The following is a 288,358-nucleotide window of genomic DNA, read 5'->3' as shown; positions in this document are numbered from 1 at the left end:
TGTGTGCGTGTGGATGTGTATGTAGTTGTGTGCGTGGTTGTGTGTGTGTGGTTGTGTGTGTGTGTGTGGTTGTGTGTGTGTGTGGTTGTGTGTGTGTGGTTGTGTGTGTGGTTGTGTGTGTGTGGTTGTGTGTTTGTGTGTGGTTGTGTGTGTGGTTGTGTGGTTGTGTGTGTGTGGTGTGTGTGTGGTTGTGTGTGGTTGTGTGTGTGGTTGTGGTTGTGGGTGTGGTTGTGTGTGGTTGTGTGTTTGTGGTTGTGTGTGTGGTTGTGTGTGTGTGGATGCGTGTGTGGTTGTGTGTGTGGTTGTGTGTGTGGTTGTGTGTATGTGGTTGTGTGTGTGGTTGTGTGTGTGGTTGTGTTTGTGGTTTTGGTTGTGTGTGTGGTTGTGTGTGCGTGGTTGTGTGTGTGTGTGTGGTTGTGTGTGTAGTTGTGTGTGTGGTTGTGTGTGTGGTTGTGTGTGTGGTTGTGTGTGTGTGGTTGTGTGTGTGTGGTTGTGTGTGTGTGGCTGTGTGTGTGTGTGGTTGTGTGTGTGGTTGTGTGTGTTTTGTGTGTGGTTGTGGGTGTGGTTGTGTGTGTGGTTGTGTGTGTGTGTGGTTGTGGTTGTGTGTGTGTGTTTGTGTGTGTGGTTGTGTGTGGTTGTGTGTGGTTTTGTGTGTGGTTGTATGTGGTTGTGTGTGGTTTTGTGTGTGGTTGTATGTGTGTGGTTGTGTGTGTGGTTGTGTGTGTGGTTGTGTGTGTGTGTGGTTGTGTGGTTGTGAGTGTGGTTGTATGTGTGTGTGGTTGTGTGTGTGGTTGTGTGTGTGGTTGAGTGTGTTTGTGTGTATGGTTGTGTGTGGTTGTGTGTGTGTGGTTGTGTGTGTGGTTGTGTGTGTGGTTGTGTGTGTGGTTATGTGGTTGGGTGTGGTTGTGTGTGTGGTTGTGTGGTTGGGTGTGGTTGTGTGTGTGGTTGTGGGTGTGGTTGTACATGTGTGTGTGTGGTTGTGTGTGTGTGTGGTTGTGGGTGTGGTTGTGTGGTTGAACGTGTGTGTGGTTGTGGTTGTGTGTGTGTGGTTGTGTGTGTGGTTGGGTGTGGGGTTGTGTATGGTTGAGTGTGGTTGTGTGTGTGGTTGTGTGTGTGTGGTTGTGGGTGTGGTTGTATGTGTGTGTGTGTGGTTGTGTGTATGTGTGTGGTTTTGTGTGTGTGGTTGTGTGTATGTGTGTGTGATTGTGTGTGTGGCTGTATGTGTGGTTGTGTGTGTGGTTGTGATTGTGTGTGTGTGGTTGTGGTTGTGTGTGTGTGTGGTTGTGTATGGTTGTGCATGTGGTTGTGTGTGTGGTTGTGGTTGTGTGTGTGGTTGTGTGTGTGACAGTAATACTAAAAGCATCTCAAAATAAAGGAACACAAACATCGAGTTTGTGGAAAGAGAAAGCACGTTGTAAGTCAAACGGGCGCAGCAAAGCATTAACACAACAACAAAACAAACAAGATCACTTAGCGAAGACTGAGTGCTGATAATGGATACACAAAGCCCATCATCTTAAGAGTTCGATTGCAGCCAATGTGCACTCAAACCTGCCCCCTCCTTGTGAGTTGCACCCCATATTTCATGAGTTGTAACTGCTGCACCCACCATAGCGCTTTGAGATCTAAAGCGCTACATAGGTCTAATCGATTAACCAGTCGCCAACATGCTGTGCTTTTAAAGAGAATGTGCCAAAAGTTTCCAGCTTCCTCATCATGTCCTCATGAAAGTGCCAACGAAAGGACTCCCTGAATGGTGTAACGGACATGAAGCAGCCGCTGCGATTAGAAATAAACACTGTGAACGTTGTCCAGTTTCACAGTAACATTTCCTTAATGTTGTTTAAGTCACAAAACAGTAATTCTAAAAGCATCTCAAAATAAAGGAACACAAACATCGAGTTTGTTGAAAGAGAAAGCACATTGTAAGTCAAACGGGCGCAGCAAAGCATTAACACAACAACAAAACAAACAAGATCACTTAGCGAAGACTAGGTGCTGATAATGGATACACACAGCCCATCATCTTAAGAGTTCGACTGCAGCCAATGTGCACTCAAACCTGCCCCCTCCTTGTGAGTTGCACCCCATATTTCATGAGTTGTAACTGCTGCACCCACCATAGCGCTTTGAGATCTAAAGCGCTACATTGATCTAATCGATTAACCAGTTGCCAACATGCTGTGCTTTTAAGGAGAATGTGCCAAAAGTTTCCAGCTTCCTCATCATGTCCTCATGAAAGCACCAACGAAAGGACTCCCTAAATGGTGCAACGGACATAAAGCAGCCGCTGGGATCAGAAATAAACACTGTGAACGTTGTCCAGTTTCACAGTAACATTTCCTTAATGTTGTTTAAGTCACAAAACAGTAATTCTAAAAGCATCTCAAAATAAAGGAACACAAACATCGAGTTTGTTGAAAGAGAAAGCACATTGTAAGTCAAACGGGCGCAGCAAAGCATTAACACAACAACAAAAAAAACAAGATCACTTAGCGAAGACTAGGTGCTGATAATGTATACACACAGTCCATCATCTTAAGAGTTCGACTGCAGCCAATGTGCACTCAAACCTGCCCCCTCCTTGTGAGTTGCACCCCATATTTCATGAGTTGTAACTGCTGCACCCACCATAGCGCTTTGAGATCTAAAGCGCTACATTGGTCTAATCGATTAACCAGTTGCCAACATGCTGTGCTTTTAAGGAGAATGTGCCAAAAGTTTCCAGCTTCCTCATCATGTCCTCATGAAAGCACCAACGAAAGGACTCCCTAAATGGTGCAACGGACATGAAGCAGCCGCTGGGATCAGAAATAAACACTGTGAACGTTGTCCAGTTTCACAGTAACATTTCCTTAATGTTCTTTAAGTCACAAAACAGTAATACTAAAAGCATCTCAAAATAAAGGAACACAAACATCGAGTTTGTGGAAAGAGAAAGCACATTGCAAGTCAAACGGGCGCAGCAAAGCATTAACACAACATGTTCTTTGATGTTTGATGTTCTTTTAACGAGAACATATGAGGGGCGCCGCGAAAGTGATCACGGGCGAAAGTGGAAGTGATCGCGGGCGCTTAATGAGCATGACGAGGTTTGCCAGCCTCTGCTCCTAAGCGCGCACCCACGCACATGCACTGTAGCTCTAGGCTGGCCATGGTAGAATTTTTTGAGCCCTCACAAAAAGTCTCGCCAGGCCAACGCATGCGCTGACTCAGGCGAGACTTAAAAATGGCAAGGCCTCTGCCTCTCTTGGTTTCTCTGTCTAATCTGTATGATAGTGCCAGGTCACCCCAGGTTTCTGTAATAAACAGAATATCCAGGTTCTGGGATTCAATCAGGTAAGCAACTTCTAACTTGTGTTTTTATTAAGGATCTGTAATTGATGAGCGCGCAACAGCTCATATTAGTTGTAGCCGCCTGTGCGAGACGTTGTGGCAGGTGAAACTCTGCCTTTGCCACTCTTGGGCTACCCCTCTATGTGTAACTGATACACACAGGTATTGCAACAGTGTTCCAGGGACACAGACCCTGCAAAAGAGTCTAATACAGAGCAGCAATGGGACTTACTTTTATTAAGAATCGCAATAAGTTCACATGAGTAGGAAAACAAAAACACAAAGCATTTGTAAATGTAGAGTCAGTTTCTCCTTGAAATAAGGAAATACACATGTGGTATGAAAGAAGATGGCAAACAGACGTAACCCTGTTAAATTACAGGCCTACATTCGTCATGGTAAATCTAAACGTGCATAAGGAAATTCATTTGTATGTGCGCATGTAAATGGCGACATAGATGCAAAACATTTAATAAGAAAAAAGTCACTTCCATACCAGTGTTCTGTTTGTCTGTCTGTAATGGGTGAGATGAGGGTGTTCGAGTTTATTGAGAGTGAGTAAAGGAACCAGCCATTGGAAAGGAATGTCCAAGTGGTCGTCTCTAAGGAGAGTGATTGCTGTTAAAGGGGAATCTGTAGCATTGGAGAATGGCGGAAGGTGGAACATAAGGGGTATATTAACAAGGGCTTTATCTCCCTATTTACAAGAGGGTGCTAACATGCATAATCGCATGTTAGCACCCTTTTTCCCGACGCCTCCCTTTGCATCTCTAATGTGATGCAAAGTGGGCGTCACTGGGCAGCACAGCCCGCAAATATCGCTGATGTGCACATCCTGATATTTACAAGGCTGCCCCAGCATTTTAGCAGACGTTAGTTTTGGGAGAAAAACGCTGTTTTCTCCAAAAACTAACATCTGCTAAAATCCTGACTTATCCATCCCTAACATAGGGGGTGGATTATGCTGCTACGACCACAGGGTCGTATCAGCAAGGTTATCGCCCTTTTGCAGGGAACATTGCTGGAAAACCAGCGATGTTCCCTGCAAAACGGCAATAACCTCGCTATCTCTGGAATTTTTATCGCCCTGGAGCAACACGTTGTTGATAACGCGCTACCAGGGCGATAAATACCAGAGATAGACGGCGATGAATAACAAAGCGCTATGCACGCTTTGCGTTATTCATCGCCGTTCCTTGCTGATATGCCCCGAGAAGAATCACAAAGTGCAGCAATTTGGAACATCAGTTGTGGGTGGAAAGTCATGGTAATTCGTCAGATGTTTGCTCTTTCCAAGACTGTGCTACCCAAAACGGAGAGAGGTTATCACCTGAAAGAAGTATTCAGATGAAACACAAGCCAAAACATTGTGAGGATTTTCTACGCAATTAAGTGTCTCACCATGTTTCTCTTGGGTATGGAGAGAATAATATTGAGAATGTGTATGTTGAGTTATTGTAATTGAATTTGTACATAAGTCACATGTGTATCCTTTCATGTAAATATTGCAATCATAATCATATATGTCATTAGCAATTAGCAGTAGGCAATACATTGCAAGTGTACTTCTTATTTAAAAATTCTCTCTTTGTTCCAGCACTGCTGCTCCATGTATATAATTACATCTACCATCTCAGTGTCACAGTGTTGTGTGCTTAATTTGTGTCTGAGGTTGGAGGTGGTAGGAACCATCATTAGCACTACTTTTTGGGGATCAGGACTTCTTTTTCACCATCAGACTCTTTGAGCTAGTACAAGATAAAGAGAGAGAAGGGAGAAAGAACGGAAAAAAATGACAAGCATTGGCGAAGCAAATAGATCTTGCTTTTCAAAATAAAAGGGCTAAGCTATTGGTTTTTGTAAGGCATAGTGGAAAATATTTATAGAAAACATTCAAATTGCCAGCAGCGCATCACATGCAGAAGCACCAGTGCCTTCTCGCAATGTTTAGTCTTTATGAGGAAAACCCATTTCAAATGGCCGCTGGTGCATCATGACCAGGTACATACAGAGGCGGCCATCATGAAATGGGTTTTGTGCAAGAAAAAACATTCCAAGATGAGATGAGTGGAAGCGACGGGGAAGAACTGGTTCCTGGGGAATGGAAAGCAGAGCAGAGAGGGGTTCCATCACAAAGGAGGAGCTAGTGGGGCAAAAAGCAACAGAAGAGCAGGAAAGGGTGGGAGAACAATAGAGGAAGTGTGGGGAAACAGCACCCATAGTAGAAACAGGCAAAAATTTAAAACAAAACAGGCACACAAGGGAGAGAAAGAAGGGAAAACGTGCTCCCATGGAATGCTGAAAGTAGAAGTAAAAAAGTTGTTCTTTGATTGTAAGCAGTGAATAAATACAACTCATTCAAGCTAACCTCCAGGAGAGGGAGAAAGACAACAAAAGGAAGGAGAGCCAATAAATAAGAAGCATGGAAATTAAATTCATATTAAAGCCAGCCAATGATTAGCATGAGCTGACCTAAAGCCCCCTCTAAGTATCGGAATTGCACAGACTATGGGGGTCATTACAAAGACGGACGGACTGAAGTCCGCCTGCCATCGTATCGTATTTGGGACCGCTCACCTACAGGGTGGCAGTCCCACAGTCGAATTACAATGCGACCACCACTTAGGCAGTCACATTGCCTATGTTTTGCATTGTGGCCCACCACAATGCAAAAAAGGGACAATTTACAGTTCTCTGCACTCACATTGTGCAAGGATATAGGGGGGCACCATAGGTGACCCCCAGATCCCGTGTTTTGGGGCCAGCGGGTAAGGGGGGCCCACTACTGGCCCCCAAAGCCCCTTTCTGCCTGCCTGTTCATGTTGGGTCAACCGCCATAAACAGGCAGGCGGAAAGGGACATTGTAATTCCTGGTAGGCACCACCCCGTTTTAGGGATTGGGAGGTCCACGTTGCACCGGCAGGCTCAAGGAACCGCCTGCTATCCTAATGTGGCGGGCGGGAAATGGCCTTGTGATGGCGGAAACACCGCCACCGACAGCCTGTCAGTGGCGGTCTCTCTGCCATCGGTAGACAACAGACAGCTAAAGTTGCCTGTAGGTAAGATCTTAAAAGGGGGGATGAAAAAGGACCTGCAATAGTGAGATAAAGAGACAGAGAGTGTAGGGTGGTGAAAAGGGCATGATGTGGAATCAAGACTAGGCTACCAGTAGCCGATCCCTGACGCCGAAACACACACGCACGCAGAGGAGGAGGAGCTACAGCCCACAGTCCACAGTTGGACAGACAGTCCTGTGATCCCTGCTCCAGCTCTTCACAGTAGGGATACTGCCATGAGCCTACTAGCTTGCACAGCCCTCACAGTCCAGTGCAGTCTAGTGCAGTCCACTCAGCCTGATCCTGCCTGATTCCCGAGACCTCCTGGTTCGCCCCTGGTTAGTCCTGTGTCACTGTAGGAGGCTGCAAGGTGGAGTGCGGCCCCTGGAGGCCTCAGGGAGAGACCCCTTGGGACCCTTGACCAGTGAGTAGTGAGAATGGTGATTGAGGTGAGAAAGATCGAGGAACAAGAAGTTAGGTGGTAGTGTGTGTGGAATAAGCGGGACAGCACAGGAGCAACAACAGCCAGCCCTATTGAACCACTTGGACCAATGTTTCGCAGTTGGGCCTGGCCTGGCATTGGAAAAACAAAACTTTTCCAGCACTTCCTCAGTACTAATTCACATGGGACTTGGCAGGGTTGTCCCTTAGTGTCCATCTAGCCCAGACCTTACTTAACCCCACTGCTCCCAGTTTGTCACTTTGTGATCACATTTTGCGAAGTGTGGAGGAGCAGGGCAGAGAGGTGCGTGTAGCCTTAGGTGCTGCCACCGTAGCAGGTAAAACCTGGCTGTCATGGAAGAGGCCTGACTAGGTTCCAGTGTAACTTCTGGCTCCCTCCCTCCTGGAGCTCCAACCTGGCACGGGCAGCATGTTGCTGTTCACCAGTCACTGACAATTCGTCATCGCCCCCAGCCTTCTTTTTTCTCAATATTGTCTTATCCGAGATAAAAACCATCAGAGAAGGACCTTGTGGAAATATGGATTTTTCCGGTCAGTTATGTCCCCTATCTTGGACCCCAACGGTTCTATGTGCATGTTACAAGTACATGTATGTTTCCCTCCAGTTCCAGTTATGAAGACGCAAATACATGTGCGTCCACCATCAACATGTCCTCTGTCAGATCCGCCATGAATAGGCCGGATATTCCATTCCTAAGTATGAAAGGCCACCGGCTTTATATGGTTCACTTATGCCATTTTGCAGTCCAGGCAAGTAGGCCCTGATTCTGTCATCAAACTCTTCTTGCCTTCTGCCTCTGAAAGCTCCAGTCTGAGCCTGCATCTGTGACCATGAACTTTGTCTCATTCTCTGCGCGGCTCACGAAGCCTGACATCAGCCTATTCTCTGCCAAGAACTGTATTTCACCTTCGAATTATCTGCTTCCCCCTCAGCCGATGCATTCCTGCCTAATAGTTTAAGTAAACATTCTTCCAGTTACCGAGCAAAAGGCCCGGCTTCTCTGCCCTTATGCAAGTAATTCATAGTCCTGTTACCATGGAATATTTCTACCCCCTCGCATTTAGTGTAGACACTTAGACGCTTGTACACGCACGCACAGTCAGTATAGAATAGATTCTGTCCGAGAGTCCTTCTTTCGTGGATAACATAGTTCTTTAAACATAGGATGTTAGATATGATTTGGGATTAGGTTGACTTGACCCTCCAGACTTCTTGTCTCCACATGTAGAGCTAAACGTCAAGTCCCCTTCACCCCCTAGTTACACGTCAATTACACGTCATACTGCTGCGCGCGCATCTATGCCAAGTATTATCTTATAGATCCACCTATATGTGACATCATAACCAATTATGTTCCTTTTTACTCCTTATTACACCCATTTTTGGTTACGCAGATAAATCGTCATTTTCCTTATCAATTGTTACGCCTACTGCATTCGCTTCATTGTAATGTATGTACTATAAAAGTCATTTCATGTCAATAATGTATGTACTTCACTTCCTGAACCCCCGTGGTGATGGAACTTGGAGCAACCGATTATAATCGATCACTGGAATAAAGCCCATTCCGAACCTCTAATACCACGGATTCTGCCTCTCATTTTACTGAGCTATTTTATTATGTTTCTGTATCAAATTAAGTCCAGGTAAAGGAATTTTATTTACCACAGGAATGGCGCCCGAACAGGGACACTTTCTCATCTCACGCGCCGGCGGTGCGTTGCAGGCCCGGTCTCCTGCCACAGCTGGACGGACAATAACGCGTACCAGCAGGATTTCCTGTATCTCCCTCCGGTCAAGCGGGGGCGACTGAGACTGCGATCAACACCCAGACGAGGCGGTGAGAAGTGCGAAGTATCCCGACCAGAGCCTAGCTGAGAGAGCAAGATCCGAGGTATACAGAGACCCACCAGTTCGAAGTCAAGCCCAGTTTCCGACGAATCGAGTCGAGTCCAGTCCGGTTCAAGTTCAAGTTTCCGAGGCCTTCCGTTTCCGAAGCTACCCGGTGAGTACCATTACTGGGGAGGCATTTCTGACGTGCACATAGGTTGTGCCGGTCAAGACGGGTTTGGGTACACAAATCCGGTCTGCACTGTTTTAGCAGTGTATCTGTACTGTTTAGCAGTATATCAAGTATTCCGAAGTATCTAGTTATTGTCAAGAATTAAGCTTGGTGATTAGTTATGCAGACGATCATCATTGTTGTTTCAGTTAAAGGTTTAATGTTAAATGTTAAATGTTTTAAGTACGTCCTGCATGTTGTGGTATGAATGGTTGTTCATTATTGTGCTTTTGTATTAAGTGTGTTCAAGATTAAGTATCGGATCAGTTGTCAATATGCCGCTCTTTTCGAAATTAAGACAGATCACTACAAGAAAAGGGGTACTCGAAGAAGCCGTCCCTATTCCTCCTAGGGATACTCCAGGGCACTTCATGTATCATAAACATGGCTTAGACGCTATATTATTTCTTGATTTATGGGTAGATTACACCAAGGGATTACCAGAAAGTCAGAGGTGGCCCGCAGCGGGAACCTGGGATGCAGAGTGCATCATGAAAGTCGAGGAAGAGTTATGGAAAAGGAAAGTCAGACAGTCACAGAAAGACGCCGTCGAGTTATGGCGTAAAGAATCTCATAGACGTACAGAAAAAGCACGTAGACAGGAAGAGAAGAGTAAAGAGAGTTCAAACAAAGTTCGAGAAAATCTATTAATTGAGGAAGGTATCCGAGTGAAATCAGAACAAGTAGACAGACAAAGAAATGCCCTTATGAATGGTATGTATCCCCTTCTGGCCGAAGGATTACCTAAGGCTACTCCAGAGATACCGAAAGACTTGCCACCCCCATTATTCCCAATAAAGGTACATCCTAAGGGGCATCCTAGAACCGCAGAAGATGTTTTTCTTTCCTCATATTTAGATGACGCAGCTCCCGAGTATGCTAATTCCGCCCCGCATAGACCGCATACCAGGGAGATCCAACGCCAAGATCCAGTACCCGTATCCCTACAGCAACAAATCGAGTCACAAGTTCCGGCAAGCACATCTGTTTCTGCATCCGCTCCTACAGCTACTTCTATAGCTGTGTCCACACCTGTAGTTGCTGTGTCACGTTCGACGAATCCTTTCACACCCGACACCCCAGATGGGGCCACGGGAGGTGCTACCAATATTTTTTCTACGCCACCCAGAATAAATAAACTTACTTTTCAAGAGTCAGCACATTCACGTACACCCAAACTCATAAGTGCCCGTACGCTGAAGGAACTTCTTATAGATTGCAGATATGACCCTGTGCCCGGTAAAGAGGACGAAATGACCCTGGCATCATTGCGTATCAGACGAGCCGCAGTGTATTTAGGGAAGTTACCAGGAATGACTGCGCATCTAGATAAAATATATCATTTTGTCCAAACAGGGCGAGATCCAGAATGTATTAACAGAGCTATGGAATACCAGAAAGTAGAGATACAGGGGGAACTGTTACGTTTCCTCATAAATTGCGTGATCAGAAATCAAGACCGACCGGGGGTAGACCCGGAAGCAATGCAAATTCTTACCAGATGGAGCCAGAATATATCAGAAGGGAGACATGATAAGCAAAATTGTATAATAGCCATGTGCCGAAAGATCCGTAAAGAAATAGAACGCCTACACGAAGAGAGATTAGAGGTAGACGAGTTCGAACAAAGCGAGGAAGAAGGGTCAGGACTGCCCACAGGACAGTCAGACACCATAGCCTATGTAGGAAGAGGAAGATCTTGTAATAGTAATAGATGTCTTATTGACCCGATACGTCCGATATGTCCAGATAATAACAGGAATTTCCAAATACCTATAATTAATATAAGGTCTAACAAGCATTCGTTCCAAACCGCCGACAAACTACTCCGAGAACGAAGGGGTTATCATTTTCTCGATTCTATGGATGAACAAGATTTAGCCAGGGCAGCTGTCCATTGGGTGGACAGTCCCGGAAAATATAGTGATGATACAGTAGTACGCACATTTTTGAATCTCACCCCAGATGAACAGAGGTTAGCTGGGATTTATATGATTCAACAACTCATTATACTATATCGGAGTCAGCGTTCGGACCCTGGTCCCTTACCTGACATATTGACTGAATTGCTTATGAATAAATGGAGAGGTTCAGGTACTAAATTAATTAAAGAAATTCTAGAATCAAGAAAGCAGTATATTCTTTTTGTATGCGCAGAGCATGTCTCATTACCCGTCAAGGAAAGAACCACGTATCACATGGATAGACAGAATCCCTTACGAGAAGTGCACCCAATAAAAGGCGAGGACAACGAGTTTAAGCGCGTATTTGTATATACGCCCATATCAAAAATAGAATTGTTACAAATGAAGAAAGTGGTACCCAGTCATGACCAAGATCCAGCGGGTTTTCACCGAGAAATTAAAGACATGTTACTCATGGGAGAGTATACCTATCCCGACATTATGACAATATTAAAGGTATTGATGCCTGCTGGTATTTATGAGAAACTCAAGGAAAAAGAGTGGGAGGTAGGAGACCAAAAGATAGAATGGTCAGTGTTAGAAGCGGAAGAAAAGGCCCGAACTGCAGGAGCAGGACTTGGGGATAAAACTAAAGCACTACCAGGTTTACTAGTACAGGTACTGCCACGTTTATTAACTACGAAAAAGGAAGATTGGGGTGCAATCTCAGCCTGTAAACAGAAGCAAGATGAAGACACTAGTGATTACTATGCCCGATTTGAAAAATGTTTTGGTATAAATAGTGGCATAAAAGCAAGTAGCGAATCATACCCACATCTGTTTGTAACAAAATTAGTAGAAAATGCCCTGCCCCCAGTAAAGAATAGAGTATTAAAATTCGAGAGTACCTGGCAAGGTAACACTCCATCACAAATGTTACAAATGTTACAGTACCATCACAATAGAATTAGAGAGGAACAAGAACATGAACACAGACGCATGAAAGACACGAAAATGAAAATGCTAGTTTCTCAGACAGTTCCAGCTGAAGGACATAAAAAGGGTATGACACATTCCGATTCAGCAGGACCTGTAAAAGGGACATGCAATTATTGTAAAAAGCCAGGTCATTACGTACACGACTGTCCAGTTTTGAAACATAATATCGCCATAGGTAAAACACAAGAAAGATCACGGCCATTTAGACAAGAGCAGAATGAACAAGGAGCTCCGCAGCATGCCCAGGCCATGCCAGCCGCACAACAGCCAATACAGTTTGTGCCAGCTGCACCACCGTTGCCTGTTGCTGCCACACAGACAACAACACGACAAATGTATCAGACCGCCCAGTATGAATATCCTGAGTATCAGCGTTACGCATGAACTAGCCTAGAGAGGGAAGTTGACTTACCCCTTATCGAGATTCCTGTAGATCAAGAAGGACCTTATGTACATAGTGAATTATTAGGCCAAGATAGAAAATTTTTACTCGATACAGGGGCAAGTCGAACAACTATAAAACGTAGTGAAGTTCCAGGGGCACCCCTCTCAGGCTCTCAGAATATTTCCCTTGGTTTTTCAGGAAAACCTATTGTTAATGAAGTATCACAGCCTCTTCCACTTACGATAGGACCTCTGACCCGAACTACAGATTTATTGCTTACTAAATCATGTCCAGAAAATTTGCTAGGAATAAAAACATTGAAAGCTCTAGGAGCCATAATATGTTGTTCTCCGGAAGGAGTAAGGTTGTTTTTACGTGATTTTAAAGGTCACTATGTGTCTAGAGACATGGATCCCCGACTGCAGACTTTACCTACACGTCTATGGGCACAAGGCCCTACTGATGTTGGTTGCATGAATATTACACCATATCGAGTCACATTAAAGGCAGGAGTGGTGCTACCACGAATGCGACAATATAAGTTACCACCAGATGCTGTAGTGGCTTTACTACAAATCATTGACGAGCTCATTGCCCAAGGAGTAGTTGTGGAAACAGACTCCAATGTATGTAATTCACCGATAATTCCGATTCTTAAACGAACAGATCCAAAGGCCCCGCCAGTCTATCGATTGGTTATTGATCTGCGCGAATTAAACAAGTGCATTGTGCCACAATTCCCTGTGGTCCCAGATATCTCGTCATTACTGACAGCCATTGATTCCGAAGCAACATTCTTTACTGTAACTGATCTCAAGAATGCTTTTTTCAGCGTCCCAATAGATCCGGAAAGCCAATATTTGTTCGGATTTAGTTTAAATGGACGTAGCTTTAAATTCTCACGCGCACCTCAAGGATTTACAGAAAGCCCCAGCATCTATAGCCAAGCACTGAAACGAGAACTAGATAGTATCCACATGCCAGTTAACACTGCTCTGCTCCAATACGTCGATGATCTGCTGATCACCGCAAGAAGCGAACCGGAATGTGAAAAAGCATCACTGACAGTTTTAAAATTTCTAGCCGAAAAGGGGCACAAGGTGTCCCCTTCTAAGCTGCAATTCTGTGTCCAGCGAGTTGTTTATCTTGGACACTCGCTGTCCAAGGAGGGAAGGCAGCTTACACCGGACCGCATTCAGTTAATAGCTAATATGCCAACACCCAAAACACAAAAGGAGGTGCGGGCTTTCATAGGTCTCACTTCATATTGCAGGCAGTGGATCCCTCAGTACGCATTTCTAGCAAAACCACTCATTCAGTTAACCACACAGGAGGCAGCCACATCGACTGTTCTCCCTTGGACTCAGGAACATACACAAGCTTTTGAAAGCCTAAAGAAAGCTTTATGTCAAGCACCTGTCTTAGCAACACCATGTTACAGAAAACAGTTTACACTCTTTGTTACAGAACGCGAAGGTACTGCTTTGTCAGTACTCACACAGGAACAAGCAGGAGCACACAAACCATGTGCTTATTTTTCTAGTACATTAGATCCCGTAGCTCAGGCTTTGCCTGCATGCCTAAAATCAGTGGCAGCGACAGCTTTAGCAATCAGACAAAGCGATGCCATAGTGTTAGGACATCCATTGACAGTTCAAGTACCACATGCAGTAGAGGTTCTTGTAAATAGAACGCAAACACAACACTTGACTATAGCGCGACTTACAGGGTACGAACTTACATTGTTTCAGCCACATATAGAAATCAGACGCTGTAACACATTGAATCCTGCCACACTTTTGCCAGTAACCGGAACAGACCCACTAGCTCATGACTGTATTGAAGTTATTACAATCACGACGAAACCCAGACAAGACTTAACCGATGTCCCATTGTCAGATCCAGACCTGACATTGTATGTAGATGGTTCATGTATGAGAACAAGTACAGGAGAGTTAGTGGCTGCTTACGCAGTCACCACAGATACTAAAGTCATTGAAACTAATCGTATAAATACTTTGTCAGCTCAAGCCGCAGAGCTCATCGCTCTGACACAAGCCTGTATTCAAGCCACGAATAAAAAAGTCAACATATACACTGATTCACGTTATGCATTCGGAGTTGTACATGACTTCGGCGTGCTGTGGCGAGAGAGAGGTTATTTAACTTCCCACGGTGCCCACATTCAGCACGGACCCCTCATTCATGCCTTATTAGATGCAATACATCTACCTACTGCAATATCAATTATGAAATGTAAGGCTCATACGAAGGTGACTGATATCATTTCCCAAGGCAATGATCTAGCCGACAGAACAGCTAAACAGACTGCTCAAACTCAAACATCCGACATGACAAAGACAATAGTCCCGACACCGACACAGTGTATGACAGTTAAAGATCCTACTCTTGACGTAATTGACATACAGACACATGCTACACCAGACGAAATAAAGAAATGGACTGAATTAGGAGGGATCCAAACGGACCAAGGATGGATGATGAAGGAAAAGTCTGTGTGGTTCCTTCCTGATTCAATGGTCCAAGTTATAATTAACACTATACATAGTCCAGCACATCTAGGAGAAAAAGCTATGCTAGACAGCATTCAACACATTTGGTTCAATAAACATTTACGAGCAGCAGCCAAACAAAAGGTCCGTACCTGTATGATCTGTTGTCAGTTTAACCCAGGAAAAAGCGTTCCCGTAGAACAGGGTGGATTTCATCCTCCTGATCACCCTTTTGAAGCCCTCCAGATGGATTATATCCAGATGGAACGATGTCGAGGATTCAAATATGTTCTCGTAGTTGTCTGCGCTCTGTCCCGTTGGACGGAGGCATACCCGGTTTCAGATTACACTGCCCCGACTACTGCCAAACAGTTGGTTCGAGAATTCTTCCCACGATACGGTTTACCACGTGTTGTCTACTCAGATAACGGCCAGCCGTTCTCATCCGAATTAATGAAACACGTTTCACTTCTGTTAGGATATCAGTGGAAATTCCACTGTGTCCGACACCCCGAGGCAGCAGGTCTCGTAGAAAGACATAATCAGATACTGAAAATCAGATTGTCCAAAATATGCAGAGAGAAAGGTGTCGACTGGGTAGTAGCGTTACCAGTTGCACTCTTTTACATGAGAATGGTAGCACACTCTCGAACAGGGCTATCCCCGTATGAGGTGATCTTCGGCAGACCACCAAATATGTGGGGGACGCCTATACCACGCAAAATAACTGATGTTGACTGTAATATGCTGACAGATTACTTGGCTTCCTTGATGTCTGCACTACAATCTTGTCGTTCACAGGTAGCTGCAGCCTTTCCCGACAACACTGAGGTGAAACCCCATGACGTAGTCCCGGGTGATCTCGTATTTGTGAGAAATTTCGACCGAAAGACTCAGCTGGAGCCCAGGTGGAAGACACCCAAGTTGGTTCTGCTGACCACAAGGACAGCCGTGAAGATCGAGGGCCGCAAGGGCTGGATTCATTCAAGTCATATCAAGAAATTTCATGGACTATCCTCGGATATAGACATTGTGCCCTGCACTCCCTCACAGACTGATTCAAAACTTCCTTTGGTTAAAAGGACTGAAACCGAACTCTATAAAGTAAAATTGAGGCCTAGAACGTCAGACAATTTGATTGTTTAAGTCCTCTCCAAGGTGAAGCGGTTGAATTTGTCTCTGACATGTATCCTCTAGACCTGAATCATGGACAGTCGCGAAAAATGTTGAAACGACAGGCGTATTGTAAATCACTGCGTAGCCACTGCATAGTGACATTATTAATCTTGTTTTTCTTGAGTCTTTTAATAATTACTGCAAGTATATTGTTGCACATATACTACCCTATTTCTAGACATGTTTATAATGTTACCGCAGAACATTCTTTTAGTGACCTACCGCCGCATGAATTGTCTTATAGACTTGCGCTGCGCAATAACACTTTCATTAGTATGTTACATCATTCCCATCAGATTAGTAATGCCACCAATTGTTGGGTGTGTGGTCGGCTCCCTCCCTATCAAAATTATGAAGGAGTCCTGCCATTCTTTCCACACCCCTTTACACATAATGGCTCCTGTGGAGCATGGTTTAGTTTAATCAATTCCATAGACTCAGACACAGCAGTTTACCAAGATCAGTGGGTATGGGGAAACCTGAACCTAGTTTTACTCAAGGTCTGCTACCCTGACAAGGAGGGTCGCCCCAAAAGAACAGGAACTGATCTAGAAAATGAAGTATATGGATTAGGTAATTTTACACCTAATCTCATGATTCTAAATGTCGTATCCGAAGTTGAACTAGTCTTACCCACCATGTCAGTATTCCCAGCGAAGGGTGAATTATGTGTAAGAAAGGTTGGTTCCATACATATGGGCCATAGTAAATGCACTACTATAGTAGAATTCAGTGATCAAGGCAAATCTTCATTTAGAGCTTATCGCCACTCCTACTTTATATGTGGTCAGACAGCATATATGCGTCTACCTCTAGATTGGGATGGTACCTGCTACATTGCATTCCTTTTGCCACCTGTTTTCCTAGCTTCTCCTGATTATTACAGAAATATTCATTTAGTACACAACAGAGAGCGGAGAGATCTCCCAAGTGTCGATTACACTGAAACAGCATGGGAAAAATACACAGATTTCAATAAAGGCATCTTTCCTTATATAGGTACTGTTACTAATAGTAAACTGATACGTAGATTAACTAGAACCCTTGAAGCAGTAGTGAATGAGACTATTTCCGCCTTAGGCAATTTAACAGAAGAGCAGTCTGCTATGCGGATTGTTGTGCTTCAAAATCGTCTTGTCCTTGACGTCATCCTGGCTGATAGGGGCGGAGCTTGTAGGGTCATCGGATCAAGCTGCTGCGTATTCATACCAGAAAATTCGCCATCAGTATATAAAGCCATAACTCGCCTTCATAAGATTGTAAACCAGATACACCAGAACCCAGGCACTTGGACTTGGTCCAGTTGGTTTTGGAGTGTGATATCAGCCTGGGGATGGAGAGTTCTATCCTTCCTAGGTATTGGCCTTCTCATACTATTCAGTTGCTGTCTATGTCTACAATGTGGACCAGCGATCTGTGGTCTGTGTGCCACATCGTGTATTCCACCACCAAGATTTCATTCGTCACGGAAGAAGAAAGACGAACAAATGATGCTATATGAACAGATCAATGGATTAATGAAGATTGATATCTCTTGACGGGCAAGTAGGGGACAAGGAGGGAATGTGGAAATATGGATTTTTCCGGTCAGTTATGTCCCCTATCTTGGACCCCAACGGTTCTATGTGCATGTTACAAGTACATGTATGTTTCCCTCCAGTTCCAGTTATGAAGACGCAAATACATGTGCGTCCACCATCAACATGTCCTCTGTCAGATCCGCCATGAATAGGCCGGATATTCCATTCCTAAGTATGAAAGGCCACCGGCTTTATATGGTTCACTTATGCCATTTTGCAGTCCAGGCAAGTAGGCCCTGATTCTGTCATCAAACTCTTCTTGCCTTCTGCCTCTGAAAGCTCCAGTCTGAGCCTGCATCTGTGACCATGAACTTTGTCTCATTCTCTGCGCGGCTCACGAAGCCTGACATCAGCCTATTCTCTGCCAAGAACTGTATTTCACCTTCGAATTATCTGCTTCCCCCTCAGCCGATGCATTCCTGCCTAATAGTTTAAGTAAACATTCTTTCAGTTACCGAGCAAAAGGCCCGGCTTCTCTGCCCTTATGCAAGTAATTCATAGTCCTGTTACCATGGAATATTTCTACCCCCTCGCATTTAGTGTAGACACTTAGACGCTTGTACACGCACGCACAGTCAGTATAGAATAGATTCTGTCCGAGAGTCCTTCTTTCGTGGATAACATAGTTCTTTAAACATAGGATGTTAGATATGATTTGGGATTAGGTTGACTTGACCCTCCAGACTTCTTGTCTCCACATGTAGAGCTAAACGTCAAGTCCCCTTCACCCCCTAGTTACACGTCAATTACACGTCATACTGCTGCGCGCGCATCTATGCCAAGTATTATCTTATAGATCCACCTATATGTGACATCATAACCAATTATGTTCCTTTTTACTCCTTATTACACCCATTTTTGGTTACGCAGATAAATCGTCATTTTCCTTATCAATTGTTACGCCTACTGCATTCGCTTCATTGTAATGTATGTACTATAAAAGTCATTTCATGTCAATAATGTATGTACTTCACTTCCTGAACCCCCGTGGTGATGGAACTTGGAGCAACCGATTATAATCGATCACTGGAATAAAGCCCATTCCGAACCTCTAATACCACGGATTCTGCCTCTCATTTTACTGAGCTATTTTATTATGTTTCTGTATCAAATTAAGTCCAGGTAAAGGAATTTTATTTACCACAACCTGGACAAACCCCAATCTTGGCTTACATACCCAGTCCTCCAGTTCCCAATGTCCAACTGCGGGAAGCCCTTCCTTTGGCAATTGACCATGCAACTGAGTGCGCAGCCTTCTGTAGGGTGGAGCAGATGGTCCAAGACACAGCCAGTGTACCTTCAGGAGAGACCCCTGTGCAGCCTCAGAAAGCAGTCTCCAAGGAGGGTATCCAGGGGCTGCCATCGGTCCACCATTACGAAATCCTCCCAGTCCAACATGACCACTGCCCAGCAGATGTCTGTAACTTCTTCTCAGGCTTTACCTTGTACAGTCATCGTGGTCTCAATACCATCGACATCTCACTCAACAAAAAAGAGAGAGGAAGCGCCATTGCACATAAGGCCATTCCAGAGCTCAGCTATTTGGAATCAAGGGGCATTGTTTCAATTGAGTTTTTACCCCAAGGGGTGGAAACATTTCTGAACCTACATTGGTGGCGTTTGTCCCTATGGCCCATATGCAAAAGATCATGTCAAACGAGAAAGTGTTTAACTCATGGGGCATAACACTTAGTATTTAAAAAAAAAACAGGCTACCCTATGGTTCTTATAAAGCAGCAGACTGTGCCAGCGGATTCTGAGCAAGAAACATACTCCAACATTAAAAACACATTAGGTCACACCTTTTCAGCCCCCAGAGACCAGCCGATGGCGTCACACGACCTGTCTAGGGCCGAAGGCGTATCTAGAGCTTGTGGCGCATGGGGCTATCCCTCAGATTGCCGTCCCTGGGTGGGGGTGGGGGGGTTGCTGGGGAAAAAGGACGGCAAGCACTTGAAAGAGGACCGAGAGACACGTAGTATTGCCGCTAATAGTTACCTCAATCATGCAAGTTACATGCACATACATGATACAGCCCAAGGCTGCACAGTTGAATACACCGGTGACTGGCAGTACAAAAGAGAACACACAGACTGCATGATCTATCTGGGGACTCAGAAAAACCGCATGTGACATCCATCAGAGAGCTGCGTGAACAATTACCTGGTAATCCCCTCAGCACAATGCAAACATGCACATACATGACACTGTTCAGGGATCCATCATCTACAGCTGACATTAAATGACCATTCATCATGGTCCGCCCATTAAAGCAGTGCACTTTGTGATCTGCATGGTACATGTTCTTTGCAGCAGGCACATTAACCCTCTGTGCTACCTTTCCAGGAGTCAACCCTTCCACTAGACAAAACTCGGATCTCTCTCTAGGAAGAACATTAATCACCGAAGTTATCATGACATTTTTATTGTTTCTGAAAATTGCTGGAGGCCAGGAAGGAGGCAGCCAGTTTAAAAAAAAAATCATAATATACTTGCAAACACTACGCACCCACCCAAAATAGGTACCCAGTGCGGTCACACCGTTCGCACCGCCTTAACCTGCTCAAGGTTCATGTGACCTCAGTGACAGAGTCACAGTGACTGGATCACTGTTGCTCTACGGTGTGCTGCTTCGTAGGCCTGCCCGCTAGACTGGAGATGAACTTCAGTATGGATTGTGGTGGACAGGCCTTCAAGGTTAACTCACAATTGACACCACTAGAGTGCACCTGCTTGTGCTAAGACATCAAGCCTTCTAAGGTCTAGTGGGGCCTTCTAAGGTCTAGCATGGGAATATGCTCCCTCAGTAGAGTGGTCTGGTGGACTGGTCATGAGGGCTGAACCCAGTTCCCCAGTTCCAAATTCGACAGCTCTGGCCATAGTGCCACATCCTCTCCCCCACTGAACACCATACTGCCCCACTGAGAGAAACACGCACTGCCTTCAGCTACAACCTAATTGTGCCCGCTATAAACACTTGGATGTGGCTCAATCCAAATTATGCACGTGATAAGAGTAATATGCTGCCTAAAAAAAAAAGTAAAAGCAGACACTCATAGGGAATACAAGATTAAGTAAAGCATGAGAAATGTAAGCAGAAACAGCATAGTTACCTTAATGATCTCTCACTCACTATTCAGAAATCAGCGAGTGGTTTTACCTGAAAAGTTAAGGACATAACTACAGGGTCCTGAAGGGAACCGTTTCAATGTCCATTGCTTATATCCTTACAATACGTAAGCAGTATGGTCTAAAAAGACCACATTCATAAACACAGAGCCATGGTACACATTTTGTTTTCCAATCCACCCATCAACCAGGTATTGCAGTCCCTCCAGGAATGGTACACTTTCCCACCTGGAGACAACAATGCTGTTCAAAGAAAGACTAGAAAACAAAAGTAGCGCTTCACTGGCAAACTCTGTAAAGTGAGGCTCATGTATTTGGATGTGAATAAAACCAATCCGGCCACTTTGCAACCACTCTGTCTTGCTTTATTTAGTTATGTATTTATTTTTCATATTTAAAACCTTCTATTTCTCTCCATCCCGCTGCACTTTGGAATAGAAAAATGTTAAAAAAAGGGCATTTCCCGCAAGAGTGTTTTTCTTTTTTGGATCCATTTCACAAGGAAGCAACTAAATGAAAGAAGGAAAGAGGTTGTGAACCGTTTCTTCAAGTTACAGTATTAAGTAAGTGAGGAGCAAGACAGAAAGAGAGGGAATAATAGGAAGATGGGGTGGGGGGACAGCTGCCAGCACAAAAAAGAAGAGGACATTTCCCAAGTCCTATTCCTTCTCTGCCCGTCCCCGAACGTCCACGAAAGCAAGCCGAGCCTTATCTGAATGTCTATGTCCGCCCCCACAATTGTGCCACTTTGTCCGAATGTGTAAAAATTGCAAGTGGAGGTGCCACTGAAAATACATCTCCAATCAACGAGTGGACAATTTAAATACTGTTCTCTTTGCGAAATTGCCAAATACAATGACACCTCACACACAGTCGCCTATCTGTTCAAAACTGCTCCCCCGTGATGCCATGATTTTAAGAGCAAAGAAAGCCCCGAACGCTGCTCTGAGAGCAGTTTGCAAAGATTCTGGAAATAAAGGGCTCGTGAATGAGCTCAAACTTCAAGCAAGCAGTATGGGGCAATAAGACCAGACACAACGATCCGTTCTGGACGAGACTCTTATATGAGAGTAAAAAAAGCAACTTGAAGAACTTTTGTGTCTTGATCAACTGGCGAGTGAATGGTCCGGGCAGAGCTGGCAGTGTCAATATCTCTGAATTGGACTGTTCAACCTTTCTGGCAACACTTCATGTCCAAAGACCTTGTAGAAAGCTCAGACTGTCAAGCCATGCAGCAAGGGAACAAGCTTTGCCCCATAAACATCACATGAAGAACCAGAACATTTTGGGCCTGGCGGCGCAGGGTACGCCCAAGTCTCCGGAGTTCTCCTGCCAAGCTACACAGAGACACGGGACACTCTGTCGGCGTTAGAAGATCCGATTTATTTAGCTGCAGCTGGTACACTTATCCTAGAAGTACACAAAGTAGGTTCTCAGGAGACTGCCACTTCACTCTGTGGCGCACAGGGTTATATACTATATAGTGTTCATATACATTAACCAAATGCACTCCCAGAACATACAAGAAAGAGCCAATAAGGAAAGTTGGAAAACAGGATAGAACCAATAGGAGAAATTGGAAAACAAAAGTGTCAGATGACTCGAAGAAACCTCTCCTCCAACTATGTTTGTCACGCCTCCCTCAAGCTAATTCATTAACAGATTCGTAACTAACTTGCAGGTGGCGAGATACGTTTGTGCGTGTTGGAGGACAGTTGTGAAACGAGAGAATGCTAGCAGAAGACAGTGAAGGCCGGATAATAAGATAAAGTCAGGAAAGAATAGTGTGAATCAACAGATAGTTGAGACGGGGATTAGGAAAGCCAGACAGGGATTAGTGTACTCGGCCAGTCCTAACACCAGTTTTGCAAATAGAGGCAGAAAGCGTATTTCGACACCAGGCTGCAGAAAAAGCAGAATACACTTTGTTCGCCGTGCTGCCTGAGTGATGGCAACACAAAATGGCGACGGAGCACAAAACGGCGGGTCGATTCGATCGCGATCAGAAATCGAAGTTCCTCAGACCCTCCTTTTGCCAGAACTCAGGCAAGATAGACTCATGCTAATCTGAGTCAATGTCGATAGCCATGAGGTCATCGAGTTGTTGCTGTAACATCATTCTTATGTTTTCTGTTACTTGTGGTTTGGGTTTTGGGATGCATATAGTAGCACAAAGGTCACAGATAGCAGGACCACAGTGCATACACAGGCAACAGGAGAAAATAGTGGTCAGAATTATACCAAGAAATGTCAATAATTTCCAACCCCATTTGGACAGTAGTCCCCAAAACCACTCCATAAAAGACCAATCTCCTTCGTCCTGGTGAATCGACTCAGAGATTATGTGCAATTTGGAGATAGCTTGGTATACTGTCGGAGCGTCATTAGGTATGAAAATCCAGCAACTTGACCCGATCAATTTGCACACTCCACCATGATCGGCAAGAAAAAAGTCTAAGGCAACTCGATTTTCTAATGTCATAAGACGGTCCGCCTGTAGTTCTGCCGTGATGTTACTTAAGGCTCCTACAGTGATATCTATTGTGGTCTCTACGACACGGACCAGTTGCCTTATATTTCTGCTGTTGGCCATTGGACCCCAGAAGGGAAGAAATCCTTTGAGGAAATCTCCTCCCTCTTGTCCTGCTGTGTCCTTTGAATCAATAATCCCTCTGCCATTTCTGTTTCGATGATGATTTGCGGAAGCGGTGTATGTAGGGGGAAGAAGAAAAGCTATATAACAGGTACCGGAGAAACCCGTTGGTAACCATGTATAAGCTCTATTATAGCAAATGAAATAGGTGCCTTGAGACGGCACTAGAGGAGGCGAGTCCTGAGAGGAATAAATGTACGTGTAGGAGCAGTTATTCCTTTGTATAGTGTCAGAAGAGCGATCGTTTATCTGTAAGCAGAAGTTGCCCTGATGTGGTATAGTCCAAATGGGTGAAGACTTTCTTTTCTTAACTTTATCATCAAGACTAGACATGTATTGGGTGACGTTCCAGTTAGTGTACGCTTTTCTTTCATCAATAGAGATTTTACTATTTTCCATGATTTTAGCCATAGCTACCATTCCCTTAATCAAAGAACTATGACTAAAATCCGGATCACTAACATGTGAACTAACGGATCGTCTGAATTTGCTTTGATAAGCATTGGAGAAGATGACGAAATAAGCCCAAGCAGAACCCTCATAAGAAAACGGGAGAACTGAATATGGCATTCCTTTCTCTGTGGTGTGTGGCATGAGTCCACACACCCAACAGTTAGTTGTATTAACCACTAACTGATGCTGATGCAATAACTGAATAAAGGAATTGTTATAATATTCAGTTCTTCTAATGAGTTCATGTTGAGGAAGAGTACGAAAGAGATGTGGAGAGATAGTTGAAGAAGACGAAGAAGAAGAAGGAGAGACAACTTTTTGCTGCAGAGCATAAATAATCCAACCTGTAAATGCCAAAACAATACACAATAATATAATAACACATAAAGTTATACTGAAACGGCTGTACATTATTTTACGAGACTCTTTCTTTATTTCTTCTTTTCTCTCTCTTTTGTCTAGTGTAGTTTCCATCTTTCTAATGGATGCTCACGGCAATCTTCCTCAATCGCTCAATTACGATTGTCTGCCGTCCTATGACACTGCAAGTCCTGCAGGCCTATTGCCACTACTCAGGTCGCAATTCAGACTCCTACCGTGACCCTGCAACTGGGACAGAATACTAAACAAGAGAGAAATCTTAAGTGTTCTTTTGTCTAGATCTCAAATTGTATCGTTCCCTCCCAGGAACGCTCTGGTCTTGGAACAATGTTCGTGGATTAGTCGTATCCAAGCGACGATGTGGTGGTATTGCTTTCTGCAAAATGTCGTCGTCCTCTTTCTCAGACAGTGTCCCATTCAGGTGTGCATCACTAAAGGGTACGAATCGTGGAACCTTTTCACTTTCACAGTCACCAATACTCCTGCGTACCCATTGATCGTAGGGCAAAGGCAAAGGCACTTTCTGACAATGCACACCGTGAATCCAATTTTTCCTTCCTTCGACTTTAACTGCTGTTCTCGTAGTTAATAAAACCATTAGAGGCTCTCGCCATCTGGGTTCCAAATTCCTTGTCCTCTGGAAGTTTTAAATACAGACCCAGTCTCTTGGTCGGATGGAATGACCTGGGTCTGTGGAGGCTTTCGGCAGAGCACTCTGAACCTGTTGATGGAGAACACGCAATTTAGTCGTAAGATCATGCAGATAGTCAATCAACATTGGATACAGCAAGTCTGAGTATTTTTTAGGGCGAAGGACTCCCCATACATTAGCTGGGCATCCAAAAACCACTTCGTAAGGGCTAAGTCCCAAACGAGAGTGTACTGCAGTTCTGGTGGATAGCAAGGCTAATGGCAAAGCATCGGGCCAATTGAGTCCTGTACTCGCTTGAACCTTTGCTAGTTTTAACTTCAAGGTTCCGTTGTAACATTCTACTAAACCCGCTGACTGTGGATGATTTGCCGCATGGAACTTTTGCTTGATACCAAGACCTGCACAAACTTTTTGCATGACTTGGCCAACAAATTCGCTCCCATTGTCACTCCAGACAATGCGCGGCAAACCAAACCTGGGGAAAAATTATTTTAGTAGAACTTTAGCTGTGGATAAGGCTGTGTTATCCTTTAGGGGGTATGCTTCTATCCATCTTGAAAAGGGGCATACTACCACCAGAACGTATTTGAGGTTGTTGCATCGCTCCATATGAATATAATCGATCTGCAACACCTCAAATGGATATGTCGGAGGAGCAAAATGACCTGCTGGAGTTGGGGTTCCCTTTCCTGGATTGTACATTAAACAAACAATACAGTGTTTCACTACATTGTCTGCGCATTTTGGGATTTGTTCATTTTTCCAAACTGGGGCTAGAAGTTTGCATATACCTTTTGCACTTAAGTGGGCTGGACCATGTGCCATAGTAACTACTGGGAGTACATAAGCATCTGGTAACAGCCAACGTTGATGTTCAGATAATTCCACCCAACAACCCATCTCATTCAACATTCCTGTACTTTCTTTCCACTTGCTCAACTCCCTCTCTGAAGCCTCTTTCTGAATCATTTTTATACTTTCTACTGTATCCTTACACATTCCTCTCGCTCTGACCCAATTCGCAGGACCCGCCACATACATTCGACTTGTTGAATCTCTCGCTGTCTTTTTCGCTATTTCATCTGCAAATGCATTTCCTCAACCAACATCATCCGTAATCTTTTTGTGTGCACTACACTTCACGATTGCTATTTGGGTGGGTAAAGCAAGTGATTCGAGGAGATCAGTCACTAACTGACCATGTTGTATTTTGGTGCCGTGTGAAGTGAGAAAACCCCTTTCCTTCCAGAGGCGCCCGAAGTTGAACGCTACACCAAAAGCATACTGGCTGTCAGTGTACACGTTCACTCTCTTCCCTTTTGACAATACACAGGCTCTCGTTAAAGCTATCAATTCTGCTGCTTGCGCTGAATTATGTCTAATGCGTGCAGTTTCCACAACTGTATGTAAAGTAGTTACAGCATAGGCTGAAACTGTATCTCCATTAGGCATTTTAAAACAAGAACCGTCTACCCATAGAGTTCCATCTGGTTTCTCTAGCAGTGTGTCTTTCAAATCAATTCTTCCTCGGTACGGAAGAAACAATCATGCTGTTCTTCAACATTTTCCTCATCTGGAAGGGGCAACAGAGTAGCTGGATTCAGGGTATTACATCGTTTGATGTGTACGTGACTAGACAAAAGCGTCAGCTCGTATCCAGTTTGACGAGCACTCGTAAGATGCTGCGTTTTCGTTCAGTTTAGTAAAGTATCCACTGCATGTGGCACCATGACAATGAGAGTGTTATCCAACACCACTCCAGCAGACTGTCGAATAGAAATTGCTGCTGCTGCTGTCGCTTTGAGACAACTGGGCAATGCTTTAGCTACAGGATCTAACATAGCCGAAAAATAGGCACATGGCCGCTGTTTGTCTCCAAATTGCTGTGTTAAAACTGACAATGCACAACCTTCTCTCTCATGAACATAAAGTGAAAATGACTTAGTGTAATCAGGGGTACAGGAGCAGAACACAGGGCGGTACGTAAATCAGTGAAACTCTTTTGGCACTCATCAGTCCAAGGAAGGGGCTGAGGCGTGTCTTTTAAAGTGAGTGCCAACAAAGGTTTGGCTATTAGAGAGAAGTTAGGGATCCACTGTCTACAATAAGAAGTAATACCCAGAAAGGCACGTACTTCCCTTTGTGTGGATGGTACAGACATTTGCGTAATCGCCTGAATTCGTTCTGGTGTCAATCGTCATCCCTCCTTTGATGGGAGATGACCCAAATAGGTAACCTCTTGACAAACATATTGTAGTTTGGAAGGTGAAACCTTGTGATTCAGATTAAACAAATGGCGTAATAATGCAACAGTGGCATCTTTGCAGATATCTTTTGAATCAGCGGCGACTAACAAGTCATCCATATACTGGATAAGAGCTGCACCAGACAGCAAATGAAAAGTATCAAGATGACATTTTAAAGCTTGGCTGTAAAGAGAGGGACTTTCACAATAGCCTTGAGGTGCGCGCTTAAACCGGAAGTTTCGGCCTCCAAGAGAGAAGCCAAAAATGTCTCTACTCTCTTCTGCAATGGGAATACTAAAGAAGGCATTCTTTAGATCGATAACAGAGAACCAAGTCGCTGTGGAAGGTATCATTGTCAACAGAGCAGTAATATCTGGAACAACAGGAAATTGTGGGACAACAATTTTGTTTACCTCCCGCAGATCAATTACGAAACGATATACAGGTGGTTGAGAAGGGTCAGTACGTTTGAGAACAGGAAGAATAGGACTATTGCATGTGTTACCTCTTGTTTCTTCAACCACACCCTTCTGAATCAAGTCATGAATGATTTCCAAAAGCACTTTTTCACCCTCAGTAGAGATTCTATACTGCGGGATACGCGGTAATTCAACATTGGGCTTGAGAGTGACAACATAAGGTGGAATCTCAAGACAACCCACATCGTTCGGACCCGTGGCCCAAAGCGCTGATGGAAGAGAAAGCAATTCAGGTGGAAACTGATCTCTGGACAAATACATTGGGGAGATCAATTTCTGTCCTAAAGTAAGATGTACACCAGAAGGAGAACAATATATCGTAGCATGCATTCTTTTCAATAGGTCTAGACCCAACAGATTCTCACCGCAACCATTCGTCAACAGAAGTGGAGCTTCCAATTCATAAGGGCCAACTGAAATAGGCAAAGGGCAAGAAACTGGATTGCGAACAGGGGCGCCAGAAAACCCTACAGAAACATTTGTTAAGCCAGACAAAGGTGCCCCAGGGAGTTTCGAATGAATGATAGAACTTCTCATTGCCCCAGTATCTAGAAGAAATGGCTCTGAAACACCCATTGTAGTGACGTTAACATAAGGTCCATTCTGATCTACTGGAATCAACACAACTCCCTTAATTTGTCCATGGCTGTCCTAGCTAGCATGAAGACTTTCATTCTCGCCTTCAATATAATGGTCTTCATTGTAATACTGTGCAGACCTAACATTTTGCTGATCAAAGTAGCTCACGGAATTGGGAGAAGGAAGGGCACGCTGTTCTTGAGTCAACACACCCCGACCTCTACCTCTGTTTGCTGACTGGAGGCCAGCACGACCTCGTGGAGCAGATAATGCTCCATTTCGCTGTAAGAAAACCGGACAACTATTCTTTAAATGACCTTCCTCTCTACAATAGGTATATTGATTAGGTCCTAACAAAGGTCGCGGAATGTATGGCTCAGGTTTTTGATACAACCTCTGGAACTGCGGAGGCTGTTGAAATTGAGGCTGAGCATAACGTGGAGGATAGGCTTGTTGCAGGAGAACCTTCATTTTTAATTCTTTCGTCTTTTTCTCTTGCTTTTCTTTTTCCTCCTTATCTCTGTTTTCATAATATTGTGCAGTAGCCAATATCTGGGCAGAAGAAGAAACTGCCCATGAACTTTCAGAATCTTTTAATTTGTGTGACAGCTCGGGAAGCAAATTGAATACGAATTTGTCCACAAATATTCGCTGTCCACCCTCTGTAGCCATATCTTGACCACTGTGGCCGATAAATGTCTCCTCGAAACGAGTAAAGAAATCAGAGACACTTTCATCTTTCTTTTGTTTGCATGCTGCTAGTTTATCCCAATTAACTCTCAATGCAGGCATCATAGTTTTCATTAAGGTAATAATCCTACAAGGAAGTTCCGAAATCAAAGCGTCAGGCTTTGCGCCACCCACTTGGTCTCTATCTGTAGTAGTTATAACATCTAGCTTCCCCGTTGAAAGAGGGGTAAGGCAGGGATGCGTCTTGGCACCCACCCTGTTTTGCCTCTATGTAAACGGTCTCATTTCCCATCTGAACAATTTGCCAAATAGAGACACCCCGCGACTCGCGGGCATAGGTATCTCAGCTATTATGTTCGCTGACGATACCTTGCTTTTAGCCAAGACTCCCATGGGGCTTCAACGAGTTTTAGACGGTTTTGCCTCTTTCTGTGCTGATCGGAGGCTGGAGATCAATACGGCCAAGACTAAATTTATGATCTTTAACCCCCCCAGGTCCTCTCGCCCTAACCCGACTATTAATGGTACAAGTCTAGAGAGGGTTCATACGTTCGAGTACTTGGGTTTGACCTTGAAGGAAAAGATGACATGGTCACATCACCAGATAAAGTCAAATCTAAAGTTAACGCAAAAGGTGGGGGGTATCCTGAATCTATGGAATCAATCCATGACACACCCTATCGGCCCGCCACTTGAAATTTACAAAATGCAGGCCCGTGGTGCTCTAATATACGGCGGCGAACTTTGGGGCCACAAATGTGCCCCAGAAATTGTCGCCACTGAAAATAAGTTTCTGCGGAATCTGGCTGCTTTGCCACCGAGCACACCACTTCTTCCTCTTAGGCTTGACCTGGGATTGAGATCAATAAAGGAGGAATTAGGTGTGAAGCCCCTAACTTTCTGGAGGCGACTTTGGATAACCCCTGAACTCTCGAGCTATCGCTCTGAACTCATGGAACTTTATCGTCACCAAGCTTTATGCAATATTCCATGGTTCAAGTATGTAAAAGATGAACTAACAGGGTTGGGTCTAACTGCTCTGTGGACAAAACCGTACGAGGCTTGTCGCACTGTATCCCGCAAAGAGTTGGTCGCATTATACCACGATCGCAACTTGACCGCCTCTTTAGCAAATGAGACACTGGGGCCAATGACTAATACCTTCTTAACAATGAAGGATTTTTATAAACTGGAGACAGTTTTGGATGATATCAATCCCATTGGCCTCAGAAAACTATTTCTGCAATGGAGATATAACGCACTCCCAATTAGAGCCCTTACTAGTAAATGGCACCCACCTACTTTAAAAAACTGTCCCGCCTGCAAAAATGAGCTTGAGAACAACACCCATCTAATCTTTTTTTGTCCTTTTTATGTGAATTCCAGGAAAAAGTGGATTATTCCCATCTGCAGAAATTGGGGTTTTAGGCACCATTTAGATGTCTACCGTTTGCTGAAATCTGATTTATCCCCCCCTACTGTATGTGCTGTTAGCAAGTATTTAGCAGCTGTATGGAAGATCAGAATTTTTTTGTAATGAATTAAAAGTTTAAATTGTTTTACATGAGTACTTATGGTTGCAAAATTTCTGTAAATGATATATCCATTTTTTTATGCAGATGTTCCTTGTCTTGGAAAATTTTGTTTTGTTTTCTGTTGTTGGATTGTATTGTATTTCTTTTATGACTCTACGAGTCGAAATAAAGATTTAAGAAAGAAAGTTATAACATCCCAAGTAGCACCTAGTTGCTGAGCGTGATCCTCTCTACGAATCTTAGCCCATATTTTCTGTGGGACTACATTTCCTATTAGCATGTCAATATCTGCTAGGTTCATGATGCAAGCATCAACTGTCTGTGATAATTCTTTATAATAACCTGCAGGGTTTTTACGAGGATCCGGTAGAGTCTGCTTAAGGGCCAAGACTTCAGATCTCTTCCAAGGGGCATGTACCCATATACGCTGAAAATGAGCAGGAATAAGTGGTACGTTGCCTGCTGCTGGAACCTCTTCCTTCCATACTGGAGGAACCTCTCTCATAGGATAATTTTTCAGTGTCAGTTTAACTGACTGATCAGAATTAAGGAAAACCTGAGAGAACAATAAGGATCTATAAGAAATGAGTGTCCTTACAGCTTTCTCAACTTTAGAACCCACAATAAGTCCTTTATCAAAATCGGTCTGAACATCTAACAGATCCTGTGGGATCGGACTCGAACTCACATCTTCCCATTCTTTAATAAGTGTGTCGCACATTGCATTAAAAACATATCTTTGCGTAGGCGCATTCCATTGCGAGAAAGTAGGCATGATATCAAGCACACTGTATTGAGGACCCTTTTTGATCCATTTACGTGCAAGAGAGTCCAACTTCTCTAGTTCCTCAAAATCTGGGAACTGACTACGAGACTGTCTTCGTGCAAAAGCCGGAGACACATTTAAAGCTCCGAAGAAAGGAGATAGAATACCAGTGACTGTGTCTGTGAGACGCTGACGCACAGACGGAGAATTAGACATGAGAATTGGAGACAGAGTATTAGGAGAACTGACAGGTGGAGAACCGATAATTGCAGGAGGAGCAGAAGGCAAAGGAGATCTAAGATCAGGAGATGAGGGCAAAGAAGTCGAAGTTAACGGTAAAACCGGCAAGGGTGGTAATACTGGAGGAGGCAAATGCGGAAGAGCCGGAACAGGCGGAGGTACCACTGGTGGTTGAACAGGCTGTAACGGCTGAGGTGCATTGGCACTTTGTGCATAGGGCGGAGGCAACCTTAATAAGTGGGACATTAGGGGATCTTCTTCTATATCTTTCTTATTATCAGAAGGGGAAACAGGCAACACCGGATAGCATTTATCTATTGCCATACGATGCCGTCTTTTGGAAATTTCAGTCGCATTGTCAATTTCATCGTCTTTAAACTGTTGGGCAGCCTGTATAATTGTCATACCCTGTGCTTTTCTATCTCGTTTTGCTTGCTTAATTTCTTTCTGTTTGGCTTCCTTGCGCCAAAGGCGGAAAGAGTCAAACATTGCCGGCCGGGCTTTTCTTTTGAATAAGACTGCTTCTAAATTGTCTAGCACATCAGAATCAAAACTACCATTATCTGGCCATTTCAGAACACCATCTTTCTTCGTGTATCGGGTCCATGTCTCGTTAAAGGCAATGGGGCCAATACCATGTTTTGAATAGAGCTCATATGTTGGAGTTCCAACCGAAGGAATCGGACAAGAGTCCTCAAGTCGGGAATCCCTATTACAACCAAAGCAACAAATTCTTCCAAACTTAGTCAGACCAGGCATCTCGAGATATCCCTGGACTGTTTACAAACTTCAAGGGGGTAAAACTCAGTTTACGCAGCACAAATGCACTTACCCTCGGCTTCAACTATTGCAACAGTTGAATCTAAGGACAACAAAATACCCAAGAAAACAAAGAACAAATTGTGGGCGCGACCCACGAAGATACTTAACTAAGGACGTCTTCTCACACCAACAGAGGCCCGTCTATCGTCTCGCCTTACCATACATCATCAAAGGAAGGGCCAAGGCAGGGCGGCAGTCAGGGCAGCGGTCGTCAGTAGCCGTCAGGAAGGAGTAACCGCGCTGCAAAAGACCTTCGGACCACTTTCGACATACAGGATTCGCTTAATGTGGCTTGCGAACCCTCCGGAATTTTCTTGCGGGGTTCCTCACGACCTTCAGGCAGAACCGGTACCACTGAAGCCGCCCCACGTTGGGCGCCAGTTGAAGAACCAGAACCTTTTGGGCCTGGCGGCGCAGGGTACGCCCAAGTCTCCGGAGTTCTCCTGCCAAGCTACACAGAGACACGGGACACTCTGTCGGCGTTAGAAGATCAGATTTATTTAGCTGCAGCTAGTACAGTTATCCTAGAAGTACACAAAGCAGGTTCTCAGGAGACTGCGCACAGGGTTATATACTATATAGTGTTCATATACATTAACCAAATGCACTCCCAGAACATACAAGAAAGAGCCAATAAGGAAAGTTGGAAAACAGGATAGAACCAATAGGAGAAATTGGAAAACAAAAGTGTCAGATGACTCGAAGAAACCTCTCCTCCAACTATGTTTGTCACCCCACCCTCAAGCTAATTCATTAACAGATTCGTAACTAACTTGCAGGTGGCGAGATACGTTTGTGTGTGTTGGAGGACAGTTGTGAAACGAGAGAATGCTAGCAGAAGACAGTGAAGGCCGGATGATAAGATAAAGTCAGGAAAGAATAGTGTGAATCAACATATAGTTGAGACGGGGATTAGGAAAGCCAGACAGGGATTACTGTACTCGGCCAGTCCTAACACCAGTTTTGCAAATAGAGGCAGAAAGCGTATTTCGACACCAGGCTGCAGATAAAGCAGAATAGACTTTGTTCGCCGTGCTGCCTGAGTGATGGCAACACAAAATGGCGGCGGAGCACAAAATGGCGGGTCGATTCAATCGCGATCAGAAATCGAAGTTCCTCACACAGAGGCTGTCAGTTCCGCTAGTCGCCAGGGCCCTGATTGCTCTACTCTCTGTACTAAAGACCTGCATTCATTTTTCCTGTTGTGTTTTGAGATTAGTGTGCAATTCAAAGCGTCGGGACACTCTTTCGAGTAGCCGCACGCTATACAAAAAAACCTGTATAACATAACATAACATAACATTCCCTGACATGCCAGTTGAATCAGCTCAGAAGGGGCTCCTCGGCCAAATTGCCTCCCCCAGGCGCTTGTTAAGCAGTACTTCTCTTTCTGGGCTGGCAATCGCACGCCACTATTTGATTACTGTCTAAGAAACACTCTTATACTGGAATCTTGGTGTGGTGCCATTATTCAACCAATTTTCAAGGGTAGCTCTAAATCTGACCCTAACAATTTCAGGCTGATAGCACTTCTGGACAATGAAGCAGAGTTCTTTGCTAGCTTACTCCTGGAGGACTTACATCAATGGAATTTATCCCGATGATGCAAACAGGGTTTGTTGAGAAGTCTGGCACCTCAACAAATCTGTTATCAATCTCTTTATTACTCTAAGGGCGATAACATCTCGGCCCTCGCTGCACTGCTGCTTTGTGGACTTCAGGACAACGTGTCGCAACGCATTGAGGAGGTGTCCGTGGAACACTAGGGCATATTATCAAGCCCCTTATCGCCGCTTTAGCGGCAGTTTCCTGCCGCTAAAGCAGCGATAATATTTGCGCTGTTCTTGATAATATGGCCCTATGACTTAAATGGTTTCAGCTCTCATAATTAATTTTCATTGCGAGTGAATTTAGAGTTTTCAAGTAGAATATCTGAACTAGAGCATGATGAATATAGGTTCTCTGCAATACTAGCTGTGGAAAATCCATTACATTTCGGTTTTCTTTGAGTTTGTAGAATAATGCCCCGTTATGATGTCAAGGGGTAAATCCTGTTATTGCACACATTGGAATTACACGTTTCGTGGTACACATCGCATTCCCGCAATTTTTCCCAGTTAAATATTGGCAAACTGAAGTTTTTGGTCATAAAATCACAAAAGAGCACTTTAAACCCTATTTTTGGAACAAAAGTCACATTAGAGTCTACTTTTCACATGCAATAAATTCCAAAGCTTGTGGTATCTGATCTCGTTGGTTGCAATAAATATCGATCCCTATCTCACAACTTATTGTTCCTCATATAGGCCTATATCCCTAATCAATATGGAAATTAAAACCTTTGCAGAAGTTCTCGCTAATAGACCTCAATGAGTCCTGATTGCCTTTATTTGCTCGGACCAATGCGACTTTATGCCTAATCGTACCACACATCGCTGCATGCGATGTGTACACCTTGTGCTAACCCGCCTCTAAAACATATGACATCTCAGTGCCCTTCTACTACTAAATTTTGAGAAGGTGTTTGACTCAGTTGACTTGTCTTTTCTGAGCAAGGTCCACGAATGCATGGGACTAGGTCTACGATTCTGCTGCTACATCGGGCTCCTCTAATCGGAACCCTTAGCGGAAGAGCAAATAAATGGGTTGATGTCTGACCCATTCCCCATTTGACAAAGAACCCAGCAGAGCTGCTTACTATCCCCTCTCCTCTTTGCCCTGGCCATAGAACTCCTAGCCAGAGAGGTGAGATGTGACACCCAGCTACTGGGTTGGAGATAGAAGGTGGGGACTGAGGAAAAAATAGCGCATTTTGTGGATGACATACTTTTTTCAGCTAATCCACAGCTTTCGAGTCCTGCTGTTTCCAACTTTGAGATCTATACAAAGAGGCATTTGGCCTCCTAGTGAACAGGAGAAAATCCTTGCTGATCCCTCTTCGCTGAGATAGTGCAGTCCCCTCATGACAGTCCTCCATACCAATAAAATGACTATGTTTTCAGTCTTGGGTATCTACATAGCCAGTCTGCCATGGAACCTCAATCTCCCCCGCCCCCTTTATCACCAAAATGAAAATGGACCATCAAAAGGGCACAATTACCGCACCAAGTGCTCTACAGTGTGGCCCTATTTAAAAATGATGATACACCCATGACTTCTGCATACCCCCCAGAACGTTCAGTTGATGATCCCAGGCCAGTGGTTTAGGGACCTCACATCCATGAACTGCTCCTTCCTGTGGGCAGGTTATCATCCCTGTATCGTCTGGGTAATTTTTGACAATTATCTATGATGGAGGGATATACGGCTGCTCAGACCCTGCCTGCTCATCAACAATTGGTTGAGTCAGGAATAGAACGACCCAGTGTATCAAGCCGACACTCCTTTTCTGGGAATTGGTAATGTGATGGGGATGCTATATGGCAACCCTATTCCTCAGAATCTCCCCAAGGTTACCAGGGCGGTCTTTGTAAACTGGTGTCTGGCACTGCCTTCCATTGGGCAGGATAATATTCTGACACAGCAAACCCTATTATGGCAATGGAGACAATTCCACCATACCGCACAACTAGAAGGCTTCACCAAGTGGGGCAAAATAGGTTACTCAAACTTGGGAAGCATGTGGCGGAGGGGCACATGCATTCATTTCAAGACTTGAAAACTAATTTCCACCTGACACAGACTCGCTTCCATACATACTTGCAGCTCCAATACGCCATTACCAGTTACAAGACTGAGATCACGGACTTACCTGATTACAGCCCACTTGAAGCCAAGCTTCTGATGGGTCAATTGAGGCGAGGAGGCTCATCCCAGATATACTGCATCCCGGTAATTAACACCCCAGACAGATTTATGAACCTAAGATGGAAATGTGAGAATTGGGTGGGTCCCCTTGATGACTCTTACTGGTGGGACAAAAGGATGGCATCCATGAGATTACCATATTCGCTCTCATTACACTGATCCAGATGAACTACCTACAAATAACTTACCTTACTCCCCATCACCTATGGCATACAGACATAATCGCAAAACACACAAGATGATGGACGTAATGTTGCAAATTGGCAAAACATTCACCCCCAGTCACAGATCTGGGTTTAATCCATCGTTATTTTGCTCACCACGCCACCCAGTTCAGACATGGCCACATGCAAATCAGTCTTGACCCTGTGCCTCATGGGAACAGTCCAGCCCGAACTGCCAAGCCATGTCTTCCCTGAACCGGAATCAAGCATCCTAGGACCGCTTTCGGGGTTTCACCCCTCTTCAGCCAGGATAGCTTGACTCCAGTGGCGTAGTGAGCACGGGACCCACGTCTGGGCATACCCTTCCCACATAGGGTGAACAGCAAAACACACAAGATGATGGACGGAATGTTGCACATTGGCAAAACATTCACCCCCAGTCGCAGATCTGGGTTTAATCCATCTTTATTTTGCTCACCACGCCACCCCAGTTCAGACATGGCCATATGTAAATCAGTCTTGACCCTGTGCCTCATGGGAACAGTCCAGCCCGAACTGCCAAGCCATGTCTTCCCTGGACCGGAATCAAGCATCCTAGGACCGGTTTCGGGGTTTCACCCCTCTTCAGCCAGGATAGCTTGACTCCAGTGGCGTAGTGAGCACGGGACCCATGTCTGGGCATACCCTTCCCACATAGGGTGAACAGCAAAACACACAAGATGATGGACGGAATGTTGCACATTGGCAAAACATTCACCCCCAGTCACTGATCTGGGTTTAATCCATCGTTATTTTGCTCACAACGCCACCCCAGTTCAGACATGGCCATATGCAAATCAGTCTTGACCCTGTGCCTCATGGGAACAGTCCAACCCGAACTGCCAAGCCATGTCTTCCCTGGACCGGAATCAAGCATCCTAGGACTGGTTTCGGGGTTTCACCCTTCTTCAGCCAGGATAGCTTGACTCCAGTGGCGTAGTGAGCACGAGACCCACGTCTGGGCATACCCTTCCCACATAGGGTGAACAGCAAAACACACAAGATGATGGACGGAATGTTGCACATTGGCAAAACATTCACCCCCAGTCGCAGATCTGGGTTTAATCCATCTTTATTTTGCTCACCACGCCACCCCAGTTCAGACATGGCCATAAGCAAATCTGTCTTGACCCTGTGCCTCATGGGAACAGTCCAGCCCGAACTGCCAAGCCATGTCTTCCCTGGACCGGAATCAAGCATCCTAGGACCGGTTTCGGGGTTTCACCCCTCTTCAGCCAGGATAGCTTGACTCCAGTGGCGTAGTGAGCACGGGACCCATGTCTGGGCATACCCTTCCCACATAGGATGAACAGCAAAACACACAAGATGATGGACGGAATGTTGCACATTGGCAAAACATTCACCCCCAGTCACAGATCTGGGTTTAATCCATCTTTATTTTGCTCACCACGCCACCCCAGTTCAGACATGGCCATATGCAAATCAGTCTTGACCCTGTGCCTCATGGGAACAGTCCAGCCCAAACTGCCAAGCCATGTCTTCCCTGGACCGGAATCAAGCATCCTAGGACCGGTTTCGGGGTTTCACCCCTCTTCAGCGAGGATAGCTTGACTCCAGTGGCGTAGTGAGCACGGGACCCACGTCTGGGCATACCCTTCCCACATAGGGTGAACAGCAAAACACACAAGATGATGGACGGAATGTAGCACATTGGCAAAACATTCACCCCCAGTCACAGATCTGGGTTTAATCCATCGTTATTTTGCTCACCACGCCACCCCAGTTCAGACATGGCCATATGCAAATCAGTCTTGACCCTGTGCCTCGTGGGAACAGTCCAGCCCGAACTGCCAAGCCATGTCTTCCCTGGACTGGAATCAAACATCCTAGGACCGGTTTCGGGGTTTCACCCCTCTTCACCCAGGATAGCTTGACTCCAGTGGTGTAGTGAGCACGAGACCTACGTCTGGGCATAACCTTCCCACATAGGGTGAACAGCAAAACACACAAGATGATGGACGGAATGTTGCACATTGGCAAAACATTCACCCCCAGTCACAGATCTGGGTTTAAATCATCATAATTTTGCTCACCACGCAATCCCAGTTCAGACATGGCCATATGCAAATCAGTCTTGACCCTGTGCCTCATGGGAACAGTCCAGCACAAACTGCCAAGCCATGTCTTCCCTGGACCGGAATCAAGCATCCTAGGACCGGTTTCGGGGTTTCACCCCTCTTCAGCCAGGATAGCTTGACTCCAGTGGCGTAGTGAGCACGGGACCCACGTCTGGGCATGCCCTTCCCACATAGGGTGAACTGCAAAACACACAAGATGATGGATGGAATGTTGAACATTCCGTCCATCATCTTGTGTGTTTTGTTTATACAGACATAATCCTCATTCTACCTACTTTTGCTGCAACTGTTTAGGTGCAAATTTCTTCCACATGGTCTGTCGATGACCTAAAATTACCAGATACGGGCGATGGATAGAGTGAGTTTTGACCAGGGTCTTGGAATGGCTGGTAGAACTGTCACCTAAGGTAGCCTTGCTGGGAACAGGAGATGAACTTGGTGGTGCCCGATGAGAATATAGCATGATAGGACTGCCACGCAAATGAAAATCTCCAGATCCAACCAAAACTGGCAGAATGGCAAGTTTGTCTGTACTGGTGTGACAGGTAGGAGGTACCCATTTTCCTGGTCAGGGGGTGCTCCCAGAAACACACCAGGTTTCGGTGAAATTAGAGGGACTATCATAGGCTGTTTTATGTAATTGATTGTATGATGAAGGGATGTAGTCATTAATGGTGCTGATATGGATGCAGGGTAAGGCTGGAACTAAATGTTTGTTTACCTACCTAAAATCAATAAAGTTGATTATCAAAAAATGTATCAAACACCTACCTTTGTATTTGGGGCCTAAGAGAGGGGGATAAGGCTTAACTGAATAAGTGTTCAGGATAACATAAATCTATGGCAGAGTTTATGGTTTCATCGCTTTAGTTCCCTTCATCCGCTTTAGAAGGTTCAGTTCCCTTACAGAGATCAAGATCCACCTGGTCAAAGCTCTCCTTATTTCAAGTTTTAAGGCGGTGGAGAGTGCTAGTTTAGAACTTTTACCAAGTTTCCTTTCTGTATTACTGCAAACGGGAAGATTCTTCTGAAGGCAACAAATCACAGGCTCGATTCCTGGAGGAATAATGATGTTTATATATAATGCATTTTGGTAAGGGCTTGGCTACAAGTCTTGGCCTTCATTAAGAGAGTTTCAGAACTCCTGATGCATTAGCATTGTGCCTGTACAGAAATGTATTGATGCATTTCATGCTGTATGTCCTCTTCTTTTTTTGGGGAGAGTTTTCTGTAGCACAAACTCATTCCGAAGGTATCAGAGCGCTTTACATGAGCACCAGTTGCATTGCAGACGGACACATTCCTTTTGTTAGATAGCGGGGAGATTAAGGGATTTGCCCAGAATCACAGGATATTGAACATCCCTACCGAGACTCAAACCCAGTTCCCCAGTTTGGAGGTCGACCGCTCTAGCCATTAGGCCACCTCCTCTACCCTCATCCTCTTCTGGTGAAAAGTGTACAGGGGGAAAACTCAGGAGTGTAATGCTCCAGCATTTCTAGTTATCCCAATTGGGATAGGAAGTTCTGTTACCTGCAAAAATTAGAGTCGATCCTGACTCGGCATGAGGGCCAATATGTTTAGAAGTACTACTTGTACATGAATGGTGGCATGGTATGTGGGATTAAAGGTTTTGTGGTTCTGTCCTCAGAGATGCTGTTGTACATCACATGCTCCAGCCGGGAATTCCTTGTATGATGTTGAATGCTGTTGAACCATCTGTTTTTCAGTTCTAGCTTTTTGACAGCCACACACAGGTGTGCTTATGTTTCTGACAGACAAAGAGAGGCATCTCTTCTATGCAGTGAGTTTTTTGTTGTGGAAACTCCACAAGAAATCTCCCAGGATTTTGTTCCTGATCAAAAGTTTGTTTTCACTCATTTTTGTTCAGGAACATGCTAAAAAGGATTAAGGATCAGTGTAGAACTGTAATTAAGTGATTGAAGTGTCACCAAAGGTACCAGGGTCCATAGTTTTGTTACCGATACTCACTCTCGTACACATTGTGTGCGCTGCAGCATTTAATTCCCCCAACTCTCTACTGTGAGTCCATATGATACCAAAATGAGCTCGACACCATATTTTAAGGCCCCAATTATGAGTTGAGTGGAGGTGAATTGTATGAAATTCTGCTCTGCTCAATCATAAACTGGCCAGTGTTTTCGCATCTAGATTGTCTGGGTGCGGAACACCAAACCAGATTTAACCAGTTGTAAATTCTGACGGATACACTCGGTTTGGGAAAGAGCTGCTTTGCAGTCCGGCCCATTTCCTGGCCCCCTACCTGACTCTTGTCAATGCATAGGGGGCATAGCATTCTCCCTCCTGCTAAGCAACATCTTCCCCCCTCGGTGCTCCAGCCCCCACCACACACCCACCAACAGCCACACACACCCTCTGCCCCTCCCTGAAGCCTGGAGATGCTGGTTGTATCGGAAATTCCAGACACCTGGACTCTCTGCATAGATTTCCTACAGACTCACAATCAGGCCCATAGAGTGAAACATCTCTCATGTTTGAAGTCTCCATCAATTCAGGGACCATTATTCAATCAAGACACAGGTTCTGGTCTTGGATAACTTCTAGTTTGTTTGGAGTGGCTCCTGGGCTCACTTGTTTTACATTGGATTTCCATTTATCTAGAGGGTGCTCCTTTTGTCGTTAGGTCAGAGGGTAAGGACACTTAAATGTTCATTCCGTGAGGTCAATTGTATTAAGTCCAGGCTCCATACATATCATCTGATTGCAACAGTAGAGCGAGGCATCCGTTGGTTCAACCAAACATTAAACACCCGCAGTAGGATTGCGAAGCATGATTGTCCAGTGCTTACTGTGGGTCGCTGATTACTGGTAGTGGGCACCCGCACTCACTGTTGGGGAACAGGATTTACTTTTTTAGCAAGAAATACTAAGGAACCCTGTTGGCTTTAGTTTTTTGCACATTCAATTAATGCATTCATGTGTTGTCTGTAATAAATACATTAGATCACTTGCATGCAATACATTTTCAGAACATCAATTCTCAAAAAATTAACATTGTCTTTTATTCACGCGTTGCAACGTTTCCTGAGACAACTCAAAACAATATGCAACATGTACAAAATACTTACATGTATATAGTTTTAGATAAAGATAACCTCTTATGCATCTTGCCATAGAACACACACATTCACTCTCAGACGTTTTAAAAGAACCTGTTTCTGGTCTCAAGTAGATTCTAAAAAGTGATTAATTTGTCTTCTAAGGATGCAGATGCACTTCAGTCCTGACTAGTTTAACCAATGAAAAAACTTTGATACACATTTCCATGAAGCAACATTACTTTAGGCCACCTTCATCAGGACAAAGAACAACCTACTGCCCCTTCCACTGCATCAGTACCCTCCACTTTATCCACTGCTTTCAAGCACATGTGCCCGGTCCCAGGACCACATACTATCCACTCCTACATCAACACTCTTCTTCTGACCCCTCCACCGTATTACTCTGCCACCGGTCCGTTTACCACCAATCTGGCCTGAGTTGACCACTCCTCTTCTAATTCTACCATGTTTGTGAACACCCATCTTCTCAATCTCTCGTCACCACACTCAACCTCTTGCAAACTTCTGTTTGTGTTTCTATCTCTCAAAACACCTACAGCTGTCACCCTGTTATGCATTCTTACCCCAGACTGTATGGCCTGTAACCTGTCACTTTTAGCATTTACCTTTTACAATAGCAATCACGCACCTATGATCTTGCCTCCGTTCACCCTCTTACCCCATCACCTCCATCCTGAATTTCCCTTTATTCCATGTCCTCTCCAAGTTCTTCTTCTTCACAATCCAAGTCCTCTTCTTGACCTCTTCCTAACTTCATGCCAGCATGAGCCCTGTCATCCTCCCTGTTCCACAAGAAGTCCATGGAACCTATCCATCACTAATTTTCCATTCGAAAAAGTCAGAAGATCTTTTTCTCACAGACCACATCATCGAGGTCACATGGGACCTATTGCTCTCCCTAAGTCGATGCCTATGAGCCGCATCAATCTACCAGCGCTACTTTGCTGATCTTCAGTGCCTGCATTGTTTACCGCTTCACTGACTGATTACCCAAAGCATGCAGAACTGCATCACTGAGAACACCATAGGCCATCACAGACCTTTCTCCTAAACTTCTCATCATATTTCTCACAGAACCCCCAACCTCACCTATGCACCTAGCCTACCCTCTTGCTCATCTTCCCCCTTATACATCATTTAAATATACCACCTTGTAGCATATTATGGATGACCTTTCCCTGGCTCCCACGGCACACTCACTTTTTGTGTCCTCCAAACCAGACTCCTCACTTCACACAATTGCTGCATGTCTCCACTGCCTTTTCCAGCTCCCACGCGCCAATCCCGAGCCTTTCATCACTCTTATATGTCTCATCAAGCTCTAACCTTACTTCTACCCCTTAAAAATGTGTACTTTTTTATTGTCCCATCCTTTTCACATTAATCTCTCAGGCCTTCCTGCAGTGTCCTCTTCTGGTGTTCCCCCGCCAGAACCCTAGCTGCAGGCTGCAGTACTCCCTGCACAAGTTCCCCAGAACCTTCTGCCCCTTACAATATCCATGCTCCCTTTCTCTGACTCATCCCAGATTCAAACACTGCGTTCTCTGCATCAGCAGCCCTATTTAACCACTTTCTCTACCACAGTGCTGGAATCTCTGGGCTCTAACGCTGGCAGGCGCCTCTTCTGGGGCCTCAGTCCCAACCTGCCCAGGTGCCGCAGTATGCCTTAAAAATACGTTCTCTCCATATTGCATAATCAACATTCCCTTTACTGCTACCTGCCAACCATTGGTGCCTGCATGTCATGTAGGCTCCGTATATGTCCAGTGCCCCATGAACCACCCCCGCACCTCTTTGTTGACTCCTCCCTACCCAGTACCACTCCCACCGTATCCAGGCCTGAGGCACTTTGTATTATCTTCCCCTTGGAGCATTGCAGAGAGCAAGCCAATACAGCTGCCATCAGCCTTGCAGCAAACCTCCTAATGGGACTATTTTTGTCTCATGTAAGTGCCTCCTATAAGAAACCAGCAGCCATTTATGTTTCCCGACATGCTTCTTCCAGAACCTTCTGTGCCTCCGCTAAACAGTCCAGCTTCTCCATCCCAACCTCCTATGCTATCAATATACAACAACTCCTTGCACTCACTAGCCTACACCCCTCTCCTGCCATTCTCCCTGGCCCCACCTCTGAGCTGCTGACTAAAGGTATGGCACCCACAGTCGTGCAGGTAAAAAGCAAAAGACAAAACCTTCCCTTATGTAACACAGCTTTAAACTCTGTGCCCAAATGTAACACCCATTCAAATCCCCAGACTCTTCATTGATCACACTGCGCAAACATGCTTGAAGAGTCTGCTTTGAAAACTTTGTGGCCTTCTCTCCCCAGGACACACCTTCTTCATGAATCCAAGCTGGTTTTAGGGGCAAATGTAGGATCCTGTGAAGCATCCACACATAAGACAGCAGCAATAGTGGTTGGGAGAATTTTCAGGGGCAGCACACTCTGCTCCATGTGGTGACTTGTAGTCCAGCCCAGAGTACACCTGTTTACTCCTCTTTATTCCTCTGAATTAGTTTAAATTATTGCCCAAGAATGATCCTGAGAGCTATCTGGGTTATTAGTAGGATTTTAAAGCATATGTCGGTTACTTGTCTATGACACTTAGAAACAATTCTTTGCTTTTCTTAATAGGTTTTCTGTTCTTTCAGCCAGACAATTCTATGGGGATGTACGTCGTTACAACGCACACTTTTACAACGCATGCACTTACAACGCATTTTTTACAACGCAACATCCACTACAACGCATGCCATTACATCGCAGGACACTACAACGCATTTTTAAAAACTACCTTTACAACGCATTCCATTACATCGCATACTACCTTTACAACGCATACCATTACAACGCATAATATTACATTGCATTTAAGGTAAGTATTGGATAGTATAGGGGTAACAATTACTAATCTTACTCCAGGGGGTGCAACAGTAGAGTAATTGTTGGATAGTATAGGGGTAAAAATTACTATTCTTACTCCAGGGGGTGCAACAGTAGGGTAAGTGTTGGATAGTATAGGGGTAAAAATTACTATTCTTACTCCAGGGGGTGCAACAGTAGGGTAAGTGTTGGATAGTATAGGGGTAAAAATTACTATTCTTACTCCAGGGGGTGCAACAGTAGGGTAAGTGTTGGATAGTATAGGGGTAAAAATTACTATTTTAACTCCAGGGGGTGCAACAGTAGGGCAAGTGTTGGATAGTATAGGGGTAAAAATTACTATTCTAACTCCAGAGGGTGCAACAGTAGGGTAAGTGTTGGATAGTATAGGGGTAAAAATTACTATTCTTACTCCAGGGGGTGCAACAGTAGGGTAAGTGTTGGATAGTATAGGGGTAAAAATTACTATTCTAACTCCAGGGGGTGCAACAGTAGGGTAAGTGTTGGATAGTATAGGGGTAAAAATGACTATTCTAACTCCAGGGGGTGCAACAGTAGGGTAAGTGTTGGATAGTGTAGGGGTTTTAATATAATATTATGCGTTGTAATGGTATGCGTTGTAAAGGTAGTATGCGATGTAATGGAATGCGTTGTAAAGGTAGTTTTTAAAAATGCGTTGTAGTGGCCTGCGATGTAATGGCATGCGTTGTAGTGGATGTTGCGTTGTAAAAAATGCGTTGTAAGTGTAGTGCGTTGTAAAAGTTGCGTTGTAAAGGTTGTTCCCCTTCTATGGTTGTGTTGGGATGGAAAAGTCCTCTGCATGGTAAGAGACATTTATCTGGGCCCTGAGTACCCAACTATACTGCTGTCTGGATCCCTAATACAGATGTTTTTGTCATAGGTAAACATGACATAGGGCTGACTCCCAAATTGTGGTCTTTTTGGACCGGGAGGGGCACCCAAAATGCTACTTTCATAGTGGTGAAAGACGACCACCTTTACCATGAGTTAAGCTGCAGAAGCGTAGTAGTAGCAGCATACTGTGTAGTGATCAGTACCAGTGAACGTGACCTTTTTACCCTGTAACACTGAAGTGAGGCCTACAGGCTCACTCGCCTTTTTATAGGTTCCACTGCTCTGTGCTTAACTCACCATTGGCCTACATCAGGTAGATATGAGGGCTGCGCAGCGCGGGAGAAGTGACTGAGCGCCTGGTGTATGTGTGCCTGAACAGGGTACAGAACAGTCTAGAGCAGTACTGTGCAGTATATGTGTGTCTAGTGTATGTAGTGAGTGTATGTATGCCTGTGAGGAATTCATTAAAAAAGAGATGTAGTGCTGTGCAGTGAACGCGCAATGAAAGCATGTGGTGGGTGTATGTGTGCTTGTGTGAAGTACCATACATGAAGGGTGAAGTGTTGTGCAGCGTGCACATTGTGAGTGTATGTGCTGGCAGTGTGTGTATTGCTGATAGCATACCCTGGTACAGTATAGAAAAACTTCAGTGCTGAGCGGTGAACGCAGACTGAATGTTTGTACTGAATGTATGTGTATAATGCATGGAGATAACTTTGCTGGACAGTAAGTGTGCTCTGAATGTACACTGAGTAAGCGTGCTTGAAATGGTGCATTACATGGAGGACCCCTGGGTTCCATATTGGAAAGTCCAAGTGTACCTGGTGAAGACATGAAGAGTAGAGAAATCCCGCCAGGCAGATTTGTGTATTGCTGTATTTCTGTGAGCTGGGTGAGGCGTAGGAGAAAAGGAGGAAGAGACACCCTTTTTGCACTTAAAAAAGGTTGCTCCTTGATTCGAAGATCTATCACAAGGAAAGGGCCTGGACACATCTCGGGAAAGGAGAGGGGGCGAATAAGAGAATCATAAAGAATAGGGCTAGGATCCCAGAATTAACATTTGATGCACATATCCCTGTGGATGAGATCCAGGTGTAAAATATGGTTGTTCCCATGAATTACGTTGTGGGTCAATCAGTTTCAGAGTCTTGCATGCTGTGACAGACAGCCTTTCATGAGGAAAGAAGAAAAGGAAAATATGTACACTTCAAAAGAAGCAGAAACCCAGCATAAAACCTCTAAGAATTAGACCCTAAATAATATTAGATGTCTGGAAGAAGACTGTTAGACCTGGCATCCTTGGCGTGGTTTTCCCCCCAACTTTTTGCCTTTAAGCCTCCTGTTTTGCTGGCTTCATTTTTGCTGTTCTTAGGACTTTGCACACTTTACTATTGCTAATCTGTGCTTCTAGGTGTCGTGCAAATGATCCTTCTTTGTCAATGTATGCACCTAGGTACTTTCAGACTCCCGCTGAATTTATTAGTGTACGGCCCAGATGCCAGCTTCTCACTTCCTTCCTTTTGTTGTTGATTTACATAGTTCTAGTTTTCTTTAAATTAATTGACAGCTTATTTGCTTCAGCGTAATCCTGCATGCTGTTGAGAAGATGTTGCAAGCCAACTGCTGTGTGGCTAAGCAAGATTACGTCGCCAGCGTAAAGGAGATTGGACAGAGTTGTGCCCCCCATCCTGGGTGCATGAGAATTGCTGGTATTGATTAATTGTGGTAGGTCTGCCATGAATAAATTGAATTACATGGGTGCCAGCACGCAGCCCTGTTTGAGGCCCTTCGTTGTTTTACTTTCCTTGTCAAATGCATCCCTGTGCCAAGTTTGACCTGTACCCAGGAGTCTGTATGTAGGAGCATTATCATTTTTAAAAGAGCATTTGGGATACCCCAGCTGGCTAGCTCCGCACACAGTCTCGATCTGTCCAAATTATCGAAGGCAGCATTAAAATCAATAAAACAAAGGTGCAGCTGCATTTTCTTCGAAATTGCTGCGTCTATAAGCAGGGATAATGTCAAGATGTTCGCTGTTGTACCTGTTTTCTTACGGAAGCCTGTCTGATTTAGTGGAATTATATCATTCGTGTCCGCCCAGGCTGTAAGCTCTTCCAACAACGTGCCCGCAAAATATTTGGCCTCATTGTCGATTAGTGCCACTAACCGATAATTGCCGGGCGAAGCCTTGTCAACACTTTTATGGATAGGAACGATCGTAGAGCCATTCCATGAATCAGGGATGACGCCCTGTTGTCTCACTTCCAGGAATTTAAGATGAAGTTTTCTTGCCCACTCTGTCGCCCTCTGTTTAAACAGAGCGGGTGAGATTCCATTCGGGCCTGGCGCCCCTTCCTTTCTTTCCTTTGTGATCTGCTGCTTAATTAGCAAATGCGCAGCTTTGTCTGACGTTTCCTCCAGCCGTTGATTTACATTTAAAGATGAGACTCTATTGTTTGTTTGATTAGCCGCATCACGGTCAATTAGAGCTTCCCTGCTCTGATCCAGGTAAAGGGAGCCCGCTGTGAGGTAGTTGAAGTGGGTGTCCAGATAATTGGCCTCTAATATGTGCGATGAGATTCCCCACGTTGAGGGTTAATGATTGTGTTGACCGTTTTCCAGAAACGGGCGCTGTTGGTTTGTTTTATGTTTTGCCCACATGTCATCTTCACGGTTTTTGTTAGTGCCCCATTTCAACTTCTTTATATTAGTTCTTTGCTGATGCAAAGAGGAGAGTAGCAAGAGGTTCCCAGAGTCATGACGCAAGGATCTTATCGAGCCATTTATAGTTCTTTTGAGGTTTTTAATTTGCACGCCTTGTGCTGCAGTTAGCCTTTTCACTTGCTTGAATGGCAGAGTGCGCTTCATTTTTATTTGCGACGCATGTAATTCTCTGAGCGTCTTGGTAAAACATTCCCAGATTTGAGTGTAATCCATGTTGATCGGGTATGGGAGTATAAGATTCAATGCCTATTCTGACAAGGATTCGATGTTATCTGCCGTGAATTTGATTCTCTTATAATCTGATGTGTAGATGATGCCCGAGACTGGGGTAGGCTGGATGCCAGGGGCAGCAGTTGCGGCTAAAGTTATTTCTTGTGGGCGGTGATTGCTATCTCCCTTGTCCCCCATTCTAAAATTAATAATGAATGAAAACAACGAGAGACTAGTAAAGGTATAGTCCAAAATCGAGGACGTTGTTGCAGTATAGTAACTGGCTACAGGAGAAATGTCGCCTGCAAATCTTCCATTGAGGGCCCTGAGATTGGAGTGTTCCAAATCCTCGAGAAGGCCTCTGTTTATCTTGTTGGTTTTCCCGTGGGTGAAGACGCCTTGTGTTGGTATATTGCAGTTTGAAGATTGAAATCTTGCTTCACATTCATCTGATGATCCCAATAAGTATTGATTCAGGTCCCCCAACAGAATGATATTTGATGATTCAGTACTGCCTATGTAGGTAATTATTTGGCCAAATAGCTTCTCCGAATCAGTTGTTAAACGTTTCGGGGGGATGTATGCGTTAACGATCGTTACTTCTTTTTGTGCACACGCCAAAGAAAGAATGAGTTTGGTTGCTAAGGCAACCTCTGTTCCAGGGTTGGTTGCAGCTGCTGTAGATATGGTAGTTGTCAATATATAAGTTGCCAGCCCACCTGAACAATGACCGTTTTTTTCGCCTTTTGTAGCTGGTATGGAGAAGCAGTGGAGCCCGTGTATATGTAATGGTTCTGTCAACCATGTTTCCTGCAACTGGATTACATCAAACGTTTTGAAGTATTGCAGAAAGTCTGGGTCAGAAGCTTTTGAAGCTAGACCATTGATGTTCCATGAGCAGAGGCAAATCTCACTTCCTTTTTGTTGACTGTTGCCTGTGTCCGTTTGGCTATGATACCATTGAATTGCTGGAAAGAGGGTTAGAGTTCTTGTGACAGGCTCAGTAAACCAAAGACTATCTCCAGGTGCTGCTTCTTCGCCAAAAGGCACACGGTCAGAACCCCGGAAGAGAGGCCTTGATTGAGGAGAAGAGCCCAGTGCCCCTCTGAGAACAGAGATTGGGGGCCTTCGGTGGTGATTGAGGCCAGGCCTTGGACTGGGGTTTAGAAGAGGCGCTGGGTAAGCTGGATTTTGGTGGTCCTTGATTCCCCAAGCTTCGAAAATGTGGTGCTCGTTTAATACTCTTTGAGCGATAGATACTGTTTTCCACTACACCCACGTTGCCTCACTCATTGCTGTATTTTCGGGTGTAAGAAAATCTATTGGAAGAAGATCAGTTGTATTCAGATCTGCTAGATTGGTAATGGCCATTAATAGTTTCAAAACATTGCCCCTGTTCAGTATGTCTTGGTGCCCTTTTGATGTATACTCAGGTTTGAGCAATGTGAGACTCGAGCTGATTGGCAATCTTTTTGATTTGTGGATTCTCCAGCGTACAATGAGTGGTCTTGCTGATTGTTAAGTTGTACGTCCTTCCTTAGTTGCGGTAGCTGCACCTCTTTAGGGGACTGTAATTGGTTACATTGTTTCTTGTAATGTTAGTTCGCTGGGTGGCCTCGGATCCTGTAGATAGAGTGAGCCCTGAGATAGCTGATCTGGGGCCTTCCATATTTGTTTTCCATCACTCGGTAAAACAAGTTTTTCGATATTGTGGTTTGAGCTTTTGTTTATCTGATCTTTCTTGACGTAGTGATTAGTGGTCATTTGCCAGATTGCGTCCATTCTAGACACCCTGTTTTCTTCTATCGCAGGATCGGTGCGAGTTGGATTGTTTGATAGCTTTTGTAATGAAGATATGGGAATTACACTTAAGTCGGTGTTAGCACTTCCTCAGTGGAGAGCTAACATTGCCTGTGGCAAGTTCCTGTTGTTTATATCAGCTAGAGGTCTTTCGATGTTAGAAGGCCCGAGAGATGCTACTGTGTTTTGAAGGATACTGGTTTGAGCTATATTTTGCTTGCTCCCCTTGTTGGGGTCAGACTCTGATTTGAAGCACTGTTTGCTGAAGATTGAGTAGGTAGCTACTTGATTGAGGGGAAGTGATTTTTGATTCCGTCCCTTCCATTTCTGCTGGCGGCGTTGTTTGGCATTTGCTTTAGTAATGGCTGAGTCAGTTTGAACTGTCTTGAAACATTCCCTGGCAGTGCGTGGAGACCCCTCTTTATGCTGGGTGCAAGAATTGCTGCCTTTAAATTTTTGATTAGTTGAGTTGCGCGATTCTCCTACCTTCCTTTCAGCGGCTGGGGGTTCAGAAATCAGGCCGCCAGCTGAGGAGCAAACAGGGATGGCTAGTGATGTGTTCTTCATCTCGTTTAGCACCGTTGTGAGCATTGTTGGAAGGATTGTTATTTTAGCCACACTCTGACTACAGCCGCATTGGAGGTGTGCCTCCATCTGTGCTCTTCTAATTAGCCCGTTGAGGTCCCCCAGTTTCTCATCCATGCCTGCTGTGAACACTGCCAGAGTGTTTAGTAGGGTGAGCTGTATGTCCATTTTGTCAGACTGGTATAATACCGACAATTGCATGGTATTTAGGATGGAGGCCCAAATACTTCCATCTTGTTCTTTTTGCCCACCCATCTCCTTTCGCTCCTCTTTGTTCCTTGGGGGCTCGCTGTCAGCTGAAGGATTTGAAGTCGGCTTTGCAGGAGGTATGCCTATGTGATGGTGCGGAGAGTATGCTGCTAACATATCCTCCCATTCTTGAGTGCTCAGTTGGGATAAGGCCGCCCTTCCTTCTTCCTGCTTGGCATCGTTAATGATAGCTGTTGGAGTGACACTAGTGTGGCTAAGATCCGAGATGTTGATATTAGTAGTGTTGGCGGTGGTAGGTGGATGCAGGCTGCAAGTGCCTTTCCCATAAAGTGCCACTGGAAATTGCATCCTGCTTGTCTCATCCACTGAAGGGCTTGGGGGAGCTGTTGGGGAGCTGTCGGCGGTTGATTATTCTGGTTTCTCTTTTACGTTGGCATTGGCTGACTTGTTCCTGTTAGAGCCGTTGGTGTAAACGCTTGCTGAACATCCCCTGCTGCTAGGGGCGGGGGTGTTGCTGAACTGTCTGAGCTGTCTGAAGCCTGGCCTGCCAATAGTTGAATTGGCTGGGTCCCTAGGTCACCCTCTAAAGGCTTCATTAATTGTGTGGCAGTCGCCAGAAGTCCAATGTTTTGGGCCAGACGACTCGTAGCCGGCATGGGTGCTGCTCCTAGTGTGCTGGGTAAGGTGGAGGCTGCCCCCGGAATGCTTGAAGTTAAATTCCTGTTAGAGACTGAGTTGGTGTGACCCGCTGTGGGAAAAAAACTCGGCAAACTGACTTGAGTGTGTATTAAGGCTGTAGTTAGCTGTGGCGAGTGAAGAGTTTGAATCGGTTGAAGGGGGGACTGAAGACCTTTAAGTGCCGCTTGCTTGAGTAGACAGCACAACCAATATCTTTTAAAAAGTTGAATTTTGTGTAAATTTTAGGCTGGGTTGGAGAGACATTGGAGTTGGAGGAGGTTCCCCTTCTTGGTGGTGCGGTGTCCATTAAGTCGACCTCTGTTGAATTGAGGGAGATTTCGTCGAAAGATTGGGCTATGGGTGGGCCAGATTTACACTTCTTTCTCTTACTCCCTACCTGTCTGGGCTGGACGGCGTCTTGAACACACCCTGATCTCATGACTTAATTGTTTAATGGACTTAGGCTCTATGTTCTTCTCTGCTGTCCCTCCTTTCGCAACTGTTTTATGTTAATGTGGGGGTGGCCCCTTGTTTTTTTATTTGTGTGCTTATTTGTTTATCTCCTCCAGTGGCTGATGGCTTGATGCCTTGTTCTACTCTCTTTATGTTTCCTTGAGGTGAAATTAGGTTTGAGGTTAGGGGTGCTTAATTTGTGGTCCTTGCACTCCAATTTGTTGTCCGTGATTTATTGAGGTCCACTTTCCGTTATATTTGAATGTGAAGGGTTTGACTAATTTTGAAGACCCGAGGTTTTTTATTTGTTTAGTTTTGTTTGTTATTGTATCCTGTATAATTCTGTGTCATTTTCAGGCCCCTGCCTAGTTCCGAATGCTCTTCCCTTCACCGCTGGGGGGGAGGGGCAGTTGTCAATTTTGCTGTGCTTGTCTGTTTTACTCTGCACCTTCTCAGGGTGCCTTGTGCCTCCAGGCGTTGTCCTGTTCCTTGGGGTTTTTGTTTCCCCCTTCTCCGCCTCTGATCTCCACCAGCTTCCCCGCCCCCCTCCCTCACTGTTGGCACTCGCTTACAACTGCTGCTGTCATTGAGGGTCCGAGTGGGCTCAGTTTTGAGGGGTCGGGGGGTCAGGGGCTGCTGAGGATCTTCTGTGGGCAACTGCCCCTCTTTGATAGCTGCAGACGGAGGAATCCGAGAAATGTCCGCAAGTCAAGTCAAGGGAGTTGGAGACGTGACCACAGGGTGGCAGGGCTTTTTATTTGAGGTCACTTCCTCGATCGCCCTCTCTTCTAATGAGGCTTCTAGTGGGGCTCTGGCACAGGCACTAACACAGCATTCCGGGCGTTTTCAGGCTGCTTGAGGGGCCGTGGGGGGTAGAGGAGGGTGGGGGAGGACGCGTGAGAATAGCGGGGGGCGGGGGGAGTTAGTAAAATTACACCTCACCTCCGCTCCACCTTCGCTCCAGTCCTGACCTCGGCTCTCCTGCCCCCACTCCCGTGCTTCTCAGTGCACTTTTGCTCCAGTGCTCCGGCAGCTTCCGCAGCTCTCCCGAGGCTCCCGCGGCTCTCGCAGTACCCGCAGTCCCTGCGGCTGCCTAGTCTTTCTCGCCAGTCTCTGCGCCTCTTGGCCGCAAAGCAAAGCAAAGCTCTTAGCCCCGGCTCACGGCTTGCGCGCTGCTCTGACCCTCTCAACTCGGTGTTGCAGTTCAGGACATAAGATGATACATTCTTTCAAAGATGTTCTTTCAAAGGTGCTCAATACTGTATGATGAGGGGACTGTGAAAAGTTAAACATTCACATGATAAAATAAATGATACATCGTTTGAAATTGCTAGTACAGCTTTTCTCCGGAAGTGAAAAACAGAAGATACAATTCTGCAAGGCCTCAATCGGGAGCTCCCGGGCCAGAGTACAGTGCTGAGGGACCCCCCCCCCCCCCCTCGAGCGTGGTGGCCTCCCCGCACTGCGGGGCCCTGTGTTACGCCACTGCATAGGATGACTGAATGGTCCTAGCTTTTAATAGTTTCTATGGACATCCCCAGTTCTGTTCCTTAAAACATGACCCGGAGTTTGAAGTGAGGATCTGGCGTGTGCGAGCACACTAGTAAATATTGTCATGCATGCTCATGTCTCCATCGGTCTTACCTGTTCATCACGCCCTGCACAGAGAGTCATTGCTTTAAAGATTCCCCCACTGCTTTAATTCACTCATGAAGTTTAGCACTATTTAAAGGGAGTCTGCCAGCGTTAAAAAAGTGCCCTCCGGCAAGGTCCAGCTTTACTGACTTTCCTCTGAGCTCTATTACAGACAGGGAGGAACTGTTTGTTTAAAATAAGCATTATTCTGAGCTGGCTTCTTCTAACCCGTTTTAACAGAAATCTGCTCAAAATGAATGCTATATTAAGTTTTAAAAATAAGCCGCATGTTTTCAATTTTGTTTATGTGTGGCTTATATAAAGAATTCCCCTCACGAACCCATGTCCTTAGGCGGTGGCAGATGTTAGTCTTACTTTTATGTCTCTGGTCTGTCCTAGTTCTTCATTTTGTATACCTTGTCTCTCTATAACTGCAACCACTGCTCCACAGCTTTCCTGCACCTGTAATAACTTGATAACAAAGTCCCACACAATTGCTATATATTTGAAAACAGTACAGCACTCATTAAATACAGCCTAGTTTGATATTTTCATCCTGCTGATAAGGTACCAATTTCCAAAGCCAACTAGAAAGTATTTCATGCCGATGCTTAAGTAGACTCACTGGACAGTTTATACTGGGTACTCAAGAGGTGGGGAGAGAAAACCAACAGCTTAAGTTTACTCTTTCCTGTGTATGAGGGCGTTTTTTTGTGTGCAGGTTTTGTTGAGTGTGTATTAACGTGTGAAATATATTTTTATGTGTGTGCTCGCATGTCTGGATTTGCTAGAAGTAGTATGTGCATGGTAAGGTATCCATGTTTGAGTAAGTTTGTTCCTGTGTGTGTGTATCGAGAAGGAGGGTTCATTAGCTCTCTAGTTGTTAATTAGAACTCTGTGGTGACAATGCGTTGAGTACTAGAGAGTTAACTGACAGACTGCTGTTGGTGTTGAAAGTACTTGTTTCACTCTGCATGCCAGAATGTTTTACTGAAATTGATCAGAAAGATATTCGAAAACTCATACAAAATATCTCCTTATTTTAGCTCTCAAGAGCACGGACCATAACTTCTATTATAAATAGAGCACCCTTATTTTTTTCATTACCGCAGTATCCTCTGTAGTAAATTCCTTTCAGTCTTGCAACTTTAACTCTATCAAGATGACGTTCTGGTGTATCACACTTTTGTTATAAATACAGAATGTTAGCGCTGTCGTTTCTCATGAGAACTTGGTGGGAAACTGCAGTTGATCATTAAGGAGTTAAAAGACAGATACTGGTATATTTGAGTGTTAAAGCACAAATGTTTCTCTTACAAATTAATGTATAGTTATCCAGGACCTGGTAGCATAGCGTATTCTAGCAACTTGCTGTACACTGATTATTTTTTACTAAATCTACATGTCGTAAGTGTTGTTTTAAGTTTAAAGATATGTAAATGTAAAGCGCTCTGATACCCTTTTTTAGGGTCAGGTCAGCACTATATAAAACACCAAATAAATAAATAAATAAAATGAATGCGAGAAGGAACTTGGCAGTCTAACGTTGGCCATCTTAAAATGTAGTCTATGATAACTACAAACAGTTAAACATGGAAAATGTAAATATGTTTGTGTGATGCATATTAATGCCATTGTATGTGCAAAACATTTAACTATGGAAAACTCTATCACTTGTTTACCTACACCCCTGGGCTTGGATCCTACTGGGTCTCTTGTAAAATCTGTTTAGCTCATTGTAGGAGAGTAGGATCTGCACTTATGTTGCCCCCACTTTTTTTCTGATGTACACACTGGTTTCTGGCTATAGTCTGGCTGGGTCCCTGCTAATCAGGGCCCCAGTCTCTCTGTTTTCTCTAAATGACTTGGTGTGCATATTAGAGGCACTAGTGATTGGATACTCTGGTACCTTATGAGCCCCTAGTATATGGTACCTTAGGTACCTAGGGCATAGGCACTTCACAGGCCTACCAGGGGCTGAAGCATGTATTATGCCACCCCTGAGAAGCAGACTCAATCTGACACCACAGGCCTGCTACTGCAGCCTGGGTGAGGTAGTGTTAGCACTCCTCACTGAGGTATAGGCTCCTATATCTCACCATACACACACATATAAACCTATCAGCCACCCCTATGGCACGCCCTATCAATCCTGAGGGAAGGGTGCTTGCTTTACAATGTGAGGGGGTGCATGAGCAGGGCCCCTCTGCAGCTGGCAGAGTCTATTCTCTGTGGCTGTTTGTGGATGCGGTTAAACCATATACTCTTAAGTGCATTATAATGCTAACTTTGGAATGACTGCATCAAAACATGTCGTGTTTGGTGTCAAACAACTTGGAATCATACCCGCACATCAGTCCATGATGTGGGAGTATGATCCCACCATTCTAGAGGGGACGACATGTGTCTACTGTGGTAACACGGTAGAAATCTGACAGAGCCCTGGCATCACAAAATGGATGCCACCAGCACAGACACTGGACTGCCCTCCTGCTGGTGACTGAAACTTGCAGTGGAAGAGGCCCAATAATAGGCATCCTGTCACAGGGAGGTGTTACCACCTTCCAGACAGGATTTAGTGTATTGGGGCTGGGTGGGTGCACTTCTAGAGTGCTTTGAAGTCCTGCACAGGGGGAGCAGTAGGCTCCTCTGTGCATATGCCAGCTCAAACCGGTTCAGGGGCTACCTGTCCCTGCTCTGGTGCGAAACTGGACAAAGGGAAGTGGGTGTAAACACCCCCTACCCTGACCCTCCCAGAGGAGTGGTCATAGAGCTAGTCCCTCCCCTATCTTCAGTATAAGATAGGAAACCTTGCCATTGCAAAGTAGATAACCCTGGATGACGCTTTACAAGAGGAATCCTGGCCGTTCGACGTTCCACTACCTTTGGAAGACAGAAGAATCTCCCTTGGAGTTAAGGAGTGACTCCCCTGCTTGGCAGGCACCAAAAACTCTATTCAACGGTCGCAAACTTTCCCGCTCCCGCCGGAGTCCAAGGTCCCTGCAGCCCCAGAAGTGGATTTCCTGACTTCTCGACAGCCATTGTGAGTCCCCAGCAGAGCTGAGGCGAGTGGACCCCACGAGTGACGAGGAACCGCAATACCTGGGAACCATGCACTATTGTCGAGTGCAACCCTCAGGACGTTCCACGAACTTGTGCATTGGACCATTTGTGGCCCAAGCCTCCAGCAGGTTTTGCAGTGAAAATCAGAGGCCTACTCTGTCCCGAGTGACCGTGGGCTCCTGTGAAGCATTTACTCAAGAGGTGTCTTTGCGATACCTTGCCTGTTGGCTTGTGGGTCCCCCGAAGACTTTCTTAACAACTTAAAGGGCTCCCCTAGTTGCTCCAAGCCTGCCCTCACTCACCCTTGCTGGGTGAGTCCCTCAGACCTTGCTGGTCTGCAAGGCTGACCTTCTTTGATTTTCACAAGATTTGCTGTTGCCAAGGCTTGTTGGCTCCAATCCGGTTGCCGACACATCAGTAAGCTGCAGACTTTGTGGGACACTCCGAATCCAGCTGCTGGTCATCATCGATCCTTCCTGGACCTCGTGAGCGAAGAGTCAAAACACCCTTGATCACCTGAAATCACCCGACTTCCGTGGGCAACCAGCTTCCTGGCCCCCGGTCACTTGCAAGTGACTGTGAACCCTGTCTCTTCAATTTTCAGGTGATCTGCATCTCGAATCCACCCTTGGATTCCACCAGACACTTCCCAAGTCTTCGCAAGCACAAATCTTCTTTGGTCTCCATAGAAAACAGCGACGCGACCCGACACCAAAAGACACTTATGCACCCGGCTTCCCTGGGTGAGGTAACTCGTGCACTCCGGTGCCCTAGTGTGTGCTGGCCCTCGAATTACTTACCTTGGCGGTCCTTGAACTATGAGTGGCAGTATGCTCCATTGCTATCATTTCTTCTAGTCACTGTGCCTTATTCACAGAAACCTTTGGACACCAAATGACATCTAAGTGCACAAATCGTGTCATCTGTTACTGGACATGTCGGACTTGATTCCTAGAAATTTGGACCGTGGGAACATTTCTGGCACAGGCTGCATCTAACAACCACCAAGACTGGATTTTCAGCTGGCATGCGTTTGTTAACTTTTCTTAAATTATGGAGTTTCGATTCGTACAGCATAAATTTTTCATGAATCCCCCAAAATGTGTAAACCTACAAAAAGTATAGGTGTTAGACTACGATTCATAGAGTTACTCATTTGCCTCCGATCTAGGCTGCCTGTAGAACAGCAGTTGAATATTTTCGCGGGTGCTATGAAAAATGTGTAATCATTATTTTGTTCTGAGAACATTCTTAGAAATCTTACTTTTCAACATGTTTTATTACATTTTTTATACATGAACATATTGGCGGATCTGTTACAGGGTTAGCAAAATTATAACAAGTGCAGTTAAATCTTACCTTGGGCTGCTTAGCATTTCAAAAGAGGGTGACCAACATTGCAAAGGTACGACTGCCACATTGTAATGTATGTTCCTTTTTTCCCTCAAACCACACACAAATATAAATTAAAGATGTTTGTCCTTTTGTTTATCTGCAGAAAGGGATTTAGAGAGTGCTACTTCTCCTTTCCATCATTTCATAGCAATGTGGCCAAAGTCTGTGAGTTGCGAAAGAGAGGTTTGGAAGTGGATTGCAGTTGGCAAAGTTAAGGTCCCAGTATAATAGACTTCAGCTGCTACCGGAAAATGTGGATTTTACTCTTGAGAATGCTGTAATGGTTTTTTTTATGCAATCTTTAAACTGAATGTAATTTGGCTCTGACCATTGGCTTGTATTCAATATATTTCATAACCTAGGCACATGGATTGCAAAGTCCTTGCTCAGAGTAAGGCTCATTGCAAAATGAGGTGGCTTTTGGACACTAGTGAGGCGCTCGTTTTTTTTAGCAGGCTTCGTGGTCGTCTGTCACCGTAAGCCATGAGTGTAATGCAGAGAACTTTGAACTTTATGCTTGCATCTGCCCGGAGCCAAAGGAGTGCTCTCTGAACTGGTATTATGTGAGCATACCTCAACATGTTTCAGCACAGCCTGGCTGCCTGGTTTTGAAATCTCTGCATCTGGCAAAGAGTTTCTTTAAGAGCCTTATGCTTTTTGGCCCTGTATTAAAGATGTTACAATACTCTTAAGACGTAAATAAATCAATTGTTTTGTGGCACACTAAAGTTACTGTATTCCACTAAAATTAAACTGATTGATGCTTGGGTAGGGTGCAGGTGGGTATCTCCCACTGACCTGAGTGCGTAATTCATGAAGATAACAGTTGCGTTGTTTAACTGTAAACAACGCCCCCACCCATATTCAAAGTGGGGACGTTGTTTACAGTTAAACAACGCAACTGTTATCTTCAATACTCTTAAGACTCCATCTCCTGAACTCCGTCTGGTACTTAGTCGTGAAGAGAGAAACGATTCCCTTGAGTATTCAAGTATATTAATTTATTGTCCTCAGCATGAATCCTAAATATGTACATCATACAACTTTAAAATCACCATTATACATTGCAAATGAGTTGCGTAAATACTGACCAGCATGAAATCACAATGAAATGAATGAAATAAATCTGTTCATTAAATAACAAGGATAAAAATAAGGTTCAATCATAACTTCTGCCGCCTTACCTACTTAGACATGAGTAGTCAATTTTGTTTGACCAGCATAATTAGTTACATAATGCATATTACACTACAACAATGATCATCCCAGCTAAAAATAATAAACAAACTTGAATCTGCCTGATTTTCCCTTCTTCTTGAATGTTTCCAGTCATAATCCAAGCTCTTCGGATATACATGGAGACTGTAGGTGGATCGCTGGAGGGTCCGTCTTATAGCACAGGGCTAAAGCATCAGCTTCATTCAATGTATTATCAGCACTGAATGAGGGAGCAAGCCACAACGCATGGGCAATCAATGCTTTTAGACAGCATAACATGAAATGCATAATGTTTTCTTTATTTCCCCTAACACATTCAAAATATTAATCGTTATCTTTTGCGTTTCTTTATTTATCTGGCTACATAAGTTTTTTAGAAGATATGTGTCCAGGCAAAATTTAAAACAGAACGAATGCTGTATCTCAGGATAAATTTAATCTAAGTAGAGTTTAAAACCAGCAGGAACTTTATTTTTCAGGAATCCGTATATCAAGAAGCCACTCCTACCAAAGCGGCAGATATTTTGAATTTAGTAACCGCCAATAAGCCGCCTTAATCCAATATAGGAATCAGCATAGATTATCTCAAGATTAACTAATTTTAGGATGTTTTTAGCCATGATTCCACCAGGCATCCTAGACGTTCCAGGGTGGTAAACTACCTCTTTGATGGATTCCAGCTATATATCCGCATAATGATTCCTACTTAGGCGGAGCAAGGCAATCATGTTAGGAGTGGGTTTAATGCCAAATATCCAGATAGAAGACAGCTAAGGGGGTACCCAGCCTCAGGCACTACAATGATTTTGTGTACCTGTTCTCTAATTTCTGGATGGTGGAAACATCTATTTGGCCTAAATGTCTTCTCCATATATCGCTGCAGATAATCCCTTTGTTCTATATACATGCCATATTAAAACTCAGGGACTGACTTCCTAATTTTAGCTTGCATCTTGAAACTGCTTTAATATAGCTCCAGGTCCATTTAGTGTCATAACGTATACCTAGGTAGTCAATTCTATTCACCTATTTCAGGGTTTCACTGTTAATAGAAAAGGAGCATCTTAGCTCAGTCTTAGATTTCATCATCATGAATTTAGTTGGATGTGTTATTGATCAAGTGTTTTTCAAAATAATTATCAACAAAACCCCTTAATTGGCTTATGAATGGAAAGCTCGGCGAGTGATAAAGGAAAAAGGCATCTACAAATAAAGATCCAGATATTCTTGAGTTACCAAGTCTCAGGCTGTCTAACTTCAGGTTATCCGACTATGGGCCTATGTCATTCAAAAATAGTGAGAAAAGTAAGGGAGCTGGGACACTCCCTTGGCGCACACCTGTAGTGAACGAAAAACTCTCTGTCCCACTTTTGCCCATAACATACCCGAGCTGTTGTGTCCTTATGTAAACTTTGCAAAGCTATTAACAAATACTAATTCAATTCGCCTGCGTAGGTAGAGTTGCAAGGTGAGGCCCTTTACCTCCTCGTTAACTTGGAGATTGAAGGAAAGTTCAGATTCATTTAGTATTCACAAGTTTTATAGTATCAGGGCATTGCATGGTGTTGCTTTTTTGATTCTCCCACCACTAGGATCTCAGACTCAGATTTCTTTAAGCATAGGAAGGTCTCTTTCATCTAAGAGGTCACATATTATATTGCTATTTATAGCTCCTTGCTGCTACTGGGGTTATTTTACTGAGCTCGTTTGGCCCTGTCTGATCTGGTTCAAGATGGAGGTTGCATGGCTGGTTGCACTCTTGGGTTGGGTATGCACTGGGTCTTGCATGCCAGTTCCCTGGTTTGATATTGTGCATGCCAGACTGGTCCACTTCACCTCACCATTTTCCTGCTTGACTTGCTTATCGTCATCCTTATATCTAAGAATAATACCTTGAATGAGGAATATGACATATTCCTTTTTGTTTGGCCTGCTACACTTTGACACAACCAGAAGTAAAATTATAATTTAGTGCTGAAAATAATAAACACACTGTCACAAACATGGCAGCTAGTTTTACCAAATTACTGATGGGGTCCAAGGCATATCAGCTGGTCCATGGGTGCAAAAGGCCAGGCATGTGGCGCAACTTGCCCTTACTTAAATGTCCGATGCTCCATGGAAATGTCCAGGAATTAAAGAACTCGCTTTGAATCAAGAACAAGAAATACACAATTTAATCAAACATTTAAAGTAGCATTAACCAACCAGTGCGGGGCACCAAACCTTGTCCTCCCTTAAACCCCGAAACCAGGAATCAACTCCCAGTAGAACAAGCATTGGCATAGCCAATAGATCTCGCTTTTGGGACCTTATAAGTATTTAGTTATGCAGCACAATATCCTTGGTGCAACAACATCAACTGTTGCATGGCTAAACACTTATAAGGTCCCAAAGGCGAGACCTATTGGCTATGCCAATGCTTGTTACTCTTGGACATGGTTTCGCCAATTACCCCACCAGACTGTGATGAAGAACAAGCCTGCACTTGTTCAATCAGGGGAGGGACTTTAGACTGCATATCCTGTATCTCTTGCTGGCTTCCAATGAGTAAACAGCTCTGGGAGGAACCAGCCAGGATAGGCTGCTCCCCTAATTCCAATGCAAAGCCTGGTTCCCGGCTGGAGTGAGTTAGTTGTTCTTCTGCGTAGCAGATTTCCTCGGAGAGAGCACCCACTGCATTAGTTAAAAAAGGATAAAATAGTGGTGCTAGTTCTAGGACGCTCATCAGTAACATTAAATGCCTCTACTTTTCTTATCCCCATAATGCGTACATAAATAGGGCGGGGTCTCAAAAACAGAAGGAAAGAGCCAGCTAAAGTTCAGAGTACGAGACACCCCAGAAAACAGCAAATCAAGTATAAAAAGCCAGAATTGGGTATGATCACAACAAAACAATTCTCTGTTCCAGCACCAGCTATTCAAATGCCACAGAGCAAAGGTCACATTACCTTGGATGCAGAACCAAAGGGGGTGGCTTTGCCCCACCTCTTCCTGACACAGAACGAGCCTGGGCACGTCCCCTGCTGCAGGAGATTAACATGGCTTTTGAGAGCGAAAGTGTGGAAGGTGGCGCCTCCTGGCATGATACTCATTGTGGCTTGTAGCCCCCTCCGGGAACTCCTGAAGCCTCAGTAACGTCCCACACTGCGAGAGATCAACTGCGCTTTTTATCGCAAAAGTGCATTAAGGTAGCGCCAACTGGCGCGATGTTCGCCAGAGCATGTAGGCCCTTCCAGCAGCCCCTGCAGCCTCTGTAGCGTCCGTGTTGCAGAAGATCAAAAACGCTTTTGAGTGCAAAGTGCAGGAAGATGGCTACTCCTGGCGCAATGCTCATTGGGGCTTGCAGTTCACTCCAGCAACCCCTGCAGCCTTGTATTCAAATGCATAAAGGGTTGTCTGCCTGCTAAAGTTACAAAATGTATACGTTTGTGGCAATGGGTGACTCTGTCTCATATGCCCATTAACCACATACCGACTATATAAACTATTCAACTACTCTCATGTATGCATCTATTTGTCGACTCCTTTAAATTGATGGTTAATGGGTAATTCAATGGGAGAGTTTTCTTTTTATTAGGAACTCACTACACGTACAACTACTAGGCTAGAGGTATACAAAGTCTTCTCATCAAAAGGCCATATTTACCACAGCACATTTCGCACTCACAACAGGCCACAAGAAGGCTCAGTTACACAACAGTGAGCGCGAACGCTCTCGCTTCAAAGTAGATTTCCTGTAAGTGGACCGTAGGCATGGAATTCGCAACGAAAAAAAGGAGAGAGAAAAGGACAAGGCAAGATGGATGAGTAAGAAAAGAGGAAAGAAGAGAAGAGCGCTAGAAAAACGAAGAGGTAGAGAATTAGGGAAAGAGCAAACAGTGGAAAGTAGCAACCGGAAAAAGGCATGAAAGGCGAGCGGGTGTCTAGGAAAAGTGTCAATGGAAGAGTAAGGGGAGACAAAGAAATGGAAGCGAGAGAAAAGTGAGCGAGGAGGGGAAATGAGAGCGGTGATTAGGAAACTTGAGCCTGACGGAGATGCACCCACTGGGAGAATCTCGAACGCTTGTAAAAGCGAGATGCGGCAGGGGAGGGGCGGAGGAGCGTTCAGAGAGCAAGCGAGTGGAAAGAAAGATGGCACCTGATCGGGTGCTGAAAGCTGGCGGATGCGCGAGTGCAAGCTCGCGTGAACGCAAGCGCTAGGCCAGCCAAAGTGTGGGGTAGCACTTTGAAACCCACCTAATAAATGTCTCGCAGAGCAGTGCATGCGCTGGCTCAGGCGAGACTTAAAAGGGGGGGGGGGTGTATAATTAGCATAAGCAATGCACAACAATGCCCCTTCATCATTGGACGGTGTCTGAAAACCCTTATCAAGCCCTCCCTTACTTGTAGTAAATCAGGATGAAAACGTAGCAAATCTATTACATATGAAAGTGAGTAGATGGTTTGTACATAGATCACATACAAGGATCTCAGAGGATCATGATCATGTTTTGTTTTTATTGGTGCCCTGAAGAGGCCTCCTGGCTTTTTGAGCTCTATGTAAAAAGTAAACTAGATATTAGCCAAAATGAAACTGTGAAACGAACAGGTATTTTACCTATTATAATCCACCTGCATAATTTCCACGGTTTGAGGAGTTGACTATGAATGAGTCAAAATACCATTGTTCAAGTGTTCTGTCTTGACGGTGGGTGTAAACGGTCTCACAAATGAGAGATGACTTTGAAGTGCAGCCTTATGTGTGTCTCCGCACACCATCACAGGCCCTTTCGAGATGCTGATCTCCTCTTCACTCCCTCTCTTTTAGAAGGAAGGCGCTTGGCTGTATATAAACCTCACCTATGTCAAGCCACTAAACATTGCGAATGGCATTGGTCCAACCCTTAGGCTATTGCCATAAATGATTGGTGGGGCCTAAGCCCCACAAACCCCTACAACCTGATGCTTTCGCCAGAATGTATAATTTCAGGATACACCGGAAACGCCACAGTGCTTTCAGAAACCGTAAAACTCAATGGAATGAACAAAGTCACCGTCGCTGTACGACTGATTGGGGCATATCAGTAACAATCAGCGATAATTATCGCTAAGTGCACTTAGCACTAGGATAATTATCGCCGGCTAGCGTGGACTTTTTTCGCTGAGATAGCGTGCTATTAGCAACGCTTATCTCAAAAGCGATAAAAATCCTAGCGCTAACTGCCAAACGTGAGATTATCGCTGGAAACCCAGCGATAATCCCACAAAGTTTGGCGATAGCTTGCTGATATGGCCTCACATACTTAGCCATGATATCCACCTTCCATAGGATATCATGGCTAAGTCAGTTTCAAAGCAGGCGTAAGGAAAGTATTGATAACAGAGGTCACCGTTACTTTTCTTGTCGCTATGCTGCTGTGCGTGAGGCTTGATAAAAGGAGAAATGTCGCTTAGCGACATTTCTTCCGTTATCCTGGAGAGGAACGCCCACTTTGCATCTCATTAGAGATGCAAAGATGGGCGTTAGGAATTCAGGCGCTAAGGCAAGGTTTCACGCGATAGCGTGACCTTGCTGATATAGCGATACAATTATCGCCGCTTTTCGGCCGAAAACGGCTGCAAAAGCAGCGATAATTTTATATCGCCATCTTGTAGATATGCCCTATTGTTCTTTCAGAACTCAGTTAACTCAACTGTTAGAATGATTCCAGGCTAAAATGAACACTTCCCAAACATATAGAAAGACGTGCACACGCGTGCAGGGAGCGCGAGCTACGCGTTCAGTTGATCAAATAACGTCTAATTCGCCAAATTTGTCACAGTGACAGCCGGGGTTACATCTAACTACCACAGGGCAATTGTAACGGAAGGACAAGGCTTTCAAAGCGTTTAGCACTATTTAGGGGGCTGTTCTTGATACGTGACGTGGGAACTGAGGTCAGAGCTAGAAAGAGCACTAGTGTAAACAAATGTTCCATTCTCTATCGTCTGACCTCCTGAGGCAACTGGAACTCGCGCCTAATGACATGTCTGTGAATGATATCACCACAGAAGCAGCCATGGTTAAACTCGAGCTGATAGATGCATGGAGCCTGATGATTCACAGAGAAAGACAGATGTTTGCCTCAGGGGGTTGCTTCTGTGTTTGGAGTCCTTCTCTGAATTTTTTTTGTGTATGAAAAAATGCAATACATCTTCGACTTTTAAACTGTCGCAGTTGTACTTGGCGCCCTCACAGTCGTAAACATTTACACACATGGAAGCTGCAAGTGCGTCTTTCCTACGCATCAGTGTGTTTGCATTGAATAGTTTTTTTCTAACGTCTGCATGAGGAAAATGTTTTTTTTTCTCTAAAGAAGACCCTTCCCTTTAATAATTTTGGGGTGTATTACCACCCAGAAGACCATTCCTGCTGCCCTTGAGAGGAGTAAAGCTGCAACCGTGTTCAGGTAAGAGGAACCTACAAAGGTTATGTGTGTACATACAAAAATAGAAGTTTACAGTTGTTTAGCACATTTGCTCTTGTCTACACCAGAGCTTCTCAAACATTTTAGACCCGCTACCCACTTTTAGCGTGACAAACTTTCACGACCCATCTAGTTTTGAGGGACATGAAGTATGCGATTTTTAAAAATGTAATTAAAGCATCGTGGGGTACCGCACTGTCATTTACCGATTGCACAGTTTCCACTTTATTAGCCACCAAATATGCTCAGACATACAGGTTTACTGATACATCTATATAAAACTATATTGCACACAAATAATGTGTGAAATTCGGGTTTCAGTTAATATTTATAATTTGCAGATGACCAAGAAAAAGTGTCTTGAATTGTTTTGATCCTATAAAAATCTGTACTTCCGTCACTTTCTTTTTCATTTCTGAACTGCCGAATGTGTACAGTTCATTTACAGGTATTTACATTTTGTTGTATGTTACAAAAATGACATCCAACAGCCTTTCTTTTCACACCCTCTATACCCAGTAAGACTGTCCCATAATTCACTTTACTTTTCTTTTTCTGACTGCAAAGTAAGAGGAGTTTGTAAACACCAAACTCCATGTTAAAAAAACCATAGGCAGCAGTTTCAAGAAGACACAGCCTGACATTTGACCTCTGTCTTTGAATCATGGTAAATGTGACAAGATGAATACAGAATTTAATGGTATCTTTATTTATTGCTTGGACTTCCACAGCTTGTGAACCCCGGGTTGGGAACAGAGGTCTACCTACACCATGAAATACTCTCCAGTGCAAATCCATCCATGAGCAGGATAACTCACCTAAAATGACATCATGTACAATTCATTCTAGTAATCTAAGTAGTGATTAATTGGAATGTGAGAGGCTGCATCCCTTGCTCCAATATTAGAAAACATGCTCCTGATATCACTTGGAGGTGATCCCAGGGCTGCATTAAGCTCTTTACAAGTAACCAACCTAACGTGTAACAGATATCAGAACTTCTTTGACCATCCTGCAATTGAGAAAGACATTGAAGGGACACCTCTAAAAAGGAGCACTACCCCCCTACCCAGTAGGAATGAACCTGCTACCTGCCTCGTTGTATACCATCTTGAATTGTGCCTTCGGCTCTCGTCTGCTGTAGAGTTCTACTGCTTTCTAGCTGAGTTCATTCTATGCAAATACCGCTACATACATACATACTTAATTAGTACACATCTGACAACGGTTACATTCACTATCAAAATACGGTCCTAAGAAATACATCAATTACTAGAACGGGGTAATGCCATGCAGAAAAACAAGGCCACTGATTGAAAAAGCTCATTATCGGCAGAAGCTGTAGCCTTTCGTTAACTAGATGAAACTGGCAAACATGACCAATCACTAACTAGTTGTCCGCCATCTTGACCAAGCCCGTACAAAATAAAGATTCAGACATCGAGTGTCAGGCTCGATTAAATCTAGTGCCCCGCATGTGTGAAGAGGTTTGCTCGCCTGAGCCACAAGCCAGTGTTTGTAACACTTTACCAGTTTTCTAACCATAAACGATTTTCTAGGTACATGGGGAGACACTGGTGGTCTCTCTGGCATGAATGATCTGTGGGATTCTGGCACAAATAGACCCAGGAGCTCTGGCATGGCAAGAACCTAGACTTCTCAGACTCTTGGACTAATGGCAGATTTATGCGTTGTGCCATACCTTTGTAATAAACATTCAATGCACAGATATACATAGGAGTAAAACATTCTGATGATGTGCAGTTGGTGGTGTATTTGATGGGGCAGCACTTATGCCTCAGCATTTGTTAAAAATAAGGAGTGCATATTTAAAATGACACTATCCATTGACCTACTAGGGATCGCCTAAATCAGGCCATCTCCTTAATTCCCAGTGTTTAAGTATGTGGCCGTACATCTATGTTCATTAACAGCACTATTTGCCACACCCTCAGGTTTCCACCTGACTTACTTTGATTCCTTCTTCTGTGCATTGGGAATGCATTGTTCCTTTAGGTTTCAATGCCTTATTCTCATATATGCTGCCGTCACCTCTTGATCCCTGATCTCTTCCAAATCTGCATAGATCTAGCACACTGAGGGTCAGATGTACTACCAATTTTAGCATGAACAAATGGGTTAGCGACCCATTTGCGCATGCTAAAAATGAAATGGCCATGTACCAACACAATTTTGTGAGTTGAAAATGAATTGCGTCTTGCAAAAAAGTGTATAGAGACTCGCTATTTGGAAGGGGCGTTCCCTTCCAAATAGTGACTCTGCAACCCATGTATGAATGTTTTGCGACCGCAATTGCGTTTGCAAAACACTCGCGAATTACCACCCTCTTCAAGAGTGTGGTAATAGAGTCGCAAATGGGAAGGGGTCCCCGGGGGACCCCTTCCCCTTTGAGACAGGCTCTGAAAATATTTTTTAAGAGCAGGCAGTGGTCCCAGGGACCACTACCTGCCCTTCAAAGATGAAACAGAAATGTTTCATTTTTCCTAGGTCTCGCATAGCGTTGCGGCGCAACGTGTTGCTCGCTTTGCGAGGCATGCAGTATACAGTATCGCAGGGGGAAGCTCCACCCACTTTCCGGCCATAATTTTGATTGCCTTCAATCATAAATTCTGCATTGTGATAGGTTTTTGGCTTGTTAGTCCCTCCTTCTGATGTCCATGTCGTCATTTTTGTTCTTCCGAGGCTATCACCCCCTTTACTTGAAGAACCGTTTTGTTTCTCTGCCTCTCCCCGTTCCCTCCCGCAGGCTGTAACTTCTTGGACCACAACCAACCCCCCCACCTCCTCCCGTTCGTGCCTTCTTTCATGCCCGCACTTCCATTTAAAATGCAATAGGTCTCGCGTAAATACGAGTCTTATTGTATTTGTAAATGCTTGTTTTTAAGCAGTGCGCTGTCACAAGCATGCCCATCTCTCGAAAAGGAAGTGCAAAGACCGGAAGTGTGGGCGGGGCTCCTGTGCACCGAGTAGAGCCCGCACACCGGCCAGAGGAAGATGGAGCTTTTCCAATTGCTCCGACACCGGAGAGGGGGTTCGGAGCCTCGTAGGCTTCCAGAAAAAGGACCTCAGCCTCGCGGGCTCTGTGATGCTGATCGCCGCCTGCCCCCAATTCCCTCCGCAACACAGCCCAGTGAGTAGGGCTGGTTGGGAGTATTGTTGGTGCCGAGTGGTGTGCACCGGGAGGAGGCCAGTGAACAGGGCTGTTAGTGTCAGTGCTTTTTTGTTTTCCTTTGCAGTTTCCAGGCCAGTGACTGACAATGCATCTTATGTGACCGCTCGTCATTTTTTGCATTTCTATATTGTGTACATACAGAGAGGGCTTAGCCCCTACGAGCCATCTGGTTAACGAGATGGCTGTTTGTTCATGTGCACTGCTGAACAGGATCCCCGTAGGGAAACCCCTGCGACTGGTGTTTACAAACAATAAGCCACCCCATGCATGCCCAAGACATAGGCGCCATTGTTTGTCACAAACATGTTTAATTACAAAATGCCTGCTGTTGCCTGATCCCGCTGCAAGCCTCCGACTTGATGATGCTTCGGCTGGTCACTGAAGCTCAAGGTGTAAGCCGTGGGCTGGAGGGGTCGTTAATGAGCTGCAGTTTATGTCCACCCTAATATATGCAGGAGTATGCACTGCCGGTATTTTCACACATTCATAATTGGTGGTAATTGCCATTACTTAGCTCGTTGGTATGAATATCAGTTTCCGAAGCCTTTTCCATTGAGTGCAATGTACATAGAAGTTAGATGACGTTATTTTTTCTCTCTGTTAATTTTTTTCCCTTTTTTTCCCTTTCCTCTCGCCAGAATAACTGACATTAATCTCTGCTGTTATGTGTTTGTGACACAGCACGGGCGATCATAGTTAAGCTTTTCTCTCAACATTAAGCTAAACTAAATTGTGGTTTAGGAAACATAATAATTGAGCTGGGGTGTTATTTCTTATCCGTGTGAAAAAATATGTATTCATTTAGTGATGTAAGTTAGCTTATTTATGTAATCGTCACTCCACACTACAGTAGCAGTGGCGGCTGGTAACATGCACGAGTAGTGAGAGGGGCACACACACACCCGTCCTGCTCATGTCCACCCAACAACGAGCACACACACCCATCTATTCACAAGCACATACATGCATTCACCCATTTGCAGTACACATGCTCAATTATACATATATTCATACATATACACCCGCCCCACATATAATAATAGGTAACATTATTTTTCCTCCATATTAAATGTTTCTGACTTTTCCTCTCTTAAGAACAAATAAAATTAATCTCAGCTTCTATATTTTTATGACACACTTATTTTTCTACAAATTAAGCACTGCTTACACCCATCCACTCATAAGCAAACACATGCACACTCACACCCTCCCATTCACAAGCAGGCATCTCTCCCGGGCCTGCCCAGTCTTTCCTCGCCCAGCAGCATCTACCTATCAATGGCTGCCTTGGGCGCCTTCCCTGCACACAGTCCATGGTGCACACCTGGTGAAAAACATACACGGGTTTCCTTTCTGCTGTGGCTCAATGTCTTACCATGAACGTACAGAGCAAAGTCCCTGCTCTAAGAAGTGTTTCTTGCTCTGTGGTGGCGCCACATTGATCAGCATCCACATCTGTAAAGGGTACCTGTCTCTAGTGCCGTTGACCATCACTGGTGAGTGGAGCCTAGGGAGCGTGCCACGGATTTGCTTGTGAACTCAGAGTGTATGTTGCCGTGATGCACTCTAACCCAGATCTCTTGACTGGGGGTGAATGTTTTGATTTCTTCTGCATTCCGTCCATCAATTGTGTGTCTTGTGATGCACTCTCAGCACACTGGTCCTCCTGTGTGTACACTGCCATGGCCGCCCTCAGATTGGTTGCTATACCACTTGAGTTGGTCACTTTCAAGAGACCAGAAGCCACTGTTCGCAAAGTGCAACATACTTGCCAAGTGTCAGTTGCAGTTCTAGGCTTTCATTCTTTTGGATTACTAGTAGTTAGTTTACTACTGATAGTTTAGACTACAAATACATTGTTGAAAGTGTGGGAGCAGAGTTCCTCCACATCAAAAGCCTCAAAAGCTGGTAACAACGCCAAATAATAAGAACATGCATTTTTATATCCACAAACTTACACAGACTTTTTTGTAGGCTCCACTTTTTTACACATTTAATTAAAATGTATCAATAATTTAATGTATTTGTCTCCAACCAACTCCTAAGAGCTCAAATACCACGTTTACTTGTCTGTTGCCAAATCTACTGCCAGTCCCATAATCACTGCCACTACGCTACTGTGCAGTAATGTACGATAATGTGCTGCATGGCGAAATGCTTATAAGGTCCCAAAAGCGAGACCGATTTGCATTGCAAATGCTTGTTTTTAAATGCAACCCGTTTTCCTTTAAGGAAAAGGGGCTGCAATAAAATTTTTTTAAAAAAATGCTTTCTTTAAAAGCAGTCCCAGACATGGTGGTCTGCTGAGCCCAGCAGGCCACCATACCTGGGAGGGCCTACCATTCCCAATGGACTCGCAAATTGCGAGAAGCTTGTCAATATTCATGAGCCTCGCAATTTGTGACCCCATTGAAAATCGCAAACAGTGTTAAGCACACTGTTGCAAATGCATAATAGCGCATCGCAAATTGCGAGTCGCAAAAGACTCGCAATTTGCGAGGCGCTATTTTGCGCGTCGTACATCTGGCCCTGAATCTTTCATAGCACTGCAAACAATGTCTTGCCTTTTTCAAACATGTCCCGCATTGTCTCTACTTGTTACTTTCTGCTCCTCACATCACCGGCAAGTATCATGCAGAATCTCACACACTGTCCAACCCAGGGACAGAACGCTTGCTCTTTTCTCCATATCCATTGTCTTTTCATGTCTTTCTCTCTCTCATCCCTTTTAATTTAACCCAACACCTCCCTCCTACAGGCATCTTTATTAAACCAGATAAGCTGCCTGCTTTTAATGATTTCCATGTCTGAAGTTGGATGGACAGCAGAAAACGCACTTTGATTGTCACCTTCAATATTATTGGGTTAAACCTACATACCCTCTTACATGGTGTCTAGCTCACTCCCGAGGTTAGGCCCCCAGAGCTCCTAGACAAACTTCATCTACCATTTGACAGTGGCTAAAATTGCCTTCTGGTGTTAGGCTCCTGCAATGACATATACACAAGATGAAAGCAGCATGTAGGATGAATTTCATTGTGGTCAATGTGGTGTCGGGTGACCATTCGGCAAAGTGTTGCTTCTGTCCGGGAGCAACAGGACTAAGGATTATGCTGGTATGAGGTTGCAGGAAGAAAATATTTTTTCTTTCTTCAAAGAAAGAGGTTTTTCAATGCTTTTTTGATTTTCCTTGTGATATGCTCTTTGTAGTAGAGGCCAGTGTTGAATCCAAGTAATCTTGCAATGGATGTCTGATGGGGTTGACGATGAAGCTGTCTAGCTTATTTGAGAGGATTGGGATGGACATTTTCGATCCAATGGACCTTGGAAGTTTTTGGGAGAACAGGTTTGTTCTGTATGACTCTAATTGAGAGCCGGTAGCCTGAATACTTGTTTCTAAATCTGGTTATTCACTTCTACTATATGAAAGACAGGAGTATTAAAGAAAGGTTTTCCCTGTGTTGTAATGTCTTGGGGCACTGTCAGGGCTCTCAAAGAGTCAAGTGGAGAGCAGAGAGCATAGCTTCAGGCTTCAGGAGTGGGAGAGACCTTCCAGAGGATGATGTTGGAGAGTGTCATGAAACTAGATTGTTTTATATTTGGAAGAGGGAGGAATGGAAGTGAAGGTGCTGTCGGTGGATGGAAGCACTCCAGTTTTTTTTTAATTTGGGTCAAACTAGGAAGGGTGAAGCAGAGCTTGGTGAGGGTGGTGCCAGGACACCAGAAACTCCTTTGTTTTTAATATTTGCGCAGGGGAAGTAAAGTAAGTAAAGTATATTTATTTCAGTGAATAAAAATCATAATGTTTTACAGAACGTTGACCAATACAGAATGCAAATCCATTAAATGCGAACGAAAGCTTCTTTCTAGCATTACAAATATTGTTTTAAATAAATTTCTATTTAAAATAGAGTCTAAAAGTTATATAAAAATGCTAATACTAGAATGTTGCGAGTTCATTACATTCAGCTCAAGTTAATGGCATTGTTGGTTTGTTGGACAGGGGTGAGGTAATGCCCAGGATTGCGTGAGAGGGATGCAGGATGCAAGGTGTTTGTTTCTTAAGTTTGTGTGGTGGTAGGGATCTCGGTAGAGGATGGTGGGGTGGGACGCAAAACACAAGAAGTAAAACAGGGTATTGGGCTGAAGCAGGTGAGACCATGCTGTGGATGACTCCCCAATGACTCCCATGCCCTTACATAGCTGCTGAAAGAATGGGTAGAATATTTGTTGAACAATACATAACATGAAATTGTAGATGATAACAATAAATAATAATGATGCTTTTCACTTCTGAGTTCTCAAAGATATCCTGGATATAGACGACTCAAGCTTTTCTCTTGTTGTATATTTGACGTCACAAAAATCCCTCAGTGAAACACATCCCCGTTAGTCATGGTTGCTCATCTATAATTCTATACATAGTGGTTGACCATGCCACTCCTTAATCTGATGAATTCACAGCTGATACATTAAAGAAACCTCTGCCTGCCATTTTTTACTAGAACTGGGATCTTCAACAAACTCATCTCAGAGAGGGAACTTCATTCTTTTCCATCTGTATGAAAGGATGTGGAATTAGTTTTACAGTATAATGGCCTAAGGCCGGAAGGGTGGAGAGGATCTTCCACAGTATTGGAAGAGAAACAAAACCGGGGGGATACGTCCTCCCAACGTAACATTAACAATCCAAAAAAGTATCCCACCAAAAAAACACTAGCTATTGGTTAGGCACAATCCTCTAATCGGGAAGTCTCATTAGGTGACTACTTTTCAGACCCAGGCCACCAGACTTGTTGAAAGATTCAACTAGAACCTCTGTACTATGATTGTAAGTCTTATGGAGTCCCTCTGGCGGAAGAGAGGCATCTTGTAACCATGCATGTTATTTCCCTACAAGGAGTTTCAGCTAAAAAGAGAGGGTTTTACTGTGTAATTGGTTTCTTCTTCCATATTTGTTGAATATGATCTTTGCCAACAAACTGCAATAATGCAAACTTTTGTGCTGCCAAATCCACCCAGGGAAGTCCTACTTTTCAAGTAAAATGTTCTCTACAGCAATTCATCGGAAGTTCAAATCCCATCCACCAACAACTGGATTCAGTTTGTAAGATTGGCACCTAGCCAGCTGGAACGCCTGTGCTGCATTTCAGAGGTACTGTAAATCTCACTTTATTATAAGTATCCTCGCTATTCAAATTCAAATTCAAAATTTACTTTATTCGATTTCATAACAGAAGAAATCATAAAAGTGCATAGCAGCAATCATGAATATACACATGGGAAAAAAGCAATAATCACATACAAAAATATATCACTATAAGAGAGAACAATTAATCACAGAAATTCATAAATAATTTACCATGGTCTATATTTAAAAATACAATCTAAAAAGTTTATAAAAGGTTTTAAAATGTGATAAAAATTACAGAAATTACATTGTAGCCCGGGACCTGATGATCGCCTTCAAATAAGTTGTAACAGCCAGGGTAGTTGCCGGTGTTACCAACATCTGTAATCTTAAAAATGATACCCTGCAATATCTAATATTCCAACTTTTAAGAATCGGTCTAAGGTACATCTGCCTGGGTATGGAAAAATATTTACAGAATGAAGTGCAGTGCATTGTTGATTGTAATGAAACATCACAAGGGCATACAGATATATTAGATGACCAGGCATTTACCACCAGAAATAAAACCATTCTAAAAAAGGAGCTAAATCGAAAACGAGCCAAAAGCATACGGCTAAAACTATCCTGTACTGACAACAAATATTGTTGAAGCCACTCAAGATAAGATGATGTGCCATTACAGTGTGTTTTACTCTCTCTTTAGACCATCTTTGATCTTCGAGGAATTTCAAGCAGTATGCTTTCAAATCTTTCCTAGAAATATCCTCCAAGCTACTTGGGTCCCTAAAATATGCAGGATGCCCAATGGCGTTGGTTATCGTTTTTATATAATTAAACCACGCCATATCTTTAGCTCTATCCAATTTAAGGCAGTCCAAGGCAGTCCAAGATTACCTCTCTATTGAAGCCTGTCTCATCTGTGACCCACACCTTATGCCACAGTAATAACGGAGCTATCTTAATGGTATCCGATCTATAAGAGAGTCCCAATTCCTGATGGCAACTATAGGTGGCAGAAGAAATAGGGACTCCCAAAAGATAGCGGATAAAAACAATTTTCACAAGTTTGTATAATATCTGGTTCTTCGATGCCCCATAAACCGGCCCCATACAGCCCGGTAGAAACGCATTTGACCTTATAGACTTGCAAGAGTTCTTGTACAAGTATTCCTCCTATTTTTTTAGCAAAATTTATAACTGCCCCCACTGCTCTGCTAAAATTCAATTTTCTGGCCTTAATAGCTGATTTCCACGTTCCCTTTTTGTCAAAAGTGATGCCTAAATAACAAAAGGTGCCGGTATTTTCTACCTTTCTATTGTCAATAAAAATATTACATGTTGTACCTCTACTTTTGCCACAGCCCATGGTAAATGTCTTTGTTATATTTACTCTTAGGCCCCTCTCTTTCATATAAATGACAAAACTATTAACCGCTCTTTGAAGGCCTAATTGGGTCCTTGACATAATCACCGCATCATCTGCGTAGAGTAAAACAGGGACAGGGGTGCCCCCAATGATCGGGTAGTCATTTTGATCTCTAATGAGGTGATGGCCCTAACTATTAATATAAAGTGTGAAAAGAAAAGGAGCCAATATACACCCCTGTCTGACACCCTTTTCAATTGGGAATTTTGCCACAAATTCCCCCTTATTCCCATAACGCACCCTCGCCCCTGCATTTCTGTACATTTCCTTTATAAACAGTATTAAAACCCGGTCCACCTTAAGATCTTCTAATGTTTTCCACAACATGCCATGGTCAACTCCATCGAAGGTTGAACTCAAATCTACAAAGGTAAGAAAAAGTTTCCCCCTTTTTGCCTTAGTGTATTTATCTAAAATCATGGCTAGGTTCAATCCCTGCTCCATAGTTTCCATGCCTGGACGAAAACCATATTGTAGGTTTGTTAAAAATCCTGCCTCACTCGCCCAGGTTTGGAGTCTATTAAGGATTATTCTCCCGGCAATTTTCAACAGAGCATCCAGGAGGGATATAGGCCGATAGCAGCTAGGTTTGTTCCCGTTCCCCTTTTTAAAGATGGGTACCACTGTCGCATCTGTCCACGTAGGGAGAAGTTTAAAAGCGGAACTACTATTTAATACCCTCGTTAACAATGGTGCCCAGAGGTCAATATTTGATTTGTAGACATCCACTGGTACCCCATCCGGGCCAGGTGCCTTTCCTGCCGCACTCTCCCTGATGGCCTTTCTCACCTCCTCCAGGGTAAAATTCAAATCAAGAGGAAAAACACCCTGATCATCAACTGCTTGCCTATCCAAAACAGCTCCCGTAGATTTATAGAGATCCCCAAAGAATTCCACCCACCTTTCACCCGTAATAGCCACATCTATAACATCTTCTACTCTATCCTGATAGAAAGGAGCATTTACAGCTTTCCAAAAGCTAGTATTGTCCCTCCTTACACAAGCCTGATGTAAATTTTCCCAAGCTTCTTTCTTTAACTGGATTTTACGCTTTTTTCGGGCTAAGTGGTAGGCAGTCCTTGCCTTTTTAATGTCCTCCTTACCTTTTGGTATTACATGCAGGACCCTTTTAAGATGTGTATGGGCTCTAGAACAATCACTATCAAACCAGCCCTTTACTTTCGGTCTCCCACAATTAATTTCCCTCCTCAGGAGTCTATGGGCTTCCTCTGATATCTTTAAAAAGGCAGAGTAGACATCAAGAGCAGCACTCCCCTGTGTGAGGCATATTTCCCATTCAGGCTGAGTTTTAGTAATAAGACTATGCAAAAAAGCTTCAGGTTCTACACTATCCCATTTTAGGGAATAACCATTTGTGGTCACCAATCGCACCCCGTATTCATAAGATGCCTGGCTCTTACTTTTTATATGATTTCTCCGAGCAGACAGCTTTAGGCTAATTGGATAGTGATCACTCATGGAGATTTCCTCTGTTGTACACCCCCTGGATACTGGAAGCATATCGTTTGGAAAGTACAACAAAATCAATAGTAGAAGTACAACCTCTCCCATTGAAAGTTGGATAAAAGTGTGTGGAGTTCGTACAAAGCTCATTGGCAAAACCTAGGTCAAATTGATATAAAATATAATTAAACATCTCCCCGCTTTTGTTATGCATAAAATGCGAGGAATTATCCTCTTTGTCTTCCCCTAGACCACAAATGCCCTGTTCACTGTTCACACAAAGAGAGCAATTAAAATCCCCTACCCATAATAAAGGCATATCACCTATCATGGTTTCCTCTATAGTTTTTAAAATGTTACTTAATTCCCTGAAGACAGTCTCTTTTCGGTCTGTTGGGACATTGTTATAAAAGTTCACTATGACCACCTCCTTATTCCACTTTAACTTCAAGTTTAATATCTGAAAAAACTCAGAGCAATGCTTAATCCTAACATTAGATACCCCAGCCTCCACTGAAATGTAGATACACAACCCCCCCTTATTACAGCCATGATTAGTAATAGTTGCTGGGGTATGGAATGTACTAAAGCCCTGAATATGAATATCCCTCTCCAGCCATGTCTCTTGAAAGCATAGTATATCGTACTTTTCCACAAATAGTATCCATTCAGGATCATGTACTTTAGCTGCTAAGCCTGCGATATTCCAGCTGAAGATATTACAGGAGCTTACTTCCTCCATCTCCATCTCTTTTTCCTTATCCATTGCTCTTTGAGATGTCCTTAGCTGACCAATGTTAACTATCTTATCGGTAATGCCTAGATGATGGTCAGTATAGACATCATCACACTGGCTACTATCAATCGCCGGTGGTGTCCCTTTAATCTCTAGACTGGTGCCAATATTCGGATCCCTGGTACCCCTGTCAGGCTTCAGCCCTCTTGGCATCAGACAGTTCACATGTGTTTTCTTCCCCTCAGGGATATCAATCCTGATCATCGAACCGTGACAAAGGTTCGAAACGATTGGGGTGTAGCCAATTTGTGGCTATAGGTTGTACATCACAAGAATCTCTGGTTACTCTCCTCCCAGAGGGGGCATTGGCAGGGAAACTCATTTCACTATTTGTTCCTGTCTTGGCTAATGGATAGAAGGATCCTCGCTATTCAAATGAGGCTAGTCATCCCAATTATGAGATCTGCTGTCTTTTAGAAAAGCTTTTTTCACACAGGATAAAATTTAGGGGCAAATGAGGCGTTTCCAAGGTGAATTAGGCTCCAAATTACTGATTTTCTTGTCAATTCTTCATTTCTAAGATGATCCTCAGATTCCAACTTGAAATGGCACGGACTTTCCCCTCTCCTGGAGTTACTGATACCCAGGGCTTTAAGTGGGCCGGATCCACACCAGCAGTTCTCAAAAAGCAGGTGCCGAGACGGGTCCATTTCAGGCTCTTAATTTTTGTCCTCTCAGGGTGAAAAATAAATCTCAACTCTGCTGCAGTACCACACTTCACTGCCTGAGATGTAACTTCAAAGAGACTTGTTTTAATTCCTTCACAGTCTCACCATTTCAGAACTGAGGCATTTTCTATATTTTATACAACAACTCCATAATTGTTATTCATTTATCTTATGCAACTAACAATCATTGACAAAGCCAATAGTCCTGCTTGTTTTAGGTGTAATGTCACTTGTTGTATTATATATTTGGGTGCAATGACAGAAGCAGCAACATGCCAGTCGGGCAGCGCACTATGCTAAGCATAGATTTTTATTTTGTGTGTTCTTAAGCCACGCCCTTAATTACATTGGCTACGCCACTTTGAGAGACCCCCTAGTTTTCTCATCCCACTTCGAGCCCTGCTGTTACCCCGGGTGTAGGTAACTTACAGGGTGGGGAAAATCCAGGCCATTTTCCTCGCCACTCATAATTAGGGCCTTTGTTCCATCCATTTGAGATAGGAAATGTATCTAATTTACTTTCATCTCAATCAAACAGGGGCTGCCACCAAATTCATATTGTTGGACATTCTAATTTCAGCAATTCTATCGCACCTAAAAAGCACTGGATTTTGCGGGTTAATAACCTGCTGGTCTGTGTTTCACTTAAGTACCTGAAATAATACTATAATAATAATAATAATAATAATAATAATACTACCAGCATTTGTAAAGTGCACACTACGTCTGGCGAGGTGTCCCGGTGCTGGGGGCCATCGAGAAGATTAAGCGAGCAATTGCCCAGAGTCACAAGGTGCTGAGCTACCCTCACACCGGGGCCAGGGATTGAACCGTGAGCCCTGGTGTTCCAGAGTCAGCCGCCCTGGGCGCTGCACCACACCTCAAAGAAGCAGCGGCTTCTTTTTCATTCTTAAGCCCTTTACCCCGCTTGTCCTAATATTCTCCAGAATATGTCCATCTTACTTTCACTGCAGCGTCCCGATGACGCACACACCCAGTGAATGGAATGTCATGCTTGAGCGATGAAGCTCAGTGTAGATCTGAAACTAATCCACTACATGTGAAGTAACCACAACAGTGGAGTTAGTGAAGGCCCTTTGTGACTGCATCTGTTTGTGTGCTTGAAAAGTTAATGCAAAACAACAAGGGAAAACAAACTACTAGAAATATTTGGAGTTTCTGTGCAGGACTGAGTGTGTCAAAAAACACAAAATATGGAGCAGTCCTAGGACTTGCTTTCTGCGAACAATGCCCAGTGGACAAAGTCATCCAGACCTGCCAACTCACACGGTGCCACCCGGTGAGGAACCCAAGTCAGATGGCGACAGGCTTGGAGAGCTGGTAACCAATTTAAAGAGTGAATTTCCAGCACATCTTTTGAGGCTGTAAGCAGCGATGTCCATTAAAAGGCATGAAACAGGACATCTGGGGCAGCAACAGCAACCCTTTGTATTCTTTGGGGGTGGGGAGGGGCTTGTTGTAAGGCAGAGCGCCTCGTAGAGTTCGGCACAAAGCCCCACCCCTTCCAAGGATCTGCCTCTCCTCATTGGGTGAAACTTGTGTATGTGTATATATATATATATATCATGTGATCAAGGCTCGGAGGAGCCGAAACGTTATGGCGGCAGAAAGGCACAGATTAAAATAATCAGCACTTAACTTTGGTCCGTGTCCGTTTATGCTGTGACGGTGTAGAGTGGTAATCGCAGCAAGCTGACGGATTCACGCATATATATATATATATATATATATATATATATATATTACCTACTGGCGGTCGCCAGTAGGTAGTTATAGTTAGGACCACGTTTCCATAGGAAAACCTCAACATTCTATTTTGAATAACTTTGGCGCCGGTCGACGAATCCTCGCGAATTTCTCAAAATAGGTGGGGCGCTACGCTCCGCTCCTACCCTGAAAGTCTCGGGGGGATTCGTCAAGCGGGGGCTGAGATAAAAGGGGGGTCCCAAAACGCGTTTTTCCCATGCATTTTTCCATAGGACCTTTAGAACGAGCTACAGCCCGAACGGCTGAACAGAATTACTAGAAATTTGGCAGAGAGGTAGTCCCTAGGTCAAGGAAGTGCCTTTTGTAGGTTTGGTGTAAATCTGTTCAGTAGATTCTGAGAAAATAGCCTTTAAATCAATATATATATCTGAGCCCGCTTACGGTACGCTTACCGTACGCTTACGGTAAGCGTACGGTGGCGTGCGCGAGCGCGATTCTGATTGGCTCTTAGATCTTAGTAAACATTCGAATCGGCAGAAACCAGGAAGCGGCGTCCGCCATTTTGTCTACCGCACTGAGTGTTATGTATCAAACATGATGGCCAAAAACATGTTACGGGGATGTTTTGACAACTCCCTCTCACATAGTCATGTTGAGGGAGTCCCCAAACATCCCCCAAGAGCAAAAACGGCATTATTTTTTTTTCGGCAATTTCGCGGGGTACGCTTACCGTACGCTTACCGTAAGCGTACGGTAAAAAAATAAAAATAAAAAAAACACTATCCACACTTTCTCCACCCCTTGTGCAAATGGTGGCCGAAGGCCACCATTTGTGCATTGCTTATCAGAGCACAGAAATTTCCCAAAAAATTTCAACAGATTACCTATCACAAGGAAGCGCATAATATGTCCTCCATGTGCGCACGGTGCGCGAAGCGCATCGTGCGTACATGGCCCATCTAGCGTAACGTGGGCACGGCACTAACTGCGTAAAGTGGGTGCGCGGTGCGCGAAGCGCACCGCGTGCTCACTGTGCGCGCACGGTGCGCGAAGCGCACCGTGCGCGCACGGAACGAACTGCGTTAAGTGGGCGCGCACGCCACGAATGGCGTAAAGTCACTTAGCATTTAAAAAACCGTATAAATTCACTGAAAAAACCATAGGTTTCACACACGTTATAGTTAGGAATTAGCATTTAAAAAACCTTGCAAATTCACTGAAAAAACCATAGGTTTCACACATGTTATAGTTAGCGGAAATTTTACTGATAAAAAACCAATGAAATTGCCCCGTTATAGTTAGTGCTGGCAACTATAACTCACGCGACCGCAATCTTCTGCTGATGACATATGTGTCTTTATGAAAAAAAAATATTTGTAATATATGTATAGCTAAAAATGTATGGAAGAAGACATGGGCAAATAAGTGTCTAAATACAGTATTAGCATCAGCAGAGGATTGCGGTCGCGTGAGTTATAGTTGCCAGCACTAACTATAACGGGGCAATTTCATTGGTTTTTTATCAGTAAAATTTCCGCTAACTATAACATGTGTGAAACCTATGGTTTTTTCAGTGAATATATATATATTCCAGTCGATTTTTGCTCCGCAAAAGAAGATACCCACGCAGCAATAGTTTCCTCCTTTTATTGCAGGGCAGCAGCAACAGGCAAGGAATCTCCTTCAAGCAATATACACCAATTGCCTACGCGTTTCAGAGAGTGTTCTCCTTATTCATGGCTTGGCATTCTGTAAATGGGTTGGAAAGCAGCCACAGTGTTTGAAGTGAGTGTTCATCCCGCCCCACTGGGCGTGTCATCTGCAAAGCATTCTGGTTAGTGTAGTTCCCAACAATCTTCAGTCCATAGTGGGTGGGTAATCTTCGTGACCTGAGCCGGCCACATAATATTCCAGTCTTGTTGCTGCTGGTGAAAAGATGTGTGGCGATCTGCTGGTGAAAAGTTCCCTGCCAAAGCATGTCCACCTGGGTGAGAGATGCCATTTGCGAGACCTAAAAAAAACGGAGGTTATATCCAACTCAATTGCACTCCATTAACAAAACCTCAAAAGCATCAAAGGCTCAGTCACTATGCCGAGATGGAAATCCCTGACCTGGAGGTTGTACACGGCCTCCACAACAAGCACACTAACCCACTGATGTATCTGACTAACAGATGGTCAAAACAATGACTGAGCATCATGCCTCTGCTGCAGAAACCATTGAACGGCGTTAAAGATATGGCCGCACATTCAACAAGAAGTCAAAAAGCATGCACATTTTTGCCTCGGTTAACCTTATGGCAGAAGGAGATGAATGAATGAATGACATAAGTTTTATCATGCGCAAACTTAGCCCAATGGGCGTCAAGGCGCCTAGATCAAAATAATGCAGCTTGCACATCAGATCAGCAGTCTCTCATTGGTAGGCCATGGTAAAATACCATGTCTTCAGGGCCTTTTTAAACAAATCAATTGAGGGAAGGGTTTTGACCTCAATTGGAAGGGAGTTCCAGAGCTTGGGGGCAACTACAGAGAAAGCTCTCGCTCCCCATCTGGCTAATCTTGTGCGAGGCACTACCAGTTGAGATAACCCAGCAGATTGAAGAGATCTAGAAGGAATATAGCGAGTTAGCAGAGATCCAAGTACATCTTCGGAGCCAGCCGAGAGAGCTCTGTAAGTGAGACAGAGAATCTTAAAAGAGATTCTATAATGAACAGGGAGCCAGTGAAGATTTTTCCTGGCGGTCGTGGCTGAAGACGCCAAGGGAAGGGCCAAGACAAAGCGTGCTGCGGCATTCTGAACAATTTGTAATCGATGTATGAGGCCTTTGTTGGACTCCACATACAGGGATTTACAATAGTCAAGCCTAGAGCCGACAAGGGCAACTGCAACCTGCATGCGGGCCTGGGGAGAAAGATAATCTCGGATCCTATTTAGAATCCTAATGACCCCCCAACATGTGTCTACTGTCCTATTCACTTGGGGAATCATAGAGAGTGAGGTGTCAAAAATCACGCCTAGATTCCTGGCTGTTTGGGAGGGGGTGGGGCAAACACCAAGAGACGGAGGCCACCACTCATTCGACCAGACATCATGATCTTTCCCAAAGACCAAGACCTCTGTTTTGTCGCCATTTAGCTTTAGAGAATTGATGATCATCCAATCTGCAACAAGTTGCATACAAGACCTAAAGCCAGTGGCAGATGTATGAACAGAGGAATGAGCCAGAGACACCATAATCTGGGTGTCGTCCGCGTAAGACACCACCTCCATCCCCTGCGATTTTACAAGTCGGGCAAGGGGGGCCACATAGATATTAAACAAGGTCGGACTAAGAGCCGACCCCTGTGGCACCCCACATTGCAATGACTTAACGGGGGAGAGAAAATTACCAAGCTTCACTCTCTGTTCTCTTTCGAGAAGAAAGGAGTTGAGAAGATCCAAGGCCTGCCCCGTGATCCCTGCCTCCCTTAGCCGAGATGTTAAAATGGCGGGAGACAGGGTATCAAACGTGGCTGTAAGGTCCAGCAGGACCAATATCGTGGTTTGGCCGCCATCCACTTTACGTCGGATGTTATCAGCTACCACAGTAAGTGCGGATTCAGTGCTGTGGTATTTCCTGAATCCGTGCTGTGTGTGATCGAGATATTCACTGGACTGAAGAAAGGTAGAAAGATGGGAGTTAAGGTGAGCTTCCAATATTTTTGCAGGAGCGGGAAGCAAAGAGATAGGCCTAAAGTTTTTGAGGAGGCCGGGATCTAAAGAGGGTTTCTTGAGAAGAGGCTTTACAATAGCCTTCTTCCAGATTGAAGGGAAGGAACCCTGAGCAATAGCCCTGTTCATGACTCCTAGCAAAAGCGGAGCAATGCTGTTTCTGCATTGCTTCAGCGATTTTAGCGGTAGCGGATCCATTGGAGAGGAAGATTTCGTATTGTCAAGAAGAAGGTTTAGTCCTTCTAACGACAGTGGAGGAAATTGCCCGAAAGATTTAGAAGGTCCTTCACACAGAGTGTCCAAACTAGCTTTCTCAGAGGGAGTGTCCTTATCTAGAGAACGACATTGGGCTTCTAAAGCGATATGTATATCCGAGATTTTCCTAAAAAAGAAATCAGAGATATTATTGCAGAGATCTTGAGAGCTAACTACAGGGTCGGGAAGTTGAAGAGAGCATAGTGAATCAGCTATTTTGAAAAGTTCCCTAGATGAAGTAAGGGAACTTGTAAGATTGGAAAAATATTCCTTCTTTTCCACTAAAACTCTCTGTTTATATTCTCGTAAAGCGGTTTTGTAAACCTCACGATCATTCAAATCCCAAGACTTCCTCCAGCATCTCTCATTACGCCTACACTTCTGTCTTAAAAGTCTCAAATGTTCTGAAAACCAGGGTGCAGTTGGTTTCTGTCGAGCGACATATCGAAGGGAGGCGGGGGCAAGCTTTTCTACTACTGTAGTGATAGAATCTGTAAGTTCTTGAGCTGCCTCATCCGCATCCTTCAAAGAAAAGGATTCCGATATCCGAATATGAGAGCCCATAGCATCATCCGTGATGTTTCTAAAGTTTCTCCTAAGAATAAATGGAGAATCAATACGATTCGCTGAAGAAGAGGTAGAGAACTCGAATTGAAGTGGAACAGCAAAATGATCTGTCCAAGTCAGAGGCAAAGGCAAACCCGCAGATAGCCTAGGATCACTAGAGAATACCCCATCAAGAATGTGGCCAGCCATGTGTGTAGGGCTGCTCACCAGCTGAACCAGATCACAGGCCCCAAGTGAATCCATTAAAGTCAAAGTATCCTTTGAGTTGATTTCCTCAAGATGGAAGTTGAAATCACCCAAAATGGAAAAATCAGATCTCCCGAAGTAAGGCTCAAGCATTCTAAGGAGATCAGACGAAAAGCTGGCCCTAGGGCCGGGAGGTCGATATAGAAGTATCCCAGTGAAGGAGACAGATGGAGTACAGCGAATACAGAAATAAAGTGCCTCAACGCAGTCTCCGGGCAGAGATATGGGTTTAACAGAGCATGAGAAGGAGGATTTGAAAAGGACAGCAATTCCTCCACCTCTACGCAGTGGTCTATCCTGCCTCAGAAGAGAGTAACCATCCGGAATGGCCAAAAGTAGGTCATGGCCGGAGGAATCTGAAGCCCAAGTCTCCGTGATGAAAACCCAATCAGGCAGTCTGTTCACCACAAATTCATGAAAGACAACATTATGCTTAATCAATGATCGCGTGTTGATTAGAAAGCCAGTGTGAGACTGCAAAACGGGAGGACATCCAGAGCACAAATAAGATCTAATAATAGGAGGAGCGGGACGGCGAAATGACGCCTTACATGTCAGACATCGCTGAAGATGTACAATACCTTCAGGAGAGAAACGGTGAGAGCAGCGTAGCACTGGTGGTCTATATGTCAGGAGTTCCGAGATGGAATAATGCCTATGCGCCTCATATGATGGAGGATTCATAACAGCCGAGTCCAGCCCGCCCTGCAGCACGTCCTCAGCGTGGACGGGCGCAGACGGGCTGAACTCAGGCGTAACTCCGGCGGAAGTCCGGCGATGACGCCGCGCGATGACGCTGCGCGTAGGCATGGCTGCTTTGTATACAGGTCGAGCCTCCTAAACGAGGACTAGACCAGAATCTATCTCCCCCCCTCAACTAAGATGGCCGCCAACGAGACAGTGGCGAGGGACCCGCGAAATGCGGTGAAATCCAAAATTACCATGCAAGTAAGAGTGACTGCGTGCAGGTAAGCGAGGGCAGCAAAGTTAAAAACAGGGATAAAATACTAACGAAAGCACTAACCTAAATGACAAAACGGGAGATCTGATGGTAGTGCTCTGAAACGGATGCGAGTGGCATGCAGTGCTTATGAAATAAGCGCTAAATAAAATGAGTCCATGAACACTGCTATAGCGGAAGCCTGGCAGTCTGAATTTAATGGATTGGGAGGGATATGGAACAAGCAATAAAATCCATTCTCTTTTTACTACGTTGAATAATCAGAGTACAGTAGACAGCAAAGAACCGACTGTAAATCTCATAAAACAATTGAATGAAGTCATATTCCTCTTAAAACAGGAACTCTGATAAGTGGCTATAACAACCTTCAGCAGATTAGAAGGTACAGCGACTTCCTTTTCTGTTTAAGTAAGATAAACATAGTTAATACTAAATAGATCGATAACTCCCAGTGGGGGGGGGAAACGTGGTGGAATCTCGTGGATGGAAGCAAACAGAGGGAAATGTCAGCGATGTAAAGTCTCCTAGGAATAACGGAGCACAAGTAATGTGCAGAACAGTGCTCCACGCGGTTAGTTTGATGCATTCTTTGCAAGAAGTGACGCACGTGGGAGAGGATGCATGAGCCTAGAAACGCCTGAGGCAATGCAATTAACATGCAGCGATAGGTACACAACCCCCTCGTTCTTTCAGACTGTAAGGAAAAGGGGCAGGCCGTGGAAACTGTGGGATCACGGGGAATGAGCTCGGAATACACCGCATACGAAGCACAAGTGCAAACACGAGTGCGAGAGCGCAGGCCCCAAAAAGGAAGGGCTCCGTGAAGGACTGTTCATGTCCCAGGGAACAGAATAGGGCGCGGCTCTCAAACGTGCAGATGGTGCAGTGGCACCACAAGTAAGTTTCGCTTAATAGGGGGATATGGACAACGCGGGGGGGCAGGGGGATTTCACTGCTTGCCAGGGACCATAGCATTCGACCGAGAGGCTGCCACCATATCCCAGGACTCTTTGGAGCACGTAGGAGACTTGTTGAATGGAACTTATGCCAATCATGAAGTGCATCCTTAAGCTAGAGGCGAGTTCAGGAGACAAGTAGGACAGGACTAGGTTCCTCCAGTACTCATGACATGGAAAAACGAGACCAAGTCTGTATTTCAGCAGCATTTACAACTTTGTGTTGCGTTGGCGCCAAACTGACGAGGGTCAGCAAACACCAGTGAGATCAGTTGGTAAAGCGAAATCCACACAGGATATAAAAAGTGTCAGGCAGGCAACTTGGCCACGGTTAATCTCCAAAGACCCAGTATTTAATTTTTTCATCTGACTGAGAAGAAAATTAAGGCCGCTGAACAGAGGAGCATCAATACGGCAAGTTCAGCGTTTTTTTTCATCTGCCACCGCTCACCAACACCCTTTTTTTACCGTTGTAGCTCCTCGCGTCTCCACTTCATGTACCACTCGCATTCAAGCTGCTTGCCTTTGTGGACTCGATAGAATTCGTTGAAGTCGAGAATTGGCTTGGTGGGAGTGTAGCGGGACGACAATGACGTGCTCTCTGTCGTCTTGGGCATGGTAGAGCCATCCACCTTCCCCGGAGGCTTCCCTGCCGCCCGCACGTCCTCTAAGCTCCGGGTTCCTCTGTAGTACTTCTTGTGCAGGGTGACGCTGCCCAGGATGAGGTACGCCTCGCTAATCTCAGTGAAGCGCAGCGCTGCTGCCTCGTCGCCATTGTTGCGGTCTGGGTGGTAGCGGAACGACTGGCGGTAGTAGGCTGTCTTGATCTGGGACTGCGTGGCTGAGCCGGTGACACCAAGGATATTGTAGTAGGCGATCGGGCTGAGGAAGAGTGGTTGCTTCAGGAAGCTGTTGTTCCTCCCAGCTCCATTAGTGGTAGAGTAGACCCTGGTGAAAGAGTTCTGTTGGCCGGCTGCAGAGAACAGCCCCCTGGAACTTGCTGAAAGCCCGTAACTCGTAAAGGGTGCGATGGTACACTCCCTGAAAGCAACTGTCAGCAACCCGTGGGGTGTTGGGTGGACAGGAGCACCCACAACTGTCTCTGTGGAGCTGCTGATCAAGCTGTTCATTCCGGCTGTGCTGAAGCTTTGAAGTGAGGATGACAAAGGCCAGTGATCGGCTGAGGCAGCACGACTAAGAAGGTGCAAATAGAGTACCCGCAGAGCATCTAGCTTATGACCGATGACTCCCTCCTGCCCTTCCAATGTCTTGGGCCACTTCCCCCCGCTTTAGGGCTCACTGCCTCTTTCTGGTGTTTAAGGACCGCTCCCTCATGCCGTCCCACAACCCCTTCTCCCATAAATTTGGATGCCTGCCCTAATGACTTCACATCCCGATTAGATGAAGTGTGATCTTTCTTCCGGTTGGTGGCCCCAGACTGCAGCTCTTGAATCTCTCTTTGCAACCCAAATAAAAAGATTCTCCTCCTCAAAATGCCCTACCTCTTTGGTTACTAACATGTACTCTTTGCATCTTCCACAGTGCCCAAGCGGCACCTTCTTCAACCCTAATACTCCCCTGTGGTGTTCCCGGGCCCCCTTTACGCGGACAACTTGGTTCCAAGGTGCCGGGACACATAACAACCTCCGGCCGTCCTCCGCCTTATTCTTGAGCGGCCGGCAGGCAGCACCGGCCACGCAGACCAATTACAAGCGAGTAACAAACAGGAAACACACGGGCTCCAGCGACAGCCAATCATAACGCGGGGTGAAAGAAATCTCGCGCCACGCTAGCCAACCATAATGAACAAGCTCTCCACATAGTGCTTGTTTGTTACCGCCGTGTCTCCTTTTGGGACGGCCCATCTGGACTGGATCTCACGGCTTGTTAATATAACACGCCTCATAAAGATAAGAAATTGCTTCACGTCAGCCGCGAAGCAGGCGATGCAGTCCGGATGGGCTGTCCCAAAAGGCGAAAGGGCGGTAACAAAGAAGCCTCATCTTCGATTGGAGGCCACCATTTACCATAAAGGATGACGCCTTCCAATGAAAATGAGGGGCGGGGCTTCAAGCCCCTTTCTAAAATGTACTCTCTCACAATATAACTCGCCGAGTGCGCAACGCATGCGTGCTGCAACGCTAGGCAAGACCTAAAAAAGGTGCTGAGGCTGGTGCCAATGTCCTGGTGTGTTTTCACACCCCTTAATGGATGTCGGCAGTTCAAAGCCTCAAGAAACAAGCTGGAAAACCATTATTTACAGTGTTTTTCAGCTTGTTTTCCCTGCCACCCTGTGATAACAGCTCCCCGTGATATCGACTCCCCACCAGGTAGCCGTATGATGGGAACTGATGCTGTGTGTCACACGGTGGCACTTTGTGAGTTGGCAGGTATGTATGTATGAAAAACCATATGCTTCATGTGAATGAAGAACCATGGCATTACCTAACTTTGAGCCTCTTAGGAAATGGCCCTGAGTTAGCGTGGCCTTCTAGATTGGAGCTGGTGGTTTCTAGGACTTCACAGAACTTTCCCATGGGGAGATAAAATCACACACTGTACCACCCTCTAAAGGCATGCACAGCCACCTGCCAAATGCAGTGAACATTCACAGCATGGCAGTAGCCAAACTCATGCCCGTCGGAAGGGATGGGCAGAAGGGCCACTATGCCACAGGTCCACACCTTTCTTGGGCCCTGTGCTTTTGCTGCAAAATGAATTTATGGTTTCTGAAGCGACTGTGCTTTGTTTAGTAAAGATGAGGTAGAGAACATGGCTAGACAACTAGTTCGGCTCAGATGTTGGAGCTTCTTTCTGTAGCCTTCTTTTCTGGTCTTCTAGGAGATTTTTTTTAACATAGGAACTTATGCTTTGTTGTTATGTAGGGCCTGTATGAATGTATGTATTATGTATGCATGTATGTGTGAATATATGCATGTATGTATGTATGCATGCATGTATGTATGTATGTAAGTATTTATGCATGCATGTAAGTATGTATGTATGCATGCATGTAAGTATTTATGCATGTATGTAAGTATGTATGAATGAATGTGTGAATATATGCATGTGTGTATGTATGTGTGTATGTACGTAAGTATTTATGCATGTATGTATGTATGAATGAATGTATGTATGTAGGTTTGTATGAATGTATGCATGCATGCATATATGTAAGTATTTATGCATGTATATAAGTATGTATGAATGAATGTATGTTTGTATGTTTGTATGTGTGTATGTATGTATGTGATGTTTGTAGAGCCTAACCTAGATAAAGGATGAGGAGTATTTTAATGTAATGTATATAGATTTACAATATTTAACTAATACCCTAGGATTTCTAGGCGTTGAGGCCTAAAATTAAAAGAACAGGCATAAGCAGCCCACATGAACTGGGGAGCTCTAAAAAGCCATTTTTTTCAAATTCTTTCAGAAAGTACGTATGGGACAGTATGGATCTGATGTTAGGGTGCAGTTGGTTCCAAAGATTAGATCCTGAAAGCAAAGGGACGATTTCCTCATACCTAAGGATGAGCTCTGTTCTTTTGAATAAGTCCCAGATAATTACCTGTGGGCAGAGCAGACGGTGGTCTGCAAGGACCTATTTGTATCTCATGTATTGATTTCAATGGGTAGCATGGCGAAGGATACTTTATCTCATGCAGATGAATACATTGCGAGGATTTTAGAAGGAGTTCTTTGTTAAATTACACTGCAGCCCCCAATACTTTGAATAACAGAGCTGACAATGAAGAGTTGGAGAGGATAAAAAAGAAGGCTGTACAGACAGAATTACATTGCAAATTGCTTACAGAGTATTTAAAAGCAGATGTGATCCGACTGGGGCTACAAATTAGAAATATACCCATAATTTTCATGCACAGCGAGAAATTCTAAAAGAATTTCAGCGTCATTGGGAATAATTGTTCTCGGTTCTGGATGGTGCTGGGGATAGACAAAGTCGTGGAAGAATTAAAAACACTCAATCTCCAGATTAGTGATTAAGAGGAAAAGATTAGAACAAAACCCTCAGTAGGAAACGCCAAGGCTAATAGACAATCTACATAAAACGATTGAGGAATTTCATTCGATACAATTAGGCAGAAAGATTGATAAAATCCAGAGAGATAAATCCCAGTTCAACACAGAACAGGTAAATCCGTTTTTGAGGTCTGATTTTTATACCTTCACAGCTTCCCAGTTTAATCACAAAAGAGTAACTTTCTCAGAGTTATCAGTGAGCTCTGACTTCCAGGACCTTCGGGCCCCAGCACCAGGGACTCGACTAGGGATCTTGCCAAAGTACAGATATATACTCCTGGATGTTTTTTAGAGTCTGGACATCAGGAACGAGGAGGCTGACAAGCAAAGGCAGTGGTCGCGGCAGAGGTTTGTGAGGCAACAATTACCAATCAGTGGAGAGACTGAGACATAGCCAATATTACAGTTGGTAAATTCTCTGACGCAAAAAAATATCCCATTTTGAATATTTCCATGTATATTCTCACCCTATAAGGGTCTAGGATTTGTGGTTAGGAACCAACCTGACTTTTTCAAATTGAGGAGAGAACTTTACAAGTTCTTCAGAACCATCAGACTTAGACACTTTTTCAAAAATAAACCAGGCATACAGTACAGTGGCACAGGTACATTACACTTGCCATCCCAATTTTCCCCCCACACACACCTCATGAGTGCAGAAATGTTGGCCTTTGAAAATATTGTCCTCAAACAGGTAATGTAATTAGAGAATAAGAAAATATTTATTCCCTATAATATTTCTAAAAACGAAAAGGACACTTTAATCAGTTTGGCACGAAACAAAGACAGGCAGAGCTATCATAATCCAAGACATGGTGAATTATGATAATAAGATACACAGACAATTGGGTGATAACAGGCATGACCATAAATTGACCATGGACCCCTTGCAGAGAATTCAGGAGAGGGATAAGAATATTACATCAAGAGCACGTGATTTGGGCATTATCAATGAGAAAGACTATGCCTTCTTCAACATACCCGATCCAAGGACACCAGTTACCTGCACTTTACCAAAAATACATAAGAACATGTCTAAACCACCTGGCCACCCGATTGTATCTGGATTTGGTTCTGTGCCTAAACCGCTCTGTATATTTATTGACCAATAGATCAAGGATGAGGTTTGAAAATGCAATAAAACGTGTGGTATAGCATGCAATTTATCAACATGGTGGATGAATTGGAGTTTGAGTGGGGCAGGGATATACTGTTTACCTTGGATATTGAATCCCTGTATACCAATTTACCCCTAGAGAAGGTGTTTGAGGTAATTAGGAAATGTGTATTCCAGGCAGACTTAGGGTGAGGTACCTTGTGAAATTATTGCAGAGCTAGCAGGCGTCGCCCTCAGAAAGAACTACTTTTTGTTCAAGAAGGAATTCTATGTATAAAAGAAGAGTTGCTATAAGAACTTGCTTTGCTCCAAATTTGGCAAATCTGTATGTAGGTGAGTTAGAGGATAGAGTAATATACAATATTATCAATCTCTTCCATGCACACATCAGCAATTGGAGACAATACCTCAACTATACTTTCTTTGTTTTGCAGGGTAATGAAAGACGAACTAAGTGGCATATTATCAAGAGAATTATCGCCGCTTTAGCGGCCGTTTTCAGCCGAAAAGCCGCGATAATTTGATCGCAGTATCAACAAGGGCACGCTAACGCGTGTTTCCTTGAGTGAGCAGCCCTTTAAACTCCACTTTGCATGTCAGCGATGAATATCGCTAATGACATACAAAGTAGGCATTCCCTTCCATTTCTCCCTTGAAATCCGCACTGACATGGCAGCGCAATATTATCAAGCCTCAAGCAAACCCACGCTTCGATAAAATAAACCGCGCTAACCGCGGTTATCGCGGGGTTGTAACGCCTGGTCAGAAACTGACTTAGCCATACTTTTAATGGCAGGTGGATTGTATGGCTGAGGCAACGGGGCACATCATCAAGGAAACGCACTAAATATCGCATGTCCCGCTTAGCACGATTCTGTTTCAAGCAGCTATCGCAGAATTTAATCGCTGTGGAGATATGCCTTGATAATCATTAGATATCTCGGCGATTAAATCCGGCGATACGTGGTGTTAAACAGAATTGCGCTAAGCGGGAAATGCGATATTTAGCGTGTTCCCTAGATAATATGCCCCAAAAAGCCCTAGTGACATGGTGAAATGATCAAAGCCAGGACCTGCATTTCACTATGTATCGGAGTGCCATGGAGATTAACTACTTGGATCTATTGATCAGACACAGGAATGGGAAGTTGTATACAGCATTGTATAAGAAACCCACTGATACCAGCTCCCTACTGAGATGCAATAGCCATCAACCAACAGCATTGAGGATAACTTGTCTACGGACAGTTCTTGTGTATACATAGGAGCTGCTCACACAAGGATGATTACTTCAAGGAACTGGAATCCCTGAGATTGAACCTTTTGGACAGGGGATACCCCAAGAAAATTATCTCTAGAGCAATTAAGAGAGCATTGTTTTCTCCAAGAGAAAACTTGCTTACTCCTAAACAAAAACACAAACAACACAATAGAATTGTAATGGTCAGTACATTTTCACCAGTGAGCAATAAGGTTAAGGGAATCATCAGCAAACATTGCCTTTGTTAAGTGATACTTGTGAGGGAGCCCCCTTGTTTGACTTTAAGAGGAACAAGAACATCAGAGGTTTTGTGGTAAGGGCATATAAGGAACCCACAAGCAAAAGTGACATTAGAGTCATGTAGTATATCCAATCATGTAGGGGATATTCAAAATATGGTGGATGCATAGTATGCAAATTCAATGCTGACACAAAAGTCTTACAACCAATGACGGTATTTCATTTACGCTCATTTTCAAACTGCAACACACACAATGTAATTTACATTATCAGATGTCTCAGTTTGAAACTGTATGTGGGTCAAACCATGCAGATGGTTAAAGAGTGGATTTCACAACACAGAAGCCATATACAATGCCGAACTGAAGGTACTCCCCTGGTACGACACAGATTAATATATCCCTGTCACCGCCTTGTGAGATTGTATCCCTGTTTTAACACCTGATGGCATTCATAGTTTGAGGGCATCCTACATAGTTGTGATGTTTTAATGGAGGTTGCTACATGTCACTATTTAGAGGAGAGGTTATATATCTCAGACTCCTTTACATTCAGGGGTTCATTCATTTTCTGCACCTCCAAGATGGCAGTCGTAAGATCAGCATTTAGTTTTTCGCCTAACATGATTACAGATAAGGGGGCATCGTCTACCGCGTTTTCATTCTTTATCGGCAAATGTAGCAGCAGGATGTAGTGAGGAGCACAAGGTTCTCCCGCATGTGAGTATTCACACTGTTTGTGCAGGGACTCGTATTGTGTGGTTTCTCAGGTAACAATGATACTAAATAGGCTTCCCTTTTATCCACAGTAGCTCTAGATTACTCACCAGTTTACGAGCCGGTTTAGACTGTGGTTACGACGTTGTGGTAACTTTCTGTGCCACAAGACTCTTAGAGCTGTGAGTCTTTAGGCATACTATTTGTTATTTTTCTATCACCGGTGACACTTGGGAGAGGTGCCAGGTTGTAGTTAAGCGGTTTTACTTTAGCAAGGATAGATCCTGTTTTTGTAAAGGGTGGCTCCCATATTCAGCATTGATCAAGGGTTTCGGACACCAGACAGCAATTACTCAGAGATTTCACTTTCTAAGTAGACTACTAGATAATACATTTGGCATGGAGTGCATGTTCACTGTTTTTGCACTCTGATCCATGCAATAGGGAAATGGAGAACCCCGCTGTTTGCGAACACTGATCCCTGTTGTACAGTTTTCCTTCACAGTCTGCAATGCGTACAGTGTGGACATTAGTCTGTGAGCTTCATAATAAAATTTTTTGGCTTTTGATTCCACCTCAGAATTAATGGGGATAGACAGATGAGGTTATAAAACCCACATGAAGGTGGTGAGTAGCTGCATAGGTGGAGCTTACTATTTTGTGTTGAACTGAAGTTGTAGTGCTAGTACTTAGGTTCTTTCGCTCTTTGTTTCCTACATGTGCAGGTGTAGTAGTTGTATGATCACATCCTGTGGAGACTCTCATATACTTTGGGGTTGAAATGTTGACACCCCCCCCCTAATTGATTGACATCTACAAATCATAGGAAATAATTGTAAATGTATTGAAACTTCCATATGCCTTTCTGAGCCAATGAGACCATACAATTATTGGGGATTGTAAAGTTTCTTTGTGTGTTAATTGATGTAAACATGATAACCATGTGAGCACTGTGTTGTCTGCACTACTCATTCACGTATTTCACTCCATTTTGTATATCGATGAATAGAATACGTGTATGACAGAAATACATACTTTGTCCCGCACTGTGTTTCTGTAGTAATGTTTCCACTCAATCAAGTTGATATTGAATGATGTTAAGTAGATGAGAGAACACATATACCTACGGATGAGCTCTTTTCTTTTGAATGAGTCCCATGTGAAAGTTTGTGCAGATTTATACACATATTTACCCGTGTACGATGGGCCTACAGGGTTGTCTCTGTTATAGATATAATAGACAGAGGACAGGGCTTAATTGTGGCAAAATGCAATAATGGCAACGCTGATGCACGTTCCCCTTCTTACAGTTAGATATGGCAACATTTTGCAGAGTAGATTGAGATGGTCAAAAATTACAGATGGAATTCAGGAAGATAGTTTAAGAACTGAGTAAGAGTCACAGTACAGAGCTTCACTGTTTTGAATGAACCATAGCAGATGTCTTATTCAGCTGCCTTAAAGTTTGAGGACCACAGTTTGTTGCTTCTCCCACTGCCAGGACCTCAGTTCTATTGGATGTGAGTTTCAGCCAAAGGAAGCCCATCCACTCCCTGATCTCCTCCATGTAGAGTTGTGAAGATTCTCCTTCAGACCCCTTGTAGGCCAGGCAAAGGACATACTGCCATCACCACTGGAACTCTGATCGAGATGGATCGTGTCCTGAATCTAAAGAGAGGCTGGAGACCCTGTGGGTGCCGTCTGACAAAAATGTAGACTAAGGGGCAGATTTACAAGCCCCTTGCACCACTTTTGCGTCACTTTTAACATGGGAAAAGTGACGCATAAGTGGCGCAAGGGGCTTGTAAATCTGCCCCTAAGTATTTAAATGCGACTCCTTCAATCTCATGCTCCTATAGTCTGCCGAGCAAGTAAGCATGGTTAACGGTTTGAATGCTTTTGACAGGTTTGAGAGGATCAGGGCATTGACACCAGCAGCAACCAGAGGAAGATGAACAATCATGGTCGACTGAATAGAATCGATGCTCAGATAAGAACGACAGCCTGCCTGCATTAATATCTTCATTCAATAGGTTATTAACTGACTGATCACCTGGTTCTTAATAAGTTTGGTTGCCATGAAAAGAATCTACATCGGGCAAAAGTCGGTCAGTTTCATAGAGCCCAGGCTGTATTTTTTTAAGAAAAGGCACTACTACTGATGTTATCCAGGTGGCCTTGATAAGAGTTTAATTTAAGAGATTGCGAAGCGGGTTGCCATATTAGGCCTCGTTGATCCATGAGGTGTGCTGTATAAAAATTTAAAAACCAGCCCAATTCCAACTGGGCAAAACTCTATTCCATGAAAGTGATGTGGAGAAGTCTAAAGGGTGTAAGAGTTTGGGGTGGGCAGAGACTTTTGGCTGCAGTTGCAAAGCGGCCTTCAGGCATCTTGACGGCAATCGGCCACCAAAGAAGTAAAATAAATGGTGAGTGAATTGCCGGCCTCTTCAGAGGGTATATGATGTTAAAGGTGAGTACAAGCGATTTGCAAATTATTTTTTTAATGTTCCAAAGTTCTGCTCTTGAATACCCCTGGTTTCCAGAAATGTAGTGGAGTAGAAAGTATTGCATGTGGTTTACATTATGCATTTTAACTTTTAGACAGGTGTTCCATAGGTGTCACAACAGTAGTAGTTTAACTGAACTGGCAGGCACGTTCTGGAGTTGCCTGCACTGCCAGGGCTTGAGTAAACCATGAGGCTGTAAGGATGCTCATTGACGTGAAAGGAGTAAAGGACTTACGTTAGCTCAGACGAGACGCTCATTGCAAAATAGTGCGAAGAGAGCATAACATTGATAGGCAAAAGCATCCAAGAGAAGCATGGTAATTCCTGTATTTCAGCATCTATCCAGTAGCAGAAAGCACAGAGGACACAATGTTTGAGTGGCTAAATCAATATAGCGCAAACAAATCTATTCAGCAGTCTCGCCTCAAAGGGTTCTGTTGTCCACGCAATGTCCCCTGTCACCATCAGGACACCAAGATGCACACTTCAGAGTCAGCAGTGCTGCAAGGGGCCCTCAAGTCCTTTTAGAAAACACTCTGGAGTCTCCACTCACATAAAATTAATAGTACAGTTTGGTTACAAGCAATGAGTATAGGCAGCATTTTGTAATGCGCACAGTACATCAGGAATTGCAATCATAAATGCATGACAGTGTATGACTGCACGCAATAAAAAAAGACACGTAAGGTGGAGGCCAAACTAATCATTAGTCCGTTTTTTGGTGGCTGAAAAAACTATTGATGAACACAATGAAATTTAGAGTGAAGTTCATTTTAAACGATTGAGTTATGACACTCCAGTTTGACAAATCTACATTTCTAAGAAAACACATTGAATATGTAAGCCACAAGTAAAAAGATAACAGCCAAAGATTGTATGATCAATGGAACTAAATAAGTGCCTGTTCCCAAAACCAAGGATCAGTCAATCTAATGATGGGGATTACAAGAGTCCTGTTCCCTTTCCGTTTTGAATTGTTTTATTATTAAAGATGTTTGAGTATTAAAGAAAGTGTTATTTGCTATGGAAAGTGTGCTGTAATTATGTGCCTTTTAAAGTTTAACGTGCTATTTTGAGCATGACTGCTCTTATCTCTTTCTGTAGTGGTGTATTGATGTGGGACTGTTGATGCCAGCAGAGGCTGTGTTTGTTCAGTTTTGTCTCTTGTTGTGAGAAGACAGGCTTTGGTTGATGGTGGCTTTAGTCTTATGGTGTTTCAAGATACTAAAAATAGATACTTCTCCATAGAAAAAGAAACTTTTCCTGTGCATGGGCCATGAAGCATTTTAGAGTATTCCTATGGGGCATAACATTTGTAAACTGGGTTGATCACAGCTCACTGGTGATCAGCGTAGGGCAATTTAAGATTAATGTCACAAAGGCTAAAGACACATGCTAGGACGCACAGAGAGACAAAAATGACATCAATTAGAAAAAAATACTCTTCTTTATTATTAAGATAAAAATACAAATGACGATATCTCTATAATGTGTTCTTTTTGTTCAAATAAATAGATGATCTTTGTTAATAATTAAAAAAAAAAATGCGAATTATACATACATCACACTTTCCTAACCTCACTCATTCTAACTATTGCACATCTTCCGTGCATACTGGTGGAAACAACAATCATTATAATTATACATTATAGAACAAACTGATTGCTGGAATCATAATTACATAGTAGTGGCCTAATATCTTATTTATCATTCTTATTCGAATAAAAATAAGAAAAGATGTGTTTATAATGCACAAAAAGAACACATTATAGAGACATCGTCATTTGTATTTTTATCTGAATAATAAAGAAGAGAATATTTTTCTAATTGATGTAATTTTTGTCTCTCTGTGCGTCCTAGCTAGGCCTGGGCTAAAACTCCGTTCCGCTAGCGGAAATTGCGATAATTTGACATTTTCGCGTTCCGCGGAGAGCGCGAAAATTTCAACATTTCCGCAATCTGCATTTTACCGTAAATTTTTTGCTTGCTCGCACTGTAAAATAATACATTCTCGCGTGCGCGCGATCGCCTTACCTGAATCCCCGCGTTCGCCGACAAGTTTTCCCGATCCGGTCGCGTTCTCCACGAGATGTTGGACAGTTGGTAGCCATTTGCGCTGTCTCGCGACAGTTCGCGCCCGCAGTAACGTCATTCGTCACGCGATCACGTCTTTCTTCTCGCGATCATGCACCGCGAGACAAGTGAAAACAAGATGGCCGCGCCAGTGAGCAACCGCATGGGTAAGTTGGCGAGCCGCGACCACGCAGAAAATACCGCGAACGGGCGGGGAAAAACTTCTGCATCTTCGCAATATTTCCGCGTGTTTGCGGAGATTTTTAACATTTTCGCGATAATTTGCAAAAGTGAATTTCGCAAATTCCGCCCACCCCTAGTCCTAGCATGTGCCTTTAGCCTGCCTTGTGACATTAATCATAAGCTGCCTGAGTCTTTTTTATATGTTGATCTCTATCCCTGCCTAGGGCAAATATTTGTGCAGCCTTTTTCTTTAAATACACATCTCACTGGTGTTCACGTTAGGAAATATTGGTTACAGCAACACTATGGCGAAGATGTTAATGATTCTGAGAAAATGTATGATTACAACTTTACTGTTAGGTGTATTGCTGGTGGGTCACAAGTCATATTTATTGTTTATCAAGGTTACCTGCTCATGGATCAGACATGGAGGTAAAGGGCTACTTAGATGAGTGAATGTGTGTCTGTTGAAATAGATGAAGCAATTGAGATGGCATGGTGGGATATCAATACGAAAACATTGACTTATGCCCTAGAAGAAGATAATGCCTCTAAAAAGGTTGCTCATTTTGTTTTAGTGCATTGACTTAAGTAGACGATGAAACCAGAAGTATTTTTACAATATTATTGCGTGACTTGGTGGTGGGGATATTCTGTTGATTAGTGGTGACTGGTTTGTTTCTTCCTTTTCTTTATAATCCAAGTTTGTCAAAGTTGCCCATGGAGGTCCCTGCACCACCTAAGAAGTCAGTAAGGACAACGTATTGGCAGAATCTGTATAGGGACAACATGAATGTTGGGACTTCCGCAGGAAGCACGACGACGTCACGGGAGGTGCACCAAATGGTGGGTCGTCGCCGCCCACCTGGGCTACAAAAAAAAAAAAAAGAAAAAACAAAGAAAAGACTACGAATCCGGACCCAACCACAAGATCGCAGAATATTCCGCGATCTTGTGGTTGGGTCCGGATTCGTAGTCTTTTCTTTTTTTTTTTTTGTAGCCCAGGTGGGTGGCGACGACCCACCATTTGGTGCACCTCCCGTGACGTCGTCGTGCTTCCTGCGGAAGTCCCACCTTTGGGGCGCCATCTTCGGGTTCTTTTTTCCCTTTTTTTTTTTATTTTTTTAACCCTAGGCGATTGATTAGTCCTTCAGTCCATTTTCTGTACGTTTTTATTCCTTCTGATGTTTTCCATTTCACCCCCTCTTCCTCCAGCCTCATCTCACTGGCGGAGGTGGGTGGGTTCGCTAGTGAATCCAGAAAGATCTTCAAGCTGCAAAACTACACCGACAGGTAAGAAACTATTCGTTTTGCAGTGTGAATCTTTCTGGATTCACTATGCTGTGCATAGACTTTGTAGCGGTTTTCCTAATTTTGTGGCGGCTGGGTGGGAGATGAGCGCTGGTCGTTGAAAATGTGTTGAAGCACCTTCTGTCCAACCTGTGCTTCCTTGTTCATCTGAATTTCCACGCAGTAGTGTTTGGTAAACGTGTGTACAGATGCCCAAGTTGCCGCTAGACATATGTCCTGAATGGGCGTGTTCGCCAGGAAGGCAACAGTGGCCCCCTTCTTCCTTGTGGAGTGAGCCTGAGGCCCCTCTGCTAGCTCCTGTCCAGCCTGTTTGTGGCAGAATTGAATAGTGAGGGCAATCCATCTAGCGATGGTGCCCTTAGTCACTGGTCTACCCATGAAGATAGTAGCAAAGGACACAAACAACTGCTTTGATTTCCTGAGTTCCTTGGTTCTCTCAATGTAGTGCATCACCGCTCTTCTAGCGTCGAGGGTGTGCAGAGCCCTTTCTGCGTTCGAAGTCGGGTTTTGGAAGAAACTCTGTATCTGAATACTCTGGTTCATGTGGAACGCCGACACCACCTTGGGCATGAAGTGAGGGTCTGTTCTCAGGACTACCCTGTCCTTGTGAATCTGAATGTAGGGTTCTTGAAGCGTTAGTGCTTGAAGCTCGCTCACCCTGCGTAGAGAGGTTATGGCCACCAGAAAGGCCGTTTTCATCGTCAACATTTGCAGTGTGGCCTTGTGAATGCTCTTCCGGTATCGCAGGTCCAGGATGGGTCTGACGTTTCCGTCTACTTTTGGGACCACGAAATAGTTCGAGTAGACCCCCTTGTTGCGTTCTCTGAACGGCACTGCCTCTATGGCTCTTTTTTCTAGTAGTTTCAGGGTTTCGTCTCTGAGTAAAGCCAGTTCTTGAGCCGATCTCTGTCTTCCCTTTGGTCTTCTGTTTGGAGGCCTTTTCTCCAAATCCACGCAGTATCCGTATTGCATGACGTTCAGTATCCACTTGTCTGTGGTTATACGCCGCCACTCCTGAAGGTAGAACCTGAGCCTTCCGCCTACTGGTGTTGGATGCTCGTAGGCTTTCGATTCGTCTCTCCCCCTTGATGTTACTGTATTGCGCCTCACCCTTGGGGGCATGTCGAGGGTAGGCGTCCTCCTGCGTGCTGAGTCACTTTGATGAGGGTTGGTCACCCCCTCTCCTCCTCTGGCCACGTCCGTTCCCTCTCCCGCGAAAGGACTGGCCCCGAGGTTGGTACTGCCAGTTTTGCTTCTGTTGACCTTGTTGTCCGTGACTATCACCCTGCTGACCCTGCTGGAATGCCTGGTGCGACGCTCCCTGCTGGCTTCCTCCCCGACCGTAGGGTCTCCTAGAGGGATTGCCTCTCCTCATCCCCCTTAGCTGTAGGGCCCCCATGGATCTCGGCGTTTCGTTTTCTTTTTTCAGCTGGGTGAGTTTCTCGTCTACTGTTGCTCCGAACAGTGTCTCTCCGTTGAAGGGGGTGCTGAGGATGTTGTTCTGCACCTCCGGTTTGAATCCCGAGATTCTTAGCCATGCATGTCTTCTCTCGGTGACCCCTATGGCCATTAGTCTTGCCAAAGTCTCTGCCCCGTCCAGCGCCGTCTTTATACAAGAGTTGGCGATGTTTTTACCTTCTTCCACCAGGTGGGAGGCTTTTTGGCGGTATTCTTCGGGGAGGTGTTTTACTAGCTCCCCCATCTCGTCCCAGTGCTGGTACTGGTGCCTATTGAGAAGTGCATTGGAATTCGCCATGCGCCAGTGCATTGCGGCGTTCCTCTCGACCTTTCTTCCTGTGAGGTCTATCCTCCTGCTTTCTTTATCTGGTGGTGGCCCCGAAGTTGCTGGCACGTTGGCCCTTCTCCTGGCCGTGGAAGCTATGATGGAGTCGGCCGTGATACAACCCTTGATGTAAGGGGGGTCCAGAGAAGAGTGCTTATACTTCTTCTCCGTCCTGGGCGTGATCGAACGGCAGGTTGCTGGTTCTTTAAAGGCCTCTCTCCCCTGATTCATCACACTTTGTAGCATGGGAAGGAATTGGCTCCTCGTCTGGATGGGGAGCAGGGTCTCGAGGAGGAAATCGGCTTTCGGCCTCTCCTCGTCCAGTTTCACGCCGAAGGCTGTCGCTGCGCTCCTGACCACCATATTGTACACCCCGATGTCGTCGGGTGGAGAAGGCCTCGAAGGGTACGTGTCCACGGGCTCCTCGGGGTTTTCGGTGTCGAGATCCTGCCATTCGATGTCGTGGCTGGTTGATGGCGCCGAGCTGTAGAACGACTGCTGGTCTTCTTCCTCGGGTTCGCCTTCCTCTTCGAGATCTCTCGGCAGCCCCTCGGTGTCGAATTCGTCCTCGATTTCGACGACGTTCGTCAGTGGAGCCGTTGGAATTTTGAATTCCTTCATCTTGGCGTCGAACTCCTTCTTCCTCTGAAGGATGTTCTCCATTTCGGCCTCGAGCCGCCTCTTCTTTTTCTCCATCTCGGAGATGCTTTCGGCGTCGACCGCGGGCCTCTTCGACGAAACTTGCGTCGACGCCGACCTGTCCTTCTGCGTCGAGCGCCCCGTTTCATGGGTTGTCTTCGACGAACCTTGCCTTTCGGCGTCTTTCGGCACCAGGGAGTCCTTCTCGAAGGATCCGCTCGGCCTCTTGTCCATGGTTCCCCCCTTGGTCGTCGAAGTTTTCGGCGCCGGGGCCCCCTTCGTGGACTTTGACTCAGATTTTCTCGAGTCACCCTCGGGTTTTCGAGGCATTTTCGGGTGTTTTGAGCTCGACGATTCTTTTACCTCACCTTCGTTTTTCTTGTCGGTCGCTACGACCGTGAAGTTTTCGGGTCCCTCGGCGACGTTGTCCTCATCGTCTGTGGAGAGGCCCAGATCGTAGAGCGACGGGGCCTTACCCTTGCCATCCATGCTGGCGTTGGCTCTTCGCTGACGTTCTCTCACCCGGAGCGTCTTCGGCGCGAAGGCTGAGCAGGCGTTGCAGTCCTTGCTCTGGTGGTCGACCGGTAGGCAGAGGTTGCAGACCGGATGCTGGTCCTTCTGCGCGAACTTGTGGTGGCAGTTAGGGCAGAACTTGAATGGCGTCTTGTCCATTGCGCTCAGGGCCTCTGAGTGCGCATTCTCCAAGGGCGTCGAAGAAAAAAGGTGGAACACTTCCTTCTTCGCGCTCCTGATGTGAAATTTTCCTTTGCTGTGATATCTTCGTAGTTATTTATCGACGAAACTCGCTTTTCCTTCTTCTTCCTTCGATTGTAACTCTGGAGCTTCCCGATGACGATCCAGACCCAACGGAAGAAAAAAGAATCTGAAGATGGCGCCCCAAAGGTGGGACTTCCGCAGGAAGCACGACGACGTCACGGGAGGTGCACCAAATGGTGGGTCGTCGCCGCCCACCTGGGCTACAAAAAAAAAAAAAAAAAAAGAAAAAACAAAGAAAAGACTACGAATCCGGACCCAACCACAAGATCGCGGAATAATGCACAGCATAGTGAATCCAGAAAGATTCACGCTGCAAAACGAATAGTTTCTTACCTGTCGGTGTAGTTTTGCAGCTTGAAGATCTTTCTGGATTCACTATGCTCTTCTTGCAATCACTGAAACAGAACAGAAATGTAAAACTGTCCCCTAAGTTCCTCTAACTTTTCTAGGTGTTCCTAGGAGCATTTGACTGTGGATTTCCGTGGTGTGTTTGAAGGTTTTAGATTGTATACAGATATGTTGTTGTTCTGGTAGATGGTTTTACATGTGGATAAAGGTCGAACATTAAAGCTCACCTACCACTGATGCCATTTTGCAATTTGAGACATCTTTGTTAGAAAAGGTGCATCAATGCTACTTTTTCCAAATAATGGTGGTCAATTTATTGAAATGAAAAATAAAACTCCTTCTAGTTAGGATTGAGATAAAAAAAAGAGCATCATGGTTTTTACCACCAACCAATGAATTGTTTGAAAGGATCAATACATTTTGCGCCGGGGTGTCTACACTACTGTGGCTTGTAGATTTGAAATAAATGATCATGAAAAGGACAAAATGAGGGCTTATCACTTCACACCACATACCACTACATGGGTTTTACACTTTCAACTGCTTTGACAATGGAAAAAAACAAGGTAAAGTTGGTTGAGGAAATATATTTATTTAAGACTTCATTAACAGCAGTACTCTGCCTTCAGGATCAGAGGGCTTTACAACATATAAAGCCATACCTGCAAAGTTTCGGGAATGCATATATGTGAGCTTGTAAGAAAACCAGTTGAAATTATCAGAATAATTAACATTTTATCCAAGAAGATACAAGGGCGGTGAAGGTAGAGTGATAAATGGAATCTAACGAAGCAGAATGAGGTGAAACTGCGAGGACGAATCAGTCAAAAACTCCTCACAATGATTACACGTTATGTACATATCAATGTTATAGGTTAAAGAGTGTGCCGAGCAATAACTATTTTACTGCTAATGACAAACTGGATGATGGAGAGTTAGGAAAAACGGTGGTTTGACCAGAGGAGTTCTGAAGAGCATCATAATTTGTAATATTGGCATTGACTTCAAATCAATAAAGACGTGTTTGATTAACAAGTGCTATCTGTGGACTTGTTGAAGAAAAAAGGTTTGTATAGGAGTGTCAACTGTTAAATAAACTTTTTTTAAACTGAATTCTTGTATTAAATGCAACTCCATTCCCTCAAGAAAACAGACTACATGTAAAAAAATAACTTTATTTAAATGCAATCACAGAGATGTTGTTTTGCTCATTCCAGCAAGTCACCATCCCTGTGATGGCATCCAATTAAGACTCAGGGGCCGATTACGATCTCGTCACAAAACTCTTCAGACTGAATCGGTTTCAGAATAGTTTCCAAATGAATCGGGTTCTGCAAGTCCAACCGACCGATTATGATGCTTCCCAACATTGTTTGGTCGTATTCCAATTGACTTTAATGGGGACTTGTGTTCCGAACGAGAACACAGGCTCCCATTGAAAAAAGGGGTGTTGGGGAAAATCATGCACCCTGTGACGGGCAACCCATGGTACCTGCCACACTGTGCATGGTTGAAAAGGGCGGGTCCCTTGGGTACCCCCCACGGGCCCAATTTGGAAGGCCCTGGGTGAAGGGGGGCCTGCTATGGGCCCCCAAAGTCAGATTCCGACAGCCGATCAGAGTCGGAACAACCCATTCGGAAGGGATATCCGAATCTGACATCGTAATCGCTCGTTTGGAAACCTCTGTCTAAAGAGCTGTACGAATCGGCTCCGAACGACTCAGTCTGTCCAAATGCTGTTCGGAACAGATTCGGACAGCCTGAACGATTTCCTTGCATTGTAATTGGTCATCTGGAAAAGTGTCCGATTTGGTCGGAAACGTAGGTTCGGAATCAGATTTGCCGAATCCGAATCCCATTCAGAACCTTTCCGGACAGCATCATAATCGACCCACAAGTCACAGTTTGTGACCTGTCTCATTAATATTCATGAGGTGAATCAGATTTAACCTCACCCTGAATGGTGATTTTGCGAAGCAACTTATTAGTGCATTGGTCGGTTTGGAAAATCTTATTTAATTCGCAAAAAGTTGGAAGCAATTTCTGGCCACTTTTTGCAACTTCAACATTAGTACATATGGCTCATGATATCATGATGAAAGGTGTATTGAAGTTAATCACAAACTGTCTTCTGTTCACACTCAGTCAGATGTCTGCAGATATCATTGCAGAAACAATGCAATCCTACACAATCATTTTATGAAAGGCAATCACAAAAGGCTTTTTTTGCTACAGATCACTGTGCTGAATTTACATGGGCTGGACAGTTGGCATTTTTCCTGTCCTTGATTATAGCTCTACAAAAATACAATAAAATGCTTCCCCTAGCCATCACCTGGATAAAGAGGTTAAAGGGGCTAACTCTTGAGACCAAAGTAATAGAAGATCAAATTAGCTTCTCCCCGATCTTAAGCTGCCCCATGGTTTTTCCATGAGAGAATTAAGATCTGCAGTCTGAGCAGGCCCACCACAAACTGAGCCTAAGAATGGAAACATAAAGCCGAATTTCCCAGACAAAGGAAACAAATGGTCGAAGACCTTTGTCCTTACAAGTGTATTAGGCGCTGATTTAGAGTTTAGTAGTAATTATAATCTTCAGGATGAGAATTCTCTGGCAGAATTACCCCCTCCATATATAACTAAAGGAAATATGTTTCCCTTTACTGATTCACTGCTTCCATAGAATCCTCCGAGAGAGAATTTGCCACTGTGTCTACAAATTGTTGGGGCTGAACCTTCACTGACCCAGGGGCGGCCGGCACGGCTCGCAGGTGGGGGTGGGCACAGGTGGGGTGTCTTGCGGAATGCTTTAAATAAAAAATAAAACTTAACTTGCTACCGGGTTCCGCGTCTTCACTCCTGCTGCCTGTGTCCAACTCCAGGTCGAAACAGGAAGCAGGCAGCCAGGCGTTCACCCCTAAGCCAATCACAATGCTCCAGTGGAGCATTGTGATTGGTCTGAGCGCTGTGACATGGGTTGTAGGGGTGGGCAAGTTCGCCATGCAGGTTGAAATGCATGAGAACAGGGGAGTGTGCATAACTGTTTTGGGCAACCCGAGAGGGCCGACCAAACCGTCATTGCACACAGGAGTGTCTACCACTCCTCCCCTGCAGCTCCGCCCCGCCCCCTCACGCACTGCTGCAGCAGGAGGAAACAATAAAATGATAATGACATTCCGTTATTATCATTTTGGTTTTTTCTTTCTTTTCTGCTCCTGGCAGTGGGGCGAAGCTCCTCCGCCTTAGCGGAGGAGTTGCCACTGCACTGACCCTACAATTGATGAAGCATGGTCCTCTAACGGCAGGAGAGGGAGGAGAGTCCATGTCAGTGATAGTATGTGATGAAAGTCTCCCTAAAGAGTGTCTTCTTCAGGTCTCTTGAAGTCTGAGAATTGAAGACAAAACGTTTGTTTCAGTTTTGTGGGCGTCATTATCAGTTTCAGTACAATATTTATATTTCAAACCCATTGTTTTTTCATTAACAGAAACCAGAGTCCATCTAAGTATCCTATTAGTTGTGAGATCAGAGAATAGCACGAATGTGCCACATAGCTTTTTCCTTCTGTTTACTGAAATTTTGTCTTGAAAGAGTCAAGTTGGTAATTTCCATAAAAAGAACATTGTTACAGATTTAGATTTTATTGTTCAAGAGGGGTGGTTGCTGGGGAAGATGTGCACCAGTTTTATTGGAGAGGGACACCTTCCATCACTCAGTGTCTCTGCTGTGGTATCCCACAGTGACTAATTCAAAAGGAACACGCAATGGCAAGGATTAGATTGTCAAAAATGCAACCCTCTGTGAATTCATTTGTTTTTCAGTCTTTAAAGCATAACCAACTGAAGAGGATTCAATTTAGACCTCATGCTTAGACCAGATGTCTTTTTAGTCCAAACTTTGAGCTTTTGCCATTTTTCAACTTTACTTGATAGTTGCCGGTTGTCTGCTTTGAATGAACAAGCTAGATTTTACTGCAGTCTCGTGACAGACATCATTGCTTAAAATGCTCATTAGTGGATGTCTCTCTTGTCTATCTCAGTTACCTGCTTTTAATTGGATGGCTTTACTCCCCATTCTTTCTTGTCCCCTCATTGGAGCATATCTTCTATACCCTTGCTTTTGATTGGATCATTTTTCGATGTAAAGTTTTTTAGCACTCCACGAGAGTAAATATCCTGCTCTTTCCTTTGCTCCTGAGCACACTGGCGCTCTTCCCCTGCTCCCCGAACCTTTCCCACTCTTCTCTTCTCTCCTCTCCCACTCTCCTTTCTGCTACTTCTCTTCAGCTTTGCAGGTGCAATATGGTGGGCTTGGTGATGCCGTACATGTTGTCCCAAAGGTTTGAACCTTCCCCCTGCCCATTATTTCCTACAAATATGGCCCCTGTGTTGCATCATCTTGCTGTATCACGAAACGTGGCAGCCATCTTGAATGTATAGAAAACAATGCTTTCTATGGTTTAAGATGGTCAATCACCACTGTTAGCGTTTGCAGTGCTGGCATATTTTCAAAGCATGTGACATTGGCAAAGCCAATAGTGGCCTCATGGGAACAATCCAGCCTGAACTACCAAGCCAGGTCTTCCCTGGACCGGAAACAAGCATCCTGGGACCGATTTCAATCCATCATCTCCTTGTGTTTGCTTTGTTTGCCCTAAGTTGGCAGGATATGACCAGACGTGGGTCCCTTGCTCACTTTTTGCAACTGGATTAAAGCTAGCCTGGTCCCAGGATGCTTGTTTCCGGTCCAGGGAAGACCTGGCTTGGCAGTTCAGTCTGGACTGTTCCCATGAAGCCCAGGGTCAAGACTGCTTTGCATATAGCTGGGCCTGAACTGGGGTGGCGAAGTGAGCCAAAGAATGATGATGGATTCAACCCAGATCTGTGACTGGGCATGAGTGTCAGAAAACTTTCAGTGCTCCGTCCGTCATCTCCTTGTGTTTGATTAAGATGGTCAATCACCACTGTTAGCGTTTGCAATGCCGTCATATTTTAAAAGCATGTGGCATTGGCATAGTGAGTAGTGACGACTTAAAGGCATTGACTTTGCCAATGCTTGTGTAATAAGAGTTTTGAAAAAGCATGGTTTCTATAGAATTTTATACAACCCATGTGTCTGAAGCGGTTATCGTAAATGTACACAATAACCCTTAAAAAGATCTCGTTTTTTCTTTTGCCTTAAGCTTCAGATCTTGCTTGCAGGTAGCCAATGTGATCTCCCCGTTATCACGGGGCAGAAGTTGAAAGGATGTCAGGGGTCATCAAGACCAAACAGAGGCTACTAATAGAACAAACACTGACAAAACCAAAAGGTTTGGCTTTTGCATAGTGCACACACACACTATACACACAAATGGACATTGATAACATTGACATGAAAGTATGCAGGAGAAGAAACACCTGAAGAGATCTATTTACACTGAAACATAGACACTTATACACACCCCTACTCACAGACCAGCAGACAGGCACCCATACATCCAAATGAGGAGACTTGTTATGTTATTGTGGTCATGTGTCTATAGCAGTTCATGCTGTTCTATGTCCATTTTGAGGAACTAAATGTGACAAGAGAAGGAAAAGGAGGGAACAAGGGAGAGGGAATTACGATGGACCATTGTAAATCCTATAATTGCATAAGAGGTGCACTAAACATTTTCACACTGGCCTTCAATTGGAATTGGCAGAATGCGCGGGCTGTAAGAGCTCATTACAGCTCGTAAATGTATGAGTAACCTTACACTGTAGATGTAAGTGGTACTGAAACTGCGGGTAGGAAACGCCCTGAATTATATGTATGGTGCAGATGTAACCAAGGTGTAATATGATGATGCTTGTAACATACTGTATCAGGAAACAATAAAATGCAATAAAGATATATAAAAAAAAAAAATGTAACTCCTAGAATTGTCCATAGATGCCTAGCTTACAAGGACGAAGAAGGAGAGGGAAGGAGGCAGGAGAGGTTTGGAGGTATTAATCAACACTGTGAGGGATCAGGCCACTGTTAACGAGAGTCAGATACCAGTGTCCACAGAGGAGGAGACACAGGTAACAAATATACAGACACAATCAAAAGTACGGGAAATACAGCGGACAGAAAGAGGAATGAACAGAAGAGTTCACCAACATTTAACCTCCAGGCCATTTCCTGACAAAATCTAAACGAGGTAGAGAACAGAGTGGTCTCAATGCCTGATCAATTCTCAGTCTATCCTAGGAAAAATCACTTACACTGGGTGATGAAATGCTTGAACCACCACGACCATTCAATCATTGCCCTCTTTGGAACGAATCTCTACCAGTAACAAAGAGTTACTACCAGCCTATGACACACCTGCGGACTAGTGTAGAGTTAGGCAGATGGCTGCTGGGCCACCACCATGGCAGAAAAGCATTCCCTCTTTCAGGCAAATTAGTAAAAATCCATTCTTCCTCCCAAAACTCAGGAAGATAATTTGTCTTAAATGATACATTCCATAGCCCTCTGCACAGCCAACCCACTGGCACATCATGCAGCCCACAAATAGGAGACTACAGCACTGCAGATTAAGGGCTCAGCAGATTCATAACAAAGTGCAAGTCCATTAACACTCTTTATCACCTGGCGGGAGCTGAACAGAGGAAACAGCCACCTGTTCCATGCTCTGGCTGACTTGTTATACAGAAGCATAAGTACCTAAATGTATCCCTGCCTCCAAAGCCACAATCACAGAGGCATTCTTGTATGAGGCCTCGTTCCACTAGGCTCTATAAGTGTTAGTTGGCAATGTACCAAGGCAAAATTTGAGGTATAAAGTGCGCCATTCCTCAGGATAGATCCAGTTCAGATCGTACTCACAACTAATTGACTCTTTGTGGTGTAAGTATCTTGCTAGATGTGAACCAGTTTAGGCAGTATTTACTAGTTTATTAAGTTTCATTCTACAAAAAAAAGGGCTGGTCTAGAAATCAAACGAGCCCTGACAAATTTTGTGAGCCAAGCCTTTACTGCATGTAAACAAGCCTGACCACAGCAACAGGTACTTGGATGGTCGAGGGCGGATGTTCCGCCAAGAAGCTGATGTGTAAAAAATGCAAATATGGTAATTTTTAGGGGTTTACGGAACTTGGGGAGTTTCACTCCACGGAATTCCCTGGGTTACATGAAAAGTCCACGAGATTCTGCGGAGTTCGGCAAACGGGTGGAATTAGGCATGGTACGCTGATTTTTAAAGCCAGGAGCTTGTTCCACACTCAAAAATCAGCATAAACTGCACCACGCAGTGCCAGAGAGCGCTGCTTCTTGGGTTGATTTTGCTGCCACTCGAGTAGATTTTCTACTTGAGCGGCAGCTTACTGACCGCGAAGGGTCGCGCCGCCCCCATTGGGGAAATCTCACCAGGTGTCCTCTCAGTGACTGAAAATCCTGCTGAGGTGTGCCAAATCTCACTTGCATTTGTCAACTTACAATGGTGAGCCGTGTGCGAGAAAAATTCCACACGCGACAGTTGGCAGAATTTGGCCATAATTCTGTGTTACATGCGTAAAATGAAGTGGCCAAAACTCTGCCAACTCTGCTTGCAGAGCAGATTTTTATCACCCCCCTAGTGATTTTTTCATTATAGAACAATATCCTATCATTGAATGGATGGATAGATGGAGAATGTAGACAGGGCTGCTGGCTCAATGAATGGGTTTCCATCACCCATCTGCACAGGAAGCTATATCACTGGATATCCCATCATCCATCTGCACTGGAAGCAACATCTCTAGTTGCCCACCAAAACCATCTTTAAAAGAAAAAGCCAAGTAAGATGACTTCATTTTCCATCATCCATCTGCACAGGAAGTGGCATCACTGATGTCCTGCCCTCTTCTCCTGCATGCCTCTTTCCCCCAGGACCTACTTAATGGTGGCTGCAGCGAGGACATGCAGCAGGTGCTGTTGGTGCACTAAAGGCATGTCAAAAGCAAGCTCTCCTGTGCCTGTCTGAGCCTGGATCACGCCCAGCACCAGGAACCCTGGTCCTCCTCATAGCCACCATTACCCGGCTGTGCTCCTTCACCTCTCAACCTTGGCTATCACTTGCTGCCCTGCACCATACAATAGGAAAGGAGCATTCATATGCACGTCCTCCAAGTTCTCATGCACTCTCCCACACCATACACCCACCACTCCTGCACCAACAGCACCCAGCACCCCACTCACTCAAACTCACATAGACCAACCCCAATCCACACGACATGTCACAATTGCATGCATGCTTCGCAACACCCACAAGCTCACCAGAAGCACCACCGAGATATTGGACCTACTGCACAGCCACACACCAGAATTGCACTTCCTCATGGAAACCTGGCTAAACCCAATCTCTGTACCGAACATCGATTTAGTCATTCTCGCTGGCTACAAGATCACAAGGTAAGACTGTCAGCACAAACCCAAATATAGAATCGCCATCATATTCAAAGATACCATCAGTTGCACCACCTACATGGACACTCATACCAGCTGCATGGAACACCTCCTGTTCAAGATACGCATCCCAACCAACTTCTCCCTGGGCGGAGCCCTCATATACTGACCACAAAAACCCTGCACCAGTTTCACCGGTGACATCACAGACTCCGTCCAAGCCCTCATCCTCAAGCCCAACACCTTCACCCTCCACAGAGACCTTAACTTTCACCTAGAAGACTGCGCTGACCCAAACTCTACAGGCATTCTTGGGAAACTGGGAATCCTCAGCCACACTCACCACATTACCAAGCCCACCAACACCACCGAACACCAATTAGACCCAATTTTCTCTTAAATCAGCAGCATCACAGCTGACAAACCAGCAACTATGACCTGGACAGACTATACTGTCATCAGTTTCAGCATACCCACCCTTCACCACCAGAGACCTACCACCACTGGACCCACCCACCTTTAATTGGAAAAGCATCACATAAGAGGAGTAGGCTTCCGAGATCAACGTTCACTGGCCGAAGCACAGCAGCAACTTGCTGAAAGCAATAGTGAACATAAACAGCTGATTCACTGCATTCTCTGGTACCCTGTCTCCCTTCAAGCGCAACCCAAAGGCAAGATCCCGACCACAGGTCAGTTTGAACATAGAGGAAGTCAGGCTGATTAAACGTCACTTCAATCTACTTGAGCGTAAATGGAGAACAAGTCATTACACCACAAGAACATCTTCAAATCCGCCCTAAGACACTACCACCAGTAGATACGGAACATTAAGTGCACAGCTCTTGCAGATCCAATCAACCCAACACTAAAAACAGCAAGGAAATCTTCAACATCATCAGAGATTTCACTGTGCCTAACGTTATTTTAAGCAACATCACCTTCTCGCAAGACCTTTGCAAGAAGTTCTCGGAATTTCTCTGCAACAAAATCCCCTCTATATATGGCAACTGCGACCCTCAAACAGCCCCCTTTACTGGCGCAATTCAACTTCCCATCATGGCCGATAAATGAACCCTGACTCTGTGTCCCACGCTCACCACCTTCCAAACTGCTGCTACAAAAAATACCATCCACTCAGGGGCCCACCGGACCCTTGGACACCACCAGGCCTTCCCCAATGGACTCCTATCGATCAGCAAAGCACTAACACTCATCCTCAACACCTCCAACTTTCGGGCACATTCCTGGACACCTGGAAACATGCCGGTGTCTCACCCCTGCTCAAGAAGCTATCTGTTGACACAGGTATGATTTCCAACTACAGACCCATCTCCCTCCTACCATACCTGGCAAAGGTCTTAGGGAAACTAATCAACCAATGCCTCACCAACCACCTCAGAAACCATCAGCTCCTTGATGCCACACAGTCGGAACTCAGGCAGAGCACTCATCTCTGCCACAGATGACATCCACATGATCCTTGACAGAAGACACTGCAGCCCTCATTGTCCTGGACCTCTCTGCAGCATCTGACATGGTCTGACACCCCATCCTCATCAGGCACCTGCATGTGACTGGCATCCAAGGACCCGCTTTCCTCTGCATCTGCTCCTTCTTAACAGTCAGAACATAAGTTGTCAGCCTGGCACCTTGCCCCTTGGAAGCCCGCATACTCATCTACAGAGTGCCTCAAGGCTCATCGATTAACCTCACCCTCTTCAACACATGCAGGATTTCTCTGGTCACTGTCTTCTGTGCACACAACATCAACATTCTCTCCTACGACAAAGACATGCAACTCATACTCTCCCTCTTGAAAAAGACCCCCAACACAAGAAACAAGTTCACTGCCTGCATGACTGAAGCCACTAACTGGATGAAAGCCAACTATCTCAAGCTCAACACCGACAAGACTGAAGTACTGATCGCCAGCTAGAACACCTCACCATGGAACTCCAACTGGTGGCTGGCCGAACTCTGACCCACATACAGCACCCATGCCAGAAACCTCAAAATCATCATTGACAGCAAACTGGACATGTTCGTATAAGTCAATGCAACCACTGCATCCTGCTTCCACACCCTGAAGATGCTGAGTAAGATCTTCAAATGGCTCCCATGCAACACTAGAAAATCTGTCTAGGCATCAGCAAGCTGGATTACAGGCCACACTGTAAGCTGGGATCATCAAGCAACTCACCAGAAGACTACCAATCATCCAGAGCTCGGCAGCCAGACTCATCCTCAACCTCACAAACAGAACTCAGATCACACCACACCTCAGGGAGCTCAACTGGCTTATTACAAACTCCTCACACACACATTCAAGGCACTACACAATTTAGGCCACACCTACCTGACCCGTTGCATCTCCTTACACCAACCGCCTGGACACCTCTCTCCAGAGGACTCCTACTCCCAAACATCCCACGCATACACACTTACATCACTTCTAAAGCATGGAACACACTCTCATTCCACATTAGAGCCCCCTCCTCTCTTCTTGAATTCTGCTAGAAGCTGAATCAATAAACCAACTTAGTTTAAACAGGACTAGGGACACAGACCTGCCTAGCACCAGGGTACCCTTGCATGTGATAATATTATATACATATACACATAACATAAACGTAGTTGGATGGTGTCAATGTCAATGTCAAAGATTTTTGTATAGCGCACAACTCACCAAAGGTCTCATGGCGCTAGGTGAGGAGTGGGTTGGACGAATTATTGCAAGAATGGATGACATTGAATAAAGGCTTTTAGCTACATGGAGCATAAGGTCTTAATGCACTGACCAAGGGTGGGTACTCTTGTTTTCGTTTTAGCATCTGTATTAAAACATCACCCTCCCGAAATACTATCACGGCCAATCCTTATGAAATATGCATAGGCAGGATGTGTTTAACACAGTGCACTGATTAAGCACCTCAAAGAATTAAACCCTGCACAATCCAGACCTTCACCCCACTACACTGCATGATTCTAAGCAATTACCCCTCCCACATGACCTACCCATCCTCATTCAGGACACAAGAGCACCCCAAAACACATCCGTATAGGGTGTGTGCTGCACAAAAACAAAAGACCATAATATTACTTCATCCACAGCAACACCCAGGCCACACACAGGGGACAAAAGACAGCTCTACTCCAGGTTCAACAATAGCACCATCACCAGAGCAGTAGTGGTGAGGGCATGAATGTCTCAAAGCTCATGACTGAAATGATCACTTCTGGAAATTGCCACCGAGTGCAATGGTACAACCTAAAATGTTAAACTGTAATACGTTGCAAAGAATACTTTATAAAGAAATACACTTTTGAATCCAGAAGGCCCTCATTCATATATGTACTGGACTCTGTTTTGTTTTGCATTTGTTTATTTTTAAGGTGTAGAAGCATTACAGGCAGGAAATGCAGACTACCCTTCCTTGGTAACAAACCGGCCCCACCAGCAGTGAAACTAGCCACCACTCTGCCAGCCCACCAGGGAAATGCCCAATGCTCAGTAATGCCAAGACGGGCTGCATAAAATTCTTCCTAGGTCGAAGTTGCTGTGTTTGAATAGGGCAGCGTTAGCCCACACCTACTCTGTATCAATGGTCATGAGCATAACTTTAATGTGTGCAATCCATTGATTTTCTGATGCTTTACTGTGCAAAAACACTTCCCACATAGACTGTGTGTAGACAACATCTAACCGCTTCCTGTTGAGCCTCACCCAGGACAATACTGGTGCACGGGCAATAATATCTGAAAAGGTTCTGAAAGCTAACTACAAACAAGCATTTGCAATGCAATAGGTCTCACATTTACGTGAGTCTGAGCTATTGGCATTGCAAATAACAATGCCTTTTATTTTTGTTTTCGTTTTTCAAACATAAATAAAAGGCATTGTCATTTACAATGCCAATAGCTTAAACTCGTGTAAATGCGGGACCTATTGCATTGCAAATGCTTGTTTAGACATGTTACACAGCAGCGCTAGCTGCTATGCAGGGTGTCTTAACGTTTAAAAAAAAATCAGTGTGCCCCGGTCAGCGCATAGATGTTGCACAGCGGCGCTATGTATTGGAGCGCTTTCACAGAAGCAACAGTTAGCATTACACAAGGTCATGTTACTTTTTTAAGCATGGGGGGGATTAGGTCATTTTACCCAGAATCACGGGCTGTTGAGCTGACCACGAGACTCGAACCTGGGGGCATATGTATCAAATTCTCTATTTGCGATTCTCAAATAGCGATTTTTTGAGAATCGCTATTTGGGAATCGCAAACGAGATGTAAGTAAAAACTCGCAAATTGTTAGCGATTCTTTGGCATTCCTTAATTGCGATTAGCAAATTGCGAATCGCAATTAAGGAACACCTTCCCATTCATTTCTTTGGGCCAGGAGGCCCATAGGAATGAATGGGAAGACAGTCTCAATTAGCGATTCGCAATTAGAGAATCACAAATTGAGAATAATTTCAAGGGTGCAAGGGTGTCATAAGGACACCCTGATGCACCCCTGAAATGAGCATGAGTGCACATGAGGCGCACATACATGCCCTAAGGGCATGTATGTGCGCCACATGGCCCTTTGAAAAATGCCAAAAAGTGCATCTTTCAAAGAAATCGCAAATTACCACCAACTTGAAGTTGGTGGTAATTTGTAATTTCTTAACAAACAAGATGTGTCTTTGCGTTCTTTCCCATGCGATATGTTTTTCTTTGCATGATAACATTAGAATGTTGTATGTAGTTGCAACAGTACACCTGCAGAGTACAGGCTGGTATAATGTATGTTATTATGTTGCCGATAAATATAAGTTTTAAGGATGCTTAAAGAAACTGTAGTGTGGAGGATCCTGAGAAACGAATGAGCTTTAGATTGTATCTTTAGGCTTTAGCCTGATTGGAGTGTTTTATGAGAACTATGTGTAGGTGTAGCAAATGTTAGAATTGTGTGATTTAAGCTAGTATAGAATAGTTCATATTTCAGAATCGTCAGAACTTGCTCCAGACATGCTTTCTCCACGTTCGAGACAGCTTAGAGCTGAGCAGTGTGCTCTCTTTACTGGAGAACTGATCTCCTTAACTTTTCCTTTTGGGCAACTTTACAATAATTTGTCCTCTTACTGATATGACTGATTGATTTGAACTTCACATTTACTGATGCTTTCATGTTCTGATTATTGGTTGGCACTTATTTGATCAATTTGAGTCAATAGACATTTCAACCTTTTAATAAATCTCCATTGTTTTTAAACGTAACCACTCTCTGGCCACCTTATGGAGCTTAATATGCTTCACATTATTTAAATGTATTTATTTGGTGACTAGTCTCAATTGTGGACTCCGATCCATTAGATAGGGCTTTATGGGCCACAACTTTAGACGATTAAAAGCCCAAACAACTAACCCCAGGTAATATTAATTGTTAACCCTTTCCGAAGGTTTTTAGTTAATAACAAACACTTTTCTAAGGGGATCATCAGTTTTAATTTTCATTACATTAGTTATGCCAATGTTTATGATCACATTAGTATCTTAGCAGTATTGCACAAAACCCCACAATTAATTTATGCATATAATTTTCTGTTTGTGATAAAAGGGCAGCATTATTGCCACAAGGTAAAATAGGAATCTTCAAATTACACATTTTGATACACCGGGATGTAAATTCCTCAAACACCTAAACATATTTTTTAAAAACATGCTATATAATTAAGGATATTGTAAAACTACTGGTACACTAGCCGTTTGGCCATTATGCATTTGTCCTAGCATAGAGATCTTATTTTGCTTCTAACAGTGGTCCCCTATGCCGATTTCGTCAAGAGTGACTCACAGCTTTTGCTTCTTCACCAGTCCAAAGCTACTTTAAGGCTCACAAAGGTCACATAAAATGCAACTCTCCTTACATAAATGTATTTTATGCAAACCATATTTAGGCTCATTGGTTGGTCCTTGTCAAAAGCCATTTTGCATGTGTATGAGTACGGTCCTCCATTCACCCAACTCTAGTGGTTGGCCATATGTCTTGCCAGCACATCAATCCGGGAGATAGATACGTAGTTGTATGGGGTGCTTTTACTGCACATTTATGTGCAATGGGATAATAACAGGTCACTGCCATGACTTCCTTTGGCATTCAGGTCCATAGTTTTATATCTTCCCGATAAAAGTCCGCCAGCACGATGTCTGGTTATGGGGCTTTGCTGACCTTCTGACTCTGCATTGCATTTTCCACCTCTAGTGTGAGAATATTGAGAATCATATTTCGTTTGTTCATTTTTAAAAATAATTTTTTGTCACCATAGTCATCAGAATGCTCCCCCTCACTTCACCATGAAGATCTTTAATTCACAGTTTTAAGCCCCATACCAATCATTCTGGATATGTGGGTTTTCACTTGTGTCTTTTTTGTGTTTATTCAATGTGTACTTTATCACATCTATACATACAATTTCCACTCCCCTTGTTTGACACTCTCATTGAAAATGAAAATGTTGATGTCATCTGTGAACTCACTTGTCAGGTCATCAGGAGTGCACTGTGAGGTGAGCTATAAATAATCACGTTGGCTAATTTCAGTATTGTTTTGCCTGACTTTAATAATCATAATGACAATTTAATTGTTTGAAGTGAATTTGTGAGCTTTTTAAAAATATTTAATGAGCAACATTACCTTAACTTACCTTTAATAAAGTTTATTCTGTGGTGTTTATTGTTATACTGCATCCAGCTTCCATGTTAATATAATCTGGTGATGCGCAGTGGTTCTTGGTGTAGATGCTACTTGAGGTCAGGACTTGTTCCGGCTCCACCCATACAGTCCACTATGCCATGCCTTTAGCCATGCGCAGTTGACTCTGGGCACCCTGATGTCAGTGTCCATTCCACCGAGTCCACTTTGTATGGTTTTTAACTGTGCCACTGGGTTCAGGGCCCCATGTCTCAATATACTCGCATTTGATAGGTTAATGGATTAACTTTCAGCAAGTCATGTTTCGTGCGGAGCCATCTTGGGGAAAACAAAGGATCAAATGGAAAAAGCGAATCTTATCTTTAAACTCCCCTATGAAATATTGCTCTTTGCTGCAGCAGAAACTGCTGAACGAAATCGCTCCAAAACACACATGAAATTAGAACTTTCCTCAGGGGAGTGCCTTTGCTTTGTCTGGTATGAAACCAGTCAGTTGATTTTGAAAGGTTTGTGTTAAAATAAGGTATCTGTCAATGACTTTGACAACCTATATCAGCAACAGACTCTTCAAGTCCCAATAGAACATCGTTTACTTTATTGTGTCATGCTTCATTATAGGTAACCTGTCCCTGTTCTAAAAGTTAGCACGGCCAGGATGGACTCAACCTACTCATAGAAGAAGGGATCCAGAGTTATACCATTTCCTTAAGGTAAACCTGAAGATATTTATTTTATTAAAATTTAAAAGAAAAGACGAGGAATTTCAAATGAGTACTGTGATTCACATATCCTTAGTGCTTGCCAACATGTTTCGGACTGTAGTATTGCCCATATGGGACAGAGCTCTTAATCAGGGCTAAATTAGAACCACCTACCTTCTACATGTACTCATACAAACAGGGCCTGATTAGGAAACTATTGTGTTGATCATACCTCACTTGGGGTACGATGAAAATATCATGTCACCATGGTGGTAATGGGGGTGGCACCCTCTGTAGTCACACAGTCAAGAGGTTATGGCCATCTTTATTTGCCTATTGCTTATCTGCCACCCACCACAACAAGGTGTCAGGCAGGCACTGACGGTAATGAGAGAGGGGATTCTGTGTATCTTGAGTGCCTACTCATTGACATTCATGAACTCAAGCTCGTCGACAGGGACCGGCTCACAATATTTGAAAATATAGAAATCCTACTGAATGAGGGACCTTTTTCTCCCTTCATTTAATGTGGTTTCATAAATACAAACCGAGGGATGTGAACCTAACCACTCTGCTTGGCTGGCTGCGATGTGAACATTTCGGTTTTGGCCACCATTACATGATGTGGTGCTTTATACCTGTCTTGTAAACAACATAAGTGGAGAGCCACAGAGAGGCAGGGAGCTGTCCCTTACCCACACGCTTATATTGGATCTGACAAAGGGACTCCGTACCACACCACAATTAAAAAAAATCACTGCTTCTACCTTGCAGGCTTTTATGATCCATGAGCCCATGTCACAGAAAAAGGCAAGTACAGTTATGGAAATGTTTAAGTGATGCCCTTGAACATGATGCATGGAAACTGTAAACTTGCATTTCCTCCTCAAAATATAATTTCGTAGACTCACAAACCTCTGTCCGAGCTTGTTAACTCAAACAGCTTTGTTATACTGCTGCTGCTCAGCCTGAGTGTCTGTGTGAGAGAATGTTGGTGAATGGAATGCTTGTGTGTGTGAGTGTCAGTTGGAGATGGGCTGAGCAGCAGTGAGGCTGCTCCTGGTGGGGCTCTCTTCCCTATAACATCTACTTGAATAAAGAAACATGAAGATACTACCTGGAATGGACATTACCTTTATTACTACATATTTTGACGATGATCTGGAAAAGAACCTGCGTGTTCCACCTGATGAACTACTGAATCTTGCATCCTGAAGAAATTCCAAGGTAAAGAACCTCTTAAAACTACAAGCTACCTTTATCATAACAAACTTTGAGAAACAAGATATTTCCTTCGTTTAGACATTAACATCCTTACAATTAAAGAAATATTTCCCATTTGAGATATAAAAGGGTCTTGCCTCTGTGGATAGATAAGATTGTTTTTCTGGAGGAGAAACCCATACACCTGTAATATTTGCTCCACACCATTTCTTCCCTTGGTGGAAAGGAGGCAGTTGAAGCAGAGAAAGAAAAACAAGAAAATGATTGTACATTGAAGAGGATTACTCTCCCTACTGCACTGAGTAGAAGACACACTTGTCGTACTGCGAGCAGAATACCAGGATTGCAAGGAAGCTGCTAAAAAGATTTTTATTAGTAATTTCCATTTCCTTCTTCCAACACTTTTTGTATTATTTTTTTGAGTGGCCATTTTATGCCTAGATTTGTGCGGAAAAAATAAATATATTAAAAATATAAAACATACAAACATGAAAAACTACAATTATTTTAAGTCACCCATCATTGTCAACCATTTCAAGAAACATCATAGAATTGATTATTGAAAACCTATTATTTTTTAACACTAGCATAAAAATGCATTCAGTGTGTGGTAGTGAAGAATATCTAATAATATGCATACGTACATGGTGCAGCCTAGGCCATGGAGACAGCCTCTGTTGAAAAAAGTAAAAGGCCATATATGGAGTGGTGGGTCACTGTCTGCTGATTTGAGCCTAGGACCAGATTGCTGTCCTCCGGCCTGGCCAGGTAGCCAACTCATTGGGTAGTCAACCCAGTATGCATGCCCTCTAATCATGTACAGTGTGAGTTGGCCACAAGACCAGACTCTGTGATCACCGTCAGCTGTCTATGGCTAGAGGCCATGCATACCTAGGGGTGGCCGGTGGATTGGGTGTAGAGCCTGGTTTCATGCAAGTCCCTATGGGCACCTCCCTATGTGCACAGCCAGATGTTGTGCACAGTGGATGTTGGCTGCTTGATGGGTTGGGTGTAGGGTGTGGCTACAGGCCAAACCTTGCTGCCATCCACATTGCGTGCAGCCAGAATCTGTGCACAGTAGAAGTTGGCTACCCACTGGGTTGGATGTAGGCCTTGCAGGAAACCTTGCTGAACACAACCAAAGTTCTAGGCCAGAATGGATTGCTCGTATAGGACACAGATGCAGTATTTCATGGAAAAAATGAGAAGTCCTAAGTGAGATGGGTAGTCCCAGACATAGATCCTAATCTTGCTGTGCCGTTGGATCATGCTACACCCCAATCATGTGTGCCAAGAAGACTAGCCTGGACCCTATTCCTGTGTATATGTAATCTAGAACAACAGTTAGGATGGGATTGCTCATTGGAGCAGAACTAATTCGGATTTAGCGGAGCTCCTTATGGATTGGCGTAGTGGGCAAACATTTGATAGACTTGAATGTGATCTGAGCAATTACTAGTGAATGAGATTATTTCAAAGAATTTCACCCTTTTTGCAGCCAACGTCAGTAGAGTTGACACCCGGTTGTATGTGGTCAAAGGCATAGCTTCCATTGGTGAAGCAGGTGCAACTGCACCAGGGCCCAGAGGCCGGAGGGCGCCACTGAACCCTGTTAAATGTGCTGTATTTTAGCATTCAAACTGCAGTCAAGGGGGGTATGTATTTTCTTGTACTAGGGTGCATGACAGAGAGGCTAAGCTGCTAAATGTGGCTGTTGCAGAAGAAAGTCTCAACTGGTTCCTGTTTTCAGGACAGCATGCCAGGTTCGCATCAACCACTCAGCCCAACACAACCTTTGCACACAACCAGGTTTTCATTAAAATAATTGAACATGCACATTTAGAGAAATTGAAAGTACTTAAAATCAAATAAATGCCTGGAACATTTCAGTAGTTGCAAGTGATGATGTAATTATTCTAAACTGGCCATGACTCATTTGGTTTTCTTAGAAATTAAAGTCCAATTGCCTTTCATGTTTGGTGACATAGTACCAGCGGGCGTCCCTGTGGGGTAGTTAATAATAACTAATACTAGTTGCACAGCCACCGCATTTATTCAGTGTTTCATGTTTCCATGGCTAGATTTGTTTAGCTGTTCTGCCAAAAATCCCAGGGTATATTTTATCACAATGACAAAATAGGCAAGAGCAGACCTTCTAATAGCAGAACGTAATTCTCCGTCAAAAACAAAATAAAGGGCACTGCATTCTCCAAACATGGCGTGGCCAACCTTTGTGATCAGTTCGCAAAAGCCAATTTTCACCTTTTGAAAATTGCTGCCGGGAAAAACCCATAAAAAGCTTCTGTACTTAGAAAGGGGAAGTATTGTAAGGGTTGGGGAGTTGTGGGGATTATGGACATAATTCAGCTTACATACTTGAAAGTGAAATGTATACCTTAAAATCTGATATGTTAATCTTTACGGAAGTACATCCTTGGTACTTTGAGATACATACTTAGCATTCTAAGATGCATATAGTATATATCAATATAGTTATACAAATTATTGAATGTATTTGTGAGAAATTGGGTTGTGGTTTTAATGGGGTGTGAGCCCTGGTCCAGCAACAACCATAGTCCTTGTCAGGGTGAGGCACAAGCAAACCCTACATTAACCTGTGCTCAACCCTCTAGTAGCTTGGCACAGATAAGTTAGGCTTAACTTAGAGGTAATGTGTAAAGTATTTGTACAACACTTCAAACAGTAATGAAGTGAAAACACCACAAAAAAGGATAACATTCCAAAATAAAAAATATATAACTGATTTTAATAAATAAAACTAGACCAAAATGACAACATCCAATCAGTAGAACTGGAAATTAAATTTGAGAAATTTCAGTGAAAATAGCACAAAAAAGAACAAAGCGCCTGCTGTGGATATGTGGTTGTACCTAACCGGGACAAAGTCACAAGTTCAGTCTGATCGCAAAGGAGCATGGGCTGGCTACATGGACCCTGTTTGGCCTGCTGAACAAAGCACCTTAAAACCTCTCAGGTATCCGTCAACCAGGGCCGAACCGGGAACCGAAACCGGCCCTGGGAAACGGCTCGGTTGGGCTCCCCCGGGGGAGGGGTTGCATCCGAGCAGTTTGCTAGGGCCGGTTGCAGCCAATTTTGTTACAGGGGGCTGATTTTTCTGACCCCGGTACCAAAACTGGCCCCCAGGGGTCCAAAACCGGTCCCCACCCTGGCGGCCCACCAGGGAAAAGCCTGGTGTCCGCTACGGCCAGTCCGGCCCTGCCGCCAACCGATGTGTTGATCATATAAAAAAAGAAAATAGCAGAGTTGCTTTTTTCTAATTGCGGATCACAGAGAAGAGGACTGTTATCCTTTTACACTGTGGGGTATATTCACAAGAGTGTGTGATAACTACCGCAAGAGCAGTGTAACGCAACTTTCAATATCGCAGCCTATCGCAGAAAAATAACCTGGTGCCTACGTGGAATTCACAACAAGTCGGTACCATGCGATAGATGCCAGATAACGCATCAAATGTCAGCGTCAAAATCGATGTCACGCTGCAAAAATGCGAAACGCGAATGCAAAAAATCATGCGATGAGGACAATCGCGGTACACAAATCAGCGAAGACCAGCCACAGGCCTGCAAATCCCACGCGCCTGGTGGGAAAAAGCAACATAAAAGCAAGGGAAAAAAAAGCCAAAAGACATTTCAAACTGCGTAGCAACATGGATGTACCCGGACCGAGTGCAGAGGACAAGCCGAACACCACAAGCCCCACGGAGGACCAGCTAGGAACCCCGCTTTCGTGGAAGGGCAGGGACAAGAGGAAGATGGGGTTCAGTCCGCAGAAGACCTGATCCTCGTCACGAAGGTGACCGAACAACAACTGTTCGGCACCTCCACTGCGGCACTGGTACCCCAAACCGAAATATGGCAGGCCATTGTAACCAACGTCAATGCAGTCGGAGTGTCCAGGAGGTCACCGGAGGAGGTCAAGAGGCGCTGGCATGATCTGAAAAGGCAGACCAAACATAAGCTCGCCGCCAACAGGGAGGCAGCAACTGGGTTCAATCTACACTTGCGCTTCCAATGCCCGATCTTGTGACAAAAGGTGACACGCAGTGGTCTTTTTTAATGTTGCCACATCCATCCCTGTCTTGGGGTCTACAGGTTTCCCTTTCTCTTGACTATGCGCATTCTAGGTCCCTCCTTGATTGTTTCCCTGTCTTCTCCCTAACGTCCCTCCACTTGACTATGTCTGGAGTTCCCTATCAGCGGTTTGCATTTGGACCAGCATCAGCTTATCCTTAAGCTTCCTGTGTTTTGCGTCCACTTCATCGCTGCAGTACCTGGCGTACCGCAGTATTTCATACACTGACTTGTTCTGCCAGCAGATCAAATGTTGCTGAATCATGAAACTAACTTCTGGTCTGAGACCCAAAACGAACTAGGAAACAAACTGTCCCATGTCTTTGGGGTCTAAGGTGTCTAACCCACTGTGCTGCTTAAAGGCTTGTGGAGGCTCTCATAGTATTCATGTACAGACTCCTTCGATTCCTGAACAGTTCGATCTATCTTAACCCAATCAATATTTTGTGGCGAGATTTTGGATTTCAGCCATGTAATAACCTGTTCAAACTTTTTCATAACAATAGGTGAAGGACCATTGGTAACGGAATCCCTGTCTGGTTCGGATGTTGGCCAATCAACTGCAACCTTACAAGCTGCCCACAAATCGCTTGGTACCACGATATCAAACAGTGTGTTCAGATCAACCCACAACACTTTCAAGATTTTAACAAAACGATCGACCTGCTTGTACCTTTCGACAGGCTTCTCCCTCAGCCAAGGAAATTCATTCAAAAATGCTGCCAAATCACCTCTACTCCAAGGCACATGCACATACCCTCCATTCTGTACCTCTCGCAAAGGATAATTCTCCACTCCTATTATTCCCCGTCCTGGAGGCGGTGTCTATCCTACACTCTTTTTGGGGCTCTTCTTTTTGGACCATCTTTCCTCCCACTTATCAAGCATGCTTCATGCATGTATACCCACAATCAATTCTTGAATGTGAGCTTTCAACCCTATGACTCTCTTCTCTTCCAATTCCTAATCACTGTACTGCAATCTGTGACTTCCTGTAACATCTTCGTTTTGGACAGATTCACCTCATATCTCTTTGCAAAATCTGCCAATTTCTCATGTGCTGACCTTGCCTTGCGAGTTACATCCTTTGCTACAAACAGCAACTTGTCTGGTTCATAAAGTTCCACTCTTACCAAAGGCAAGTTCTCACTAATTATCTCATCTACCTCAGCTTTCAACCTCACCACGTCCAACATCTTTGCTCTTATAGCAACTTTCAGGGTTCCTCGACTAGATTCACCACTCAATTCTCCATTCTCACTGCTCTGATCTCTACTTTGGTTCTCTTCCGCTATATTCTTAAGGACTGGTCAGCTTCCTGAATTTTCGTGATCCCTATCTCCTGTCATTCTGGTTTCTTACTGGTGGTTCCCACAACCTTATGTCGGATCTAGAATCGGCCAAAGACTTTGGTCTTGCTGTTCTTACATCCATCTGTCCTCTAGAGGAGTCTGCAGTGACTGGCAATGACATACTCGATTCTATGGGTCTCGGAAGGTGAGCTATTCTACTCACTGTGCCATTCCTTCCAGAACCAGTCCCCCTCCTACTGCTGACTGTGCCAAACTTCCATTCCTCGCCTGATCTGGGTCATATACTGACACTATGGGACCAATGGTAACCGGCACTGTAAGAGCATCCAGTAACCTTGTAACACCTGTAACTTCATTAGCTTCAATACCTACTGGCGTCTGTGTTCCAATCCCTTCTGTTCCTGTTGAAATTCTTCCAACTACTTTCGCACCAGGTTGAGTCTGCGATTCCCCAATTCCCTCTGTTGGTACTGCCTTTCCCTCTACTGAATCTGGATTATATGGAGGTGGTCTTTCTGATAGTAATCTGTCTAACAAGCTGTCATCTGTGTCACTATCTTCTTCCTCACCACACTTCTTCTAGGTATCTCCCACCTTTTCCATCAACGGGAATATCCTATCCCCCTCAATAGTTTCCACCCTCCATCTTTTCTCCAATGCATCCCATCGCGCATCTTGAAATGCCCTGATCGAATTTTTCACCCTTTACTGACTTCGATCTCTTTTCCTGTCATGCGCTGCTCTTATCCATGCATGTAGCGCCTAAAACTGTGTCGGTCTGGGTAAAGGTCGCAATGAAGACATCACTGATTTCAACTGGTACAACACTTCCAACCTGAAAGTACCATAACGTGGAAAAGCCAATTCGCCCTCTTTTTCAGTCATTTTATGCCAATTTTGAAGCCAAATTATGGTAGGCAATCCCACATTCGTAGCCATGTAATGGGCTGGGGTATCCTCAGGTGGGGCTTCTTCTCCTCCACGTGTAACCACCCTCCTATCTCCTCTACACATGTCTCGTAAAACTTTAAAACATTTCATGATGAAATCAACTTTCTTTTACACACAGCGTTTCGTTTTACTTCCTGATGTCAATCCACCAATACCAGCACGGCTTCACAATAACTGATGTATCGCAGCGCGGCACTTCCTGACGTCTCTCTTCCTCTGCATGCAGCAGTTCCCCTCCTTTACAATTTGTCTCTCACACACTCACGCGTCTCTGTCATACAATGAAATAACTGGTTGTCCACCAAACGATCGAACAGTCACTTCTCTGACTGTCTGTCCAGGAAATGACCGGACAGTCTCTTCCAATTGTCAACCTCAACTCCGGCAACCATCTGTCCATGAAACGACCAGACAACTGCCTCCAAGTATCTGCCCACGAACGGCCGGACAGTCATGTACTTAATCGAAAGGATCCACTCGCTCAATGGTTCACATACAGTAACTCACGACCTGCGTTGGTTATTCACACACTCACACACACGTTTCCCTATGACTGGTGGGTCAGTCAACAACGTCTCATGACTCCCACAATCACTGGTCAGACAACTTCAGTTCTGGGTGTCTTCTACACCACAATCTCTTATCCCGGGATATCAAAATCAAATCTCATGGACCGCGCGTGTTCGGCCCGAAACCACAATCACTCAACTCTCATTCCAACTCTGCAAGACATCACACAATCAAAACGACACAGCAAACTAACAGACACACATCCCTGTTCATACTCACTCTCCCACGAACTGCTGCTTCCGCCGCAATGTCACTCTCCATTGATTTCCATCTACTGCAGTCCTCCTCTGCTTACGATCTGCTGGACAACCATCACTTGGCCTCTATGGGGCTCAATGACTACCCTTCTCTACATCTACCCTTACTCTAGAGATAACCATCCTACTCTGCTACCAACTGATTGCGCTGGATTCTATCATAAAATCTACTAGGAATCCTCGGTCAACTGGACCTTTGTTACCTGCTGAAAAGTGTAAAGGGGAGAAATCCAATGCATTCAAAATTAGAAAGCATGGACCAATCAACTTGACTCGGAAAGGATCACTTGACTACGGATTCCAGTTTAGGGTTTTATTACAAAGCCAAAAATAATTGAACATACAAGCACCTCATGACGAGGTTGAAAAAGTTCATAGGCACTAATACAAAGTTCATCCTACGTTCTAATCTAATCCGATGTAGCATGAAAAGAATGAGCAACTCCAAAAACACTAAACAGGCAATAACTGCTCCAACATCTAAATTAGTCTTCATTAGTGGCTGCAAAAGAAATCCGTTAATCTGTCCCTACACTATCACTAAAGTGGCATCCCTACTTAGCATTTCCCAGGCAAGATCAAGAAAAGGAATCAGCTCGTGAAGACTTCCTAAGAAGTACACTCACGTTGTAAGTGTCAGTAGCCAAAGCTACAGAGTCCGGTCTTCCTTCTAAGAATCGATCCCTTCCTTCTGGGTCTCTAACCCCTCTCTGCCAACTCGTCCCTCGGGGCACTGTCCCTAATACAAAATGTTCAATTGATAGAACACGCCCCTGAAACACCTTCTCTGGCCAGACACCTCTCATAGGTAATTTTCCACCAAATTTGTACTCCGTCCAGCAACGGTTGGTATGTCCTTGGGTCTCAGGCTTCTTCAGCGAGAAAGAATATCGGCTCCCAATTACCGACATTCCAGTATACTTTGTTGTGGGCCTCCTCCATACCTATCTCCTAACACAAAGGGCGTCAGTCTAACTAACGAGAATGGTGTCCTTGCACCTGCAACAGAAGCATGAGAACAGAACAACCTTGCACGCACATGAATTTCGCTGACTACCGCCAAATGAGAGCTTTACCAGGGAAACCGCATTTCAGGCCTACATAATTCAGCTAACATAAGAAAATACAAATAGGCCTCTCATAGCAAAACGTGAACATTTATTTAGGCCTCTACACATCAGAAATTACACGCATTAATAAAGTTGAATCTGCAAGCAAAACATTTCATCACGTTTAAAGCACAATTAATCATTTCTTCATGTGCAGACTTTAATATGGTGAACATTTAAATCTAATGCATTACATTACACATGAGCTACTTCATTATACATTTGCAATGACCATCAAGGATTACATAATTCCATCTAAATGTCATTGTGCTTTCGCGAATGGCACAAAATAATTTTCTATCATTCCACTTACACATTTCGTTCTTATCCACGTTTCTAATGATCACTTTTTAGTCCATACAAGAATATATGCGGGTGCGGACTATCCATGATTATGATGCACCCCTACAATTTTCAGAATATCATGACGCTCTATCATCATCACTGTGCACAGTAGCATAATATTCCAAACCAAGTGTGATGTTTATCGAAAAGTAGAAAACTTTATTCCTACTTCCAGTGCCTGATAAAATATCTTTCAATGTGAGTCTGCCAACAATCAGCCAATGCCTTTTCGTCCCACTCACCTCGGAACTTCTTCATGAAACACTAAAATATTCATGTTATGCACCAATTTTATTGCAAAACTCGGTGTAGTTATAATTTATCGTAACTAGTAAATCTGGAAATCGAGGTATGAGATTTGACAATGTATGATAAGGATTGCAGCACCATTCCTGGAAACTCACGTTCAAGACCTTAGTCCACTCACCAGACATTTATGCCCGGACCGAGTGTGAAACGCTACTTGTAAAAACTTGTCAATTGTCAGATCGTGAAATGTATAAATACCTGCAAACTGATGAATATTGTGTGTTCACAAAGTCCCCAATGGCTTCCCCCTGGCCCTTTCCCAGTGAACACCCATCTTTCACTCTCTAATCCAAACCTTAATAATAAAGAAATATCACCATATTTGCAGATGTTTTCACTAATGCGAACGCCATCTGTAGATGTAAATATCCGTAGATCATGAGAAATGTGCAGGCCCAGATGGTACTCTTTACGTAACTAGGTTTAACTTCCGTGGACAAACATTGAACACCTACATTTCATATTACACTGAACACATTCACAGTAATCGCCTCCAATGCCTAGAAAAACAAGTTCAGAGAATAACCCATGACAGCATGCATAAAAACTGGTGACGTAAATTTCCTTGAAATTCTTTGGCCTGTAAAATGCCATATTTATAGCTGTGGTACCGTCTTTCGTGTGAATGGTAACGACTCTACAAGGCTTTTACTGAAAGAACATCTTTCAAAAACAGAACAAGCAAACCATCTGAAATAATACATGGCGTCATGCCGCAGCACCCTATTACTCCTCGACTTAGCTCTGATCTGCAAAACAGTTGCAATATATATCATATGCAAATCACGAGTAAAGTGGATGAAGTATTGCTGCTTCTGTAAGTTGACCCCCAGGACCTTTGCTTCACAATGAAATGTATACATTTTTAAAGGACTCGTTCTTACTCCTATTCCCCACAGCAGAAGTAATAGTTTTGGAAAACCCGCAGCTTTTATTCTCCACGTGACTTTCGCCAAGTTGACATGTCTGGATTAGTGAAAGGAAAAGTGCAAATATTGCTAGTTTCGGACCTCGATGCATGCAATATTATCCTGTTATTCTCTATTCCAAGATGCAGAGCATGGAATTGTGCGGTAATCCTGAACACCTGCAGAATCAGTCATTCCGTTTGCGGTATTACTGCATTAACATTCAAAAACCCTACAGGTTCATGTACAAACGCTATTTAGCGACTAGCAATTTATTTGCGACTTGCTAAATAGCGTTTGCGACTCGCAATTCGGAAGGGGCGTTTCAAGGGCGTCCCTTCCTAATTGCGACTCTGAGCCCTATGTATGCGGTCGCAGAACAGTTGCAATTTACCACCTACTTCAAGTAGGTGGTAATGCAGTCGCAAATGGGAAGGGGTCCCCAGGGGGACCCCTTCCCCTTTGCAAATGCATGCGAAAATATTTTTTCAGGGCAGGCTGCGGTCCCAGGGACCTTAAAAAAATGAAACAAAAGCGTTTCATTTTTATTTTTTGAATGCATCCCGTTGTCCTAAACATGGTGGTCTGCTGACCCCAGCAGGCCACCATCCCTGGGAGGGCCAGCCATTCTCAATGGGGTCGCAAAATGCGAGTGCCTCATGAATATTGATGAGCCTCACATTTTGCGACCCCATTGGGAATCGCTAACAGTGTCTCTGACACTGTTGTACATTTGGAATTGCGACTCGCAAATTACGACTCACTATTTTTCACAATTTGCGAGTCGCTATTCAAAATGGTGGTACATCTGGCCCTTGCGACCCCTGCTATTGCTATTGAGACCCTGGCCTTAGATGTTCTCAAAGGCAGAGCGAAATAATGATTTTATTTTTGCCTCATTTCCCTTTATATAAACAGCTGCCAGAGGCCTAGGTTGCTGCAGAAGCTGCACCGAACCACCTTGCAGATGTTGAATGCACTGTTGCCACTTGTCTAGCACTGACAAGGTGATTCCTGACAACGAGCTGACAAGGCCTCTCTGGTCTAAACATCACCAAGCAGAAGGGCTGTAACCACTTACCTTCCTCAGTCTCACATTTTTGGTGTCGCACAGCACCAGAATTTTCTGTCCTGGCAGCGGTGTGTGTGTTGTTTACCCACTCTAAAGGTGGTAGGAACGGGATCCTCTACTGTGAGTGCATCATGTAGGAAGAGACATGCACAAGGCCCATGCCCTCTTCTAGCCAGAAGTCTGCCCACTGGATAGAGATAGGAGGAGAAGTAGGACTCACCTCCACTCAACTGCCAAGCAGTCCCTGTAGAGTTTCTGGACCCGTCTTTACCGAGACAATCACCCCTTTTGCTTTAGTGCGCTCATTTTGGGGGGAACCATCTAACTTTGATAGCTCTCTGCCACTTGCCAGTAGACCCATGACCACAGTAGCAAATGTTCATCAATCTCCCGTAGAGGCTTCCTTGGACTTGGATCCGCCGGTTCGCCAACAGAAGTTAAGGGATCCCGCTGACAACGAGAGCCCATGGATCATTCCTGAAGGGGCACACTCAGTGGAGGGGGAGGCTGTAGGGGAGGTGTTAATCATGGGGGGAGGGGCTGGTTTACCTACTGAGGATTGTGGGAGTCGTAATTGTTGGATTCCTAATCTGTTAGACCCTCTTTTAGCCCTTTTGTACAGTGGAGTGGAGCTGCTTCCCAAGAACTCAGTTGACACAGTTCTGTTTGGCTCTCTTTAATTGAAAAAACAATCACTAATCTCACCATAGCTGTTACCTTGGATTCCAACCGCAGCACCCACTCCCCAAGTCTACATCCACACACCGGAGGGCCCACAATTATCCTGTCAGAAGCAGAGCGGCGTGAAGACAGTTTGGGGGGGCCTCAGGGCACTTTGTCAGCCTTTAGAATGCCGCAGAGACCCCTTCCACTTACATCAGGGAGCTGCTCTTCATACAAATAGTCTATTGCCCGCTACCCCATGGCCACAAAGCCCGACCAGAACATCCTACAGGCAAAGAAGAGTTTTTTTCAACGATGTTAGTCGTACCTCCGGTTACGACACCTTTAGCACCAAATGCCTCAAACTTACCACCAATTGCAACCCCTTATGTTATTATCCTGGTGAATTTTCCTCCTCTGCAAGTTGCAGCCACAGGATGTTTTCACCAGTTAAAAAATAAACTGATTCACTGGTGCAATGAGCGTGTTGGTGAATGTAGATGTAGTGCATTTCTATAGCGCTCCGCACACCCCCGAAAGGGTCTCTCAGGCGCTGTGCACATACCGCTGGGGAACCCTTCCTGGCCTTTCCCTGTGAAGTGCCCACTCCTGGGCACCCCCAAGGTGAAGCCAGGCATCCTAGCGCTTTTGGGGCCGTTGTGGAGATTAAGCAAGCTATTGCCCAGAGTGGGACCCATGATTAGAATAGGCACCGAGGCAAGAATTATCGGGTCTGGGGAAATTGAGCCCAAGACCCACCGAGGCAGGAATTGAACCCTGGCCCGGGCCAGACCTCTGCATCAAGGTCTGCTGCTCTAACCATTGACCCACACTTCTCCACTTACTTATCAAAGCATTTGAATATAGCAAGGTGTGGATTGGGTTGGGTTGGAACAAACAGTGTGGATTGTGTGGTAGTAAATTTCGACCAGGGTGAGCTTGCAGAAAGCCTTATTCGTCAGCTATATCACGTCATTGCCCCCTCCATAGTATCCAACCCTGCCCCTCGGTGTCTGTCTCCACCCCTTTACCCCCATACATCAAAGAATGCAGGGAATGCCAAGTCCTGGCCGCCTAATGCGTGATTGGGACATTTTAAAATGAACACTGCTAACAGTTTTGATCCTCTGAGATGGATGTTAATGATTGACTCTTCTCAACTCTTAGTTCTTCGCTTTTTAATGATATGGATGGGGTCCCACTAAAGCCACGAATGTGTCCTCCCCCATATTGGAAGTTTTACATTGGATTATAGCAGGGCTGAGGATTAAGCACAATGATAGCACGTGGCTAGAGTTTATCAAAAGTTTCACCGTCATTTGTCTTAATTAAATCTGGGCTCTGTCTAACTCTTTTTTCTGGCTGAATTCAGGGGCATATTATCAAGCACGGCGTTAAAATTATCGCCGCTTTAGCGGCAGAAAACTGCCGCTAAAGCGGCGATAATGGGCTTGATAATTTGTCGCTGAGAATTCCAATAGAAGCCCATGTTGACACCAGAACATGGGCTTCTATGGGAATTCTGAAGCGCATATTATCAAGCAGTTTTCTGCCGCTAAAGCGGCGATAATTTTAACGCCGTTTCTTGATAATATGCCCCTTAGTTCCTTTTTTCACCAGCCACGCATGCGATCTCAGGTAGGGCGTAGGGTGGTAAAAACGACCTTGGTCTCCCATATTTTCTATTACAAAGCCCCATTGTTTGTAACTGGGTCACCTTATTTGTTAGCAGGTCTTTTATCTTTTTCTAAAACAACCAAATTATTGTTAGCAGTTATAAAGTAATTTGGCAGACACTTAGGGCCTAATTATGAGTCTGGCGGTCCGCAGACCACCGGACTCGTAGGGTTGCTGCGGTGGCGGTCTCCCAACCACCCTATTACAATTAGGGCGGTCGGACCACCATTTCCCTGCGCCATTCTGTGGCGGTGTTGCGAGGGTCAGCAGGTCACAATATGCAGCAGTCCAGCCAAGCATTTTACAAGTTTCCTCACCGACACAGTTTTCATGATGGTTCCATCCCCATGAAAAGTGTGGTGGAAAGGAAACAAAGGGGGCCCCTCTGGTGCCTCACGCCATGTGGATGCATGCAGGGGGCACAAAATGTGCCCCACTGTATGCGTGCACCCCAGTTCCTATACAGCATGGACTTAACAGTCCAAGCCGTGCAGAAACATTTTTGGGCATTCCCACTGTGCTGCCCATTTTCAGGGCACCGCCGTGGGAACGTAAAAAAAAAGCCTGACAAATACGGGAATAACTGAAGACGGGTTTGGTGGTGCGGCAGTGGGGCGGATCCAGCGCTGCACTGCCAAACTCGTAATCAGGTCACAAACACAATGTCAAAATACAAATCACGATAAAATCAAATTTGGTGGGTGAAATGCTGTTCTTTATATATAAATTGCATCATTTATATAAACACCCATATCATTTATAGCAAAGCACGGTTACCAAGATAGCAAACCATAAAGCGAGTTTGTGAATCAGTGAAAAAGTGACATGAGTGACAAAATTGTGCATAATATATTCAAAAATTGAATACAAATGATTTTTATGTACACGATATAAAAAGGGGGGACCAGTTTTAAAGAGAATTGCAATGACACAGTTTCATGAATAAATCAAAGTTTGTATGAAAACAGGTCTTGAACTGGTCCTAGCTATTGTCGTCGAATATTCAAGAGAAGAGTCACTCATCCAATGGCGTTTCTCAAAAGCGTTTTCCTACATGCAAAGCCGTGTTTGTTGATTATTGTGCGTCAGATCCAATCTGATGTTAGAATTTGAGAAAAAATCTACCAGCGTTTTGGTTGAATTCAAAGGTATTTACTATCCAGCGTTATCAAATCACGCTGCCACACCACCTTTCGTTGTTGTGGGGAAGGTGGTGTGGCAGCGTGATTTGATAACGTTGGATAGTAAACTCCATTGGATGAGTGACTCTTCTCTTGAATATTTGACTATTAGGCCATCCTAGACCAACGGCTAGGTTGCCATCGTTTATTTTAAAGTCCTGATGAAGACCCGCATGACAATTTAATGTCGCTTACACTGGGTTGAAACGTCGACGAGAATAGCTAGGACATTGTGTTTGTGACTTGTACCTCATAATTCATGTGGTCCCTTTTACAAAGAGAATACTCTCTTCTATAATTGATTTTTTCTCGATCCACTCGTAGAACAAAGTAATTGATGGTTCACACCCGACAGAACCATTGTTTCTTATAATACTCATACCCAGGTTCTGAGGGACACAGGGTTACCCCATTGTTCAGATAATAAAACTCGTAATCAGGCCCTTATTGACCATAATCCTATTAACTTTTCCCTGACGTGGATGAAGGTTAAGGTTGAAAAATCACAGCCCGAATTACAGGGGCGGTGCGTCCATTGGGGCGCTTGGGCGTTGCCCCACCGAGCGTTGCCGTGACCGGCGTCACTCTAACCCTCTCACACAATGCAATCCTGATTCCTGGCCTGTATCCGATTTCCAGGCCGCCGAAGGCAGTCGGCTTGGAAGGGGGCAGGGCAGCACTAGAGTTCAGCTGCAAGTGACAGTGTCTGATTGACACTGACAGATTCCACACGTCGGTCGGCGGAGCGCACAGCAAGAGTGCGCATGTTCTGCTTTGGGCTTAAACATTTTGCAACCAGCCCTGAACATGTGCACACTAGGCTGCTCATTAGAAGAGCGAGGGTTGTTCCATGCCGCTCTTCCAATGAGCAGCCTAGTGCGCATGCACCGGCTGGTTGCAAAAATTTTGAAGCCCTTAACAGAACATGCGCACTGCTGCTCAAGCCAATCCTGGCGCTGCTGCTGGAGCAGCGTCTGGATTGGCTGAGAGCAGGCGGTACCAGGACTGGGCGGTACTTGCCAAGGCACCAACGCGGGAGTAGACCCCGGCCCAGGAGGACTCGCAGAGGCAGCGCGAATCCCGTAAGTTTAATTTTTTTCATAATAATGCTGGTGCTTTATTTTAATCCCCCCCGCCGCGCACGACCCCTAACACTCCCCCTCCCCCCCGCGAGTATTGGAGCACGAGCTGCGACTGATGGTGAGCCGTGGGAGTGCTCACGACTGTGAGACACACTGAGAGGTGTGAGAGGGTTGCTTGTGAGGGCACCAGCGGCACAGCTGAGACCCATCCAGACACAAGGGGAACTCTCTAAGAAGTGCCTTTCTAATGATCGGGTTGTTTCTGTTCAGAGTAAAGTTAAAAGTACGCTCTTGGCCCTCATCCGTTCTGATTGTTGCGTCCCGAGATGCGGGAATTCTGTGTCGTATTAAATGACCCATGAGTTTTCTTTGGTATAATAATTAGGATGGGTGCGTTTAAATCGCCTTGGTTCTGATTGGCACATTCTGTGGCACAATTAACATGGCGTGGCTATCACTGCTGCAGTCGGTGCAGTGGTACCGTGTCCCAGAGATAGGAATGGGCTCAGCCTATCCAGCATTGTTTACAGAAATGTAAGTGGCCTCACGCTCCATGTTTATAAACACAGAGCCTGCCTTGGGACTGGGTCTGTTTTTACTCTTTGAGGAGTTTGTGCGGGGCACGGGGAGGAGTAGGTGAGTAAGGGGAAATAGGGAGGAGAGTGAGAAACAGGTTGAAACGAGAGGGTAAAGACAGAAAGTAGAGGAGGATAGAAAAATGAGGGAAAGGAATATTAATGAGAGAGAAAGAAGATGAGCACGAGCAAAAAAGGCAAGGCAATTGGAAAAGAAAGATGCCAGAAATAAGGACATTAGAGGGGGACGAGAAGTCACGAGATAAGTACCAAGGAGAGACAGAAGAGGGTACAGAGACAGAGAGGAGACAGGAGAAGGAAGGAAGGGAGCTGCAGAGGAAATACTGGTAGAATAAAAAACTTAGAGACCCATATGCAGGAACACTAGTGCAGAAAGTGCAGTGACAGCTGAGTCCATATTGTGAGGGGCCGACTGTGCCCCAAATATGCCTGTTTTTCCATCCCTACCTTCTGACTTTTCCCGCCCTCTTTAGCTGCCTGGTTGTGAAGGGCATTTGCCTAGACAGCAGACAGTGCATGTGTGCAACCCTGGACATGTTTGCTGCCGACAGGCCCATCCCATGAGAATTATCTGGACGCCAGATCAGCCCTCAGGGAGTCTGAAAACAAACAAGAGTGTAGGGATTCCTGAAAATGTTTTGCAACCCACAACTAAGGGAAGACGGCAGAAAACACTATAAACAAGGCACAGCGTTAATCCAGTCCACCTTGGGAAACAAATGTACCAGTTGGTCAGCTGTCACATCACTCACTGTGAAACATGTCAGCATATGAGGATCCCTGCAAGATTAGAACTGATGCAGTTTCTCAGAGGAATGGAAAATGTTTTAAATAAGTTGTGTATGGGTGCTAATGTGTGCTCGTGGGAAGATACTAGCGTGTGTGCTTCTTCTGCGGTACTGGAAATGGGCATGACACATTGGGTCCAATAAAATCTTTTATTTGGGACAAGTTTATTCAACATTTGCATTGCATGTGTATTATAGGAGAGCAGGGGATCAATTGAATGTTATCATAGCACAGCCTATCTTGATAAATCTTTGCTTCTGACTAAATCGTAGCCATGTTAGAATCAGTATTGAAGTCTTAAGCGTGAATATTAACTTTACAAAGCTTCAGAACATTTCTATCTACATGTTTTTATATGACATCCCTTTATTAATGTAATAACTGCACTTTCACAATTGCTTTATTAACCTTCTTGCTTCTCACATTTGCTTGAAAATGCACCATTTACCCACTCTTTCTTCAAAAGTTTCTCAGACCCCATATAAGATGTACAGGCTCGTTCGTTGCGCTCGCTCGCCACTGTGCACTCCAACAGAAAGTTTACGCCGCACCACTTTCAAATGTCACCGGCCACCACTGTTGAATTAAGTAACAATACATTTGTTTCATCTGATCAGGGTGTAGGCTTAATTGGAATAAGGTGACAACTGAGACATTTTTAACAGATTTGATTGATAAACGTGAAAGAGATTTTGAGTTTCGCCTTTCAGATGATTCAGGGAACATGGTAATAGTGAATACATTTAGGATCATATGTGATGATAATAATTTAAAGTTAACATTCCATCATAATAGTATCCCTACCCATCACTGCAGGTGGTTTGATCAAATGCTCTAGGCAGGGCAAGGTATAATTTAAACCAGGCCTTGAAGGCAAGGCCCAGGGCAAGAAATGTTGTTGTGATAGGTATAAAGCTGCCCTAAAAGAGAGAAAGAATGACCTAAGAAATAAAGTATGGGAGGAACTGATTCAAGCTAGCACCCTGAAGCATAGTTCCATGTTTTGGGACATAGTGAATTGACTCATTTTAGCTAAAGATGAAGGGATTATTGTCTGCTCCCACACTGCCCTGGAAAAATGGGTTCAGCACTTTAAAGGGATCTACAGCCTTATATACGCAGCTAAGCAGTGTTTCAAGGCATTCCAAGTCTTCTTTTTCAGATATGAAAGGTTTCTGAAGCCGTTATTTGGTTGACTCAGAATAAATCTCCATGCCCTGATGGTGTCCCATGTGACTTATTTAAAGTAGAGATCAGTTTATGGGCCCTTTTACTCACCTACATTTTAAATCCTGCTGTTAGAGTAGGGAGCTCTCCATCTTGGTCATGTCTATAATATAATTCCTGTTTTTAAGAAAGGTGACAAAGGTGACAAGAATGATCCCTGCTGCTACAGGCTGATCTCGCTCATAGACTCCACATAGAAGGTTCTATTGCGATTAATTTTATCCAGATTTACTGTTTAGTCAAAACATGAAAATGTGATCTCAGGCCTCCAATATGGTTTTATAACAGGCAGGGTAACTACAGGTCAATGTTTAAACCTGTATTTACTTGAAAACAAATATGCTGTCAGCACTTAGACCACAGAGGTAGCTCGCAGCTAGGGCAAGGGAAGAAAAATAAAGCACAAGAGGGCATACGTTCACATGGGAGCCCGGGAATACCTCAAAATAATAAAGAGAATGGGGGTGGTGCGGATGTGACTCCACAGAGGTTGTTGGATACCCATAAGATTGACCCCCAGAATAACTCTGGGCCCGACTTTCAGGGCTCCAACTCCTCCCGTTTACCTCCAAAGATAGAAGAGAGAAGTGACATTCTAAATACTGCCCCCAGAGTCAGTTCCCCTAGTGACCGTTCTGACAGGTGTCCCACCCGTTAAGCAGGGTACAAAGGAGTCAATGATAGATCTGCTACACAAGTGACACACTGGTTGGACAACTAGTTAGTAAATGGTTGCCACTTAGTATCCCATGATATCATGGCTAGAAGAGTGGGATGGGTTGGTGCCGCTACAAAAAAAGACAGGGGGGTAATTGCATCGTGGTTAACCTAACGCACCCCACCCACACAAAAGTCACGATTTACGGTCATTATAGACAAGAATCTAAAGCTGGAATTAAGGTTGTCCCGCTTCACTTTTTCTATCCTGCAGGGGTACAACGTCAAAGGTTCCAGAGTATAAACTTTGGTCTTTTACCAGCAAGGCCATTACAATCCCCTAATGTGAGCACAGCTATATGATTTGCCCCACTGAGGGATCTAGGCAGTATTGATTGACAATTGGTCCCAACTGAGGGTGTGGAAGCAATAAGGGTGCCACCCATTACCGGGGGAGGTCATTAATACCCCTTTAAAGCCTGTTGCTACTCAACTCGGGTTATTGAACTTTAAACTAATGTCCTCGAATATTGCTGGACTATGGCCTAAAAAAGATGAGGAGCAGGCCCTGACCACAATAAGGTACTGTCATGTTGTCACATTACAAGAAACATGGGATACGTCTGACTCTTTTGTTTTACCCCTTTTTATAAAGCCGCTTCCCCCATACAATAGGACGTGCTAAGGGAGACCTGCTTACTTTGATATCACTTAAATTGGCTTGCACGATGAAGATATTATTCTGTCCATCCCCCCTTTGTTAGCAGTAGAATTAACTTTCTCCAAGTCTCCCACCTTGGTGGTAATCAACTTTTATAATTTGTTTTGTAGGGAAAACGATATCGAGCATGTAGCTGTACTTGAAGGTTTTCTGGAGCATTATGGAGAGGAGAGCTGCTTCTACTTTGAAGTCATTATAATGGGGGATTTCAATGTGCAACACTGTCCCTCTAATTGCAAACAAGCTAAAGGTTCTTGGGACACCCATGTTCCTTCAGCCCATTTCAAACATTCTGCCCAAGGCTGCCCGCAAGAGAGCCTACTTGCTACTAATAATCTACAATGTCTTGAGAATACGGATAAGATAGATGCAGTTCCATCTTTTATTGGTAGGGGACATTGCTCGACCATAGATTTCATTTTGGTATCTGCTCCTTTGCTTTCAGACATATTAAAAGTAAGCCCCACTTGAAGTTGCTATAGTGACCATAACCCATTGATTCTAGTAATGATGGGAAGTTGGTTTTCCATGGGGCTGAGAGAAAGAGCCTAACAAATAGGGATTTTAAACAACTAGATCAGGCCCGAACAATGTGGTGAGGGAAGATAATGCCGGTGGCTTTTTTAGCCAGGTTATACATGGAGGATGAAGAAGATGTCAAACTGTGTTTTGATAACCACACTGAGGCCGGTGTTGTCATAGAGGCTCTTGGTAACCTTGTAAAGCGGATTGCAGAAAATGTTACGGGGAGAGGAAAGATAGGGGAGATTAAGGGGGAAAAAAGGTTTGATGTAGACTACTCTAAAACCTATAAGGCTGCTATGCATGCATTAAAACATAAGCCCAGGGATGGAGAAACAATTAAAATATGTAGGAAAGCTTATAAATTGGCTCTAAATCAAAGGAAAGACAAGATACAGGAACAGGCATGGCAGATTCTAAATCAGGTTGATGTCCTGTACAACAGTTCTAAATTTCGGAAAATCATAAATAGTAATTTTTTTCTCCTTGAGAACAGATTGTGTCATCCCCGCTGAAAGATGGGTTAGTCATTCCAAGCAGATTTATGGAAGGTTTGACCTAGTGGAAAATATTATTCCCTGGGAACCTCGTCTAGAGACACGTCTGCTGTGCTTTGGGGTAGACAGAATCCAGAAAGTGATCAGGGCCACTTCAGGTCGAAAAGCCCGGAGGCCTGATGGGGTCCTTGTGGATCTTTATAAGGCTGACCCAGGGACATGGGCAAAGATCGTAACTAGGGTCTTTAACGCAGCAATAACGGGCGGCTCACCGTCATCTTGAGCCACAGCGGTTATTTTACCTATTTTCAAAAAAGGGACGACCCTGCTTGTTACGGCCTGATTTCACTACTGGATTCGGCAGCTAAAATCATGGGGAAAGTGATTTTACATCGCTTAAGAATATGGTTAGATGCAAGTAATATAACTTCAGACCTGCAATATGGTTTCAGAAAAGGCATGGGGACAGTGGACCAATGCATAAATCTACTTATGATGATCGGCAAAGTTACACTCGCTAAAAAGGGACGTATGTACATGGCATTCAGAGACTTAACGTCTGCCTTTGACTGAGCAAATAGGTCAAAAATTTGGCCCTTAATATTAGAAATTGGAATGGACGCCTATCTGATGGCCTTCCTGCACTCGTCCTACTTCAATTTGACTACATCTGCCAGATCCAAAGTAAACGGTTTCCTTAAAAAATCCTGGAAGGTCAAACGAGGGGTGAGACAGGGATGCATTTTGACCCCTGTTTTATTTACCTTATACATTAACAATCTAGGGGCTGCCCTGTCGACTTCTAGCAAAGACATTCCTAAGCAGGCTCTAAACTCATCCCTACTCTCTTATATGCAGATGATGCATGACAACTTGTAAACACTTTTATTGACTTTATGATTTCACTTGACCTCTCCAATAACTTTTTCGAATCCCATATAATGTCAACTGGTAACACAAAGCGTGACAAGTGTACGCTTCTATGCAAAGGTGGAGAACTGACAAATGTCTCTACATTTCCTTATTTGGGTATTTTGTTTGGCGAAAAAGGGTCATGGGTGGCTCAGCGAATACTCAAGAAAAACACCCTGTCTAGAGCAGCATGAACAACTAAGGACTTTGCCAGGAGACTTTGGGGGCAAACCACTACAACCCCTATTGAAGGTCTGCAATGAGAAGTGTGTCCCAATGGCCATGTATGGCAGCATGGTATGGGGCTATAAGGAGGCCGTCGATCTGCAAGGGGCTGAAAATAAATATCTGCGAAAACCTCTAGCGGTACCCCTCAGCACCCCTTTTTTATGGTGCATGAAGACCTAGGGCATGGTTACATTTCTGATTGCATAGCAGTGGCCCCCTTGATATGGTCGTTAAAAATATGGTCTAGCCCCACTCCTTCCCCGAACCAATCTATTTTAGAAGACTGTATGAGGCTTGATAGAGCTGCTGACGTTCCCTGGCTAGGTTATACATCTCAGCAGTTAGCAAAAATAGGGCACCCTGAGCTCTTACGTCATCCCAGACAGATGTATCCAGGAGAGCTCAAAGATATTAAAAGGCAATTTCTAACCAGGAGGATGGTGAAGAGGCAAAATAGTGAACTTAATAAACCCACGATAAGACAACATATAATATTAAGCTCTGGGACCTTAGAACAACCCTTTTGGTCTTATATTAAAAATTCCATCAATTTTTTCTTTTAATCAGATTTAGGTTTAATTACATTCACTGGTGTTTGACGGGTCCCAAGGGTTTTTCTAAGCTAGGGGCCCTAAAGCCCTGTTCTTGTGATGATTTCTCAGACCAAGGTCTTTTACATTTTATGTCTTTCTGTGGATTTTATAATGATCTCTGGATAAAATACATCCTACCACTTTTAAAACATTGTCATTTTGCACAAGTGAGACCAGCTCTGATTTATTTGCAAACGCTGCACTCACCTTTGATATGTTATGGGGTTGCAAGCTTTTTAGCAGGAGCTTTACAGCGAAGAAAAAACTTTGATCATGCACTGAACCGAGATCAGAAATGTCATGTTTTAGAGGGCATTGTTTTTAATTATCTGTTAGCACTGTATAGAATGCACTTTATCAAGGTCTGTGAGGGTGAAGCAGTTCTGTCTTGTTAAGTCAAACATATGTTAGGGCATAGGAATCCATACATGGTAACTGTATATGAAATACTGGACCTGTTCTTTTATTATATATTGTATAGTTTTATCTTTTTACTCTTGGCGTGTGTAATGTGCTTTTATGGTCAAAACTGGCTGAATAAAGTTTTTACTTGACTTGACTTTGCTTCAATATTGGGGAGTGAACCGATCTAAACCATGCAAAAAATATATAACACAAAATGTGTGCCGGCAGTATTATATGGCACCGACATTTGGGGGTATACAGACACTTTGTTGCTTCAAATTGTTGAGAACACTTTATTAGACAGTTATTGGCCCTTCCTCGCAACACTTCATCTCATATTGCTCCTGAAGGTCTAGGCTGGAGTTACATCTCGTACAGGCTCACCCTCCCCCCTTTGATACAATGGTTTCTGCTGTGGATTAACCCTAAAACCGAGCTAAACAGAATGTTGTAAGGAACTGCTTGAATCTTGATGACGCAGCCACAATTACATACCTGCAGTGTTTAAAATCTGGTTTAGGGCTTTGGGCCACCCAAAACCGTTTAAGGAAATCTGATACGTTCTGGACGTTTGAGTCCATTGAATTGAACACTCTTCAGAATGTACCCATGCCAATGTGAGAACAACATTGTTGATTTACTATATTTAATCTTTGTTACCAACTCCAATCACTGTTTTCTCCTTAATAGATTTCAATTGAGTATTGTTCATTGTCTATTGGCTGTCCCACAAGGCTGGAGTCGGGAAGAATGTATCCCTCTCTGGTTGGGTGTGATTTATGTTTGACCCAAAACACAATGCACTGGTCCATGTTTTGTGACTGTTATGTTGACGTACATATTAGGTTTGCTTTACTTTTCTTAAATGTCTTGAATTTTACTCAGGTAAGGCCGGTAAGGCAGGCCCTGACATGACATATTCACAAATGTTTTCACTTGAACGTATTTGTTGTTATATTGTTGTTTATTTTAAAGGAGCTATCGAAAAGAGGTAGTTAACCCCTTCAGCGCTGCGCGGATTCCCGCGCAGTGCTGAAGGATCTGAGCGCGGGCGGGGCCATGACGGAACGGTTCCGTCATAAGCACAGCCCAACCGACGTGCATGACGGAACCGTTCCGTCACAAGCGTCGAAGGGGTTAATGGGCAACTAACTGTTATTGTATGCGCATGTTGTACCAGTTATTGTAAGGTTCACTCAAAATAGAAATGAAGATTATAAATGAATGAATGAATGACTCACCTTGCCACACGGTTATTATTGTACAGGCTGGCCTGTATCTTTATTTCCAAGCCAGTAGATAAATTGGGGAAAGCAATGGTATTTTTCACTTTCAAAATATAAACTTAAAAAGAAAACATGAAGAAATAACTTTAAAAGTATTTGAGTGCTGTTAAAATAATTTAAAAACAGTGAACAGAGGAATAATCACCATGTTATTTATAGACTGGGAGATGGTCTGCAAATGATCTGTATTATTGTTATAGGCCCAATCAAGTGACTTGCATGCTTGCATTTTAGAATACTCATACAGCTGCCAAGTAGGCCTACGCTTTTTTCAAGTGTGAGATTTTCATCCAGATGTGTCTATTTTTGTCGATAGCATGCTGCTGGTTTGGAACCAATGCTCACAAAAAGTTAAACTTCAATTTAAAGAATGCAGTGTGTCTGAAAGCCAGACTATAAGACACTATAACATATGTGACACCTATTACCTGCTCTCACTTGTGCGCATTATTAATCCAAGTTGTTTTGTGCTCCAATTGACTACTTTTTTGTACTGAATTTGGCACAGGTTTGACCACAGATCCTAAATGAAAATACATTTTAAATGTGAAGATGATTATGAGTTATCTGTACAATTGGGAAGTATGTTTTAACTTCCTAAACTGTATTGCACTAGCAATTATATAGTGCTTTTTTGCTTACTGTGAGGCCTAAAGTACTTTTGGGAGTAATGACATATTCCTAGTCATTTGTCTTCAGAGGCACCTTTAGACCAGCAGGCCCTGGGTCTGCACAGAGAAGCTAAATTACACCATTTCAAACCTGTTTGTCAATATTTGGGGAATGTTTAACTTTCACTAAAATAGTCCAGGACTGGAGTTAAACTAGTAAATGAGCCTCCCAGTCAATTGTGTGGAATGTTTCACTTGGGCTGTATTTGGAAGACACAGCAGCCAAGCTGAAAAGTAAGTAGGAAAACCTACCAGGAGGTTATACCTGCAGCCTGTTTTCGTCATAAAAAATGAAATTTGACTCATGTCACCTGCTGTGCAGCAATTCCCTGCTTGACCTAGGGGCACTATGCAGTTCAAAAAGGCAAAAAATATTTTTCAGCTAGAGCGAATAAAACGTTCCCTAGGGTCCCTCTTCACAGCGGTTACTCATAACCTACCACAGAAGGAGGTAGATGGTGGTAAAAGGAGAATTGATGGGGGGTGTGGCTTTGGAGCCGGAGGGAATGGCCGCCGCTTACAAGAGCTCCGTGAGGGCATAAAGCGACGGGCCTCCTCCAGACTTTCAACGCGTATGCAGGAATCACCGAGCCGCTTCCTCATGCGGCGGAACACTTTGGCATCCTTTTAAGACCTTCAAGGCGGCACCGGGTGAACGCGCTACAATGCTTCACAACGTTCTTCTCACATCGCGGATCCTCGGTAAGATGCGGCCGCCATTTTAGTTAATTGGCTTTCCTGCTCCACGTATAACTGCTGCCTTGATTCGACATGCTTTCGCCCTGAATTGATTCTTCAATATATCTGCAACAATGGAAACAGTTTTTCTTCAGTATTATTGACTTCTGTGGGCAACATTGTCACTTTTTGGCAATTTTTTGGCGCTGTTCTTTTTTCTCTTCAGCTTTCTTTCAGCATTTCAGGGCGCCATCTTAGTTTTCTAAATTTTATCTGCCAATTTTTCCTTTAAAATAGCCATACTGGAACATAATCACTTATTCAGTTTTAACTTTTCCCTTGCAGCTGGACATTATATTTTTGCTCCTTGATTCAAACTGCGTTTCTAGTCAGATTTTTGTTTTACTTACTTCTCAGCAATAAATAGCAGATTGCTTGACGCCATTTTTGATCCTTGGTGTTTACTTTTCAATTCTCCTTTTTAAAAAATGGCTTGCTCTAACCGCACTTCTTCACAGCAATTGTCTGCGCCTTCTTCGTCATTAGAAGATATTAATCCTTTTAGCGTGCTACAGGATAACATGGAGGAAAATCTTAATGACTCTGTTGGAATAAAAGGCACATCTACTACTACTTCTCGTTCGAGCAGTAAACCCAAATCCAAAATTCCCTCCACATCGGGAAAACGAATAAAGACAAATCCTCCTTCCCCTACCAACTCTGCCTCTTCTGTTTCTTTGGATCTTTTGCTTGAGGAAATGCTCAAACCATATATGGCTAAAACAAATACCTGACTTCAAAGCCTTGAGGACAACTGGGCACACACCGAGCATTGAGTTGCGGATCTTGAAAGGAGAGTGACTTCAGTGCAGGTTGTCTCGGACCAGGTTCCCGGCATTCACAAAGAAATTCATTTTCTTAGGCAGCAGGTTGAGAATTTGGAAAATCGTAACAGGTGCAATAACCTACGCATTTACGGTTTGCCGGAAGGTCTTGAAGGGTCGCATCCTATATCCTTCTTTCAATCTTTCTTGCCAACGCTTCTGGGTCTTCCTACCTCCCCTCCATTGAATATTCAGCGAGCTCATCGTTTGGGTCCAGTATCCCGCTTATCTAATTCTTCTGCCTCTCCCACGAAACCTAGAGGAGTCATCCTGTACTTTCTAGAATATAATGACCTCATAAAAGTTATTCAGGCGGCCAAACAGAAAGGGAAAATTACTTGGAATGGCTCAAATCTCTTTTTTGCTCAGGATTACGCTAAGGCTACTGCAGACCGACGCAAACAGTTTCTGGACATGAGACCGGCCCTGCGTGCCCTGAATGCCCGATATGGATTGCTTCACCCTTGCCTTTTCAAAGTAACCCACAACAATAGAACAACAAATTATGAGGATCCGGCTCTCCTTCAACAATTTTTGAACTCACACTGGGATGATTCCATGGACACTCCTGGTTTATAATTGTTGACTCATTTCATAACGGGTTGTTGTTATTTGGCATTGCCCCCTCTCCTATTGTTTTTTTTTTTTTACTGCGTTGTGAATTATCCTTTTAATGTTTTTTTCTCTCTTCCTTTCTCAGGTGCGGTTCTGTGATCTTTTGTTGTTGTTTATGATGTTTTCGCCTGGAGGCGTTTTCCCCTTGCTGCGTCCTCTTGGAGTTCTCCGTTTCGACGTGCTACCTTCCCTATGTGGCTCTTCCATCCCCACGTTTCTTGTATTTTTATGGTATGTCTTTTTGACATTATTTTGTATCATCGATTGTTTGACTTGTTTTGTTTTCCTGTTCAATGTCTCTAGTATCTCTGTCTTTTTTTCTCCAACTCTTTTTTCTTCCTTTTCTTCTCTTTTTCCTTTCTTCGCTTTTTGTTAACATTTAATCACATCTTTGGTCTTTGTTCTTTTCCCCCTTTCTTGTACGGTATCTTCATCTCTACATTTCACAATACTTCTTTTGTTAACTCTTCCTTTATACATATCTTTTTCTTTTCCTTCATCCTGAGTCTATTTTACAACCTTTTATTCCCTGTTTTCTTTCTCCTAGGTAATAAGGTTCTAATTTCTTATACTGGTTGCATATTGATTGCTCATATTCTGTTTGATCGATATTACTTAACTGTTTTTATTATATTTGTACAGATTCTTTTTAATGGTTTACCTTTAGAGTTATAACTTGGAATGTTAAAGGAGTCAATAATCCCATCAAAAGACAACGCGTGTTAACCCATTTATCTAGATTGAATACTGATATTGCTCTAATCCAAGAAATGCACCTATCAGATGCTGAAGCAGCTAAATTGAAAAGAGGTTGGGTGGGTCATGTCTTTTCTTCCCCAGTTTTAGGGGATTTTATGTCATCAAAAACATCAGTTTTCAATTGTACATCAGGAAAATGATCCTGATGGTCGTTGGGTAATTGTTAAATTACTTATTGATCAAATACCCTTAGTTTTATTTAATGTTTATGCACCTGTTACTATTGATAATATGTTTTGGACTTAGGTTTCTGACAAACTTCTTCTGTTAGATGACGATTAAGTTATCTTTGGAGGTGACTGTAACCAGGTTCTGGGCCCTATATTAGATAGACACTCTTCTGTAAAATTCTCCAATTCTAAGATGCACTCACAATTTACCTCTGCCATACGTCGTAAAGCTTTAATTGATATCTGAAGACTTTATAATCCAGATTTACAAGATTATACTTTATATTCTCCTCCTCACAACTCACAATCTAGAATAGATTATCTCTTTTTTGTGGTACTGAAAATTCTGGACCCGTGTTATAAACATCGTCGTATCATGACCAAGGATGATTAGAATACTATGCACAAGCATTTTCGTCATATTCGGGTGACGAAATTACCCTGAAATCAGAGTTTCCGTCCTGAACCCTCGGGTTCCATTTGAACGGCAGCCATCTTGTGATTGCCCTGACATAGGCCAATGACTAAGGCCAAAAACGAGTCTGAAGGACATGTACACCTTTGCTGACTCCTCTGTGACCTGGGCAAGCTGACTCCACTGCCTGAAGCCAAACCTGTTCAGCCAGTTCCTTTCCCAGTGGCCGAATGAGATTAGTATCAAGGCACAACCTATCATAAAACCTTTCATCACACACAAACCATGCCTAATCTTACACACACCTGTCCCTGTTCCTTTCTTTATGACTTGCTTTACGAGGAGGAGGTGCCCGTTTTTATTGGGGGTCCGTCGATATCTGATGAAAGTACTGAGTCTCGCCGGGTAATTGATTGAGGGCTGGACAAACTGAAATATGGGCTTGTCATCATGACTCTGCTTTTTCTTTGTAGTGAAAATATGTGAATGGTTAACTGTAAAATAAGGAATGTTTGCCTAAAGCATAATATTTTGTATAAAAAGAGAAGGCTGGCTTTGTAAGGTTGAGCAGTCTCCTGAGAATATACACCGTGTTGTACTTCTAGGATACCTGTTACTGGCTGCAGCCAATAAATACGATCTTTGACTTCACCAAGAAGACTCTGTGTTTCTGTAGTCTGAAACAGGAAGGACTCGAAGTCTTAGGGTGTGTTCCCTGGCACCGCTGGGTTCTGAAAAACCCAGTACTTCATTTTCAGTAAACCTTTGTCTCAACTTGTCACTCATGCTGAAATTGGTTCTATCCTCATCTCAGACCATGCTCCAGTTTTTGTAGATTTTGAACTGCTGCCCTTTTCTCCTAATGCAGGTAGATGGCGTTTTAATAACGCATTATTATCGGATCCTAATTTCACAGGTCAGTTTAGATCTTTTGCTTCTGAATTCTTTTCTATTAATTCCATTCTGGACTCTTCTCCTGTAATGATTTGGGACTCTTTTAAAGCTGCAGCCAGAGGATTCATTATAAATTTTGTATCACGGAAAAAAAAGTTTTTTGAAGCCAAAAATTCTCAGTTATTAGCCAAGATTAAGCAACTTGAATATTGTCATTATCTGAAACATCGTTAAAAAATCTTATTGAAGCAAAAATCTCTTTTAATAAATCTACTACAGAAGCTGCATCCTCTTATCTCTTCAAAAGTAGTGCCCGTTATTATGGTGGCCAAAATAAGATGGGTAAACTTCTTGCAAATTATTTAAAAATCTGTTGTGAACGGACTAAAATCGAATCCATACGTAAAAATGTAGGAATTTGCTATTTAAAGATAATGATATTCCAAATGGATTCGTTTCATTTTACAAAAATTTGTATACACCATAGCACCAACCAACTTCAGATGCACTTTCCTCTTGCTTCCAATTAATAAATTCCCCTCCCCCTTATGATACTGATTTTTCTTTATTAGAAGCGGACATCACTTTAGCTGAGATTAAACATGCTGTATCCGTATTGAAAAGAGGTTAAGCACCTGGTCCTGATGGGTTTACTATTGACTTTTATGCTCACTTCGCGGCTTTATTACTTTCCCATCTCTTATTACTTTATAAGTCTTTTGTCAAGGATGGTTCCTCTTCAGGATCTTTTTAAGAAGCCGTGATCTGTTTAATTCCCGAGGAGAACAAAGATCCCGCTTTTTGTAAAAATTATCGCCCAATCTCCCTAGTTAATTTAGACTATAAGATTTTTGCCAAAATTCTTGCGCTTCGTATTGATCCCATTCTGCCGAACCTTATTGGATCTGAACAATCAGGATTTATTAAAGGTCGTTTATCCTCAGACAATTCCAGAGTCTTCTTTAACCTTTTAAGTAAGGCCTCTTCTCTCGACTACCCCACTGCTGCGATAGCATTAGATGCTGAAAAAGCATTTGACAGGATCGGCTGGGATTTTATGTTTCATGCTCTTCGGTGGATCGGATTCCCTACTAATTTGATTTCTCTTATTTCTTTACTTTACTCTGGCCCTAAGGCTTCTATTTTTGTTAATGGGAAAACCTCAGAATATTTTCCTCTTTTCAGAGGTGTGCGTCAAGGTTGCCCTTTATCTCCTCTTTTATTTATAATCGCATTAGAACCCTTCTTAGCGAAAATTAGGTTAGATGATAGAATTACTGGTTTTAACCTTGCCACTACTCAGGTTAAAATGTCTGTTTATGCTGACGACATCCTCCTGTACTGCTCAAATCCCTCCACTTCTCTTCCAGCCTTTCTTTCTCAAGTTGATACTTTTTCTCAACTCTCCGGATACCGACTTATCTTGGATAAATGTGAGGTTCTTCCATTAAATGTTCTCTGTCTGAAACAGGATTTTGTCTCCACTGGTTTCTCCTGGAAATCCTCTAAAATAAAATATTTAGGTCTGTGGTTCTCTCCTACCATTCCAGAAACCTTAAAAGAAATCTTTGACAATCTTACTAAAAATGTATCTATCTCTATTGACCGATGGCATCCACTGTTTCTGTCCTGGTGGGGACGCATGGACTCTATTAAGATGATGCTTTCGCCGTTAATTCTCTATCTTCTATCTATGATCCCAGTTCATATTCCTGGTTTTTACTTTAAAAAAATTGATTCTCTGTTAAACAAATTCCTTTGGAAAAATAAGACTCCTCAAATTGCTCTCAACACCCTTAAGGCTGACAAAACCTCTGGAGGTCTCAAATTTCCTGATTTTAAATCCTATCATTATGCTTTTTCTCTTAGGCAATCTTCCCGTTGGCTTTCTCCGGATCAAGGTGTGCATCCTCCTATTTGGTTGACTATTGAAAAATATTTTATAGCTCCTTTTCACTTTATTGAATCTCTTAACTTTACTAACACTATTCCTTCTTTTCGCTCTCAAGTTATCTCTCATACACGTAAAATATTAAAGCCACTTCTTCCGTCCACGTACCCCTCATTTTCTTCGTTAGATCTGCAACCTATCTGGAATAATCACCTGTTGCGTATCAAGGGCCGTACTATTTATTGGAAGTCTTGGAGACTCAAGGGTTTACTTTGGATTTCACAATTAGTATCTAATCATACTCCGCTATCCTTCTCGGAGCTTCAATTACAATTTTCTTTACCCCCTTCATGTAAATCTCAATATGATTCTCTCCTTCCACCTCTCTTACAATATCTTCTTTCCTTACCGCCTAATCCTAATATTCCTTCTAAATGCTCGTCTTTTTCCTTTTTTATCTACTAATACATCAGCTTCCTCTTTATATAGAACTTTGTTTTTCTCTTCTGTTAGAACCAAGGGGAAGGCTGAATTGGCTTGGAAAAAGGATCTTGCGGATTGTTGGACTATCCCATTTTGGGATAAATTATGGTCCAAAATTCATAAAACATCTAGGGCAGCGAATACTTCTCAGACTCTTTATTTTGTTTACAAACGCCTTCTTCTAACTCCTTCAAAGTTAGCTTCTTTCTCTGCAGACTATTCTTCGTCCTGTTGGTCATGCAAAATGACTTCAGCTGATTTAAAACATGTGCTCTTTGACTGTCCCTCTCTTTCCCGTTTTTGGCTCCTGGTCTGGTCTCAAATAATAACATTTTCAATACCCAAATCCCTTTTTCTCTATCTAACATCTTTTTAGGCTCCTTATCACATTCTTGGCCTCACCCAACTCCTAATCCCTCTTTAATTGACTTATTATTAGCTGTAGCCCTTCATTTAATAACTTCCAACTGGAAACAAGTTGAAAAAGTTACCTTCAAAGCCTGGTGGAATGCTGTTTGTTTTCATCATAGATTGGATACAAGTAATGTTTCTCCTCTATCCTTATCTATTAAAAGAGATCTTGTATGGCTCCCTTTATCCACTTACCTAACTGATATAGCTTCTAGTTCCACCACTACAGTGAATACTCCAGATGAAGTCAGAAAACCTCCATAAATCCTCTGTTGTCTTTTTAAGCTTAGTTCTAAGTGTATGCTTTGAATTACTCCTTTTTCTTTTCAGTATTTTATCTTATGAATTTATGATTACAGTATATTTATTACAGTTCTTGTATATGCAATAGAGTCTCAGGTTCTGATAATACTTTCTATTATATTGGATTTTCTTCCCCCTTATCCCCTCTCTCCCTCTCTTTCCTTTTCCTGTTTATTACTAATAGGTTTTTGTTGTTTTAGATTCATTATATGGTGTTTCTCCTATATGATGTTACTTCTGTTTGTATGCTACAGTTTTTCTCTTCAATAAACTTTAAACTTAAAAAAAAAAAGGAGAATTGATGGTAAAACAATGTGAAACAGTGATGAGGTTATTAACACACAGTTTTCTGGATCCTTCCCTATCATGAGGCTCCTTATGGCTGATACCCAGTGATGCTATGTCTGCCTAGGGTCACCACAGGGTTTCCAGTCACCGGAACACTGCGCTGCCTGTCCTGGATCATCCAGCAGGTCATTGCACACTGGCACGTGTACGCTTGTTTCAGTTCAATTGGACGAGCACACCTGAAAACAGACGTTTCTAAATGGAAAGCCCCTGAACGTAATAGTTGTGTTCTAATGGCATGGAGTATTGGTACCCATTGTCAAATGACATCATTGTCAAATGGATTTGAAATGGTGTAATTTATGTTATTATTATTTAGTCACAGCAACAAAAAAAACAGAAGCGCTTTTGCCTGTGGATCACTGGATACATTGCATGTCAATGTGTAGTTACCCCCAAACTCCCCCAGCCACCACGACCCAGACCCGGTGTGGATTAAAGAAGGAAGGTAAAGAGGTGACGTTGTCACCTACCCTTCCTAGCTCTGAACAGGGAACTCCTGAGTAGAGCCCGCGCATGCCTCAGTCAAGCGGAGAAGGCGTAATTATTTGCGGCAAGTGAGTTTTAAGAACTCTGATGTTAGCAGCTGCAAAAAGGGGCTCCACGGCTTTGGAAATGTTGTGCCCTGATTTGTCAAAGTTAGGATTATTAGCTCCATCCCCAATATGTACCACAGTCTATTTAGCCATCCTTGGAATGTACCCGGTACTCCAATGTGATAAGATATTCTGAAGGGCCGCCGTTAGTGCTAGCCCCATGTGTCTACCCCTACGAGATTTCAATAGAGAGGTAAGTGCATTAGGAATATGTAGGTGGGAAATCTGGAGAGTTCTGTGTCGAGATGAGTGTCTATGTCACTATGGACCTGTGCCCAGCAAAATACTAACTTTGGGCATTCCCATAGAATATGTAGAAGTGTACCGTGTGATTCACAATGGCGCCAGTGCTCTGGGGATCTGGATGGTTTATATTTATGCACTCTGGCGGGGTAAGGTACCAGTAAGTTACGATCTTTGTTGCCGTTTCGAATCCAGAAACCTTATGGGCTGTGTGTCAAGCACAGTAATGTATGTCCTTACTTTCTTCCAAGGGAAATTCCCGCCCTATCTCTGTTTCCCAGCATTTTTTGGCCTGCGGATTTGGGTGGTGCATCCGTAGGGCTTATGATTCGGTGAAGCGGTGTAATGAGGCGTGCGTTTGCCGAGCTTGATAGCAGCCACTGCTCAAACGGGGTAAGGTGGCGTTGTGCTCCTGGGCAAACCGAGGGGTGTGTCACTCAGTGGCGCATCTGGATGTAGTGCCAGCGCTCGCCTTCAGGCAAATCGTGCTCTGTTCGAAGAGTCTCAAAGGGGATTAGGCCTTCTGTGTCGAATATGTGTCCCACCGATCTGCGATGGAACGCTGGGTCTGTCAGGGCTGGTGTAAAGTCAGGGTTACCCACTGTGTCAAAGGGGAGGGAAAGGAGGTAAGGCCTGTATTAGTCACCAATCTGTCCCATACTGCCAGTGTGGGCTTGGTGATCAAGAGAAGAAATAGGTTTGGGGCCGTGCGCTTTTAGGAAGAAATGGGATTCTCCACAAAGGTTGTCCTGCCAGAGCCTTATCCATGAAAAGCCAGTGCTTTTCAGACTCGGGCGGGACCACTCTGCAAAAACTCGGAGTTGGGTGGCTTGATAATATCGGGAAAGGTCTGGAAGTCCCAGATTCCTGTCAAGGGGAGGTCTGTAGGTGAGTTCTCTGCGGAGACAGGGTCTTTTGCCAGCCCAGACAAAACGATTGAGCTCGTCCTGGAGGGAGCGAAGGGATCCCGAAGGGGGTTCAGCTGGAAGGACTTGAAAAAATACAGAATCCGGGGTAGGATGGCCATTTTTACTGCTGCTATCCTTCCGAGCCAAGAGGGAGAGTACGGCCGCCAGTGGCTGAGGTCAGACTCAACCTAACGGGTCAGAGTACTGTAGTTAAGGGCTACCATTGCCGATATTGCAGGGGTGATGTGAAGTCCTAGGTAGAGGATAGATGTTGGGGCCCATTGAAGGGGAAAGGCTTGACGGAGGGTATCTTGCGAGTGGTGCAGTAAGGTCAGGTAGAGGACCTGCGAATTTTGAATATTCATTTTAAATCCAGCAGCTCGGCCGAATGCTGTCAGTTTGTCAAGGAGCGCCGGCAGCAACGTGGCTGGAGCCTCTAGAGTTGCTAGGACAGGCCAATTGTGTGGCGGTCTCTGCCAAACTTAATCCCCTGTAGAAGAGGGTTGGTCCGCACTCTACATGCCAACGGCTCAATGTATAAGGCAAAGAGCAGGAACAACAAGGGGCACCCCTGCCTAGTGCCCCTGCTTATTGGATATGAGATGGAGGACTGGCTGGTCACCCGTACATTGCCGTCGGATGATCGTAGGTGCTGAAATTCCATCCCTGGAAATATTCTCAGAGGCCAAAGTGTTTTAAAGTGGCCTCAAGGTAGGGCCATTGGACTCTGTCAAACACCTTCTCTGCGTTTACGGCCAGCAGCATCCATTCCTGAGCTTTTCTCTGGGCTTTGTCTATGTGGTGGAGGACCCTCTTTCTGTTGTCACTACATTGTCGTTGAGAAAAAAATCTGGCCTGGTCCGGGACAATGAAGCCTGGGAGTAGGGGATTAAGACAAGCTGCTGGGATGCCTGTAAAGATTTTACGGTCAACATTTAGGAGATAAATGGGCTTATGCGAGGAGCATTGTGTTTTAACCTTCCCTGGATTAGGACTCACCACAATGGATGCCATTGTCATAGATGGCGGAAGGGCTGATGAGGTCCCCAGGGCGTTAAAGAGTCTAGGAGGAGGGCTGCCAAGATCTGGCACAAGGTCTTATGGAAGATGACAGGGAAGTCATCTGGGGCGGGGGATTTGGATGGTTTCTTGCGGGCTATGCTAGAGATGACCTCTTCTAAATGAATGGGGCTATCTAAGTTGGCTCTTTGATCTGGGGTTAGAGTAAAAGTATGTGTCACCTGTATCTACACCAATGTAGCATCTGGTGGGAGGAACTGTGATGTACATAAATCTTGATAGAATTCCCTAAATGCCTAAGCTATAAGGGGGTCATCCTTCCTTTCACGGCACATAAAGTCTAGTAGCCTTTGGACTCAATGTTTCTGACGCTGGATTTGGAATCTGTTGGCAAAAAAGCACCCGAATCGGTCGCCACCAACATAGAATCGGTGCCCAAGGCAGAGAGCCGCATATTTGACCCTGTCTACATCAATGCCAGCAAGTGGTGTCCTGGCGGCCTCAAGCTGTCTCCGGACCCAGGGGGCTCTGGTCCTTATGTGGATGCGTTCGAGTTCCTCCACTTGAAGGGACAGGCACTCCCTTTTGTCCCAGCAAAGTTTGGTTCCGGAAGCTGATATCACTATCAACTCCCCCTGACCACTGCCTTTAGGGTGTCCCACAGGGTTGAAACTGCAACGTCAGGGGTGTCGTTGATGGCAAAGTAATCAGTAACGACTCTAGAGATTTGGCTTATGTTTTCAGGGCGTTGCAGGAGACCCTCTCATAGGTGCCAGCTTCTAAAGAAGGGGCCCGTTTGCGGGGCTGTGAGCGTGACCACCGTGGCGAAGTGGCCTGACAGAGACGAGGTGAGGTCAGGCAAGCCTAGGAAGTGGTCCAGTCTGGCATAGGTCTTATGTGCAAAGCAGTAATACGTATAATCTCGTTGTCCTCCTGCAGCGTTGTTACTTTGCTTCTGATGCAGCCCAAATGGAGATTACACAATGTCGAAGCCTACGAGCGGCTCCCGCGAAGCGGGGGCCGCGAGGCGCTAAATACTGGCAGGGGAGGAGTCAGGAAGAGGACCCAGGTGCGTCAGGTAAGCTCTTCGCACGGCGCCCTGGTCCTCGCAGTCCTGGAGTTAAAAGGAAAGTTAAAAAATGTTCGTTGTCCTCCTGCAGCGTTGTTACTTTGCTTCTGATGCAGCCCAAATGGAGATTTCACAATGTCGAAGCCTACGAGCGGCACCCGCAAAGCGGGAGCCGTGAGGCGCTAAATACTGGCAGGGGAGGAGTCAGGAAGAGGACCCAGGTGCGTCAGGTAAGCTCTTCGCACGGCGCCCTGGTCCTCGCAGCCCCGGAGTTTAAAGGAAAGTTAAAAAATGTTCGTTGTCCTCCTGCAGCGTTGTTACTTTGCTTCTGATGCAGCCCAAATGGAGATTTCACAATGTCGAAGCCTACGAGCGGCGCCCGCGAAGCGGGGGCCGCGAGGCGCTAAATACTGGCAGGGGAGGAGTCAGGAAGAGGACCCAGGTGCGTCAAGTAAGCTCTTCGCACGGCGCCCTGGTCCTCGCAGTCCCGGAGTTTAAAGGAAAGTTAACAAATGTTCGTTGTCCTCCTGCAGCGTTGTTACTTTGCTTCTGATGCAGCCCAAATGGAGATTTCACAATGTCGAAGCCTACGAGCGGCACTAGTATCCAGGGAGGAGGTGCGTTTCTTGCAGTAAGCAGATGTGCGCTCCTTAATGCTCCAGGTAGGAGAGGATAGAGCATCTTTTTAAAGAATGTTTGAGGCTCTTGACATTAAGGGTGAGCACCACTATCCGATCCGACATTGGGTAGTGTTTTATGAACCCCTGAGTAGACCTTCCCCCAGTTCTAGATAAGGTGAGCAGGCAGGAACGTGTTGAGATTCATTGTTGGGGGTGACAGCATCATGAGCTCATTTAAGTAATCCCCAGGTCCAACAATAGGAAACTGTACGTCACCCAACCACTTGGAGTAATGAAATAATAACACAAAACTAACATGACTTATGTCGAAGTCCATGTCCCACAGTTCCACGGGGTATTCATGCAGTGGGGTGTGCGTGGTTGTGGTCTCCCTCCATCCCCGCAGGAGCCCGCCTTAGCCCATGGCAGAAGGCAGCATGAGAGGAGGGGGTGAGGTGAAGGAAGAAGAGGGAGAGAAAGGGAGAGGAGAGCAGGGACCGCAGAGAGGAAGACTCAGGGTGTTGCTGGTCTAGAGGAGTTTCCTGCTGAGGATTCTATGATGGCCTGCCTCTCCTTGGCCATAGTTTCTGGGTCCGGGTGGAGTTAGATCGGAGTCGATCTTGTGCTCATCTGACCTTGGGCTCTCCATCTATCTCAATCCCGTGCTTTGCCTTGAATGGACTCAGGTGAGTTTTCTTTCAGGTCCAGGATGCTGCGCGCCTCCTCCAGTGACTGGTTTTGGTGTAGCTTCCCTTCGTGATGGATCACCAAGCAAAACGGGTGACCCCATGTGTACTGTACCCCTGCCGCCCAAAGGTGGGTGGTGATTGGGTGAAAGGCTTTGCGTTTCTGGAGGGTCACAGCTACAAGGTCTTGATAGAGGACAGAGTGATGTCCTTGGTATTGTATTGGGTTTTTCTCTCCCATCCTCTGCAAAATGCGCTCCTTCAGGGGATAGTCATGGGCACACATCTGAATGTCAAGGAGAGCGGCTACGGGCCAGCGCCTAGGGCCAACTCTGTGTGCTCGGTCCAATTTGATGTCCAGTTCTGGGGGTGGGCTCCAGTATCGATCTAAAGAGCCTCGCCATGAAGGAGGAGATGTCCGATCCTTCTGCCCCGGAGGGCACGCCTCTTATGCGGGTGTTATTCCGGCGTGATCTGTTCTTCAAATCTTCGGTGTGGGCTTGAAGGCCCAGGTGTTGGTCTCTGAGGCGAAGGATTTCTTGTTGGAGTTGTTCTATTTCTTCCTCTCTACTTTCCTCCTGGTCCTCCAGGGTTGAGACTCTGTCCCCCAGCCCGTCCATGTCCTGTTGGAGGTCTTTCAGTTCAGTTGCGAGCTCTCTCTTAAAGGATTGGAGATATTTGAGCAGGGAAGAAAATAGCAACTCTAGGTATGGGCGATTGATCGATTCATCTAAGGCTCCGGCAGCAGGGTTCCTCTCTGAGGACACTGCTGGCATTGCATCTCCCACCGGACCTCCCAGGGTTTTCAGGAGCTTATCCTTGAGGTCGTGGTTTTTCTTGCCCCTTCTGGCGGCCTTGTTTGGGCAGAGAGTCAGGGGAAGCTAGGCCAGGAGATGTCAGGGCGCTGTGGGGCTCTTGAGGATCTGGTGGACCCCAAGGTATTTGAGTTGGCTCTTTACGGGTGGATCTGGGTCTCAAGCTGCCCGGCATTGGAGTGAGATTGCGTGCCATGGCAGTCCTACTTGGGTCTGGAGGGCTCTGCTAGCTTGCGGAGGATTTCGGCACATTCCAAAATGGGGGAGGTCCTCCCTTCCCCACCCACTATTGTTGGCTTTGTCAGGGCTGGGGACCCGAAACCCAACCTAATTCCTGAATCAGGGCTCACTGTCCATGGCGCAGGAGAGGGATGCACAAGTAGCCGCTGATTCCCTGAGCCCCAGTAGTTCGGGAAAGGGGGTAACTGACCCTCCCTTCCCCGGAGTTTCTTACATGTGTGTCTCTTGTGCCAATTGTGTGTAATGGGGGCTCCACTCCTTTCTGGTGTTAGTTGGGGCCTCTTCTTCGCTGGGTGTCAGATCACTCATTCAGGGCCCCACCGGCGAGCAGGCCAAGAGAATTGCTTGCTCCCCCTAAATCATACCTACCTACGCGTCGCTGGTCTGCCGCTGCTCAGGGCCTTGTCACACCACGCCTCAGGGGAGCCCTCATCCCCGGGGCTACTGCACCAATCTCAGCGCCCTCTGCAGCCTCGCTATGATCGGGTACCCGCTCTGCCTCCGGGTGGGATGCGGGTTGCGCCACTGCTGCGGTGTGCGTGCCGCCGGCCGCTGCTGGTGCTATGAGGCCCCGTGGTGGCGGAATCAAAGCTGCCAACCCACTTGAATTACTCGGGCTGGGGGCCTGACACACGCCTCCCCAGCGTCCGCCGGCACGCAGGCCACTTCTCGTGCTCTCCCTGACTCCTGCGAAGGATTGTCGGAGCAGCCACTGACTACAGGATGGCTCACCAGCAGCACGATTCGATGGTTGGGTGTTCCTGGGCTCACCCCCTCTGCGTCGCCCCCCCCTCTGGGTGACTGGGCTCCGTGGCAGGGTGCGGAGAGACCTGGGGGTAGGTCTCACCAGTCTGCCATCTTGGCCAGGCTCCCCGAAATGGTGTAATTTAGTGTGATGGTGTGTAAGTCAGTGTAAGCTAAGAATATAAAATGTTCATGATGGATAAAACTGAGTGAAATGCAGTGGTGTTGCTTGATCAGTAAGATGGAAGAGGGTGAGCTTCGGATTTTTTGACAATCAGCTGGGCATATAATGTTTAAGTACATTATGTGACACACAGAGTACATGAGAGGGGACTAAGGGGCAGTGGAAAGGGAGAGGAATCAGAATTAGTAGGAGTTCCAAGAGAGAAAACACAATGTTTTGTAAAATAACCAATAATTTTGAGGACTTTCAAAACTGAGAGGGAGAGAGTGTGTGTGTTTTTTCTGTGTGTATGTAAAAATTACTGGTGAAATCTGTCTGGCATCTCACAATACCCGACTGATAGCACCTGTGCCCAACTATCTTTCAGAAAATGCATTTATTAGGGGTGGGGGTGTAACATCCCAAACAACCCCCCCGAAGCTACGCCCCAGGTCAAATGTTGACTTCTATTTCAGAAATGGCACCGTCACTACCCCTAGCACCCCAAGCACCCCCCCACCACCACCGAAGCTACGCCCTAGGTGAAATGTTGACTTCTATTTCAGAAATGCGACCGTCACTACCCTTCTGTGTTGAAAAAGAAGCGTGCTTCTGAGTGTGGTAATTTCGTATCCATTTGTTAGATGTGGGAAAATGTGGGAAAATTCTGGCTTCGAAATTGTAATGTGTGGAAGTAAAGTACATGAATTATGTCTTACAGTGTGGAATGGAAGCACGCGTGGTGCAATTAGAAAGCAGTAGAATATTCCAATGTTTAACTTCTAAAAACAGGTGAAACTTGAAAATGTCTGTGCACATACACGCATATGTGTGAGTAGCCTCAATCTGGTGACAGCTTGCATTCCACTTTACTGGCATTATGTTGAGGAAGTGTTTAAGGGTGCTCCTCTCAGGTTGTTAGAGAGGGATGTTCATAGTGGGAAGTTACTGTAGGCCACCTCTCCAGGGCAGTGAAAGTATGATGGTAAAGGATGGGAGCCCGGGTACACAGAGATGGGAAGTTTGAAGGTATATGTTTGTGTCACAACGTTCACTCTTCAGGCAGTATCATATAAAAAGATTTTTCCTTTGGACAAAAGCCAAGCAAAGGGACAATAGCTAATTCAACCCTTTGATAAAAGGAAAGCTGTTAGTAAAACCCTGGAAAAGCTTATTGATGAAAATAGACACACATTGTAGAAGATGGCACATCTTGCATCGAGACATATCACAACGTGGATGAGTTTGCTGCAGGATTCCTCAGTATCTACGGAAATGGAGTAAAAATCAACTTATCTTTGAGACATTTAAAGGGATAAAAGAGCCCCTCTTGTAACTCATGATTTTGATAGAAGAAGCAAAGTGACCAAACCACTGGGATTGCTAATGCAAGCTGAAGGAAAAGTGGAAACAAATGTGGCAGAAGTTTGCAGGCAAAGAGAAAATCTAACTTCTGTTCACTATCCCCTGCGTCAAACCTCGGATGAGAGGCGACTCTCTTCGTCATCTAGGACCCCAGCCATCCAAAACCTCCCTAGGTGCCTCAAAGCCTTCCACTCCTATCTGGCAATTAGAAAAGCAATGAAATGTTTCATCTTTTGCTAGTTACCACATCTTTCCAAGTTTTTCTTATATCAAATCTTGCCCTCCTTCTTTGTCTTTGTCATTTACCGCCAAGAAGCTTGTTTGGATGCACATGCAAGTTTTAAATCAAATTTGAGTCTCAAGCTTTGCATAGTGAAATGAAGACGTGAAGTGGGAAAAAGGGAAAACACCAATCCAAACTTCGGACTATGAATTGATTTGGCACAAAAAGAAGAGAAACGAGGATGAGAAGAAGCATCAACGAATGTGCATCTTCCTGGGATACTGAGATCATCCAGACAGACACCAACTGCACAAGGAGTGTGGAGAGGACCCACAGCTCACTGGTGGAGTACCAAAGTCCATCCATGAAGAATAGAAGCATGGAAACTGATAGCTGCAGTCAGCAGAGGGATGAACACATGGTGAGAGTGAGGATAAGCAGGAGGGAGGTAGTGTGCAGGCCCGATCGCTTTTTAGCGAGGCGGAGGTGGCCGCTCTTGTTTTTTGTGCAGCGCCACCTCCCCTTTACCTTGGCAGCAGGCGGCAGGCCTGGCTCCAGGTACGCTACCCAGGAGCGTCACCTCTAGGAAGTGAGGGTGCGCCGGGCAGTGTTTTGTTGCTCTGCGGTCTGGCGCACCCATAACCAGCTGACCCACCGGTGGTCAGATATCTTGGACCAGGAGCAGAACCTGCTGGACCTGCTAGGTGTTGAGGTTGTGGGGCTTGGTGAGTAGCTAAGACTAATAGTTTTGTGTGTTCTCTAGACTGTGTTACTGTTATTGCGAATATAATTTTTTGCCGAATAGCAAGAATGCTGCTGCTTACATTGCAGGTCAATTCATTTAACCCCTTCTGTGCCACGCCCTTTCCCCCTCCTGTGCCAGGCATTGCATTAGTGGGTGGGGTTCATGACAAGATAGTCTCGTCATGGGCACAGCGCAACCGTGCTCCATGACGAGACTATCTCGTCATGGGCACAGAAGAGGTTAAAAATCTTCTGTGATTGTTACTCTTCTAGACACAGGTGCTCAGCGCTACTAATCTTACTTGTTTGCAACTTTGCGGCTGCGCTCGCTTTGGCTGATTATGTAAGAGAGTTTACTATAGAGAACTTAAGTTAGGTAATGCTAGAGAGACTCTAGTCCTTCCTTTGTCCTCCTGTCACTAAGATAGTGGTGGATTGATAGGTAGTTTAGTTACTTAGGTCATTAGTATGAGTTGGTAATTTTTTAGCAGTCTGCATGATGCATCTTCTATCACGTGACGTCACGTGCTGCTGAGTGCTTCTTACTCCAGTCCTTAGTAGAACCTTATGTAGTTTGTTAGTGAGTGAGTAATAGGCTTAGAAGAACATCAGCAGCAACCAACCAACAATTTGGTGTATGCAAAAATGTATGCATGCGTCCTCCATCTATTCATTTTTGAGGACTAAACTAAATGGAAATGCAGACTTAGTTAACCATTGGCCTGTCTGGAATAGGTGGGATAGGTCAGGTGGTAATTAGGCGTAGGATTCTGGAATCAGAAAGGAACACTGGACTAGTGTTCATAAATAATAACTAGACGGTGCGAGAATCCCGTGATACTAGTCGATCAGATTAGATAGGTCAATTTTATTGCAATTGTTGTTTCCAAAAATGTTTTTGGGAGCGTTTTAAAAAATATTTTATTTGTTTCACACCAATCATCAATGTTTGTCTCTTTCTTTATTATATCTTACATGATCAGCACTCAGGGGCAAGGAGACGGGGCCAGAGACGGCGGGAACAGCGGGAGAGGAACAAGATGCCTCCAAATCCCAGGGCCAGGACAGCTCCTCTACCCAGTGCTTTGCTGCTGGCCCAATTAAGTCCTCCAGTTATTAATATTAATTACATTTCCCTCACTTTTACTGCAACTTATTTTATTCCAAACTATTATTTCCATTTCCTAATTCTATTTTTTACCAAATCTTCTTTGATCTACACTATCTGTTTGTAAATTCTTGTTATCCCTGACTCTAACTGCCTCTGCTCTGACTCTCTGTACTACTGCTATATTAGTCTGTCTGTAGCTAAGCTTGCCCAGTTGGTCACTCTTTACTTTTATTTAAAAGGTTTTAAAACTCAGATTCACCAATAGCTTTAGCCACTGAGTCCAGCCCTTTGGGTTGTCCTCTTCTAGTCTTCTTAATCTTGAGAGGCTTTTCGACAATTCCCACCAATAATGCCCAACCAGATATTTTACTAGTTTTGATAGGATAGGACATACTCCTACTAGTGTCTACTCTAGTACCCGATTTGTACTAGTGATGCATGTGGTATATGTATGTATTTTAACTTTTTGTTCAATCTTGCTAGTGAAAAAGAATAAATAGAGGGAGGTGTATATGGCACCTAAAAATGTGTAATGTTTTTTCTAGGCGTATCTACCACCAGTGCCAGGGCCAGTGGCGGGGCAGGCGATGCCAGCCAGGAGGGAGCAGTGGATGCGGCAGCTGCCACAGGGGTGAGTGAGCCAGCAGCAGTAGCGGGCAGTGGTAAGTTATACTTATATTTCTTACTCATTGACAATAGTTACACACTCGCTGCAAGGGTGTACCCTGTATGCTGAGAGAGACTAAGTTGTTGTGAACAACGGTTAAGAGGACACCCTTTACTCAGCATTAGAGCAATAGCATTAGCGGTGAGAGTAGTGGTTGAGTAACTAATGGCCTCTTCTGTCTGACTTCAACTCAGGTGGGAATGTTTTATGGAGAAGACTAAGAGTAAGGTGTTCTTGATGGATGGGTTGAACGAAAAGGGAAAGAAGGATGGAAGGAGAAGGATTGGCGAGATATAATATATATGACTAGCAGAGAAGGATACATGCTACGTGGGATGCATGCATGGGTGGCTGATAGAAATCATGCATGGGTGATTGAAGGAAAGGTAGAAGGTGAAAGAAAAGATGCCTACCTGGGTGGATGAAACTGTATGGGTGACAGCAAGAATCCTCCGGGGGGTTTCATGGGTCAAACTCAAAGGCAAGCAAGGAAGGAAGGAAGGATGCAAGTGGGGTGGTTTAAAAGAAAAAAAATGTTTGTTGTTGTTGAAACAAACTAAGGTTTGAGAGGTTCAGAAGAATGAAAGATATGTTTACTTTGAATGGATGGATGCCTGGCTGGTATTAATCATAGCATAGGTGGAGACTGTCACTGGATGAAGAGTCTTTGAAGAGAATGTAAAAGAAAATAAACCGCACCAGAGTAGCAAAGCCAAGGAGAATAGAAGTTGTATTTTCAGAATATTCCCTTGACTCACAGTATCTATATTGTGTATGTATGTTATCTAAGGGTGGGCGGCCCGCGGAGTGTGCAGAGTTTTACCTACTCCGCAAAGTAGGCAGAGTAGGAAAACCTCCGCACAATCCGTGGCGGGGCAAAGTTGACCAACCCCGTCTTCCACCCACCTTATTATCAATTATTATACAAGCTTAAAAAACATGATATAAAGTATTAAAATGCTGCGTCCCCGGGCTTCCCTCTTCCTCCATCGTGACTTCTTGATGACAACTGCGCATGCGCATTTCTCGTGAGAAATGCGCTTGCGCGGGCGCCTGCGTATGCGCAGTTGTCATCAAGAAGTAATGATGGAGGAAGAGGGCTGCCCGGGGATTTTACAGCTCAGGTAAGGCGTTTTTATACTTTATATTGTGTTTTTTAAGCTTGTATAATAATTGTTATTAGGGCGGGTGGGAGGTGGGTGGCATGTAGTGGAGCTACGTGGAGTGTGCGGAGTTCGTTTTAAACTACGTGGCGCTCCGCATAGCCCCACTATGCCCACTACGCCCAGGGTTAATGGTATCAAGCACCTCCCACCGACTCCGAGGCCCACTCACTACCTATGTTAATTTATTTTCCACTGTGTCAGCCTGCCATTTATTTATTTATTTATTTAATGAGTTTCATATAGCGCTGGCTAGACCTGTAGGTATCAAAGCGCTTTACATTAGGTTACACGATGTTACAGAAAATGATAATTACATATTACATCAAAAATAGGCAACACATTGAGAGAGGAAGGAGAGGTGAGATAAATAGAGAGGAGGGGGGAAGAGGGAAGTGTGAATGGGGAAGATGAGGGAAAAGACTGCAGGAGAGACGAAAGGAAGTCTTCCCTCTTCTCCCTTATAGCTAAACAAGGTAGCTCCATCGGGCATCAGTCAAATAGCTAGGTCTCAACTGACAAGGGAAAGTTCAAAGAAGAAAGTCTAGTGGGACAGGGTGGTAACTATGAGCAAGGATGGGTGGGGGCAAAGGTCAATAGCTGGAAAGAGGAGAAGTGTAGAGGGAGAGGGGTAGGGTGAAGGGGGTGGAGGGAGATACGGTCAGGAGAGACGCAGGAGAGTTTGCCCAAAGACCGGCTGGGTAGGTGATGGTCAAGGAGGGAATCCATAGCCTATCTCCCCTTTAGCTCTCGAGGTAGCTCCACCAGGCATCGGTCAAAATGGCTAGGTCTCAGCTGTGGGTTGCCTATCGGCTGCATGGTTCGATCAAAATAAAGTACCTCGTGTCGTCGTCCCATATTTATAAGCAATGATCATTTGGATCAGATATCATCTGCCTTGTTGTGGTAGTTAAGGCATGGTGAAAGCGAAATTGAGCAGTTGCCCTTGATGTAACAGAGTATGGCCAGTGCTACCCATAATAGAAAAAATAGGATGATTGTGTAGTCAGCTTCCCCACCTGCAGACAGTAGTAAATAAAAATAACGCGATTCTGCGTCACAAGTATGTTTGTCTTGGGCGCAAGCTGATTGAGCTGGCATGCCGGCTACACCAAGGTTACTTAATTTAGCTAAACAAGAGAGAAGAAGAAAACTGGTGTACTCGAGTCCATAGATACCACAAATGTTATGTACTGTGCTTGCTAGTGCTACGGTGCCACTATGTGTAGAATTAATTTTGTGTTACTGTTTTGCTAACAGTATTGGTTACAATAGTCTTTTTTCTTTTTCGATATAGCTACTCCTTCCCAACCTAAGGGAAAAGCAAAACCAGACAGGAAGGAGTTGGCAGCCATGGCCCGGCGCCGGAAGCTTGAGGCTATCTGCAATGAATATCGGCGGCTGGTGGCTCTGGCGGAGGAGGAGGAGTAGGGGGCAGCAGCTGCAGCCTCCTCCAGTGCCCCGGGTCCCAGCCAGCCCCTCAAGTGGTACGGCGCCGCGGTCTGGCAGCCGCCCGCCGCACTTCTTCAGCCAGCACTGCTGCCCCCAGGTGGATGCAATTGTTGAGTTTTAAAGCGCTGCATGCTCCTCCGAATGGCGCGACTAGAGTACCAGGTAAACAAGGTCCTGGCGATTAACCGGAGACTGCGAGCCAGCCGATAGAGATCCCACTGGATTGCCCCTTTTTTATTCCCTTTTTTTGGTGGGTGGGCATTGGGCTACGTTGGGGGAAAGTTGGGGTTTATATATTTATGGACAATTTAATTTTTTAATCCTATTTCACGGACATTGGTTGGATTCTTTATATTTTTAGACATTGGTTGGGGTTAGGAAGAGGTATGGGTCATGTGTTGTGGGATTTTTTACATTAGTTTATTTTGTTAGGGGATTAAATTATATTTATACTTAAACTTTTCATACAATGTAAATGTTTTATAGGGGGGTTACGCTTTTATGTCACACGGTTTCCTTCCTTTGCTGCTGCAGGGCCGCAGCCAGTTTTTGATTGAAATAATCTGCCGATTTTGTAACACACGAACAGATAGATGCAGTACCCTCACTGATTGACTTGTCCTTCTAGTACTGTCAGTCTCACCTCCTAGTCTACGCACTCGGCAACTGGACTCAAGGGTGTGGGTGTGTGAATTAAAGAATTAATTTCCGTTATTAATTATGCCTCCCCCAAACTTCTTCTCTTACCTGTCATTGATGTTTAAACTTAGGCACAGCGATGGCTGCATGGTGATGATGGATGGTTTGATTTCCCAAGATGCCATGGTTGTGGTGGTAGTACACAGTAGACACTGGCAGTAGCACTTGCAAAAAAAGAAAATGAGACAGTCAGTCGCTTGAGAGAGACTATGGAAGGAGTAGTAGAACGAAGTACAGTACAGTACACAAGAAGACTACCAAACAAGAAACCATAATAATGATGATTAGCAATGCTAAAGTAAAATAAAACATAATGGTGGTGGGGACAACTTAGTACAACAAGTTACAGCTCACTGTAGTTGACGCGAGTCACTGACTCGACACAAGCATAACCTTTAGTGCTATGACTTAGGAGAGGGATGATGAAGCCAAACAATGCCGGCAATTAATTCTGATGGATTATCTTCCTCTGGAAAAAAATTTACTTGCAAATATACTGAGCATTGGTGGACATTGGCAAGCAGAAGAAGATCCTTGCCCTGCCTTGATTGAAATTGAATTAGTGTTGCTTTCACCACATCCGCCCCAGCAACTGTGTGATCAATTATTAGTGTAAATTTAATTTAGTCACACCTCAATATATAACTCACACAGCCGGGGGAAGAGGGTTAGGGATTGATGAATGGTTGGGAAGGGGTATTTGAGGGAAAGGTTTGACAAAGACAAACACTTCACATGGACAACAACAACTGAACACACACAATCTTGGCAGACGACCATCATATATCTGTTAAGGGAGAAAAAGGAAATGCATGCATGATGATGACTTGATGGTTAATGATGTTAAGTAGTACTTATTAACTGGACTAGTAGACAGTACAGGGCAGCAGTATATATTATTAATTATTATTATACTATTTGCCTTTCCTGTCTGCCCTCGGACAGACCCAAATTACATACATTTTATTTATGTTCTGTTGTACCGGGCTTCCTTTTAAAGCTAGCAAAAAAAAATAAAAAATATCTGTAGGGATCAATTATAAGCAAAGAGCAAACATAATAACAACAACAAAAAACACACAGTTGTAATGAGTGGAGAGAAAAAATAAATCAAATTATTTAAAAGCTGATGAATGATACTAAACTTACTGTATGTTTATCTGGGTCAAATTGGGGAGTTACATCTTAGCATTCCTCTTGGTCTTCCCTTTTATGGACGCTGCGTCCGTCAGTCTTGGGTGCCACTGCCTGCCTGGCGAATGTGGATTGGTAAGGTAAGTGAGATGTTTTTCCCAGTATAGCCCAGGGTAAAGGCCGGCCTGTAAGTGTAGATGGAAAAACAAAAGGGATATTGAAAAATCAAGAAGAAAATAAATGCATATATTACGGAGGAGTGCAACAAGAACACTTTCAGAGGCGGCATGGCTAAATCATGTCTACTTTCCAGAATTAACCTACAACAGCAACACGACAGAGCAGGCCCACGTTGCCGACCCAACCTCTACTTAGCTTAGATTTTGACTGAGCCAGACAGTCACAGAGCACACTTATACAGCAAAATAGCATTTTCCAAAGTAAGTAACTAAATCAACGCCCGGCTGTCAGTCATATCACTACTACACTTGTGACTGAGTGACTCGATTCCACCACTACTACACAGACATGTAGGTCTGCTGTGGTTGTTGTTGACTTATTTTCCTTTTATGCCACTCGTGATTTGAAATGCCCTGATTTATATCATCAATCATCTCCGATCCAACTGACTGACTGCGAAGATACTATGTGATCATCGTCATGGTGTTGTCCAACTCTATAGTCTGTAGTGTACCGAGTGAGTCCAGATTCCATCTTCAAAAATGCAATGGATCGGCCTGCAGTAGAAGTACAATTTTGTTATTAAACAACAAGAAGGGGAACATTGACTTGAGTCACTTTTAGTGTGTACATTAGTAGTACACTTTGACCTCATGCACAACAAACAACAACAACAATACAAACACCAAGCACTCAGAGTCAGCGTCCCATGCATACCATCAATTACCTGTTCCTTCTCATCTTAAGTTACGGGGCAGTCCCTCTCGGTTCAGAAAGAAGGATAGCTATAGTCATCATGTATGTTCCACTTCTTTGGGAGGGACTCAACAAGGCAACAACATTTCTTGTACTATTCTCCATCCAATGTCTGGCTTGAGGGAAATGGATTTAGGGCAAGTCAGGACTGGAGGAAGGAGCAGGACTCGGAGTAGTGGACTTAAATACACACAGCTATAACTCCAATATGGCAATAAAAAGGGAAGATGTTGGTGATGGATTTGTTGTTATTCGAACCAGAAAGACAGAGACACACACAAATAATAAAAGTGAATAAGGAAGAAAGAAAGTAACAAGTTGAAAGCCTGGTTGTCAGGGAAGCATAGCTTGTACTCAACCTCTGGTCGCTGTCCTCATCTTCCTGCTGTGATTCACGTATTCTGTAATTTGGTGGTATAAAGTGCTGATTCATTTTGATCATGATTAACCTCTCAATGTTTTTGGGCGAGAGGCTTTTCACTGTCACGATGGCACCAGCAGCACTGAAAACACGCTCAGAAGAGACACTTGCGACAGGGCAAGCCAGATAGTTTATCGCTAGCCTGCTGAGCACTGGCCAGTGGTGCCTTTTCCCATACCAATACACCAATGGGTTTTGATCAATGTAGACCTCTGTTGGGTCATCCAGATAGACCTGGCCCATCTGCTCAATGCTCAGGGGTGCTCCACTTTACTGGGCCTCGTGTGCCTTTGCATCAGCACTGGACCTAACAAGCCCTTGCTGTAGATACCAATCTTGTGTCGATTTTACTGGGGCTGATGATCCTGTTATTGCTGTTGTTGATAGTGTTGGTGACTGCTGTGAGCCAAATGCACTGCCCTCAGGCACTGAAGTTGAACTTGACACCAGATGCCCTGCTGCAGTACTTGTGGGTTGGAGTAGCGGGCCTTTAATTACCAGCCGTTCATTTTCCAAGTCACTGGCTGCCTCAGTGATCCTGTTCTTGCTGTTGTTGATAGTGTTGGTGACTGCTGTGAGCCAAACGCACTGCCCTCAGGCACTGAAGTTGAACTTGACGCCGGATGCCCTGCTGAAGTACTTGTTTTGTACTGGGCAACATACACTTCTGAAAAAGGAATTAATGTCTTAGAGTTCAGTGCTGATTTGTACCGTGGATCCAGAATTGTGGCCCAAATGTAATGTTTTTCTGACACAATGTTAGTTTGCACCCTTATATTTTCAGCTAAGCGATGGACTGAGCTCTCCACCAACTCATATGCTTCTTTTTTTTCCTCCACACAGGTGTACATTGCAGACACCACCTTCAGCTGTTGCTCTAGCATGTGCAACAATGGGGTAGCTTGGCCCATAGTACAGTCCTCCTGGCTGACTTCACGTGTGAAGAGCTTGAAAGGAAGTAGCATTTAACTAGGCCCCATTGGTCCATCTCAATGGTCACGCCTTTCACAGTCTTTGCACGACATAGTCATTGATTGGTCTGTACTGATCAAACAGACGATCAAGAATGTAAACTTCCTTCCAGAATTGAGGAAGCAACGGCTGCCTATACGGAATGGGTAGATGCGGCATGCAATAAATTAGCCCCAGTCAAAATGTGTACCCGTAAGCGAGCCCTTCCATCACCCCTTGGTACTCAGAAAATCTAAAACTGCATAAACTCGACTGTAAACGACTAGAGCAAGCCTGGAGAAGAGAGTATAAATATACCGATAAAGAGGCATATACAGCAAGTCTTACGCTTTACAAAAAACTACTCCATGATACCAAAAGGACATACTTTACGGAGTAGATTAATCAGGTCAAATCTTCCTCCAAAGAACTCTTTAAAACCATAATCAAACTCTGGACCCCCACCATGCCCAAAACACATAGCAGCCCCAAACTATGTGAAACACTTGCCTCCTTCTTTCTGCAAAAGGTGGAAGTTATCTTCTCTTCATTTACTCATATGCAGAAAGATGACAACGAGATTTCAGCCAGGATGGTGCCAACGGACTCCAAAATAACACCTACTTTAGATGGCTTTACGCCATTAGAGACTCAAGATTCCATGAAACTTCTGATTCAATCTGGGTCCCCTTAGGACCCTTGTCTGGCGTCCGTGACTAAACAAATCCCTGACACCATTGGATCAGCCCTTACCCGCCCTGTTTAATACCATCTTTAACCTGGGCCAGTTTCCCAAAATTTGGAAAATAACATTGATTCTCCCACTGCTAAAAATAAACAAACCTGGATCCTAAGGACCCGAATAATTACAGACCCATCTCGCGTCTCCCACTGCCGGCAAAAATGATTGAGAAGGCCATGAATGCCCAACTTAGCACGTTTTCCCAGACCAATGGTCAGTTAGATTCTACCCAATATGGCTTCCCTGCTGAACATAGCACTGAGTTAGCCTTGATTAAATCCACTGAGGAGGTAAGAGAGGCTCTGAACCAGGGAGGCGCCGCAATATTGATCATGTTGGATCTCTCGGCGGCCTTCGACATGGTCCATCATGCAGTTTTGATGGACCGTTTATCTGTGGGGGGGATTCAAGGCAAGGTCTGGAATCTCCTGAAATCCTTTCTTACTAACAGAATCCAAACAGTTGACCTGGGTAAAGATAGGTCTAAGCCTTTTTCCCTTCCGTGTCGGGTACCACAGGGGTCGTCCCTCAGTCCTACACTTTTTAATGTGTACGTGTCCCTGCTGGCAGCCCTGATAAGATCTTTCGGGTTTCAATTGACATCCTATGCAGACGACACGCAAATTGTATTGTCTCTCGAGCGCGGCAAAGAAGCTGAAACTGGAACAAGATGCCACGACTGCATGAAAGCCATTGCGGGCTGTGTGTCTTCAAATTGCCTGAAACTTAATGCAGGAAAAATGGTGGTCATTATATTTGGCAACAACGTAAATCTTTGGATGCCTGATTGGTGGCCAGAAGAAATGGGAACTCTCCTGACCCCGACTAAGAAAGTGAAGAACTTGGGGGTGATTGTGGACAACAGACTCACTTTTGGTGATCAGATAAGTGGGGTTGTCTCTACAAGCTTCTTCATCCTCAGAATCCTGAGGAAAATAAAATTCCTTCTTCCGAAGGACGGCGACAGGACAGCAGTCACAGCGCTCATTTTATCTTGACTGGACTACTGTAATAGTCTCTACTTGACCATCCAAAAGAGACATATGAGCAGACTCCAGATCGTGCAAAATGCCGCAGCTAGGCTGCTGACGGGTTCACCCAGGTTTGTCTCTGTTAGGAAGGGACTTCAACATATCCACTGGCTCCCATTAAAACAACGGACACAATTTAAAGCCCTCTGCACTGTCTTTAAGGCCTTAAAGGGCATTGGCCCCGATTACATGAAACAATGCCTACAATGGTACGTTCCTGGAAGAACGCTGCGCTCATCGGAAGCAAAACAAGTGATTGTCCCCCCAGTGAAAAAAGCTGGCTGGGGTGGCGGGAGTTTCATCACTTGTGCCGCAAAAGCTTAGAATTGCCTACTTTGCATCTCAGAAATTCAACGAGCTCCTTTCCTTCAGGAAGGGGCTGAAAACCTGGCTCTTCACTGAATAGTCACTTCATCATTAGTAACCAATTAGGCAGTGCTGAACGCCAGGACACCCTTGGGTAACAGTCGCGCTTTAGAAGTATTAATAACATTACATAACATAATAAGTTGACTTCCAACATGTTGGCACCTCCTGGATGAGTGCTTTGACTGGCATTCTATGCTCACTTTGCATGATCCTCAGCTGCTTCCGGGCTTTAAAAAAATTGCTCAAATGTGTGCGTATTCTTCTGCAGATGGTCAGTAAGTTGCTGGCTCAGTCTTCTTTTTTCAGAAAGTCTTGAACAATTATGTTAATGCAGTGCGCCAAACACAGGACCCTGAAATGACCACCAGTGTGCATAGCCTTAACTATATTAGTGCCATTGTCCGTGGCAACAAAACCAATGTTAAGCCCTCTTGGGTGCAGCCATTCAAAGACCATGCTGTTAAACTCTTCCAAAATGTTTGCAGCAGTATGAGATTTCTCCATGGCGAACATGGCTACAGTTGCATGTTTACGAGTGGCATTAAAAATCTCAGCAGTGTCAACAACACCTGTTGCAGATATCTTTTCTCTAACCCCCATAAAAGAGATCCGGTGTGCAGTGATGCACACGTAATCAGTGGCTTGGCAACTGGTCTCCATGTCTGTTGTCAGGTGGATATTGTGAACAGCTCTCTGCTGCACAGCTTGTCCAAGCAATTCCAGCATGTCGTGATGTAGTGCTGAAACAGCAACTCTGGCGAAATAGAACCGGCTGGGAACCTTCAATTTTGGGCAGATGGATGTCACAATTTCCAGAAAACCCAACTCTTCCACAAAAGAAAAAGGGAGAAGGTCCAGCGCTAACATTTTCGCCAGCTTTGCATTGTACAAACGTGCCGTTGGGTGGTTGCGTTCGTACTGCCCCTCCCACCTAAGCATGCTGACAATGGTAGCCTGGACTTATTTCTTTCTAGTGCCACTGATGCAGGAGACTTTTTGAACCCAGATGTTGCTAGGCTCAACTATGCACTTTCTTTCATTGTGGTACTCTATTGCCTTGGTGTCTCAGGCTCAGCCCCACTCTTACTACGGTGCCACTGAGATATTGCTGAGGATGACTACGATGTGGGTGGTAGTGGTACCACTGCACTGCTGGGGACAGGGCTACTTTGTGTACCAGTGAAAGTGTCTCCCTCTTGTTCACCTTCCACCGCGATCATATCTTCTTCTACTTCTTCATCCACACCAACAGCAATGGGTGCAGTTTTACTTTTTAGGCCTTTAAGGTGTTCCTCCCACTGGATCAAGTGGTGGTTTTTTTTCAGATGGGTTGTTTGGCCTCCGGTACCATAGTTTGTACCAAGCTTACCCAGACTAACACTATGTCGACAAATTGAGCATTTAGCAATGTTCTCCTCCTTATTGCTAACCCAAAAGAAGTGCCAAACTGGGGAGGTGAACTTTCTTGCGCTACTGGAGGTGCCACTTGCAATGCTGGATGATCTGGAAGGTGTGCCTGGAATTTGACTCTGTGCAGTACAACTACTACCTAATGAGATGGTGGTTGTGCTGGATGTAGGTCCCTGACGGGCCTTTGCAAATTCAAATATGGAAGCTGCAGGTGGTGTTGGTGTTACCTGTGTTGGTGATATCCGTGCTACATCCCTCACAGCAATTTGGGATAGGGTAATAATGTCGGTCTCCATCTCCACTGGTCCGGAAGTGATGTTCATGTTGACTGGCTCGTCATCATCCCCCTCTTCTACATCTACCTTCATAAATCTAAGGCTTTCTGGAACCTTCCTTTTCCCTAGCCTTGTCTTGTGGCGTGCCTCACTCTCAGACTGAGCTGGTGGCTTCCAAGTGGCACCTAGATCATCAGATGGGGGCTTGAAGAAGTTGATGGATTAACCCTCCTTTTCCTTGCTGGGGATCTGGAAGGCAATGGATCTTCTGAAAGAGTGGCCTGCTCTTCTTCCTCCGCAGGAAGCTCGATTTCCTGAACTGCCACTACTTTGGGAGGAACAACTACTATTGTGGGTGGTGGTTGCGGCTGTTGTTGCGACTGTTGTTGTGGCTGTTGTTGCCCACTCATCCACTAAGTTTCCACCTGCGTTGGTTGGGTACTAATTTGCGATAATGAGAAGTCAATTTCAACATCACTGCTCAGTGGCGTTTGCACAATTAGACTGGCTGCCTCTGCGAAACTCATGGGATTGGGCCTCGGTTGGTGGGGTGGGCCCACTGATACGGAGGTGCTGCTCCCAGCTTGCTCCCTGGACACCTCTGCTGCAGGATTAATTTTTTTTTCTCCCCAAAAATATCCTGGGCGGCACACCAGTCTTGGTAAGTGCCACTTTTTCCTTCTTCTGTTCCTTCTTCTCAACTTTCTTGGTACTGGATAACCTGGTACCTTTCTTCAGGGCCATCTTCTTCAGATGTCAGCAGGACGCAGTTGCACGAGTTGCTGAGATGTCTGTGGTCACACGTCACGTCACGTCGTGCGCAGCAGGACTTCTGTATGGCAGTACAACGGGTGATAATGATGACACCTCCTCCTCAGTCTTTTGTGCACCTAAAAGCAAAGAAGCCAGAAGAATATCAGTGAAATGTTGCATTTGTTGTTGTGGTTCAATTAATACTAAAACTTTGACAACAAGCGCTTTCGTGGTATACTGTGTACACTCACAAAGGATTGGAAAGAAGAAGAACAACAACAAAAACAAAAATACAAATGTGATAGAAGTGGAAACTGTTTGGAATTAGTTTGCGCATCACGTCATTCAGGGAGCTGCAGCTGGCAAAAGGGATGGAAGCAGTAAGCCAAGAGGAACAAAGGAAAGACATGCAGGCCTATATCGAAAAATAAGCACACTACTAAATTACCACCACAAAATGGCCACCAGCCACATGGTCACTCACAGTCACAACAAGCAGGAGGCCTGGAAAACAATGAACTCAGCAGGCCTGGCCAGACAAGGAGGCATGCTTGCTAAACAACACAGTTTTAATGCAAAAATGCAAAAATGAAAATCCACAGGGCTAAAAAAGTTTGGAAAGTTACTCAACACAAGTACAACCACACCACACACACCTCCAACAAAGGCATTTATTTAACAAACATCAAAAAAGGGAAATACCCCCAAAAACACATTTTGCAATTCAATCCAATACCATCCATGCCCTAAATGATGTTTAAGTTCAACTGACACCGCAGAAACAGTTGTTTCATGCACCCATGAGTAGCTCTGGGCCTACTGGCAGAAAGGCCTATTTATTGGGCCGGACTACTGGACTAGTGAAGTAAATAAATATTGCAAATTGATTGCAAAAGTTGGAGAAAAAGTAGGGAGCTTTGCAACATGTTTCCTTTATAAATCAAAACTAGTAGAAAAATAACATACAAAGAAAAACAACTAGGCCCCTACTGAAACTACAGACCACCCACCCACAAAAATAAATTAAAAAAAAAGATAAAAAGTACCAAAACATTTTTGTGCAATGCCCCAATCAAAACAAACAACACAAATTATCCAACTTACTTGTAAAATCTCAAATCCAAAAGTCCTCAAATCCAATGATATACGATGCGGCAGGCACAAAGAGTGATCCTTCAGCTCCAAATCCAAATGAAAAGTGACCAGGACATGGACAAAGCACTGGGAGGAGCTTGCTGGAAAAGAACAGGAAGTTGTAGACTCTGGGGCACTTCCTTCCCCCTAAAAAAAAGTAAAAAAAGAAAAAGAATTCCTTGCACAAAAAAGTGCAACCAAGTGTCAATATGAGGAGTTTTTTTCATCCAAATTATAATTTTCGAGAAGGTTTTATGCTGCTCTATGTCCTCACCAATCCCCGATATAACCCAAAATGTTAATCCTGGGTTACCTGGGCCCCCACAACCATCGTCTAGTAACACCATGAACAGTTCAACGTTCCCCCCTCAGGCTGCAAACGTAAGAAGGGGCATAGGGGATCACAATCCATTGGGCAAGGCCATATTTAGTGGGGTGATTAATGAGGGTCCCCTGGACACTGGTCATCAGACACTTCATCTCCCTCCTGCATCTTCTCCCCTTGTACTAGTTTTGGGGAATGTGCCAATCCTGAGGGAGGGTCAGTACGAATCTACGGGCCAACTACTAGACAAATCACTACGCTGGCTCTCTCGCCATATTAAGCCCAGAGGGGGCCCTGCTTTAAAAAACCAAATGATCATAGCATGAAGGGTAGGCTGGGTGGGGCCATCGAGGAAATCGTTGGAGGGTGACTGTGTGGTGATTAATTTTAACAACCCTTATGCATTGAAAGATGTATTGGACCAATTACACAGTCAACCCCCAAGAGACACACAGATCAAGGGTCTCCCACTGGTTTATTTTTACAATCGCTCCCCACCCTGCCTTCAAGATCTCAGTAAGAACCCTTCGGGCGGCACAGTCAGACATATAACCGAGAGGGATATGGTTGTAGCAGGGCCAGGAGTTTGTACAACAAATAGATATGCCCCACTCTCGGATCTAGATCATTGCGATATCCAATGCACATCTCTCTGAGCACCACTTATTTTTCACCTCCCCGCTTTCCCCGAGACAGAATGACCCTGAGGGAAAGAACAACACCCTATTTAAATTAAGCTCTTGGAATGTGGTAGGAATCTGCAAAAAGCTGGATAACGCACACTGGCAAAAGCTTTGGCAGGCTAATGATATCATTTGCTTCCAGCAAACCTGGGCTACGGTACACGTTTTCATTAACGGGTACCGCTCTTTCCAAACTATGGCTTTGCCATCAACCGCTGGAAGATCGAATGGGGCCTCCTAACTTTAATACCTTACACAACATCATTAAAAATAAGGAAATTTGATGACAGGAGCACTTTCTTCCATCTCTTTGTTTTTGAATTTCCGAAAATGTGAACTTGGATTCTGATAAACTTTTACAATAATAACTTTCGCCCAAAAATGTACATGGTTGTAAATTAGGTTAATACCTCAATCGAGGAGATGTCTAAATGCAAAAACCAAGATGAGGTATTTGCCATAATCTGGATGGGAGACTTCAACATCCATCCATGCAAACATAATCAAAACAAACTATGCGGTTTGGTTGACTTGATGGGTAATCCTGCCTCCCATTTTGCCCATAGCATTTACGGTAATTGCCTTAACAGGATCTTGTCTAGTAGAAATTTGTCTATTATGAACATTGGTGGTAATTTAGTGGGCTCCCCTATGAAAACTCTTTCCCTGGAGGCCTATGAGTCAACAATTGATTTTATATTAGTTTCTTCTATGGTCGAGGGCAGTTTTAGTAGTATAGATGCTAAATTTAACAGTTTCAGTGATCACTCTATTTTAACTGGTATAATAATTTTGAATTCCAATGAGAATTACACGCATATGGTAGTTGATTGCCCTGTATTGGCCCAAAAAAACGGTTTTCAATTGAAATGGGCTCAAATTGATAGGTTTAAATGTATCCCTGAAATAATAAAAACCACCCAAACTAGTATTGAAAGGTGTCTGGACCTATCCATAGCAACCTCCACACTGGTCGAATCATTTACTGATGTCTTGATGCATATAAAGGCGGCCCTTACCCATAAAAGTAATGGAAAGAGTCCTACCCAAAAGGGATGGTTCGACACCACCTGTACCAAAGCCAAGAAAGCCCTTACTATTGCTCTTAAAACTCGGCCACGCGATAAAACCCAGATCGCTCTACTGCGTACCCAGTTTAAATTGGCTAGAAGAAAAAGGGAGAGCATACAAAGGGAGGAAATTTGGGAAAGACTTACTCAAGCTATTATAGCAGGAGATAGTAGGGAGTTTTGGGCCATAATCAAGTCACCGTATTTTAAGACTCATAGGGACCCTTCTTTGGGTACACATGTTGGAGAGGAGGAGTAGATATAACACTTCACTAATATATTCTCGCCCGATGACCCTCCTGCCCATTGCCCATCTGTCCCTCTGAATAATAGGAAGGTATTCTTGTCATTCTCGCTTATTGAGGTTAGGAGGGCCCTATCATCATGCAGTATAGGAAGAGCCCCAGGTCCGGATGGGGTCCCAATAGACCTCTTCCAGGGCAACTATGACCTTTGAGTTCCTTTACTGACCAATGTTTTTAACAACATAGTAATAGTAGGACCCCCCCTTCATGGAAGACAAGTATAATTGTTCCTATTTACAAAAAGGGGGACAAGAGTAGCCCTAAAACCTTCAGGCCTATTTCCCTTTTAGGCACTACTGCGAAACTCATGGGCCGTCTGCTTTTAGCAAGACTAGAGGCTTGGGCAGTTGATAAGAATATATTAATGCAAGCCTAGTATGGGTTTCAACGGGGTAGTGGAACTGTAGATCAGTGCCTCAATCTTTCATTGATAATTGATAAATATACAAGGGCTAAGGGTGGGAAAATCTATCTTGCCTTTATGGACCTTTCAGCAGCTTTTGACTGCGCTTCCACCCAAAGCTCTAGTATATGATGGAAGAGATGTGGATCGACCCTCCAATAATTGACTTTATCCGGCAATTGCATTCGGAGGCATCAGCATCGGTTAGATATGGTAAAAATGGGGAATGTACCCGCCCTTTTAAGATCTTAAGGGGGGTAAGACCGGGCTGTGTCCTCGCGCCGTTCTAGTTTTCCATCTATACGAACGGCGTGGGGAACGCCCTTCTGGGTATATCCCCTGATATCCCTGTGTCTGAGTCTATCCAGCTCCCTTTTCTGGCGTATGCAGACGACGCAGTCCTTATCGCCAGAACAGGGATAGGGCTGCGTCGCCTAATCACCACTTATGCCGCCTTCATGGATTCTCTTGACATGAAGGTTAACCAGTCAAAATCATTTGTAATTATTGCTTGGAGGGGGAGTTCGAGGAAAACGATCACACCTCCTCACAGAATCAGGGAAAATTGAGGTGGTGGAGTCGTTCCCCTATCTTGGGGTGCTTTTTGATAAGAATCAAACATGGTCTAGACTAATTGATGCAAGGGCCATGGGAATGGAAAGGAGTCTGGGAGCATTAAAAGCATTTACCTTCAGGATGGGCAGGAAACCTCTGGCCACTGTTAAGCACATCTATCAAGCTAAAGCGAAATATGCGGCCACATATGGAGCTGGAGTCTGGGGTCTGGCACACCACAAACAACTCCAAATCATTGAAGAGAAGTTTTTTAAATCCTTGGTCTCCCTTCCCCAATCAACATTTAATTTTATACTCCACGCTGAATTAAGCCTACCCAATATTACGGATTCAATTAGATTGGCTCCTTTGCTTCTGTGTTTTTCAATTTGGCGAAGGAAAACTCTCCCTTTAACCCAGAATATAATAAAAGATTGCCTGAGCCTCGACAATTATAAGAGAATCAGATGGATTAACTATGTCGAGCGAGAATTGACAGAGTTGGGGATGAAAGTATTGTTTACAGACCCGCTTTCTTGCAGGTTAATGTCCAAGCAAAGACTGGTCGACACTTTTATGCTGAAAGCCCAGTACATTCGTAGGGAGAACAATCACAGGATGCAGTCTATTCTGGTTTATCAACCTTATTTATCTACTTGGGCAGGTGGATCCTCCTACCTAGAGGAGGTTATAATACCACACCACAAATTTATATTTCTCCGATTTCGGTTAAATTTGATCCCACTAATGCTAAGGTTCCCATCGAAAACTTATAACCATTCGGACTTGAGCAGCTGTCCTTGTGACAAGTCCTCTGCCCAAGCAGATCTTCATATACTGTTTTTTTCCGGTCACTATCTTAAAGAAAGGAAAAAGTACATTGTACCGATTTTAAAGAGCTATAATTTTGTATAATGTAGGGTTGCGCTATTCTTTTTTAAATCATTTCCAGACCCTCTAGTGTGCTTCTCCCTAGCCTCATTTCTATGGGCTTGTAGGAAAAGGCGGAAGATCTTGGGATTATAAAACTTTTTAGGTAAATGTATTTAACTATTTATATTCTGCATTTTAACTTATATTTGATATGGCAGATTTTAGTACTTGTAAATTGAATCTTTATAAGATTTTTAACTTCTTTCTGTAAGAATCCAGATGAAATGGTTACCATATTTTATTTGTGAGAGCCGTTTTCCCTTTTAAATTTATTGTTGTTTCTGTACTTTTATCATCAGGCCTAAGAATGATTAAATAAAGTTGAAATTGAAATTGCTTGAGAGATATTCTTCTCCAGATTGCAAATTCTGTGTGATCGGCATCGCGATCTTCACTAAACTTCCTTGGGATGTCCGATGGCACATCCAAATGATGTGTTCGCGATTGCACACTCTCACGAGATCGTGCGGCCGGCTACCAAAATCTCGTGGCACATGTGAACAGATAGGAAACCTTGTCGGCGAACGCAAGGATCCTGGTAACACGTTACCGCGCATGCGAAAACGCATTTTGAAAGCGCAAAAAATAAAAAAACTCATTTTCGGCAACTCCGCATAATACGCGGAACGCAGAGTTGCTGAAAGTCCGCAAACTCCGCGAGCGGAGCGGATTTTAATGCCCAGGGTTGGTGATAGAGAGGAGAAGAAGCGAGTAGAGGGATGAGAAAATGGGGCCAGAGAGTTGAAAGGAGTATAAGGATAGGATAGTCAAATACTAAAGCAGCTGAGAGGAGTAAAGGGATGGGAGCCTAGTGACAGAGAGTAACAGAAGGGAAAAGAGTGCTGACAGCAGTAGCAGAATGGAGTTGATGGATAGACACAAAGTGACAGTGAAGCAGAAGATAGTATGAGCACATGATGACACACCAGTGAAAGAGAGCAGGGGGATAAGAACGTTTTGACAGCAGTTTCACATTCTTTATCATCACATTAAGGAGGAATTGCAGTAGTAAGGTGATGACCTTCTCTACCATGACTAAGGTGCAGCTCAGTGCAAAGCCACATGTCTACAAAACTTCTGCTCAAACAATGCAGCACCTGCTGCTGGACCTAGTAGGAATGTTCTTCAGTCCTGCCTGCACTGTGATATAGTTTGCAAAGGCCGGGGTCCTGTCTTATAATAGAAAGAACAGAGCTGGTCCAGAGAAACAAGTTGGAACAGCACAGTCATGATGTCAAAGATCATGTGATGTCACATAATTTTCCATACAGGGTCAAAGGTCACATGACATCACTTTCTAGACTAACACCAGGTTAAAAATCATGTGATGTCACTTACTGTGTAGTCAGCCATGGCTCAGAGGGCAGGTGATTTCCTTTACACTACCCCGGACATTTGGATGAGCCATTTGATGAACTTTGATTCTTCATGTATCCTTTATTGTGTGATTTTCACTAGAAGTAGAGAAACTGCAATGCCACTTGACTGAGCATGCAGAGTGAGCAAAAAAATATGGACTAGAATGCAACAAGGTAATTTTCAGTGCCTCAGATTAATTCAAGCATTCCACTCCAGCCGTCGCGTCTTGGTTCTCCTAGTCCTCAAAAGATAGCTGCTATTAAAATCATGAGTGCAGAATACTGGTGATATTATGGAATTGCAGCCTTCTTTACCAAAGTATAACACAAACATTCATATAGTTAAACACATAATGCAGGTTTTCATTAACTTTAGTTTAGTAGAAACCTGAGATTTTATTAAAGTCTGTGAGGAGAGTAAAATATGCAAACTACGTTTATTACTACTTCCCGCTGCATTATTGGTAAACATGAGAGATGGATTGCGGCATCACTTGCAGTTCCTAGAAGAGTCAGAGACATCCTCATTACTTCATGATCAGTAGGACAGCAATACTTTCACCAGAAAGAACACAGAGTAAGAACACTCAACAGTGGAATAGGAAGGACCAGAAAGGAAACAAACAGAGTGTGAACAACTATCATTGGCAGAGTAATACAAGCAATAATGAACAATGAAAGCATTAAAATTTCTGTACACAAAAGCAAATCATGATTTGTTTACTCCAGGAGAGAGGGCTACATTAAATATTGTGGTTGGTGAGAAAAATGATAGAGCCTTTCTTGAGAAATATTAAAAGAAAATTCCAGTCTGTAAATGTGTTTGAGCCATTTTTCATGCGAAAGAAACACAGCTGATGACACTTTTAGGTCGAGCCTAGGCAGCGTACATGCGCTATCTTCAAGACATGCTGTATTCACCAAATGGGCTTCAAGCCCGCCTATAGGCTTGGGATTAGTTGGCTACATTGTCACTCATTTAATCTTGCTATTTATTTGCTTCTGGCACACATGTGGCATGTCTCCTTTAGTGTTAATCCCTCCTTGTCCCTCCTTGAGATCAGCGACCAAGTACAATGCCAATCCACTGGTTAGCATTATACAATGTGTTTGTGGAACTTCTTTTTTTGCATGTTTACAAAGGGATTAATACAATTGGTGGTGTGCTGCTCCTAACCAAGTCTATCTTAAATACCACATGGCTCAACCCTTCAGTTCATCACACTCTTGGGTGAGCAGCGCTGTGTTTGTCTTTATTTGGAGACAACGATGAGTGCTGTCCCAGCGCAGCAGACGGAACGCGGCTCGGGGCAATTGGCAGCTGTTTTGGGGCTGCCTGCTTTCTCCCATAGGACTCTACTGTGGCACTCACAGCTGCATGGTGATAAATATGTCAGATTCTGTTAGAGCAGCATCGGAAGCCGCAGCCAAACGGTTCTCTATTGATATTTCAGTCATACCGAGAGCCTTTTTTTCAAAGATGGACTGCAATATAATCTTCTTCCTCAGAGATAGGGTGCAACCAGCTACGGAGCTCAGCGGCAATGAGAGTAGGCACGGTGAACTGAAGCTATTTTCTATTATAAATCTTTTATACATGCCTGTTGTTTCACTTCTTCTCCTTTATATTTAAATATTTATTTACAGAGGAAAAGCGCAAGGAAGCGTATGCGCGCATTCAAAAACTTTTCCCCCACCTCCTCCTCCCATCTATGCTTGCTCTGTCTACAAATCATTCTCTCCGCGTCACTGCTTCAAGCCCCCATTTTGTAGTCCTTTTCGTTTGAATGCCAATGCCGTGCTGTTTCCTGTATTTTCATTCATGATCAAGCTACTCCCATCACCATTCTGCCTCCACCGTTCCCCTCTGGCCATCTTTGTTTTTTCATTGCTTCAATACGTAGGTATTGTGTGGAAAATGTCCTGGTTCCTTTATGCTTCCATCCCCTCCCAAGCAGTGAGCAACAGGAGGCTAGCTGTTGCAGGGCTGAAGGATAGATAATTTAAGTACATTGTCACCGTTCTACCTTCTCAACTTTTCTTGTTCACAAATGAAGAGGTCACCCACCACTAAGATGCTCCAAATCACTAATGAAAATCTAGCCTAGAATGAACACAGGAGACACAGAGGTAGCTTCAATTTAGCCCAGAGAATGTATTAATATGGGTCAATGCCAAATGAAAATATACTGACAGCAATATTAAGATGAGTTATTGCGCTGTAACGTCCAGCAGCTTCAAGGTGTGTGCTTGTGAGCGTGCACAATATGAGTGGAAAGGTGCATGTCTAAGGGTACCTGTGTATGTGGAAGGTACTGTGTGGGGTATGTTTGATGTGTGTATCTGTATGTGTTCTTTCTGCCTGTGGGTGTGTGTACTTGTGCAAGCATGTCTGTGTCTACGTACGTGTTCTAATGGCCATCTGTGGTTCTTTCTGAGTAGTGCATGTTCATGTGTGTATGTGTGTGTGGATGAATGTGTGCACGTATGTGCACATCTGTGTGTTTATTTGTTGTGTAGAAGGGCTTATCTATGTGCTTGTTAGTGTGCCTTTATGTGGTGATTAATTATTGTAGCAAAACGATGGCTGTGTGTGTGTACTTGTTCAATGCATGCGTTGCTGTGAGTGTTTTAGTAGCTTTGTATGTACGTTTGTTTTCACTTGAGTATTTTTGTATATGCATGTGAATGGTGTGTCTCTTAACCCCGTGCGTGCGCATGATGGAACCACGCCGTCATGAGCCACGGGCGGCGTGTGCTCATGACGGCGCGGTTCCGTCATGCTGTGGCCGCTCTGCCCACGCGTCGCTGATTCCCCGCCTGTGCGGGCGAAATAACGAGTGGGCGGAGTCATGACGGAACCACGCCGTCATGAGCACAGCTCGCCCGTGACTCATGACGGCGTGGTTCCGTCATGAGCATCGTGGCGCCGCGCTCACCCCGCACCCCCCAGCGCCGCGGCGGAATTTGCGCCGCGGCGAAGGGGTTAATATGCCTGGTGTTGCGTGTGTCTGGGTGTAGGCTGGCTGTACAGGTATGTTTGTGTTTCTGTGTACTTTGTATCGGAATTTGGGTAACTTTTATATGAGTTGTGCATGTGTTTGCTCATGTATCTGTCTTTTTGTGTGCCTGTCTGCATTTCTATGATGGTCTGTCCTTTTCAGGTGGGTGTCTGGTTGAGGTATGAGTATTTGTCTGGGTATGTCCGGAGTAGCTCTTTAGCAAAGCACAGTATATAATGCTGGCCGCCAAGCCAAGAACTCACAAAGCATTTTCTTTGCTGTAAATTTGCAGTTGTGGTGCGAGCAGTCTCCTAGATGGGTTCTTTACCACTCCTCCTCCTCCTCTCAGCTGTCAGGCACAAGTTCACTGTGCTGTTACTGAAGCTGCTACTGAAGCATTTCTGTCTGTCTGCCATTCAAAAGGCCTACTTAATGGAAAGTATTAATTAGCACAGAGGACTTACATAGATTTCCTGTACTTTCATTCTGCTCAGGTATCATTGCCATGTTGGCTTTAAAATTGTGAATCCCACGTACAGAGGTCAACGTTGCTTCATCTGAGGACAACAGCGAGTTAGCCACATCAGGGAAGGCTGTCTGTGCCATATGAAATTTTAGAGCAGGGCATGCTGTAACATTACAATGAATGCTGAGTATGTGTTTGTACATTTTACTGCTATCGCCTTACTGGAAAACCACTCTTGGATCATTACGCAGACCAGGGGTCTCCAACCCTTTCTGTAATAAGAGCTACTGCTGTTCAATGAAAATCACCCAGAACTTCCATATCAGTAGTGACCGCAGTAGACAAGATGACTTTAGTGGGCACCCAATTCAAGATTACCAGCAGTGATAACCTCAGTGCATCAGGTAGGGTTGTCAGAAGAGATATAAAAAGCAATGTTATCAATTCGGACCGCCTCTACATGTGTAATACATAACAGCCATAGATGTAATGAGCCTGCCACCAAGATAATAGTAATAAGTATACAGACTAGAGCATCGTTTTCCACTCTAATATCAGCTTTAAAGCTATTTTGAAAGTTGTAAACATTTTCTAAAAAAATTATTTTCATTCATGTTAATCCATCTTTCTGATGGCGTACTACATAAAACTGTCTCACATTACATAATTCTATGTTTACTCACATTGTCTTCTGTATGTGTTACAGTGTCTTGTGTTGAGACACACCGTTGACACCTATAGAAAATAGAAAGCGTAGTTTTGCATAACAAGCTTTCTTTCTATTTTTAATTCACAAATCGAGCAACAAAGTGCAAACCTAGAACTAAAGGAATGCATGACCAATTAACAAATTTGTTTTAAAGTGTAAGAACATTGTCATGTTATGTATTTCGTTCTAGCTCGATCCAACAAGAAGTAATCTTTTAGAAAAGGCATTAAGTACTTGGACCTATCTACAAATTTTAAAAATGTACACTCTATTGTAGTGGGTCCCAGGAATGTCAAATGTCGTAACCACTCAGCTAAAGGTCAGGTTTTATGCAGGGTGGAAAATTTCCCCTACCCAAGTTTGCTCGTCAATTCGGGCCTCAGCTGGAAACCTCTTTTATCTAAAAATAAAGTAGCCCTTCAATGTGCAATTTCCGGGCTTCAAGATTTTACAAGGCGCATTGGGCATGAGTCCCCCAAATTTTTTCTTGATATCTATAAGCCCAACTGTGCTCCAATGGCCCCCTTTGGCAGCGATATTTGGGTGTATGCCAATACTGACTGTATTCAGGTGATAGAGAACAAATTCCTGAGAAACTTACTAGCCATTGGTCAAGGAACCCCTACTGAAACTGCGCACGAAGAGTTAGGTATGCCATATACTGCCGCCTTTATTTGGTTTAGCCCTCTATTAATGTGGCGTTTGCTTTGGTATAAGGAGAATTTGCATTTTAATAAGATTATACTCCAGAATTGTTTGCTTTTAAGGAATTAGGAAGTCCAAATCTATATTCTAACCATGGAGGAATAACAAAAAAGGATCTTGCATGGGTTAAATAGACTTTTTTCCATAGGGTGGCTACTGAAATAGAGAATTCTGCCTTGACACAACAGACAGTTCGGAGTACGCCCTGGTTAAATCTGTAAGTGGATTGGAGCCCTATCTCCTCTTGAATATGTCTTACAGGCAACAGCGCCTTCTAGCATTTTTAAGGCTAGATATATTTCACCAGCTTCTATTCCCAAAGGGAGCCTGGTACTAATTGGCCGATCTGCATGTTTGTAGTTGCGATAAAGTTTGATCTTTGACTCCATGCATATTGTACTTGTGTTTCCTAATTATGCCACAAGTATATTAGGCCTCTGTTGGTTTAGGCACACTTTAGACAAATCAGACTGGCATATCTTTATTTACAGCTGCTAGTGACACCAAAAGTATGTTTCTCTGTTTCTTTCTGGGGTCCTCTCGATTACCCAATAAGTCTGCAATGTAGGGATTTAGTTACCATTGGGATAATATGGGTCCTCTTAGCTCTATTTATTTTGACTGTTTTTTAAAAACAGTTTTAGATCTATTTATATTTGATGTAATTTATCTGAGGTTTCATTATGTATTGTTGCTACTATACACAGAGCTGTTTAGTTTTAGATCTACTCTTATTGTATGTGCTATACACTTTTATGATTTTACCATAAAATCGAATAAAGTTTAATGAACTGAGCTAACAATAAGGGATTTATGTGTTCTTCCCGTATGTTGCTTTTCACATTTCATTTCTGCTCTGCATGATGACACCTACACATGTCCTTTGTGTATATATTTATTCACCCTTTCTTTACAAAGCTACTCCAATTGCATGTTTTATCTTTCATATACCTGGTCACCCATTTGCATAATAAACGCAGAAGCGTAGTTGCAGGGGGAGGGGAGATGTTTGGGATGTGGCAGTCCCTTAATAAATGTTTATAATTGGATCCAGGAGCCTCCAGTTGGCCTAGCAGTGGCTGTGGTCAGGTTTCCACTCAGATTAGCAGCCCTCATAGCACACACTCACATGCCATGAAACTTTGTGGAGCTTGCATACACACACCCGCCATCTTCCCTCTCACATAAAACAGGCCCAAAATAAACAAAGGACTGCGATGGCTCTTATGTGTTGCAGAAAAGCCTTTAAAATTGAATGACATGCAACACCACACAATTCCACACATAACGTAATTCAACACCACACAATTCAACATCACCCTATATAATTACACTCCACATAATACCACTGAACTCAACATGATTCAACTCCACATAATTACGCTCTACTCAATACCATATAAATACACCCCACATAAATCCCGTCTAAGCTATATAGAAACAATCCACATAATTCCCTCCACACCATGCCACATAATTACAATCAAAGTCAAACAATTAAACTCCACACATTTCCATTCCACACCACATAATTCAACCCCAAACCACGTAATTCAACTCAACAACACAATTACACAACACACATCCAACCCACAATATAGAATTCCACATCCATGCCACAAAATTCAGCAAGACACCACATAAACTCCACTACATACCACTCCACAACACACAATACCATTCCGCACAGTTACACACCATGACACACAATCCGACACCATATAATTCTAGTCCATTCAATACCACATACTTACTATCCACAGGATTCAACTGCAAACCAAACCACTTAATTCAACTACACAAATCCACCCCACATCACACAATTCTACGCCACACAATTCCACAACTAACAATTCCAATCCAACCCACATAATTCCACTCCACACCACATACATCTGTAACACATGGTTAAAAGACATTGTTTTTCACAATGCCAATAGCTCTAACTATCACAAAAGTGAGACCTATTGGCCTTGCTACTGCTTGTTTGTTTTACTAGTAGACCATTTGTGGTACCAAAGAAACATCTGTGTAGAGAAAAGGAAGAGAAGACGTAGTTCCAATAAAAAGAGAATCACTATATGCTTGACTTCACTTATATATGATATATGCATATCCCCTAGAAAAATTCTCATCTAGCTTGGAAAATGGCGAATGTATTCAACTTATTTTGTCTTACTACAGATATAATCTGTGCGCCAATAAATAGCCCAGCCAAATTACCCTCAAAAAGGCTCACGCTGGGACATTTTTATTATATTTTATAACCACATAAACCTAAGCGGGGGTTCATTTTACAGCAACGCGTTGTCCTCAGAAGAATGTCTGCGAGCTTCTTTTTACCACAGTGCCCCTTGGCAAGTGGTTTGAAATGACTAATGACGCCATCAACTTTAAAGGCCTACTGCCCCTGCATTTGACACCTCTCCATCTTGTTTAATCGAGTTGCCATTTTCTTTTTTCTTGTTTGGCGATCAGAGGACAAGTATCTGCAGATGACTAACAGGTTATTCAAAATTCACTTATTTTCATGTGAGAGGGACTCCCCGAGCTATACATTATAGGAAGGATGACGTCAGAGTGCTCTGATGCACATTCTGAATTGCTTTACTCTTCTTCTTTGGGTCACAGACACAATGAAAAACAGCAGCCCATGCAGCATAAATGAAGCGAAGGAGACGCCCAGCATAAATAGCTTGATGCCCCACAAAGATAAATCAGTTATCTTAACAAAGGCAATAAAAAGCAAAAATAAAATTACATAAATTGAAATAATTCAGATGAATCTGATTACTTTAGCAGACAGGGGCCCAAAATCATTTTTGGTCTGGCTTGACCGTGCACTTGACTACATGACCTATTGTTAACATTTCTTTCAAATTTACCTAGAATAGGCTTTGGCTATGTCCAGAGGAATATGTCTTTCTCCTCGTACTGTTAGCAGTGGTGCTGGAACAATTTTCAGAGTGGTGGTGCTGCCATGAATGTTATATCACTGAAGTCATAGGGATTGTAAAAAAATCCATGTGTCGCAAAAAACGCAAGTGTCGCAAGTGTGCCACACCCATTCCGCATGAGAGTGGTGAGGGTGTGGTATGGAGCTGATGGTACATTTTGGAGCACTTGTGAGGGAGCGCACTGTCATTTACAGGCAGTAGATTTTCTGTTGAAATGGACACAAAATTTGCATGGACATGCAGTTTTACCAGTAGAACTATAGAGCGCAAAATCAATCATGTGTGGGGATCGGGTTTCAGTGAAAATTTATCATTTGCACATCACCAAATAAAGTGTTTAGATTTGTTTAGAACTTACTAAAATCTCTGTTTCCATCACACTTTAGACTTACAAAAAGGGCTACATTTTACCTTTCATAATTGCTGATAAAATTTGAAATATGTGTATAGTTCATTTACTGATGTGTTAGAAAAATACTGGCATCCTACAGCTGTTCCATTCGTTTCCTGCACCCCAGCAGGATTGTCACTTAAATCACTTTTACAAACTCCTCTCACTTTGCAGTCAGAGAAATAAAAGTACATAACCTGGCATTTGACCTTTTTCTTTGAACACACAGCACATGTGACAAAATGAACACAAAATGTAAAAGCACCTTTATTGATCAGTCACCTTCCCAACTCAGCATGATTATTTCTGGGGGTGCTGCAGCTCACTCCAGCACCCCTACCTCCAGCGCCATTGGCTTTAGGCTGTGTGATCTACCATTTCACTCCTATGGAGAGCTTGTATTGTAACACCACGAGGGACTATTTCCGCGAAGGTAAACTGAATACTCACACATTACATTATTTGTGTCATACATGCAATTTATACAGAAAACAATGATTTTTTTGCTTGTTTTTAATTGTAGCAAGCTTTTTTAAATGCTTTAGTTAGGAATGACATTTTGTTTGCTGGGGATTTTCAAACACACCGATAAACAAGCATTGGAAAAACCATAGGCATGGCTTCAATGTGTGTACACAAATGTAGTTTATATACGTTTGCACATTCATTAAAGGCAGACCTGCTGGCTTTGTCAATGCTTGTGGTAATTAACAGCGCAAAAGTCTTTTTTATTTTTTGATATGAGCACTTGTATTTATAATGGTTACTATTTTTTATGGTCTTGTGCTTTGAGAGGCTAGGCACCCATTACGCTTTGGGGATTCTCATTAAATGGAACGGAGGTGGTCTGTCACTGTGTTTGGTAGTGTTTATTGTGGCTTAGTAATGAATCACATTGGCTGGTAGTTGGCTAGGTCCTGCCATTGATCCGTGTTGGGCTTTATGTCAATGTAGAACATTTTGTACCAAAGGGCTTTGGTGTTTGCTACGTTCTATGAGGTTGCATGGTCGCCACTTGACCTGCTTAGGTTAGCTGTTTGTCTGGGTGTCATCTTTAGTTGCTTACACCGTCTGATGCAATATTGTGCACATATTAGTGTGGTATATTTTCGTTCTCTTGTTCTGAATGGTTTACTGGTAGATTCGTCAGAGTTTATGGATGTGCTGTTGAAATGGAATGGCTCAGCCCCATTTAGTGCCGTGTTGAGTGCATGGGGGCAGCAGGTGGTGTGCCTACGGTACTTTGTTTGTGTAATGGGAACTGTACAAATACCTTGATAAGGATATGCTGTTCGGGTGGCAACACTTAGCCCCATATCGTGCTGTGTGGAGTGCATGGGGGCAGCAGGTGGTGTGCCTACTGTACTTTGTTTGTGTAATGGGAATTGTACAAACACCTTGATAAGGATATGCTGTTCGGGTGGCAACACTTAGCCCCATATCGTGCTGTGTGGAGTGCATGGGGGCAGCAGGTGGTGTGCCTACTGTACTTTGTTTGTGTAATGGGAATTGTACAAACACCTTGATAAGGATATGCTGTTCGGGTGGCAACACTTAGCCCCATATCGTGCTGTGTGGAGTGCATGGGGGCAGCAGGTGGTGTGCCTACTGTACTTTGTTTGTGTAATTGGAATTGTACAAACACCTTGATAAGGATATGCTGTTCGGGTGGCAACACTTAGCCAAGTACATGACTTTGGTGCCAAGTTCTGCGCTTTATGGCGCCATTTGATGTAACTAACGTCCTCTGTGTGAGTGGGCAAAGCTGCGCTTTAAGTTGAATGAAAAAAAGGGCAGGGGTCTCTCAAAGGGGCGTGGCCGATGTGATTAAGGGCTTGGCTTCAAAACACTTAAGCTAAAAATCTGTGCTTAGCAGAGTGTGGTATTTGCAGCTTCTAACATTGCATCCAGATATATAATACAACGAGTAACATTACACCAACAACAACCAGGACAATTTGATTTGTCAATGATTGTTAGTTGCATAAGATAAATGAGCAACGACCATGACTTGTTGAATACAATATTGAAAATGCCTCGGCTCTTGTGGGAGAGATTGTGGCCTAACTAGAGCTGCTGACTTTAACACTGAGGAAGCAGGTTCGAATCCCGGTGTTTGCGCAACATCCTGTGATTCAAAAAATGAATATGTCCTTGTGTAATGTAACTGGTGTGCACCTTCGAGTCGAGTTCTAAAATGATGAGACTGTGAAAGAAGTATAAGGGGTCTCTCTGAAGTTAGATCAAAGGCAGTGAAGGTTGGAACTGCTACAGCGTTAAGTTTCTTTTATACCTCGAGGGGGAGGACAGTAATGGAGAGCCTGATAGGGACCCGTCTCAGCACCTGTTTTTTAGAGCTGCTGGGCTGAGCACAGGCAGGACCCGGCCCACTTAAAGCCCTGGGGCAATCTAGACCAGGATGTTCCCTGAGGAAGAAGGATGTAGCCAACTAGAAAAGCTTTGGTTCAGCCTCTCTTGCAGCTCTATAGGGAGCTCACCTTAGATCAATGTATGAATACTGGAGATTTTGTTAAATGGATCTGTTTCTTGGGAAATATGTGCTAATGCCTCATATTTACATGTATTCTTTCCATTGAAACTCAGCTCCATTTAAAGTTTTTGCCTCTGATAAGCCATGACAGAGTGAATGAAAATATTCCATTTTGCATCCAAAGGCAAAGAACACGAAGATACTAAAGATTTCTACATTTTGGTGCAGGTGTAGACGGCTACCTAAATATTTATTATTAGTTAAATCTGTAATTAAAAGTTAGTCCTGACATCAGAGATCTGTAATTAAAAGTTAGTCCTGACATCCATGGCGCTCTGAGTTTCTAATATTGCAAACACATTTGACCTTCAAGTAGAGTTTGTTTCTAAATGTTGGATTGAAAAGCAACAGAAGTTTGATAGAGGGCTTTGGTGTCTAATGGTGTCAATCAGACCCTTTGAGTCTTTGTGAAGTACCCTGGAGATATACCTTTGCAAACATTTGGGAATTACTAAAATTAGTCCTTTTCCCACATTTTAGCCCTCCAAGTCTAATAATATGGCCTTACCGGCTATTAAAGGCCCGCTACCATGTTAAAGGCCCAAGTCGAAGGCAAGGGACTTTAACCTCTTCCATGCTCATGACGTCTCCCGGCCGTCATGAGTCACGATGGGCGTGTGCGGACGACGGCCGGGAGACGTCATGACCACGCCCGCGATCGGAATGTCAGCACTGCGGGAGCGCTGCGGCGGAATTTGCGCCGCAGCGAAGAGGTTAACAAGGTAGTGGGACTTTGATAGCCGGTATAGCCCTGCTACGAAGGGCTATAAGGCTATTAGAACATTTTGCCACTAGAGGGCAGAATGTTCTAACAAATAAAACAAAGGCCTCTCAAAAAATCCCCTCGAGCTCCGAGAGGCCTTTGTAAGACATTAGAATGTTGCTCTGCGGGCCTTTACCGGCCCGTAGAAGCAGCAAGGACTCCATTGTCTTCAATGGAGCTCCCAACATTCCAATGTTCTAATGCCCATTATTTTCCTGACCCCCCAGATCTATCGGGGTCCCTTGTAATGGTAATTTCCTGAGTGAAGGGAATACCGTATATAACACTACCAATGCAAGCCTAAGTCATGATCAAGGACACCCAGCATAGACCCCGAGCCCAATGAATAGTAGAAGAGCACCTACTATTGAAATTAGCATTTCAAAAACCGTACTCTTGAATGATCCCTGTGAAATATGCCACTTGTCAGTATAATTTCTAAACTAGTTTCTGTGTATCTCTTTATTTTGAGCAAAAGGTATTTCATCTTAATTTTTTTCATCATTATTGGGGTGATAACTGGAGAAAAAAGAGATTTTGGCATTCAGGGTCATAGGAATAGTGGTAGTAACTGCCACCCTGTATTATGGCCATCAGAGATGGAGAGATGCCCTAACCCGGCCCTAGTGGTGCAAAATATTGGCTTCAGATTGGACTCCGCACAACTATGCCATTGCAAAATCAAAAGGTCACAGCCTCGTCGTCCTTTCTTTAACTCAAAATATTGTTAAGAATTGTGCCATCTTTGCATTGTATTGGGGAACTGTGCACCTGAAATGTATCTTCTTGCGCTTGGTGAAACTGCCGCTGTGTGGGCTTAGCCCTCGGATCAATTTTTGGGGCTTGTGAGAGTTGGTGGAAAGTGGCTTCAGTTCACATTCCTTCATACCTGTAGTACCTGTGAAGTTGGCTCTAGGCCCACATGCTGTCAACAAGAATTACATGGATACCAAATGTGCGGGTAGATAAACTGACCCATGGCACATCCACTCAGATTTATTAGCAGGGTCACCTGACTGGTTACATCTGCAGTGGATGGGGGTGGGGTGGTTGTTAGCACGTCCCTTAGGGAAAGGCTGCTGCATGACGTGTCCTGCAGGACCCGTCATGCAGGACACCCCTATCTCACCGCCTTGCCACCAGAGGGGGCAGCAGCATCAGCACTTCAAACCTTGGCGGCTCCAACAACTCCTCTTGCTGGTGATGCAGTTCTCTTCCAGGCTAGTGTTCTCGGTCAGGCAGGCTGGCTGGCACTACAAATGAGGAAATCATTCATTTGATTCCCCATAACGCCAGTGCTCTTCAGTGCGGTTAAATGCTTGGGGATATTCCTCAATATGCAGCACCCTGTATCAAGCAGCTACAGCAGTCGTGCAGCCTTTTTCCTGAGAATGGTGGTTGGCCCAGGGACATTTCCCCATATGCAGTGGGCTGACCTGTTTACAGTTGCTCGCTGGTACCATCTGACTTGAGGGCATGCTTCTCCTGGCTTCTTCCCATCCCTTGCTCCTTCCATGGGTGCATACATGAAAAGCTCTGCTGGCTCTCAGACATACAGGGCGTCTCCTTTTGGATGGACAGCTCACCACACCTTGCGGGCCAGCGAGGCACCCATCTCCTGCACCACAAAAACCTTTCACTTCCCCATGCTGTGGGCCGAATGCTGCACAGAGACTCATGGTGACCACAACACACCCCATGATGTGGCATGGTAGCCAGCACACAGGTATGATATGGTGCTGAAGCAAGACAACGGGACAGTGTTGGGACATGGTGTAGGCTCCAGTACTTATCGACAATGTGGTGTCATGGGCCCTATGCCCACTGGTTGCCTAAAGGAATGACATGGACACCACATTTGTGAGCATATAAAGTGGCCCAGGGCATGTGGCCCAGCCCCTTTTATTAACAGAGTCACCTGATGTCTGCGTTGGATGGGTGAGTTGTGGGTGTTAGAATGGCCCCAAGAGAGGGGCTGCTATGTGACATGTCCTTCAGTACACCACAGCACCCACAAGGATACCAAACATACCAGGGACCAACCCCACCATTAAAGACACAAGCACATTCTCAGTATCTGAATTGCAAAGAAGGCACCTCCGCATGAATGAGGCTGCATCCCATGCCTATATTTGGATTGATATCTTAGAAAGACCCATTAAATAGCCCCAGCACCCATTATATGGAAAAAAACGCAATATCTACAGAGTGTGACTTCCCTTTACCTATCCATACCCAGCTGTAACCAGTGCTTGTATGGTGCTACCTTTCCTAACTACTCCCATGTAACTGCAAACGTCCAACAGGACACAGTGCATTATATTTGTTTTACAATGTTTTATTGGGTTACTAATTGTGTTTGATATAAATTATACACAAGCAGACAATCAACATTTTTTATCTTATGCTGACATGGGAGATAAGTTCCCTTGGGCACATATGTAAAAAGGGAACAAGACTACTCGGTGTATTTTCTGGGTTAGAGCTGTTGGGGTAGAATCAGGGAAATTGACTAGGTCTCCCAACCCAGGTGTTCCCACAATCAGGGCCTTATAAAACTTGATAACATTACAAAGTCAATCATGTTTGTAAACATTAAAGAGTAAAAGCAAGCCTCCTAAGTGTACCCCATCCCTCGCCCCTTCCAAGCACTCTCTCATTCACTTTCTGCAACAGTAGTTTGGAGAAATAAGGAAAGAGAAGTAACAACTCACAGGGTACACAGAACTCAATGGCCTGCTCCACCCTTCTCAATACGGGTTTTGAGCTGGTCATTCTCAATGTAACTGAGTTCCTGAGGGCAACTGGGGCCGCTGCACTGATATTGTTAGATCTCAGTGCAGCATTTGACACTGTAAACCATAAGATGCTCCTCTAAAGACTAGAGGGCCTGGGAATCAAAGATTTGGCCCTGTCATGGTAAAAATCATTTTTGCAGGACCATACCTTTCAAGTGTACACTAACCAACACAGGTCAGACACCTACCGCTTAATGTCAAGTGTACCTCAGGGATCCATTTTGAGTCCCCTGCTCTTCACCCTTTACGTATGTCCATTAGCTGGGATAGTAGACAATTGTGGCCTCACTGTTTTTTGGATGAGGATGACACACAAATTGGGGTATCTCTGTCATCTCAGGACAGTCAGAATATAGAGGGACTTTACTCTTGTCTCTCTCAAGTGTCACTATGGATGTGTGCTGACTCTGAAACTGAATGGAGACAAGATGGAGGTCTTGTTAGTGGATAATCTCCACTATCCTTGGGGACCTCAGATGTAGCCCACAACTATGGGCCTCCCTCCCAGCCGTGTGCCAGTCATGAAGAACTTAGGAATCTGGTTGGATGACAAACTTACCATGAGCCAACAGATTAATAAGGTGGCAGGTAGATGATTTTGGATCATGAAATGGCTCAGGAAGATCCTTCAATGTCTCCCTACCTCTGAACCATAGTCCAAGCCGTGGTTATTTCTAAGTTGGCTACGGGGTGGCAAAAGCATTGCTTAAACGCCTCCAAATTGTACAAAACGCAGATGTACGCCTCTTGCTCCACCCTCCTAAGTTTATCTCCACTGCCAATATGCTAAGGAACTTATATTGGCTGCCCATGGAACAGTGAATGCATTATAAGGCATTGTGCTGTATGCACAAATGCCTGGCAAACACTAGTGCCGGCTACCTTAGACCTTTGATGTCATGGTACAAACCTGGCCATTTGTTGTGCTCTAGTCACCTCAGTATGGCCATAATTCCTAAAATTAGGAAACCTGGTCAGGAAGGCAGAGCATTCTCCTTTCTGGGACCAAAACTTTGGAATGATCTTTCTCCGACACTGAGAGAAAGTTGTTCACTCTCCCTGTTTTGCAAATTAAAAACTTGGCTGTTCTCATCCTCTGATTCTTCCTAATGGCTTTAATTCTCTGAGATTGTTCCTGGCTCGCCCTACCTTCCGTATTGAGCTCAGCGCTGGGAAACTTTCTTTTAGGTAGTCATGCACTTTCCAAAATACGCATTATAATAATAGTAATAATAATAATATTTGATGACAAGTAATAAGTAATGGATGAACAGTAACTATAAAGTGTTTCATCTACGACCCCACCAGTAGTATTGTACAAAAATAAATCTTCTATCAGTACCTAAATATCAGGGTGAAAACCAACGTTTTCAGTGGCTCATGACGAACCATTAGCCCTTAATCCTTTGACTTATGGAAGACGTGCAGGAGTGCTGGTGGTCTAGCATGTGTCTGATATATCTACTTGTATGATATTGCTTTCAGCGTTTGGCTGGATGAAATTGTTCCAGACTTTATCAAAAATAGGGATGAAACCTTCCAATGTATGTATGACTTGCTTGTAAAAAGCCATTAAAAACATTTCTCAAAGCCACATCACATCTGTGGGAATAGTGTATGTTTTCCAGAAGTGAAGAATGCTTAGTTTGGCAACTATATAGGATTTTATGCCTCTTAACCGACCTATCTTATTTTTGTTGGTGAGAACTCTCAGAGATCAATATGACAACACAGCAATATTCCCCATAAATACAATGTCTTTACAAAATTGTTGCTTTTTTTCTTTGTTTTTATTATTTAGTAAGAAGCAAAAATATTTTTTTTTGGTATCAAAAATATATATTCATATTACATTTTCATATTTTCATATTTTCTTTGTTTGTGCTTTACAAAAATTCTGGAAAAGAGTGAATATACGTGATCAATAATATGAACAACAAATAAATTGTTATCAAAGACAAAACAACACTTGGATAGTTAACAGTGCCCCTCAACAAATAACAAAAATATCTACATTCACATCTTGCTAGCTATTCTTGCATACCAACATCCATACCACATACAAAGAAATATACAGACAAAAAGAATTATAAAAACAACACAACTGGATAGATCTCCTACAAATTACTTTTGTCGAGTTTTACTGTGATGACATTGACTTCAAACTGAATTTCTTTTCTCATTAAATTTAAGTTGATCCATTAGAGTTCGTTTTCCAGTTGTGAAGTAGCTGGTTGTTTTTGTCTTTGATAACAATTTATTGGTTGTTCATATTATTGATCACGTATATTCACTCTTTTCCAGAATTTTTGTAAAGCACAAACAAAGAAAATATGAAAATATGAAAATGTAAGATAGGTCGGTTAAGAGGCATCAAATCCTATATATTTGTCCTTTTTCCCCCCTCTTGGACCTAAAAGCAACCGGGGAATACCTTCTCCCATAATTAATTGCTTAGTTTGGCAACTGCTGAGCCTGTGGTAAACCATATGCTGGTTTATGGTGGGATCTCAGGGTATGGGAACGTGTCGTGGAGTATTACTGTGGAATCTTTCAACATTTCTGTAATCCCAGCCAAGGATTGCATCTCTGACCAGGCTGCTTCCCAGTAAGACTTCAACTTCTGACATTCCCAAGCTATGTGGACAATATCGCTCTCAGGTTTGTAGCATTTCCAAAAGTTGGAGTCAACTTTGGCTGTATGGCAGCAGGCAGCCATACCAGCGCCCCGCTTCTACACTGGCAAAGCCATAATGTGACCGCCCGCCTGATTTCAACTAGAATCCAGGTCGAGCTGTCCTGCTGAGGCTAGTCCACAGTGGTGCAGTGCTAAGGCTCATACGTGAGCCTTAGCAAGGCACAGCAATGGAAACGCCATTGCACATTCCTGCAGGGCATGGACGGCCATGCCCTGCAGGAACTGGGGTTGCATGCATACGGGGGGCACACCATGTGCCCCCCGCATACATCTCTTGGTGCAGAGGCAACAAGGGGCCCTGTAGGGTCCCCTTTATTTCCTCAACGACACACTTTTCGTGATGGGCTCACTATGATGAAAACTGTAGCGGTGAGCAAACTTCTAATATGCTTGGCGGGGCTGCAGCGGCTCCGCTAGCATATTAGGAGCCTCAGACTGCTGCAAGACCACCAGGGATTGCTGATCCTTGGCGGCAGGAGCAGTCCCTTGGTGGTCGACCGCCCCACTTGCAATAAGGTAGGCAGACCACCGGTGCAGCAGTAGCCGCGCCACCACCATGGGTTCAGCAGTCTATTGGACCACCAAACACAGAGTAAGGCCCTAAGCCCAGCCCATTTGCTACGCAGCAGACACAGATGGAGCAATGTAGGAAGGTCCATTTTATATAGCCTTCAGTGGTTAGAGATATTTGAACCACAAGTTAACAGCATGGCAGGAAATGCTAGAAGACATGACATAACATCAACGCCACGGAAGCAAAAACAAGATAGGACATACTATCGCTGCAGACTGGAATCCCAGCATTTTGGTGCCTGCCCTGCCATGGGTCACAAATGTCAGAAATGCATCCATGAAAGCCACTTTGCAAGTGTCTGAATGGGCGTACAGTTCAAAACGGAGTGAGGGCGACCTGCCAAGCAACTAACAAAGTCAAGTAGATGTGCACTGCACATGGATACAGAAAACTGCAGCCCATCAGCTGACTCCAATTCCACAAATGCATGTGAGATCAAGGAATGACTATATCTTGTGTCAGATGTCCCAGCACAAGATCGCACACCCAAACATATCCCGCTCATTCACAAACAACACATAAAGAAGACAGCAATGGTAGACATTGAGATTGGAAGTCACACAACGAGATTTGTACTAGACAGTGGTGCTACATGCAACATCATGTGCATATCAGAATATGAGAAGATGATACACAAGCCTTCGTGGTCGCCGTCCACTGTCGATGTTTTCACATGGGGCGCGATGAAACCAGTGGTGAGCATAGAGAAATTTGGAGAGACATTAACATAAAATAAAACGTCTGAAAGAAGAAGTGCATGTCCTACGCGGAGACATACCAGCGCCATGTCTACTAAGCAATGTCACCACTCAGGTCATGGGCCTCCTAGCAATGACGTATCACGTGTTGGAGCATCACAACATTCTGAGAGAAACATCCTACAATCCTACAAGGGCTAGGGAAGCTGAAGGACACACAAATAACACTGAATATCAACGAAGCAGTCAAGCCAGTGGCTCAAAACCAACAAAGAGTGCCTGTGCACTTACACCGCAGGTGGAAGAAGAATTAAAGAGTTTACTGATGCAGAATATCATAGAGTTGGTAGAAGGAGCAACTCCATGGGTATCTCTCTGATAGTGGTGGTACCAAAGAAAAACACAACAAAAATATGCATCTGTATCCACATGTGCATGCTAAACTCGGAAATTGAAAGAGAAAGGCAACCAGGCCTTCATTTGAACGACATGATTAGCTGCCTCACCGGAACCTGCATAGTCTCAAAAATAGATCTGTTCAAAGGTTGATCCACAATCCCGTTACCTCACAACGTTCTCCACCCACCTGGGTCTTTTTCGTTACAAGCCACTACGTTTTGTAATATCGTCAGCGGCAGATGTTTTTTAGGAGATGGTGAGGTGGGTGATCAGGCCAGCAAAAAACAGTCTAAACTACAGCGCCAATATCTTAGTATTCGGTCATTCAAATGTGGAGCAAGACAAAGCACAACGAGAAGTCTGCAGCCAGCTGGAACTCACTGTCCTGACTTTGAATGAAAACAAATAAGAGCTGGGTAAAGGAGAACTAGTGTTCTTTGTCCACATCTGCTCACGGAAAGGAATTAGATTGGATCCCAGCAAAGTCGAAATGCTGCGCAAAAAACGCCCCCACCAGACGTAGCAGAGGTGAGGTCATTCCTTGGGCTTGCGAGTTATTGTGCTTATTACATCAAGGATTTTGCAACAGTAAGCACTCCACTTTGTGAACTGACGAAACAGACCCATTCATTCCTATGGACCTTGGAGTGCCACAGGGCAGTTGAAGACATCAGGCATTCAGTCACAGTAGTGGACCACCTTGCCAATTTTGACGCATCCCTATACACTGAGATCACTGTAGACACCAGCCGGGTGGGGCTAGAGCCATTCTCGCACAACATATGCCAGGAAGAGACTTGCTCAGGCAGATTCTTGCATATGCAAGTAGGATCCTTTCAGATATAGAAAGGGCATACTCTCAACCAGAGAAATAGAGCCTAGCAGTAGTGTGGGCGTATGAACACTACCACATGTTCATCTACAGGAAGCTATTCACCATCGTGACAGATCACCAAGCACTAGTGACAATATATGGTAACCCAAACACAAAGATTCCAGCCTGCATTGAAAGATGGGGGATACGACTCGTGGACTACAATTTCCAACAATGCAGAAGATCATAACCATGCCGATTATATGTCACGGCACTCCTTACCTCACGCACCAGAGACCACATCCATGGCTGAGGAGTACCTCAACTTTGTCCTGCGACAAAAAATACCTTCCCCAATAACAATTGAGGAACTGGTGCAAGAACAATGAATGATGCCACATACAAGCAGAAAAAAGCATAATACAGCAACAGAAGTGAAGACATGCAAACAACAGCAGCCCAACAAGTGAAGGAGTCAGAAGAGAAGAAATGCTACTGTTCAAACAAACACAAGAGGAGCTGTCAGAAACAGAATATGGAATTCTACTTAAAGGAACAAGGATAGTGATACCAAAAACACTGTGGTGGCAGACCATAAGCCTGGCACAGGAGTCTCACAGGGGCATAGTGTCAACCAAAGAAATGCTAAGGCAAAAGATATGGTGCGGGTTTAGATGAAGTGTCAGTAGCGGTGCCCATAAGTCAATACAGTTTTTATAAAGGTCCCCTGGCACCCCGTCAGGCCCTGGAGCCTTATTAGATGGTAATTGGGAGATACCTGCTCTGACCTCAGGTAAAGTTAAAATAACGTGGTCGTCTGTCTGGTGGTCTTTTAATGGGTCCCGCACCTCATGTAAGCTATAAATAGCTGCAAAATGGTCGTCCCAGGCCTGGAGAGAAATGGTACTGGCCTGGTTGGAGAGATGGTCTTTACTGAAAAGAGGAGAATTAACGATGCTCCAAAAGTCAAAGCTGTCACGTTGCCTACTGGCAGTTAGTAACTTTTCTCCTGACTCCTCTTTAAGTTGAGCCTTATGTTCCTTGCAGGCCATTGTAAATGCAGCCCTGGGCTTCCTGACCTGCTTGGCAGCGTGGCTTTACCTGCAGGAGGTTCCAAAGGGCCTTGTGGATTTTGGAACACCAGCTGTCAAACCAATTTTCTGCATACATTCCCTGAGCTTTAGCTTTTTACAAAGCGCGGATTGAATACACCTGACGACACTGGCTGCTGACGTCTATGGGCTGCTGGACACTGGGGGCTACCTGCTAGAACTCATTGATAAATACTTCCGGTTCCCCATAGTACTCCAAGTGTGATCGACAGCAGCAACTGCCTCTCTACCAATACTAGATGACATATTTGAAGCATAGGGCTCTTTGCTAACACTAAAGACAGACAATGGACCACCATTTTATGGAGAAGAATTTCAGTGGTTCATGGCATACCTGGAAATACATCACAGGAAAATAACACCTCTGTGGCGACAAGCAAATGGCATAGTAGAAAGGTTCATGGGCAACATTAAAAAGGCTGTCCAACAAGCAAAATTGGCACAAATCTCAGTGGGTCAAGCACTGTGTCACATTTTTGTGGACTACCGCAACAGCCCGCACAATTCCACAGGAAGATGCCCAGCAGAACTGGTAATGGGTAGAACAAGCAGGACCAGGTTGCTTCAACTGGAAGCAAAAGCACCACCTGAACACAGTAACATTGCTGAAGGAGATCAAGAGGCAAAGTCGTAGATGAAACTGTACGCCGACGCACTACGTCATGCCACTGCATCCGAGTTATAGCAAGATGATTTAGTACTAGTGTGCCAATGGCAAGCACGAAAGTCAGACAGTCCTTTCTCGAGTCAACCACTAATGATAACAAACGTGAAAGGACCCATCATCACAGCAGCATCAGGACCTTACTGCATCACCACAAATAGCTCACACTTCAAAGGATTCAGAAAATCAGATGATGGGGAAGGAGCGACACCACCAGGGAACAAAGCAAAGCCCTAAAAGATGAAGATGAAGAATGTGGAGAAAGAGCACCTCACAGCAGCAAAGGACCGACCAGGCTAGAGTGGCAGGGGAGGTACAAAGCGAGGAAACAGAAATGCCCCCCAAAAAGAGACTGAGCAGAAGACCAAAAAGGCTCATTGAGGAACTATAATGCGGCGACAGAAGTTAGCCAACATCAGAGACAAAGCGAACAATGAACATCATTGTTTTTATCTGTTGTGTGCGTGTTCTATTTCTTTTCATTATGTTTTTTTTTTCTTTTCCTTCTTTCTCTTCTTTCACTTCTTCTCAGTCTTGTTTTCTCTTTGGCTTTCATTTTTTTTCTCTTCTTTTCCATAAAAGGAGGCGATGTTGGAGTGATGTGAAGGTGGGCACTAGGACCCTGAACAGGACACATGGGAAAGAAACTAGAAATTGGACATTTCCTGGGCTGGGAAGGGGGACAGGGTCATTCACTGCATACCCCATGAAGAGCGAGGAAGTGCCTGCGTGCACTGCGACCAGAAGGATAATAAAGAATCCCCAGCATATTCACCAGCCTCACTTGTGGTCTTTTTAGTCTGGGACAATGAGGGACATGACCTTAGTGATGGACTAAGATTGCCTCTAGCAAATTTACTTTTTGTACCAACTAATTAAGAGCTTTTCACCCCTTGTAAGATGTCCATCCAGTTTCACAGTCACAAGGAAAATTGTCTTAAATATAACTCAGGAGAACACAACACTTCCATGCTTTCCAGCAAATATTGTCAGTTTAGAGGGAAAAATAATGACAGACCAATCTGAGTTACCTGAGTGCAGCTGCCTAGGATGAGGGTCGACCAGATGTAAAGTTGACAACTGGACTCCGCAGAGGGCATGTTGTCAGGGACATCTTAAGGATTTTGGTGGCTCAGGGCCAAATGTATTTTTGAGGCCCCTGTTCAGAACAGCTTTTAATTTATGATCCAATTTCAGCTCTTTCATGCCCTCTTAGACCAGGTCACTGACAGTATACAGTGGCACTTGTCCAAATTCTAAATGTGTTTACATCTAATAATAGGAGATAGGGTTTTTTTTTAAATATTGCAACACAGCAGCAGCTCACTAATATTACTGTAAATAATCACTGTCACGCCCTCCCATTTCTCAAATGTGAGGTCCTGTTTTTATCGAAAAGAAATCTTTTTGTGGATGTTGCATGGAACATGAACACATATCACTGAAAAATGTCTGTAATAGACTCTCACATATCACCCACATTAAAAATAAATTCAAACCAAACGGTATTTAAAACAATATGTTTAAGAATTATTCAAGGTAATCAGGGCAAGACTCTCTGCAGAGCAGATCTGGCTTTATCAGGGGCCCCCTGAAAGACTGGGGCCCTGGGGCAGGCCCCACTCTGCCCATGCCTTAAGACGCCTTTGCATATTGTCACTCAGAGAAGAAAGCAGTCCCCATACCTGAACAAACCTTATTAATCTGTGAAATATGTTCCAAGGTTATCACAGAACTCTCGAGAAGGGTTTTGGAGGATGAGAACTACAGAGTGGTGAGATAATTGACTTCAAGGTTGAAAAGAGTTATTTGGTGGAGTTTGACAAACTCAAAATAAATATTACAACGGTAGAACGACTTAGGGAGAAAAGTTCCTTTTATACAATTTCAACTCATGTTGATGTAATCGGGAGTTTCATATCGTAGGAGCCGCAAACGTCCAGCTTAAGTGTACGATGGGCTTCGTCACAGTGTCAGTAAACCGTTTATTGCAGGGGATGTGTACCATTAATTTGCGAAGTTTAATAGGCAAACATTGGTCCAGAATAGCCAATAAGGTGTAGTTCAAACTAGCTGGAACCATAGGTAAAGGGTCAAAGTCGGAGACAGAGCTACATACAGCTTCTAAGCTCTCAATCAAACTTGCGAGATTGACTTTTTTCCCAAACTCGAGGATAGTTTGACAGCCAGGGCAGGAAGCTTTTTGTTGGTACACTGAAAGGTGTTTTGAGGAAGTGGTCTTTGCAAGGGTGGGGAAGAATATCAGTAGTTTGCAAAGCCTCCCCAAGCCTTCAAATATGCTCTAGAATAAAGCCGGACTGGGAACCAAAGTAGCACTGGCAAACACCCTTAAACTAGTCACGCTCCCTTCATCTCTGCCTGCAGTCTCTCTCTTTCCATCCATCCATCCATCCATCCATCCATCCATCCATCCATCCATCCATCCATCCATCCATCCATCCATCCATCCATCCATCCATCCATCCATCCAATCCATTCCAATCCTCTCCTCTCCTCTCCTCCCCTCCCCTTAACACTTTCTCTTTAACTTCCTCCTCCCTCTCTTTCTTTTCTATTGATGCCTCTCCATTTCTGCTGCAATTCAAATGGGGAGCTGGTGAAAGTGACAGAGGCACCAGGAGAATCCCCTTGCTCTAATACCCACGTCAACGGTCTCCAGCCCACTGGGGAAATGCCCACCAGAATAAAAGGCCTGTCCGGTCCGGTATGTAATGGTATTCCACCTTCATATCAACTCCAGAACATCCTACTACCAGAATATTGCGGCTAACATACTGAAGACCAAAATATTGTGAAGGTAAGTTTATAGAAATAAGTATAACTTCACTTTACTTAATTTCACGTATATGTACCTTGAGGACATATATAATTTCGAAGAACATGAAGTTGGGAATAGGAGATCTATACTTATCTATATGCACTTACCTTCCTGCTATTGTCGTCCTTGGTATTTTGGCCATACTGTTTTGGTAGCACAATGTTTCCTTGGTGGATAAGTAGCAATATAATTGTCTAGGCCCTTCCATGCGTAGGACGGCTGGGAGCCATCCGGTGTCACGGTGGGCGTGTGCGTCGGACGGCTCCCGGCCGTCCTAGCACCCACCCACGATTGTAGCGCTGGTGCTCCCCCCATGAGCCGCCCTTGAAGCTACCCCCACCAGGGAAGGCCGTGAAAGCCCTTCCCCGGGCCCCCTCGCCCCCATTCCACGTCATCTAATGACCTCAGAGCACGAAGTGCGTTGACGCCATTTGAGGATACCGGATGCACTGGAAGCTATTTGCTTCCAGTGCATCCGGAGGAGAGCAGGTGAGTTTCTCCTCAGTGAGGGTGGGGGGCTTGGTTTAAAAGGCATCGGAGGAAAGGAAAGGGTTTTCCTTTCCTCCGATGTCTTTTTAAAAGCATTTCTGCTGCACGATCGCGCCTGGAACCCGATCGTGCAGCAGGAATGCCTGTTTTTTTTTTTTTTAAATGCCTATTTTGTGTTGGGGAGCGGCCCCTTGGGCAAGGGTCGCTCCCCTTGGGGGATAAATGTGTTTATTTGGTTCGGCAGATCGGTGTAGTTGGTTCTGCCCCCCTTGGGGGGGTCAGATCAGAAAAAAAAAGTATGTGTGCCCCTACCGGGCCACCAGGGATTTTTTTTTAAATGCCCTATGTGGGTCGGGGAGTGGCCCCTTGGGGGAGCAATTTGTTTAGTTGAGGTAAGGGGGGCAGACCTGGTTAAAAAAAAATGTTTTAAGTAGGTGTGTGCCCACTAGGCCACCAGGGTTTTTTTTTTAAAATGCCCTTTGCGTCGGGGAGCGGCCCCTTGGGGGAGCAATTTGTTTAGATGTGTCTGCCCCCCTTGGGGGGGGGGGGGATTGAATTTAAAATAAATAAAAAAGTAGCTGTGTGCCCACTAGGCCACCAGGGATTTATTTTTTTAATTATGTTTTCAGGGAGAGGCCGTTAGGCAAGGGCCGCTCCCCTTTGGGGATCATTTATTTTGCCTGTTCCTGCCCCGCTTGGGGGCAGATCGGCCTTGTTAGTCAAGTCTGAGAAGCCATTAGACACGAGGGATTGTTATAGTGTTGTTGGAGAGCGGCCGCTTGGGCAAAGGTCGCTCCCATTGGGGGAGCAATATGTTTGAGGAGTGACCCTTTTGGCAAGGGTATTTGGGCCATTTCTGACCCCCTGAAAGGGAAGATCAACCCAAATAAACAATTCATTTTATTGTATGCCCACTAGGCCACCAGGGATTGTTTTAGTGTTGTTGGAAGCGGCCCCTTGGGCAAGGGTCGCTCCTCTTTATGGGGTGAATATTGTGGCCGTTTCTGCCCCCTTTGGGGTCAGATTGGCCATATGTTTTCAGGCCCATCTGTCCCCAAGCAGGCAGAAGCCACTAGACACCAGGGCTTTTTTAAATGTTGGTGTTGGGGAGTGACCCCTTGGGCAAGGGTCGCTCCCCCTTTATGAGGGTGAATTGTTGGGCTGTTTCTGCTCCCTGTGGGGGCAGATCAGCCTTATGCTTTTAGGCCCACCTACCACCTTTGCTTGGCTGGTGGATATTGTGTGGACTAGCACTTATTTTCATATGTGATTGTAATGTTTTATTTCTCCTTTTTATTCTAGTGCAAAGCTTTTGATTCTTGTTTGCGGTTTCGGCAGTGGTTAATCTGCAGTTTTGCGTAGTTGCATTTTTTTGGTAAGAAAAACATTTTTGTTGTGTTTACTCCAAGTGAGTATTAATGTTATGCATGAATGAATTTTTTGTAAGTGGTGTCATAATAGCAGCACATTTAGTTAGTGTTTTGAGCATAACATTCTTTGCGATGTGTTTTGCGTTGTCTTATGTGTAATTTGTTTTTCTTTTTTAGTGGGATACTGTTGGTCCTTACTGTGTCTGTGCAGAGTAGGTGGTGGTGAGTCTAGCTGCTTCTGGCAAGTGAGTGGTATAGGGTTGGAGTATATAGGTTTGTGTGATAAAGCCACATTTTGTTTATTACTTATTTTACAAAGTATTTTTTGTTGATGACTTGTTTGACAAGTTACCTTTATTAGTAAGGATTATGGCAAGCCGTAGAGTTACTGCTCAGCAGGTTGTTGGTATGCTTTTTGAATCTTCCTCTGAGCAGGATTATGAGACTGACAGTGCGTCTGAGGGAGAGGCGGGAGCACAAGATTCTGGCAGGGAGTTTTCTGTCCAAGAGGAATCATCTGATGATGAAGCTCCTCATTGCGGATGAAGCTACTCTCAGTACGGATGAAGTGCCTGTTTTAGAGGAGGACACTGATGTGCCGATGGTGCAGCAAAAGACATTGGTATTGCAGCCTGAGGTTGCAAGACTTCCTACTGGAAGTGCTGAAATCTGGGTTGATCCAAACATGGTGCAGCTGGTGTTGCCTGCCTTTAGTGGGAATGTAGGGTGTAGAGTCGATTGTGAATTTATTTTTGCCTATACAGTTTTTTCAGTTGTTTATGGATGATGTATTATTGGCTGAGATTGTTGAGCAGACTAATTTGTATGCTGAACAGTTTTTGACCGGTCAATAGCTACCCGGTGGACTCCCACAAATCTGGAAGAGATGAAGAGGTTTTTGGATTTGACTTTTTTGATGGGCTTGATAAGAGAGCCATCCATGGCTTCATATTGGTCTACCAGTCCCTTGATGGCAACGGCCATATTTCCTGCAATTATGAGTCGTGGTCGGTATTTACTTTTGCTTAATATGCTGCATTGTGTTGATAATCCTTTGGCGTTGCCACAAGATCACCCTGACTGTGACCGTCTTTTTAAGATTTGGCCTGTTGATCACTTTGTAGATCGATTTTCAGAGATTTATACTCCAGGGAAAGAAATAGCTGTTGACAAGTCTTTGGTCCTGTTCAAGGGCTGTTCGGTTTTTTGGTAGTACATTCCTAGAAAGAGGGCACATCATGGAATTAAGATATATATGTTGTCTGAGTGTAGGACAGGATATTTCTATAATTTCCGGGTGTACACTGGTAGGGATTCCACTATTGACCCCCCTGGTTGTACGTCCACTTTTGGAGTTTCTGAGAAAATTGTATGGGATCTTGCTAGAGGACTGTTAAACCGAGGCCACCATTTGCACCTTGATAACTTCTACACTGCTGTGCAATTGTTTAAAGAATAGTTCAAAGTGGACCCTTTTGCTTGTGGCACAATCCGCTCAAACCGAAAAGGTTACCCAAAAGAGCTTGTTTGCAAAAAGCTTCCGAGGGGACAGTGCAGTGCCTTGCGTAGTGAGGAACTGCTAGCTGTGAAATTTGTGGACAGGAGGGATGTGTACATGCCGTCTACCATTCATGATGAGAGTACTTCACCTGTGACTGTTTGGGGTCAGGTTGCTGAAGTGCGCAAACCTCTGTGCATTGTAGACTACAATAAGCACATGGGTGGTGTCGATAGAGTAGATCAGAGGTTGGAACCTCACACTGCTGTTCATAAGGCTTACATTTGTTATAAGAAGTTGGCCATCCATCTCTTCAATTTAGCAACTTTCAATGCTTTTGTTGTGTTCAAGAAGTGTTCTACTGCGTTGAAGATGACTTTTGTTCAGTTTTCGGAGTCTGATAGGCAGCCTTGTTGTTGTGGAACAGGCAAGAGTTGGAGCGGTGGTGGATGTGGCTAGATTGAAAGATCGCCACTTTCCTGATTTAATTCCTCCCACGCCCAAAAAAATCAATCCCCGTAAAAGATGTAGAGCTTGCGAAGAGGTATGTGGAAGGAGAGTCATATGCACTGTGCCGATTGTCCTTCTAATCCTGGGCTGTGTATGCCCACAAGTTTCAGATTTTTTCACACTCAAAAGAGTTTTTGGGAGCAATCATGAGTCTAATAGTGATTCAAAAGTTGGTCGCACTCTGCTCGTCAATCATGAGTCTAATAGTGTACTGCCTGGTCTGTATGGTTTTATATAGTTGTTGTTCAGTTTCACGTTTGGCAGTAGAATGATATCTTTAGTTACTGCTGTTGTTTTTGTAGTTATAGTTTTGTATCTAGTTGGAATTGGTTTTCTTTCTTGTTAAAAAAAAAGTAAAGACATGAGTGGACTGGCGCTTGGCTGGCGGGCGGTGTGCGTGGACTGGTGCTTGGCTGGTGGAGTGCGTGGACTGGCGCTTGGCTGGCGGTGTGTGTGGACTGGCGCTTGGCTGGCAGTGTGTGGGGACTGGCGCTTGGCTGGCGGTGTGTGTGGACTGACGCTTGGCTGGCGGTGTGCGTGGGCTGGTGCTTGGCTGGCAGTGTGGGTAGGCTGGCGCTTGGCTGGCAGAGTGTGAGTAGTGACTTGCTGCTGGTCATTACACACTGCTAGTCAAACGCCACTGCAGACACTATGTCAACCACCAGCTGGTGTGATTGCTGTGTCAGTCATGTGGGCGAAAGAAAGTAATGGGCCCTTGAATGGCACTGTATGTTGATGTGAATGTTGTAATTTGCTGGGCCCGCGGCTGGCAATGTGAATGGTCTTGTGTGTCATGTATGAAAGGTGTGTGAATGGCCTGTAAAGAGGTTGGTGCCTTGCCGTGGCTTTACAGCTCACGAGCTGTGAGTCATTGGTTCAGGTTTTTAACCTTTTAAATATTTACAGTGCATTTCGTTTTTGTGAAATCTCTTGTTAATAGGCTCTGAACCTTCACTCACTCACAAATCCAACCAGTATGTGTGAGTACTTACGGAATTGATCATTTGGAAGGAATATTTGTCTTTTTTGTCTTTCTCTGCCAGGGTGTACATTGTCTCCACATTGTTTGTGAATGTGAGTGTTGTAATGTGCTGGGGCCGCAGTTGGTGGTGTGAAAGCGGGAATCCCCTCTTGGGAACCCCCTTGCAAAACCAGGTTGTTTTGCGCTAGGTAATTTTGATGTCGCTTCAATAGGTTTTGGGCCCTGCCTGTCGCGGGTACTTGACCCATCCACACGAGTGAGGTACTATTTTTATCTGGAGACCTGGGAGAACGCTGGGTTGGTGGAAATTTGTGGATCCACGCAGATTTCAGAACTTTCCCACACAGAAATTTGAGAAAAAAGTGATTTTTTTCAGCTAAATTTGAGGTTTGCAGGGGATTTTGAGTAGGAAAATGTTGGGGGACCCACGCAAGCCAGACCTCGCTGGGCTCCCCCGGGTGTCTAGTTTTCATAAATGTGTGGGTTTGATAGGTTTCCCTTGATAGCCGCCGAGCCCAGGGCCAAAATCTCATGGGACCTCCCTTGCAAAATCAGGTTGTTTTGCACTAGGTAATTTTGATGTTGCCTCAATAGGTTTTGGGCCCTTGCCTGTCGTGGGTACTTGACCCACCCATGCGAGTGAGGTACCATTTTTATCGGGAGACCTGGGGAACGCTGGGTTGGAGGAAATTTGTGGATCCACGCAGATTCCAGAACTTTCCCACACAGAAATTTGAGAAAAAAGTGATTTTTTTCAGGTAAATTTGAGGTTGACAGGGGATTCTGGGAAGGAAAATGTTGGGGGACCCACGCACGCCATACCTCACTGGACTTCCCAGGGTGTCTAGTTTTCAGAAATGTGTGGGTTTGGTAGGTTTCCCTAGATGGCCGCCGAGCCCGGGGCCAAAAACTCATGGAACCCCCCTTGCAAAACCAGGTTGTCAAGCGCAAGGTAATTGACCAACCCACGCGAGTGAGGTACCATTTTTATCGGGAAACCTGGGGGAGCGCTGGGTGGGAGGACATTTGTGGATCCACACAGATTCCCGAACTTTCCACCACAGAAATGTGAGGAAAATGTATTTTTTTGACAAAAGTTTAGGTTTGAAGGGATTCTGGGTAACAGAACCTGGTGAGAGCCGGTCAAGTCACCCCATCCTGGATTCCCCTGGGTGTCTACCTTTCAAAAATGTATAGGTTTGCTAGGTTTCCCTAGGTGCTGGCAGAGCTAGGGTTCAAAATCTACAGGTAGGCACATTGCAAAAAAAGGGACCGTTTTCACTGTGAAAATGTGGCATGTCAACATTGCGTTTTGGGCTGTTTCCTGTCGCGGGCACTAGGCCTACCCACACAAGTAAGGTACCATTTTTCTCTGAAGACTTTAGGGAACGCAGGGTGGGTGGAATTTTGTGGATCCACCTAGATTTTAGAACATTCCACCACAGAAATGTGAGTAAAATGTGTTTTTTTCTACAAAAGTTTAGGTTTGCAAGGGATTCTGGGTACCAGACCCTGGTGAGAGCCAGTCAAGTCACCCCATCCTGGATTCCCGTGGGTGTCTACTTTTCCAAAATGTATAGGTTTGCTATGTTTTCCTAGGTTTCGGTAGAGCTAGGGTTCAAAATCTACAGCTAGGCACTTTGCAAAAAAAGGGTCAGTTTTCCCTGTGAAAATGTGGTGTGTCCACTTTGCGTTTTGGGCCGTTTCCTGTCGTGGGCACTAGGCCTACCCACACAAGTAAGGTACTGTTTTTCTTGGAAGACTTTGGGGAACGTGGGGTGGGTGACATTTTGTGGATCCACGCAGATTCCAGTACTTTCCACCACAGAAATGTGAGGACAATGCTTTTTTTACAAAATTTTAGGTTTGCAAGGGATTCTGGGCAACAGACCCTGGTGAGAGCCAGTCAAGTCACCCCATCCTGGATTCCCGTGGGTGTCTACCTTTTCCAAAATGTATAGGTTTGCTATGTTTTCCTAGGTTCCGGCAGAGCTAGGGTTAAAAATCTGCAGCTAGGCACTTTGCAAAAAAGGGTAAGTTTTCACAGTGAACATGTGGCGTGTCCACGTTGCGTTTTGGGCTGTTTCCTGATGCGGGCACTAGATGCCTTCCCACACAAGTGTGGTACCATTTTTCTTGGAAGACTCTGGGAAACGCGGGGTGGGTGTAATTTTGTGGATCCACGCAGAGCCTAGAACTTTCCACCATAGAAATGTGAGGAAAATGTGTTTTTTGGACACATTTTTAGGTTTGCAAGAGAATCTGGGTACCAGAACCTGGTGAGAGCCAGTCAAGTCTCCCCATCCTTGATTCCCCTAGGCATCTACTTTTCAAAAATGTATAGCTTTGCTAGGTTTCCCTAGGTTCCGGGTACCAGACCCTGGTGAGAGCCAGTCAAGTCTCCCCATCCTTGATTCCCCTAGGCATCTACTTTTCAAAAATGTATAGCTTTGCTAGGTTTCCCTAGGTTCCGGGTACCAGACCCTGGTGAGAGCCAGTCAAGTCACCCCATCCTGGATTCCCGTGGGTGTCTACTTTTCCAAAATGTATAGGTTTGCTATGTTTTCCTAGGTTCCGGCAGAGCTAGGGTTAAAAATCTACAGCTAGGCACTTTGCAAAAAAGGGTCAGTTTTCACAGTGAACATGTGGCGTGTCCACGTTGCGTTTTGGGCTGTTTCCTGATGCGGGCACTAGATGCCTTCCCACACAAGTGTGGTACCATTTTTCTCGGAAGACTTTGGGAAACGCGGGGTGGGTGGAATTTTGTGGATCCAGGCAGATTCTAGAACTTTCCACCACAGAAATGTGAGGAAAATTTGTTTTTTTAAACAACATTTTAGGTTTGCAAGGGATTCTGGGTAACATAACCTGGGGAAAACCAGTCAAGTCACCCAATCCTGGATTCCCCTGGGTGTCTACTTTTAAGAAATGTATAGGTTTGCTAGGTTTCCCTAGGTGCCGGCAGAGTTAGGGTTCAAAATCTGTAGCTAGGCACTTTGCAAAAAAAGGGTCCAATTTCACTGTGAAAATGTGGTGTGTCCACGTTGCGTTTTGTGCCATTTCCTGTTGCGGGAACTAGACCTACCCACACAGGTGAGGTACCATTTTTCTCGTAAGACTTTGGGGAAGGCGGGGTGTGTGTAAGTTTGTGGATCCACGCAGATTCTAGAACTTTCCACCACAGAAATGTGAGGAAAATGTGTTTTTTTGGACAGATTTTTAGGTTTGCAAGGGATTCTGGGTACCAGAACCTGGTGAGAGCCAGTCAACTCACTCCATCCTGGATTTCCCTGGGTGTCTACTTTTCAAAAATGTATAGGTTTGCTAGGTTTCCCCAGGTGCCGGATGAGCTACGGTTCAAAATCTACAGCTAGGCACTTTGCAAAAAAAGTGTCCATTTTCACTGTGAAAATGTGGTGTGTCCACGTTGCGTTTTGTGCCGTTTCCTGTTGCAGCGACTAGGCCTACCCACACAAGTGAGGTACCATTTTTCACGGAAGACGTTGGGAAATGTGGGGTGGGTGGAATTTTGTGGATCCACGCAGGTTTTAGAACTTTCCATCACAGAAATGTGAGGAAATGTGTTTTTTTGGACAAATGTTTAGGTTTGCAAGGGATTCTTGGTAACAGAACCTGATGTGAGCCAGTCAAGTCACCCCATCCTGGATTCCCCTGGGTGTCTAGTTTTAAAAAATTTATAGGTTTGCTAGGTTTCCCTAGGTGCCTGCGGAGCTAGGGTTCAAAATCTACAGCAAGGCACTTTGCAAAAAAAGGGTCTTTTTTCACTGTAAAAATAAAGTGTGTCCATGTTCCGTTTTGAGCTGTTTCCTGTCGTGAACACTAAGCCTACCCACACAAGTGAGGTACCATTTTTATAAGGAGACTTAGATTAACACAGAAATGTAGAGCAACTGTTATTACCTATTGACTTTTGATGCATTTCTGCCTTCCAAATGAAAGACATGAAAGATAAAAAGGAAGTCATTTTGAAAAATGACCTATAATTCTCATTCTAGTATGGGTACTCACAATTTTGGAAATGTGAAAATATCTACTGTTTCTAAACTCTATATTTTGTTCCAATTTCAGAAATACATAGGTGTCTTTCATACCGATTTTTCCATGTATATATTTTCCCAAATGAATTGCTATATATCGGGTACATAATGAAAAACCATTGCCAGACGCTGCTCAGTTATTGGCTCTGGGTTCGATGGGTTCTTGGTGAACCTACAAGTCCTATATATCATCACAACCAGAAAGGTCCAGCGGATTTAATGGTATATTGCTTTCAAACAGTTGTCACAATTAGAAGACGTTACAGGTGAAAACTTGGGCACAAATGGCTGTTTTCTTCAACAAATCTTCAATTTATCCTATATTTAACTGTTAGTTTCTATACAGAAACCTTGAAGGATCTACACAAATGACCCCTTGCTGAATTCAGAATTGTGTCTAATTTTCTAAAATGGATATCTTTCCAGGATCCATTATTGGCTTCATACCCATTTCTACCATTAACTGGAAGAAGGTTGAAAGCACAAAAAATAGCAAAAATAGGCTATATCCCAGTAAAATGACAAAACTGTGTGAAATGTGGTGGTTTACTGACAAACGTCTGTCAGTCCCTAAAAGCTGGGGAAATGATTAATTCAGCCCCACAACCCCTTTGTTGATACTATTTGCAAGGAAAATACCAGACGCTTTCATTTGCAGCACTTTTGTCCCATTTTCCCCCCAAAAACCAACATTTCGCTGTATTTTGGCTAATTTCTGGGTCCCCTCCAGGGAAATCCACAAACCCTGGGTGCCTTTAGAATCCCCATGATGTTGGGAGGAAAGGATGCAAATTTGTCGTGGATACCTTATGTGGTCAAAAAGTTACTGGGGCCTAAGCGCGAACTACCCCAAATAGCCCAAAAAAGGCTTAGCACAGAGGGGGGGGGGGGGGATGGGGGGGGGCTAGCAGAAGGGGCTAGAATGTGTTCCTTTTTATGTGTGGGTGAAACAATAATTTGGGAGTCCATAAGAATTCATAGTGTCTACAAATTGTTGTGCTAAATTGTCCTGGCCATTATCAATATGGAAATTAAAATCTCGTAATGTGATTAGTTTCCTATGGGGAAGACACCATTGACCAACAGGCTCATAAAGATGTGGTAGGGAACTGGCAACCACATTTAAGAAGGCGGCAGGTCAGAAGAAAATGCAATGATATTTCAAGAGAGAATGAGCAACTGAATATAACTGATGTTAGTTTGTGTGTCTTGCAAGGGCATTTCTAGAATGTTCATCTCCCTAAACAAAGTGATATTTTGACTCCCGTTGGAATGTGCCCACATATGATGCTTCTAAGGGCAATCTTGCCCCATTTAGTGGTGGCACCCTAAGCGGTGATCTACAATGGCTTTATACCAGGTCCAACTATGAATTCTGAATTATTTTATAAGGCAGATGTACTGTTCCACGGGTCTATGGAGCAACCAAAGCCGAAAAAAGCAAATAATTGGTAACATACTCTTTCCACATGAGGATTCAGACCATTCAGAAACAATCGAAAAGAAGAGATGGTACCAATTGAGGCTGGTGTGCCACTCACAGGGATCAGGAATATTCTGTCCTTGTGTTTGCATTTGATGTTGTTGTGTTCACTCGAACCAATACTTTTCTTTGGCAAGCTTCTTGAGAGCAGAGAGAGCGACGCAGCAATCAAACCGTGCCTTAACTTAGCACAACCTTACTTATGGATGCAAGATGTTCGAGAAATCATATTTAAACTGTTTGCAACAGATTGAGAAACGAGAACTTTTTTACATTTTTGGCACAGGCTTCCCCTCGTTACACAGTTGAAACAAACAGGACATGATACATGGCAACACTGTTTGTTTTCTCTTTTTTTATTTCATTATTTTGTTTATTGGTTCACAAATGATCATGCATCGTATACGACAAGCTGCAACACCATTGCTCCTGTTCTTTAACATTGCAGTGCAGCATGAGACTTTCATATGTATACAATGAAGGCTTCATTCATTATTCATTCGATAATATAAAGATAAGCACTACACAGCCTTGGCAGAAGAGAAACAGTCACAGCAAAGCAATGGATGTAGCTTACACCTGAAAGTGCCTGGAAGGTTTAATCCATGCTGTAACTCATCCACCCATCCGGGCACTCAGTCATTCCTCATTCATGCTCTCAGTCACTCACCCTTACACTAATGCATCAGTTCATCCACCCATTGACTCATTGTTGCATTCCCCCACTTTCCCATCCACATCATACACACAAACTCAGCCGTCAATGAAGGGGCCCTTTGAGTTCTCATTCAAACCTATTACCTTTGCTGCTGTGAGAGTGTGAGAGCACTGTTGGTACCGAATGACTGCTACTTTGTGCGGGGTCTGAGAGGGCCGCCAGTAGTGGCTAACTGCTACTTTGTGAGGGATGTGCAGGCTGTTGTAGTTAATGACTACTAGGATGTGAGGGGGTGAGAGAGTGCTTCCTGTAGTGTGTGACTGCTACTTGAGATTGTGTGGAAGTGCAGTGCGAGACTGCTGGACCTCTGACAGGCCACCTGCAGCCACCATCTCTGCACAGATCACTATCCTCCACACCATGTGCACAGCCAGTTGTGTACATTAAAACCACCAAGCTGCAGTTACACCAGTGAACAGAGGTCTAGCTCTCTCCCGACAGATCCATTATTGCTTGTAGACATTCACCCTCTGCTCTGAGACTCTGCCTCCAGCCTCGCATTGCCTGCTCCACATCAATTTCTAATGGCAGCTCTTCTTTGCAGCCGACTCAGCTGCATGACCGCACATACAGCACAGTGCCCTTCACATGCAAAATGCATACAAGGTATTGTGAGATTGTGGTGAGGAGCTGGTTTACCAACATGCAGGCATCAGCAGCTAAGGCGGAGGAGCGTGCCCCACAGGAAAAATAAAATGATAATACCACATTGTTATTATCATTTTATTTTTCTCTTACTGACCCAATTTTGTTTTGTTTTAGGTGCAGAGTGGGGCTGGGCTTGGCTGTCAGCCTGCAAGGAGAGGAGTGGTGGGCACTTTCTAAGGGCGCATGATGGTTTGGCCGGCCGTCTTGGGCTGGCCAAACAGGAATGCACACGTAGCATGTTCTCCACTCAGCTGTATTGCGAGGCGGGGCGGAGAACATGCACAGGCTCCCACTGAGCTTTGTACCCGGCTGCTTGGACCAATCAAGATGCTGCTGTCATGCTGGTGACAGCAGCATTGTGATTGGCTAGGGGAGTCTGGGAGCGTGTGTGCTTCCTGCTTCCATGGGTCATCGACAGAAGAACAGCAGAAGAACGGGGTAGAGCCGCCAGGTAAGAATATGTTCTTTTTTTTAAAGCCCCCCCACACCGCCTACCACTACTGTCTCGTAGCAGCCACCTCTGCATGCAGAGTCAAAGAACACATAATTACACATGCACTGAAGTCATGCAATAACTAAACCAGCTATAACACAGCTTAGAATCCAGCTAGAATCCACCTGCCTCAGTCGACAGTAGTCAAAAACAACATATAACACAATCACTGCTGGGGCAGAGAGACAGAGCACACCTCAGTGAGTTAGCAATTGGTTTGTTCACATCAACACCCATCAGCTGACTGCATTTGCTGCTGCATTTTTAAGTTTGAATGCAGCAGCTATCTGGAGTAGCTACAACACCCGTCATCATACTGTGTTTTACCGGCCCGGCTGCCACTGATACATATGCCATGATGCCCTACTGTTGATTTTTGGCAGCAACCAGCACTGTAGCTATTGAAGGTTGCAGTGCCTCGGCCTGGAAAGCTGGTACAGATAGATATTAGCATGACTGGTTTCTTCTTGGGTAATGTGCAGTAACAATGCTCCTCCAATGAAGTTCAGGTGGGAATGTGGAGGCTGGTTTGGGGGCCCCAGAGCAACCAGTGGCTACGGGCCCTAGTTGTGATAGCTGATGCCTTTATACTTCTGGTGTCTTGGGGCTACCATATGGTAAGACTCAGACTGAGGACCATGTACACCGCTTTAGGACAAGATCCTAGGATAGTGAGGCAGAGCGGGCCAAGTCTTACTCAGTGAGGTTGAGTAGGTTACCAACCCAGAACTCCTATAGCACACAATGACACTTAATAAATCAATGTCCAAATAAAGATTTTCACTTTTAGAAAGAAAAAACAATTTAATTCATACACAGCTAAATACTAAACACAAAATGATAAATGTACTCAGTGGAAACCTAGCTTCTGCTGCACTGGATGTCTGTGTAAGAATGCAGCTGAGTGTTAGAAAATGTAAATCCCCTTCCTATGAGTTTGTCAAAGAGTTTATACTGTAAACCCTCTTCCTATTGTACTTGTCATAAGGTTCACAAAGTAAAATTACTTCCTACTGTACCTGTCAAAGGTAATTCGAGGAAAAGCCCCACCCTACTATCTTTGACACACTGTGTACTATAATATTGTATTTATCATTTAAGATCAGTTGCTTCTTAATTCTTTTTTGTGATTACATGATCTTTGTCAAACCTCAAACAAGTTCTATAACCAGACCTATAAAAGTGAGATATGAAAGACTTCGTGCAGGATCTGTTCAAACACCTATTGTAGGACTCAGCCCCTACAAACTACAACTGGGCACACACAGGGTCTTTTCAATATTTCAACAAAAATTTAACTAAAGCCCTTATGCTGTCAACCATACTCAATTTTAGAAGACAAGCACGCCATAATGGCAGCTGCTCATTGGCAGGAACCGGTGGTGTTTAGAAGTGGGTCAAACTTGTCTATTTTTCAAGATGTTTCCACACAAACACTTGAGTACTGCGGAGAGTTTACGGACATCATGACCCACCTGAAAAAGGAGGTGATAGAGCGCAGACGTGCTCTTCAATTTGCAGGGGTGCATTATAATCATGAGCCAATTGGACTTTTTGTATTAAGGCTCCCTTGAGCCGTTTGGGCTGACGAGCCCTGGACCAGCACCTGCGCGCCATGAGTGGTACTTTACCTGAGAATACTTTTTGGGCAGTCTACGCGGCAACCCCATACACATACCTACTCCCTGCTGACGAGAGGCAACTACCTCGAAACACGTGTCCAGGGATGGCTAACGCGACACTTACTTTCACTTCAAACCTTGGCACAGGCGTATTCGCCGTCGCTACTACATGGACCACAGTTCCTTGGGGTAACACGTTGGTAGGACGAGCAGAGTGCGGCCAATTGGACTTTTTGTATTAAGGCTCCCTTGAGCCGTTTGGGCTGACGAGCCCTGGACCAGCACCTGCGCGCCATGAGTGGTACTTTACCTGAGAATACTTTTTTGGCAGTCTACGCGGCAACCCCATACACATACCTACTCCCTGCTGACGAGAGGCAACTACCTCGAAACACGTGTCCAGGGATGGCTAACGCGACACTTACTTTCACTTCAAACCTTGGCACAGGCGTATTCGCCGTCGCTACTACATGGACCACAGTTCCTTGGGGTAACACGCTGGTAGGACGAGCAGAGTGCGGCCAATTGGACTTTTTGTATTAAGGCTCCCTTGAGCCGTTTGGGCTGACGAGCCCTGGACCAGCACCTGCGCGCCATGAGTGGTACTTTACCTGAGAATACTTTTTTGGCAGTCTACGCGGCAACCCCATACACATACCTACTCCCTGCTGACGAGAGGCAACTACCTCGAAACACGTGTCCAGGGATGGCTAACGCGACACTTACTTTCACTTCAAACCTTGGCACAGGCGTATTCGCCGTCGCTACTACATGGACCACAGTTCCTTGGGGTAACACGCTGGTAGGACGAGCAGAGTGCGGCCAATTGGACTTTTTGTATTAAGGCTCCCTTGAGCCGTTTGGGCTGACGAGCCCTGGACCAGCACCTGCGCGCCATGAGTGGTACTTTACCTGAGAATACTTTTTTGGCAGTCTACACGGCAACCCCATACACATACCTACTCCCTGCTGACGAGAGGCAACTACCTCGAAACACGTGTCCAGGGATGGCTAACGCGACACTTACTTTCACTTCAAACCTTGGCACAGGCGTATTCGCCGTCGCTACTACATGGACCACAGTTCCTTGGGGTAACACGCTGGTAGGACGAGCAGAGTGCGGCCAATTGGACTTTTTGTATTGAGGCTCCCTTGAGCAATTTGGGCTGACGAGCCCTGGACCAGCACCTGCGCGCCATGAGTGGTACTTTACCTGAGAATACTTTTCTGGCAGTCTACGCGGCAACCCCATACACATACCTACTCCCTGCTGACGAGAGGCAACTACCTCGAAACACGTGTCCAGGGATGGCTAACGCGACACTTACTTTCACTTCAAACCTTGGCACAGGCGTATTCGCCGTCGCTACTACATGGACCACAGTTCCTTGGGGTAACACGTTGGTAGGACGAGCAGAGTGCGGCCAATTGGACTTTTTGTATTAAGGCTCCCTTGAGCCGTTTGGGCTGACGAGCCCTGGACCAGCACCTGCGCGCCATGAGTGGTACTTTACCTGAGAATACTTTTTTGGCAGTCTACGCGGCAACCCCATACACATACCTACTCCCTGCTGATGAGAGGCAACTACCTCGAAACACGTGTCCAGGGATGGCTAACGCGACACTTACTTTCACTTCAAACCTTGGCACAGGCGTATTCGCCGTCGCTACTACATGGACCACAGTTCCTTGGGGTAACACGCTGGTAGGACGAGCAGAGTGCGGCCAATTGGACTTTGTGCATTATAATCATGAGTAGGTTGCACCTGCAGTTATTCTTTTGTCATATTAAAATGAAGGTGTTAGAAATGTGCCGTAATAAAATGTAAGTGTCGTGTTAAACTTGCATTTACATAGCCGTGAAAGATTTTGCATCAAAAATCAGTGGCTACAATAAGCGTATGAGAAGCTGATATCAGGAGACGGTGTTCTTTTCTGTTGGAACGTCCTGGGAAGCAAGGTCATCCAGCCAGGAGATGGGAGAGCAGAGGTGGAGTGGAAATTCACCTATGAGAAGATGCCTAGGGGGGTGGATTGATGAGGAGACCCAACTGGGCGTGTTTTGTGATCTTCAAGTTTGTATTAGGGACAGTGTCCCGAGGATGGAGAGGGAGAATATGCGGGAGACACTAGGCGAAGAGGAGCATCCTAGAACGAGCTCCGTAGCTTATGCTACTTGACCCATACAAAGTGAGTGTACTTCTTAGGAAGTCTTCAAGCGCCGACACCTTTAGTCTTCCTAACTTGCCTGCGGAAATGCTAAGTAGAGAAGTCACCTTAGTGATAGTGTAAGTATAGATTTATGCTTTTCACTTATGAACCTGTGATGAAGTCCGACATAGACGTGGGTGAACTCATTGCCTGCGTTCTGTTTTTGGAAGTCGTCATTCTGTTTATGCTTCATTGAGTTAACTTTGCCCGCATGTTTGGTTTTTGTATTAGTCCCGATGTACTTTTACAACCTCCTCTTGAGGTGTCTGTATGTCCAACTATTTTTGGCCTTGTAATAATTCAACTAACATGGAAATTGGAGTCTGTGATTCTTAAGAGTCATGTATTATTGGGCCTGTTAATGGTGTTGTAAGTAGTGATTATATTATATCTCTTCCCTCTACACTGCCAAGCAGGAACCAACGGTCCTTCCGCCAGAGAGTGTTCCAGAGTAAATTGTAAGTGGAACCTCAGCCTCATCAGTTGGTAGCAATATCGGATGGTTTCCTATTGGAGAGAGGGAGAGAATAATCTAGAACATAAGGAGAAACTAGTTGTAGAACCACAAAGGTCCCAGAAAATGAGAGCCCAAAGAGTCAAGAACAGAGAACGGCGGAGCATGCTGAAAACTGACGGAGAATGATGGTACGGCGGGAACAACGGTTCACGGTGTTGTGAGCATGAATAGGGATGTTTGTGTTAGATTGTGGTGATCAATTGATTGTGTGATGTCTTGTGGAGTTGGATTGTGAGTCGAGTGAATGTGGTTTTGGGCTGAGCGTACGCAGTCCATGTGATGTGATTTGGTTTGATGATTTGATGACAGGCTTGACGAGTAGCCGAAGATCCCGGGATAGAGATTTGTGGTGTAGAAGACACCCAGTGCTGTAATTGTCTGACCAGTGATTGTGGAAGTCGTGAAGCGCTATCGACAACCCACCTGTGATAGGGAAACGTGTGTGAGAGAGTGTGACAGAATCGTGTGGGAAGCTAGTGCACAAAGGCGGACTACAGTGATTCGAGTGGTCCAATGCAGGTCGTAGGTCACGGTGTGTGAATGAACCTGAGCGATTGGATCCTATTGATTCGTTTACAGGACTGTCTGGCCGTTTGTGGGCAGATGGTCTGAGGTGATTGTCTGGTCGTTTCACAGACAGACGGTTGCCAGTGTCGAGGCAAACAATTACTTGTGAGACTGTCCGGTTGTACCGTGGACAGACAGTTACTTGATTCTATGAGTGAGGCGTGTGAATTTGAAGAGAACGATTGTGAAGGAGGGGGACTGTTGTGAGGAGGAAAGGTGATGTTGAAATGTGCCACGCTGCCATAGGTCGGTTGGTGTAAAGCCGTGCTGGGATTGGTGGATTGTCATCAGGAAGTTGAAACTAAAATAACTGTGGGGAGAAAGCGAATTGATTTCAAAATGCGATGCTTTAGAGTGTTAAGTGATCTTTGCAGAGGAGATAGAGGAGTAGTAACCCTAGTGGGTGAGGTGAGGAAGCACCGCCCAACGACACACCAGCACATATATGGCCACAAATGTAGAACTCCATACTATAATTTGGCTTGAAAATTGCCATAAGATTTCAAAGAACTAGGGAGAATTGGCTTTTCCGTGTTATGGTTCTTTTAGATTAGAGATTCTGTACCAATTGAGGGCAGTGATGGTTTCACTATGGCCTCCACCTAGACCAACACAGTTTTAGGTGTTATATGCATGTATAAGAGCAGCACATGCAAGGAAGAGGGATCGGAGCAAGGAGAGAATGAAAAAGTTGATGAGAGCACTTCAGGATGAGCGATGGGATGCGCAGGCAAAAAGATGGAGGATAAACACTATTGAGGGAGAAAGGTTATTTCCACTGTTAGTGAAGGCAGGAGATGCTCAGAAGAAGAGGGAGGAGGATGACAGTGATACTGATGACAGCTTGTTAGAAAGATTATTGGCAGAGTGTCCTCCACCATATAAATCCAGACTCAGAAGATGGAAAGTGAGCGATAGCAGGAAGTGTGGGGGAATGACAGGTGAACCCTAGTGCGAGGGTAGTGGGAATGATCTTGACAGGAATGGCAGGGAGTGGGACACCAGCTTTAAGGGAAACGGAGACGAATGGAGCGAATGTTACGTTGCGGTTGCCGGATGCCCTAATGGTGCCGGTCACCATTGGACCTATCGTGTCCATGTATGACCCGAACCAGAGGGAAAATGGTAACAAATCACAGTCCAGAGTAGGAGGAGGAGTTGGCTCTGGAGGGAATGGTACTGTGAGTGGACACGGTCCATTCTTGACACCAGTAGAGACTAGCACTCCCTTGCCAGCTACCGTAGATGCTTCTAGGGGTCGGAGTGGCTGGAGTGCAGTAAGGTCAGGGTCACTGTCAGACTCACACTCCGATTTAAGGGTGTGAGAACCTCCGGTTAGGGGGCCTAATGGAAGAGTGATGGGAGGAGCTGATCAGGGAATGTCTAAGAATCAGGGTACTCCACAGCGCACAGCTGAAGGAAACACATGTAGGGGTAAGTACAGCGAAAGCGAAGAGTTGAGTGGTGCGTCAAGTCAGGTAACAATCAAGGCTGCTACAAGAGCTAAGGTGCTGGATGTAGTGAGACTAAAGGTAGAAGTGGATGAAATAATAAGCGGAAATCTGCCTTTAGAGAGTATCGAGCTTTATGAGCAAGATGAGCTATTGTTCATGGCAAAGGATGTCACCCGAAAGGCAAGGAAAGCACACAAGAAGCTGACAGTGTTAGCATGAAGGTATGAAGTAGATCTGTCCAAAACCAAGATGTTGCAGGGAAGCCATAGGTTACAGTACAGTGACCAAGAGTTGGAGGACAAGCGACCTATAGGATGTAACACACACATTTGAGAGCTGATTGTAGGAATTCATGCATGGAGCTTGCTTGAAAAGTGGGAAGAGAGGTGGTCCAAGAAAAGGAGCATTAAGAAAGGGATTGGAGATACACCACCTATAGGAGGGGGAACTGCAACAGTAGAGGCTTACCCACTGCGAGAGGTACCAGGTGGAGGATATGTACATGTGCCTTGGAGTAGGGGTGATTTGGCAGCATTTACACATAATTTTACTCAGTGGAGGGAAAACTCGGTTGAATGGTATAAACAGGTTGATCATTTTGTAAAAATTCGAAGGTGTTGTGGTTTGATTTGAATACATTGTTTGACATCATTGTGCCCAGTGATTTGTGGTCAACATGTAAAATAGCAGTTGAATGGCCATCTTCAGAACTAGGCCGAGATCCTGTAACTCATGGTCCTTCACCTATGGTGATGAAAAAATATGATCAGGTAATCACATGGTTGCAGTCCAAAATCTCTCCACAAGATATCAGTTGGCTCAAGATTGACCGGACGACCCAAGAGCCCAAGGAATCATTACATGAGTATTAGGCTTGGCTCTTGCAAGCCTTTAAGCAGTAGAGTGGGTTGGATACAAAAGACATGGGACAGTTAGTTTCCAAATTTGTGTTAGGATTAAGGCCAGAGATTAGCTTCATGATTCATCAGCACCTGATCTGTTGACAGAATAAGTCTGTGGACGCGATTCAGCAATAGGCCGGATATTGTAGTGATGGAGTGGACTCGAAGCACAGGAAGCTTATGGACAAACTCATGCTAGTCCAGATGAAAAACGCAGATCAAGTACAACCTAGTGGAGGAACGCTTGGAGGGAGACAGGGAACCCATAATGGAGGGACACTGAATGCAGGTCAAGGAAGAGGGAAGCCCATTGATCCTAAGACAGGGATTGATGAGGGTACCTTAAATAAAATGACTGCATGTCATTATTGTCATAAGTTCGGGCATTGGAAGTGCGAGTGTAGATCAAATCCAGCTAATCAGGTTCAAGGGGAGGAGGTAGTACAGGTACTTGAGGTTGCGGATACAGTGGCAAGACCCAGATCAGTTCATGAGGGAAGTTTGAATCCACAAATGCAAGTTCCCCAGCCACCAAGAGTTCCGCAAGGGAATTGGGTATACCAGCAGATACCCTTCATTGAGACTCAGGGCGAGTTCGATCTAGACCCTTTACAATGACGGTGCCTGAAGGGGAGGAAGGCTATACCCTTGGAGCAGTCTTAGAGGTAGACCAGAAAGGACCGTATGTAGAGGCGGATGTTGACGGTCATCCCATCACATTCTTGATTGACACTGGTGCTACCCGTTCTACTGTGAGATCAGCAGTAATCCCAAACCTACCCCTCTTGGGACAATCGATCCAAGTTGTCGGAGTTGCAAACAAGAAAATGACTAGTCCTTTGACAGATGCGATACCTGTGAAGACAGGAACATTTTGTGATTGTCATCAGTTTGCGTGTGCGATTCTAGTTTAGTCTGCCTATTGGGTCACAATCTCTTGTGCAAATTGAATTGTACCATTTATTGCACACCCAAGGGAGTTGATTTACAGACCATTGACGATGACATTGCCTTCAAGTTGGCAAATTAGGACCGCTGTATGATTACGTATCCTTTACTGACTACAAAGGAGCTACCTTATGACCTAAGAGACTCAGTTGATCCGGTGGTGTGGGATTTCACAGGGGAAGATATATGCCTGATTCGTGGGGTTGTGCCAGTTAAGATTCAGATCAAACCGAATGCAGAATTCCCAAGAACGCCCCAGTACAACTTGATACCGGAATCGGCGGTGGGAATTAGACCAGTGATTGAGTCCATGATCGAACAGGGCATTTTGAAGGAGATAATGGGGAGTGGAAAGTACATGATCATGCAGGACCTGCGAAAGGTCATCACGATTGTAGTTTCATGTTGTCCTGTGGTACCGAATCCATCCTTGATTTTATTTCAGATTTGTTGCGAGGCTTAGTGGTTCAGTGTGATTCATTTGTGCCAAGCATTCTTCTCAAAACCCTTGCATGAGGAGAGCCAGTTTGTATCCCCTTTCCGTCTGGAAGACCGTGCATTAACCTGGTGTCGTATCCCACAAGGGTATAATGAGAGTCCATCGATCTTCAATCAGATCTTGAAAAAGAACCTTGAGAGTCTAGTGCTGCCACATAATTTGGTTCTTGTACAGTACAGAGATGATCTCCTAATCGAGTCTGAGACACAAGATGCATGTAGGGTTGACACTGTTGCACTGTTGAATCATCTAGCAGAAAACGGGCATAAAGTGTCTCTGAGCAAACTTCAGTACTGTCTGTCTGAAGTTCAGTATTTGGGTCATCGCATTGAGAAAGGCAAGAGGAAGGTGTCACCAGACCGAGTTGAGGCAATCCTGAAAATGAGAGCGCCTACCACACAAAGTAAGTCAGGATGTTTCTGGAAAGGGTTGGTTATTGTCGTCAATGGATTCCCAACTTCTCCTTGAAAGCAAAGCCTCTGCAGAGGTTGACGCACAAGGACGTGAGTGATCCGGTCCCATGGGACAATGACTGTTTGCTTGCCTTCTTAGAGCTTAGGGACAGCCTGTGCCGCGTTCCAGCTCTGGGAATGCCAGATTACAACAAAGCTTTTTCACTGTTCTGTTACGAAAGGGAAGGTTGTGAACTTTCAGTACTCACACAAACACACTGAGGTTTCCATAGACCAGTTGCATACTTTTCAGCCACTTTAGATCCAGTGGCTTCAGCGTTGCCCGGATGTCTCAAGCCCGTTGCGGCTACAGGTGTCAGCATTGTGAGGTGTGAAAGTATTGTTATGGATCATTCTCCTACTGTTCATGTGTCACACTCTGTTGAACTGTTGATGACCAGGACCAAACGCAGCATCTCACAAACAACAGACTCACATGCTACGAGCAGGTTATACTTGCCTCGGAGAATGTGATTCTGAAGAGGTGCTCCGCACTGAATCCTGCTACTTTAATGCCAATGCCAAATTTTGATGAGATTGAAGGATGTGAAGACCATGACTGTCTCGATGTGACTGAACTTTGCACCAAACCTAAACCTGACATTGTTGATTAACCTCTGCCCCTGCCTGATGAAATATTCTTTGTCGATGGTTCATGCGTAAGAGACAATGCAGGTTGTTTGAGAGCAGCGTTTGCTGTTTGCACCGTCACAAGAGTGGTGGAAGCCACTTGTTTAGAGGGAGTACACTCTGCACAGGTGGCTGAAATCATTGCGTTGATGTACGCCTGTCTGGCCGTAGATCAAATCCGAATCGCCATCTATACTGACAGCCAGCCATGGGTTTGGTGTAGTTTATGATTTCGGACAGCTATGGTCACAGAGAGGATTCCTAACGTCATCAGGGTCCCCGATCAGAATTGCAGAACATGTTTGAAGGTTGTTAGACGCCTTGCAGCGTCCCAAGGAATTTGCGGTGGTTAAGTGCCCATGGGAGGGGGAACGAGTTTGTGACCCTTGGCAACAGGTATGCCGATGAAGGTGTTCGTTTTTGTGCTGAACAGAGATGCGTTTTTACTGGGGATTACACAGGAGAGAGCACAGAGAGAACTGAGCTCAGCATGATATTAGCCATAAAAGATACTTTGGATGAGATCACACGTCTGCAGGAAGAAGTGTCAGAGCAGGAAGAAGCTAGTTGGATCAAAGCAGGTTGTGAAGAGAGAGATGATGGCAATTGGGCTTCGGCTGATGGTCGAGCCGTGTTACTAGATGATTTATTGAGCTCTATGGCTAGACAGATTCATGAAGCAGTTTGTTGGAAGGGATGCAATGGTGCGAGTGTTCAGACAGACGTGGTTTAACCCACGGTTTTGTGCGTTTACTGAAGCAGTGTGCCATAGATGTGCGGCTTGCCAGCAGATGAATGTGGGCAAAAAGACTGTGGTTGCACTGAGTTACATTGGGAGATCTGGAGGTCCCTTCAACAGAATCTAACTAGATTTTTTTGAGATGCTTAGGTGCAATGGTTTGAGGTACATTCCGTTGGTTATGTTTGTTTTCTCACCTTGGACGGAAGCATACCTGACCAGGAGGTGTGACAGTCTCACTGTAGCAAAGCTGTTGCTTAGGGAATTGATACCACGCTTCGGATTTCCGACCTCATTTGAATCGGATAGAGGAACTTACTTCCATAGTGAGAACATGAAGCTGCTTTGCACCACATTGCAGGTTGATTAGAGACTACATTGTAGCTACAGACCTGAAGCGTCAGGCCTTGTGGAAAAGATTAATGGGACTCTCCAGATGTGTATGGCCAAATTCTGTTCATCCACATCTCTGAAATGGCCTTGTGCATTGTCTTTGGTGTTGATGAGTGTGCGTAGCATTCCTGATAGGAGAACAGGACTTTAGCCCCATGAGATACTTATGGGGAGGACAATGCGGTTGGCGGCAATGCCATCTACAGCATTAATAAACATCACAGATGACTTGATCCTTGATTATTGCATGGGGCTGGCTGACGTGGTCCGTTCTGTGTCTCACCAGGTCGAAGCTGCGACTGCCACAACGTCGAAAGATCTCTGTCGCGACCTGTGTCCAGGGGATTGGATACTGGTGAAGAAACGTGTGAGGAAAAGCTGTCTTGATGCTCGCTGGAAGGACACATACAAGGTGATCTTGGTAACAAACACCACTGTAAAGTGCGTAGGCCTACCAAACTGGATTCATACTTCTCACACCCGTAGAGTTTCAGCACTCTCAGACAAAACAGCTCCTCTTCCTGCAGATGGTCCAGCCGTGGTTTCGAGGCCACTGGAGGGGACAAGCCAAGCTGTTAGGGTTGCTGGCGAGGCTAGCACCACACCAGAGCAAGCTTAGGGGGGTCACGCTACACAAGGTCCAGACAGTGACACTGAGGAAGACGGTAACGTTGTGAACGATACAGAGTCCGTCTCAGCAGAGAGAATTGGTGTGCTAGAGGATCAGATGCAAAGAAGGAGGGCAGGTCTGGTGGACGAATTGTGGCCTGGGAGACAAAAAGACAGAGCTTGAGGCTTGCATCAGAGAGAGCTCTTGCTCCTGTGTCTGAAACATTTGAGTCAGAGCTAAGTGACACAGAGCAAGGCCAAGAGGAAATGAGGAGGTTGCAGAGAGCAAGAGGGGCTTGCCGGAGATACTCTGCTCCAGAGTGGACTTACGTGGTTGCAGATGCCGGGAGCAGTGGGAACAGGGAGACTGAGGTCTTCGAGAGTTGTCAGCAGAGTTCCAGAACTAAAAATTGAAATTGAGTTGATAGTCCCGGGGTTGGAAATCAAAGGAGGGCTAACAATGACTGTACCAAACCCTCCAATATTGAGTGGCGTGAGGGGTTTGGCTCTGAGAGACTTGGCCTTTCCAACCTTTGGACAACAAGCTGCAGCTCAGGATATTGCTGATTCATCCTGAGATCTTGCATCGTGTTATTGCTGAAATTGGTTCTGAGCTTGTAAGAGACTGTTAATTGAACTGTGAACTATAAATTACAAATAGCTGTGTGAAGAAGGTAGTCTAGGTCTGAGTGGAAGAAGGATAAATTTAGGGATTATTCCATAGAATAAGAAAGAGAGCTAGAGAAGTCTTTTGAACTGTGTAAATAATTGTGCAATGAACTTTGAGTTTGGTTTCCGGAACTCCGAAGGAACCGTTTATGAATTTTGTTAAGCCGCAATTGGAGGGAAGAGAAGAGACTTTTGCATCAATCCCCTTGTGGAGCTAAACCCCGTATTCAGTTAAAGATGGAGTCTGGAAATCCGAACCTTAGATCAAAATGTGTGATAGGAACACTCATCGTAGGAGTGATAGTAGTGATAGCTAATGTGAAGATAGTGTCTGTAAAAGTTTCACATGATGCAGAAGTTGATGTGTTGGGGGTCAAGGGAACACCCATACCTGCCAGTTCTACTACAAAAGAGGGTACATTAGGAGCAGAGAGAGCTATGCTAGAGAAAACTAGTCGCATGTTGCATGTAGATTTGTCAAAGGGGGATTATACAATGAATGCTTTTGCAAAATTGTTGTATGAGTATGTGAATACGACGGATGTGAGAGATTTTTATGTGTGTATGCAGTTGCCAGCATCAGTTGAGGAGGGTATACGATTCCATCACCTTCCACTGACATATGGTATCACATGTAGTTTATCGCTTAGTATGGAAAGGGTCATTATGAGTCCTAATTCTCCAACTTTGATGCTGTGCTGTCAGAAGTTCCAGCTTTTAAGCACTTTAACAAGTATGATTATTACAAGTAAGAAGACAGATTGGGGAAGTATTTCATACCTACCGTAACTTTAAATACCGCTTATGTACACCGCCACAACCTAACATGTTTATTAACTGATGTAGAGAAGAAATTTGTAGATCAAGTAGAAGATAGGAATAGACATGGTCAAACCCACCAGTTGAAGGACGGGCCTTCTAGGGACACGGGGGTTATATACAACCACCTGCTATGCCTTCCCAGAATGAAGAGTCGGTCAGACAGTAGAGAATGAAAATGTACATTTATTCAGGTATATACTCTGCAAAGGAGCCCAGTCAGACCTTCCCCCTAAGATGTCTGTCTAGCGGACTGATGCCCCTGGGTACACAATACATAATAATCCCCTCTGGAGACTTCGGCCACGCCTCTGGTGGAAAACTACCAGCACAGAGATGAGCTAGCACCTGCCAGAGGGTTGCACTATCAGTGTCTCAAGGCCACTGTCCCGAGTCTCAGCATCTCCTAACATGGGAGCAGAGCTACATGTATACAAAGGAATGCAAAAGCAGAATAATTGTCCATTAACAAGTCGAGTTGCAGCCTTGAACAGAAAAGAAAATAATAGTGAAGTATAGTGTTCTGATGAGGCAAGCGATTCTAAGTACTAAGGCCTAATACGAGCACAGTCCAGGCAGTCTAATAAGGATTACGAAATACAAAATGGAGTCACACTGGCTAATCGAAGGCCTACATGCTGCAGGGATAACTCAGTGGGTTACATAACGAAAATACACTACATGTATTTTAGCCACACAATGCTAACCTAATACAACATAACATAACAAGTGCATTATGGGAAGGGAAGTTTCAAATCTAACACAGTAGAGAAGGAAGATTTGAGTGGACCAAGGAGGAGGTAGCTCACAAGGCAAAGGGGAGTTACAGTCCAGTAGCTTTATATTTTGAGCAATGAGGAAAGCTATGTATTCAACAGGTTCAGACCTACTACGTCAAGATTTATGTAGGACAGAGCGTGTGTGATCACATATTCACGATTGAAGCGTCAGCAAATACGTTTTTGCAAGAAGCGGTACAAGTGGTGGCAAATGTGTATTTTGTTTGTGGGAAGAATGCATATGTGCGATTGCCACTGAATTGGTATGGTACATGTTAGGTAGCTGTAGTATTCCCTAAGATATATCAAATTGAGGATTTGGAACACTTGGAAGATGGAAATCATCATAGAAGGAAGAGAGGTGCTAATGCAGGAGAGATTGTTGGAGATGTTTTTGGAACAGTGATACCCAGCTTAGGAGTGATTCTGAATGATGTGAAGATTAGAAGATTAGCCACCATCTTGGATAAGCTATCAGCGAATACAGCTCAGTCTCTGTTGCTTGTGGATGGAGAGATGGTGTTGATAAGAGCAATAGGGATGCAGAATTGCCTTGCGTTAGATGTGTTGTTGGCAAAGGAAGGCGGAGTCTGTAAAATCCTGAAGGTTCAGGAGTGTTGTACTTTCATTCCTGACAACATCATACAAAGCAAAATGGTCTAAAGGAATTAATACTCAGAGAAAATTTTTGAGTAGAGCACGTTTAATTACTCTCTCTTAGGTAATTACTCTAAAAAGATTCTATCAAAATATTTTTCAAACTACATAGAAAATGACATCTGCTCATGAAGAAGAACATGTATACACAAAGAAAATGTACATACACAATAACATGACATAAATCAAAACATACAGTAAGACATCAATACTAACCCTAAAACCAACTGTTTTCTACTAGTGTCCTCCTTACAATTTCTGAAAGGGCCACTAGGAGGTAGTCTAGATAATACACTGAGGTCTCTTAACTAGTATAGACCATCCTAGTGTACCATTAAACAAAATCAACACAATATTATATTTCCGCGACTCCTCCTTTAGAAGTGTCTACGCAATCGCGTTTCGGCCTTACTCCTTCTTCGGCCTCCTCAGGACAGGGTTAACACATAACTGCTGACATATTCAAATAAAGAAATCCCACCGCCGCAATTTGCAAATAAGGCGGTAATTCGAATTACCAGGGTCCTAGGTAGTCTGTAGTACCTCCCTAACTCAAATGACGGCTCACTGCCAGCCCACAGCGCAAAGAGTCGCTATCAGTATTCCTTTCCTTTGCTGGAAGTGAACGCCACATTCACTTGGTAAAGCACGGGTTTGTTTGCATGCCGTGGCTCAGCAGAGGTGCATGGCCTATGCACCTCTGCTGAGCCACGGCATGCCGGTTAAGAATAGACGCGTTCGTTTCCTCCTCTGTTCTCTTCCGGATGGTGGGCGGACTTCGGAGTTTGGAATTGTGAACAAACCCGTGCTTTACCAAGTGAATGTGGCGTTCACTTCCAGCGAAGGAAAGGAATACTGATAGCGACTCTTTGCGCTGTGGGCTGGCAGTGAGCCGTCATTTGAGTTAGGGAGGTACTACAGACTACCTAGGACCCTGGTAATTGGAATTACCGCCTTATTTGCAAATTGCGGCGGTGGGATTTCTTTATTTGAATATGTCAGCAGTTATGTGTTAACCCTGTCCTGAGGAGGCCGAAGAAGGAGTAAGGCCGAAACGCGATTGCGTAGACACTTCTAAAGGAGGAGTCGCGGAAATATAATATTGTGTTGATTTTGTTTAATGGTACACTAGGATGGTCTATACTAGTTAAGAGACCTCAGTGTATTATCTAAACTACCTCCTAGTGGCCCTTTCAGAAATTGTAAGGAGGACACTAGTAGAAAACAGTTGGTTTTAGGGTTAGTATTAATGTCTTACTGTATGTTTTGATTTATGTCATGTTATTGTGTATGTACATTTTCTTTGTGTATACATGTTCTTCTTCATGAGCAGATGTCATTTTCTATGTAGTTTGAAAAATATTTTGATAGAATCTTTTTAGAGTAATTACCTAAGAGAGAGTAATTAAACGTGCTCTACTCAAAAAGTTTCTCTGAGTATTAATTCCTTTAGACCATTTTGCTTTGTATGATATTACGTAACTTACCCAGGTTTATAAAGGGTCAATTGGGTATACCCCTGTTGTTTGCACTTTCATTCCTGAAAACAGCAAAGATTTGAAGAAGTACATAAGTAACCATTTTGTGGTTCATTTTGAGGTACATGAGATGGCAGAAGAAGGAGTTTGGTTGAAGGTCGGGAAAGGATTTGGAACGGTTGGAAGTTGCGTTGCAAACTTTGGCAATGGTAGTCTGTGTGATTCTTTTGCTTGGGATGAAAAAGGCATGCAAATGGCACAAAGCAGGACAGTCTGAGAGATCTCTTAGGAAGTGAGAAGAATGGAGAGACTGCAGGACAGTGACTATGAGAATCTCAAGAATCTAGAGAAGTTCAGACAGGGTAGAAGGGCTACGACTTCTGTTTAGGTTGGTTCTTTCTCCAGGGATGGTGTTTGGGGGTGATGATACTTGTCATCAGAGGGGGGAACTGATAGAGCGCAGACGTGCTCTTTAATTTGTGGGGTGCATTATAATCATGAGTAGGTTGCACCTGCGTTTATTCTTTTGTCGTATTAAAATAATGGTGTTAAAAATGTGCCGTAATAACATGTAAGTGTTGTGTTAAGGTTGCATTTACATAGCTGTGAAAGATTTTGCATCTAAAATAGTTCATGTTTAGCCAAAGACCTAACGTGTAATGAATTATGTATGCCACTTACAATTATCATTTCATGTGCCTGTTGAGTTTGTTCTTTCTCACTATTTTCCATTGCAGGTGGTGAATTCATCCTTGTAAGTTAGAATAATGCTTTTGTTTTAGGAATTAGGTTCAGAGAACAGTGCATACAATAAGCGTATGAGAAGCTGATATCAGGAGACGGTGTTCGTTTCTGTTGGAACAGTCCTGGGAAGCAAGGTCATCAAGCAAGGAGATCAGAGAGCAGAGGTGGAGTGGAAATTCACCTATGAGAAGATGCCTTAGGGGACAGATCGATGAGGAGACCCGACTGGGCGTGTTTTGTGATCTTGAAGTTTGAATTAGGGACAGTGTCCCGAGGGTGGAGAGGGAGAATTGCGGGGGACACTAGGCAAAGAGTAGCATCCTAGAACGAGCTCTATAGTTTATGCTACTTGACCCATTCAAAGTCAGTGTACTTCTTAGGAAGTCTTCACGCGCTGACACCTTTAGTTTTCCTAACTTGCCTGGGGAAATGCTAAGTAGGCAAGTCACCTTAGTGACTGTGTAGGGATAGATTTATGCTTTTCACTTATGAACCTGTGATGAAGTCTGACATAGAGGTGGGGGCACTCATTGACTGTGTTCTGTTTTTGGAAATTGCCATTCTGTTTATGCTTCATCGAGTTAACTTTGCCCGCAGGTTTGGTTTGGTATTAGTCCTGATGTACTTTTGGCCTTGTAATAAATCAACTAATTTGGAAATTGGAATCTGTCATTCATAAGAGTCATGAATTATTGGGCCTGTAAATGGTAGTGATTATGTTATATCTGTTCCCTCTACACTGCCAAGCAGGAACCAACGGTCCATCCGCCAGATAGTGTTCCAGAGTAAATTGTAGGTGGAACCTCAGCCTCATCAGAGATTATACCCAATCGCTTGGGCTACCTCCCTTCTGTCTCTGTCTCACATTTAAGAGCTGTTAGACCTGGCACCTTGGCGTGAGTATCCCTTCCACTTTTTGTCGTTGTGCCTCATATGTTTTTGCTGGTGTTAGCTGCTCAGGGCACTGTGCCACTGCCAACCAGTGCCACAGTGCAAGTGCTCCCTATTTAAAATGTATATGTTGGATTGGATTCCATGATTGGTTTATTTGGTTTACTGTCAGACCCCAGTAAAGTGCACCAGGAGTGCCCAGGGCTTGTAAATACAAATGCTGCTGGTGGGCTTGCAGCACTGGTTGTGCCACCCACAGAAGCGGCCTAGTAAAATGTGTCTAGGGTCTGCCACTGCAGAACCTGCATGCAGTCTGGTACTGTCATGCTGACTGGGTAAGTGCACCCACTTCCCAGTCCCTAAACCTTCCCTTAACTTCATATTAGTCACCCCTATGGTAGGCCCAAGGGCAGGGTGCATTGTAAGCATAAGGTAGGACAAGCCCTGTTGTGTGTGGCATGGCCTAATAGTGAATTACAGCCATTTTCGTTTTTCACTATTGTAAGGCTACCTGTTCTCCATAGGCCAGAATGGGCTGTCAGAATTGTTACATTCTATGATCCTAACAGACCCAGGGAACATGGTAGAAATTCGAGTTTAGTATGCCTGAACTCAGAATAATAAAATACATCTTTTAGTAAAGTTTATTTTAATATTCTGTGTTTGCAAATACCACTTTTAGAAAGTTGGTATTTGCTTGCCTGACCATTTCAGCCCGCCTCTGCTATGATGTGTATCTGCCTGTCTGGTTGTGTGAGTGACAGGGCTGGGGAAACCCAGAAGGGCAGGGCTAGGTAGCCTGGTGGTGAATAGGAAGATTGGCAGTCAGATGGGTGGGAGGAGTACACCTGGGCTCTGAATAGGGTTGTGCTCTGCTGCCACAATGCTGGCGCCGCCTCCTGCGGAGCGGCTGATGTCTCTGCCCTGCACCCTGAATAGAAAGGCAGAGTCATGTCAACAGAGTGCTCAAGAACTGGTTTGGACTGGGCAAAGGCCCCTCTACCCCAGAGGAACAAAGGAATTAGGGGTATAAGTATTGGGACCCTGCTCCCAAGAAATTAGATCAGATCCTGCTGAAACAAGAAGAATCTCTGCCAGAAGAGAAGGAACTGGAAAAGCTGTAGGAGGAGTAACTGTCCCTGACCTGGGGGATTGGCCTGCAGTGGTTGCCTTGCTGCTGAAGGAGAGGAGAAAAGACTACAAAGACTTTTATTTCAACTTGTGCTTAAAGATCTCCAAGGGCTTGAACTGAGCTTGCCCCCTGAACGAAGTCCCAGGACCAGTGGACTTCATCCCCAGCTCCCCAAAGTCTTTTGGAAGTGCCTGCTGCTGTTGTTGGGCCTTCTGAGGAACTGCGTGTCGCAAGGAGCTGGAAGCGCGACGCAAGGGAGAGAAGCGTATCGCCGTCGGAGCTGTTGCCGTCGCATCTCGCAGAGAGTGTCGCCGCTGCAGCATCGCATCGAGCGGAAGCGTCTCGCATCGTCCGGAAGTGTCTCGCATCCACGGAGAAGCGTGCCGCCGTCGGAGCCGCGGTTGCCGCACCTCGCAGAAGGGGTGTCGCCGCTGCAGCATCGCATCGAGCGAAAGCGTCTCGCAACGTCGGAGAAGAGTGCCGCTGCCAAGGCCGCTGTCGTCGCATCTCGTCAAAGGTGACGCCGCTGTAGCTGACGCATCGAATCGGGCCTTCTCGCAACATCGGAGAAGCGTCACGCATCTGGAAGATCCCGTCTTTATTTCTTTTGCACCAAGAACTTCAACGCATCTGCATCGCTGCAACACTTTCGTTGCCCTGCGTGTCGCATCTAAGGTACATTGACTTAAAGTGTCGCATTTAAGAACTTAAGAGAAACTAAGCAACCTTTTACCAACTAAGCAACCGTATTGTGTATTTTTAATCGTTTAATGGTCTTGTGATAATCCTATATAAAGAATCCTTATTTTTAATATACCTACCTGTGTGGTGTCCATTTGTAGTGTTGTCACTTGGTTACTGTATGTGTTCACAAATGCTTAACCTATAACGCTCTGAGATAAGCCTTGTCTGCTCGCGCCAAGCTACCTAGAGGGTGAGCAGGGGTTATTTTAGGAGTGTAACCCCTTACCCTGACTAGAGGAAAGGTTCCCTGCTTGTCACAAGTACCTACCTGTGCCAACCAGAGAACCCGGATTCTAACAAGAGCACTAATATACGGTAAGGTACGAGAGACACAAGCAGCAAGAGAAATATTTGGTCTTCTGACAGACAGCGTCACCCACTCCCCAACTAAAGCGCTCGGGTTACGGTGCACCCTAAAACCTAGCAAATCCTGCAATGAAAGAAGATGATTTTGATACCTGCACGATAGGGAAGAACTATTCACTTACTACTACCCTCAGTGCCTTGAGACCCTCGCAGGTGAGTAGCGCGCCTACAATTCCCCTGATTGATTGATTAATTGTGGAGGGCTAAGACACAGTAGGTCACTTCTTGGACCTCTCAGACAGAGCGCCACACCCACAGAGACTTATATCCATGCCGCATTTCTTTCCCGTGTGCAAGGACCTTTTACAGACAGGAACATCTTCCAGACCCATCCCTGAGGCACCTAGAGAGTCCTGAAAGCAGAATATAAGTGGGGGCTTAAAGATCTTCCAAAGAGCTAGCTCACACTTCAGCCTACTTGGCTGTTATTTGCTGACTCAATTGTACTTTTCTCTGCACTTTGCAATGGTTGAGGTTAGTTTGATACACATGTATCAGTTTTAATTATTGTTTTGGTTTGATTAAGATAGTTTCACATTTTCTGCATGAGACCACATCTTTGCTTACACATTCTGTTCAACAACGCCTAGCAGACGGCTTCAAGACCCCCTGCCACTCTCAATCATCAACTCCTCCCTCCAACAAGAGAGCACTACAAATCAAGGATAGCAAGTGGGACAACAAGACAACGTAACCCATGCACTTGGTATGCATGCACTAACAATGATCACATTTAACATAGAAGGCCTTAACTCCCCAACTAAAAGACGGGCCCTGTTTCAGTGGCTAAAAGGTGAAGAGATGGTTATGTTACAGTAGACCTACTCCTACAAAAGGACGTGTAGAGGCTCCGATCCTGTTTGTTGTCATCTCCATTTCACGCCACGTATAAAACACAAGCATTTACAATGCAATAGGTCTTGCATTTCTGAGAGTTTGAGCTATTGGCATTGTAAATGCCAACAGCTTAAGCTCTTGGAAATGGGGGAGCTACGGCATTGTAAATATTTTTGTTTGTTGTTAAAGCTCCCATGCTGCACTTTCGCGTGCATGAAGGCCGGGCTCCTTTCTTTAAAAAAGCTGTGTCTAACAAAAGGTGCGCAGCTACTTTTAAAGTGAAACCGCGGCATGGGGGCTTTTACAAAAAAAAACATCTGTTTGTCAAACAGATGCTTTTTGTTGTAAAAGCCCTCATGCTGCAAGGGCCCGCATCCCATATCAGATCAATTAGTAGAGTATTGTCATTTAAAAATCTGAGCAGAGACCACAGCCGGTATGTTTACAAAACCGTAGCGCAGGCCTGGTAGCACTATCTTTTGGTGAGGGCCAGTTGACCCGCCACCGAGTTTGGTAGAGTACACTAGAAACATATTTGTGATTTAAGAGCCATTATAGTTTTCTTGAGATTGCCCTCCAGGATATCCGCCACATCTCGATACGCCTGAATTCCCAGGTAATGAAAGGAATGGGGTGTCACTTTAATATTCATGTCACCTAACGGGAAAGATGGCCTGTCAGTGACAGCTTAAATGAGAAGGCGTAGGATTTGTCGATGTTAAAATGTAGCCTAGAGAGTTCCGCAAAAGTGTTAAATAGTCTGGCCTTATTGGACATATCCGCACGGAGATCCTTTATGTAAAGTATCATATCATCTGCATATAATGATATTGCTTGAGTTGCGGGCCCTATTGGGATTCCTCAGTTGTGGGTGTCTTGTGTTAGGCGTTGGGCTAATGGTTCTAAGGCCAACACAAAAGGAAGAAGTGATAGCGGCCAGCCTTGCTTGATGTTGCGGTGAATTGAATAAGTGTCAGAAATATATTGGCCCGTTCGCACCCATGCGGTGGGAGCCAATATATTGGCTGGTTGCAGCCATAACCTTCACCCACAGAAAGTGGACTTTTCCCAAACAATGAAACAAAAGTTTCAACATTGAAAAGCTTGATAAACATTTGAAACCCTTGTGGTGTTATCTTTTTACTGCCCCAGCCAACTTAGGATGGGGTCCTTTTAACTGCGCTTGGAGGGAAGCGGGGTCACCTTTTTGGTGGTGACCCCGCTTTCCAGCGCCCCCCCCCCCCCCCCACAAAGCTCGAATGAAGGATTTTTGCTGACAAATTCGGACAAGCACCGCAGGTCATTATGGGGTGCTACTCTTCACTTTGTAGCTGCATCCGTTTCCTTTGTTTGTCTTTGTTTTCTTTGTGCGGCCTCAAGCTGCAACTTCTCTTCTCTGGGTGCTCTTTATATGTTTGAGAGCAGCTCGAGTGCCCAACTCCCAGCAACTCCCTCCTGCTCCCCATGCGGCCAGCATATTCGCGTGTTGCTGCTGGAGCTGGCGCTTCTCTTCTGGTCTGCCCACTGCTGTGGGAAGATGTGTGCTGTGGGGCTGGGCCGGTGGCCGCATGGTGAGCTCTCCTCTCTGTACCCAGGGTGGGGTCCTAGGCCCACCTTGGTCACAGCGGCGAGTGCAACAGCGCTCCCCGGCTTTTCTTCGTTGCCGGGCCCAGGGATGGGGTCCTTGGCCCACCTTGGTCTTCACAGGGAGCTCCACGCTTCCATCTCCGTTTTACCGGGGTAAGAGAATGGGGTCCTGGGACTCCATGCTGATTCACAGGGATGCAATGGTGCACCATGTCTTTATTTCCTCACTGATGGGATCCTGGCCCACTTCCTCCTTGCCACAGGAAAATTGTGATGGTGCTTCCAGCGTTCCTTTGGCCCCGGTCCACCCTGGAGGCACAGCTGAGGACAGCCGCAGAGCCCCACGTGCTTTGTCACTGGCTCCGGACAAAAGGTCAAAGGTCGCCTGCTTCACGAAGGCATATCTTTGGCCCCGTTGGGCTGATTTTGATGCTTTTGGTGACGTTTTGTTTCTGGTGGTGAGCCCTTGCCACCTTTCTTCAGACCTCTTGGCCTGCAAGGGTGACAATGTTTGCATGGAGCTGATTTCACTGGTTCCCTGCACCATCTTTTTCCTTTGGTTTCTCTGAGCCTCTCACTCCTGCACAGAGCCCAGTCTTTACCCCCAACTGGTTCTCAGTGGTGTGAGGGGGCCAGCTTGCCTGGTTCTGGGAGTACCCCCACTGGTCCTGGGGTCAATCAGTCAGAGGGTTCCTCCTTTCAATTGTCCATGGCAGCTGCCTCCAAGCCCAGGGTCCAGCAGAAAAGTACAACCAATAGAGTGCTCACTCACCATGTGCAGGACCTTTCAAGTGGGGGCTAGAGTGTACAGCAGCACTGTGCCTTTGGCATATCCTAAAGTGACATATCATCTCTCCACCCCTGTCCAACTTCCCTGCACAGTCTTCTGGGGTAGCTCAAGATGGCATCACCTAGGAGTCAATTGCCACATGGGCTTTGGGGGTCTCAGCTCAAACCCTCACTAACATCCCTGCCAGGGCCTTCCCTCAGCAAATCTTCAAAGGAGCCACCCCTTTGGTTAGGCTCCAGAGGTCTGGACTCCTTCCTTTGTGGAGTAGCCTGGGGCATGCTTTCCTCCTGGCACAGGATGACAGCTGGCTGATTGATGCAGAGCAGTCCATCCCACCACTTCCTTCTGAGGAGCTGACCTAATCAAGGGTAATTGCTCCTTTTGCAGGGTGAGGACTTTGTTCCTGCCACTGGAGAGAAACGTAATGATCCCAGCCCAGTAGGGCGACAAAAGACCTGGGCTCTGATCCTAAGCTGAGTCAGAGAAAAATGACATTTCCCGATGACCCATAAGCTGTACAGATATGTTTTTGGACTTAACAGAATTGTTCTTTTTTACACAGGTTACAGTGTACATTGGTGGGACGCTGGAGTCTCTACCCCAAAGAAAACTAGAGCTTCACCCTCAGGCAGTCTTTTCCCTAGGAGTATAATGGAGTGCCCATACAGTCAAACAGTAAAGCACACTCACGTGCGCACACATGTTTACGTGTAACCAGCCAAGTGCCCCTTACCATTGCTGCGTCGCAGCAATATTATCTTAAAAGATGGACACTGGTGGTAAACACGCATGGTCCATTCTACCATGAGTTTACCGTGGGGGAGTCACACAGTAAAAGGTCAAAAACTAGGTGATCAAAGAGCGAAAAATCTGGGTGAACAAATTGGTCAGAACCACCTTCTCACACTGGAATGCTGCAGTTTGGGGGCATGTACGTTCATGCAGAGAAGCTCTTGGTGGACTGTTCTGCGGCCCCAACAACTGTGCCTATGGACGTTTCCCATATCACCACCTTAAATGCTTCTCATTCAGTGATGTATCAGTATTTTGGGCAAAGTAATTATCTATTGTGGTGGCTAATGTGTCCCTAAATTTCTAAGGGATTATGATCCGATAAGGTTTTTCCTAGGTATGTTGATTGGGTAATGGTGGGCAGGAAGGAAGTTGAACACAGGATTCTATCTATGCGCATGTGTAGCATGTGTGGCGGTGAATAGAATGAGTACTCGAGCTTTTCTGCATTGTTTGCACCAAACATCTGAGATGGACCATTCCTCTGACGGGGCCGGATTCTTGCCTACCTGATTATCTCCAAGAATCCTCTCAGTTCGCCAGGATATTTTTATCTGCTAAATAGTGTAGAGGGGAGGAAATATAACTATAAAAACATACTCGCCGAAATTAGATCTCATTTGGAAAAGACCACTGACTCCGAATCTAAAATTTGTGGGATTTTATTACAACCAGAAATAACTGCACATACAAACACCTTAGTACAAAGTGAAGAAGATAAATGGGCACTAATACAAATGCAAGCTTACGTAGGATTCTCATTTGTCTCAAAACAAAAAGAATCACTGACTCTAAAAGCATCAAAAAAGCAATGGTTAAGCCAATGTCCAAATTAGGATTCATTAGTCTAAAAGGGAAGAAAACGTTAGTCTATCCCTACTCTATCTCTAAGGTGGCATCCCTACTTAGCATTCCCCTTCCCAAGCAAGAGAACAAAAAGGTGTCAGAAGTGAAGACTTCTAAGAAGTGCTCTCACTTAGTCAGAGCTCGTTCTAAGATGCTCTTTCTAGCTTCCCGTCTAAACCTCAACTGCTCAACCCTTGGGGCACTGTCCCTAATACAAAATCCCCAAAACATAGGACATGCCCTTAGGCACACCTCTTCAGCCAGGTCTTCTTCCAGTACTTTTCCATCAGGATTTGTCTTCCATCCAACGACGGTTAGCTTGACCTTGGGTCCCAGGCACCTTCTCCACTGAAAGTATCATCCTCACATTCCAACGTACTCCCCTGTTGGCTCTCATACCATCCTATCTCCTAAAACAAAGACCTAGTCTCACTAATGAGCTAAATGTCCTAGCACCTGCAACAGAAACATGGGAACGAAAAACATTTCACTTCTCTAAGATTTTCTATCTCCCTGCAGCCCAAAGCCTTTACCAAGGGAAATCATTTTCGGCCAACAACATTTAGCTAACATAAGAAAATGATCAGGCCTTTCTCTTCAAGTGTATATGCGATCAGGCCTTTACACTGTTAAACACTCCTAAATCACATTCTAAGCATTAATTCATCACTGGTATACGTAAATAAGCAAACTTGCACGTGTAACTTTAACATGGCACACGTTTAAACTAACACATTGTACTACGTAAATATCAAACATTATGCACTTACTAACAAACATTCACGATAATCTGCAACATTACTCTTCACGAAAAGCATTATTACATTTCTAAGCACACCTATGAAAAACGATTCTAATGATACATTTCTATGGCACACTTAAACTATATCGATTAATATGCGGGTGCTGACTAACGGTGAATATAATGCACCCCTACAAATTTCAGAATAACGTGACGCTCTATCAGTTCCCCCCTTTGATGACAAATGTCATCACACCATCACACAATTAACTCCCTTGGAGAAAGAACCGACCTAAACAGTACTTGTTGCCATTCTCCCCTGTCGGAACCTCTCCATATTCTTGATATTCTGGTATTGACTGTCCTGCAGTCTAGCCATTCGCACTTCATTCGCTCTAAGAGCTCTTTCAATTCTGTTTCCCCTGTACCACTTATAAGCTCTGATGAAACCCCACAAGCAGATCACACAAACCACAACAATGATGAGAGGCTTGAGCACAAATCCAAGGAACCCGTTTCCCAAGCTCGCAAACGAACGTCCCACACAACTAAATCCCTTACCAACTCTTTCCCACACACCTTCCTCAGTCAAATCCTCAATCTCTTGAGGAATCGTGGTAATGTTGTCTATCCATTTCTCCAAATCCTTGCTATTGTCTGGAATATACATTCCTGACCTTTCAATAATTTACAGACTCCACCCTCTTTTGCCAATAGTACGTCTAAAGCAAGGCGATTCTGCAAAACTATCGTCCTTATCGATAACATCTCTCCATCCACCAATATCAAGGATCTTGCCGTATTCATTGACAACTCATCAACCACAGTCGCCAGCCTTCTGATCTTCACATCATTCAAAACCACACCCAAACTCGGTATAATTGCTTCAAAGACATCACCAATCACAGCTCCCGCACTCACAGCTCTCCGTACTTTAGTATGATGTCCAGTCTCCAAAAGTTCCAAATCTTCGTCATGATAGATTTTCGGAAAGATAATAGCCAAGTAACATGTACCATACCAATTCGCAGACAACCTCACATAAGCATTCCTTCCACACACATAATAGACAGTCGGAATCACTTGTACAGAACCCTGCAAAAAGTTCTTAGCAGAATCTTCCATTGTAAAGGTGTGGTCACACGTACTTTGTCCCACCAAGACCTTTTCGTAGTAGGTCTGAGGACGTCTCACACACAACTTTCCCCTTTGCACCTGGTCCAATGCTATGGGACCATAAATCCCCTTAGATCTGTGTAATCTCTCCTCGTCAGTCCAGTCTATTGGACTATCTCCTGTGTTTCGTGTCTGTGTTAGTTTTCTATATCTATCTTCTACTTGACCTATAAACTTCTTCTCTGTATCTGACAATGAACATGTCAAATTATGTCGGTGAGCATAAGCCGTATCCAGTTCCAAAGACGGTATGAAATACTTCCAGAGTCTGTCCTCCGACTTGTAATAATCATATTTGTTCAAATGCTTGTAAGCTGGAACCTCAGGAAGTACTGCATCGTAATTGGAGAAGAAATACTCAAACTGTTTTCTCTCATAAAAGATACTGAGCAACAAACTACAGGAAATTCCATATGTTAGTGGAAGATAATGATATCTAATACCCTCATCTACAGAAGAAGGTAGCTGCATACACACATAGCAGTCTTTCGCTTCCATCGCATCCACATATTCATACAGCAATTTTGCATACGCATTGAGCTTAAAATCACTTCTAGATAGATCTATATGAAATCCACGACTCTCTTCGAGTAGCAAAGCTCTTTTAGCTCCTATAGTAACCTCCTTTTGGCTAGAGGTGGTAGTTGTGGGTGTCCCCTGTACCTCCCCCTCCTGCTCATGTGCAACGATATATGAGGCTACAACTATTACAACTATAGAAACTATCACCAACCCTAGGAGTATACCTATCACTAATTTAGCCCTACAGTGAGTATTTCCAACATCTGCCATCTCTGCAACATTGTCAAAGTTCTTGGCTAGACAGCAACAGGTAAGAGTCTCTTTCTCCTTAAGATGTCGCCTGTCAACCAGTTCAAACAACACTTCAAAAGCTGGAAATCCCCTTGCAATTTCAGTTCCTTATTTACACAGTCCACAAAAAGATTTTCCTAGCCCTCCTTTCGTTGTCTTGACGGAAAGTCCCTAACTTTATTCTTCTTCCACTCAGGCCTAGGTTATCTTCTTCTTTGGACTTTTATGTACAACAAAGTCTCTATCTTCAGTCCAGAATAAGATCAGCTCCCAAAATCTCTAAGACACCTTTCAAAATTTCAAGACGAAGCACCACTAACTCTTGATGCGGTGGCACAATACCAAAAGTCGGAAAAACCAGCGTCTCCAAAACCAATTCACGAATCTTGCTCAGAAGTGGTGGATTTGGAATATTGAGAGTCAATATTCCTTCGATTTCCACCCCTGGAACCAATAGCAGCACGTCGATTTTCAGGTTCGGAGAATTGCTGACCAGCGTCAAAGACCTCAGCCTCCCCATGCTCAATATACCTGGCATCAGTCACAATGTATGTCCACTCTGGTGAGGCGTACCTCTGGCACGGCACTCTTGTTCTCCTTGACATTCTCAGATGAGCTCGTGCTTGCTCTTCATCACTTTGTTCAGATTCAGACGTTTCAGTAACTGGGGCAAGATCTCTCTCCGGTGCCAAGCTCAAGTTCAGCCGCCTCTGACTCACGGGCCAAACTCTTTCCGCTTTGGTGGCACTTCTACTCTCCCTTCGAGTACCCTGTGCACTACTTCCTTCTTCAGCAGAATTTGACTCTACTCCATCCACAGCAACACTTTCTCCGTCCGAGTCAAATTCGGGGCCTCGATTTGCACAACCCCTTTCAGCTCGATCTAGTGCACAACCAACTGCATCAGCAACCCTCACAGCTTGGCTTGCCCTCTCAGCTGGATTTTCGTTTACGAGAGGGGCTGTATCTTCCAAGGGTGCTGGAACTCTGCGGGTATGGGAGGCATGCACCCAGTTCAGCAGTCCCCCACACTTAACTGCCGTGTTCGTGACCAGTATCTCCTGGGACGGACCACGCCAACGAACATCCAGGCAACTCTTCCTCACGTGTTTACACACACGCACCCAGTCCCCCGGGCACAAATCGTGGCACAGGTCACTTGCGGCTGGAACAGTTGCTGCTTGCACCTGCTGGGACACAGAACGGACTACGTCAGCCAGTCCCTTACAGTAGTCGAGAATCAAGTCATCAGTGATGTTAATCAAAGCAGTGGCAGGTATCGCTGATACTCGCATTGCCCTCCCCATTATAATTTCATGAGGTGACAACCCCGTCCTCCTATCAGGAACACTACGAAGGCTCATGAGGACCAAGGGCAGTGCGTCAGGCCATTTCAGGGATGTCGAAGAACACACTTTCGCCATCCGTGCTTTCAGAGTCCCATTTACTTGCTCCACAATCCCAGAGGCCTCTGGTCGGTAGCTGCAATGCAATCTCTGATCCACATTCAATGCAGCACAGAGCAATTTCATGATTTTGCAATGGAAGTGTGTCCCTCTGTCTGACTCCAAAGAGGTCAGAAAACCGAACCTCGGGATAAGCTCCCTCAACAGCAGCGTAGCTACAGTGAGTGTGTCACACCTGCGTGTTGGGTAAGCCTCCACCCATCTTGAAAAGACACATACCACAACTAAGATGTATCTCAACCCATTACACTTCGGCATCTCAATAAAGTCCAACTGCATCCTATTGAAAGGCCCTCCTGACCTACCAATGTTACTTAGGGTCACAGCAGTTCTCTTTCCTGCATTCATCTGCTGACATGTAACACATCTCAGGTATACAGCTTCAGCAACTGCACGAAACTTTGGATTGTACCATGTCTGTCGGAACACTCACACCATCGCATCTCTGCCAAGATGTACTGCACCATGTATCAATACATAATTATTCCCCATAGACACAAAGTCACTTCCTTTAGAATTGGCAGAACATTTGACAACAGCAATCTCTTTCGGACATTGTAATGCTTCCAACAACTGTCTCACATATTCCCCATTTCTGATGGGTGATCCTCAAGATGTCATGAACCCCCTCTGTGACCATAATTGTCCGAAATCGTGAACGACACCAAACCTGTACTGACTATCGGTATAAATTGTTATCCGAATCTGATCAGCAGCCAAAGAGGCACGGGTCAAAGCAATGATTTCAGCTACCTGTGCGGAGTGTACTCCTTCTAGACAAGCAACTTCAACCACTCCAGTGATGGTACATACAGCAAACGCTGCTCTCAATCGACCAACATCATCTCTTAAACATGAACCGTCCACAAAGAAAATTTCATCAGCGTCAAGGAGCGGTTCATCAACAATGTCCGGTCTTGGTTTGGTGCATAGTTCAGTCACGTCGAGACAATCATGATCCTCACAATCTTCATCATCCACATTTGGAATAGGCATCAATGTTGCCGGATTTAAAACAGAACACCTCTTCAATGTTACATTTTCTGCAGCGAGTATAACTTGCTCATAACGTGTCAACCTGTTATTTGTGAAGTGCTGTGCTTTAGTCCTGGTCATCAACAGTTCAACAGAATGTGGCACATAAACGGTAAGTGGATGTCCCATTACAATGCTCTCACATCTTTCAATACTGACACCTGTTGCAGCAACGGATTTAAGACATCCGGGCAACGCAGAAGCTACTGGATCTAAAGTAGCTGAAAAGTAGGCAACTGGTCTACGGACACCTCCATGATTCTGAGTCAAGACTGACAATGCACAACCTTCTCTCTCGCAACAGAACAGTGTGAATGCCTTGTTGTAATCTGGCATTCCCAAAGCTTTAGCGCAACACAGGGCTTCTCTCAGCATCAAAAATGACCTCAAGTAGTCCTCGTCCCATGGTACCGGATCACTCACATCCTTGTGCATCAGCTGTTGCAAAGGCTTTGCTTCAAAGGAGAAGTTGGGAATCCATTGGCGACAGTAGCCAACCATCCCCAGAAACATTTTGACTTCTCTTTGAGTGGTGGGCACAGGCATGTTCATAATTGCCTCAATACGATCTGGTGACACCTTTCTCTTGCCCTTCTCAATTCTGTGACCCAAATACTGCACTTCACTCAGACAGTACTGCAACGTGCTCGGAGGCACCTTGTGTCCATTCTCTGCCAAATGATTCAGTAAGGCAATGGTATCGATCCTGCAGGCGTCCTCAATTTCTGAAGCAATGAGCAGGTCATCAATGTAGTGCACCAGAACGGAGTTCTGCGGCAACACAAGACTTTCAAGGTTCTTCTTCAAGATCTGATTAAAGATCGATGGACTCTCTGTGTACCCCTGTGGGATCCGACACCACGTTATCACACGGTTCTCCAGACGGAAAGCAAAAAGAAATTGGCTTTCCTCATGGAGTGGGATCGAAAAGAATGCTTGATACAAGTCAATCACTGTAAACCACTCAGCTTCACATGGGATCTGAAACAGGATCACAGATGGATTCGGTACCACCGGACAACATGGAACAACTATATCATTGATTTTTCGCAGGTCTTGCACAATCCTGAATTTCCCACTCGGTTTCTGTAGTCCCATGATAGGTGAATTACATGGGCTACCCATGATCTCTTTCAGAATTCCCTGCTTGATCATAGACTCAATTACAGGTTTGATCCCTGCAATTGTCTCAGGTGATAAATTGTACTGGGGCGTCCTAGGAAATTCTACATTCGGCTTGACCTGTATCTTCACTGGATCTACACCTTTGACCAATCCGATCTCTTCTCCACTGAGGTCCCGCACGTCAATTGACACAGAGTCCCTCAAATCAAGTGGAAGCTCCTCCACTGTCAGCGCCGGGTACATTTCTATACACACACGCTGATGTGCAACCTTAAAGGTCGCATCATCATCTTTTGTCTGTACTTCAACTCCCTTCGGTGTGCAATAGATGGTGCAATTCAGCTTGCACAACAGATCTCTTCCCAACAGGCAAACTGGACTCGAGTCGCACACCACGAACTGATGTCGATCTCGGAACGTTCCTATTCTCAGAGGAATTGGCTCTGTCAATGGGCTGGTCAATTTCTTATTTGCTACGCCAACAGCTTGGATTGATTGTCCCGAGAGGGGTAGGTTAGGGACTACTGCTGATCTTACAGTAGACCGGATAGCACCAGTGTCAACCAGAAAGGTGGTAGGGTGACCATCAATGTCTGCTTCTACAAATGGTCCCCTCTGGTCTATCTCCAAGACTGCTCCAAGCGTGCAGTCTTCCTCCCCCCTCAGGCACCGGCATGCCAACGGATCTAGACCAAACTCCTCACACCGTTCGAACAAGGGCATCTGTTGCTAAATTCGAACTCCTTGCTGAACATTTTGGACCCTAGGTGGCTGAGGAACTTGCACATGCGGACTATTAGTCCCCCCTTTCACCATCCTAGGTCTAGTCACAGTGGGAACCATGTCAGGTACAGGTACCTGAACTATCTCTACTTCCTGCTGCACCTGATTCATCGGGTTCAAAGGACACTTGCGTTTCCAGTGTCTGATCTGGTGACAAAGATGACACGCAGTAGTCTTTTTCAATGTCGCCACATCCATCCCTGTCTTGGGATCAACTGACTTCGGTCTTCCCTGACCTTGGACATTCTGATTCCCTCCTTGGTTATTTCCCTGCTTCATCCCAAACGTTCCTCCACTAGGCTGTCCCTGAGCCGTTTGCATCTGAACAAGCATCAATTTGTCCTTCAACTTCCTGTGCTTCGACTCTATCTCATCACTACAGTACCTGGCATACCGCAAAATCTCATCCACCGGCTTATTCTACCAATAAATCAAATGCTGCTGTATCATGAGACTAACCTTTGGTCTCAATCCCAATACGAACTTCGAAACAAACTGTCCCATGTCTTTCGTATCCACGACATCTAATCCACTGTACTGCTTAAAAGCCTGCAAGAGTTTTCATAAAACTCATGTACTGTCTCCTTCGGCTGATGCACTGTTCGATCTATTTTGACCCAATCAATATCCTGGGGTGAAATTTTCGACTTCAACCACGTAATCACCTGTTCAAACTTCTTCATGACTATGGGCGATGGACCATTCATGACAGGATCCCTGTCAGGCTCTGAAGCTGGCCACTCAACAGCAATCTTACACACCGACCATAAATCACTCGGAACCACAATGTCAAACAATGTGTTCAAGTCAATCCACAACACCTTTGAGATTTTGACAAACCGATCAACCTGCTTGTACCACTCGACAGGCCGTTCCCTCAAGCGGAGAAAATTGTTCGTGAATGCAGCCAAATCACCCCTACTCCAAGGCACATGCACATATCCTCCATTCTGTACCTCTCGTAAAGGGAAATTTCCTACATCCATCATCCCCCCACCCGGAGGTGGCGTCTCTCCTATCGTCCTTCTAGAACTCTTCTTCTTGGACCACCTTTCTTCCCACTTGTCAAGCATGATCCATGCACACATTGCTACAATCAAATCTTTGATATGGGTCCTCAATCCCATGACCCTCTTCTCTTCCAATTCTTGGTCGCTATACTGCAATCTATGGCTTCCCTGCAATGATTTTGTTTTAGACAGGTCCACATCATACTTCTTAGCCAAATCTGACAACTTCTCATGCGCAGTTCTTGCCTTGCGAGTCACGTCCTTCGCTACAAAAATGTATTTGTCTTGCTCGTACATGTACGTTCTTTCAAGAGGCAAATTTCCCCTTATTATCTCATCTACTTCTGCTTTCAACGTTACAAAATCTAACATTCTTCCTTTCAGGGCTCCCTTCAATATTTCTCGACAAGGTGCTCCATTCCGTTCATCATAATCGCATTCCTGTTCCTGAGCTCTACTCTCTTCCGACATGGTCATAGGAACAGAACGATTCACTACAGTACCTCATTCACTGCCTACCGTTCTCTCACTCTGATTCTGATTTCTCACTGGCGGTGCCCACATCCGCAAGTCTGATCTTGACTCGGCCAAAGACCTCGGCCTCACTGATCTTGCCTCCCCCTGTCCTCAGGAGGAGTCTGCTGTAGCTGGCAAAGGCGTACTCCATTCTACAGGTTTTGGAGTCTGCTCCATTCCACTCACAGACCCATTTCCCTCGGCTATGCTCCTCGCTCCTACAACTGACTGCACTGAACTCCCAGCCTTCTCTTGATCTGGGTCGTAAACTGAAACGATAGGTCCAATTTAACTGGTACCTTTAGAGCATCCTGTAACCTCACACTTCTCCCAACCTCAGTATTTGCTACAGATTGATTTTTCATGCCCTCAGTTCCTGTCGAGATTTTCCCTTCTACTCTACCCTCCGACTGAGGCTGTAATCCACTAGTCCCTTCTGCTGGGGCTGATTTCCCTTCATAGGAATCTGGATTGTATGGAGGTGGCCTCTCAGACAACAACCTCTCTAGCAAGCTGTCATCTGTATCACTGTCATCATCATCTGCACTCTTTACCTTCGAGCCATCAGACTTTACCAATAATGGATACAACCTGTCTCCCTCTATTGTTTGCACTCTCCAACTTTTCTCTTCTGCATCCCACCTCGCATCCTGAAATGCCTTAATAGACTTCTTCACCCTTTCCTGACTTCGATCTCTTTTCCTATCATGCGCTGCTCTAATCCATGCATGCAATGCCTCAAACTGAGTTGGTCTCGGCAAAGGTCGTAATGCCGTCATCACAGATTTCAACTGGTACAACACTTCCAACTTGAAGGAACCATATCGCGGGAAAGCCAATTCTCCCTCACTTTGGGTCATTTTATGCCAATTTTCAAGCCAAATTATGGTGTGCAACCCCACATTTCTTGCCATATAATGTGCCGGAGTATCCTCGGGAGGGGCTTCTTCTCCCCCTCGAGTAACCTCATGTTTATCACCTCTACATAATTCTTGGAAAACCTTAAAACATTTCATGATGCACAGATTTTCACTTGCGCACAATGTTTTCGTTCACTTCTTGATGTCAAATCAACCAATAGCAGCGCGACTCACACCAACCGACCTATTGCAGCTCGGCACCTTCTGACGTCACTTTTCCTCCACTCGCAGCAGTTCCCCTCCTTCACAATTCACGTCTCACCCTTGCATTCGTCCCATTCACATGCTGAAATAACCGTTTGTCTCAAACAAGTTACTTCTCTGACTGTCCGTCCACAGTCTCTCGAAATTGTCGACCTCGACTGGCAACTGTCTATCCGCGAACGACCGGACAATCGCCTCTGATAGGTTACAAACACTCAAATTCCATGTACAACAACCCACGACCAGCATTGGTTCCTCACACACTCACACATTCGCACCCCCTATCTGGATCCGGGTAATCGATGACGTCTCACGATCCCCTTTCGGTGGTCAACAAAATCTACCTCAGGTGTCTTCTACACCACAATCACTTAAGCTACTCTTAGAGCGTAAGATTTTCCCGGGCTGCGCGTGCTCACAGCCTGATCTCACAATCACTCAACTCTCACTCCAACTCCGCAAGACATCACACAACAAATCAACACCGCAATCTACAAACATCTCACCCTATTCATACTCACTCCTCCACGAACTGCCTCTTTCTGCCGCACTGCTACTCCCCATCAATCGCCGTCGTCTGCTGCTTTCCATCCGATGAGTCACCATCACTTGACTTCTATGGGCCTCTGGAATCTCTTATCCTGATCTAGAACTCCCCTCACTATCAGAGATAACCATCCTATTCTGCTACTAACTGATGGGGCCGGATTCTTGCCTACCAGATTATCTCCAAGAATCCTCTCAGGTCGCCAGGATCTTTTTATCTGCTAAATAGTGTAGAGGGGAGGAAATATAATTATTAAAACATACTCGCCGAAATTAGATCTCATTTGGAAAAGACCACTGTCTCCGAATCTAAAATTTGTGGGATTTTATTACAACCAGAAATAACTGCACATACAAACACCTTAGTACAAGGTGAAGAAGATAAATGGGCACTAATACAAATTCAAGCCTACGTAGGATTCTCATTCGACTCAAAACAAAAAGAATCACTGACTCTAAAAGCATCAAAAAAGCAAAGGTTGAGCCAATGTCCAAATTAGGAATCATTAGTCTAAAAGGGAAGAAAACGTTAGTCTATCCCTACTCTATCTCTAAGGTGGCATCCCTACTTAGCATTCCCCTTCCCAGGCAAGAGAACAAAAAGGTGTCAGAAGTGAAGACTTCCTAAGAAGTGCTCTCACTTAGTCAGAGCTCGTTCTAAGATGGTCTTTCTAGCTTCCCGTCTAAACCTCAACTGCTCAACCCTTGGGGCACTGTCCCTAATACAAAATCCCAAAAACGTAGGACACGCCCTTAGGCACACCTCTTCAGCCAGGTCTTCTTCCAGTACTTTTCCATCAGGATTTGTCTTCCATCCAACGATGGTTAGCTTGACCTTGGGTCCCAGGCACCTTCTCCACTGAAAGTATCATCCTCACATTCCAACGTTCTCCCCTGTTGGCTCTCATACCATCCTAACTCCTAAAACAAAGACCTAGTCTCACTAATGAGCTAAATGCCCTTGCACCTGCAACAGAAACATGGGAACGAAAAACATTTCACTTTTCTAAGATTTTCCATCTCCCTGCAGCCCAAAGCCTTTACCAAGGGAAATCATTTTCGGCCAACAACATTAAGCTAACATAAGAAAATGATCAGTCCTTTCTCTTCAAGCGTATATGCGATCAGGCCTTTACACTGTTAAACACTCCTAAATCACATTCTAAGCATTAATTCATCACTGGTATACGTAAATAAGCAAACTTGCACGTGTAACTTTAACATGGCACACGTTTAAACTAACACATTGTACTACGTAAAAATCAAACATTATGCACTTACAAACCTACTTTCACGATAATCTGCAACATTACTCTTCACGAAAAGCATTATTACATTTCTAAGCACACCTATGTAAAACGATTCTAATGATACATTTCTATGGCACACTTAAACTACATCGATTAATATGCGGGTGCTGACTAACGGTGAATATAATGCACCCCTACAAATTTCAGAATAACGTGACGCTCTATCACCCCCAACCATTGTTGTAGGACTTTTGTCGTACCGAGCTGGCGTTTTGCATAGGGGTGTGTGATCTATCCAGTTTGACATCGAACCAAGGATATTGTACCCAATCTACCAGAACAGTGGACACATGTTTTAGAAAGGTGCCTTGCTCTGAATTGGGGACAGATGTACTTCCCATTATCACAGGTGCACCATCTAGGGTACCATGTACCAGGACGTACCTTCTGTATGTATCAGTCCTTGTTTCTAAAGTTGCAAGGATGATCCCCGCACGGATAGAAAAGATTGGAAAACTTCAACAGTGTACCATTGAGAACCGGAAATGATGTGCAGAAGGGAAACACAAACCAATGAATGAAGAATGCAAATTCTGTTTCAGTAGTCAGGCACCATAAACTAGGAGGTCCTGCTCATTTCTACACATGAAAAAAAATAGAATTGAGTTGCAAGGTTAAAGGGGAGAGGAGATGGCCTAACGGCTAGGGCAGTCGACCTCGAATCTGGGGAATTGGGTTCGAGTCTCTGCAATGACGCTGAACATCCTGTGATTCTAGGCAAATCACTTAATCTCCCCTTGCCTAACAAAATAGAAATGAATGTGTCCTCATGTAATGCAACTGGTGCTATGTAAAGCGCTCTGGTACCCGATTCGGGTCAAGTTTGCGCTATATAAAACTCTGTAAAATAAAAAAAAATCATCTACACCAGAGATGCGTGTCATTTTTAGGGATCCCAAATCGAAATATTTTCTGTTTGAAGGAGACAAAAAGGGTAATGTAGGTTATTTCAAGGAAATAAACATTAGCATGTGGTTAAGGAATGGTATCCACAGTATGCACCAATCCCTTAAGCCTTGTCATTTAAAAGGGCCATCTAATTAATAATGTAAGAATGAATGTATTTCAGCCAAAACACCACAACACTAGTCTATAACCTCATTATGATACCCATTGCGCACTACCCAGCTTCAAGGAGGTTGTGCGACTCTCTGTATTTCCAATTCCTATGTTAGGATCTAATATGAATTAGGAAATCGAAGAAGAAATTGTGCCACACAGTGTTGCTCTGCTCTAAATTTGTGAACTTAGGTGTCATAAAGAGTATCTGAAGATACTTAAAAAATATATATATGTTGACTCTAAAACTGTGCATGGCTTCCAAGACACAGAGGTATGAACTAGGGGAAATGGCTTGGGTCACCACATTGCTTGAGAAGCAATTGTGTCCTAACTGGATCATGAACCCGCTATTAACTGGGTGTACCACATGCATGCTAGTCTACCCGAAGGGAAGAGGCAGGGGGTTGCTTTCAATGATGCATCAGATGCAGCTGCACTTGGGCTCAGGGGTTAGAGGGGCCCACTGAACCCCAATTATGAAGCAATTCTGTTTTATTGAATTTCAAAACTGAATGCAACAAAAATATAGGAAGAGGGAAAACTAGAGTGCAGTCCAGCGTCTACAACCCTCAGGCCAATACAAATGGTATTATATGCATCAGTCAAGAAAAAAGGAAAAATTATCAGATTAACAGATAACCAACTCCCCTAAACCCTCCCCCTAGCACTCCTATGCCTAAAGAATCCACCTGCCTCTCCCCCATGGATGCATGCAGAGTGCCCTTAACAGCTTGTCTCTTGTGTGGTCCCTCCACTCCCTGCATTGATTCTCATGCGCAAGGGAGTCCCAATTGTGGGCAGTAAATGGAGCAATTTTAAATACGTGGGGAATGTTTACTCATTACATTCGATTGATAAGAGGGTTAATGTAATGGACTCACAATTTGCAGTATGCGTTTGGCTCCGACATCGCATTGAGTGGTAAGTGTCCCATTCCTAAGAGGTGCTACAGTTTGTGTATGTGTACAAACCCTTTTGGTGCCCCAGAGGGAGAGAATGGCTTGTTGAGCCACCCCCAACGCTAAAGCGATTTAGGAGCCTGAGCCCACCTTTTCAATTCATCGAATGTTGGACTTCCTTTTTTTTTTTTTTTTTTTTTTTTTTTTTAAATCTTTTTATTAAATATTTTAACATTTATGTACAAGGCACAGTGCGCTATTGCAAAAGAGAGAAAAAGCAACAGTGAGATATCCGGTTAACAATAAATACAAACAAGGCAAAGGAAAATTTTCATTCGTTAATTGCCATAAACAGTATCACCCACTCTAACAGGATACAAACTGTACAACACATATTGCCAGACCTATTTAATTTGTTAAACTAAATTAGAAATTCCCTTCTTTCCATCTAGTGATGGGATCCCATATTACCCTACCCAATTTCCTCCCATTTTTACCTTTCCTAGCATATATCTCTTTCTCCAGGTGATACACAAAAAGCAGTTTAGCAAGCCATTGATAATATGTAGGCGGTAGAGGGTCTAGCCATGCAGTGGCTAAACACAATCTAAGGACTGCTACCGCTACAAACAAGAACTCCCCCCCTGACTGCATCCCTCCTTCCTCCTCATTTATACCTAACAGAATAATTGGGGGAGTTAACGAAAAGTTATTTATTCCTAGTACAGTCCTTATGAAATTCCCAATGTCCTTCTTTAGCGAGTGCAAATGAGGGCATGTAGCAAACACATGTTCTAAATCTGCCTCATCACTTCCACATCTGAAGCAATTTGTTCCTACAGTTCCTCCCCATTGAGCTATTTTAAATGGGGTATAGTACAGATGATACAGCGTTTTGTAATGCTGTGCCTGCAATGATGCAGAACACAGAAGTCTATGCCCCTCTTCCAGGGATAACTCAAAACAATCCTGACTAACACTCAGACTATCCTTCCATTTATCACTCCATTTCACTAAGTCATCCTGCTTTCCTTTCATTAATTCAGAGTAAAATCGTTTAATCGTGCACTCTTTCCCTATCCGTATCAGTTCCATTACCGAATCCTTATCAAACCCCAAAGATCCACCCACTTTACTCATCAAGAAACTCCTGATTTGCAAAAACTTAAAGAAGTGATTATTTTGCAAATTGTACCTTTTCTGGATTTCTAAGAATTGGCAAACACTTGAGTCCCCCATAACGTCCCCTATGCTCTTCACCCCCTTACCTGCCCACTCTGTAAACACCGAATCCGCAAAGATCTCTTCAGGTATATTAGGGTTATCTTTAAGTCTGGTGTAGCGGTTAAACCTCCCCAAGCCTGCCCTTTTCCGAAATGCTTTCCAGACTGCAAATGCTGCCATGAGAGTCTTAAATTTTGTTCGCTTGTAGTAGCTGGCCTCCGTGAATTTTAAAAACACATTTTCTACCTCCATGCCCAAAACCAATCCAAATATTGCAACCGTACCTAAATCGCTACCCCCTTCAGCCTCCGCACCCCCCACCAACCCTAGCATATTTTGGAGCGTTGCAGCCCAATAATACAATTTCAAGTCGGGCACTGCCCACCCTCCCCTTTCCTTTGGCAATGTCATGAATCTAAGTGCCCTTCGTGTCTTCCCTTTTCCCCAAACAAATCTATTAAGCATGTGTTCTATCTTTTTGAACCACCTAGCGTCAAACAGCAAGGGGATTGCCCTGAATAAATATAAGAATTTAGGGAGAATTAGCATTTTGATTATATTTGTCCTCCCCACTAAACTCAAATGCAAATTCTCCAATCTGTCCAGATCTTTTTCTACTTTTCCCATTAATGGAGCAATATTCCTTTCCACTAAGGAATCTAAATCAGCCGATATTGAGATTCCTAAATATGTTCCTGAGCAAGTAACACGATTATCAGTACAGACAGCAAAACTATTTTTAATTATTTGTGTTTTTCCCATGTTCAACCTATACCCCGATATATACCCAAATTTTGTGGCCTCGATTTCAATTTGGTTAATGGACTCCGTTGGTGTTGGTGTGACCACTGCCACATCGTCAGCATAAGCTAACACTTTACATTGCCCAATTAAAGTAGGGAGAGCGCTGACCAGCCCACATGCCTCGACTCTCCGTATAAATGGATCCATGTAAATTTGCAAACAACAATGGCGAGCAAGGACACCCCTGCCTTGTTCCGCGACTTATTTGGAATTGCCTAGTACACCCTGTATTAACCCGAACGGAGGCAACAGGATTCAGATACAAGGCCTTAATTGATTTGATAAATCCCTGCTTTACACCGGACCTTTCCAAAGCCCCCCATAAATAGCCCCAGGAGACCCGATCGAATGCTTTTTCCGCATCCAAAAGCATAACAGCCATCGGGTCTCCTGCAACTTCCGTCGCATCAAATAGCGTGATCACCTTACGAATATGATGAGTTGTCCCCCTTCCTGGAATGAAACCATGTTGCATTCTACTCACAATGTTCGCAATCACTCCTGCTAGTCTTGTTGCCAATGCCTTAGAAAATACTTTAGCGTCGGAGTTCATTAAAGTAATTGGTCTGTAAGACCCAGGCTCCTCCGGAGGTTTCCCTTTCTTAAGTATTAACACGATCACCGCACCCCCCCATGATGCAGGGATTGAGGATCCTGCTTGCGCCTGTTGCATTGTGTTTGTAATAACCTCCTTCAATGCCCCCCAAAAAACCCGATAAAACTCCACCGGGATTTGATCCGGTCCTGCTGCCTTGCCCGCCGGCAAATTCCAGACTGCCTCTTTTATTTCTTCTAATTGCAATGTCCCCTCTAAGGACTCTGAGGCTTCCTCCTCCAACGCTGCCCCAGGCATCCCTTCAAAATACTCATTAAAAGCCCGTTTATCAAAATCCCCGAGATCTTCAGTATATAGCTTCTCATAAAAACTCCTGAATACGTCCCTAATTTCCTCTGAATCCGTATGTAGCCTGCCCGTAGTATCCCTTATCTCCTTTATCGTTCCCACAGCCTCTTGTTGTCTTGCCCGAACAGCAAGATGCCTGCCTACGGCTTCACTACACTCATAACACTTCTCCCTTTTTGATGTGAGCAATTCTGCCGCTTTGATAGCCACTTCCCTTTCAGCCTCCCCTTTAACCTTGAGTAGCTCATACCATGCATTGTCAATTTGAGTACCATTCAAGAGACAACCTTCTAGTTCTGCCTCTGCCACAATCACCTTTCTCCTTGCCTCCTCACCCCTAGAGCGTTCTTGCTTCTGTTTATAGGAGCTGAAACTCGCTGTCTCGCCTCGGATTCCTGCCTTAAAGGCATCCCAGACCACGCCCTCTGCCGCACTACCTCTATTAATCAGGAAGAAATCTTTAATCCACCTAGTCATGTGCCCTACATAGCCCTCATCTTTTAACAATCCCCTTTCGAACGTCCAATTGGTGCGCTGTCTCTCATTTGATTTGCTTAAAATAGTGAGTATTAATGGGTTGTGATCGCTAAATAGCCTTGGTAATTTACCTATCTGTACATTCGACACATCTGAACTAGGGATCAAAAAATAATCCAACCTGACACACACTTGATGTGGGGCTGAGTAATATGTGTACCCCTTGTCAGCCACCCGTTTAGTCCCCCAAACGTCAATTAGGGCATTATTTACAATTAAGTTTTCCAATGCCCGGCTCACTAATGTTGGACTTCCGATGGTTCTTCTTAGCAGAATTAATGGGTAGAGGGAAGAAAAGGACACGAGTCACTTGAAATACAGTGTACAGCTTCACAAGAACCCAAATCAACAACCAATTGAAGGTTAGTCAGTTTATTAGAAATTCAAAAATAGTTGGACATACAAAAATCTTAGCATGAGGGTATAGAAGTACAAAAAAACAGAATGAAGCCGAACCTCCTAAAAAGGTTCATGCAGTGAAGCATGAAAAGAACGATAAGTTCTATGACGATTATGCATGAGGTGAGAAACTAAAAGTTCAAGTCTCCTTTCATCAGCACTTCTTCTGCATACAGCATATCGGCGCATATCATCAACAAATTGCGATAATTATCGCAAAGCGCTGTTAGCGTGAATATTTTTATCACCGGCGAAGTCCTGTTTTTATTGCCGCAGTAGCAACGTATTACCAACGCGCCACTACCCGGCGATAGCTAGCAGTTCCGGCGCCAATGGATGGCGATAAAATCTTAGCGCCGGCAATAAAAAAACACACACTAACGCGAGAAAAGTCGCGATGGGCCAATTATCGCCAAAATCAGCCCGATAATTGCCAACAGCCCTGCATTTTGCATGCTGCAAGCGGGAAAATGCCCTATAAAAGGCCTCCAAGCAGGGCAACAAAAAAAATAGAAAAACACAGAAGAGAGCAGGAGAGACATGGAGGAAGCTGGGACAAGTGTGGAGCCAACAACAAACCCCTCAGCCAGCCAGGAGGAGCAGAGAGAGAGCCAGGGAAAGGCCAAGAGGAGGAGGAGCACCAGGTTCAGCCACCAAGAAAATCAGGTCCTGTATGGCCTGGTGGCTGAACATCAGCAAGAGTTGTTCATAAAGAGCACAGTGCCATTGTCAAGGAAAAAAGAAATATGGGAGGACATCACAGCCAAGGTCAATGCTGTGGGAGAGAGCAAGAGGAGGACAGTGGACGAGGTAAAGAAGCGCTGGAATGACAGCAAGAAGAACACCAAAGAGAAGATAGCAGCCAACCGGAAGGCAGCTATGGCGACTGGAGGTGGTAGTCCTGGGCCCCTGCTGGAGCTGGATGAGCAGGAGGAAATGTTGGCGCAAGTCATCACTGAGGAAACGGTGGTTGGAGTGCCGGGTCGGGACACTGCTGAATGTGAGCAGACACAACCACAGGGTGAGTACAAACTATGGAGTAGGTGGACGGGGGTGGATGGGCACAATGGCACACATGTGCAATAAATAGCATTGCATACCCACAATTACTTTGGTTCAGGTCCCAGATAGCCCTGTGCATGGTGGCATGGACACACATCACCTGCTCCAACATAAACATTGCCAGACACACATTGCCAGACACACTGACATTGAAATGTGCACTGAAAATTCAGAAAAACACCGTCCAGGTACAACATCAGACCACAAAATAAGTGCTACATCACATAGCAAAATGCCACATCACATAGAGACGCAGCATGCTGCCAAAATGCACCCCTTGCACCATCACAACCCATATCCAAATCATCTTCACAAGGCCGCAACTCCCATGTGCCAAAATTAGTATGCAGTGTGAATGTGACTGATCACGTGCACGAGTAAGCATGCCAACAACAAGACCAGCACACCTGCAAAATAGCACGTGTCTGACTCGTGTGTAAGGATGTGCGTGGCTATCAAGGGTGACTTGGAGGGCCACACACAACCTTGCACTCGAGTCAGACACATGTGCAATGTTGCAGGTGTGCTGAGCTTGTTGCTGGCATGCTTTCTCATGCCTGTGATCAGTCACATTCACACTGCATACTCATTTTTGCACATGGGAGATGCAGCCTTGTGAAGATGATTTGGATATGTGTGGTGATGAGGCAAGGGGGACATTGTGACAACCTCATGCATTTTCTACGAAAATGCCCCCTTGCCTGTACATGCTATGCAGTACTGCGTACAGCAAGATGAGAAAGTAAGGAGTGAGTCTGCATACCGACAACACATGCAATGTCACAACCAAAATACGGATTTAGTTGTGTGCCCTCCATTGCAAAATGCGATGCAGGGTGCACCATGAAATCCATTCGGTCATCAAAAGTCTACTTACCTGCATTCACACATATCCCTGTCCATACTACCCACCACCCTCCCCCTCCCCACGCCAACGCCTGGCATGTACTATTTCCTCTTGGAAATTAAAAACTCATTAGGTCTGAGAAAGCTAGATCTTGAAATCTACCAATAGCACCAACCTAGTCCCTCTCCCCTCACTATGATGTACAAGTGTCCGAGCATAGGATCCTTGGCTCGTTACTATGACATTTCTCCTCTACTACCTTTAAGATGAAGAACCATGTAATAAGGGGAATAACAACCAATATTCAACACAGGCCATATAAACAAACATCATTATCACAAATAAATCCATCCTAAAGTCAATTTCACCCTCCCTCAAGGCATGTCACAATCCATGTTACTCTGTACTCTTTGATATCCATTAGCAGTGTGTAATCTGTGGTATCCAGAAGGTAAACACTAAAAACCCAATATACAGGCTGCTGCTTTAGATTCACCCTTCATGCATGTCTACAATGGTGTCGAATGATTACATCTACTTGCTATAAAGGCTCTACCCTGGTACCAGCTCACCTGGCTCAGGGTTGACATCGCTCTCACTGTCCTGGTCTACCAATATTCCAAATAAATGTTCCCATGCCTTAGCCGCCTGAAGTGATCCCTTGCTCACTGTACCCTTGACCAGTAGTAGCCTAACTATCCCATCACACTCTGCCCATTTGGTGAACTCTCACTTCCATTGATCTAAACTCGTGGCCCCACTCGCCTTCCAGTGCATCGTAATTTCCCTCATGGCCACTAATAATCCCCTATCCATAAACTTGCTGCGATCCCATTTTGAGCTGTGTGTGGGAAGCAATGCAGTCTATAAGCCCCCAACGCCAGATCTACCTCCCTGTCCGTAACCACCTTCAATAGTGCCATCACTACGGTCTAATAAGTAGCCCATAGTGGTCACCCCCAAATCATGTGAGGGAAGTTTGTCCCCTCTCACCGAACCCTTGGGCATTGGTATGAGTCATTGTTGAAACATGCATTGACTCTTTGCCGGTGTGAGGTAAGGCGATGTAAAACATTAAAAAGAAGCCATTGAAAGCGGGCGTGCCTGGTGCTCCTCCACGCTTACTTTACAATCTCAGCCCAAGACCTTTCCGGTATCTCACTCCCTACATCTACCTCCCATTTCAATTAAGTATGCCCAAAGGGGGCAGCTTCTCAAGAGTCATGCGCATGTACAGGCATGTGACGTAGGAGATGATGTTGAGGTTGTGCAGTCGGGTAACGTGTGCGAGCAGTGACATGTACATGTTGAACAATGTCGGGTGAGGGATGAGACCTGGGGTAAGCCGCAGATGATTTATGTGGATTTGGAGCAGGAAGGGTGGGGGCGGACGCCCTGGGTTTTGCAGGAGAGGAAGGAGGTGGTCCAGTCATGAGGCTTGTCTCTGATCTTTGTGTTGTGTATGCGTGTGCGTAGTGTGCGGTGTAAGACAGTGTTGAAGGCGAATTACAGGTCCTGGACGATGAGTGCCGCTGTTTCTCTGTTGTCCATCTGGGCCATTATGTCATTGGTGGTGGAGATGAGGGCAGTTTTGCTGCAGGAGTTGCCGCAGAAGCATGAATGGGATGGATCCAAGATGCTGTTTCCATAGAGGTAGTGGGTCAGTTGTCTGTTGACGGTCTTCGCAATGACTTTTCACAGGAATGGTAGCAGGGAGATGGGACGGATGTTCATGAGGTCCTTGGGGTCAGTCTTGTGTTTGTGGAGTAAGGGGTTGATCTCGGCGTGCTTCCAGCTCTATGTGAATGTTGAATTTTCGAAGGAGATGTTGATGGTTTTCTGGATCTGGGGTGCAATGGTGGTGCTGGCTTTTTAGCAGATGTGGTGTGGGCATGTGTCTGACGTTGATCCGGAGTGGATGGTGTTCATGATTTTGTGTTTGTGTCGTTTATGTTGGTCCAGGAGAGCAGGGGGTTGGTGCGGATGGTGTCCGTGGGGATGGAGGTCTCAGTGCTATTCGTGGCGGTCATGATGTTGGAGCTTTCGTGGATGTCTGCACTCTTGCGATGGACGAAAGTGTCAAGGGAGTTGCACAGGTCTTGCAAAGGTGGGATGTTGTTGGTGTTGGAGCTGGTGTTGGAGAGTTCATTCACTATGTTGAAGAGCACTTTGCTGTTGTGTGCGTTGTTGGCTATGCGGTCTTTGAAGGAGGCCCTATTGCGGATCTGATGAGGTGATGGTGTCTGCGGGTGGCGTCTTTGTGTGTTGCGTAGCTGTCCAGTGTCTGTTCACGGTGCCATTTCTTCACTAGCTTATGGCAGGTCTACATTGAGATTTGGTGGTCTGCATTGAACCAGCTGGCTTACTTGCTGGTGTGTCTGTTGGAGTGTGTCTTAATCTGGGCGAGGGTGTTGGCGCAGTCACCGATCCTTTGTCTGAGGTTCTGGGCGGTGGAGTCAGTGTTGGTGGGTGTGCTCTGGGCGAGGCTGGTGGTTAGCTAGGCTTCTGTGACTTTGCTCCAGCAGCACCGGTGGATCTGTTGGGTGTGGTGGTGCGTGGTGTCTTTCTGGAAGGTGAAGTTGATGCATCAATGGTTGTTCCAGTGGAGGTTGGTTGTGTGGTTGGAGTAGACGTGGGAGCTTGCGGAGAATATGTGGTCAAGCGTGTGGCTGGCGGAGTGGGTGGGTGTTGTGACGAGTTGTCTGAGTCCGAGGTTGGCCTGGTTGTCGATCAGGGTGGTGGAGCTGGTGCCGTTGTTGTACACGAGGTGGAAGTTTAGGTCAACGTGAAAGATTTAGTCTGTGGCTGTGAGGGCGTGTGTACTGACAAAGTCGGCGATAGAGTCGCTGAACTGTGTTTGGGGTCTGGAGGCTCTGTAGACGAGGGTTCCTCTGAGGGTGGTCTTGGGATCGGTGTGGATCTGGAAGTGCAGGTGTTCGGCGTTGCTGAGGATGTCGTCGGTGTTGGTCGAGACTCTGAGAGTGTTCCTGTTGACAATGGCAATTCCTACTCCTACTCCATTGGTGCGGTCCCTGTGGTTGACCTTGTAGCTGCACAGGATTGCTATGGCGAGGTAGTGTTCCGAGGAGGGGTACATCCAGGTCACCGTCATGAAGGCCATGTCTGGGGAGGTTGAGTCGAGTAGGTCCCAGAGTTCACCGGCGGGTTTGCGTCCGTGGCGGGTGTTGAGGACAATGCATCTGAGGTAGTTGGGTTCCTACCCAGTGGGTGGATTTGCTGATCGCATGCTGGTGACGATGCTGTTCCGGCAGGAGAAGGATCCTTGTGTGCATTTTGGTCTGGGCAGGAAGCAGGTGTGTGATCGTCCTATGTTGAGGGTGTTGAGGGTGCTGGCATCGTAGTGGCAACATGTGTAGTTGCGTTTGCGGGGCCAGGATGTTCCTGGACTTTGCGCGGTCCAGGCGTGGATGGACGCCAGAGGAAGGGGAGGTGGGATGGAGGATCAGCCTGGCGTGTGGGCGGTACGAATGGGCGTGTTGCTGTGCGGTTTAGCAGGGGATACTGAGGCGGGAAGGGTGAGTGGAGACGGGTGGAAAAACACATGTCCGAATACAGGGTAAAAAAGGTAAATAAGCAATACAAGTAAACCAGGCAGAAGGGGGCACAGTGGGCCAAACTAAATTACACTTGCAACGAAGGCACAGATAAAAAAACGGAAGGCAGACAGTGAAAAAGAGGCACAGGGGGTCATATGAGATTACACGGGCCAAATTGCACTGCCCACATTGATCAGATAGCACAATCTAGCAATATACCAACTGTGACCCAAGTCCATGTAGGAAATATGCATGTGTGACAACATGTACAAGTCTGTTGCAGGACACAAGTTGTGTCACCAAGAAGGATAGCAAAGCATAATCTCCTGGCATATCGCCTTACACTGGACGTGTTGGTCAAAGATTGTTGTGATGTAGCACATTGCATGTCACATTTCTAGGTGTTCACAACAGATTCACATCGCTGATGAGACCCAAGGGCACAGGTCTACCATACATACATGGAACTACAAAGTAAGCCACAATGAAGTTGAGTCTACAATAGTTACTAAAGCCAAAGTGCAAAGCGTCAGACATATTGGCCAATGTGCCCACGGATGTCAGTTGAACTGCACTTAGCATATAGTCTGAATCAGTGGCAAGATTACAAGGGTGTCATCACTATGAGCCAATGCTAAAGTTACAGCTGGGATGAGTGGCTATGACACTGTTGGTACAGGGAGCAATGCAGCATGTCACCACTTGTGTGCAGCAGAACTGTGTACCTGCAACCAAACATCATCAGGTACAAAAGCATAACTCAACTGATTGAGGGTGTCACAAAAGCAAGAAACTCGAAGTTAAGTCAGTATACCGAAAAATGCAAATCCAAAAAGACACCTGTGAATGACCTCTATTCTAAAGTCATGACTCAGTCTCATATAACTCATGTGACTCACTAACACTGTTGTGCCATGTGACGTTAACAATGGACACACAAATGACTAACAGCATTCATGGTGTGCAAAGGTCTGTGCAATGGAGATGGACTCCGACCCTGGACCATCTGATATGCATGTTTTTCACGCTCTATGTGTAACTTTGATATACTCACAATGCTATGTCCCTACGTTGAGTTGTAAATGTGCACCAATGTGCAGTACAACTCTGTGCATCACACTTAAGATGTTTGAGGTCACAATAAACTGTCACCAGAGTAGGCCGTAAACCATATTTACAAATCTATCAGACATGCAAGGTCATTGTGCTCACATCCAAGGTATCTGGACTCAATCCATGCTGCTGAGTAACAGGTCAGGACCATAGTTACACATACAATGATTACTCCAGTGATGGTATGAGTTGCATACAATGGAGCAAGCCCCACTACCTTGCATCAGCCATGATATAAGAGCAAGCAGAAATAAAAAATAACAAGATTTATTTCACAGGATAACATTTTAAAAAACCCTACACTAACACTAATCTATTACCCTAACTCTAAACCTAAACTAACTACAAATATTTATCCTAACAAAAACTATCTACCCTAACTATTTTCAAACACACAAAATGAATAAAGACATCAATCCCCCACCCAAAGCTAAATGAAACCTATCCCCAAATCCTATCACATTCAAGAAGTAAAAAAGTCTAACAGGCACATGCATCAAGCACAAAACCGGTCGCAAACGGGCAGATTCTCAGAATCTGCCCCTTTGCGACCGGTATTTTTGCATTTGGGATGCATCATCCCAAATGCAAAAATCGCTATTTAAGGAATCTCAAAATAGCGATTCCTTAAATAGCGATTGCATTTAAGGAATCCCTAATTGAGATTCCTTAAATGCAATGCATTACAGTTTAAAAAATAGCGATTTCGCTATTAGCGTGAGCAAATTACCATGAGGCTGGACCTCATGGTAATTTGCGATAACTTAGAAAAAAGCACTTATTTGCATTTTTCTAAGTTTCATGTTGCCCACACACATGCCCTTGGAGCATGTGTGTATGCAACATTTGTGCAGAGTGAACATACATGGGTGCAATAGGGTGTCATTTTGACACCCTTGCACCATCGAAATTGCGGGAGCAATTTGCGAGTACCTACTGGTACTCTCAAATTGCTCCCGCAATCTCCAATTCATTCCTATGGGCCCGGAGGCCCATAGGAATGAATGGGAAGACATTCCTTAATTGCGACTCGCAATTTGCGAGTCGCAATTAAGGAATTTGTGGGAATCGCTATTTCTTTAGCGATTCCTACATGCATAGGGTTTTGCTATTCCTTAATTGCGATTCCGCTCGTAGGCGAGGATATTGCTTTATTTTTAAAGTTGCTTTTTAACCTTCACCTTCACGGAGCTGCTGGCTGGAACAACCCGAAGGCGCTGAACTGCTTCTGGGGCTCCCTGTGATTCCGGGACTGCGAGGACCAGTGTGCCTTGCTTGACTTCCTGCCCACGCACCTGGCTCCTCTTCCCGGCCCCTCCCTTCACTACTACATTAAGCCTCGCGGCCCCCGCTTCGCGGGAGCCGCTCGTAGGCGAGGATATCGCTTTATTTTTAAAGTTGCTTTTTAACCTTCACCTTCATGGAGCTGCTGGCTGGAACAACCCGAAGGCGCTGAACTGCTTCTGGGGCTCCCTGTGATTCCGGGACTGCGAGGACCAGTGTGCCTTGCTTGACTTCCTGCCCACGCACCTGGCTCCTCTTCCCGGCCCCTCCTCTTCCCTCTATATTAGTCTTGAATTATCCACGCGCTAGCGGGACGCGTGCGGGACGCAGTCCGGGGCGAAGCCCGGGCAAAGGGCGGGCCCGTTTAAGCCCGTTCAAGACCGGACCGGGCCCCCCCTCTTTCGTTCCCTGCGCACATTGAGGCTATCCAATGGCTACACGCAAGAAAATAGTGCCTACACCCCCCATGCTAACAGGTACTCTAGATAATTTTCTCATCAGGGCCAACTCTGTGGTCAATAATGAGCTACACATCTTAGAACAACGACTCTCTGAAGGCATTGAAAACACTAGGAGATCTTCCTTGGGTCTACTAGCAACCGTTAGATCTCCGGAGAACATGAATAACTCTCATATCGCTTTAATGAATAGTATCGATCTAACGATCGACTCGGTTCTCCAGGACATAAGAACTAGTATAACTTCCCGGAGGGATCACCTTTTATGTAATTCCGAGAGCTCTACAGTATCTTTACCAGACCCTGTTGTACCCTGTGAAAGTAAACCAACATCAAGACTAGGTTTGGGTCGACGGGAGGGAGCTGTACCTAAAAGAAAATGCCCTAGAAAAACTAAAAGCGCGAAAAAGGCCAAAATAGATATTATTCCTGAGCTACCAGCAGAGGCATTATCTGAGGTTTCGAGGGGTCCTACTGCAATTTCTACTCCAACAACTATCCCTATTTGTGAACAAACACTCCACTGCCATCCTCCGCTTATTTTTAATGAGGGAGCGGGTGGCTAGAAAGACTCTCTAACTTACATCTTGGTGAACGCCTTTAAGGTCCTTCTTGACCCCATATTGGCTAGATTTGATTCTATCAATGATACACTGAAAGAAATAGAAAAGGCAACAGGGATCATTACCAATTGTTTAATGAACGGTGGTAGGTCTATTTCGAAAATTGATAATGTACCTCAAGCCCAACCTTTTGATCCCCCCTCTCGGACCACTGCTAACTCAGGTTGCCCATTAAAATCTATAGCAGTAAAGGAAACAACTGTTATCGACCAACCTTCACGATCCCTAAACCCACCCCACCCTACTGCTGAATCGCTTTTAACATCACATAAATATCCTTCTCACCTCTTAAAGTCCACGGACAATGCTCCAGAATTGAATCCTGCCAAACTGGGGAATGGTGCCACGGAAAATAATGATATGGGGAAATCAAGTTGGAAAGATGTAGTCAACTTACCCCCTCAGGCGGTTCCCTATGTAATTGTATTGACTGGAGTCCCTAAGTGTACTAACCCTGATTCAGAAACCTATGACTCATTAAAAAACAAAGTTACTAGCTGGCTAAATACCTATAGGCCTCTACCACCACTTGCAACTGCTCGTATTCAGATGGTTAGGAGGATCAGCTGGCTGGGCAATACCACGAAGCATCTTAAGGATGATTGTGTTGTAGGGAATTTCAGCAACCCTAAGATTGTGTCATACATACTCACTTGGAAGGGCAATCATGGACCCACATCCATTCAACCTCTCCCGCTTTCTAACTTTTATCCTCCACCTAATCACCCCACACATCATGAGATTCTCGATGACTGGGTTAGGGTGGGTCCAACTTTTGGTGGTCGAAAGTTCACTAATCCTTGGTATAATAAGCCTGTAGTGTTTGACCTTCCCTGCCATAATAGGTTCAGTCATCTTGAGGAGGTTGATTGACTGCGAGCGGAAATTCCCTCCAATGGAGACAAGTGCGAGTCCCCTTACCAACCACAGACTATGACAGCCCACTTAGACTTGACAGCTAGTAATTCTGCCCCGCCTCTCCCACTGGATCCTGTTCGCACACAGGATGTCCCTCATGGAATCTCTCCAAATACTCATATGTGTGAGTCATCTTGTCAAGCTCAGAGCCCGATAACTCTGACTCATATATCAAGTCATTCTGGTCTAACCGTGATTTCAGATTCTGATGCTACATTTGGTGACCCTCATGAATCCCCCTGTGTCCGCAATTCATTAAAAATTTTATCTTGGAATAATGCGGGCCTTTCTAATAAGCTCGACTGTCCAGTTTGGGGCTCCTTTATAGATCTTCATGATATATGCTATCTACAGGAGACATGGGCTAGGGTCGAGTATCATCGAGTGGGTTTCTCTTCCTTTTTTCTTACCGCTACATGGGGAGGTAGGGGCCGACCTTCCGGTGGCCTGTCAATCTGGGTTGCAAATCATCTGGGCTGCACTGCTATTGTTTTGGACTCAGGGTCGGATGATGTGCAGTGCATAACATTGAAATGGCGCTCTATGACACAACTGGCCCTGATCAACATCTATTCTAGACCGGTTAGTTTATCAGCAGAATCAAGGGCTGTTGAAGTGCTTTCTATTGTGTTGTCGAAAATTCCTGAGGGTACTGTAGTAGTGGTAGCTGGTGACTTTAACTCACATTTTGAACCCCTCGAGGGTCTATTGGATCCTATTAATCAGGAGGAGGACGACCTTTGGGAAATCCCACGTGTGGCTGGTCCCACTGTAAGATCCTGGACCCCATTGGCCGTACAAATTACCTCTTTGGCCCTGCTTCACTCTATTAGAGCATGTAACGGGCGAACAAGATCTGATAACCCGCCGAAACCTACCTTTAATACACATGGTAGAGAGGCTCGACTTGACTACATCTTTGTCCAATGCAAGGATTGGAAGCGAGTTCAGGATTTTGTGGTGCTTTCCAGGCATGAAAGCGACCATAACCCTTTAATCCTGGATTTTGCGCTACCAGGCATGGGTGCGGTTGAACCCTTGTTAAAACTGGACAAAATTAATATTCCTGTCCTCTCTACCAATCGGCGTAGGGTCAAATTGGCAAAACTGGCTAGTAATTCAAAAGAATTATCTAAAGTCTATGCGAGTATTAGCCAAACTCTGGAAGAAATGGCTAACCTCACTGATTATCCATCTATTCCTGACACTAATATAAAAATTGCTGCACTCAATGATGCACTTTTTATTAGTTTATCAAATATTTTGAACCCCTTAGGTCCTACGAAAAAATGGCAACCCAGGAACCATCCTTGGTATAATAGTGCCTGTAGATTGGCAAAGAAAGAACTTATGACTGCACTAAAGGCAAATGCCAGCAGAGAGCTTATTAATCAGAGACGACAGGCCTACCGTTATCTTATTCACCACGCCAAGCTCGAGTGGGCCAATGAGAATTGGGCTTCCCTAACAACTGCTCTGGCGGACCGGGACTCATGTAGATTCTGGCAGATAGTGACTACTGGTACGGTAACACCTGACTCGGCAATCACTCCGAACATTGCTCCAGAAGTTTGGGAGGCACATTTTAGTCTTTTATATATGGGCGATTCTCCCAGCATCGTCCCTCCCTTTGAAGATTTGATCGTAACTGAGACTTCTGAGTTCCATCAGATCATCTTCACTCTTGTGGAGGTGCAGGCTGCCATTTCGGCACTTCCTGCCGGCAAAGCACCTGGTCTTGATAAGGTCCCCGGTGACCTATACAAACATGAACCCAGAGTCTGGGCTCCCTATCTTTTAACTGTTTTTAATGGAATTGCTACGGGTATGAAGATTCCTCACACTTGGCTGGGCGCGGAGGTGGTTCCCATTTATAAAAAGGGGTCGCCTCTCCTCACAGCCAATTATCGCCCTATCAGCCTCATTGACGTAGCTCAAAAACTTTTTGCTAGGCTGATTTTACATCGATTGTTGGACTGGATCGAAGAGTCCGAGATCTTGAGCGACTACCAGGCTGGTTTTAGGAAAAGCGTTTCCACCATTGACCAGATTTTTAGACTGAACATGTTATATTGGAAGACGGCCGTGGTTGAGGGCGGATCTCTTTATACTGTCTTTGTAGATCTGCGTTCAGCTTTTGACTTAGTCCCACGCATCAAGCTATGGGCCGTACTGCGTGATTTGGGAATTCCACCCCCCTTACTGGACATAATAATACGATTACATACTGATAATTTTGCTAAGGTGAGATGTGGGAGAGAGGGTAATTTAACACCTAGCTTCCCTGTAAACAGGGGGGTTCGCCAGGGATGTGTCCTGGCACCTACCCTCTTTTGTTTATATGTAAATGGAGTTATCTCCTACTTAAATGCAGTCCCAAATAGAGACGCGCCAAAGCTAGCTGGAACGGGGATTTCGGCGATTATGTTCGCCGACGACACCCTGTTACTCGCTAAGTCCCCGATGGGCATCCAGCGAGTGCTGGATGGTTTCGTCTCTTTTTGCTGTGAGAGAGGACTGGAAATTAACACCACTAAAACAAAGTACATGATACTGAATCCTCCCAAAAAATCCCGTCCTAATCCTACCATTGGTGGAGTCACCTTGGAAAGAGTCAAAATGTTTGAGTACCTGGGACTGACCGTAAATGAGAACTTTCTTTGGACCGAACATCGGATCAAATCCCAACTAAAATTAACACAAAAAACAGGGGGGATCATTAAACTATGGAACAAATGCCACGTAAAACCTATTGCCCCGCCACTTGAGATATATAAAATGCAGGCAAGAGGAGCAATAATTTACGGAGCTGAGTTATGGGGCCACGATTGTCCACACGAAATTGTGGTCACCGAAAATAAATTTCTCCGGCAACTCTTATCCCTCCCTAGTGGTACTCCTCTTCTCCCCCTCAGGTTAGATTTAGGTATTAGATCAATCAAGGAGGAATTAGGCCTCAAGCCCTTAACTTTTTGGAGGCGCCTCTGGGCAACCCCTGAATTGAATACCTATAGACTTGAATTGTTGGATTTACTAAAATACCATTCCATACAAAAACTTCCGTGGTTAAAATATATAAAGGAAGAATTCCATAGGTTGGGTTGCCCTTTGTTGTGGTCTAGCCCTGTGGACGCCTCAAAAACGATATCACGTAAAGATCTGGTGGGATTGTATTATGAAAGTAACCAGTCGGTTTGGTTAGCCTCTGATAAACTGGGTTCTTTGACCTGTTCATTTCTTTTAACTAAAGATTATTACAAGTTTGAGACTGTGATGAATGACATCTTCCCCGCTAGTCTCCGCAAATTATTCTTTCAATGGAGATATAACTCGCTTCCTATATGAGCTCTTACGAGCAGATGGCACCCTCCATCCATTGAAAATTGTCCTTTTTGCACTGAATATCCGGAAAATGACCTCCATATAATGTTTTTCTGTCCTTTGTATAAAGCTTCTAGGAAAAAGTGGATTGTTCCACTATGTAAAAAATGGGGCTTCAGGAAACATTTGGAGGCGTATCGATTACTAAAAACAGATCTGTCATTTATGACCGTTTTTGCTGTTAGCAAATACCGAGATGCACTATGGAAAATTAGAAGAAGATTCTTGGAACAATGAGTCTATTATGCTAAATATGTCTTCTTTTCTTCTGAATGGTGGAAATTATTTCCAAGGTACTATACTTGCGATCTGTTACAATTAATTACTACTTATTCCAGTGCAATTGTCTTACCACAACGTACTTTTTACATATTTTGTTAAATTTTAATTGTATGTTTGTTTTTCTTTATGCTCTTTTTTGACTCTCTGTAGTCGAAATAAAGATGATTTGATGATGATTCCTTAATAATCGCTATTAAGGAATCGCAAAACCCTATGATGATGCATGTGCCTGTAAATCTACAACTAACTAAGCCTATGCTAAAACTATTCTAACTAATACACACAACAATGAACTAACACAACATAACACAAAAATAGGGACATTGTGGGAAGGGAGAAGAGGGGGATGGGTGAGAACGTGGGGAGTCTTTACTGCAGTCCCAGGTGAGTACGTATCTCATGGAGGTGCCGGTTGAGATACAACAGTTCTCTCCGAATGTCCTTCAGAATGGCATTGTTCTGTGTTACCATCTGCATGAGTTGGGCATGGACCGGATCACTTTGTGCAGGTGCCGGTGCAGGTTGGACTGGCACCTGTGCGGGTGTGGCAGCAGGGGGATTAACCGTGTGGGAGCCCACACTGGCACCTGAGGTCGAGGGGATGGTCTTGCTGCCGGTCAGATCACATTCCGGCAGCGACTTCCAGGTCCTAGCCTTCTTCTCGTCCCGATACCTCCTTGCCATGAGACGATACCCCTTGTGGACCTTCTTCACATGGAGGTACCGGTCCTTGGCACCCTGGAATGTGTGTTGCTACTCAGGTGCCATGTTGTCTGTAAAAATAAACTCAATGTCATTTTTCTGTCCCCTACACTATGTAAACGTCCAACATGATATCTGTATTACAAGTTCAAAACAACATTGGAGGCAACACACCCGCTACACTCTGTTAAGTCAAAGACTGACCTGTTAACCCCAATGTCTAAGCATGATTCAATCACTACATGCTGTGGAGACTGACATGACAGTGCATGGCATGGGACATGCACTGACACTACTAAAAGCTAATGTCACGCTACAAACATCGCACCATTGGACAACTAGGCTGTGGGTGACGGTGACATGTACAATTGAATTGAGTTGGGAGGCATAACCCCTAGGTGCACAGCACCACCCTCTCCTATCCTGTGACAGCTGCATCAAACGTACAATGCACATGTGCAGCCATGTGTGTCCCCCAGGAACTGTGTGCAGTACATCAAGTCATTGCCAAGACAGGCACTCTTGCACAAGCGTGCAAGGGTGTATGTGTGCAGGTGTGAATAGCAACCTATTGTAATCTCACACTACATGCACAATGACATGACTGGGACTGCCCTACTCACACGTTCAATCATGCTGCATCATGCCCCACACATGGAAACATGTTTGGTGTATGAATGCTGACTTAGGCACTTACTCACTCCACCATTACTATGCAATTGGTGATAGTTATCCACTTCGAGGAAGAGACATCATTGAACCACAACTGCCACTCATGCATGTCTTGTAACCACTAATCTCACTCCATAGTAGTGATGAACACGCATGCATCAACTACGCAAACTGTTACAATGGATTACACATTGTAATGGCACCCTGGGGTCATGAGGGCTGTGTAATTGTTATGGCTAATGCGTACTCACAGATATTGTTGGGCAGGGAGGATTGTCAAATCTATGTGACATCAAATGATGCATAGCTAATGCATACGTATGAAATGTGTGTTGAGTAATGTCACCAATTGTGTCAGCTGAGTTGGTACACATGATCCTGAGTCCAGCATGGAATGTGGGCATAGCCTGACAACACCATTGCAGTCCACAAAGATTCAATTTCAATTAACGTACACATCTATTTATTTATTTATTTGAAGGTTTTATATAGCGCGAACAAGACCCTTGCGAGTATCAGAGCGCTTTACAAGTAACATGTAGAAAACAAGGAGTAACCATAGCAAACAATGATATAAGTGCTTCCAAAAGTACAATACTCATAAAAGTAATAAGGCAGCTAGAGGACAAAATGGAGCATAAAAACAGATCTGGGAGAAACAGAGTCCCATAATAAGATAGTCAAATCACGTAAATTTCACCATGAGGATCGCTTTCACTTCTTTTTTAGAAGGTGGCAGAGGAAGGGTTAATTCTTGTTTCAATGGGCAACGTGTTCCAGATCCTGGGAGCCATACCAGAAAAGGATCGTTTGTAGGTTTTTTTCTTGGCAAATCGTTGTGGTTTCAGAAGAAGTGTCTTGGCACTCCTTGCGGCTCTGGAGCCGGCTGATAGCACCAGTTTCTGAGCTAGGTAGTGAGGGGAGTTATGGTGAAGGGCCTTGTGCGTCATGCACGCGATTTTTAGATGAATTCTTGCTTCAAACGATAACCAGTTGAGGGCTCTCAGGACTGGGGAGATGTGAGAGGTTCTCTTAGAGCCCGTAATGAGTCTCGCCGCGGAGTTGATGGTGGCTCTTAGCGGGGCTGTCGACGATCTTGGGAGGCCGCATAAGGTAACCGCCCCATATTCCACTCTAGGGATTACTAGGGCTTGAACTGCTAGTTTGAAATCGAAGGATGGCAGAAAGGGTTTCAGTTTGCGCAGTGTCCTCATGTGGAAGTTAGCTCCTTTTGTGGAAGCGCTGATATGCTTCTGCATTTTTAGGTTGCTGTCCAGAGTTACGCCAAGCGATTTCGCTGAGTCAACAATGAGAGGTTGACCTTTGAGAGCAGTTAAGTGCTTCAGTCAGACCAGGATAGAGGGTGCTTTGTTAGGAGGAGCGATAAGGAGGAATTCCGTTTTGAGGGAATTTAGTTTCAGGTGGTTTTCGGCCAGCCATGTTTGGGTTTTTTGTAGAGTGGTGTTGAGCGATTTGATGTCTTCCAGTGAGTTGATCTAAATGTAGATTTGGGTGTCGTCTGCATACATATGGAAGTGAATCTTAGCGAGGCTGAGGAGTTCGGTGAGGGGTTCCATGAAAAGGTTGAAGAGGGTGGGTGAGAGGGAGGAATCTTGCGGCACTCCTAGCGTGACTGGCATGGAATTGAATAGGGATTGACTGACCTTGAATCTTTGGGATCCATTTTGGAAGAAAGAGGCGAACCATTTAAATACAGCTCCAGACAGTCCCATTCTGTGTTTCAGGAGTTCTAGCAAGTTGCCTTGTTTGACAGTGTCAAATGCTGAGGACAGGTTGAGTAGGATCAGTAGACATGCTTCGTTTTGGTCCAGGATTTTTAGAGCGTCGTCCATTACAGTCTCGGTACTGTGACCTGCTCAGAAGCCTGATTGGAATTGATTAAGCAGTTTGAATTGGTCAATGTGACTGTTTAGCTGCATGTTAACACATTTTTCCAGGAGTTTGGCTATCATAGGTTTGTTAGAGATCGGACGGTAGTTATTTAGATCCGAGGGGTCAGCTGTAGTTTTCTTCAGGATAGGGGATACCTGACCTGTTTTCAGGATGTCTGGAATGGATCCTTGAAGGAGGGAGGTATTTATGATCTTGGTCCAGAGAGGTAGTATCAGAGGAATGAAGTCTTTTAAGTAGTTGGCCGGGAGCGGGTCTGTGAAATAGTTGGAAGGTTTTAGAGTGGTAAGCGTCTTTAATATGGATTCTTCACTGTAAGTTTAGAAGTGGGACCATGTAGCATTGTTTTTGAGGTTGAATGTGTTTGTGTAACATGCCATTGACAATTGTGGCTCTGAGCTACACACTGCCATTTCTGGTTATCTGCTATGCAGCATACCTTAGAAATCACTGTGCCAACATATCTGACCTTGGACGGACATAAATGCACTGCCTCCTTGTGCACAATGCAACACCCACTGCACTCCCCTTGGACGATGTACACAGCATGTAAGTGTGCCTTCTTGACTAGGCTGCGCAAATGAACATGGGATAAAATGCAAGTGGCCTATTGCCAACACTACTTCAGTGTAAATGCCTAGTTGGCAGCATTAGTTGCTCGAAAATAGGCACATAAATTGACATGTGTATCACTGACTGTTGATGGACAAAGTCACAGCTCTGAATAAGATGCATTGTACCCTTTCAAACTACCATTTTTGACACAAATATGAAATGCAGAATAACTCTGCACATCGAAGGCAATTGACATGCGAGACACACCCATACTGCTAATCAACAACGTGTTGCATTTGGCACAGACACTCATGACCCCGTACATGCCAATATTTGTCCCGGAATCTGTCAATGTTCCCCTGGGTGATAGGTTGACTTCCATCTGTGAGAGGACAAATGTAAATATGTGTTGTTAGCAAACTTTAACAAACTTGGCATATTCACAATGTAAATTATTACGGTGACAGACAATGCTTCATCCCTGTGGTGTTGACTTCATGTTGGCCACATGACTGGGTCTACTTTGAATGGCATTCACACACGACATGTGCAAGAGGCTGCCCAGCCAAAACATCACTGCTGGCAGACCTGCACATATGAGTTGTGTTACGCAATCTCAAGGCACCTTCTCCACACGGACAGAGAAAAAACTGTTGCACTCATCATCCTAGACCTATCGCTGCGGCGTTCACCACTGTCTCTCAAAGCACACCAATATGCAGACTCCACAACGCAGGGATCCAAGACATGGCCCTCAACTGGATCTTCTCCTTCCTCAACGGACAAACGCTGTGGGTCAGACTCCCCCCTTTTGTCTTGGAGCCTACAACAACCCCCTGTGGAATCCACCAGGGATCCTCACTCAGCCCTACACTCTTCAACATCTACATGGCTCTGCACGCCACAATCGTGATTAGCAATGGACTCAACATTGCATCATATGCATACGACTGTCAACTCCTCCTCGACACATCCAACTAACACAACTCCGCCAAGCACTGAAGAACCAGAACCTTTTGGGCCTGGTGGCGCAGGGTACGCCCAAAGTCTCCGGAGTTCACCTGCTTCGCTACACAGAGACACGGGACACTCTGTCGGCGTTAGAAGATCAGATTTATTTAGCTGCAGCTAGTACAGTTATCCTAGAAGTACACAGAGTAGGTTCTCAGGAGACTGCCACTTCACTCTGTGGCGCACAGGGTTAAATACTGTATGAAGTTCGCACACTTTGTTCAAAAGCACTCCCAAAACACACAGAAAGAGCCAATAAGAAAAGTTAGAAACAGGGTGGAACCAATGGGAAAAGTTGGAAAACAAAAGTGTCAGATGACTCGAAGAGACCTCTCCTCCAACTATGTTTGTCACCCCACCCTCAAACTAATTTATTAACAGATTCATAACTAACTTACAGGTGGCGAGATACGTTTGTGTGTGTTGGAGGATAGTTGTGAAACGAGAGAATGCTAGCAGGAGACAGTGAAGGCCAGTTGATAAGATAAGGTCAAGAAAGAATAGTGTGAATCAACAGATAGTTGAGACGGGGATTAGGAAAGCCAGACAGGGATTAGTGTACTCGGCTAGTTCTAACACCAGCTTTGCAAATAGAGGCAGAAGGCGTATTTGGACACCAGGCTACAGAAAAAGCAGAATAGACTTTGTTCGCCGTGCTGCCTGAGTGATGGCAACACAAAATGGCGGCGGGCCACAAAATGGCGGGTCGATTTGATCGTGATCAAAAAACGAAGTTCCTCAGACCCTCCTTTTGCCAGAACTCAGGCAAGATAGACTCATGCTAATCTGAGTCCACGTCAATAGCCATGAGGTCATCGAGTTGTTGCTGTAACATCATTCTTATGTTTTCTGTTACTTGTGGTTTGGGTTTTGGGATGCACATAGTAGCACAAAGATCACAGATAGCGGGACCACAGTGCATACAAAGTCAACAGGAGAAAATAATGGTCAAGACTATACCAAGAAATGTCAATGCTTTCCAACCCCATTTAGACAGTAGTCCCCAAAACCATTCCGTTAAAGACCAATCTCCTTCGTCCTGATGGATAGACTCAGAGATTATGTGCAACTTGGAGATAGCTTGGTATACTGTCGGAGCGTCATTAGGTATGAAAATACAGCAACTTGAACCGATCAATTTGCACACTCCACCACGATCGGCAAGAACAAAGTCTAAGGCAACTCGATTTTGTAATGTCATAAGACGATCCGCCTGTAGTTCTGCCGTGATGTTACTTAAGGCTCCTACAGTGATGTCTATTGTAGTCTCTACGACACGGGCCAATTGCCTTATATTTCTGCTGTTAGCCATGGGACCCCAGAAGGGAAGAAAACCTTTAAGGAAATCTCCTCCCTCTTGTCCTGCTGTGTCCTTTGAATCAATAATCCCTCTGCCGTATCGGGTTCGGTGATGATTTGCGGAAGCAGTGTAAGTAGGGGGAAGAAGAAAGGCTATATAACAAGTACCAGAGAAACCCGTTGGTAACCAAGTATAAGCTCTATTATAGCAGATGAAATAGGTGCCTTGAGAAGGCACTAGAGGAGGCGAGTTCTGAGAGGAATAAACGTACGTGTAGGAGCAGTTATTCCTTTGTGTAATGTCAGAAGAGCGATCATTTATCTGGAAGCAGAAGTTACCCTGATGTGGTATAGTCCAAATCGGTGAGGACTTTCCTTTTCCAACTTTACTACCAAGACTAGACATATATTGGGTGACGATCCAATTAGTGTACGCTTTTCTTTCGTCAATGGAGATTTTACTATTTTCCATGGTTTTAGCCATAACTACCATACCCTTAATCAAAGAACTATGACTAAAATCCGGATAATTAATATGTGAACTAACAGATCGTCTGAATTTACTTTGATAAGCATTGGAGAAGATGACGCAGTAAGCCCAAGCAGAACCCTCATAAGAAAAAGGGAGAACTAGATAGGGCATTCCTTTCTCTGTGGTATGTGGCATAAGACCACACACCCAACAATCAGTTGCATTAACCATTAATTGGTGCTGATGTAATAGCTGGATAAAGGAATTGTTATAATATTCGGTTCTTCTGACGAGTTCATGTGATGGAAGAGTATGAAAGAGGTGTGGAGAGATAGTAGAAGAAGGCAAAGAAGAAGAAAGGGAGGCATCTTTTGACTGTAAAGCATAAATTATCCAACTAATAAACGCCAAAACAATACACAATGATATAATGACACATAAAGTTATGCTGAAAAGACTGTACATTATTTTACAAGATGCTTTCTTCATTTCATCTTTTCTTTCTTTATTACCTAGTGTAGTTTCCATCTTTCTAATGGATGCTCACGGCAATCTTCCTCAAGCACTAAGTCACGATGTTCCACCGTCCTATGACACTGAAGATCCTGCAAGCCTATTGCCACTACTCAGGTCGTGAATTAGACTCCTACCATGACCCTGCAACCGGGACAGAATACTACACAAGGGAGAAGAGTCTTAAATGTTCTTTGGTCTGGGTCTTAAATTATATCGTTCCTTCCCCGGAACATTCTGGTCTTGGAACAGTGTTTGTGGTTTAGTCGTATCCAAGCAACGATGTGATGGAATTGCTTCCTGTAAAATGTCGTCGTCCTCTTTCTCAGACAGTGTCCCATTCAGGTGTGCATCACTAAAAGGCACGAATCGTGGAGCTCTTTCACTTTCACAGTCACCAACACCTCTGCGAATCCACTGATCGTATGGCAAAGGCAAAGGCACTTTCTTACAATGCACACCGTGAATCCAATTTTTCTTTCCTTCGACTTTAACTGCTGTCCTTGTAGTCAACAAGACCATTCGAGGCTCCCGCCACCTGGGTTGCAAATTGCTGGACCTCTGAAAATTCTTTACGCATACCCAGTCACCTGGTCGGATGGAGTGACCTGGGTCTGTGAAAGCCTCTGGCAGAGCACTCTGAACCTGTTGATGAAGAACACGCAATTTAGTCGTAAGGTCATGCAGATAATCAATCAACATTGGATATGGCAAGTCTGAGTATTTCTTAGGGCGAGGGATTCCCCATACGTTGGCCGGACGGTCAAACACCACTTCGTATGGGCTAAGTCCCAAACAAGAGTGTACTGCAGTTCTGGTGGATAGCAGACCTAACGGCAAAGCATCGGGCCAATTGAGTCCTGTACTTGCTTGAACCTTTGCTAACTTTAACTTCAAGGTTCCGTTGTAACATTCTACTAAACCCGCTGACTGTGGATGATTTGCCGTGTGGAACTTTTGCTTGATACCAAGACCTGCACAAACTTTCTGCATGACTTGGCCAACAAATTCGCTCCCATTGTCACTCCAGACAATGCGCGGCAAACCAAACCTGGGGAAGAATTCTTTTAGAAGGATTTTAGCTGTGGATAGGGCTGTGTTATCCTTTAGAGGGTATGCTTCTATCCATCTTGAAAAGGCGCATACTACCACTAGAACATATTTGAGGTTGTTGCATCGCTCCATATGAATGTAATCGATTTGCAACACCTCAAATGGATGTGTCGGAGGAGCAAAGTGACCTGCTGGAGTTGGGGTTTCCTTTCCTGGGTTGTACATTAAACAAATAATACAGTGCTTCACTACATTGTCTGCACATTTTGGGATATTTTCATTCTGCCACACTGGAGCCAGAAGTTTACAAATTCCTTTTGCACTTAAGTGGGCTGGACCATGCGCCATAGTAACCACTGGGAGAACATATGCATCTGGTAACAGCCAACGTTGATGTTCAGATAATTCCACCCAACAACCCATCTCATCTAACATTCCCGTACTTTCTTCCCACTTGCTTATCTCCCTCTGTGAAGCCTCTTTCTGAATCGCTTTTATACTTTCCACTGTATTCTCATACATTCCTCTTTCTCTGACCCAATTCGCAGGACCTGCCACATAGATTCGACTTGTTGAATCTCTCGCTGTCTTCTTTGCTATTTCGTCTGCAAACGCATTTCCCCGACCAACATCATCCGTAATCTTTTTGTGTGCACTACACTTCACTATCGCTATTTGGGTGGGTAAGGCAAGTGCTTCGAGGAGATCAGTCACTAACTGACCATGTTGTATTTTGGTGCCATGTGAAGTGAGAAAACCCCTTTGCTTCCAGAGACGCCCAAAGTTGAACGCTACACCAAAAGCGTATTGGCTGTCAGTGTGTACGTTCACTCTTTTCCCTTTCGATAATACACAAGCTCTTGTTAATGCTATCAATTCTGCTGCTTGCGCTGAATTGTGTCTAATGCGTGCAGTTTCCACAACCGTATGTAAAGTAGTTACAGCATAGGCTGAAACTGTATCTCCATTAGGCATTTTAAAACAAGAACCGTCTACCCATAGAGTTCCATCCGGATTCTCTAGCGGTGTGTCTCTCAGGTCAATTCTTCCTTTTGTCTCTTCCTCAGTACGGAAGAAACAATCATGCTGATCCTCAACACTTTCCTCGTTTGGAAAGGGCAACAGAGTAGCTGGATTTAGGGTATTACATCGTTTGATGTGTATGTGACTAGCCAATAGTGTCAGCTCGTAACCAGTTAAACGAGCGCTCGTAAGATGCTGTGTTTTCGTTCTGTTTAGCAAAGTATCCACTGCATGTGGCACCATGACAATGAGAGTGTTATCCAACACTACTCCAGCAGACTGTCGGATAGAAATTGCTGCTGCTGCTGCTGCTGCTGTTGCTTTGAGACAACTAGGCAATGCTTTAGCTACAGGATCTAACGTATCCGAAAAATAGGCACATGGCCGCTGTTTGTCTCCAAATTGCTGTGCTAAAACTGACAATGCACAACCTTCTCTCTCATGAACATAGAGCGTAAAAGGCTTAGTGTAATCTGGGGTGCCTAGTACAGGAGCGGAACACAGAGCGGTACGTAAGTCAGTGAAACTCTTTTGCCACTCATCAGTCCATGGAAGGGGCTGAGGCGTATCTTTTAAAGTGAGTGCCAACAAAGGTTTGGCAATTAGAGAGAAGTTAGGGATCCACTGTCTACAATAAGAAGTAATACCCAGAAAGGCACGTACTTCCCTTTGTGTGGATGGTACAGACATTCGCATAATCGCCTGAATTCGTTCTGGTGTCAATCGTCGTCCCTCCTTTGATAGGAGATGACCCAAATAGGTAACCTCTCGACAAACATATTGTAGTTTGGAAGGTGAAACCTTGTGATTCAGTTTAAACAAGTGGCGTAACAATGCAACAGTGATATCTTTGCAGATATCTTCTGAATCAGCGGCGACTAATAAGTCATCCATATATTGGATAAGAGCAGCACCATACGGCAAATGAAAAGTATCAAGATGACATTTTAAAGCTTGGCTGTAAATAGAGGGACTTTCACAATAGCCTTGGGGTGCGCGCTTAAACCGGAAGCTTCGGCCTCCAAGAGAGAAACGAAAAATGTCCCTACTCTCTTCTGCAATGGGAATACTGAAGAAGGCATTTTTTAGATCGATAACAGAAAACCAAGTCGCTGTGGAAGGTATCATTGTCAACAAAGCAGTGATATCTGGAACAACAGGAAATTGTGGGATCACAATTTTGTTACTTCTGGCAGATCAATTACGAAACGGTACACAGGAGGCTGAGAAGGATCAGTGCATTTGAGAACAGGAAGAATAGGACTATTACATGTTTCTTCAACCACACCCTTCTGAATTAAGTCATGAATGATTTCCAAAAGCGCTTTCTCACCTTCAGCAGAAATTCTATATTGTGGGATGCGGGGTAATTCAACATTGGGCTTGAGAGTGACAACATAAGGCGGAATCTCAAGACAACCCACATCGTTCGGACCCGTGGCCCAAAGTGCTGTTGGAAGAGAAAGTAATTCAGGTGGAAACTGATCTTTGGACAAATACATTGGGGAGACCAATTTCTGTCCTAAAGTAAGATGTACGCCAGAAGGAGAACAATATATTGTAGCATGCATTCTTTTCAATAGGTCTAGACCCAAGAGATTCTCACCGCAACCATTCGTTAACAGAAGTGGAGCTTCCAAATCATAAGGACCAACGGAAATGGGCAAAGGGCAAGAAACTGGATTGCAAACAGGGGCGCCAGAAAATCCTACGGAAACATTCGTTAAGCCAGACAAAGGTGCCCCAGGGAGTTTAGAATGAATGATAGAACTTCTCATTGCTCCAGTATCCAGAAGAAATGTCTCTGAAACACCCATTGTAGTGACGTTAACATAAGGTCCATTTTGATCTACTGGGATTGGCACAACTCCCTTACTTTGTCCATGGCTGTCCTAGTTAGCATGAAGACTTTCATTCTCGCCTTCAACATAATCGTCTTCATTGTAATATTGTGCAGACCTCACATTCTGCTGATCAAAGTAGTTCATGGAATTGGGAAAAGGTAGGGCACGCTGTTCTTGAGTCAACACACCTCGACCTCTACCTCTGTTTGCTGACTGGAGGCCAGCACGACCTCGTGGAGCAGGTAACGCTCCATTGCGCTGCAATAAAACCGGACAACTATTCTTAAAATGACCTTCCTCGCTACAATAGGCACATTGATTAGGACCTAACAAAGGTCGCGGATTGTATGGCTCAGGTTTTTGATACAACCTCTGAAACTGCCGGGGCTGCTGAATTTGAGGCTGAGCATAACGTGGCGGATAGGCTTGTTGCAAGAGAACCTTCGTCTTTAATTCTTTCGTCTTTTTCTCTTTCTTTTCTTTTTCTTCCTTATCTCTATTCTCATAATATTGTGCAGTAGCCAATATCTGAGCAGAAGAAGAAACAGCCCATGAACTTTCTGAATCTTTTAATTTGTGTGACAGCTCGGGAAGCAAATTGAATACAAATTTGTCCACGAATAATCGCTGTCCACCCTCTGTAGCCATGTCTTGACCACTGTGGTCGATAAATGTCTCCTCGAAACGAGCAAAGAAGTCAGAGACACTTTCATCTTTCTTTTGTTTGCATGCTGCTAGTTTATCCCAGTTAACTCTCAATGCAGGCATCATAGTTTTCATTAACGTAATGATTCTACCAGGAGGTTCCGAGATCAGAGCGTCAGGCTTTGCGCCACCCACTTGGTCTCTATTTGTATCAGTTATAACATCCCAAGTAGCACCTAGTTCCTGTGCATGATCCTCTCTACGAATCTTAGCCCATATTGTCTGTTGGACTACATTTCCCAGTAGCATGTCGATATCTGCTAGATTCATAATGCAGGCGTCAACTGTCTGCGATAATTCTTTATAATAACCTGCAGGGTTCTTACGAGGATCTGGTAGAGTCTGTTTAAGGGCCAAAACTTCAGATCTCTTCCAAGGGACATGTACCCATATACGTTGGAAATGAGCAGGGATAAGAGGATTAGCACCTACTGCTGGAACCTCTTCCTTCCATGCTGGAGGAACCTCTCTCATAGGATAATTTTTCGACGTCAGTCTAACCGACGGATCGGAATCAAGGAAAATCTGAGAAAACAATAAGGATCTATAAGAGATAAGCGTCCTTACAGCTTCCTCAACCTTAGAACCCACAATAAGTCCTTTTTCAAAATCAGTCTGAACATTTAACAGATCTTGTGGGATCGGACTTGAACTCACATCTTCCCATTCTTTGATGAGAGTGTCGCACATTACATTGAAAACGTATCTTTGCGTAGGCGCATTCCATTGCAAAAAGGTAGGCATAATATCAATCACACTGTATTGTGGACCCTTCTTGATCCATTTTCGTGCAAGAGAGTATAACCTCTCTCGTTCCTCAATATCTGGGAACTGACTACGAGATTGTCTTCGAACAAAAGCCGGAGACACATTCAAAGCTTCAAAGAAGGGAGATGGAATACTAGTGACAGAGTCTGTGAGACGCTTACGCACAGACGGTGAATTAGACATAAGAATTGGAGACAGAGTATTAGGGGAACTGACAGAAGAAGAATGGATAACTGCAGGAGGAGCAGAAGGCAAAGGAGATCTAAGATCAGGAGATGAGGGCAAAGAAGTCGAGGCTAACGGTAGAACCGGCAAGGGCGGTAATACTGGAGGAGGCAAATGCGGAAGAGCCGGAACAGGCGGAAGTACCACTGGTGGCTGAACAGACTGTAACGGCTGAAGTACATTGGTACTTTGCGCATAGGGCGGAGGCAACCTTAATAAATGGGACATTAGGGGATCTTCTTCCATATCTTTCTTATTATCAGAAGAAGAAACAGGCAACATCGGATAGCATTTATCTATCGCCATATGATGTTGTCTTTCTGAAATTTCAATCGCATTATCAATTTCATCGTCTTTGAACTGTTGGGCAGCCTGTATAATTGTCATACCCTATGCTTTCCTATCTCGTTTTGCTTGTTTAATTTCTTTCTGTTTGGCTTCCTTACGCCAGAGGCGGAAAGAGTCAAACATTGCCGGACGGTATTTTCTTTTAAATAAAACTGCTTCCAAATTATCTAGCACATCAGGATCAAAACTACCATTTTCTGGCCATTTGAGAACACCATCTTTCTTCGTGTATCGGGTCCATGTCTCGTTAAAGGCAATGGGGCCGATACCATGTTTTGAATAGAGCTCATATGTGGGACTTCCAACCGAAGGAATCGGACAAGAGTCCTCAAGTCGGGAATCCCTATTACAACCAAGACAACAAATTCTTCCAAACTTAGTCAGACCAGGCATCTCGAGATGTCTCCTGTCTGTTCACAAACTTCAAGGGAGTAAAACTCAGTTTACGCAGCACAAATGCACTTACCCTCTGCTTTATCTATTGCAAGAGATAAATCTAAGTACCCAAAGAAATCAATCAAAGAACCAATCTTGTGGGCGTGACCCACGAAAATACTTAACTAAGGACGTCTTCTTCCACCAACAGAGGGCCGTCTATCGTCTCGCCTTACCATACATCATCAAAGGAAGGGCCAAAGCAGGGCGGCAGTCAGGGCAGCGGTCGTCAGTAGCCGTCAGGAAGGAGTAACCGCGCTGCAAAAGACCTTCGGACCACTTTCGACATACAGGGGTCGCTTAGTGTGGCTCGCGAACCCTCCGGAATTTTCTTGCGGGGT

General features: G+C 44.5%; 1 pseudogene; it reads right to left on the bottom strand.

The window, feature by feature from the left end:
• Positions 1–86,942: 86,942 nt before the first annotated feature.
• LOC146821186 (uncharacterized) lies at positions 86,943–258,564 on the bottom strand (annotated as a pseudogene).
• Between the last annotated feature and the right edge of the window lie 29,794 nt (positions 258,565–288,358).

This window comes from Triturus cristatus, chromosome 6 (assembly GCF_964204655.1).
Source record: "Triturus cristatus chromosome 6, aTriCri1.1, whole genome shotgun sequence".
Classification (NCBI taxonomy): Eukaryota; Metazoa; Chordata; class Amphibia; order Caudata; family Salamandridae; genus Triturus; species Triturus cristatus.
This window is presented reverse-complemented; position numbering and strand designations above follow the sequence as displayed.